At 42.5% G+C, this 288358-nt stretch overlaps 2 protein-coding genes across 8 annotated transcripts; both read right to left on the reverse strand.

The window, feature by feature from the left end:
• Positions 1–40257: 40257 nt before the first annotated feature.
• EIF1B (eukaryotic translation initiation factor 1B) lies at positions 40258–46867 on the reverse strand. Of its 2 annotated transcripts, none has more exons than XM_053409938.1 (4): positions 46569–46867; positions 42472–42635; positions 41482–41583; positions 40258–40676 (listed from the first exon to the last, which is right to left on the reverse strand). In XM_053409938.1, exons 1-4 carry the CDS (start codon positions 46597–46599, stop codon positions 40587–40589), a joined length of 387 nt encoding a protein of 128 aa, XP_053265913.1. In that variant the 5' UTR covers positions 46600–46867; the 3' UTR covers positions 40258–40586. The 2 variants fall into 2 exon arrangements, with proteins under 2 accessions (XP_053265913.1, XP_053265914.1); XM_053409939.1 differs by having other exon boundaries at positions 40258–40631; positions 46569–46856.
• A 21031-nt stretch (positions 46868–67898) lies between these two features.
• Positions 67899–217255, reverse strand: MYRIP (myosin VIIA and Rab interacting protein). Of its 6 annotated transcripts, XM_053409639.1 has the most exons (18): positions 217030–217254; positions 197516–197666; positions 153121–153342; positions 117294–117430; positions 113367–113450; positions 112490–112587; positions 111253–111333; positions 108680–108832; positions 98165–98342; positions 94573–95219; positions 90203–90436; positions 88073–88135; positions 80359–80553; positions 78024–78185; positions 77509–77613; positions 77120–77180; positions 73039–73160; positions 67899–71667 (listed from the first exon to the last, which is right to left on the reverse strand). In XM_053409639.1, the coding sequence occupies exons 2-18, from the start codon at positions 197623–197625 to the stop codon at positions 71635–71637; spliced, it is 2685 nt and encodes an 894-aa protein (XP_053265614.1). In that variant the 5' UTR covers positions 197626–197666; positions 217030–217254; the 3' UTR covers positions 67899–71634. The 6 variants fall into 6 exon arrangements, with proteins under 6 accessions (XP_053265614.1, XP_053265615.1, XP_053265610.1 ...); XM_053409640.1 differs by lacking the exon at positions 88073–88135 and having other exon boundaries at positions 217030–217253; XM_053409635.1 differs by lacking the exon at positions 67899–71667 and having other exon boundaries at positions 72982–73160; positions 217030–217255.
• Between the last annotated feature and the right edge of the window lie 71103 nt (positions 217256–288358).

Here is a 288358-nt window from a genome sequence, read left to right on the forward strand (position 1 = left end):
ACTGGGGCATTTGGATCCCAGATCTCTGTTCCAAATACCTATGGCAAACAACATAAATAACTGACAGTATCACTTAATGAATCATTGATCTCAATATCCTAAAGGCACAGATATATCACTCTGAATGTATCACCCAACCTACATTAGGAAGTTGACTTCAAGAGGCAATTATTTCTGTGCTTGATACTGTAGGAAGATGCTATTCTCAGTTAAGCTGAGCAAAAAAGACAGTTTCAGTTCGTTTTATTTGATACAGGTGCATAAATACTGCAAGCATTATTAAGTCCCTTTTGAATTTTAAATGCATCTGCTTGAAAATGAGTTATAATTGGGGGGAGAAATGAAACAACTCCTTCCCCGAGGAATAGAGGGTATTGAGGGGCAAAGGACACAGGAGAAATTTTCCCACCGTCTACTAATAGCGTTTATATAACACATATTTCAAGACTCTTCACATAAATTATCTTGTCATAACGAATGCACACTGGCAGATTTCGTTTCAGCTGCCATCTCCTTGAGATGCACAGAGAATTACCATTCTGATATATGAAAAAAGGATTTGAACAAACCTATAGCTCTCCGGGGCCCATAGCTGACCTATGACATATGCTGGAGCATTAATGACAAGTTAGATGGTTGCAACACGGTGGCAATATTTTTTAAAAAAAATCATATCTTTATTTACTCCTTTCCAATCCATGCTTCTGTTTAGACCTTTATTTCTATTCCATTGTTAGAGCACTGGCGTTACATGCAGAATGACAATTGCGCAGCCATTCTGACTGCTCTGTTTGTTTCCTCCCTTATTCTGTCTGTGTTCTGATAGGGTTAGTTTAATTTCCAACGCTCTGTTTTGAATGGGACAAGCAGCATGAAATCTGGCTTTTAGAGCAGCCTTGCATTTAGTGGCTCACCAGATTGCCACAGGTGACCAGAAATCCCATGCAGACACATCTCTCCTCCAGCAGCTGTATCCGCTAGCTGTAGAACAAAAAAGAGCCTCTTCCTCCACAACCAGTATGGAAATGTTAGAATTCCTGCTCCGTGACTGCAGTCATGGGATTTTTGTCTACCACATGACAGTGTGTTTTGACTCCACAGAGTGGAAAGTGACGGAGACAGGATGTCTGTGTTACTGTGTTCCGCGAAGTGGGACTATTGTCCTTTGTTCTTTTTCTCTTTGCTGTCTGATGCTAGAGAGAGAGGGAGCCATGTTGCAGTGCTCTCTGTGTGTTTATATGTAAATAAAGTAGATTAGCCAAAATGCTGAGTTGCTGCAGTCTGTCACGCGATTGCTGCGCAAACTCTGCAGATCCCTAAGTGTGCCGGTGTCTGTTGGCATCAGTCACTGTGATGTTTGGGCTGAAGAAAGCTTTTGAAGCTCCCGAAAGAACGACCAGGAGAGAGAGAACATGCCAGTTGGGCATGTGTCTCTGCCAGGGTCCTACTCGAGAGTAGGACGAGCTCCTAACAGGAAATATATCAGGATGGCTTGGTGCAATGAAGTAAATGGGGATGGAGGAAGAATCACTTTATCCCCTAGCCCACTAGGTCAACGAAAGTGAACATGGCATACTCCAGATGTTTTGGACTACCACTCCCATCATCTTTGACCACTGGCCATGCTATTTTGAGCTGATGGGAGTTGTAGTCCCCAGCATCTGGAGGGCATTGTGTCTGCACACACCCTACTGAGAAGCTAGAAACCTGTTTTTTTAATACTAGCTGCAAAGCAGGGTCTTCCCCTCCTCTGTGGCCGGCATGGAAATGCAGGCTATTCTCCTCTAAGCTACTAAGGTAAAAGGCAAAGGACCCCTGGATGGTTATGTCCAGTCAAAGGCGACTATGGGGTTGTGGCGTTCATCTCACTTTGAGGCTGAGGGAGCCAGAGTTTGTCCACAGACAGCTTCCAGGTCATGTGGCCAGCAGGACCAAACTGCTTTTGACACAACGGGACGCTGTGATGGAAACCAGATCATACAAAAATGCTGTTTACCTTCCCGCCAGAGCGGTACCTATTTATCTACTTCACCCTGTCGTGGGGATTCGAATCACCAACCTTCCGATCGGCAAGCCCAAGAGGCTCAGTGGTTTAGACCACAGCGCCACCCGCTAGTGTTCTGTGGGTGGGTCAGGACCCACTAACACTTCACAGCCTGATCCAGTGTGTATCCTGATCCATGTCTGGGTTAAAAGTAGGTCCTGGGTCTGAAAAGGTTGAAGACTATTGCTGTAAGAAGGTAAGAAAAAAGAAAAAAAATGCAAACTAGTAATTTTGTGTGGGCTCATTAAAGGCTGCTTTATTTATTTTTTACCTGCTAGGCTTCTCCTCCTCCTTAACATTTTCAAAATAGTACTTTAAGATGTTCAAATCCTTTGACATAAATCTCTCTCTCTTGTCATTACAACTCAGGAAAGTAGGTCAGTATTCTTTTATGCCCATATTGCAGATGGAAGGCTGACTTAATAATGGCTTTCTTGAGGTCACACAAGAAGCTGATACCTGTTTCACCCATCCATTAGGTTGCAATCTTAGGCATGCTTACCTAGGAGTCAGCCCCATTGAATACAGTGGCACTTACTTCCAGGTAGTATTTGTGGCTGCCTTCCGTTTCCAAATATTTAAAGGCTGAAATTATTCCCAGCTGTCTCATGCAAATGTAAACATGATCTTCCCTCTTTCTTCTCTAGTCCTTCAGATCCTTCCCCCTTCCATGTATATTTTTGATGAGGCCTTTCAACCTGTGACCTCTCCAGAGACTGTCAACACATTTTGGTAGATTTGAACTGCTATGTCAACAGCCATAGCTATCTAAATCCGATAGCGAGGTGGCTGCTTGCGAGATCCGACCACAATGTCTTCTTGTCACGGTGGGATGTTCTATAAATTGGTGAGCAATGGCTTTTGCATTCTGACCCCAAAAACACGGTTTCTGGGGGCAGTTGACTGGAAGGTTTTCTCATATCGCCTTTCAGGGATGTGCAGCAGGTTTTGTATTCCAAATTAGAGCAAGCAAACAGAGCGAAAGGGAGATTCAGATATTAATCCATTCAGTAGACACATGGCATTGCTGCCCCTTGCCTCACAATATGGGACAAAATGTATAATGGATTTGCTTCTCAAAATAGTCAATAAATACCAGAATCGTCAAATTACCTAAAACCACAAATCATTACATAGCAATTTAAACAAAGAAAATACGTTACATCCCACATAGGTCAAGCTTCACAATAGCATTGTAAGGCAAATTGCTACAGCTCCAATTTTATTGAGGGCCAATTCAAATCTAGTCTAGTCAGTTTGTTTCGATGCAAAGAGTGCTCTGTGGTTTGTTAAGGGTAGTCCATTTGTTAAGCGTGCTGAGAATTGATAGTAGACCCCTATTCCTCTCAAATTTCAATAGAATTTTATTTCCTATTTCTTTTTCTTTTTCTTTTTTTGGTTTTGAGAAGTTTTATTGTTTGATTAAAAGAATTTTATTTCCTATTTCAACACTTGGCTTATAGCGTCTTCAGACATAACATTGAAATGAACAGGAAATGAACGTTCCTCACACATCCTGTTTTCCCTTACTGACATTAACTGAAATATCCCCCTCCCCATCCTTTTTCTTCCAAACCATAGTAGTAGGACTGGCCCCACCATTAGGCAGAGTGAGGCAACTGCCTCAAGTGGCAGATGTTGAGGGAGCAGCAGTCCCACCGCCAACCATTATCTCCTTAGCCTCCAGACAATGGTTGGACATCAAAGCTATGTGAACCACAGGACTGTTGTGCATCCGCTAAACTAGCCTGCTGCCCCCAAGTTCCCTGAAGAATGCTTTCCTCTTGCCCTTGTTGAAGGAAAAGACAACAACTAGTTCATTCACGGAATGGGCAGGGCATCATGTTATTTGCTAGGGTTGCCATATTTTGAAGAGCAAAAAAGAGGATGCTATGATGACTCTTATTTTAAATACCCTACTGGATGTAGGCTATAGGAGCTGTGGTATATTTCTGAGTAGGGCAGGAGAAAAGAAGAGGAAAGTATTCAGCCACCAGTTATGTCTATGTCTCATCCAGAAAGCATGTTGTTTAGTCGTTTAGTCGTGTCCGACTCTTCGTGACCCCATGGACCAGAGCAGGCCAGGCACTCCTGTCTTCCACTGCCTCCCGCAGTTTGGTCAAACTCATGCTGGTAGCTTTGAGAACACTATCCAACCATCTCGTCCTCTGTCGTCCCCTTCTCCTTGTGCCCTCCATCTTTCCCAACATCAGGGTCTTTTCCAGGTCTTTTCTCTTCTCATGAGGTGGCCAAAGTATTGGAGCCTCAGCTTCACGATCTGTGCTTCCAGTGAGCACTCAGGGCTGATTTCCTTCAGAATGGACAGGTTTGATCTTCTTGCAGTCCATGGGACTCTCAAGAGTCTCCTCCAGCACCACAATTCAAAAGCATCCATTCTTCGGCGATCAGCCTTCTTTATGGTCCAGCTCTCACTTCCATACATCACTACTGGGAAAACCATAGCTTTTACTATACAGACCTTTGTTGGCAAGGTGTTTGTTGGCAGAAAGCATAGTCAGAGACAGTTTGGCAAATTTTAAAAATCCACCTGGACAGAAATTTTACCCCTGAAAAAGAGGACGTGTCCTGGAAAAAGAGGACACATGGCAACCCTAAAAATTGTCTTGGGCTGGTCCTGTAGGTAGATATGGAAGCTGTCTCTGCATTGATAATTTATCAATTTCTTGGTGATGAGAGGGTGCAAATCGAGGTTGTTGAGGGTGTTGGGAATTGTAGCTCTGTAAGACATAAGCTACAGTTCCTAGGATTCTTCGAAGGGAAGTACTTTCGGTGTGCATTATTATTATTATTATTAATTGAATTTATATACCTGCAGGTTTTTCCTCAACCTACGTCTTAAATGGTTTGTTTAAGGCAGACACATTCAAGGGCTGGGTACCAAAGAGCGTTCTTCAAGTATTAATAAATATCAGTCTTAATATTTCATGACAAAAAGCACCTCTTTAGCTATGATTAAATAAACCCACTCCTTACCTATTAGTTACTGACATAAAGACCGTGAGCTACAGACTATGCTGTTCCAACAGCCAAGAATCTGTCCCAATAGCTGTCATGAGGTCATCAATCCTCAGTAATTGCATTCATCTTTTTCATTGAGATATTTTTCTGTCTGGTTTACAAAATGATGCCCCAGGTGGAGAGTTAAGGACTGATTCCCGCCCCACTCTGGGAATGAGCCCTTCAAAAGTAGTTCTATTAAGGAGACTATGCACAACTTCATAATCCTATGAGTGATCATTGCAGAATGCGTCTTCAAGTTAAATTACCAGCATGGCAAAAATTATTTATGTGAGTTTTAAAAATACATAACAAATGCATTCTTAAAAAAAGAAGAAGTGGAAATATACCAGAAATTTAAACTCAATAACAGGACCTACTGATTGATTTGCATGACCTTTAGCTTTTTTGCTGTTCTCTGACAGGAGAGATGTTAGTTAAATGTCAAATATTAGCAGTTCGAAAGCATGTCAAAGTGCAAGTAGATAAATATGTACCGCTCCGGCGGGAAGGTAAACGGCGTTTCTGTGCACTGCTCTGGTTCGCCAGAAGCGGCTTAGTTATGCTGGCCACATAACCCAGGAAAACTGTCTGCGGACAAACATTGGCTCCCTTGGCCAGTAAAGCGAGATGATCGCCGCAACCCCAAAGTTATTCACAACTGGACTTAACTGTCAGGAGTCCTCTACCTTTTATTATTTCCTTTTAACTTCACTATGGATATGTTTGTTATTGGATCAAGAGGGAACACTGATCATCACATGGATTTAACTGCTAAACTTAAGGAAGATACTAGAAAGTCTCAACCACATTTTACATGCGCACAAAACATATTTGATGGGTTTCCCCACCTGCCTACCTAAATGTAGCATTTTACAAATAAAATGTGAGTTTCATTTATGCTATATAGATATGGGAAGAAGAGAAATATTTAGCCTGGTAAGTCCATGTTTGATGGAGAAGCACATAAACAGCTTTCGGAAAACCAAAGAATTTAAATTTCACCTTCTGAAAATGTCAGGTAATGCTAAACAACAAACAAACAAACAACTGCAAGTACTGGGCAATCATTTTAATTATTTCTCTGCTATTTTACACACATTTTACCTACCAAGCAAAACTAAATGATATTAATTTAACCAAAATATATTTTGAATACCCAAGTCATGTTACAACTTTTTAGCACCCCCTCAGTTCTGGAATTTTGAAAGTTGCCAAATTCAACGTGCCCTAACTTTGGTGCCTAGGAGAATGGTACTGATCACAACTGTGGCATAAAGGGAAAAGATAACCCTCCTTCCTTTATGCCATCATCAAAATCCTGGCCACACACACACCCCCTGCGACTGTTAAGGAAAACCCAATTGTATCAAATGCATTCACATATTTAAAGTCTTGTTTGGCCCTAAATCAAGGAGGACAGAAGAAAGTGTCAGAGATGGTATCAGTCCTTGCTCTGCCTCAGGGAATGACATTAGTCAAGATTGTGGGGTATAGGGTGGTAGAATTAAGGAATTAATTGAGATTCACCATCCCTTTTCCATTTATCAAGCTTAATGGGTATTTTGCTAGTAAAAAAATAACAATGCTTTGCTTGCTTCTGTTCAAATCATTGGGGCATTAATATGTTGGATATGACTGTTTCATACCCTATTTTTCAGTAGGGTCTATTTGTCTGTTTTTCCCATCTGCCCCGTGATGTTTTTGTATCGCAGCTGCTCTTCTTGTCCTTGGTTTGATGCAATGAGAGAATATTTTAAGGCTGCCCACTGTGGAATCTGGAGAAGCGGAGCGATGACACAGCACCAAACAATTTAATTAAAAATCATCCTGAAATAGCCAACCGCCAAATTTAAGAAGAAAGAAGAAATGATGGGTAAGAAGAGCCACGGATCTATTTTTGGATACGCATCATTTCAAAATGTATTGACTCACGATGTTCTGAAGCCTTCTTCTGGCTATATGATATTGTGGTTTTCTGAAGTGAAGCACTGCTTTCATCCTTCATTATAAAATAAGTTGAAACTTAACTTTACAAGGGCAGTCAAATAATACTTTTAGTTATGTCAACCATTGCTGGCAGATTTTCTCCTACGAGGACACTATGGTCTCCCCTCCTCCATATGCTTTAACCCTACTTACATATTGTGCTAAAAAGAGAGGCACCATTATACAGCCTCTCTTTTCATCGCTGTGGTAGAGAGCTGTTTCAATTTAACAGTCCTCCTGATACACAGCAACCTGCCCCCCTCATCGGTTGTGATGATCTCTTCTTACCAGAAGGATCAGTTTGGACCTCCAGCACTAAATGGCTTGGACTGCTACTGCCTCCAGCCTTTGGACGATTAATGATTCCAGTGAGAGAGGAGGAGAGCCATGTTGCCCTGAACTTATCAGAGAGAGGCCAGTGTGGTGTAGTGGTTAAGAGCGGTGGACTCGTAATCTGGTGAACTGGGTTCGATTCCTCACTCCTCCACGTGCAGCTGCTGGGTGACCTTGGGCCAGTCACACTTCTCTGAAGTCTCTCAGCCCCACTCACCTCACGGAGTGTTTGTTGTGGGGGAGGAAGGGAAAGGAGATTGTTAGCCGCTTTGAGACTCCTTGGGGTAGTGATAAAGCGGGATATCAAATCCAAACTCTTTTATCATAAAGTGAAATTCCAGGCCAATTTGGAGAGATCCTCACATCTCTGAGAAGTGGGCTAGAGTGCAAAGAAGGTGGCGGGGGGGGGGGGCGGAATCGTCTTGATTTCTTGACAAAAGGGATAAAAAGTTAACCAAAAGGAAAAGTTGGAGGTTCTGTTTTCCTACCAAACCATGTCATGCATGGAAAGCAAGAGTCATTTGACACTCAAGAATAAGACCCATGCAATGAAGATACATTCTAATTGGGGAAGGCTCTCAATTGTGCACCCCAGCACACAACATCCAAAGTGATGGGTCAGATTGCTCCTGTTCAGAACCTGTTGTCCCGCCGACATCAAGGTCACCTCAGTTTTTCTGCTCCTCCCCTCCCTATGATACACATTGTATGAAAATGCTTAGAGCCATGAAGAAGCCACCGTGGTGGTCCTCTGCCTTGGCCACTTTCCTTACTATAAGGCCTCATCAGTACTATCCATTTAAAGCAGTATCACTCCACTTTAAGCAGGCCTGGCTTCACCCAAGGAATCCTGGTGTGAGGAATGATAACGTTGCTTTTTCACAAAAGCCACAATGCTGCAACTGCTAGATAACCACAGACAGCACAGACTTGCTTATACTTATATTAAGAGCAGCTTGCGGTTAGGATGCTCATAAATAGGGCAGCTTGCAGTTGGAATAGGGTTTATTTGTATCAAACTCGTTTACACCTGTTAGTGGTCAGGGTGTGGCTTTGTTGCTTGAGTCAATGTGTAAAAACATAGGAACATGGACCAAATAAGGAGAAACGTACACAGGGGCAGTGGCCATCAAAATCAGAGTAATGGGAGATGTCAACAAAGGCGGGGATTTTATTTGGGAACTTAGGCAGTCATGATAGGCTGTAAACCTTGCAAGTACCCAGCCAATGGGGAAACTGCGGGAATGTTCAGGGAGACAGGAGAGGATATATTCTTTAATTATATCCTTTCCAACTTGTGTTATGAAGTTCTACAATTTAGCAGAGTAACATTCCCCATTTCAAACTTGTGCAGTGGATAGCATTTGCCAGGCTTGTATAAGCCTCTAAAATAAGTTTCCTGGTAATTCCCCTTTTATTCCCTCATGAAAAGAGAAAGAGTTTACTCACTCACACATTCTGTTCACAAATGGATTCCAGAAGGCAGACTTAAGTTACAAAAGTAATATCGCTGGAAACTATCCCATAAGGAGACAGCTCCTGAGAACATCTCAGATTAAGCAGATGTTGCTTCTTCAAGGAATGGAGTCAAAGAGAGAGAGATGGCTCCCCTGCCCTGTGCTTTTGTCATTACCTGCATAGGGAAGGTCATGCCCACCTCTGGTCACATGTAGAGAAAGCCTGCCCCAGCCCAGAAGGCTGGACAAACATTCCTCCTCATGTGTAAACATGTTCACTCTAGGAATGTTGTACTTGACTGCTCTGAGTTTTACATCCCACAGAAACAAGGGAGGGAACCTGCACTCCGGGTATAGGGAGTATAAGGTTATGCTTTGTCAGTTTTGGGTGTGCCTACTTTGGACACCCGCTCTTGCAGCGAACGTTATTGTATTTAATAAACTCTTTGCTGCTCCACCAGTTTTGTTCAGATTGTATTTTAAAGAGTGGGGTTAAGGGTCTTAGGACCCACCTTTTACCTCAAACACTGGGAACTGCAGTTTTTTTAAGGATCCTGAGAGTTATTAGGAGCAGAGCTGGCCTGCCCACAAGACTGTCAGAGCTTCCGTATGACCGAGCTGAAATTGCTCTCCTCCTCGTCGTACTTCAGAATCCATCAGGCTCTCATCCGACGGTGATTAGCGACCTAAGCCTTTAATGAGGCTTCAGGCACATTCCCCCATTCCGCAGAGTATCCAAACAGCAGCAGAAGAGCGAGAAATATGAGCTACATTGCTACGTTTATTACTAACTACGCAGGACAGAAAAGAATATACACCTGCTCTCTGTGAGAGTCAGTGAACAACTGGAAGAAAGAAACAGGAAACCAGTAACATCAACATCCGTCTGCCATGAGACTTCCAACAGTCTGGAATGTAAACAGAGTTTTGTGACTCCAAAAACTGCACAATGGCATAACAGAAAACTAACAGAGACAGGATTGAGCCGCCACCTTGAGTGGCAGAAGCTGAAAGATTTGTGTCCCTGCAGCTGCCCTGCCTGCCCCACTGCCTCTGCCGCTGGTGGAGAAGATCTTATGGTGGGATGGAATGGTGGCATGTTCTCATTTCCCCCTCAGGCAGTGAAACAGGTTGTGCCACCCCTGATTAGGAGCCCCCCCTATTCCCCTCACAGAGCTATGATTCCCAGAGCGGTTTAACAACCAATCCCTCTTCCTGAGGGATTCTGGGAATTGCAACTCTCTGTGGGGGGAATAAGCATCTCCTAACAATTCTCAGCTGTCTTAATAAAATACAGTTCCCAGCATACCTTGGGGGAAGAAGCCATGACTGTTTAAAGTGGTGTGATGCTGCTTTAAATGAATGACTGGGCCTAAGGGTCTGTGCAATTTTAATATGAGCTTTACAAAAAACCTTTATAATGAGCTGTCATTTAATCACTGTTGGTTAACTGCTGTCAAGACATTATGATCTTTGCATGTTTTTACACCTCTGTTGAAGTTGTACTTTATCGCTGCTTTCTCAGTGCCTTTTATCATTCCTCATTTGTTGCACATTCTTTCTACAGCCAGGTGATGGACAAGTGGACAGATGGACAGGTGGACAGGGAATTTTGCCTGCTTTTAATTTTTTAGTTTAAAGCAATAGTGCTATTGAAAGTGCTACTCTTTGTGCAGAAATGAACCAGACAGAATTCCTCCCCCCTCCTTTTAAAAATCGCCACGTTGCTTCAAGTATTTCATGTCTGAAACTTCAGACTCCGTCGGACTATTCCACATAAACTGTTCTAAAGGACACGACTAAGCAACAAAGGGCAAACCCCTGGCAGCTTCGAAAAAGAACAGCCCTCGCAGGAAAGGATGGATTTCTGTTAATGAGGACCAGAATCCCGCAGAGAGAAAGATATCACAGAAGAATGCTTAAAAGAATGTCCTTCAGTTATAAGCCATTTCCGCTACAGATTGAAAGATCAGTATTCCATCTCAAAACATATCTTAATTCTAGTGCAATGAAATCAGATTTGTGCTCTGAATGAATTTTCATCCACCTGGGACTCAGTTCTTTGGTAGGCAGTCTCAAGAGTTATAATCTTATTTTCTTACATGGCATGGGAGTTATGAAGGCAGCTGAGCCTAAGTTTGATGGCGTGTTCAATGTGGTCCAAAAGTCAGCATGTGCTTTCTCTGTGTTACGGTTCATTCTTGTACGTCTGCATGGGCCTGTTATGAACCGACTTTTATATATTTTGATTTTTTTTAAAAAAAACACCAACAACTTTGGATTTGTTCTTGGTTTGTGCTATTGTGGGGTTTGGAGCCTTAGGGGTCTCCTGTAACTAGGATATATAATCAAGTAGCCTTTGTACATCTGCTCTGTGAATTGTTGTTGAAGCACCACCACCTTCCAGGAGGGGAAATGATCAGTTGCTCCATTGTCACATTTCTGCTTTGCATTTTGCTCAGCATATTTTGAAGTCTCTGGTGCTGCCCTATGAGACGGTAAGCTATTGGGTCTCTCTTTGGGGGCATCCTAAATGAATGAGGCTGTTATGGCCCACTTAACTGGACGCTCTAGGGAGCATTACCACATTTCTGGAAAGACTGTGGTCTCCAGTGCTTGCTTTCTTTTCTTTTTAAAATATTTTTTATTAGGAATTTCAACAAGACATTTTGTCAAAAAGCATATCATCCTTAATTTCACCCCCCATAAAACAACCCCCTCCCCTCCCTCCACTGGACTTCCCTCAGCTCCTCTCTCTGGTTTATCAACAAATGTTATTCTCTGCATGTTACAAAATTATATATAGATCCTTAATTTATCTAACTAGCTGTTATCAATAAAAGTTTGCAAGTGTTTATTCAAAACCTGCCAAGGAGTCCAGTTCATTTTGTTGGTTCTTTAAGTACATTGTAAAGGGTTCCCATTCATCTTTAAAGTCACAGTTATCCTTGTCCCGTAGTTTGTGTGTCAATTTTGCCAATTCTGCATAATCCACCAGTTTTTCTTGCCATAGTTCTTCAGTCGGAATTTCCTCATTCTTCCATCCTTGTGCTATTAAGACTCTTGCCCCGTTGTTGCATACATGAAAATATATTTCAATTTCCTTGGCAGGTCTTTCCCTACAATCCCTAACAAAAATGCTTCAGGTTTTTTAACAAATGTTAGATGGAACATTTTCTTCAATTCATTGCATATCATTTCCCAAAAGGTCTCCAGTGCTTTCTATCATTCTGCGATGTCTGGGAACTTAACCTTATGCCTTTGTCTTTCCACACATTGTGACTTCTTGGCTCCAGTTTCAGGCTGGTTTAATATTATTTGCCTTGAAGTTTTAGTTGCTTATATGTTCCACTCTGTTTCTCTTTTAGCTGTTCCTTGGTTAGTTGACACTAGGTGGGCAAACTTTTTTGATGTCCATGTTAAGTATAATCGTTTAATTGACACTGAAATGAAGAATGATTAAATGTGCATTGCTAACTCTGGTTTTTTTCTATGGCTGCATACTGGATTTTAACTAGCTGATAATGAACTGTGAATGTTCTCTGTTCTAATGCTGAATATTTACCTTTGAACATGGGACAAAGGAATTTGGTTGCAAATCTCCATTTTGAAAGGGAGTAAGTAGCCTCATGAGAAGAGAAGACTCCCTGGAAAAGACCCTGATGTTGGGAAAGATGGAGGGCACAAGGAGAAGGGGACGACAGAGGACAAGATGGTTGGATAGTGTTCTCGAAGCTACCAGCATGAGTTTGACCAAACTGCGAGAGGCAGTGGAAGACAGGAGTGCCTGGCGTGCTCTGGTCCAGGGGGTCACGAAGAGTCAGACACGGCAAAACAACTAAACAACAACAACAACAAGTAGCCTTTGGTTTTTCTTCCCAGGCTCTGTGGAGTGAGGATGTATAAATGACTCTCTTGAAGGGAGAAAAATCACTCTCGGTTTGGCATGGTTCTCTCTCAGCCTTACTAAGAGATGCCGTGAGCTTTGGATGGATGAAACAGTATTTGACCCACGTCTTATGCACATGAGCAGACAAGCAAGTCCATTCTATGTTCATGCAGGTTTTTGAGGGACCCCCCCCCAAAAAAATCCACATGCTTTCAACTGATATGAATACCAGTGGTGGAGCAAGCCGATCGGGCACCTGGGGTGGCGTGCATGCCCTGCGCCCAGGGGTGGGGCCAGCCGCCCGTGGGGGCGAGCGAGGGCAGGACGCTCCATGGGGCCTTTTAGGAGCCTGCCTGCCTCTGTAGGACGACTGAGGGGAGGCGGTGGGCAGACCATTTGGGCACCACGGAGCCTGTATGCACCCAAGCCACAGCATCTCTCCCTGGAGAAACATGTGACTCAGGCACACTGTATTTTTTTTTTAATAGATATTTATTGAAGTTTTCAAAAAATAAAGAAAAAACAAAAAAAAACCAATTAAAAACACATAAAATTTACATTCCTTACTTTCAATAACAAATTTCCTTGACTTCCCCACACCTCCCCTTCTTGTATTCCAGTTCCAATTTTTAGCTCAGCAAGTTCTTGTCCCCAAATTTTACCTTATTATATTTAATTCATTTTAGTTAACCAATTTTAACTTATAAACCTCAGTCTTTATACATCAGTACTTATTCTTAAAAATCTTTTTCTAAGGTCGACCCCAATTCCCTTCCACGAATTCCCCATTTTTATATTAGTAGCAAAACAAAATAAAAGGAAACAGAGTATAATTGTACACCCTTTGGATTCCCAAAGCCCCACCACCCCCTTTCCCGGTTTCGAACCCCAGCAAATGTCCATCAGTCTATCTGCTGTCAGCCTGGCGACCTCACGTCCGAGGCTCTTAATTCTCTCTCAATTCCTCTCTGCCGGTTTTTTGGATAGTCCTTTGTATTGGACACCAAATTTCGAAGAAGCTCTGTCCCAATAAGGTCCATGTTTCTTCCAGCCAGACCTCCATATTTAAAAGTGGAGCCGAAATCTTGTTTCTTGCTTCTCTTGAGTCCAAATGTCCCAAAAGCTCCAGTTTCCACTTTAGCCAGGTTTGTAATCCATAGGTCTTCAGATCTCCACATAAGGAGATCTCTCCATTCTCCATTCTTCAATTCAAACCAAATTTTCATCATCCTGTTCTTATTTTCCTTTGTATCCATCTTAACCGGCCTCTGGCTCTCCTTAATCATCTGTGGCATTATATCTCCTCCTTCCTTTTCCTTCAAATCCTCATATATCTCTTTCCTCACATTCTCAAATTTCTCAGATTTCTTTTCTTGTTCAGCTGCAGAGATTTTTAGTTCAGCTGCAAAAACTTTTTGTTCAGCTGCAGAGACTTGAGTCAAGTCCCTCCCAGGCTCAGTAGTTTTATTTACTGTTAGCCTTTTAGGAGCCTGCCTGCCTCTGTCCCCTCAGCCGTCCTACAGCTGTGGGGAGGCGGTGGGCAGACCATTTGGGCACCACGGAGCCTGTATGCACCCAAGCCACAGCATCTCTCCCAGGAGAAACATGTGACTCAGGCACACTGTAGGCCCTGTGGTGAGTGCCGCCCGGCATTTTGTCACCCCCTCAGTGATGAAACCCAGTGGTTCACCTCAGTGGTGAAAACAAGGGTGGCCCAACCCCACCACACACCCCTTCCTCCGCCCCTGAGAGTGAGAACATGGTGCAATGGAAACACCTGCCTAATATCCTTTTTTAAAAAAATAAACTAAATTTTTATTATTACAATAATTCAACATTAATACATACATGTTACGAACATACAAACATACATTTCATACAATCCTTTAAAAAAAGAAAAAGAAGTAGAAAATTGGTTTAAAAGTGTGTGAAAGAAAGTAATAGAAGTGGAAAGAAATTGCAATTGAGTAGATTGGAAGTCTAACACAAGGGTGGGGTGAGGGGTGAGGGATGGGGGTGGGGAAAGGAAGTATCTGTGGGATTGAGTGTGGGGATGTATGAATATTTTTAACACCTGCCTAATATCCATTGGCAGGGAGTTCCAAAAAATAGGTGGTCACGCTAAAATATTGATTCCTTGCAAGTGTGGAACCAGTATCATATGGCATACAAATACAGCAAAATCTTTGAATAGAATAGCTTCTCTTCCATCCACCAACCTATTTTCTAGATATTAATCCAATTCTTTTGAAATGCTATTTTTACTGATTCAACAATCTGCTCTGTGTCAGCCATGCCATTGTTTCGGCATTCTACCTTTCTCCCCAGCCCAGTTATTCTTAATGTTTTTTCACTGTCATTTGGCCATGATGAAATGAAGACCCCCTTTGCTGAATTCAATTTCAATTAATGGTGACAATGCACAAGCTGTAATAATGTACCTTCTTAACCTAAAGGCAGCCGATTTCCACATTTTGACATTTTCATTATCCAAACTGTCAAGACTAATCTGGAAGGGAATAGAAAGTTATGATTGGGAAGGAACTACTCATCCCTCTTGTAATCTAATAATTCGTGTTTCTTAGAACACACCATGATGACAATATATTTTATAATTATTTCATCTCTTGCTAACAAAGGCTAACGATGCTGAAAAATTAGGGTTAGTGTAAGGAACACTCATTAAATGTCCCCATAGACCTAAAAGAGTTGGCAACCCCCAACTTTTGAATCAGTCTTCTTCACGTGTTTTATTTATGGGCAGTGGAACTGATGTCCAGAACAGACAAAAGAACATAACTCTTCACAGAGCACGTAATTATACTAAAATTTGGTGGATATAGTAAATATGCATATCTCTGATGAGGAGCCGATGGGAGAGTTTGGAGTTTGGCTTATATCTGTGCTCCCCGAGGTTATTTATGTATGCTACTACTGCGGCACGTGTTTTGTTAGTCCAAAAATGGAAAACTTACGTAAGTTGACAGAATGTGCACAACTCACAGACTTAATCTATAGAATAAGAGAACAAGAACATACGTTTAAAGAAGATTGGAAAACATTTATTGAATATATGGGAAACAATTGTGTACAGCTGAAAACGCTGGCAGCGTTAAGATAAATTCAGCCGTGTAAACAAGTTATGATGGATGCAATAATGGAATGCTGAATGTTTTTGTAAAATATGCAGGGATTTATGATATGCAAAATGAACTATGGAAAGAGAAGAAGGGGAGGCATTGATATCTTAAGGATGTAAAATGAGTATTTTAAATTGTAAACAGAAAACTTAATAAAATTATGTACAAAAAGAAAAGAATGTGTAGAGTAATCAGCCTGATATAATCAGCATGCTTTAGTCTAATTAATACATGAAAGGGTTAAATGCCATAAAGTAAGTTGCCCTGCCAAGCTTAGCCTATGTCACTTCCCCTCACCTTGGGGGAAAATGGGCAACCAAGTCTTCTGTTGTACTCAGTCTACATGTGAATTCTGTGTCTGAGAAGCTCTGAGCTGCTCCCTCCAGCTGCATGGCTTTTGTTCCAGATAAGAACAAAGTCTGAAACTAGTGTTTTCCTATGGTTTAGGAACTTTTACCATTTTGTAACCAAGCAACGTTTTACTGCCTGTGCAATTTTTTTGGACTGCCATATGGGAAAAGCACATGAATCTGACCTTTGAAGAGTTTTGTAAGTAAACCATTTTATAACTTACCAGATGTGTGGTCTGCCTTTGTGCTAGGGAAGCTAGCACAACAGCTATTAAAGTAGGATACTTTGGAATTCACATTTTAAAGGTTTCACAGCCTATATTTACATGCCTTTATTTGCTGCATGTTTTGCAGTTTTAAATCTCTGCTCTGGTTTGCCCGCAAAAGTGTCAGTGCCCTAAACCTGGGTTTTGGCTTCTAAGATTGCCAACAGAATGTTTTAAAAAACGGTGGTCTTCAGAATTTCAGGCTGAAGGTCCCCCCAGTAAACTTCATAGCTGGGTGGGGATTTGAACTCAGATCTTCCAGGTAGAACACACTAACCATTTTGTCACACTGGCCCTGGATTTGAAAGTGATGCTGGTGTACCTGAATTGAGCTCAGACTCTCTTTCAGTCCTGATTCTGGGGAAAGCTAGAGGGGAACGCACAGGAGCTGCCAATTTTGAAGCGACTGCCACATATTGATTTCCCAGCTCCCTTTGCGACAATAACGTCCCTGAAACTCCATTGTGTGCTGCTCCCATTTAGCCAAGACCCAAAGAGAGGGGCTGCATTCTCCTGTGGCTTTAGCCAGTCATCACAATGAAACCTTATTGAGCGGTGGAGAAATAGAATTAATGAACAAATTCTTCCTGCAGCACGAAGGGGCTGAAAATAGTATGCCTGCGCTGCAGAAGTTCTTCACGAGAGAACATTTCATTCCTACATTTAAAATCCGAGTTAAAAAAGAAGGGTTTCCACTTGCTTCTGTTCCAAAAATACAGGTTCAAAGCTGCCCGTCCCCCGAAAATCGAAGCATATTGTTGTAAAACTCAGAACCAGCATGACTCATTTCAACAAGCATAGAGCTCTTCTTTAGAGAAACCATGAGATGAGATTAAAAATTATAAACAACATTCCATAACTGTGTGTAACCGATGGCAGTTAATATAACATATCCAATATGATTACGGGCCGCTTTTGAACTGTCACTGAATGAAGGAATCTTTATTTGCGTCAGCCATCGGCCATAACAATAAAACAGCAATATGATATACAAAGAAGTAAAAAGTCAATTATATAAAATAGATTTTAGGGTTTTGAGTCAAATAGTGGATCTTATTCTGATTGCCCCAGCTAAAAACCTTGCAACCTTTCAAACTGTCACTGTTTTGCTGGTGGGATTCAACCCCACCCCTTTCCATAAACTGGAATTTCTTTTTTTTTTAATGGTTTGTTGGTTTTCAAACATTTACAAAGGTGATGAAATAGAAAGGAATCAGAAAGTTGATTCTTGCAACATTGGTGGAATCTACGCGCATGTTAAAAACGTCGTGAAAATGCTTTTTTAAAAAATCGTTTTGGAAAATGTTTTAAATTTGCTGTAGCTCGCTGTGGCCGTTTAGTGTCACAATTTGTTTCATTTGCAGCTGTATAAGTGAGTCCATTGGCACCCTTAAGAAAAACTGGATCTCTGCACTTTCCTAAATAATGCTTGTAATTCAACTATACATTAAAGTGAAATGGTTTTTAAGATTTTCGCATGTCAGTGTTCTACTGTTTTGTTCTGTTATGACAAGATGAGTCATAGGTGGAAACATCCCTAATATTAGAGGGGGAAACTATTATCAGTATCTACCTCATAGTTTGTTTCCAACTGTTTTTTGAAAGTTGCTAACTTATGAGTCTCTAGTTTATTTTTCTTCCAGCTATAAACTTTACCCTCTTAATCAGCTCTAAAATCCCTCTGGATTTTTTTTTAATTGTAGGCCTTTCATTCTGGTTAATTATTATGTGATTCCTTGATGATCTCACATGGTTGATCAGATCTGATGTTATATTATCCATTTTTCTTTTAAGTTCTTTCTTAATCTCTTTAGTCCCCGTTTTATTTTTTTAACTGATTATAGAATTGTAAAGTTGGGGGACCCGGGGGTCATCTAGTCCAACCCCCTGGAATGCAGGAATCTCAACTAAAGCATCCATGACAGATGGCCAATCATTTGCTCAAAATTGCCATCCACTTATTTTTAAATTCCTCATTTAATGGAAACATGGCTTGTTCTTTTAGAAACCTCAAACCTCTTGGGATAAGATTCTTCTTTCAATAATCCCACTGCGCTTCAGATTTCATATATTTCATTTTTAGGAGGTCGTATTTATCTCAAAGAGCTGATGCATTAGGTATGATCATTTGGATTGCTGTAATGTGTTCTGTGTGGGGCTGCCTTTGAAAAGTGCTCAGAAACTTCAACCGGCTCAAAGAGCTGCAGCCAGATTCTTAACTGGGACTGGTTATATGACTCCCTTGTCACAGCAGCCTCTCTGGCTGTCAGTCTGCTTTGGGGCACAATTCAATGTGCTGGTTATGACCTATAAAGGCCAACATGGCTTAGGTCCAAGATACCTGAAAGACCGTATTCCCTCAAACAAACCTGCCCGTGTTTTGAGATCTTTAATAATAATAATAATAATAATAATAATAATAATAATAATAATAATTTTTATTTATACCCTGCCCTCCCCAGCCAAGGCTGGGCTCAGGGCTGCTAACAAGCAATAATAAAAACAAGTTGAATGAATACAACTTAAAAACAAAATTAAAATATAACATTAAAATATTGAAACATTAAAATATTAAAATGTAGCCTCATCGCAGGAGGAGAAGGAAAAGAAAAAAGAAAGAGAGGGAGGGAATCAAATTGTCTCCAAGCCAAAGGCCAGGCAGAACAACTCTGTCTTACAGGCCCTGTGGAAAGAAATCAGATCCTGCAGGGCCCTGGTCTCATGAGGCAGAGCGTTCCACCAGACCGGAGCCAGAGTTGAAAAGGCCCTGGCTCTGGTTGAAGCTAATATAACTTCCTTAGGGCCTGGGACCACAAGGGTGTTGTTATTTATGGACCTTGAGGCTCTCCGTGGGGCATACCAGGAGTTATGAGGAACTCCTTTCTCTCAGTCCCAGCACCTTCGCGGGAACGCTTGGTGGGAATGCAGAACAGGGCCTTCTCGGTGGCTGCTCCCACACTTTCAAACTCCCTTCTTAGAAAGGCTAGGATGGCTCCCTCCTTGCTGTCCTTCTGCCAGCGAAGACAGTCTTCTTCCAGCAGGCTTTGGGGAACTGACTGCTTTTAACGAATGGGCTGATGCCATGCTGTTTTTATTGTAACTCACTGTATGTTTTTGATAGACTCTCTCTCTCTCTCTCTCTCTCTCTCTCTCTCTCTCTCTCTCTCTCTTCAGGTCATGTATCCACAGCAGGAACCAGGCAAGGAATGACTGCTGGGAGGAGTGCAGAAAGAAGAGATGTCATGGTATGCATGCATCAGCATAGCCAGACACCTCCATCTGCCCCAGCTGCAACAAAACATGTCTCTTCTGCATCAGTCTCTACAGCCACAACTCTCCAAAAGTTTGACTTCACCCCATGAATCTGTCTGGGAAAAATCTGAACTTGTACAAAGATAATTATGAGAAATTATGGAATGAAATCAAGAGAAATTTGGAGATATGGTAAAATTTAAAATTGTCATTAATGGGCCGGATTTCAGTGGTTAAGATGAATGTGTTGCCAAAGATGCTTTTTTTGTTTCAAGCCCTCCCAATTATGGACAGTGTGAAATGTTTTAAAGAATGGCAGAAAGCTTTATCTAGATTTATCTGGCAGGGGGAAAACCCCAGAATTAAATATAAATTACTTACGGATTCTAAAGAAAGAGGGGGATTTTCCCTGCCAGATTTGAAAATCTATTTTGAAGCAACAGTGCTTTGCTGGATTAAAGAGTGGATACAACTAGAAGATACTGATGTATTAGATTTGGAGGGATTCAACAATGTGTTTGGATGGCATGCATATTTAAGGTATGATAAGGTAAAGGCCCATAATGCATTTAAAAATCATGTAATTAGGAAATTGTTGTACAATGTTTGGATAAAATTAAAGATCTTTTAGAAAGGAAGACGCCCAGATGGCTTTCACCAATGGAGGCAAAGGCCCAGAAAAAGTTAAATATGGATACCAAATGGTTGAGATATTCAGATTTATTATTGGAGGATAAAGGATACAAGCTAAAACCATTTGATCAAGTTAAAGATAAGTTAAATTGGTTACATTACTACCAGATTAATGAATTGTATAAATTAGATAAGAATAACGGTTTTGCTTCTGAAAAATATAAGTTGGAGACGGAATTGTTGGATACGAAAGTTAAAATTCTGTCTAAAATTTATAAGTTACTGTTGGAGTGGCATACAAAGGATGAACAAGTTAAATCAATGATAATAGATTGGGCAAGAGATGTATGACATAACATAATGTTTGAGGATTGGGAAAGATTGTGGAAGAAAGGGGTCAAGTTCACTGCATGCACAATGTTAAAGGAAAATATAATGAAAATGATGTATAGATGGTATTTGACTCCTGATAAACTAGCAAAGATTTATCATAACTGTGATAATTTATGTTGGAAATGTAAAGAAAAAGAAGGAATTTTTTTATCACATGTGGTGGACCTGCCCCAAGGTGAAAGACTTCTGGGAAAAGATTTATAATGAATTGAAAAAAATGTTGAAATATACATTTATTAAGAAACCAGAGGCCTTTCTTCTTGGAATAACAGGTTTGGAACTGCCCAAAAAAGATGTTAAATTATTTTTGTATGCCACAACTGCTGCTCGAATTTTACTAGCTAAGAAGTGGAAAATGCAAGAAATACCAACTGTGGAAGAATGGCAGGTGAAGATGATGGATTTTTCGGAGCTAGCTGACCTGACCGGAAGAGTCTGCGACCAGAACGAGGAGTAGTACCAGGAAAAATGGATGAAGTTTAATGATTATTTAGTTAAATACATTAATTGGAAAAAGCTTGCAATTACCAGTTAGGCTTAGGATTTAAATAAGTTATGTGATGAATTAACATGTTTAATGATGAGTTGGGAAGATAGAATTATGTCAAGTGAATAAGTTTATAAGAATTTTGATTTGGAAAACTGTTAAAATGATATGCATTGAAATTCAACTAGGGGGATACAAGGAAGTCACTCAACAATGTTAATAAGATTAGTTTAAATAAGGTTATGATTTATGTTTGTTTTTGTTTTTTTGTCAGTGTGTTTATAATTTTGTGAAAATCAATAAAAAAAATTTGGGGGAAAAACAAAAGTTTGACTTCACCCCTGAAGGCACACTCTTCCATTGTCTCCTGAGACAGACAGATACTACACAATTTTACACACACACACACACACACATATACATATACTGTATATTTGTTGTTGTTGTTGTTTAGTCGTTTAGTCGTGTCCGACTCTTCGTGACCCCATGGACCAGAGCATGCCAGGCACTCCTGTCTTCACTGTATATTTACGTAATATTTAATTCTATCAATATTTAATTGTGTTGTTTTTTCTTGTCCCCCCCCCCATGTTTTTAGATGTTCTTTTATTTTTCTGTAAGACACATTGAATCCCTATCAGGGAAAAAGGGAGGGAATGAATAAATGAATGAATGAATGAATGAATGAATGAATAAATAAATAAATAAATAAATATAATAATGCTGTTGAAAAGGAGGAAGTATCTAATAGTTGTGCTATCAGTTCTTCTGTATAACTAAATGTATCTATTTCATTGGCCATTAGGACCTTCCCAGGAAACCCACAATACAGGTTGAACATAAAAGGAAATAGATCACATCAAACTGAAGACATGTGATTGAAAAAAAGAAGAGATTGGGTTATAACTGTGGCTGGGGGCGTCAGAGAGACAGTAAGCGCCACATTTTTGCGCACACAACAGCTAAGGAATTCCAGGATGCCAAGGGAGAAGTGTTAAAAACACAACCTACACGTACGTCAGATTTTTACTGACAGAATAGTTTCCGAATTTCAGAGTACCAATCCTGAAATGCATGTGAATATGTCGGATTTTTACTGGTTGAATACCAAAATGGAGAAGGGGTTTTTTGGGGTGATATTTTAAGGAGCCGATGTTCCATTAGAACACATAACATAATGTGGTCTCACATTTCAAAAAGGGTAGGAATCACCCTGATGGTGTGGAAGAAATACTCAAGGGGGTAATGTGAGTATACTTCTATAAACAATCCATCTGGTTGGACCACAGTCATTGTTTCTGACATGCAATATGACTTTTGCTTTCATGCTCTTTCTATGATTATCCTAAATCTTCTATAGAACCCTATCAATATCAGTACCATGATAGTCCAGGGACGTAATTGGTCTCAGGTCCGCTAGTGAAGTGCCTTTTGTAACTTTTCTATCCTTCCTTAATATGAACATTTCTTTGCAATGGCAGCCTGGTTGAGATTGATTTTCTTTTCCCTCTGTTGCTTATCTCAAGTTCATACGTTTGGCTTCTGTTATTGACTTTCATGTTGGCTCATATATCATCCCATTGAGAGCGCAGGCAAATCAATGTTTCTCACTAAACATATGCTGCTGAATTGCTTTTTACATGGAGAGCGTTTACCTGCATACAGGAACAGAAATCAGTAGGACTCATACTGACATTGTGTATCCAGCAGCTGTATTCTTAACTCCACTGAGGTCTGTGAAACTATTCCAGTGGCTGTAACTTAGCACAGACTTCGCATCCTTTTCTTCTTTCTATTGAAAAAGAGAGCGTACCTTACTTTGATGAGGAAAGGAAGGCTTTTTGAGGCCAAGTGAAAAGCTCTCCTTGAATATTTCATCCCCAGCTGGTGTCAGGGAGCTCATAGCTCATGATATCAATGATTTTGTAGCTTTAGGGAAAACATAGGTTTAGCAAGGTTCAGGGCAGATGATAGCTTCCCCCGCTTTCACCATAAGCTCATTTTGCAGGTTTTTATTGTGTTTAAAGAACCTGCTAGACTTGTTTGCCCAAAAGAAAACAGGGAATGAAAAGAAATGTGCATGCACAGCATGGAAAATGAGGCCTCTCTATAAGCACAACCAACTATTTTGAAAGCTATTATCTCCAGTATAAGAATTGTGATACCTTGCCAAATCATCACACACACACACACGGTTGTCAGTTGAAGTTGGCGTGTTTCTGCTTAGTTTTCTCCTGTTTCCAACAGACTACATGCATCTGAAAAAAGTGTGTGCACGCATACAGACAACACTCATGCGCACATAAGCTGCATTCTCACATAGTGATAAGCCAAACGATGGCTTCGCTCAAACGTGTGAACGTGTTGATTCCTGTGAAGGAGACTGCAGGTGTTTTGTCCATCTCCTCCGCAGGCTGTTTAGGTCAGTGTAGCAGCTAAGCCATGGTTTAGCTTAGCATGTCACCCAAACCTTGGGTTGTGGTTAAGGTATCTGCTCCACGATCTACAGCCAAGGTTTCTCCTATGGTTATAGATTGTGAAGCAAAGACCTTAAATCAAGATCCCATGTTTGGATGACACACTAAGCCAAACTATGGTTTAGCTACCTTTCTGCACTCAGCTAAAAAGACTGGGGAGGAACAAAGCACTTGCAAACCTTTTGCTGAAAGCCAACACTCTCACAGTTGTGGTAAACCATACTGTGACTTATCGTGGCATGCGAACCAGGCCACTATTTTATCTCCCTCCCTGAGCACAACACAGCCAAAGGGAACTGATGAGCTACCTGTGTGGACAAAAAACCCTCAAAAAACCCCAACTTGAATATTTGTGGAACAAAAAAAAAAGTAGCCATTTTTTATTGCAAAGAGGAAGAAGAAACACTTGAGTTTGTTGAAGGCACCCATGCTGGAATCTGCCAGTTGGTTAGCTTGGCTTTAGTTCAGCAGCATCCACAGTGTTCAGCTGCTGCCTCGATTGCCTCTGTTCTTCCACTGAGCGCTTAACCTCTCTGCTTCTGCAGCAGATGGGCTGAAATCTCTGTAGGGAACGTGTGTGATATTTACGGCCAGATTAGCTAGAATATAAGAACAGCCCAATCCATATGAGATAATCGATGGGTACCAGCAGATGTCATAGCACCACAGTAATTAGAAATGGAAAACTACTGACGCAACTTTAGTTATTGTGGGGAGAGGCAAATTAGAAAACCTGAAGCTTAAGGGCATTCTGTTTATTTACCAGAGACTTGACAACTGTATGTCATACAATTGATGGGCCCTCCCTATACAAGAGTTCGCTGGTGACTAATTTTATCTGTGGTTGTAGATCTGTTTGGTTGTCAAGTAAGTACTTCTCTTCATGTCAGATAGTTTTAAGGGGGAGCAGGAAACACTCAGGGCCTGCTGGGGCTCATGTGTCTTTGTGCCTTTGTGCCTTTGACATGGAAACTCTGTCCTTACACACCAGAAGCACAACTGTTCATAAAAAGAACCCTAGAGGAGCAGGTCAGTAGTCCACCCAGACCAACATCCTATTCTCACAGTGACCAGACAGATACCTATGGGAAGCCAGCCACCAGAGAGTCGGAGTGCAACTGGGCAGAGTGCCTCCAGCTGTGGAGGGAGAACAAAGCCATAGCCTTTGTGGAAAATGGAGATGAGAGAGTTCACTGCACATAGTTCGGCGCTCTCTCCCACAACCAGCTTGGAGCTGCAGAGGAAGATACTGTTTTTTCACCAGTGCAGAAGTGATTAAGGGCCTAGGTCCCCATACCATGGAACCTGGGCTTAAAGCAAACTTTGGCGAAGACCTACTTGCAGCGAGCCAGCCAATCTGACAGCCACTCAAAATATGTCATGGAAATACCATCCAGCAACCCATGACATTGGTAGCGCTAGGAAGCGGGTGGCGCTGTGGTCTAAACCACTGAGCCTCTTGGGCTTGCTGATCAGAAGGTTGGTGGTTCGAATCCGCACAACAGAGTGAGCTCCCGTTGCTCTGTCCCAGCTCCTGCCAACCTAGCAGTTCGAAAGCACGCCAGTGCAAGTAGATAAATAGGTACTGCTGCAGCGGGAAGGTAAATGGTGTTTTTGTGCGCTCTGGCTTCCGTCCCATTCCATTGCGCCAGAAGCGGTTTAGTCCTGCTGGCCCCATGACCTGGAAAGCTGTCTGTGGACAAACGCCGGCTCCCTCGGCCTGAAAAGTGAGATGAGCGCCGCAACCCCATAGTCGCCTTTGACTTAACCGTCCAGGGGTCATTTGCCTTTGCCTTTTACCTGTCTGGAAAGGCTAGAGGAACAGCCCAAAGAGTTATCATACAGTAGAGGTCAGAACGAACCAAACTCTGCTGTTACTGAGCTAAATGGCAGCATGACTTCCAGTTAGGCAGTAGCGTTAACAGATCTTTTCTGGCCCAGAACAATCTGATTTTGGGTGCGAGAAATGCTCTGGTTTTTTTCCTTAGTGATTTGGAAATTTCTCTGGATGTTCACCTAGCAGTCAAAAGATCCCTGCCACTTCACTCTGTTTCTCCTGAACCATCTGGTCCTTGTGAATCTCAATTCAATTCTAAAAAGTCTGAGCAACACACTACTTGGGCCCACAGCAGTCAGTACCAGGAGGCACCCCAAAGAAAAAAGGCAATTTTGAATGCCATTTCCTGCCATTTGTAAGCAGACTATTCATATTAACTTGGCATTCCCCAGCAGAATACTTTTTGGATTGCACAGTTCCTTTCAAGGCTGTTTCACTGATTTTCCATCCCCATCTGTTTGAATATAGAACTGCCAAATGGTAATAGGTCAAGAGGCCATTCATTCTTCCCTGCCTCTGCCTGTTTCGCCTTCCACCCACCAGCCCACCACTTAAAAAAAATACAATTAATTCCTCAGTGTTTTCAAACAAGCCCAGCAGAGGTGCATTGTGAACTAGTGCCTGCAAAGTGAATTTATCGTGTGGGTGATTTAAGCAGTGGTGGGCAAGCTGTCACTCTCAGCCTAATTTCATGGGTGGGGTTGTGGACCTTGGGATGAGAAAAGGAAGGGGGAAATGGGAGGGGGGAAGCCAAAATGGATGGAGCAATGGAAGGGAGAAAGTGGGAGCTCTCTCCATGTAGTCAGTTCAGGCCTCTGCAATAGTGACTGGTCCTTCCTCTGGGGAAGAGGGAGGAATGGAAGGAGGGAAGGAGGAAAAGAGAAGACAGTAAGCAGAGATGGATGAATCTGTCCATTTTTGGTTTCTCCCAACCTGTCATGCTTCCAATTTTAAATCTAGTCCTTCACAGTTCTGCAGCAATTTGCCCCATTTTTGTAAAAACAAACGAACAAACCATGCACAAAATCCTTATGGAAATCCATCTGCCTTGTTGTGCCAATTTCTCCCAATAAACACATTTTTATCCAGAAAATATCTAGTATTTAGTGCCTAGTCACAATTAAGCAGGGGTGGGGTGGGGAAATAAGATAAAGGTTTTTTTCAAAGGTATATCAGTTGTTGCTGAAGTAACACAGCACTAGGAAGCATAAACATATGTTAAAGTGGAATGAAGGAAGAGAGACCAGGTGATCTTTCTTGCTTTCTTTTTAATTTGGGAAAGGTTCAACATTTTGAGCGGTGAAAACGTAGAAGGAACGCTGCTTTAAAAATGTCAATACAATTACGCTGGATACCATGGAAGAGTAAAGTGACAAGCTAGACAGGGGGTGTCAAGTGCTGCCCCTATAAGCAAAAGGAAGAAAATAGGAGTTGGGTGGTTGTTGTTTTTTCATTTATGGTTGGAATGCTAGACAGTAAGGAAATATTAGTGAATGGCTATAAAAAGGTAAAGGGGTAAAGGGACCCCTAACCATTAGGTCCAGTCCTGGCCGACCCTGGGGTTGTAGCGCTCATCTTGCTTTATTGGCCTGCGTACCGCTTCCGGGTCATGTGGCCAGCATGACTAAGCCGCTTCTGGCGAACTAGAGCATCGCACGGAAACACTGTTTATCTTCTCGCCGGAGCGGTACCTATTTATCTACTTGCACTTTGACGTGTTTTCAAACTGCCAGGTTGGCAGGAGCAGGGACCGAGCAACGGGAGCACATCCCGTTGTGGGGATTTGAACCGCCGACCTTCTGATCGGCAAGTCCTAGGCTCTGTGGTTTAACCCACAGTGCCACCCGCGTCCCATGTGAATGGCTATAATTATAGTCAATTTTTTTAACTGATAAATTTAGTTGTTAACCTACTATTGTGCCTTTTTAATTCTACTAAAGGTTACTGGATCACTAGGAAAATTCAGGTGCAGACGGTACAATTTGTTTTGAAAGGAATCTTTATGCTAAATATTGGAAGATATTTTAGAATCTAAACCAGGCAACATAAAAGTAGGTGGCAAGTGGTAGGAACAAGCTAAGAAACACTGAGTAGATGTGAAGAAAACACATGGCATATAAAGAAATAGGATAACTTTTAGTTGACTCATATTCAGAGTAAACCAACTGAAATAAATGGACTTAAGGAATTCACATTAATTTAGACGCTCTTCTCTGACTTGATTGGCTATCACCCTTTTTAAGCAAATGGAATCCAGTAGTCCAATTTGCACAGATATTTAAATATTTTAGATGTTTAAGATCTTTAGGGTACTTTAATAATACTTCTTATTCTTATTTTATTTATATGCAACCCATCTGTCTGGGTTGCCCCAGCCACTCTGGGGTGGAATCTACACACATTTTAAAAAACATTCTGAAAAAGCATTTTAAAAAATACATTGAATTTTCCACAAGGCTCACCACCGCCATCTAGTGTCACATTGTATATTGCACTTAAAACACACTTAAACCGTTTTATTTGTAGCTATATAGCTGAGTCCTGGGTAACTCCAAACAAAATATTAAAAACACAAAGAATCATGTACAAAAACTATTGAAGATACTTAGGATGTTTAAACAAGAAGTTTTAATAAGATAGGTTTATATGCAGTTCTTTTTTTCCTAAAAAAATGTTTAGGGGTACTCTCATTTTGACTCAAGAAAAACTTCATTTTATAGTTCAAATTTGGAAAAATAAATACAGTAAATGGACAAAAGTACAAAGATTCACAAAATGTTTAGGGGTATGAGTACCCCTGCGTACCCCAGAAAAAATGTATGTTTATATGTCTATATGTATGGCTATTTTTGTAAATTGATTAGCTCCCTCCTTTTCTGGTTAAAATAATGAACAGCTCCCCGCCCCGCCCCCCACAAAGAGAGAGAAATTACATTGATAGGCTAGAGACTGTCGCCATATACAGCAAAGGACCTTTTCATAAGGATTATTGATCATCATAGACAGCAGAAAGCAGGGGTGGCGCATCCTGAGGCAAAACAGGAAAGTGGTGTCCCACCACCACTGCCCTGCCGCCGAAGACTCCCTTACTTGGGTTGTGCAGCAGCACCCATGAAGCAATGAGGATAGGTTCTGTCAAGATCTCGTGGCACATATGAGCTCTCACGAGATTTTGGGGACAGCTATGCAGAGATGAAATCTGTGGTCTGTAATGATCCAAAATATTTAAACATGCACTGTACACAGTGTCGGATTTACGTATAAGCTAAACAAGTTATAGCTTAGGGCCCCACTCTCTTGGGGACCCCCAAAAAAATTAAAGGGGAAAAAACTGGATGTACATTTCCAAAATATAAGATAAAAAAACTAATAAAATAAAATAAAACCTACATACAGCAACAGTGTTTTGTTTTGTTTTGTTTTGTGTAGGCTCCTATGATGTAAGTAAAATACATATTTTGTTATGTGCAAATGGCTTTAGATACCTATTAGGTCCATAAATTACCACACAGCATATATTCAACACAAAAAACAGCAACAATTTGTTGTTGACAAAGGACAGCTGGACATATATAGGGCCTCATTATCTTCAGTAGCTTTAGGGACTCATCAAACCTAAATCCGGCCCTGACTGTACACCAAAAGCTGTTAAGGGCTAATCACACACACACACACAAACACACACACACAATAATATACAGTGGTACCTCGGGCTACATACGCTTCAGGTTACAGACTCCGCTAACCCAGAAATAGTACCTTGGGTTAAGAACTTTGCTTCAGGATGAGAACAGAAATCGTGCTCCGGCAGCGCGGTGGCAGCGGGAGGCCCCATTAGCTAAAGTGGTGCTTCAGGTTAAGAACAGTTTCAGGTTAAGAACGGACCTCCGGAACGAATTAAGTTTTTAACCTGAGGTATCTGTATATATAAAAAGGTAAAGGACCCCTGGCAGTTAGGTCCAGTCGCGAACAACTCTGGGGTTGCGGCGCTCATCTCACTTTACTGGCCAAGATGAGCATCGCAACCCCAGAGTCGTTCGCGACTGGACTTAACTTTGTCCGCAGACAGTTTTTCTGGGTCATGTGACCAGCATGACTAAGCCGCTTCTGGAGAACCAGAACAGCGCACGGAAACGCCGTTTACCTTCCCACCAGAGCGGTACCCATTTATCTACTTGCACTTTGACGTGCTTTCGAACTGCTAGGTTAGCAGGAGCAGGGACCGAGCAACGGGAGCTCACCCCGTCACGGGGATTCGAACCACCGACCTTCCAATCGGCAAGCCCAAGAGGCTCAGTGGTTTAGACCACAGCGCCAACCGCATCCCTTAATACACACACACACACACACACATCTAGGCTTCAACATACAGAGGTGGAAGCAAGTTATTGAAAGATTAAAAACATCCTGCTCTGAAGTGACTCTTGCAGATGTTGCCGTAAAACAGAGCTGGCCCTGCCTGCCATCTTGTGGCTGAAACAAGCTCTGGCATTCATAAGGCAGTAGGAGCCGACTGTTTCTACTTACTCCCGAGAAACAGGAATGAAAAAAGCAATTTGCTGTTATACATGGCAGAACCTTAAGCCACGATGAATGAAACAAAAGAATTTCTCAGATCACAAATATATGATAAGCTTTGTATTCAAATGCACCAGCTGACGAAACACAAAAGATTGCTTTTTGGAATGTTGTTGCAGTCCGGGAAATGGAATGGAAAGCGTTGCAGTAAAATAGGCAATAGTCCCAAGTTTGTGCTTGGAGAAGCTAAAACAGGAGGAGGAAAGACAGGGGCTGGGGTAAGAATTTACGTAAATGCAGTTACATTTATTGATGTCTTTATTACCCTTACACCCCCAACTTTGCACATGTAGGTCAAAGCAATCAAAATGCCCACCCTCAATTTTATCCTTGCAACAGCCCTGTGAGATAAATCAGGCCAAGAGATAGTGAATTTCATGGTTGCGTGGCAATTTCAGCCTCAGTCTCCTCAATCCTAGCCCAGCACTGTAACCTCTACATGCCTCTGGCTCATGACTCAGTTTTTGGATGAGGGGTGACTTGGGCCAGTTCACATAGAGTGGAAGCCCCCAGGCCCCTGCGATCACCTTAGAAGCCAGCATTAGCACAACCAGATGTCTTCATCTGCCCCAGCTGCAGTAAAACATGTCTCTCCCCTTTCGGTCCCTGCAGCTAAGCAGGCTCTGTGATTCTCTGCAAAGCGCATTCCTCCCATTGTCTTCCAAGACAGAAGGATGCCAACCAAGTCCCAATTGTTCAGTTGGGCTTCTGTTCTGGCAAGGGTTTTTTGTTTGTTTGTTTTGAGCAGGAACTCAAGGGAACTAAGTTCCCTTACCTTTTTAAACTTTATTATTATTATTATTATTATTATTATTTTGTCTGGGGAGAACTGGAATGGTTATATAGTGGTACCTCGGGTTACATACGCTTCAGGTTACATACTCCGCTAACCCAGAAATAGTGCTTCAGGTTAAGAACTTTGCTTCAGGGTGAGAACAGAAATCATGCTCCGGCGGCACGGCGGCAGCAGGAGGCTCCATTAGCTAAAGTGGTGCTTCAGGTTAAGAACAGTTTCAGGTTAAGAACGGACCTCTGGAACGAATTAAGTACTTAACCCGAGGTACCACTGTACACACAATTCCTAAGCTAAAAATTCACCTATATCAGTAATCAATAAAGTTGTGGCCATTTCTAATCCAGATAGTTGTCTGCTTGAGTTTATTAATCACATTTTACATTTAGCCCCTCTCTCTCTCTCTCTCTCTCTCTCTCTCTCTCTCTCTCTGTGTGTGTGTGTGTGTGTGTGTCACTGCAACTGGGCCCACAATACACAAACTAACTAACTTCGTGGTGAGTTTCCCCTTTTTGCAGGAAAAAAAACTGTGTTCTAGTACAGTTTTGGATTAAAGTCAAGGATCTGCCTAACTATCCACTATCAAAGTTCTTGGCTTTTTCTTGGTGGGGTGGAAGAACCCCAGCTTAAGGATCACTTTCAGTGCAGTTAAAAACATATGGATGCTGTTTGGTGAATCTGCTAACCTCTTCAAATAGATAAGGAACGCCCTCTAGTGGCACTTAAGAACCGAGCTGCATGGACAAAATACTTTCTGATAAAGAGGGCTGTTACTCAAAGTAAGTAAAGGTAAAGGGACCCCTGACCATTAGGTCCAGTTGTGGCCGACTCTGGGGTTGCGACGCTCATCTCGCTTTATTGGCCGAGGGAGCCGGCGTACAGCTTCTGGGTCATGTGGCCAGCATGACCAAGCCACTTCTGGCGAACCAGAGCAGTGCACGGAAACGCCGTTTACCTTCCCGCCGGAGCGGTACCTATTTATCTACTTGCACTTTGACGTGCTTTCAAACTGCTAGGTTCGAAACCATTTCCTCAAATATATTCAGCACATGAAGACCAAAAACATAAACACAGTACCATACCCTGAAAGAAAGCGCTACAGATTTTAAATCAGCTTAGGAAACAGTGGCCTCTATTGGAAAAACAATGTAGGTAGCAATAGCCTGGGATCGGCAAAACCTCTGCAAAAGGCATGTCAACATCTCATCCATCAAACATCAGGAGGCAAAGCAGAGAGACACAACTTGTGGAAGTTATTGTTATTATTATTAAATGTATTTAATAAAAGACCTGACGGAGCCCAATTTGAGAAGAGCGTTTACCATGGCCCGTTTCCATTCTATACCCACGGCCTTCTTGCAGGGGATTTACTTTAAGACCCCCATTACTCAGCGTCTATGTCCATGCACAATGAATGAAGTAGAGGACTTCATACACTTCTTTTTCTACTGCCCTATTTATGAGCTAATAAGAACTAAGCTCCTCCTCTTGATCCCGCCCACCATCACATCGAAGGAAGACTGTTTGAAATCGCTTCTTGTGGACGCAAATCCCCAAATTTCACGTGGGGTGGCAATCTTTATAGTGCAGGCTTTGAAACTCAGGGCTACACTGACTGGGTAGTGTGTCCCAGACCTGGACCTGTTTTAATTCTTTGTATTACCTTTTTAACCTAATGTGCCGAGCCTATTTTGGGGCCATTATATGTTTTATATACATCTGCATTTTAGATTCCCGGTGCTGGCAACTAAATTTTTACATTATTGTTTTAGGGTAATTTAAATGTCACAATGCCAGTAATATCGTTTTGAATTTTGTTAGGTTGCTTCTCTCTAGCATTTTTGTCTTATCCTGCTATGGCTGTATGCTAATGCAATAAAGGTTTGATGATGGTATTTAATAAAAGAGGGAGCCCAGATGGAAGGGGTTAGAGACCCCTGAGAAGGAGACAGCTGCCCTTCCCCCAGCTGGTGACCAGATCTTCTTGCCAGGAAGAGGAGGGAAGGGGGTGGGCAGGACACTCCCAGAATGCCTTGAAGCCCTGCCAGACCTCAGAGGCTGAGGCTGACCCCCCCCATCGTGGGAGACACCCCAGGCTGCAGCAACACCAGCAACTCACCAGAAGCCACCGTCCTCCTTCAACTCTTGCTCCTGAGGGTCATCGGAGGGGAGACATCTTGGATCAGTGGCCTACATATGAGGGACAGAGACATCCATCAGTGGGGGAGGGGGACAGACTAACCTTCACCATCCCAAGCCCAGGGGGTCTTCTTATGGTATATGCATGCTTTTAACCACCTTATTTCATTCTATCTTTGTAGATTAAGTTTTAAAAGTTGTTCCTATAAGATAGCTGAAGACTTAAGTTGTAAGCTTTGCCGAATAGAAGGCATCAGCCCTGATGATATGGAAGAGTTCAAGGCTTAATGACAGCGGAGCAACCAGGACAGGACCATGGCATCCGCATGTGTTTGGGTTGTGTGCGCATACACAGTGTAAGGCATAGCTGTCAACTTACAGATTTGAAAATAAGGGACCAGCAGCCTCGAAAATAAGGGATCAGCAGCCAAAATAAGAGCAGCCTCGAAAATAAGGGATCAGCAGCCAAAATAAGGGATTTTAGACAACCAGCTCCTTTCCTTTCCCCCATAGGTATGTTCAACTTCTGAGCCCCTCCGAGCCAAAGGCAGAAAGCCCAGCCAGCAGCCAAACGAAGCCTCAAGCGGTGGTTCCCACAGCGCAGCAACCCGGCAAAGGGGATGCAGCAAGGAAAACCACCGTCACCTCTCCGCTGGGAAGTGCTGAGCAAAGGCGAGTCCCCAGGCAATGTGGCCAATTTGATCGGCACAAGGCATGCAAGCTCCACCCCCCCAGTCATTCTTAGACTCCTTATTGGGTGAGCCACTGGTGGGGCACCAAGGAGCTGCCTTGTCCAGTCAGACCATTGGTCCACCTGGCCCAAAGTGACCTCCACGGCAGGTGGCTCTCCAGTGCCTCAAGCGGGAGTCTCTCCTTCCCAGGCCTTCCTGGAGATGCTATCGCACTTGGGGTTCATGCAGGCAAGGCAAGTGCTCCACTGCTGAGCTATGGCCACTCGCCAGCCTAGACACCAGGAACCACCCAATGGCTCTGCTGGTTTTAGGATGGCATGACTGGTGTGGCCACACTGGGTGCCACACTGCAGTGGGTGCCCAAACAATGCTTTGGAACAGAGCACAAGAGGCGGCAGTGGACCGGGGTGGGGGGTGGGGTTGCACAGGGTGGCCCAAAGTCCACCATTGCCATTCTGGGTCTTGTTTGGAGAAAAATTCTCTCCTGGCCATTTTTGAGAACTCCAAAGTTCCAGGCTACCCTTGGGAGGGAGAAGGAAGGAGATTATGGCTCTTCTGTGGAAGAAGGAAGAAGCAGGGGTCTCAAGTCTGTGCTATAGGTCTCCAGCCCTTGATTTTTTGGCTCTCTTGGGGTTCAGCATTTTAACAGGGGAAGAATGAAGACATGTATTTCCCCCATTACATCACTGATAGCTGAACACTTGCAGTTGGAGTGGGGAGGTTATTTATGTATGCTACTACTGCGGCCTGTGTTTCGTTAGCCCAAAAATGGACAACAAGTGAGGTCCCTACTAGAAGTGATGAAATATGTGCAGCTTGCAGACTTAACATATAGAAAAAGAGAACAAGAACGTATGTTTAAAAAAGATTGGGAAAAGTTTATTGAATATATGGGTGAAAATTGTGTACATTTGAAAACGTTGGCAGCATTAAGATAAATTTGTTGGGATACTGCCAGGGAGATAAAGTCCATCTGAGCCCCCAAGCTCCTTGCCGGACGATCCATCGACCTCCCTTAGTCACGCAGTATCTAGCAATTATAGCGACACGAAGCCTCAAGAAAAGATAGCCACATTCTTGGACTTGTGCACACTCTATCAGCAGAATTCACACAGCAAAAGTTGCACAGCATGAGAGCATATTTACAGTTTGTTTGGCGTTGGTCAGAACAAAGAAAACATGACCGTCTGCTCCGACTGCTCAGGCAAAACAGCAGAAAACGAAAGGAACAGACAACATAAACATCCTGTGAGACAGGAAATGCGCAGGCTGTTATACAAACATCCTGCTCCCTTTTAAGGTGGAACGGAAATATCCTAACAAAATTCAACAGTGTAAATAAGTTTTCATGGATGTAACAATGGAATACTGAATGGTTTAGTTTAAACAAAATATGCAGGGATTTATGGTATGTAAAATGAACTATGGAAAGAGAAGGGAAGTCATTAAGGTTGTTTAAATGAATATTCTAAAATGTAAAACAGAAAAACGTAATAAAAAATTATACCAAAAAAGGGGGTGGGGAGAGAAAGGTCAAATAACCAAGGAGCATCTTTAAAAACTAGGCATGTGGCGGGGGCATGAATCTTCATGACGTCTCCCCCCTTTCCCATGAATTTACCTTCTGCGAAACCAGCAGCACATTACGCAATAGGTCTGAAAATATCCAGAACAGAAGTGATCTGATCTTCAACTGACCCAGGGATCCTTTAAAACAACTCACCTGGCCTCCTAGGAAACAAAACATTCTGCAGGATTCCGCAGCCGGTTGTGAGGTCAGAGCCTGGCCAAGGACTGGAGCCAATGGGCTCTGGGCTCCAGGAACGCTCTCTCTGCCACGCCCATGTCACCTGGGCAGCTGCCAAGCATCTGGCCCAGCCCTGCATTTACCCCCAAAGCAGAAGGCTCAGGCAGCTGAAGCCCCTTAGAGTTCCCCCCAATCTTCCCAACTTTGCACCCCTCTGGAGAATCAAAGGAAATAAGGGAGGCCATGACTGTGATCCAGTTTCTGGCACCTCCTTAAAACTCACCTGTTTGCCCAGGTGTGGCTGGATAGTGGTCCATCATTTGGTCATGGTGTAGTCTAGGTTCCAGGGGGGTGAATGTTCTTTTAAAAAAAATGAGACGGGGGCTTCATTGTATTATGGAACCACCTTCTCTCTCTGGGTGCTCACCCACATTTGCCACCTCTAGGCATCTTTTTAAAAACATGTTTGTGCATCTAGAGGCGTTTCTTGGTGCTTTATTGCATTATTACATGAAAACTCAATTTTTTTATCTAAGGAACTTGGTATATGATGCAATTCCTCTCTCCAAATGATCTTCACAATAACCCTGTGAGGTAGGCTAGGCTAAGAGCCCAAAACCTGGTCCAAGGTCACCCAAGGAGCTTTATAGCCAAGAGATTTGAACCCTGGACACCTGGGTCCTAGTCCGGTCTGGACACTGCAGTACATTAACAACATGGATGGCTTTAAAGGAGGATCAGACTGAAGGAGAAGGCAAATCATGGCTACTAGCCATGGCTGCAATATTTGCCTTCACAACCAGAATTAGCAACGCTTTGGAACAGGGCTGGCCCAAAACATTTTGGCACCTGAGGTGAACCATGAATTGGCACCACTCGCCCACCCCAATTCGAGGAGATGATGGTATGGAAGAAATTTGGCTTCGTTTGAAAAGTGTACAAACCCAGGCTTTTAAACACAACACTGTAGTCTCCACACAATGAAGCAGGCAAAAATAAAGTTGTAGTGTTTTGTGCCCTTTGGAACTTGTGTTTACCTGCTTTTAGCATTCCAGTTCTGGTACCAAGGAAGTCTGTGCAAGCTCAGTGTTGTTCCCACCCCCGACCCCCGCCTGCCCAACCCTCTCAGGTGTCAGGTTCGAATTCCAGCTTCTTTGTAAAGCTCACATGGTCACTTTGAGCCAATTACAACCTCTCAGCCTAACCCACCTCAACAGATTGTTGTGAGGAAAAAATGTGCAAAGGAAGGGATAATGTGCAATACATTTATCTCCCAACAGATAAATGATTTTTTTTTAAATTTCTAGAGTTGTAAAAAATATCCGAGCCTAGCACGCAAAATCCTAGCCCTTGCATTGCATGGTGCCTTGCAGTCTACACACATTCATTAATCCTAAAATTAATTTTATGAAGACCCAGGGAAGGCAGCAAAGTCTGTCATCCTTCGCACACTCACCTGTAAGCCCAACTGAGCATAGTGTGACTGACTTCTGAGTAAGCATGCATAGGTTTCTGCTGCAAATCCTACAGACTGACTGGCATGAAGCAACCAAGCAGAGCAAGCACAGAAAGGAAAAGTTAAAAATCGGCACCAAGCAACCAAAAACAATTTTTAAAAATAAAAATGCCTCTTTAAAGACAAATATTTGTGCCATCCCCAAATCCCCAGTGTGAGGCATGAGTCAGAAAAAATGAAATGCATTCATAGAGGCTCCTCATGAGTCTGGAGGAACATCGCCCGGCTGTGGGGCATGGAGGCCGCTCCCTGCAAGGCCCTTTCCACCTGGCCTAGGGAGCAGGGCCTGGACTCCCCAGCCCCACTGAAGAGGCTCTTCATGAGGCCGGAGGAACATCGCCCGGCTATGGGGTGTGAAGGCCGCTTCCTGCAAGGCCCTTTCCATCTGGCCTAGGGGGTGAGGCCCAGACTCACCAGCCCCACTGAAGAGGCTCCTCATGAAGCCAGAGGAAGACAAGCTTTCCCTTTGCTAGGCTTCTCTCCTGCTATTAAAAGCAAGCAGCATATTATTGTAGGCTTGCAGCAGAATGTGTTAAGAAGCAGGCTGCATTAGAGGCCTCTCTAGAAGTCTAGCTGACTGATTTGGGGCAAGGGTGGTCATCTTGAGGTACTGAAGGCATGTGACAGCTTCCTAGCTCCTCTTCTTTTGACAAAGGAGGGAACAAGACAGTATATGATTTTGGGTGGCAATTGGAAGCCACCTTTTTCTGAAGCCACAGGAACCACCAGTTATGATAGCCGATATTCTGGCTAGCCAGGGAAATGGGGATTGACAGCAGCCCACCCAAAGGAAGCACAGCATCCACAACCAGTTTCTGGGCCAGGGGAAAACAATGGATGTGAATGGTAGCAGACACACATTGCGTCCAGATTGAAGTATTGCTATCTCACCTGGTTGAAATGCTATGCAGCTGTTGGGGCTTAGTTTAAACTGGCAGGCACCCAAGTCCTTCACCAGTTATAGCCCATTGGGGTTTTCCTTCCTCTAGCTAGGAGGATGTACAATCAACACAACATTCAGTGCTAAACCAATCTAATTAACAATTGGCTATTCTATTTGATTGAGTTAATGTGGAGCGGAGAAAGCATGGATCCCTCTTCAAAGCAAGCATGTGCACTATTTGCATGAACCTTACAGAAGGGTGTTTTCCGCTTCCCAGTGTCCAGAAAACACAGCTACTTGTGCTATTGGAAGTGAAGCCAAGGGGCACACCCAGATAGTCATCTAGATTTAACATGTAAATGACAACACATTTTCCCCCACAAGAGCTCAAACCCAATCACATTCATAAAGATGCAACATCAGTGACATTTCCTGAGTTCATTTGCCAGGGGAACCAGAGAAACCAAGCCGAAGTTTTGCAGTGTGCTATCATTTCATCTCACAAGATTGATATGCAGCTTGAATGTCATAAAACTTCAGTGTTTTTTTTAAAAAAATAAAACAATAAATTTACCAGTAGAAAACCATTAAATGCAACTATTTAAAACATTTAAAAATATTAAAATCAATGAAGCTAAAAACCAAATCAAAATATGCTTGTCTAGTATTCTTAGCAAAAACTCAGTGCCAGAGTCACAGGAGTTTTATTTTTTGATAGAAAACCAAAGAATGTTCCCTTGAAGAGACTTACTGATTTGCTGATATTCGTTCACAGAATAGAACTCTCAAAAACCTTCCCAGTCAGAAACAGGTCACTACCCAGCTTTCTCAAAGTATCTGGTTAATATATTATAGCAGTGATCCTCCTCCATTACAAGGTGGAATTTATTCCGACAATTTAAACAAGTCTGTTTCCCTTGCTCTTTCAGAGTACTATCCTATAGCCGTTTTTGTAAAAGGTTGCATAATCAAAGCCCAATACATTATGCACGTCTTCCAAAGTAAGTCACTTTCAAGGTCATGCAGCAATCAGCAGAGCCTAATACCACTTTTTTACATGCAGTAGTTCCTATCAATCTTCTGCTAGTACATTTATTCAAGTAGAACTATGTCATAGGTTTACGAGACACTTCAAGCAATGAATGCTGTTAGGCTCTAAACTGTGCATCCACCTTTAGACCCCATGTGCAATTAGGGACCAGTTTCTTAATGTTTTAGCGTATAATTATATGGTGGTTTTACTGCTAGTCACCCCCCACCCCACTGTAGGTCAGGTTATGATCTGGTAGTGGTCATGGACAACAGCTGAAGCTACAGCAATTAACAGTAGCTAGCTACTAATAAACTCCTAGAATCTACTTCAGCTTGAAGTCAGTTCTTCCAAGACTTCCTCTTCATTTTCATTCCGGCTCACGACAAGTGTGTGAATAACCTGGACTGAAAATAACAAAGGGGCTTCATGCAGCCTGGAGAACAAACTGAGCCATGCTGTGAATTGGCATTGCGAGAGCAGAAATTGACAGTATTCTTGCAGAGGTTGTAATATAAATGCCGGCAGCTGCCTAATAGTTTGCAATGTCAGCTAAACCTAGAATGGTCACATGGACGTCCACATTTTTCTGATCAAGCTGAGAGTGGCACCCACCATAGCTAGTAGCATTTGGGAATAATCTCAAAACCCCTTTGTGCCTTCAGACCTTGAGGAATAGGATTTACTGTGCTGATACTAATTCCAAGCCAATTTCATCGACTTCTCCTGCCAGATTTATAGTTTGCAAAAGTGGGTAGATAGAGCACCAGCACTTACTTCAGCATGAATTCAAGCTTACCAACATATACATTCATGAGAACTTATGTTTTGTGTCTTCCAAGTTCAGGTAAGGCCTATATGACAGGTTTAGAGAGATATCAGCAGTTGATTGAATTCTCCAGAAGCTATCTGAATATGATCTGGAATTCCACAGTATACTGTAGGCTCTCCAAGAATCCTTGTTAATTCTCAGCATTGAAGCACCAAATTCTTCATAACACATATGATTCTCCTAACCTGAAGCTAGGAAGGAGTATCTCCCTGATAAAGCAGCAGCAGTTGACACTACTCCAAAAACATTCAACAGAATTTCCACTGCCAGGGACCAGGATTAAGGATGATAAACTACATTTTTACCCAATACAGTCTGTTATGTAATCTTTGGCAACGCTTACAGTCAAAGTATATTTAAATGTGTTTGTGTTGGCTGTTTTCTTCTCAGATTTTACTTAGTTTACCAGGTAGTCAAGAAGCTACTAACATGCTTGTGATTCACTGAAGGCTCTTGTTTAATGCATCCAAAGCAATCAGGAGTTTTAAGATAAGAGACGTTTTTATTTAAGCTGCAACACACATGGTTTTAATACAACATTTAAATCAGGTGAAAAGTAAAACACTGAACTATCAGCAGTAGAACATTTCCATTGGAAATGTGTTAAAATTCTCAAGGATCTCGTGTTACCATCTTACTGCAGTTTTCTTATGTGTTTCTAGCCTACACTCCATATGTTTTCTGTAGTCATGCAAAAGCAAATAAGGTTTTGAATGGGAAGTCCATCGACTGCAAAGAATCATTTTTCACAGAGTAGCCAGCTTGGGTAAGAACAAAACCTGCAGAAGTTCTTCATGTAAACACACACATTTTAGAAGCCATGAACTTTCAGCTGCTCCTCCTTGACAATGCCAACCTGCAGAAGAGAAGGAGATGGCAGTAAGCCGGCAGCAGTTAGAACCTGAAAGTCCAACACAAAAATGAAGTTACACACTTGTCAATCCCAAGGCAGATGGAGAAAGAGTTAACATACAGATGAAACTGTACCAATGTACAATGGGGGGGGGGGGAGGAGGAGAGACTCTTTTCGGTCTGAGGTGTGCCATCTTCCTGGTGTGCAACTGTCTATGGGTTGCAAGCCAGAAGCAAAACTGAGTGGACCAATGGAGGTGAATCTTACCTCTGTTATAGTTGGCTACATGAGAGCCATGGGTGGGGGGAAATCAGACACACACATTCTATCCAATGAAGAATTATTACAGTTCAAGGACTCGTTTCAGGCAGGCTAAAGCACTCAGGGAGGGAGTGGAGCAACTCCTAGTACGGGGCATGGACCCAGGGAGTGAGTTTGGCCTTGGGAGAGTCCCGAGGGCTGAAGAGAGAAGCCTGGAAGAACACATCTGCCCCCTGGACCAGTGCCCCCTATGGTACAAGAGGATCTACAGCAGCCATTCTTTTAGGTTACATTCAGAGAAGTGCCAAGCAGTGCCTTATGTAATTAATTAAGTTAATTTCTTGTGATAAAATCCAGCTGCTCAAATATACATCTCCGACTGCCGAAGTCAGGCCTGTTGCACTCCTCCCCCCTTACCGCCAGTATGACTCAACTCAACCCTTTTAGTCCAGGCAGCAATATGGCTCACAGCTAGGGGTAGTGACTCACTCAACCCTGCCATGTTATGTTACATTCAGAGTCAAAAGTGTCTCGCTTAAATAGGCTTCTGAGTGCATTTTAACATTTGAGTAAGCAGCCTGAGCTGACTGACCTCTAGGAGGAATTGGCAAATGTTCTTCCTCTGGTCCCCTTGCAACTGGATCACTTCCCCGTATTCAGGATGCTCAATCACAGTACCATTACAGGCAAATTTCTACAAAGAAAGGTTTAATGCTTTTCAAAACCCAGTAGCAAATTATGCTTAGATCACTTTCAGAAGAGAACCAAAATCCATTATTTTGATTATTATTTTTTCCTTCAGAAGACATGCTCCAAAGGCTTTGCTAGCAAATGAGATATATGCTTTTCTAGTGATGGATTTTGGCAGAAGTTCCTAGATGCTTGGAGCTTAGAATTGCAGAGCTCAGCAATGCCTAAATCAACTGCAGGAGTCAAATCAATGTCCTGGCCCAACTTCACATTTTCCCCTACAACCTGACCACCACAAATTAGATGAGTAGATTTTGCTCCATTCCCACCCAACCTCAGATATCTTCCCATATCACCTCCCAGGTTTTTTCCTCTTTGCTCCAGGCTTGTCTCCCCACTTTTTTTTACTACTGTTCTAGAAATAGAGTATTCAAAACAGAACTCGATGTAAAAACATCAATTCCTCCTCCGCAACACAATTGGCATTGTCAAAAACAGGCAACACGGTACTGAGCTATTTGTTCCCGGAACAACTTTCTGGTTACCTTTTGCAGCAATATATCTCCTTATGTGGCTTTTAAGTCATTTAAAAGGGTCTGGATCCATTCCTAGACAGTGACAATTGTAGAAAAGAGCATGAAAGCTGGTTATTGCAACTAAATTGACCAGCACACTGCTCAAACATTAATTTTTTTTTCAGTTAAGACTGGCTGCTCCTGTCAGTGCATTCAACATCTGAAATGGTCTTATACTGGAAAGCTGTCTCAACCAGAACATTTAACACACCTGTCGCAGCATTTGATCTTTCACTTCCCCACTGGAAATTTTTAATTTACATGCATTTCTCTTTCAAGCACAAAAGCTTCAGGACTTAGGAGAAGAACAGCGCTACCTTTTTGAAGGCTTTCACAAGCTTCTTTTTGTCATAGTCATCTGCAATTCCCTGAACAGTAGTTAGTGTCTTTCTGCCGTTTCGTTGCTGGATCCTTATATGAATGTAGTCTTCAGTCCCTGCCGGGAGTAAGTCGTCACCCTTAGTTGCATCAGCAAAGGGGTCTGGAGGGGTGAAAAGTCCACATGAGTTAGTCCGATGCAAACCTTCAAGTTCCTACATATTTTGAATGTCTTTTCCAAATGGTAGATAAAACATACTTCTTAGTATTCTAAACTACCTAATCCAGGCAGCAGCAATTCTTTACCATGTCAATACAAACATGATCGTGATATATTGTCACATATGGTAATTTCTGCATATCTGTGGGTGTTGCCTGCTCTCTAAGGCCCATACCTGGGCTCTGTTTCTCATTCTCTGCTACAGACTAACCCAGTCTTCATCTCACCTTGAGAACTTCCTCAAACACTAACCAGGAATACTCTAACACAAATGTATTCAGGACAGACTACTAACCGTGGGGAGAAAAACATACCAGCAACCATAAGTAGTCTGATATTCCATTAGGCACCCTGGTAGTGACAAGGTTTTTATTTTAGCCTTTGTCCACTAGTGCTCCCAAACCCACCAATTCCTCCATACGACGTTTCACTGCTTGCCTGCTACTAAAATAGAAGCTCTTTTCCACCTATGCCTTGTTTGAGGCTCAATTTGAGGAAGATCAGTTCCCTGCTTTTAGGCCAACCAGCTACCCGGATGAGGAAAAGGTCAATCTACCTTCAAAGAACTCCTTCCACAGCAGTCTGCCATGCAACTCCTGTGCATTGTAGAGGGGAGATTCTGGGGCCACTTCCAAGGTACACTGTCGGTTCACACCAGGCACTGGAGAGGCCTGTTGGGCTTACCCATTGACACATAGGAGCCCCCCTGCAGCTGCACAATGAACCTAGAGGTAATGCTTTGGCAAGTTAACAAGGGGAGGCAAGGGCAAGTCCAATATAAACACTGGGTACAAGCTGTACAATGAGGGAAGGCAGAGAATTCCAAATGGCCCTAGCATTCAAATCGTATTGCATGAATGAGGAAACTGTGGCCCTATGAGCGTCGTTGGCTCCAACTCCCATCAGGCTACTTCTGCGTCACTGCAAAAGTTACAACAACTTGTTCACAGACTCCAATATGTCCAAGTCTAGTTCTGAGAGGCTACAAGCCTGTGCCACACTTCTGGCTGTAGGGAGGGCTGGAGCACCTTATTGTCTTTCGTGTTTTTATTCTGAATGAGGAGCAACGAGTCATATGACCTCCCTCCCTGCAGTCAGAGCTTAGACAAAGGTTCAGTACCTCCGTGAACTCCTTAAAATGGTGCTGTGTTCTGTGAAGCAGAAAGTGGATTATGGGAGAATACGGCACAATTTTAGCTTAAAGAATCTTCCACTGCTCCCTTAGCTGCAGAGACCAAGCCTACAAAATCTGCACTCCTTCATAGCTACTTGTCACTCCCCATCTGAAAGAGCAGAGTCAAAGTGGAGTCACACTGAAAAACCATTATAAATTTTCCACCTTTCCCTCCTTTACCAATTGACAAATTCTAAAGTCCTATCCAATTCAGGCATAAACCTCTACGAATGAAAAAAGTCTTCAAAAAGCTGTTTTCAACAGATCAGGAAGTTTATTCGTGGCAAGGTGGATGTATCTGTGTTCAATACAAATCAAGGAGTGCAATTTTAGAACTGATGGCTACGGCAAAGATGATAAAATGAAGGCTCTTTGCATAGAAAGAGGAATATCACAAAATAAATTCCCTGGATAGAGGAGAAATTCACCTCAAGACTGGTAGGAGAAAATGGAGAGACTGAGGTACAAAAGCTTTGCCTAGGCCAGGGGGTGGGGGGAGATGTTGCTGGACTTGCATCTCTCATTAGCTTGTCCAGCATGACCTGGGATGATGGGCGCTGTAATCCATCAACATCTGGGGGGGGGACAGGTTCCCCACCCCCTAAGCCTAGACTGGAGAGGGGGGGGAATCACTTGACTGAATGCTCCTCAGGAGAATAATCTCAAATAGGCACAGAGTCATTGATCCCCCAAGAAAGAACATGCAACAAGGCAGCTCTCCCCCCACCTGCCCCCCCAAATACAAGTATTAAGTTAGCAAATGAAAGAAGAAGGAAAGTTTCTGAGTTATTATAGCACTGAGAACTGCAGGAATGAACTGCAGGGCTGGTGATCTCAGCTGCCCAGACAGCTTGCAAGATGTCAAATGGGTAGAGCAAGCCAAATTCCTGAACCGCAATGCTGGGGACGGGGGCAGGGGGTTCCTTGAGGCAAAGGGGTCCCTCTGCCCAGTCCTTCTGCTGGCAACGAAACTCTGCTGCAGGTGAGGAAGTCCCAGGAGCAAGGGGCACCCTAATGTGTCACTCAAACAGCAAGTCAAGTCGGTGGAAGCTACCACTGGTGTTACATTCCTGCTGTTGATAGCCAGCAGAGCACACACCTCCCTAAAAGAAAAAGAAACAAGAGAAGAGCTTGCTGGTATAAAATCCACTGGATCCAGAGTTGGCCCTTCTGCCATCACGTGACAGCCAACAGACCCAGTTTGGGCCTCTTCCCATTACCAACGAGGGTTCCCTGCCCCAGCTTCAATCCTGGCAGGGCAAGCAGAAGAGCTGAGGATGCAAGACTTGCTACTACTCCACTAACCCCACCCTTGCTGGCCAGGAGGTTGCATTTTATCCCAATTCTTAAATACGCTGTTAGTACAGCTTTATATCAACAACTGGCAATACTAATGTGGAAGGGTCTACAGTAGGCTACAAACCAAATTTGGTCAATGCAGTAATAACAAATGGAAATAGCTGGATCGGGTGAGTGAGTGGGTAAGGTCTTGTGCACTGGGCTAGCTAGCTATATAGAGGGTGTTGCACTATATGGAGGGTGTAACTGATTTGTTACAAAGATATCAGTTACGGGAGCAGGAGTTTACTGGTGAAGACATCAGCAAACAAAATCTTAACATCGGACTATACAATGTGGACCAAGGTTAATAAAGTGGTTTAACCTAGCCCAGTGTTTCCAAAAGCTGAGTCTCCAGCTGTTTCTGGACTACAACTCCCATCATCCCTAGCTAGTAGGTCCGGTGGTCGGGGATGATGGGAACTGTAGTCCAAAAACAGCTGGCGACCCAAGTTTGGGGAAACCCACAAGCTACACTTAAAGTCCCAGTTTGCAAAACAGCCACCAACTAGCAGAACACAGTAGAAGCCTGTTAAAGAGATACCATAATGAATAACAATAATAATACAAATATTTTATTATTTATACCCAGCCACTCTGGGCAGCTTCCAACAAAATATTAAAATACAAGAGTCCATCAAACATTAAAAGCTTTCCTAAACAGGGCTGCCTTCAGATGTCTTCTAAAAGTCCGTGGTTGTTTTCCTCTTTGACATCTGGTGGGAAGAACTCCGGCCCTCCCATCCACAAAACACACGGCCTCCTGGAAGGCACTTTTAAGCCACTGAACACCCAACATTTTTAGATAGCGGGGGTCAAGCAGACGTGTCCCGGCCCCATAGCAAGGAATCAACTCTGCGTGAAAGGAGAGAGGGTGAAGGGTGTGGGGGCAAGCGCAGAGGGGCAAAGGCTGGCACAGCTCACCTTCCCTTTGTCAGACCAGGGGCAGGAAGATGCCAAGCCCCGTGCCAACAGCAGCAAACCCTTGCAGCTTAACAAAATGGACTGGGCGCAGCGCAGGGAAAGAGGCGTCTCTGCTGGGACCCCCCACCAAAAAATCTTGCGCGCTCCATCCATGCACCCATTTATCTCAACCTCCTGGGTGCTGCGCAAAGGGATGGAAAGGCTTTGCCGGGGGGGAGAGGGTGGCAAGGGGGGGCGGAGGCAAGAGAGGACCCCCCCCCTTATGCGCACCCCGTTTGCTGCCAGGATAACGGACACCTGGGATGGGCATCCCCGAGCCCCATTTCCCTCCACCAAGACCGAGGGAGCCCGGGGCGGAGGTGGGGCGTCTTCGCTGCCGGGCCTTTGCGCCAGTCCCCGTCCGATCCTGCGCTAGCTGCGCGGGGGCCGCCGCTTCTTACCGAAGGATTGGAGGTTCTGGATAGTGGACATGCGATTCTGTGGCTGGGCGCTGCTCGGGGGGAAAAGGCGGCGGCTGCGTTGGCCCGGGGCTCCCTCAGGTTCAGCAGCGAGAGGAAGCGGGGGCCGAGAAAGAGAGAGAGAAGAGAGGGAGGGAGGGAGGCAAGCAGCCGGCGAGGCCCGGGCGGCGAGGAAGGCAGGCAGAGCGGACGCGGCGGGACAGAGGAGAAGCACAGCAGCAGCAGCAGCAGCTGATCTAACGGCGACGTTCGCTCACAAAATGGCCGCCCGCTCGCCCGGAGCCTCTCCTTCGCCCAAGCGCGGGGCACGTGATTGCAGTGGGATTCGGCCCCCCGCCCCGCGCGGAATGCCGGGAAATGGAGTCCTCTCTGCCAAAGGAGAGCGCGAGGGAGCTCTCAGGAAGGACTACAACTCCCGGCGGGCATGGCGGGAAAGGGTTTTGTTTTTGTTCTGGCGCTCTCCGCCTCCTCCCAACCGCCTTTTTTGTGTGTGCTTGCCGTCGAATGTCACGTCAGGACGTGTGCAAACGCGTGTTGCGGATGATGATGATGATGATAAATTGATGTGTTATATATTACATATTATATATAATTTATATTATACATTATATATTATATATTATTTATATTATAAATTATATTATATATAAATTATACATATTATAAATTATATTTTCATTTATGATAAATTATCAATAATAATAATAATAATAATAATAATAATAATAATAATAATAATAATAATAAATTATCATAATCATACTGCCCTCCATCCATACATCTCAGGGGCAGTTCACAAGATGGAAAAATACATATATATAATGAAAACAAAAACAACACAATTTTCCCACCCCCCCCAAACACATTAAAAAGGAGTATAAGATGTTAATCAGCCCAAGGGCTGGTCGAGGAGGAATGTTTTCACCCAGAGCCTAAAAATATATAGTGAGAGCACCAGGGGAGAGCATTCCACACACAGGGGCCACTGCAGAAAAGGCCTTTTCCCGTGTCTCCACCCTCCGGACCTCTCACGGAGGAGGCGCACGAAGAAGGGATCATAGGGTCCAGGTGGGTTCATATAGGAAGAGGCGGTCCTTGAGGTTTTGTGTGGGTTAAGGCTTTATCAGTCAAAACTGGCACTTGCCATGGGGCCTGGAAACTAATGGGCAGAAAGATGCGCACAAGGCAGCCAGCGAATCCTCGTTTTGCAAACATTACAGGCCAGGCACACCCCTCGCAATAGCATCACATTACTTTGTGCTTGCTCCATCCTGATCCCTCAGGACAATGGATTGCATAAGCCTCTCATTACTCCTGACAGAGTCAGGGATACTTCGTAGTGCATGGTATACAGTGTCCTAAAGGTAAAGGTACACCTGACCGTTAGGTCCAGTCGCGGATGACTCTGGGGTTGCAGCGCTCATCTTGCTCTATAGGCCGAGGGAGCCAGCGTTTGTCCACAGACAGCTTCTGGGTCATGTGGCCAGCATGACTAAGCCGCTTCTGGCAAACCAGAGCAGCGCACGGAAACGCCATTTACCTTCCCGCCAAAGCAGTACCTATTTATCTACTTGCACTTTGACAAACAAATAAAAATTGTGGCAATGCTGTATAGTGGTGAGTACCCTCAGGGGGGGGAACCACTGCTTATTACTGTATTTCACACTTTCAGCTAATAAAACAGCTCTATGACTTCCTTCAGATGTCTTCTAAAGGTTTAATGTAGAGTTTACTTATCTCCTTGGCTCGGGGTGGGGGGTGGGGTCACATAACTTCATACCTTCCAACATTTCTCTCATGAAAATTGGGACACCCTACTATACCCAACAACATTTACCTGATGAAAATAGGGATGTCCTAAGGAAAAGCGGGACATTCCAGGATCAAATTGGAAACTGGGACGGCTTCTGTAAATCTGGGACTGTCCCTGGAAAATAGGGATGCTGCAACTGTTGTGTCACTCTGGCTAATGGCTGAGCTGGCCCTATCTGGTCTACTGTTCTGTGTGTCACTTCATTTGGGAAGACAGGCGAACTAATGCCAGGGTACTAGAAGAAGCAAAGATCACCAGTGTCGAAGCAATGATTCTTCAACTTCAACTTTGTTGGACTGGTCATGTTTGGATGCCTCATTATTGTCTTCCAAAGCAACTGTATTCCAAACTTAAAAATGGAAAGCATAATGCTGGCGGTCAACAAAAGAGGTTTAAAGACTCTCTCAAGGCAAATCTTTAAAAATGTAGTATAAACACCGACAACTGGGAAACACTGGCCTGCTCCAGTTGGAGGACAGCCTTTACCAAAGGTGCCATGGGCTTTGAAGACGCTCGAACTCAGGACGCAAGGGAGAAACGTGCTAAGAGGAAGGCATGCTTGGGGGATCAACTCCCACCCGGAAACCAATGTCCCCACTGTGGAAGGACGTGTGGATCCAAAATTGGCCTCCACAGTCACTCACGGACTCACTGTTAAGACCGTGTTCATGGAAGACAATCTTACTCGGCTACGACTGATCGCCAAAGAAAGAAAGAAAGAAGACTGTTCTGCCCATTAGCCTTAACAGCCCACAGCTCAGTGTCTGCTGTTATTCTTATGTGCTCATAGGCACCTTATATCAATGAGAGAGCTACAGGCTGCTATCATTCAGTAAGATGGAGTAGCTCCCCCCAGCCCCAGTCTTAATAACCTTGCAGTCTAAATGAAGCTGTCTTGAGCTACTCCAGAGATGAAAGACCCTTCCCGGGGTCTTCTGGACTGGAAAGATGTTGAGGAAAAATACACTGCAGTTTCACAAATAAGGGGCTGGCAAAAGACGTTAAGACTGCTATTCTGTATGCCTCCTTCCAACGATTAGTCAAGGATCTTTGCTTCCAGCATTTCCTGCTTTGTCCAAGATGGGAAAGGTTATATTGGTCCAGAACAGGCTTGATTTCTTAAAAGAAGTGCTTCATTTCTAAGAAAGTACAGATGATGGAGTTCAAAGCTTCCTGGAAATCATGAGTTTCTTCTTCCCTGAGGCACTCTGCACATGCTCTCTTAATTATTTGCCTTTTCTGAAGATCCAGAACCCTGATTTAATAAGGTACTGGGGCTTCACCGTGGCTTATAAAATTGAAACTAAGTTATGATGCAAATCTCAAAACATATCCTTCTGTTTCTTGTCTTTGGCAGCCCATCTTGGGAAAGCTGAGAAACTGCCCATCTTGAGTGGGGACAGAACAGTTTGTACTTTGAGAATTAACAACTGATCTTTCAGACCCTCCAAGTATCCCTATTTTCCAGGGACAGTCCTGGATTTACAGAAGCCTTCTGGTTTCTGGTTGGATCCTGGAACCTCCTGCTTTTCCTTAGGACGTTCCTATTTTCATTGGAGAAATGTTGGAGTGTATGGAGTTCATCTGAGCCCTGAGCTATCTGGAAGAAGCCCTGTACAGGGAAGTTTTTCAAAGTTTAATAGGCAGAGTATAAATAGTAAAATTGTTGTTGTTGTTGTTACTATTAAACAGAGCACCCCTATTTTCATTGGAGAAATATTGGAGGGTATGAACTTTCCCTATCCTCTATACGTGTTTGACTCCCGGTCCATGATAATGCTCTGAAGGTTATACTGCTGAGTCTGTACACTAGGTGGTGCTCATCTATCAAAAAACATTTTTAAAAATCTTTAAATGTGCTTCCTCTGAACCTGGAGAATTTGTGTTTGTGTGTGTGCCTGAGTCCCCCAATTCACATGCAAAAAACTGTTAATTATGCTCTGCTGCATTTATGTGATGATTTGCCTGTCCCTCATAACTAAACAGTAAACTGGGGGCCAGTTTAATGTAAATAGGAATAATTTACTGCTTCGTTCCCCAAAACTAGTTGACAATCCAAGCAGTTGCTTTCTTTTCTAAACAGCAAATTATGGTAGAATGAGCAAATTTTCAAGCAGAGGCTGGAAGGGACATCACAGTAGTGAATTTTCTGCATCGGCAGGGAATTGGACCAGATGACCTTTGAGATGTTTTCCACCTCTACGATTCTACGGCTCCCAGTGTGAAAATACATTTTGCAAACAATGTTGTAAAAAGTAAGGCAACTGAATATATAAAATGATGAGACAAGCCTCTCTTGGGAAAGGGCACTACAAACCACCCACTGTTAGATTATGAATCTGCTGCAGATCCAGCTGTCCTCCTTTAGCAACACAGTTCCTTTTCCTCCGAGGAAGAGTAGCTTTCCTCTTTGTTCTTCGCATTTGGCAGAAGAATATTTATTTATTGGAGAGTCACAAAATTGTGTCAAACTTTCACGTTCTCCAGAACTCTTCATGGGTCAAGATGATACAAAAAGCAGGCATTGGTGAGGCGAGGAATTTTTAATTTTTTAAAAAAATATAGAATTGGCTGGATGTTGTAACCCTGAGGTCAGCTGGTAGGGTAACTACAGGGGGAAATGGTATTATTTTGTGGTGGAGAAACTATGTAGGTTTTGCTTTATGCACACATAGGACGTTGTTATAAAGACAGCTGACCGTTTCTTTGGGTTGTATTCAAAGTAGTGCTAAGGGGAGCGTTCCATCAGTACGACTGCATAATTCAACTTTTCCGTCTCTCCTCTTCTCCTCCACGCCCCCTAAAACTGTTCTGGGTCCCCCCCTTCTGAAACTAATATGGGGGTGTGGGGAGCGTGATTGGGGGGCAAGTGCCCTTTTGCAATTGGAACTCATTCTGCTTGTGCAATAATTTAGATGACTACCACCCACTGTGTGGTTTATTTTATGGATGATTTTATTTTACTCGTCTTTTGGGGACAACTGAAGACTGTAGTGGAGGCCTGTGTTTGCGTTTTGTTAAGTACTATGATCAGGTCCATAAATGATGAGTTGGTTGGTTGACTGAGTTATTATAAAGAATTTCATATCATGTATGTGCAAAGAAGACACTATCATTTGGCTTTATCAAATGGACCATCCCTGTTTCTTCCAGAGATGCATAACATCCAAATTGGCAAGAACTCAGGAGTTATGGCGGGAAACCTAGGAAAGGCTACAAAGAGTTATCAAGTTTGCTAATTCTGTCTTGAAAGTACTAAACAGGCCTAGGATTACAAGAAGAATGTGGTATAGTAATATGGATTTAAGACAATAAGAAAAGGGTTGAATAGAGTTGAATAGAAAAGAGTTGGCGGTTCCCTCATTGCAAGAAGTGCGGTTACAGGGAACCAGACAAAGGGCCTTCTCGGTAGAGGCGCCTGCCCTGTGGAACGCCCTCCCTTCAGATGTGAAGGAAATAAGCAGCTATCTTCTTTTTAAAAGACATCTGAAGGCAGCCCTGTTTAGGGAAGTGTTATGTACTGAAGTTCTCACCCTGGGCCAGCAGGGGGATACTATAGATAGTTATGCAAATGAAGGATCGAAAGTGACGCTCAGTGATTGGATAGTTTTAGAAAGTTGTTACAGTAACGTGGTACTGGAGCTCTATATAAGCAAGCTGACTGAGCCCTTCAGTTCAGTTCTGTCCTGGCCTGTGAATAAACAAGAGCTGTTTGAAGAATCGCTGTGTTGTCCAATACGTTCACCCACAACTTAACAGGAAGTTTTTAATATTTAATGCTGTATTGTTTTTAACACTTGATTGGGAGCCGCCCAGAGTGGCTGGGGAAACTCAGCCAGGTGGGCAGGATATAAATAATAAATTATTATTATTATTATTATTATTATTATTATTATTATTATTATCATTATTATTAAGTAAATTGAAGGAACTAATTATATAGAAAGATGTTTGGGAGAACTGTTACAAGGTGATATAACAAAATTCAGTTAGGGGGGATTTGAGGAAGTCACTTAACAATGGAATTTAAAATGAATATGAGAAGGAATATATGTTTTCGGTTTTATTTTATTTTTCTTTCTTAGTATTGTAATGTGTTTTGTTTTATGTGTTTTATATGTTATATTTGTTATAAATGTGGAAAATCAATAAAAAAATGGGGGGGGGGGGAGTTTGCTAATTCTGAGAGCTCCGGCAAGGAACAGCAACTTGTTGGTGACCAGTCTGCTTTCTCTCTTTTAGGAAAAAAATAGTAATTGATGGCATCACCCGCTATGCATCAGGCCAGTCATTTTGTCCATTCAGCCTGACAGTGATGAGAACGCAGTGTTAGCATTCCAATCACGAAGAGAAAGCTATAAAAGTCACAGCCTCCAAGCTGAAGTAGTGCTTTAGAAGAAAAAACCCACTTTGTGCGTCTCAGTACAACACAGTACGTCAATGGAGACAAAAAGCCTGCCTATTTTAGCCCTGTGTTTTTTTATGGTACCCATTGAATGAAGTGCAGGCAGCAGGGAAATGTGAACATGAATAAACCAAGGTATCTGTGTCAGCTTTACTTGCTTGGAATAAGCAAAGGGGTGTTTCTGGGGTCTAGTAACTAGAATTTAGTTCCTACTGAGGAATCTTTTCTCTTCTTCCTCCCCTTTGCCACTGCTTCCAACTCTCTCCTATGTTCTCTGCTTTCTCATTTTCTCCTGAAGCTGATTCCTCTGGATTCATTGGGCTGGAGTAAGAATAGGCTACAAATAAGTTGGTAAGGAAAGTTCACATGTACCGTATTTTTCGCTCTATAGGACGCACTTTCCCCCTCCAAAATTAAGGGGAAATGTGTGTGTGCGTCCTATGGAGCGAATGCAGGCTCCTTGGCTTCAGCGATAGCAACGCGAAGCCTCCAAAGCGCCGAGGGAGCGCTCCCAGTCCCACCAGGAGATGCTGGGGACTGAACCTGATGCCTTCTGCATGCTAAGCAGTTGTTCTGCCACTGAGCTATGGCCCTAGCTCACAATATTGCTGTCAGGATAAAATGGAGAAGGTGGAGGCTGAAGTGTGTATGCTCTGTGGAGGAAAGGTGGGATAGAAGTATAAGAAGGAATAAAGTATGTAAACTAGCCTATAAGTGAATAAACTACAGTATATTTTTAACTTACTCTCCTAATAATTTGTATATAAATTATAAAAGTGGTATATAAATTTGGTAATTTTTTTAAAAAAGAGGAAATGTTCAGACTTTCAAACAGTGTGTTATGCCTGAGCCTTCATTGCTGAAACCCCCAACAGCATTTTCATGCTCACAAACACCTGATGAAGGAACCATTGTGACATAACCCATTCAGGCGAGTGAATGGGCAACAGGCTGTCAACAGTGGCAGTAGTTGGGGGCTCCCATCTATTAAAAAGCCACAAAAAGTATTTTCATACTGCTTGAGGAATTAATCCCCTATTTAACGTTCATAATTGCTGGATCGATTTAACAGGACTGGAGCGAACATTTGCTTGGATTTGGCACCATTGATAGGGAACTGCCTGCTGCGTCCTCCGCTTTGAAGTCACCCTGGTCTTTGGGCCTCCAGCACCTTCTTCAGCATGTCCAACCCATCTAAGAGGCGTATGATACTGGTGTTCCACTGGGTTAGGAAGACGCCCCTGGCAGAGAAGCCATGCTCTACCATCTCGGCCAGACCTTCTGCCTCTGCACCGGCTTGCAACACTCCTCACATTTCACTCTACTTCACGAGGAGCAAGACACAACCCGCTCCGCTCAGGAGGTCCAGCAGGCGCAAGGTGCTGCAATTGCCGAATCTCACGGACCCCAAGTTTTTAAGATCCGTCAATGGCAGTGTTGGCCGGAAGAGAGCCCGCAGGCATGGCAAGCAAAAGAAGACTCCAGCGGGAACAGGAAAAGGGGTGAGGGCTATGCTAGAGGCAAGAAGGCTCCAAAGCTATTTGTGGGGTGGGATTGCTTTGGAAGATGCCTTCTCACAATCTCTACCCTTGAACCACGTAAGAAGTGCCTTCTCAGGGATAGCCGCCTGAAGCCTTCGGAGTGCAGTGCGAGTTCCCGCTGCGTTCTGGAGGCTTCAGGTTCCTTTCACTGAAGCAAGGAGAGTCTTGCTCTCCTAGCTTCAGCAAAAGGAAATTGAAGCCTGTGGAGCACAGCGGGAACTCGCGCTGTGCCACCGCCAGCCCCACAAGCTCAGGGGGCAGTGGGAAGGTGGTACACAGCCTTTGCGCTGCTCCCCGACCTGGTCTTTGAGGCTGGCGGGGGGGGGAGCAGCGCTCCTCCCCCCGCCAGCCCCAAAGAGCAGGTCGAAAGGAACCTGAAGCCTCCGGAGCCCAGCAGGAACTCCCGCTGCGCTCCAGAGGCTTCGGGTGAATGCACCTTGAATGCACAGAATGCACCTTGTTTTAGAGGGGCAGAACAAGAAAAAAAAATCTCCCCCTCTCTGCGCAGCGCCCCTTCAGCGAAGCAGCAGGAGAAATGGAAGGGGCTCTGTTTCTCCTGCCGCTTCGCTGAAGGGGCGCTGAGCAGAGAGGGGGAGAACTTTTTTTTTCTTGTTCTCCCCCTCTAAAACAAGGTGCGTCCTATGGTCGGGTGCGTCCTATAGAGCAAAAAATACGGTGATTTTGGAGGGGGTGCAGAATGGGTGCAGGATGAACTGGAGCCAAGGAAGCCTGTTTTAAAAGTATACATGTAACATTTCCAGTAATGTGAAAGACTTTGCTCAGCAGCAAACCACACATTATGCCAACTCAAATATTGAGTTGCCAGTGACCACATTTTGGATTTTGAGAAAGTGCCGTTGGTGCCTGCCACAAAATGGCTCCTGTAGAGTGTATGGAGTAACACAAAATGGCTGTGCCATCAATGGGGGGGAAAGGCTGCTGTATCAGCTACTGCCACACTTGCGCACATAGAAAAGCACTTTGCCCCTCTCCTCTGTTCAGAACAGAAGGGGAGGTGGGTGCCCAATCTGTGGGATAGCCATTCTCATATAACCAACACACTGAAGTCTAATTAATGCATGAAGGGGTTAATACCATGGAGTAAGTTGTCCTGCCAGGCTTAGCTCACCTTGGGAAGAAGGTAACCATGCCTTTGCTCCCTTCAGTCTACCTGATGAACTCAGCATGTGAAGAGGCTAAGCTGGTTGCTCCAGCTCAGCCACATGGCTCTCACAATCCATTCTTGTGTTCCTATACCAATAACTTAGGAACTTTCAGCCTTTGGAACTAAACTAAGTTTTACTGCCTGTGCCACCTTTCTGACTGATGTAAGAAACCTGGTCTTTGGAGAGTTTGTAAGTGAACCTGATTTTAACTTACCAAACATGGGGTCTTTTCCTGTGCTGGGGCAAGAGAGAAGCTTTGGGATGCACAAGGGCACATTTTAAAGGTCTAAGAGTCTATACATTCCCACTTTACTTTGCTGTGGATTTTTGAGGGGATATTTACTGAAACTTTTTTGAGAGTGGTACAGGAGGCACTTTATGTAACAAAGTCTCTTTGGGGGACAGTGCCAGGAAGGGCAGGTTTAAGCAGTTCCTTCTTTGACGCAAACTGTCCTCTTCTGAGAGAGGGGAGCTTTGCAGCTACTTTAGACAGTTGCTGAGCAATACGTGGCTTCGCCCTTCATGTGTGCCTGGGTATGCAATTAACAAGGCTGCTGTGTCTAAATATTGAGTCGCAAATGTTCACCCTTTTGTTCCTGAAGTACAAAAGAAAATGTTCTGAAGGTAAGAAATGGAGAAGACATGGCGGATATGCATTATTGACTCCGTCATCTTCAGAAAGCCGCATTGTGACTCCCAGTCTTTGAAGGGAGATGATGGCTCATCAATTAGGCAAACTCGCCGTCTTGGGTGATGGCTTCCTTAAAGCACACACTCCACAACTGGAGAATGATTCTTTTCTTAAGTTAGGGAAGTGGAACATAGCCAGTTACTGCCCCACTGCTAAGGGTGAGCTGTGAGCGGTTGTCACAGGTGGGTTGAGAAAGAGGGAAGGGGACTACATCAATGGCAGGACATCTGCTTTGTCTGCAGGTTCAGCATTTGGCATCTCTGGGAAGAACTGGGAGTATCTCCTGCCAGGCATCTTGCCTCTCACCCTACCCTACCTTTCAGGGATGTTGTGAGAATGAAATGGGGAAGGGGAGAACCATGTACACCACCTCAAGTTCCTTGGAAGATATAAGTGTAACTCTAAAGAAAATATAAATATTTGTTTTAACAAGCTGCTCTGAACCAAGAGCTTTGGCTGAAAGGTAGCTAATACATTTCTTGAACAAATAAACTATGTAAAAATAAATAAATCCACACTACTGGACAATAGCTGGGAGCGATGGACAGCATTCTTACTCTGAAAAGATCAATGGAGCAGAAGGATAACTCATCCTCTAGAATCTTCCTGCCCCTTTCTGGGCAGCGGTGGCTGAGGACTTTGCCAAAGTTGACTGTTCCTTGCTAATAAAGTGCTCCCAACACGTACATTGTCAACACCACTTCCAGCTAGCCTCTTGATCTGCTTTTAAAACAGCACTACTAGAATGCATGTCCCTGTATTCAAATGTTGCTCATCGATGCAGCTGACGTGTCCTCATCCATTTCCCCTCTTCCCCTCCCCACGACCAGATCTATAAAGAGTCTAGCTATGGTTGGCTTGGAGCATTGGTCACCTGTTGAGCAGCCCCTGAGGAAGCAGGTAAGTGGGACGCTCTCCCTTTGCCCATTCCTCTTCTCTGGGTTCCTGGGAGGGAGAAAAAAAGCAGCAGAAAGGCTTCTGTCCTTTGAGACGGACTGAATAGAAAGAAAGAAGTCTAAACCATGTTATTTGTTGTGGGCAGGTATGAAGGCAGCCAAGTTAGACTGTTTATTCTTATTTTCCTCCTTTCCCCCTTTTTGTGGTGACCTCCCTTTCCTGCAGGTCTACCTGTATAAACAAAGATCTGCTTCCCAGTTATTTGATTTTGTGAGTGTATATTATTTTTTATAGCCCAAGCAGCTCTAAGGTTTATGTGCTGTGCAGTACATGCATCTCACTGCAAGCAGTGAACTTTATTTGCTAATAAGTGTGTTTAGGATAACAGCCTTATTCATAATTTTACCCCACCGGTTCAATCTTAACGAAGCTCTTCAGGCATCTAGTTCAATGGTGTTTACTTTTGAGTAAGTATGTATCCCACCCCTAAAATGTGATCCCTCCTCACTGATTGGCTTATTCCTAAATTCCACTGATAAGGAATAAGCCACAGTGGGTGGCGCTGTGGTCTAAATCACTGAGCCTCTGAGGCTTGCCGATCGGGAGGTCGGTGTTTCAAAGCCCCGCAAAGGGGTGAGCTTCCGTTGCTCTGTCCCAGCTCCTGCGAACCTAGTAGTTCGAAAGCACGCCAGTGCAAGTAGATAAATAGGTACTGCTGCGGCAGGAAGGTAAACAGCGTTTCCATGCGCTCTGGTTTCCGTCACAGTGTCCTGTTGCACCAGAAGCAGTTTAGTCCTGCTGGCCACATGACTCAGAAAGCTGTCTGTGGACAAACATTGTCTCCTTTGACCTGAAAGCAAGATGAGCGCTGCAACCCTATAGTTGCATTTGACTGAACTGTCCAGGGGTCCACATTGGAAATAGAGAGGTGGTTTTTGCACACTTGGTTTTCTGTGGCATTTGCCTGTGCCTCATGGTAATCATGTGTAGCAGTAGATTCCCACCCCCCTTAAAAGTTCAATATTCATAGTTTAGGCCTGATATCCAAAGCAAGTCTTGCTCACTGTTCGCCCAGCAGTCTTAAAAAGTCATCTACTAAAGATCCTCACAGCTGACAGAGTAAAATGCACAGCCCAGTTTGCTGAAAATAATCAGGTGTAGATCTTGTAGCCAGAAAGTCTGATCTTGTGATAGCGCCCTGTTCTCTTGCTGGCAACAGCCCCAGTGAATTCACTGCCTCAAATAAGCGGGAAGCACTTGAGAAGTGGGAACATTTGCATTCCACTGGCTAATCGATGAGTGTGGAGGAGTGTCCTTCTGGTGTCCTTCAGTAACTGGAATCCTGTGCACACTTACTACGGAGTAAACACCACTGGTTGCAGCGAGGAATTACTTCCGAGTAAACATGCATGGGATTGTGGGGTAAGGGACCAAGGGGATGCTTGCATGCACAGTCCTGAAGTTAGTGCATATTGTAGAGGAATGAGATATCAGAATCCCCAAGTGTTCCTATTTTCCAGGGATAGCCCCAGATTTACAGAAGCTGTCCTGGTTTCTGATTTGATCCCGTAATGTCCTGGTTTTCCTTAAAAGGTAAAGGGACCCCTGACCATTAGGTCCAGTCGCAGACGACTCTGGGGGTTGCGGCGCTCATCTCGCTTTACTGGCCGAGGGAGCCGGCATACAGTTTCTGGGTCATGTGGCCAGCATGACTAAGCTGCTTCTGGTGAACCAGAGCAGTGCACGGAAACGCCATTTACCTACCCACCGGAGCAGTACCTATTTATCTACTTGCACTTTGACGTGCTTCCGAACTGCTAAGTTGGCAGGAGCAGGGACCGAGCAACGGGAGCTCACCCCGTCGCGGGGATTCAAACTGCCAACCTTGTGATTGGCAAGTCCTAGTCTCTGTGGTTTAACCCACAGCGCCACCCGCGTCCCATCTGCTTTAATAGGACGTCCCTATTTTCATTAGAGAAATGTTGGCGTGTATGGAACTATGCGACGCCCGAGCCAACCTCTAGAAGACATCTGAAGGCAGCCATAGAGCTGTTTAATAGGAGAAAGTGTGAAATATGGTAATAAGCAATGAGGTTTCCCCTCCCCCAGGGTACTCACCACTATACAGTATTGCCACCATTTTTATTTGTTTATTTATTTGCTGTCCACAGCAGTCATCTTGTGCTGGCACCCACAGCACTTGTACCAAGATACGAATACCTTTTTCTTTCCTTTCCCCTTTATCCCCCAACCAAAAACCCAACTAGAAATGAGGGAAAATAAAGAGAGTGCCTCTGGGCATATGTAGAACAGGTGTTCATCCCCGCAGGCCTGGCGCAGCAATAAAACTGCCAGCACATTTGCAAAGCTAAGCAGGGTCTGTTATGGTTTCAAAATGGATGGGGAACTGTATGTTGAGATTCCTGAATTACAGGGGTTTGACTAGATGACCCCATGGTAACTTCCAACTCTATGATTTTATGAACTGAGATCGGCAGGCACAGGTTATATAGACAGAGCAAGCTTTTTTAATGTTTAATATTTTGTTTTATATGTTGGAAGCCACCCAGAATGGCTGGGGCAACCCAGTCAGATGGATGGGGTGTAAATAATAAAATTATTATTATTATGGAATAGGAAGTTCCTATTTTCATTAGAGAAATATTGGTGGGCATGAGGTGTTCTGACCATGAAAGGAGGGGAGCAAGTTATCGTCTCCTTTGCCTCAGGCAACAGGAATGGTTGCCTTAAATCCACAGCTTGTACACTTTTGAAGGTATCTGACTGTTTGGAAACAGAATTCTTGACATCCTAGATAGTCTTGGTCTGATTCAGCAGCAGTTGAACCCTGAATTGTTTTTCTTTTTTTAAAAAAAGTATCTCTATTTAGCCAGCAGTCAAAGAAATAACACATTCATGATTTAACTTCTTAAAAGTGTACATATTTATTTCTTCATGCCCCGCTTTTCTCAGAGACATAAACAATGCAAATAATGGATTCCACATGGAAACTTTCAAACTTTGTGTGTTTCTTTTTGCTAAGGCTGCTGGGAGTTGTTTGGAGACCCCTCACGGCACCTCAATTCTCAGCACCCTTAACAAACCACAGTTCCTACGGTTCTTTGTGGAATCGTAGCTGCTACAGTGTAAAAGAGGGCTTTCAATGTATGGTGTGACCAGCATAAATAAATCAATCCACATGGCAACACTCCTCTGGGCCCCATTGCACTGACTGGGTACATCTTTTGTTGTCCATAGGGATGCCACCCTACTATGGGCTTCGCCACACCTCCATTTGTTCCACTGCTTTGCTCTGGGAATACCTCCTCTTTAGCGCTGAATCGGAACAAATGGCAATCGGGTTTCTCTCAGGTTGCCGTTGGTTCCAATTTAGCACTAAAGAGTGCATTTCCCTTGGGAAAGTGGTGGGGGATGGCAGAACCACTCAGACCCATGCCTAGAAAGTGCAGAAACCTTGCTTAGACCTGTGCGTGGCCGAACCCAGAGGGTCTAGTAAACCATGATGAGAGTGGGATTAGGGCAATTAAACTGAAGAAGAAGGCATTTATATGCCGAATTCTTCAGCTGGATAGTAGTTCCAGCAACAAAATAAGGAGTAACGCAGGACCATAAGAGTTGGCAATGACTCCGCTGAGAGAGCGGGGCTGGCCCTTAATAATCTTTTTTTTAAAAGATATTTATTAAAATTTCCAATTTTTATACAAACAAAAAGAAAAAAGCAAAAAAGTTTAAAAACACATAAAATTCACAATACTTAGTTTTCAATGACATATTTCCCTGACCTCCTCATACCTCCCCTTCTTGTATTCCAATTCAAATTATTTATTCAGCAAATCCTTATCTCAAAGCATTACAGCTAAAAACCCCTTGATTTCTATCCGACATCATTCAACATTCATTAATTTTACAATATTTCTGTAGATAGTCCTTGAATTTCTTCCAATCTTCTTCCGCCGACTCTTCTCCCTGGTCACGGATTCTGCCAGTCATTTCTGCCAATCCCATGCAGTCAATCATCTTCATCTGCCATTCTTCCAGAGTGGGTAAATCTTGCATCTTCCAGTACTTTGCAATAAGTATTCTTGCTGCTGTTGTAGCATACATAAAGAAAGTTCTATCCTTTTTTGACACCAACTGGCCGACCATGCCCAAGAGAAAGGCCTCTGGTTTCTTCAAGAAGGTATATTTAAATACCTTTTTCAATTCGTTATAGATCATTTCCCAGAAAGCCTTAATCTTAGGGCACGTCCACCAAAGGTGAAAGAATGTACCTTCATTTTCTTTGCATTTCCAACATTTATTGTCGGGCAAATGGTAATTTTTTGCAAGCTTGACTGGGGTCATGTACCACCTGTATATCATTTTCATAATATTTTCTCTTAAGGCATTACATGCCGTAAATTTCATCCCGGTGGTCCACAACTGTTCCCAGTCAGCAAACATAATGTTATGTCCAACATCTGATAATAATGAAGCCAGTCTTGCACTTTGTTTTTTAGTTTCTCAAAACTCTGCAGTTTCTGTCTATCTCCTTCTTGTTCCAAAATTTCCCAATACTTCGGCCATCTGGCCTCCATATTGAGCTTTTTCTGAGCTTTCGCTTCCATTGGTGACAACCACCTTGGGATTTTATTTTCCAATAAATCTTTATATCTAATCCAAACATTAAACAATGCTTTCCTAACAATATGGTTTTTAAATGCTTTATGTGCTTTAACCTTGTCATACCACAAATATGCATGCCACCCAAAAACATTGTTAAAACCTTCTAGATCCAAAATGTCTGTGTTCTCAAGAAGCAGCCAGTCTTTCAACCAGCAGAACGCTGCTGATTCATAGTAAAGTTTAAAGTCTGGCAGGGCAAATCCACCCCTTTCCTTTGCATCAGTTAATATCTTAAATTTTATTCTGGGCTTCTTGCCCTGCCAGACAAATTTAGAAATGTCTTTCTGCCACTTCTTGAAACAGTCCATCTTGTCCACAATTTGCAATGTTTGAAACAAAAACAACATTCTAGGCAATACATTCATCTTTATAGCTGCAATTCGACCCAACAAGGAAAGCTTCAAATTTGACCAAATTTCTAAATCTTTTTTCACTTCCATCCAACATTTTTCATAGTTGTCTTTAAACAAATTCCCATTTTTAGCTGTCATGTTAATCCCCAGGTATTTCACTTTCTTAACCACAGTTAAACCTGTTTCACTCTGAAACTTCTCTCTTTCAGTCAATGTTAAGTTTTTCTCTAAAACCTTAGTTTTTGACTTGTTCAATTTGAATCCTGCCACCTGACCAAATTCTTGAATTAGTTCTAAAACTCTTTTAGCACTAGATTCTGGCTCTTGTAACGTCAAAACTAGGTCATCTGCAAATGCTCTCAGTTTATACTGTTTAGCTCCGACCTGTATACCTTTAACCAACCGGTCCCTTCTAATCATGTTCAGCAGGACCTCCAGGACCGATATAAAAAGCAATGGGGAAATTGGGCACCCTTGTTGTGTCCCTTTTTGTATCTTAAATTGTTCCGTAACCACGTTATTTAGTATTAATTTAGCATTTTGTTCAGAGTATATTGCACCTATACCATTCTCAAAGCCTTGGCCTACCCCCATACCCTGTAGGTTCTTTTTCATAAAACTCCAAGAGATATTGTCAAAAGCTTTCTCCGCATCCACAAATATCAGAACTGCTTTAGTGTTTATATTCACTTCTAGCTTTTCCAAAATGTCAATTATGTTCCTCAAATTATCAGATAGATGTCTTCCCGGTAGAAAGCCCGCTTGGTCCTTATGAATCTCCTCAATCAATACTTTTTTCAGTCTCTTAGCCAAAATATCAGCAAAAGTTTTGTAATCCACATTTAATAAGGATATGGGATGGTAGTTCTTAAGTTGTGTCTTTTCAGTTTCCGTTTTCGGTATAAGTGTAATATACGCCTCTTTCCACGATTCTGGTGCTCTTTTCCCTTCCAAAATTTCATTACAGACTTCCTTCAAAGGTTGTAATAACCACTCTTTCAAAGATCTGTAATATCTGGAAGTCAGCCCATCCGGTCCTGGAGACTTGCCTAATTGCATATTTTGAATGGCACCTTCTATCTCCTGGTCAGATATTTTGCAATTCAACATTAGTTTGCTTTCTTGTGAAATTTTTTGTAATCCATTTGTTTTCAAAAAGCGTTCAATGTCCATTTCATTCTGTGGCCCTTGTGCATATAATTGTTTGAAGTACTTCTGGAAGCAATTTCTAATCTCAGTTGGATTGTGTATATCTTTTCCTTCTACTTCCAAATTTGTGATGGTATTTAGTTTTTGTCTTTTTTTCAATTGCCAAGCCAGTAGTTTCCCACATTTATTCGCTGATTCAAATGTCTTCTGTCTCTTTTGTTTAATTTTCCATTCTATTTCCTGATTCATCAATTCCATATATTGTACTTGATATAATTTTATTTCTCTCAAAATCTCCTGCGACTTTGGCTTTACTCTCAGTTTTTTCTCCCCTTCTTTTATTTTCTCCAAAATTTTATCTTTTTTCTCATTTCGACTTCTCTTTTTTATTGCGTTCTGTTGTATCAAGAACCCTCTCATCACAGCTTTACTTGCATCCCAGATTACTCTTTTTTCGACATTAGTAGTCATATTTATTTCAAAATAGTCTCTCAAAGTTTTTTGGGCCTTTTTGTATATTTCTTCATCTCTAAATAGGGTGTCATTCATCCTCCATCTAAAGGAGCCGGGTGTTGTTTACTTCATCTCCATCTTTACAGCGTTATGGTCTGAGCAAGTTTTAGGGCAGATTTCCACTTTCTTTGCCCTTAATAATCTTGTACCACACTATGTTATGTATTGATGAGTGAATTAGTTCACAAATATGGACTATTTGGTTCTGTTTAAGCCTTTTAAGCCTTGTGTGCAGCTCTCAATTGCCAGTTGGTGACTTTCCTCCTTCTCAGTGATGCATTATAATTTGTTGAAAGCTTGTATATTTCTCCTTATTCTTTCTTTTCCGTGTTTATGCCTCAGGTTTCTAGAGCCGACTCATCATGTGTGGTCTTGCCTTGGGGTTTCCTCCGTATCAGTTTTGTCCTCGGCCCAAATCATCAAAACTGATTACAGTCTACATCTTGGTGCTGATTCTATCAGTCAGTTTCACTTCCGGCCAAAGAAGCTACTTTAAACACCAGATTGACAACCGAAGTGAGTAGCAACTTCTCTGCTTTTCATATTCTTACTCTTTTGCTTTTACTTAAAAAAAAAAAAATCAAGAAAATCAAATTTCAAAGGTCGTGTTAAGGGTAAAGGGACCCCTGACCATTAGGTCCAGTCGTGACCAACTCTGGGGTTGCAGCGCTCATCTCGCTTTATTGGCCGATGGAGCCAGTGTACAGCTTCCGGGTCATGTGGCCAGCATGACTAAGCTGCTTCTGGAGAACCAGAGCAGTGCACAGAAACGCCGCTTACCTTACCGCCAGAGAAGGTACCTATTTATCTACTTGCACTTTGATGTGCTTTTGAACTGCTAAGTTGGCAGGAGCTGGGACCGAGCAACGGGAGCTCACCCATCGTGGGGATTCGAACCGCCAACCTTCTGATCAGCAAGTCCTAGGCTCTGTGGTTTAACCCACAGCGCCACCCGCGTCCTTTTAAAGGTCATGTTAGGTCTGTGTGAAATGTCAGAATGATGCTAGCAGGACTAAATTAGGCGTGTAGGAAGAGGAAGTTTTTAACTTCCTGTCTTGCATTTTGCCCAACTATAATTCCACCTCCAGGGTACTTACCGTAAGCTGTTAAAAGGGTCTGAGCCAGGTCAACAGCTCCTTCTCATTTTTCATCCCATCTTCTCTCAGCCAATGCTCTCAGCAGTGTGTGGTTCAACTGCTCTCAAGATTCCTTATGTTTTGGAAGCTCACAGAGCCATTTTGAGGAGTTTTAAAACAGCCAAACAAATTTACTTTTGGATAGCCCAGTTTTGCTACTAATGAAAAGTTGGTTATTATAGAGGGAAATGATAACAAGGAACTGAATGAGTGAAACATAAACTCAGAAACCATGAAATAAGCCTACCTTAAGAGAGTTTGGGTTGTTGTTATTTTGTTCTCAATGAACAGTCTGTCGGGGAGCAGGGAATATTCTGGCAATTGAGGTGAAGATCATGAGGGACAAAACTAACTTCTGCAGAGCATAAAGACTCATTCCATTAAATGTTATGGAAATTTGCAGTTGAGATGCACAAGAAATTCCATCTTGGTGTCTGTATCAGATGTCCTGAACTGCGTTTTTCAGAATATCTGCATTGGGACTTACGATGTTGCAACTCTCCAAATGTTGTGATATAGTTCTTGGCAGTTTAAATAAGTATTTGAGTAAGGTGTTTTTTTTTGGGGGGGGGGTGTAAACATTGCAAATTAGTGTGGACATGTAATTGACGAATAAAGTCTGTGTGAGAGAGATGGACATAAAATAGATTCACCTGTCCCTAATCCTAGGTATTTTACAGAGAAAGTAATAAGCAAGCTGCTATAGATTCTTCTGTATTGGCCCCCAAAATGCAAAGCCCTTAAATAACAAAACGAACAAGAAAATACAGGAGCCCTAAAATACCCAGACCTATATGTACCGGTATTTCATCTTCAAGCAATGCTGAGTGCTGTGACTTGTAGCCGTGCTGCAAATTGGGCAAATTCCGCTCTCATTTTGTACCATTTTTTCTGTATTTGCTTTGCAATTTGTGCATCGCTTATTCTGGTCTTACAAGTAATAGGGAGGGGCAAAGCCCTATGGAGGACAGTGGGACTCTTCACCTCCTCTGCCCCACCAAATCTCTGTTTTAGCCACTACTACTAATATACACACCTCAAGGGCACTGCAAGTAGGCTAGGCAAGGGAACTGTGTTGAATCAGGTGAGAGAGTGGTCTTGTCCGGGCTGTAAGTTGTTTAGCCTCACCACAATGCATCTATCAGCAACAGGATTGTGGAACTACTCTGGCTGAATTCCAGATCCTGAATCCAATTAGGCCAACGTGGGTTGCTTTAGGATTGGGCTGGAGTGAGCTAAGGCAGCCTCAAGTCACACTGAGTTCACCTGGAGTAATCTGGGGCTGTCAAAGTGGGTGGAGGCTGGGTGGCACAGGGAGGAGACATGGGCAGGGCTTAATTAAATTAATTAATCAATGTGCAACACCTTGATTCAGTTTGGGGCCCAGATCTGGGCTCGGACAGCTGCGGAACATCCCGGGTTGTGTTGGAGCCATTCCAAAGTACCACATGGTGGTGATGCGCAGTCTTGATTTCCATTTCAAGTTGCATAGTGAATATATCACCTGTCCTTTGACTCTTGTTGATACTATCCCTTTTATGATATGCATTATTGGTAAAAAATATTGAAGGTATGTTCTTCCCTTGGGTTTGTTTTATATACCTCCTGTCAACAGTGACAAACCTTTGAGTGTTTTGCAAGAGACCAGGGGATTTACATTGCTAAGCCAAGCATTGCTAACCGATAAATGGGTCGATAGGTCTATGTTCACCAACTGCTTTGAATTCCAGGTCCTGAGATCGATCCATTTTGGTATGTGGGGCGTGGAGTTCGACCCATTGGCCGGTTTGGGAAAAGGCAGCTGAAGTTCGGTCGGAATAATCTGCGGTCTAGAAGCAGAAACTTGGAACTTATCTTGACCGCTTTACAAAAACAAGCAGCACTAGAAGCAGATGATGATGGCTGGTGACTTTCTTTCTGCTCATTATACTTAACAGAAACAAACTTTCTTTTCTTTTTTCCACTTTAAGTGCCATCTCCTTTCTACACACCCATGTTCATTTGCCTGGTCTAGATTTGCTGCCCTGTACTTGTTTCGTGTGCAAATGGCATGTACTTAAGATTCAAAATCTTGAATCCAATTCACTTCCAATTCGTGTAGTGAGCACAAATTCAGTCCCATCTTCCACCCCATTACCTTAGTCAGGAGACCAACAGTCCCAGAGCTGACCATGAGAGCTGTTTATGATGGTCCATACAGCATGTGCCATAATGCGCACATTACCAGAAACTGGATGCAAGGGGACTTTACTCCATGGGGCACCCATTTGTATGCACAGGACGCAGTGGTGACTCTTGCTAAAGTGGGATAACTTTACTATTACACTGGGCAAAAGATGCCTGCATTGCAGAGCACTGGATCCTCGTGGTCCCAACTCTACAATTCTATGATAGTTTGACCAAAAAGATATGCGCTTGAAATAAGCTGTATAAAAAGTTATCGGCTGCGTCCTGTCCTGCAATATTTCACAGTGTGTTATAATGAATGAAAACAACATTGATAAAAGCATTATGTAATGGTCACTATTAAAAAGAAAGAAAGATGTGAAATCTGAACTCTTGTCTGATTTTAGGCTGTTACCAATACAGCAGCCTGGTGGCCTGCAAAGCAAGGCGATACCTCATGCACTGGAGCCGGTCGTTCAACAAGTGTACAAAATGTTAAGAAAACTGGATGACATGAGGTTAAAAAAAAGTTGGGTCACTTGATGGAATGACCCATACAGAGAGCCACTGGAGATTTGGGGTTCTGTCAAACTCAGATCCATAGCCTGAGATTAATGGAGGAGACATAACAAAAACATGCGGATGGGTAGCATGTTGTATAAGTCTCTACTGGTTCTCCGTGTATTGGGCTGTGGCCTAGTTCTCTTTGAGATGAACGTCTCCCTAGGGCATGGCTGGAAGCATTCTCAGGTCAATGCAGTCCTCCAACATATGATAGGAATGTATGAGCAGCAGGTTCATCTACTACTAGAGCGTATACTGTATTGTAATAGCTGGCCTTAAATCCCATACATACATCTGGTCAGCAATATAGATATATATATACAAATCCAAACATACGGAGTACATTACATGTTTTCTGTATCAATCAGGGCCCCTAAAAACCACGTATTTTTCCGTAAATCATTTGTTTTACTCTCATATCATTTCTCTTCACAATAATTCCTGGCAAAAACGCAGATAACAACAACAAGGCAAGCATTAAGTTCCACTCAGACTGAATCATATTATCTTAACCATTAAAATATTCTTCATTTATATATATAAAAAAATCTAAATATAAATATTGACACTAAGGATTGAACTCACTGGATGACAAAATAATTATTTGTGTGCTATAACATATACATTTTATGGTTTTCTTTAAAACGGTAAATTAAATCTTTGCACATTTGGCACAGGTAAACCTTTGTAAAAATTGAAATGCCATACAGCAGGCAGGGTTTTGACTTTTTTTTTTTGCAATGTCTACAAGTACACATTTTTGTCAAAGATGACTGAATAGTTTAACATTTGAACACAGTAGTTGCTTCTCATGCCTCTTATGGAAAACATTCTATTCCAAACTCAGTTTTGTTTTATATCACACCAACAGAACAAAAGTCAAAGAGTTATCTATTAAAATTAGTCATGTTGGATCGAATATTACATACACAATAGTAGCTAATAATATCATTGGACAAATATGTAGACCAGCCATCATTATTGACATTTCGTTAACACACACAGACCTGCAGAAACAAGAATCTAGGAATGTATCTTGGACAAGTACAGAAAGAGTGGTGTGAATGGAAACTGACACAATTGTATTAGACCCCTACTTTAGTTAAGTAGCTTTGTTTATTTGATCATATACTATATGGATGTTTTTTATATACTGCAGAAAAAAACCCTGCCATCTGAATAGTCAAGTTTTAAAAAACTTAGTAAGAATTTCATGCATGTATATAATAGCATCATTTTGTCTGCAGCATTTTAAAAAAGGGAGTGAATGTGGATAGGGATTTTAGATAAGGGCCTAGGAATACACAAACCCAAACGAAAGTAATGAAACTAACATTGTTGCAGGTACGCACTTGTGTAGTGGAATCCTAAGCCTGTTTACTCAGCAGTAAGTGACATTAAGCTCAGTAGGATTTACTCCCTGGGATTGCAGCCAGAATCTGTTTTAACCAATCTTCTATTCTTACAATTAAAGAGTGGTAAAGGCATTAAGTCTAGCCTTTTAATGCATGCTTATGAGTGAAGTGGGGGTTCTAATGTGTTAGCATTTGTCGCATAGAACCTGGGTTGCTAGTTGTACGAAGATTATCAGAAAAAGAGCACGAGGCTGCAATCTTGTACACAGTGTCCTGACCACAGTAGGGCTTGCAGCAACAAACATATTTGCTGTTCAGACGCATTCTAATGTGCCCAGTGTTGCTGCCTGGATTTTAGCTCACATACTCAACCAAATCAACTGCTAAAGCCACTAAATGATTCTGGCCCAGCACCAGTCTTTGCCAGCCAAGTCAGCCATTATGAGCACATAGTAAGCAGTACAGACTGATTGATGGACCTCACTTGTCCAGATTGTGGGGGTTGAGAGCCCTGAAACATAACCATCCATCGAAATTATGACTTTCTGAAAAGGACCAGTGATTTCAAAAGCCCCTTCCGCACACTTTGGTGGGAACAAAGGAATCAATAATAGACTCTCAATCGAGGGACTATCAAAATCTGATCATTAAACTGCAAACACACACTTCTAAAAGTACCTATATATATTGTCCCATATTAGGGTGATCACCTACACTTTATGGCTTTTGTAACTGAAGGTGAAGCGAATGTGCATTAATCTGAATCTTATATTCTAGGAAAGGCTCTGAAGTTACAGACTCGGAGACCAGTTCTAGCAGTGGAAAGACTAGGACTGATTTCAGCTGCACGTGCCTTTTGTTGAGAATGGGAGAGATTTATAATTCATCCAGGGGGGAGTTAATTTAACAAGCAAATATTGGGTGCTTCGAGATAGGAATTTATTGTGGAATCAGGACTGCTCATGAACACAAGGTTTGCCCAGCATCTGCTTGGCACGGTTGTCATCAAAATGCCAATCCATACCCTTTTCTACACACACACCCCAATTTCCTTAACATGGAAGGTAAAATACCTCATTGAACATGCACAGCCATTGCTGGTGTGAAAGTTCTTTAGCCCAGTGGTTTGTTAGGTATGAGTAGGTATATTGGTAAACAGCTTCTACCACCACACTCCTACCTCTGAGTGTGCTCCTCACATGAGCACAACCTAGCCATTTCGTTTCTGGTGGTCATGGCCCAAACAACACGAGTGTGCCTGTTTCTGCAGATTGCCACATGCATGCCCGAATTTCAACAGCCCAGTTTGGAGGAGCTGCTCTCTCAAGATCCTCAAACAGTACATGCAGGGAATTACTGACTCAACACACAATTTTAATACAGAGGTCTTTTGATGAGCATTTCAGTTCTTCGTTGCTGATGTGCTGCTGTTCTTTTGGATGGGGGACTGTTTGTTTATGCCGCTGATGGTTACAGGGGTCTGCAAGGCATTACAGTATTAATTGTTTTGGATACTGCTGCATCCAAATCAAACCGTGGATTGATTTAGCTAAGTATCACTCTTGCAAAAGACCTCAGTATTATTATTATTATTGTCATTACGGAAAAAACAAATGAATGGAAATTGATTCCTGCCCCCCAAGCCCACCCACCCCGAAAAAGAAAGTACAAACCTTTGTTTCCTGTTATGAATTAAGATAAATAAAGGCTGGTAATAGCACTTCTGGTGATTTTTTTTTTAAATGAATGCACAAAAGTACCTGCACATATGCTCAGAATGGAACTGTAGTGGGGGAGGGGGTTTGATGGCAGGGACATAAAAGGCTCAGCACAGATACATTATTTCAAGCTCTGTGCATGGCTAATAATTGAATAGCAACAGATGTCCATAACTGGGGGGAAACGGAAGCTAATTTGACAATAGTGTGCACATAAAAAAACCGAATCTGAGCTACCTTTTAGATTTATAAAGCTCGTATCTGGAAGCACCCATATCTTCCGCTTACAACACTCATGGAAGGCAAGCACAGATCACAAACGGAAAAATGCTTTCCCTCCCATTTAAGTTCCCCAGTGGCCATCCCTTTCCAGCATTTGCTTTATGATTTACCCAGTTACTTTTGGAGTTCCTCTTATTGCTCAACAATACATACATGACTATGACTGTGTGAACAGTAAGGTCCCAGCAAATCTGGATGACGGGGTGGATGGCTTGAGTTTTTCCTTGCTCCACACGTGGGATATTGGCTGACGTTAACGGGTGAATTAGGAATACAAAACATACTATATTTTAAAGACAACGAATTTTAGAACAGTTGACAATGTGGGGAGGGGGGGGAGTGCATCTTAAAACATGGAGCCTTGCTTATATGAAACTCGACGTCCTTTTTGGAGTCTCATGAGAACTTTAAGGCAGAGCTTCCAACAGCAGACCACAATGCTGAAGACTTGAACAGCTTTCTCAGTGAGGTATCCAAGCAAAGCCCTATTACGGAGGCATTGTGGGTTCTTGAGGGTCCATTTTTTTATTGGATGTATACAATGGCTGTTATATAAAGGCACTCGAGTGTGTAGCCTCAGGCAGTGTGTTAATGGCAGTAGAATTATAGAATTCTAGTACATTACAGCAGACCCTATTGTTGGTTCCTAAAAAGGGAAAATACAGAATTAAAGAAACATTAAAGTTGATAACGAAATAATTATAAATATACAGCAAAACTTCTAAAAGGCAATTATTTAACTCATGGGATCAGACTATTTACAGGCTCAATGATCCAAAGTCCACAATGGCGAAAGGGTTATTCCAAAGGTCGCTTGGTCAGTTAGACCTCGCTGTTCTTCCCAAAGCTGAACAAAAATTGTAATTTAGGATTAACATGTTACTCATTTCTAAAACTCAATTTTGGCTTTGAAGTTCGAAAATTTTTAATTTAGAAACTGAGATTTTGAAGTCATTTCATAACCTGGATGACGTATCACAAAAATGATGGCGTTAAAAATACACATGTGTTTTTCTGAGTCGCAGCATGAAGTTCCTGCTTGATTCAATACATTTCACTGGTAAACGAATTTTAGAATTCAAAACTTGCAATGAAGTTTGAACGTTTTGGGGGTTTTTCCTCTTAAGACCTGGGTTTTGGGAGAGAAACAGCAAACCCAGGAACCAATGGGATGAGTGAGTTTGGGAGAGGTGGACCTTGGGCTTTCTCAGGTCTACGCTGGCCACCCTCAAGCAGCTTATGTTGGAAGCTCGGCTCTGCCCTCGCCAGGCCTGGAAGGAGCCTTTAAATAAGTCCCATACGCTCAGAGACTTTGCGCCTGTTCATTTGGGGATATAGGAAGCCCAGAGCACTTATTCTTTAGATGTCCCTTTTATGAAGAGGCATGTAGTAAGGCCTTTGATCCCCTACTGGTGAGGCTCGCTGACCTCCCGGAAAAGCAAAAATTCAACCTTTTCCTGTTAGGCAAAGATCAGAAGACAACCCGAATGGTCGCCAGATTCTGTGTACAGATCTCTAGACGCAGACCATCTCCCAACTCAAACTAGTTCATTAAGAAAATCCCCAAACTTGGTTTTATGGGTGACTCTGGGTCAGCTCCCTGTGGTAATTTATTGTTGTACATTGTTTTAATTGTTTGTTTTCCTTCTGTGACTGTACCCCCAAGTGTGTTTTATAAGCTGGTCTCCAACTGTAATAAATTATCTATCTATCTATCTATGTTGGCATAAGCCCCCAAAGGGGTGTTGTGGAGGGTGAGTAGAGTATTACATCTACTCCAAACTTCTTTTCACTCGGTCACAAGGCCTGGCAACCCAGCAGAAGTTATACTAGCAAATGGGGTGGCGTAAGTCAGACTGTATTTTCAAGGCTTGTTTTCCTCCTGCTAAGCTCGTTCTGGATCAGCTAGCAATAACCTCACAAACAGAGTTTGGAACTGGGGTAACTTAAACCAGCATCAACTTATGCTAGCTTCCTATGCTTGAGGTTGCTCTGTAAGCTTCTGCTTAGTACTTACCTTCTTATCCTTGGCAGTGCTTTTCCTCTCCTTTTTGGTTCTCTGCGTAAGAGATCCTTGGAGTATGAAATTCCTGTTGAATGTTCTAACAGGTGTAACCGGAGATGCGTCCATGTCCTCACCTGAAAAAAGAGTCGTCACCAGCGTTCTGCATAAATTCAAGAGAATGATGGAGGAGGCAACATGTGTAGCTAAGCTCCTACAAAAGAAGGGGGGCAAGATTCAAATCTGGCAGGTACAGTGTGAGCCATTCTCAACCTGGTGGCCTCCAGACTGCAGTGCCTATCAGCTCCATCAAGTGGTAGTCAATGATGATGGATGGTGGGAGTTGTAGTCCATCATATCTGGAACGCACCCATTTGCGAAGGTTGCAGTATGTCTTCCAATCAGGAGACAACACTACCTCTTTCCTGTGGAGTTATCTCTTGCTGAAAGTACACCGCGTAATTTCCCAGGCTTCCCTTTGGCGGTGGTAGAAAGAGACTTTCAACCAAGTATTTCTCAGGCTGTGTACATCTGAAGCACATTCAAAGCAGGTCTTTCCCTTGAAGAATTCTGAGCACTGTAGTTTGTTACAGGTTGCTAGGAACTGTAACTCTGCAAGGGATAATGTACTGTGCCCAGAATTATTAGAGGAGAGGCAGATATGCTTAGAATGTGCTACACAGTTACAATGCATAAGCAAATAATTAATACAAATGACATGCTTGTTATATGACCCTCAAGAAGAAATGGCAAAAGATAGTTAATATCAATTTCATTCAGCTTTAATGACAAAAAAGCCCCCCAAAAAATCCTGTCCCAGCTCCACCCAGATATGGGAAAAAATGGGAAGATTAGGGTGGGGAATGTAGCTGGCAACCCACCCTCTCAAAATTGTTTCTAAAATGCTTTTCTAAAATAAAACTGTTCCTGCCAACTTCCATTCATTTGCAGTGCTGTATATTCTCAGAAATGGGAGTGCCTGATCACCTCATCTGTCTCCTGAGAAATCTCTATGTGGAACAAGAAGCTACAGTTAGAACTGGATATGGAACAACTGATTGGTTCAAAATTGGGAAAAGGAGTACGACAAGGCTGTATATTGTCTCCCTGGTTATTTAACTTATATGCAGAATTCATCATGCGAAAGGCTGGGCTGGATGAATCCCTAGCCGGAATTAAGATTGCTGGAAGAAATATCAACAACCTCAGATATGCAGATGACACAACCTTGATGGCAGAAAGTGAGGAGGAATTAAAGAACCTTTTATTGAGGGTAAAAGAGGACAGCGCAAAATATGGTCTGAAGCTCAACATCAAAAAAACGAAGATCATGGCCACTGGTCCCATCACCTCCTGGCAAATAGAAGGGGAAGAAATGGAGGCAGTTAGAGATTTTACTTTCTTGGGCTCCACGATCACTGCAGATGGTGACAGCAGCCATGAAATTAAGAGACGCCTGCTTCTTGGGAGGAAAGCAATGACCAACCTAGACAGCATCTTAAAAAGTAGAGACATCACCTTGCCAACAAAGGTCCGTATAGTAAAAGCTATGGTTTTCCCAGTAGTGATGTATGGAAGTGAGAGCTGGACCATAAAGAAGGCTGATCGTCGAAGAATTGATGCTTTTGAATTATGGTGCTGGAGGAGACTCTTGAGAGTCCCATGGACTGCCAGAAGATCAAACCTATCCATTCTTAAGGAAATCAGCCCTGAGTGCTCACTGGAAGGACAGATCCTGAAGCTGAGGCTCCAATACTTTGGCCACCTCATGAGAAGAGAAGACTCCCTGGAAAAGACCCTGATGTTGGGAAAGATGGAGGGCACAAGGAGAAGGAGACGACAGAGGACGAGATGGTTGGATAGTGTCTTCGAAGCTACAAACATGAGTCTGACCAAACTGCGGGAGGCAGTGGAAGACAGGAGTGCCTGGCGTGCTCTGGTCCATGGGGTCACGAAGAGTCGGACACGACTAAACGACTAAACAACAACAATATTCTCAGATGGAAGGGTCAGTGAATTCCATGAGACACTCCCAGGTAAGTGTACACAGAAAATATTTTAAGGCAGCAACTTTATGATTGTTTGTTTTAATCAGGCTTTGAAATATCCAAAATTTTAACATGTATAATAAACTCATAGTGATGTGAGGTGAGAATATTCTTGAGAATTCTCCAGAGAATATTCTTCACAAACTGTAAATTCTAATGTAAGAACTAGTTTTACAACCCACATTTTAAAGAAATCTAGTACAGTGGTAGCTCAGGTTACATACGCTTCAGATTACACACTCCGCTAACCCAGAAATAGTGCTTCAGGTTAAGAACTTTGCTCCAGGATGAGAACAGAAATCGTGCTCTGGCGGTGCGGCTGCAGCAGGAGGCCCCATTAGCTAAAGTGGTGCTTCAGGTTAAGAACAGTTTCAGGTTAAGTACGGACCTCCGGAACGAATTAAGTACTTAACCTGAGGTACCACTGTAAATAATAAGTCAAGTTATGATACTGCCAGTGTAAGTGTCATTGTGTCATTCGCCATTGGCAGTTCTGAAATGTGAGCTACAGAAGACATTTTTATTTATTTTTAGTTTTAAAAATGCTATTCATTTAATTTGATGAACATTTGTATCCGTATGTATTTCAACTATACGTAATAGCCTTTTTTTCTATTTTGGTGTGACCTTATGCTTTGCAATTCTATACCCTTGGCCAGTGTGATTTTTTAAATTTTATTTTTACAAAAATCACGTTTAATGCTTTATACACTTAAAGTACCTAGGCCTATACAATTATGTGTAACAGCATGTGAAGTGGCCTTGATTTAAACAGTTGACGTTTCTATATATTTTTTTAGTGCCAGTTGCTGGTTTTTGCAGTGCCATTTACCAGAGATTGACATACTGAAATATATTATCATATAATGATAATATATTTAATGTTAATGGCTTCTTTATTATATGTATGCATATAGCTTTGTTTATCAATCTGTGTTTTAGTCACCAAAACAGTTATTAAGTGTTAGAACGATTAGAAACACAAGCTAGCCTATTACTGAATTTACTTGTATCAAACCTTAACATGCCAATTGTATTTTTTGACTTGTCCTATATGTACATGTTCTAATGGAAGAATAAAATATGATTTAACTACTGAGTTTCCTTATACCAAACCTTAACATGACAATCACTGGTGCCATCACCTTAGAATGGTTTGGTGCAAAAAATCAACAATTGTGAATTCACTGCATTGCCCCATTGCATAAAAGTATCTGTACAGTTTTTGGTTGCCATCTGAACAAGTTTACCCATGAATAAACATGTATATTAATGAATTCTATCATTTTGAATGCATTAAAATTGTATCATTTTCAATGCATTAAAATGAATATTCTCCTATTTCAAATGAAAATTCTCTAATATTCACATGAATCGAGAATATTCTCGAGAATATTCTCCAAAAGATTATTCTCGAGAATTTAACATCACTACTCATAGTATAATTTTCCATCATTCCTAAATTGGTCATATTGGCTGTTGATGTTGGCACCCATCTTTCTTGAGAGACAATGGAGTGCACCCCTGGGGGTGAAGTCAAACCACTGTGTTAGCAGCACTGATGTGATCTCCCTGGGGCACCAGCCTGGGCAGAGTGTCTGGAGGTCCTGGGCTGCCCAGGCAAGACCCCCCTCTCAGCCTCACTGATGTGGTCCAAAGGAAAGCAGAGCAATGTGTTTGGCACCAGCTTGGCTGCAGGAGTTGCTGGAAGGAGACATACAAAGGTGCCATCCAACCGTCTTAGGGACTCCACTCTGGATTTGTGTAGGGTTTCGCCTTTTCTTCTCCTGAGGATACCCCACAAGGCAGCAGAGATTTAGGATCAGAGTATTCCTTCTCTGGATGGGCTACGTTCCCAGGTTGACAGGCCCCATCTGCCCCTCACTTCCCTCTAACAGCATGTGCAGAAACCGCCTTCTTGACCGTTTGGACCCATTCTTGCTCTTATCCGCCCAATCTGCCAAAGCCTGAGTTCGAGTGCAGGGCAAGTCAATATGTACTACAGAATCAAGATAAGCATAATGTTATTTTCCACTGTTTTTCAGTACCTGTCACTGGTGGAGCTGGAAGCTTTCGTCTCTGCTGTCTTGATGTGTCTATCGTGTGCATCTATGGGATGAAAAACGCCCCACAGTTTATTAGTATATAATTAGCACATAACAGGGTACCAATATTGGCTCCAGTCCAACTCTGGCTACATACAGCTGTCAAAGGCAAGGGCGAGTAGTCTGGACCACAGTGGACCAGGGACATCCATCCCCACCTGCCTTACAGACACATGGCCAGCTTAATGAGGACTAGGTGAGCATTATGCTGCAGATGTTGACACACATTTCAGTGGGCATCTATACCAGCTTTGGCCATACAGATGTGTGCCTGCTTCACTACACAGGTCTGGTTGGATCGGTGGGGTGGCTGCTGGTTTAATTTTTCTCACCTGGTTTGTTTGCTGTTGGTCACGTTTCCTTGTCAGATGAACACAAGGAGCTACATTCAAGCCTGCCACTGTTAGCGCTGAAATTCTGCTCTCTATATCTGAAATCTTTAAAAGAAACATTCAAACAATAAATATAATCAGCAATGAAAACAGATGAAAACACATATCCGGGTAGACTTGTTCAAACAGAAATGTTTTTAGTAGGAAGGTGCCTGCCTGGTGTCAAAAAGCAGGGAGTCCCATCCTGCCACACTAAAGGATTGATTTCTTACAAATACGGAATGAGTATTATGTGACATTTGTAGCAGTACCAGTTCCACAGATTGAAATGGTCGAGCGGGAATGTATGGGGAAAGAAGATCTTGCAGGCAAAGTGCTTGCAAGTTGCTAAGGGCTTTATATACAGTATTGTGATGAATGTAGCTGAGTCCATCTTACAGGTTGTTGTTTAACACAATGAAAGAATACGAAAGTATCTGGCAGGTACGAACTGGGGAGCTAGCTGTTCATCTCACCTGAAGTTCTGCATGATGAACCTGTGCTGCTGCTGTTGCCACTTGGTCTTCCAGGTCAGCCAACTCTGATTCTGAACTAATGCTGTTAATTCTGCGTGCTGCATCTTCAAGGTCATTGAGCTGACTCTCCAAGCCATACACACTGCCGGCTGTTAGGTAGACCTAAGCAGTACATGTGCCAGAATCCAGTTAGGTAAGTCTACAGCTTTGGGGCCTCTTTACGTACTAGGGCCTGAGGTTCCTACTGCCACCCCACTGACCAACACAGCATTAATCATTCATTCATTCCACATTTTAATGCATTTCCCCATCACATTTGGAAGTGCAAAAGGCCGTTTCTTTTTTTCTTTTGTTTAAAGTGGATTTGTTGTGCTAGGGCACGCTTTAAGCCACTTTAATTAATCAAACCTAAATTTCCTCCCATCTGCAAAACACTGACAGTCTGGCAGAGGTGCTTTAGAGACAAATGCGTAAGTAGAAACATTGCAATTTGGGGTGCCAGTGTCTGCAAAAAATTGCTTTGGCCAAAGAACATACTGTACAAGCAAGAGGCACTTTTGCTCATGCAGGTGGGAAAAGGGAGAAGTCATTTTCCTCTCCTGCAGCCCCAGGTCCTGCAATACCAAAAGTGGTTCCAGAGCCAGTATTTCAGCGAAATACAAGAGGACTCTTGATGGGGGCGGGTTGTGAGTCCCGTCCCCCCCAAGAAGCAGGTGTGCCCTTCACTCCCACAGCGGGATACTTGGATCCAAGTCAATGACTCCAAATTTGTTTACATTCATGTAACTACAGTGGTGAGCCTGTGTGTGATCATGAGGCTATCTTCAACATGGCAAGTCTCAGCTCAAAGGTAAAGGTAAAGGGACCCCTGACCATTAAGTCCAGTCGTGACCGACTCTGGGGTTACGGCACTCATCTCGCTTTACTGGCCGAGGGAGCCGGCGTACAGCTTCCGGGTCATGTGGCCAGCATGACTAAGCCGCTTCTGGCGAAACCAGAGCAGCACACGGAAATGCTGTTTACCTTCCCGCTGGAGCGGTACCTATTTATCTACTTGCACTTTGACGTGCTTTCGAACTGCTAGGTTGGCAGGAGGTTGGCAAGGATACAGCCCTTTAAAAAATGCTTCCCCCCCCCCCAGTGATTTTACATTCATTTTGTCCCCAGAGGAGCTTAAGACAGAAATGGATGAATAAAAGATGAACAGTCCGATTTAACAAACAATATGCTTGGATTGATTTTGGAATATTAATGAGGACTAGTAAAAATTCACAGACGTGCTCTGTTTGTAAGTTAACCTTAGAGAGCGTACAAGTGTGCTTGATTTTCTTCGCTAATCTACTTGTTCTGTGCTTTGGTTGGAGACCTCATTCATCTCTCAGACTATGGAAAATGCCCCAACAGCTCATCCAAACCTGGCTTCAACTTTACTACTACTACTGCATAAATGTGTTTTCCTGAATCAGAGATAAGTAAACATGAAAGAAGTGATTCACACAGAGGGACAGATATTTATTATTATTATTATTATTATTATTATTATTATTATTATTATTATTATTATTATTCTGCCCTACACCCGCAGCTCCGTCCCTATTGCTCCGTCCCTGTTGCTATCCCATTCTTATATCTCCTTTGCCTTTGTCAGACACATCTGCTGCAAATAGCAACATCCTAGTGGTCCCGGGCCCTAAGGAAGTTAGATCAGCCAGAGCCAGGGCCTTTTCAACACTGGCTCCGGCCTGGTGGAACGCTCTGCCTCATGAGACCAGGGCTCTGTGGGATCTGATTTCTTTCCGCAGGGCCTGTAAGACAAAGAGTTGTTCCGCCTGGCCTTTGGCTTGGAGACAATTTGATTCCCTCCCCCTCTTCCTTTTTTCTTTTTCCTTTCTTCTCCTGTGATGAGGCTGCATTTTAATATTTTAATGTTTTGATATTTTAATTGTTGTATTTTAATATTGTTTTTAAGTTGTATTCATTCAACTTGTTTTTATTATTGCTTGTTAGCCGCCCTGAGCCCAGCCTTGGCTGGGGAGGGCGGGGTATAAATAAAAATTATTATTATTATTATTATTATTATTATTATTATTATTATTATGCTGCCAGGTGCATTTTAGAACCCTGATTCTAAATCTCACAGGGATAACAATAAGAATGGGGGGCTTTGCTCTGATTCAGAATACCTAAACAGGGCTTTTGTCTTTTAGTTTGCTTGGGTTTTTGGTATACACAATTGCCATTCAAAACCAGCGGCTCTCTTTTCCCACAAGAGTAATCTAAGCAGGACTACCCACAGCACACACAGATATAACATGAAGTCTTCTGCCACTCTTACATTTTCTTCCAGTGTGGTGAGCTGCTCATCAAGTCTGATAGGGTCTGCACCCAGGGGGAACTCTCCTTTGCCTTTGTCAGACACATCTGCTGCAAAATCACAAGGACCTGTAGATTCTGCTATGAGCTCCTCTGTTGCATTGATGACTTTTAGGACCTCAGTAGATATGTTGCAGAGAGACACTGCAGAATATTTCTGTTGTAAAACAGGAAAGTTTCTTGTTAGAAGGAAGAGGCAAATGTAGTGAAATTCTTTTCCTTCATGAATACACAAATGCTCCCGCTTTCCTTTTTTTATAAGCTCCCATTTAGCCACATAATCTGCTTACAGCAGGTAAACCTTAATAATAATAATAATAAATAATTTCTCAACCTGCACTTTGCCTAGCTAAACAAAAAACTGTTTGGGTCTCTTGCTCTTTCAAGTCACCCTCTATCTATATAATGAAGCTGAATGTTGCAGAGATTTTTCCAAAAAAGCAGATTACGACTAAAGATAATGGGCTTATGAATCAAAAAGGTAAAGGTAAAAGGACCCATGACCATTAGGTCCAGTCGTGACCGACTCTGGGGTTGCGGCGCTCATCTCGCTTTACTGGCCGAGGGCGCCGGCGTACAGCTTCCGGGTCATATGGCCAGCATGACTAAGACGCTTCTAGCGAACCAGAGCAGCGCACGGAAACGCCGTTTACCTTCCCACCGGAGCGGTACCTATTTATCTACTTGCACTTTGACGTGCTTTTGAACTGCTAAGTTGGCAGGAGCAGGGACCGAGCAACAGGAGCTCACCCCGTCGCGGGGATTCGAACTGCCGACCTTCTGATCGGCAAGTCCTAGGCTCTGTGGTGGTTTAACCCACAGCGCCACCCGCGTCCCACATGTGAAATTGACATGAGTGAAATAGAATAATCTATCTATCCTGAATCATACCCACCATCTCCCTAGTCTTGGAGTTGATTGGGGTTTGAAGAATAGACAGGGAGATTGGCAAAGCCGTGGTGAAATCTACTCTCATCGGTGATCTGTATCTCCCATCAGTCCAGTTGGTATAAAACACCAAATCCAGGCCATGGTCTACAATGCGCTTTTGAACATGTTGCCATTCTCCTTATCCACTCATGCATGAGCTTCATAGTTTATACAGTGGTACCTCGGGTTAAGTACTTAATTCGTTCCGGAGGTCTGTACTTAACCTGAAACTGTTCTTAACCTGAAGCACCACTTTAGCTAATGGGGCCTCCTGCTACCGCTGCGCCGCCAGAGCACGATTTCTGTTCTCATCCTGAAGCAAAGTTCTTAACCTGAAGCACTATTTCTGGGTTAGCGGAGTCTGTAACCTGAAGCATATGTAACCCAAGGCACCACTGTACTGGCAATGTTATTCAGCACTCACAAACAAAAATCTGATGTAAATAATAATAAAAACCAATAGTTTCAAGAATGGTTTATTCTTTTACAACGAATCAGATCCCATTGTATTTTGAGCTGCACAGGGAACGAGTTGGCTCTCCTGCAAGAGAACTGACATGACAGAATGTTTGCTTATTGTTGAGGACAACAATAAGTAAACGTTTTGTCATGTCGCCTGAGACAGTCGGCTTCAAGTTTGGTTATTTGCAGACTATAACAGGGTACAGATAAGAGGAAGCTCTGCTGGCTCCGACCATGCTGTAATTGCTTTCCTAGCAGGTTATGGTTTCCTATGCACAGAACAAGCAGTGTTGTACTTTAGATATTTGGGAAGTAGGCACAATTCGGTGGTACTGCATTTGCTGTGTACACAGAAGGCTTCCGGTTTCATCTCAGAAGATGTGTAGGTAGCAGGTCTAGAAAAGATCTCAGTTCGATATCTTGGACAGCTTCTGCCATTCAGAGTAATTAGCCGTGGCAAGATAGACCAGTGATCGGACTCAGTGCAAGGCAGATTTGTACGTTCACATTCTTCACATGCCAGTTCATCAGTAAGATGTTTACTGAATAAATGCTCTTTCCATGCCTTCATACATTGATCTTCCAACATATGGTTGAAGCCCCATGATTAAAGAGACACTCAGGCAGCAGGTTAGATAGAATCAGGTCTTTGGCCTTTCTGGCAAGAATAACAGTGATAATTAAAGCAGCCAAATGTTTCCTGTCTTCACAGACTGGGAGATACTTGAATCATGAAGAGCTGCTCAACCTCTCATGATGTTTCCAAGTTTCCCATTTACTCTTACAGGTGCCAATTAGTTTGAAGGAAATCAATAATATTTAGGGAGAAATCAATGCTGTAGAGGGGTTATTTTAGGTATTTTGCTTTCACTGGCCTCTTTTCCATGCCCCATTATTCCATTAATTATATTTTTTTATTAAAAAAAAAAGCTGCCAGAGCTATTACATTTTCTTCAAAGTATCTACATATTGACAAATGTTTCAGTCTTCAAAGAAATGTGCCTGGAGTCCTTCCTTCTTCATAATCCAGACAGCACTTGAAAAATATTTATTAAGTCTTAGATCTTTATGTCTTGCTGCAATCCTTTATAAACAGGTCACAAATGATGCGAAACATTCAGAGCTTATGCACACAACCCGAATATCACTAGTTGTTACATGGAGTAGTAGTGATGATGGTTTTATTTTATTGACTGTGTAAACACTTCCAAAAATATGTACAACCGTACCTTGGTTTTCAAACAGAATGCGTTCCAGAAGTCCGTTCGACTTCCGAAACGTTCGGAAACCAAGGCGCGGCTTCCGATTGGCTGCAGGAGCGTCCTACAGCCAATCGGAAACCGTGGAAGCCGTGCTGGACGTTCGGCTTCTGAAGCAAAGTTCGCAAACTGGAACACCTACTTCTGGGTTTGTGATGTTTGAGTTCCGAGTTGTTCATGAACTAAGCAGTTCAAATACCAAAGTACGACTGTACCAGTGCCTGACTCAAGCAAAAAGATGACTATCACGGGCATCCCACAATGGATCATTGGTCAGTGGCAAAACTTCAGTGGCAACTACTGACATGGATGCTCTCATTCCTTAACCAGCAATATTGCATTTGCTTTTCCATGAATTACCACTGCTTCCTAGCATGAGAGCACCAGCTGTGGCAAGTATTAGAACTACTGTAAAAAGAAACCATTGCATTAAAGTGGATTAGAAGAGACGCATTAGTGAGGGTTATCCAGAAGAACAGCTCTATCTGATAGACCTATTTTGGAAGCAGTGACACAAACTCTCTCTCTCTCTCCCCCTCCCCCCCACCCCCTGTGCAGAAAGCAGGGATAAAGGGCATAAGAGAAATAATTGAGCATGTGGCCATGAGAACCAAGAACCACAAACCACAATTTCTCCAAGCTGTAGCGCTTTTACAAACAGATCTCTGTGCTATCATATCTCTGAGTTGCTGTTTTAAATCATGGCCTATATTCAGCCTCTAACTGCCCAGTCTATAATTTCAATCACCTAGATGATTTGACTCACCAGGAGAAAGTGGGTTTTTGAAGGTAATGGAAGAACCCTGAATCAGGAGGCTGGCTCTGATTTTCCTACTATAAATAAAGTAGGTCTAGCCATCAGAATAATGTTGAAATGTTTAGGTGGAATAGGCGTTCCCTTATAGTCATAAGAATGTACAGAGAAAGGTCAAGTAAACAGGTGGACAACTGGTACTGGGGGGAAAGCCCTTTTGACTGGCATTTGCTGTATCTGACTCTTCATATTGCTGAAAACTCATCCTTACCTACAATAGGCGATTCTCAAAGACAGCTGTCACATCTGTTCTGTTTCTTAGCTAAGCAACTATTAGGGAAGTGACAGACATTTAGGCAATCTGTAACTGCAACAGCACAGCTAAAGAGTACCGAAATCCAAAATATTAGCTAAAGCTTCTGCATCAGCTATACCAGCATTAACTGTAAGCAAATGGCAATTGCTAACATTTAACTGCAGCAGCATAGCATAGGTTGCCAGTGTCCGGGGCAAGGCAAGTATTCTTGGCATTGCCCACTGATAGGCTGGAACAAAGAGCCAATAGCTTGGCGACCTATCCAAGTGGCAGCTGTGGCACCCTGTGAGCATCAAACACAGTGGAAAGCAGGATGGGGGATTGGTTGGCAGCAGGTATCTTTCTAAAACCCATGCAGAGGGCGTCCTAGCAACTGGCTGTCATTGCAGAGATAGGAACATGGGAATGTGTCTTTGCATCATTGGTCTATTTAGCTCAGTATTGTCAACATTGACTGGAAGGCTATCCAGGGTTTCAGGCAGGGGATTTTCCAGCCCCTCCTGGAAAAGTTAGGGATTGAACCTGTAACCTTCTCTTTTCCATTGAGCTAGAGCCTTCCCCCCTCTGGAACTAGCTTTGACTCAGAGACCTTCAGCGACTGTTGATGACCTGCCAGTAGGGATGGAGGAGACATTTTGAAGTGAACTAACCTAATTTGCTGATCACAGACAATTTAAATGATGGGTTTTTTAATGCTTAAAAGGGACTGGCCCTATGATTGAGAAACTGACCTGGGGAAGGCAGAAACCGATTCATTTGTTCCTACCTACTGGTAATTCCATTAATGACAAAGAGGCTGCTCATGAATACAGGAATGTAGCAAATAGCATTAGGCTGAGATCTTTCCCATACATCCTTTCCCCCCATCTGTTCTTGTTACTTGCCAGCTGAAAGGTTAATGGTGCCAATTTGAACCCTGAGATCCCTTAAAATTGGTTCCACTGAAACTACGGGGTGATAACATTTGTGAATGGCAACCAGTAAATTCAGGAGGAGATCCAGCAAAGAATGGGACAGCAGTAGAGTATGAGAGGTAGTTTCAGGGAAAACCAGCACTTTTGCTTTCTGTACTACAGAAAGTTCTTGTTAACTTCCTCATTTATATAGTTACCAATATTTAAGTGGTTGTGGTACTGGTATATTGTATTTGCATGCCTGATATTGAAGTTCCATCATACATTATTGCACTGGAACCTGATTTTAAAGGGTATTTGAACTCTATGAATATTTCCATGCTCCACTCCAAATATCCCACTTTTAAGCAGGTTTTTTTGTTTTTGTTTTGTTTTTAGATGAGGCTCAAAAAGGGAACAAGAGGAAGAGGATCTTTGTTGCAGAAGCAGTTGGGCTGCTGTTCTTGAGCTCCAATTAAGATGCAGTTGTATCAGAATGTGGGTAGGGCTGTGCATTTTTATGTGACTCTCATTGAAAACCAATTCAATGTGAGTAAGCAGCATCTGCATTCAGATGTGCACCATTTTGTACTCACATCCAGGATGCCCCCTCTCTAGACACACTGCACTGCTAAGCAACGGTCTCATGGCAATATAGTGGGCACCCCAGTATGGCGGCCTCAACACCCTACCCTCCTGAAAACTGATGGCCTCTCTCCCCTCCTTAAACCAATTTAAACTGAGGACAGACTTTTGGTTTTCTTTGCACCTGTCAGTGATGCTGTCACTTTTACGTCTGATTGATTTCAATGGGAGAAATAAACTTGCACTTAAATTTAACCCATTTAAATAAACTGGACAGAAAAGTGCTTAACTTTGACTGGGCCATTACTCCTAAAGTTTTGGTCATAGCTGAGTGCGATAGTAGGAACCTTGGACTCTGAATTCAACGGTGATTTATGCAGTGACTTACGCTATCTCTGAGGAAACGTCAAATCAACATGAGGCACACAGAATGAGTGCATAAAAATCTTTTCCATCTCTAATGGTTCTTGGCAGTATTGACCACATCCTTAAATCACCATGCACACATTACAAGCTCCATTATTGAGGTGCTTTATCATGCTCACAGCCGTGTGGCTGTTCTTCAGTCAATATCTGTTGTCTTCATCTAAGGGGTGGTAACAGGTTGTACATTGATTCATCATTGTTGGAATTACGCAATTCACTTCAGACTTCACAAAAATATGGGGGGGGGAATTGAAATGTACTTCATACCATGCCTTTGACTCTCTTTCATTCCTTCAATTTGCATTCCTTTTAAGTCTCACAGTAAAAATGGCTGTGCCAACTAGTTTCTTAGAACTAATAGCAAACTTTCTGAGTGCTGAGCCCAATACTCTGGGGCATTTTTTCAGCCGGAACTCACTAGAACCCTGTTCTGGCACCTCTCAGGTGGATGCCATTGCCATTCTAAGAGAACAAAGGTGGTGTTTAAGGAGGTATTTTCTAGAAAAATAGCACTGATTATACTGCCAAAATTGTACCATCTAAACACAACAAGGAGGCATCAACAGGCTTTAGGGAACACCAAATAGTCTGCCGTTGGGTAAAACAACCTCCTACATCTATATTGTTGTGTTTCTAAACAGTTTTCTCTAAATTTCTGACTGCAAGGCACAATTTTTCCAAATTAAAATTGGAGTCACACTTCTCTTCTCCAGCCAGAAATATATATATTATTTTTACTATGTAGGAGCAAGAATAAGTGCCCCCAGAAGAGTCCAGCCTTGTCACTGTCACTGTCTTAGGTCAGAAGTCAGGCTGACCTAAGACATTCAGCTGCAAGCAAAGGACAAGTTGGCATTCCAGTATATTTGGGAAGGGGGAGAATAATAATAATAATAGTAATTCTATTATTTATACCCCACCCACCTGGCTGGGTTTCCCCAGCCACTCTGGGTGGCTTACAGCATATCTAAAAACATAAAACATCAAGCATTAAAAACCTCCCGATACAGGGCTGCCTTCAGATGTCTTCTAAAATTTGTGTAATTCTTTATCTCCTTGACATCTAAAGGGAGGGTGTTCCACAGGGAGGGTGCCACTGCTGAGATGGCTCTCTGCTTGGTTCCCTGTCACTTCTCTTCTCGCAGTGTGGGAACCAGCAGAAGACCCTCAAAGGGAGGACCTCAGTGTCTGGGCTGAGCAATGGGGGTGGAGACGCTCCTTCAGGTGTATTGGGCCGAGGCCATTTAGGGCTTTAAAGGTCAGCACCAACACTTTGAATTGTGCTCAGAAACATACTGGGAGCCAGTGACGATCATTTAGGACTGGTGTTATATGGTCCCAGCAGCCACTCCCAGTCACCAGTCTAGCTGCCAGATTCTGGATTAGTTGTAGTGCCACGTAGAGTGCATTGCAGTAGTCCAAGCAGGAGATAACCAGAGCATGCACCACTCTGGTGAGACAGTCTGTGGGCAGGTAGGGTCACAGCCTGCATACCAGATGGAGCTGGTAGACAGCTGCCCTGGACACATAATTGACCTGCGCCTTCACGGACAGCTGTGAGTCCAAAATGACTCCCAGGTTGCGCACCTGGTCTTTCAGGGGCAAGGTTACCCCATTCAGGACCAGGGAGTCCCCCACACCCACACACACCCTGTCCCTCCCCGCCAAACAGTACTTCTGTTTTGTCAGGATTCAACCTCAATCTGTTAGCCACCATCCATCCGCCAACCGCCCCAAGACACTCACACAGGACCTTGACTGCCCTCAAGCCCAGAAGTCTGGCTCATGTTTTATGATTAGGAAAAATGAACAGGTTGACTATCTGCAGCATACAAAGCAAAAGTTTGACTACTTTGTTATTGTTTTCTTTTGCTACAATAGGTTTTATCTGAATGGTGAGCAGAACAGTTAAGAAGCAACTTAGAAATGCATTATTAGAATTGCTTTTTATCATATCCAAACTCTGCAAACTTCAGAATACGAGTAAATGCATGGAAGAGTGATTATTTCAGATGATGCTCACTAGCACACATAAAATCGTCCAGTCTCACCTGCTGAAGTGCTGAGGTTAAAAACTGGAGTTTAAGATGGAGATCAAAAGCCTTTTGTTTTTCCTAGGTAGTTGGAAAGCAGTTTAGAAAAGAAGAGGAGAGAGGAATTAGATAGTGATAGACACAATTCACTGGGCAAGAGCTATGGAGTGAAGGGAAGACAGAATAAAAAGATTTTAAAAATGTGTACTAGTTTGAACCTACCATTAAAGGTTATTATCCTGCCCTCAGCTGAACATGGTTTGCATACACACAAGGGAAATGGGAGCTGATCCACCATGGAGCTATCCCACACAGTTGCAGGTATATCGTGGGCAGGAAGTAGTTTTGTGGGTCTTCTCCATCTGCTTGTTACCCCCCCCCCATTGTCACTTGCTGCCCCATTACAGTAATAAAAGTAATTAAAATGGAAGATCATTTAAAGGGTTCGCCTGCTGTTGTTTGAAATACTTGTTCACTCATTAGCACAGCAAATCAACTTTTATAGTGGATGAAATGCTCTCAACCAACTGAACAATTTAACACTAGACTCTGTTGGATTAAAAAACCAATATCTATGAAGGCAGTTTTTTGAAGTTTCTACAGCAAAAGAGGACTTTCTCTCTTAAGCGTAAAATGTAATAGGCAAAAGCTCATTCATGGCGAGGATGAAACACCTAACTTGAATACTTTGTAGTTAATCAAATTTTATAAAGTGAAGTACTTTCTATCACAACATCACACCAAAATGGTTTTTCAAATAAACAAGCTCAAGGTTAAGCAGTGTTGCAGCACAACTAGGCCTAAAAGATCACGATTTCAAATGAGCACTGCTTGCTTCAGTTGTCTGATTGTCATTAAGACCCTTTTTGTCACGTGTCAGAATTTCAGTTGCTCGGTGAGGTAACTGGATTTTCCATTGTGGCACCCAGTTTATGAAACAACCTCCTCAGAATGGTTTGGTTGGTGCCTCATTGATCACTTTTAAGCAGGCACTAACAAGCTTATTATTTTCGCAAGCATTTTCAAGGAAAAAAAATAAATCCTTGGTTTTGCTTTTCCGTTTCGCCTCTGTTGATTGCTGCCTTTTTGTTTGATTAGATAGATAGATAGATGATAGATAGATAGATAGATAGATATTTAAAGTCACATTGAGTTGGTATTTAGCCTAGCAAGGTGAGTTACACATTTTAATAATAAAAAAAATTAAATGATTAGCATTAGTATCTTAAAGCCAGAGTCGTTCCAACCTGAAAGGCAAACCATGTGCTAGTTTTGCAAACAAGCCAGGAATAAAAACAGAATTTTCATGTTTCATAAACTCTGGAGCAGGAAAGAGGAAACAGATCCATCTGTGCGGACTGCACGATGACAGGAACTTTATGAGTCATCCGTTCCAGAGTTGTTACTTGTCATCAGTCTTGGTAACTAATTAGTGACTAAACTTTAATAGCCAATTGAATGCTATTTGCTTAATCACACCAAATGATTTATCAAAGCTTGAATTTCTACAGATCATAGAATTTACTCTTGTCATCTAACTGTATGAAGCTGCCACTTCTAAAACCACCACCATTTACCACTTAAAATATCTCTATGTTCTGCAGGAACGGTGATTGGAACAATATACCAATGGGAGTTCTATGTCTTATTTGATTCTTGTGCTTTTGTATATACCTTTGAAGCACTGTACTGCCCAGATTGTTGAAATGAACCAGAAATGTATTTGTTTCTTTCTATCTATCTATCTATCTATCTATCTATCTATCTATTAAAAACAAATCTTTGGGAAAGGCTTCTATCCAAAAGAATGAACAAAGAGCACAAATCTGAACACAAATGTTCCCAATCGCCTTCCTGAGTTCAAGAATAATGTTGCCATCAAATGGGAACGTCACCCAAAACACCGGCAGTCACTCACTCAGTCATAACATGCTACTCATAGTAGCTACAAGGAAATGAGGTGGAGACTTAACAATGTAATGCCGCCAGCCACATGGTGACTGCATATACAGTGGCTAGGATGTGGATGCTGGCAAATCACAACTTGTACTTGTGGCAACTGCTGCTTCTAGGCACACAGCGTGTCTCCTGCCCCAGTAGCATATTCACCTGTGTTTGCAAACCGTTCAACCACCAGGCCCTACCTACCTTCTTTAGCTCCTCCTGAATGCATTTGCCACTGTCTTCTGAAGATAAGCACGATTTCTGGTTCTCAGATTCTGTTCTTGGCTCTGACACCTGTTCCTCTGAAGAGGTTTCCCTATTGTCACTCATTTTTGCAGCCAGTTCATATAACCTTGACTTCAGCTTTTCTTCCATAGGGTCTGCCTTGGTTTGATGGTCTTCACTGCTTATGTCAGTTTCTGATAAATCATCAGATGCCTTAATTTTTTTTAAAATAAAAAAAGAGGGACAAAGCAAATGCATCTTAAAGAGAAGAAAATCAAAGTTATATATATACAAAAGCTGTTCACCAAAGCTGTTTATTCCACAGGAGATCTATAAGCGTATCACTCTGATGACAGCAACGTAAGTACATACAGCAGTACCTTGGTTCTCAAATGCCTTGGTTCCCAGACATTGAAAACCCGTAAGTGTTCCGGTTTTCAAATGTTTTTCGGAAGCTGAATGTCCGATGTGGCTGTCGGCTATTGTTTCCGGGGCACCTGCACCAATCAGAAGCTGCGCCTTGGTTTTCGCTATTTATTTTGCGTTTTTGTTTTTGAGGCTTTTTCAGTTCATTTGTTTTTGTGACTGTGTGGAACCCAGTTCAGCTATTGATTGATTGATTGATTGATTGATTGACTGCAGAAATGGATAAAGGCTGACTATCATCAATGCAGGTAAGGAAAAAAAATAATTGTAATTTTTATCATCTACAATACTGTCTTATTTATTTTATAGTACAGTACATTGATTATTGCTTTCATTTTATGGATCAATGGTCTCATTAGATAGTAAAATTCATGTTAAATGGCTGTTTTAGGGGTTGTTTTAAAAATCCGGAATAGATCAATCCATTTTACATTACTTTCTATGGGAAAGCAAGCCTTGGTTTTGGAACGCTTTGGTTTTGGAAGAGACTTCCGGAATAGATTAAGCTTGAGAACCAAGGTACCACTGTACGGAGAAATAGGTTTTCATTTCTGAACAGCATGTGCTCAGTACAAATCCATTCTCTAGATGAAAACAAGCCCCAGCTTCATGTTTGATCTTGCACCACAGCTTTTAAGCTCGATGTGGTATCTTACATATCAATTTTTTCATGACAGAACAGGAACATTATTGTTTTATTTGTGTATATGTTGTATACTCCTCTAAGATGTGTGTAATGCATTTTGTACAGCAAGTAATCTGTTGTCATCCAGGGCTTAGGATGAGAAACAATTCCTTATTGTGATGTTACACACACACACCAATTTAAAGCAGCTTTCAACAAGTTAACGGCACAGACAGCGGTAAGACATGCTTTGTTCGAACTGCTAGGGAAGTCTGTGCTCAAGCACTAAATCAAATTACTCAGAAAAAGGAAAGTATTGTCCTGTGGACTGTAGCTATGCTAGGGTCAGAAATGCTTTTTATATAGCACCTTTTGACATCAGTGCAAGGAATGTCACCTGTCCGTGTCAGTGCTGTTTTGAATGTTCTGCTCTTTCAGAAAACTCTTTCGCATACACACACACACACACACACACACCCCGAACAATTTTTGTCTTTGTAAAAGTGTGAACTTCTTTCCTCCAGAGATAGAATGGTGCATTTCATAGAATCATAGAATTGTAGAGTTTGAAGGGATATGAACATTAAAAACAATCTATTCTCCTTGACTGCCCAAAACCACTTCTGAACTAGAGAGGAGGTGGAGTTGCAGGCTTCATGCCCTCTCCACATGCACAGGGGCTGGCTTTCAGCCTCTGCGCGATTGAGGGGATCCCCGGCCAGCCAATTGGGGGGGGCGTGGCTTGCACGATATCACACTGGCATGGCCAGGGATCTCCCTCTTTTCCCGCCTCAGCTCATCGGGAATATATCTAATTAATTATTTCTTTAAAATTGCATGCTGCTTAATCACAGCCATCTCTAAGACCCAATATGGGAGACCCAATACAATAAGACTAAAAATGAGTTGAAACTATAAAATCAGAATTAAATTAAAATGCCTGTTGGAATAAAAAAATATTCAGCAAACACTGGAAGGAAGTTCAATAGGGAGAGGGGCTATCTGACCTCAAGTGGAAGGAAATCCCACAAAATTTGGCCCACATGCATGGCTTCAAGTCCTTCTGAGTTGCAGTTTCATAGGAAAAATAACGAGTCAGAGAAATAAAAAGTTGTGATCTGAGTAGTGAAGGGCACAGAGGAAAACCCCAAGACAGAATCAAGTCACCCAATAATGGCATCCGTTCATGGTACCTATGACTATTAATGTGAGGTTTTTATCTACATATAAAACTTTTCAAAAGTACATCATCTAATTTCACTCTCTTTCATTTAACTCTAGTAAGTGAAAAGTTACACCTGTTCCCAGCTGGACCAGCTAAAGTTATCGTCACATGAAAAGTTAATTTTTTTCTTAAAAAACCACCTCTTGAAATGTAATTGAACTTTGACAAAATACACATTTGATTTACTAAATGGCTCTTGCCCGTTAGATGCTACATGAACAACCATCTTGTATGTGATAACAATAGGGCAAGAGATGCCAGCAGCTCTCTTAAAGGTAAAGGTAAAGGTACCCCTGCCCGTACGGGCCAGTCTTGACAGACTCTGGGGTTGTGCGCCCATCTCACTCTATAGGCCGGGGGCCAGCGCTGTCCGCAGACACTTCCGGGTCACGTGGCCAGCGTGACAAAGCTGCATCTGGCGAGCCAGCGCAGCACACGGAACGCCGTTTACCTTCCCGCTGGTAAGCGGTCCCTATTTATCTACTTGCACCCGGAGGTGCTTTTCGAACTGCTAGGTTGGCAGGCGCTGGGACCGAGCAATGGAAGCGCATCCCGCCGCGGGGATTAGAACCGTCGACCTTTCGATCAGCAAGCCCTAGGCACTGAGGCTTTTACCCACAGCGCCACCCGCGTCCCTTAGCTCTCTTAGCCTTGAGCATAACAACATCCTAAACACAAAGTGAAAAAAAGCTCTGAATTGGCTTGCAGTTTAAAATTTGATTTCCCCGCAGTATACTAGCTAAAAGCACCATCTAGTGGAAGCCGGGGAATAAAAAAATTGAGTGTCCTAATTGTAGCAATCTTGCTAATAGTCTAACGTGTAAAATAACTGATGAGGCCATTAGCTCAATATTGTTACTTACTAAGGAAAAGCTTTATTAAAATATGTGTGTCCGCTCCCTCCCCTCTCTCTTTAAACATAACAAGCCTTTTATGAATAATAGTAGAATGGACTGAAATTGTGCTTTGTAGTAAAAAAAAATGCAGAATGGGTGTAATATTGTGAAGTATTAATGACATCCGATTTCCATACTATGCTTGCCTGTGGCTGGGTGGCTCATTGGAATATGTTGGCCCTGCTCCACTGTTAGCAGCAGACTATTTTAAATTAATATACATTTAAATAACTTAAAGCAGCCTTGTTCTTACCCTCAGCCGAACACTCAAGAGCAACGATGGCTCTATGGGTAATGCTCTCCCCTCTGTCTCTTTCAGCCTCAAGGGGCTACAAAGGGCCGAACTAAACATGCCATTGAATTTAATGGGCAGGTTTTTAAATTCCACATTTCATCAGTGGGAGTGGCTGAAAATTATCAGGATAACTGCAGGTAGGCATGCTAATACCAGATTCAGGGATTTTCCCCAGGACCACAGCAGGGGGCAAAAGGGTTGAATCCCCCTCCTATTAGATGCTATTCTGATAAGTGTCACCCACAAACACACACAGTTCATGTTGTCTGAATTAAACAAAACCTGCGTGCTAAGTACAAAGACACTTTGAAAATCATATCAAGATTGGCATATCAGCTTGGCCATTCACCAAACACAAGGCAGTGCCACACCAACCCACTCCCACATTCCCACTCTCCTAGCCATTACATTTTACGATATGCCACATAGTTATATATGACAACATGGGTCACTTCTTTGTGATCATGGTTACCAAAACCAGGGGGTGCCTCCTGTTTTCAGAGTAGTTTCCACAGCCTATGAGTGCCATTTTGGGAATGAGAATGAAGGCCAGAATCACTGTAAGTATGCAAGCCAAAATGGGCATTGTTACACAGCATGGCTGCAAATACGGTATTCATTGTATGTAGCATGGCTACAAATACTGTAGTCATTACTAGGGAGGCAATCCTTGAAGTTTATGTATCATATGGTTCCAAACCCTCCTGTACGGAAAAGTACCAGATTAACTTAGTTTATTTACTGCAATTGTCTTTGGCACAATACTGACCATGACATAAAACGTGAGCAATGAGGATTAATACTGTGTTCTTGTGACTCTGAACAACAGAGATAGATTTGATACCTGCAGGCAATACATTGCACTAATTGAAGCCTAATTACCTGACTTGTGCTCAATTTCTTCATGTGCGATTTTGTGCGGTTTTTGCCTTTGCATAAATCCTCTGATTGAGTCTTGCCTTTTTTCCACCTCCTGGATCTCTTTTCCAAGTCATGATAGGCTTCTTCGCTTTCACTGCTATCTGAATAGTCTAAACTGGTAGCTTGTGGGTTAAAGTTCACATCTAGTTCCTCCTGGAATTGTGCTTTTTCCTCTCTGGGTTTACTGTTACAAGTTCTCCTCTGCATCCAAGGAAGACAGCTAGGCTCCCTAGCCTCCCTTGAAGAACTGACTGAGGATGTTTCAGAATCAGAGTACACTGCCTCCGCGTTGGTAAACAGCCCAGATGATGGGGAGGCCACAGGCTGGTACAGTTCATTGCCACACTCCCATTCAGCATTGCACTGAGAGCCAGCGTAATTTGACAGCTGCTTGGGTCTCTGTCGCAGCTTGTTCAAAGCCACGTTCCAGTCATAGTCGTCTTCGCTATCGGAGCCCATCTCATCATAAGCAGATACAACGCTGGATTCACTCTCCAAGGCTTTGAACACTTGGCTCTTTGGTTTGGCAAGCATTCGTGGGCGAGGCAAGTTGACGTTTTGCAGGGCCACCCAGTTTCCATCTGTGCTTTCCAAGACAGGGGGGAAAGCTAAGGAAACACAAGAGGAAGATACAATTCCACCATTATTGTGTTGCATTACCCTAAAACGTTCTGCCATACCTGGGTCTGCTGTGTCACCACAAGAAAAGATTTGCACAGTATTTCATGTCACAGATCTTGGGTGGGAATAACAGACGCTTGCAAGAGGCTTGCATCCAAGGTCTCATGAAAAGGTAATGAGGAGTGGACCAATCAGGGTTTGACCCAATGCATCTGAATTTATTAAAAATTGTTTAGAGCAGGCACCCCAAAAACATGGCCCTCCAGATGTTTTGGGACTACAACTCCCATCACCCTTAGCTAACAGGACCAGTGGTCAGGGATGATGGGGATTGTAGTCCGAAAACATCTGGAGGGCCGAGTTTGGGGGTGCCTGGTTTAGAGGGCAAGGGACATAAGCAGATCAAATCCCATCTATCAATATAGTTAGTGGCATATTTAAGTTTTAAATTATATTAGTGCTGACAGCAAACATATTTCAGTGCATATAAGCACTGCACATGTGCTGGGATTTGTGATTTAAAAAAGGCTTCCCGGAATGTGTGCGTGAAGTATCACAAATGTGTGTGATTGGCACTCACACTTCTTTTTGCCCAGCTGTTCCTGCTGACAGTGCTGACTCTATGCAAGGTGCCAATTCATAAAAGGATGCACCACTGATTTGCATTATGTGTGCAGAAAATTAATTTCAGGCATGGAGGACCATTGCTAGATCATTGTACAATAAGCAACACGCTGAATATACATAAACTTTCTAGCAAACTGTATGAAAATCTGGACTACTAAAAACGCGTGAGGCAAATGGTGGAAGTCTTTTTTTAATTTTTTTTTTTAATTAAGATAGATAAGGACAAGGTGAAATTACATAATTGAATATAAATAAAGATTGGAAATGGCTATGTATAGTGAATACGTATCTACTTTTAAAATTCTTATTCTTGATTTTTTCCCTTCTATTCCTTTATTTTCTTTTTGTTCTTTTCTCTTATATTTTATCTTTCATTTCTTTTCTTTATTGTGAACATTGTTTTATAGAGGTGTAAATAACTGTAAATATGAGAAGAGGTAAAATGTTTTCTAATTTTCCCTTGGTTACATGCATTTTCTTTCTCTTTTGTATTTTCTTTTTTTTGTATATTTGTATTTTTTCTAATTTGTACTTAATAAAATTAATAAATATATTAAAAAATAAAAAAATATGTTGTATAATGTCACTTTATAAGAACCAACCATCTGGGCTGCAGTTTCACATTGCCATAAATGACTTTCAAAGTGGACAGATTAGATGGCCTTGAAAATACTAATGCTAGAAGCTTTATCTGTCCAAGCCTTAAATAGCCTTATTATGTGCATATTCAGCTAAATGTAGCGATTTTATGTTTTGTTAGGTGAAAGCATGGGTCCCCAGTAGTTTAATGACCATAAATAAGTTCCTGAAACTTGAGATAATTTCACTTGCAGCATTATCTGTTCAGCACAGCATATTAATAGATAAAATCTACAATATTGCGACAAGGATTGTGGGAAGGCTGGAGCAAAACACGGCTAAAATCAGGGAAAGCACAAAATGTGAATAAGCAGAACTGTCAGGTTCTTATTTAAATTACCACAGCCTATTTATGCTTGCAAATTGCTGCTTATGTCAAAGACACCGTGAAATGCCTTGGGAGATAATTCCTTCGTGCTAAAGAGGTCAAGGTCTTTCCCAAGACTGAGTCTTTTGAAGTATTCAGGGCTTGACTAGTGAAGTTCACATAAGCATCATCTGCCAGTGTTTATTCAAGCGACCTCACACAAAATGTGCACAAATTACCTTCTTGGGTTTCTGGAAGAGCTGTCTGGTGGCTTCTGCCACCAGTGCATTAGGTAGCCATTTAAGAAAAACTATCATTAGCTACAGCTGTCCTGATTCAGCCAGGGTCATGCATGCTTGGAAACTGCCTTTCATGGATTTATCTTTAGCTGGATAAGGAGCAAAGTGTGTAAAACATAAGGCAGGTGCCTATAATATTAGCATTTAAAACAGATCTCTTCACTCAGCCTTTTCCTGAGGGTTGATCCATCTATGTTTATGTATAAAGCTGATCCACTGATTTGTGATACATTTTGTACTTAGAAATGTAATTTTACTGTTGATTTTTATTTTTGTTATGCTATTCACCACCATATTTTTTTATTTTTATTTTCTTAATCTTGATGGATTTTAGGGTTTCGTTTTTGTTGCAAATAATAAATAAATAAATAATTGTTGTGATTCCACACCCACACACAATCCAGATGTCAGGGACTAATAATGAGCACTGGTAAGCAGTTCAGCTTTAACCCATGTAAGACATAGCTTTTATAGCAATTTAACGTAATTATATGTTTTGAGGAAGTCTCCTTTCCATTTGACATTAGAATCACATGTTTGCTTCTATGGCAAGAGGTCAGATACCTCTTCTTATATAGGCTACAGGTTCTGATTGTCCAAAATTGGTTCATATAACATGGTAGGCCAAGCTACACCTTGGTAAGGCTTTGTAAATGTGCAGGTTCCCAGAGAAAAGCTCTCGGCCATCTTTTTACTCTTTTACATCTTTTACAGCTCTTTTTACTGTTACACCAAGCTAAGGTTTTGCCTTGGCATGTGGTTGCATATTTGCACAGTCTTTGCTATGCCAAAGTTTGGCTTCCTGTGTCGTGTGAAATAGGCCAGTGAGTCAGAATCTTTAGCCAAATTACTATATTTTTTCTTCCTAAACAAAGATAGGTGGTTATTATGAGCAGAAGTTTCAAGAGCAACAGCCCATTCAGTCAATTTGTGGGTGACTGTTCCTTTATTGTACCCCTTTAAGAAGTTCTTCTTCTTGGTTTCAGCCTAAAACCTTAGGGAGAAGTAGCTACTTTCACACAGAACACAGAAATGTTATGCAGGCATCACAGTTTTTTACTTGGTTCGTTTAGTTGGTCTGCGCTCTTCCAGCTGGGCAATGCAGAAAGCCTGTCCTCTTTCTGCTTTCCGCTCGGGCCTTTGGGTTGTCTCCAGAGAGATTCGGGCACAGAAGATGCACGGTCTCTGTCTCTGCGTGATGCGTCTTCGTTGGTCAGAGAGAACGCAGACTGAGACCGCTGTTAGGGGGAAATACGGAGAACGATATATTTAGCAGAAGCCAGCTATGGAGATGTTAAATGTTAGTTACTTGCAAGAGCAGCACTGAGATAAGTGCAAATCACTGAAGGGAAAGAGAACAGAATTTCGTTACTTCCGTATCAAGAGATAAACTCTTTAATCCTTCCATTGTTAATTCCTTTTCAGAAATGCATGCGAGTTAATTACTAAGGTCATGTCATTATATATGGAATAGTAGTTAACAGAAAACAAACCAACAACATAACTAAACTTATTTCAGGACTGTACTGCTTTATGCTTTCCCAAACAGATAGAAGACATCCCTCCCCTTGACATGGCCTCTGTGTTGCTGCTTTCTATTTCAGTAGTTTCTAATGAAGTAGTTGTTCATTCTGATCATAATCAACATACACAACCTCCTCCTATCTTCCCTTTCATCCCCCTAAGGTGAATAAAATATGGACTTCCTATTCCATAACAACAATAGCTATATAATTATTTACACCCCATCCATCTGACTGGGTTGCCCCAGCCACTCTGGAAATCTTCCAACATACATTCAAACATAATAAAACATTAAGTATTTAAAAAAATTCTGTATATGAGGCTGCCTTCAGATGTCTTTGAAAAGTTGTAGAGTTACTTATCTCCATGGCTTGGGGGGGGTCACATAACTCCATACCCTCCCACATTTCTCTGATGAAAATAGGGGCATCCTACCATACCCTCCAGGGGACGCGGGTGGCGCTGTGGGTTAAAGCCTCAGCGCCTAGGACTTGCTGATCGAAAGGTCGGCGGTTTGAATCCCCGCGGCGGGGTGCGCTCCCGTCGTTCGGTCCCAGCGCCTGCCAACCTAGCAGTTCGAAAGCACCTTCGGGTGCAAGTACATAAATAGGGACCGCTTACTAGCGGGAAGGTAAGCGGCGTTCCGTGTGCTGCGCTGGCTCGCCAGATGCAGCTTGTCACGCTGGCCACGTGACCCGGAAGTGTCTCCGGACAGCGCTGGCTCCCGGCCTATAGAGTGAGATGAGCGCACAACCCTAGAGTCTGTCAAGACTGGCCCGTACGGGCAGGGGTACCTTTACCTTTACCTTTACCATACCCTCCAACATTTTCTTGATGAAAATAGGGACGTCCTAAGGAAAAGTGGGACATTCTGGGATCAAAGCAGAAACTAGGATGGGTTCTGTAAATCTGAAACTGTCCCTAGGGACAATTGGGGGGGTCTGGATTTGAGCACAAGAGCACTCTCCCCTCCTGTGGTAGGTAAAAGTTCTTAAAGAAGGAAGGAAGCTATACAAAACTGAAAGGAAAGCAATTATATTTGCCATGCTCAAAATGATTATGTCAGCATTTGAATGCAAAGAAATTGTCAGAAGCAGCTGAATATTATTTTCCTGCCAAATCAACCCACATCACTGCCCCCCCACCCTGCCACAATCTCTCCACAATTCCATTTACTCCATGTTCCTGGAGAGATTTAGACGAGATGGTGCTGATTGCAGCCTCAAAAAGCCCTTGTAAGGCTATTTCTCACTGCTGATGTCAGTTTTGCTTGGGGGTTTAGGCTAGATAATCAGATTGTGTTTTATTCTGATAACCCACAGGGTAATTGAAATTGTTAAAAGTCAGAATCACTGGTGCAAGCACTAGTAAGTGAGAAAGCAGTAGACATAAAGGAAAGCAATCAATCATGTTCAATATACTGTAGGAAGAAAATAGAAGGAGGGTAAAGGGCTGAATTTGCTAGAGAGGCATTACAGCGTGAGGCATTCAGACCTCTTAAAAGGTAGGCATTTAGCTATAACATTTGACTTCTGAGAGTGCTCTTTTGCTGTCAGCACAGGGGGTTTGGTTATTTCGAAGTCTTATTCAGACAATCATTTAATGTGAGGCAGTTAACTGCTAATTACTTTCATTCTACCCAGAAGACTATCTGAAGCTCTCATTCAATGGGTGGTTTGCTCATTGAGGAACCTACACAAATTTTATCTTGGGGGTGGGGAAATGCTGTTGCCACTCCCACCGGCCACTGAACCAAGTGGGTTTTGACCATACACAATTTTGGCTTTAAGCATGATTCCCTGAAACTTAACCCTTGTGTATGTTGCAGGCTTACTGTATCAGACGACTTGGTGTGTGGGGGAGAGGGGTTTAATGGACTGGAGTGGCTAGAACTCTGAACAGGAGACACCCCTCCACTGCAACATTTTGTGGTAGGTCAAACTTATCCCATAAGTATGCCTGAAATGTTATGTGTGCACAGCTGTAAGTTTCATTGAACTTAGTGACAATTACTTCTGAGTAACCATGCACAGGATCACAGGATAAGTTTGTGAAAAAAGGCGAGGAAAGTGATAAAGCTACATTTTGGTGGTAGTGGCAATGGTGGGCTTTGGTTAAGTCAACAACAACAACAAAACAACAACCAGTAATAAATATAATATCTAAACCCAATAAAGCACTGTAATAAAGTTAAGCAATTTTGGTAGCATAAAGTTACATTTGACATTGAAGCAAGTTAGTTCTTGCTGAGCTACTGAATAACATTTCCCCATAACAATGCCTCTGTAAAAGAACAGAGACACTGTTTAATTAAAATTGAACACTTTGGAAAGAAGCATAGGGTATTATTGGGAGAGACTGATTCTCCAATGACACCACACACACACCTCAGTGGCTATGGGCCCTGCAGAGATACCTGATTGCTTGGGGCAGTTACAAGACATCTGCAGAAATGCAGTTGGTGAATAGTGACAGTAGGTGAACTTGAAAGAAACGGAGGTTAACGATTGTTGGAGGGTAACCGAGATACATTTCTATTAGTTCTGACTAATAGCCAGAGGCCACACAATCATGAGCAAATTGCCTCCAGGTGACCTAATGTAAAGCGCAGGCCAATTGAAGCTGCTCTTGCTCAATTAAATGCTGCATTTGGGAAATGCCAGTTAACATTATCTCCGCCGCACCTCATTCTGCAGCCCTCCAGAGAAGGTTGCAACTTGAGCCAGCTAAACCCGCCAGGGATTTTCAGTGCAAATAGCCTTAAAGGTGCATTTCTCTGTGCCCTCACAGAATACGTAACCCTCAGGCAACTTTTAAGCTTGAAAACGTAAGGTATTAGGATGGCTGGCGCTGAAAAGCTAATGCTAAAATTAGGCCTCCGTCAGCTGGCAGCAGGGGAAAACAATTAAGCATTTATTTTAAGGTTCCAGTGTGCCTGCTTCACTTCAAAAACATTTTTGACCAGTTTTGAGTATATATCATGGATTTTATCCAATGGTGTCCCTCTGCTGGCTGAAGACTCTTTGATCTAGTGGAGACTCCCACAGGTGGAATGGGGAGGGAGGCTATTTTTGCCAATTCAGCCCCTCCCCACAAGCTTCCTGCACGATTTGCCATGTTATTCCTCAACCTTTCGGAACAAACTTTAAGGGGGTAATGAGGGGGCGGCTAGAGGGGAGGGGCACATTCCTTGCCTGTTCTACTTGCCCGTTGTTCGAAAATTGTTTCAAGCAAATAAAAGTCTACATAGTGCAATAAAGATCTAGCAAAAACAGATTATCTGAAGATCAGTCTAAACCACAGCCTCTTTATAGTTTATATAACAAACTAAGATGCAGTTCGTTTGTCTGTTTCAGCCAAACAAAAAGAGCTACTGCTATATCTGCAGTACTGCTATTCTTGGCAGAATTACAATTTAAGATATTTTTCAAAAGTCATGAAGTAGATTACTTATATATCTGCAGGGAATATTTTCTAAATTTGTAAGGAAACTAAAGTATTATCTACCCACCAACTACTCTGCAAACTATTTCCTCTCAATTCATTTATTTCAGTGTTCATTGCAGTGAAAAGCTACCTCAGCAGGTGGCAGCAGAAGCAAATAAATTACTCTCCTCCCCACCCAGCCATGCAAGCTATTTATAATCTATGCCAGCCGTGTCACAGTGGACCTGCCTAAGACAAAAAAGAAAAAGAAAGTAAAAATATTTTGAATATTGCTGGACAGAAATAAGGTGAAACAAGTAGACAAACATTATTAGGCAACCATTTGTGCATTTGACTACTGCTAGGAATGGAATGGGACGCGGGTGGCGCTGTGGTCTAAACCACAGAGCCTAGGGGTTGCCGATCGGAAGGTCGGCGGTTTGAATCCCTGTGACGGAGTGAGCTCCCGTTGCTCAGTCCCTGCTCCTGCCAACCTAGTAGTTTGAAAGCACATCAAACTGCAAGGGGGGAAAAAAGGTACCGTTCTGGCGGGAAGGTAAACGGCGTTTCCGTGTGCTGCTCTGGTTTGCCAGAAGCAGCTTAGTCATGCTGGCCACATGACCCGGAAGCTGTCTGCAAACAAACACCAGCTCCCTCGGCCTGAAAGCGAGATGAGCACCACAACCCTAGAGTCGTGCGCTACTGGAGTTAACGGTCAGGGGTCCTTTACCTTTACCTCTTAGGAATGGAATATCTATTCTGGTTTTACTCTCATTCTCATTTCTCCAATCTTGCATTCAGTCCTCCTGAAAATTAATCAGTACATTAGTACATAGAATCATAGCCTTGGAAGGGAACCTGAGCGTCATTCAGCCCAATCTCCTGCAATGTAGGACTCTTTTGCTCAAACCCACGACCCTGAGACCAAGAGCCTCGTGCTCTAGTGACTGAGAAGAGGCTGGAACTTTGTCCTGGGCCGTGACACAACTCCATTAGAGAATCATCAATAGCACCACTGCCCCCTAAGGAGAACTGCGGGCTTCAGACAGAGAAGGACTACCCTTGGTCCAAGTGACTGCAAAAATTATGGGTACTGAAAATGAAAGTTGAAGGATACTTCCAGGCACTTGTAACATATTTTAATATGAATCTTTGTACCTAAAAGCTGGCAGGGGCTGATGGCAGCTGCAGTCTAACAACATCTTTAATAATAATGATAATAAATATTGAGGATATCACTTTAGCTACCTCTGTAATAAATGTTTCTCATCTCAGTACTTCAATCTGACTTCCAACAAGGCAATCAGGCAATATATTTTTAGCTCATTAAACAGGTACAAGATACTCCAAATGCATATAATTACTGCAAGAAACAAAGTGGCATATGCATAACATGATGCTATTAGAGCGAAATTCGTTATGCACATGTATTATTATCAATACTTTTCTTTTGGTAAAATTTAGCACTATGTTTCCTGTTTTACTGTTAAACATGAGCAATTCCTCTTAAATGCAAGAACGTAGAACCCTCCTAGCCTTGAGTAAACACTTTGGCACAGACTGTTAGTTCACCTTAGCTTCCACTGAAATACATTGGACTTCAAATTTTTGATTGTGATGAGACTTAAACTCAACTTAGTCTAGATCCAGCCCCATGTAAGCATCACTTTTTCTATGAGGAAAGCAGGAGAGACTAGGTAAAAAGGTAAAGGTAAAGCACCCCTGGACGGTTAAGTCCAGTCAAAGGTGACTATGCAGCGCTCATCTCGCTTTTAGGCCGAGGGAGCTGGCATTTGTCCACAGACAGCTTTCCGGGTCATGTGACCAACATGACTAAACTGCTACTGCCACATGGCGGATCGTGACGAGTGCCAGAGCGCACAGAAATACCGGCTACCTTCCCACTGCAGTGGTACCTATTTATCTACTTGCACTGGCGTGCTTTCAAACTGCTAGGTTGGCAGGAGCTGGGACAGAGCAACGGGAGCTCACTCCATTGTGGGGATTCGAACTGCCGACCTTCTGATTGGCAAGCCCAAGAGGCTCAGTGGTTTAGGAGAGACTAGCATGGCCCCCAGAAACATTAATCTCCGTTAATAAAAGCATGAGTTGGGGCAATGATGAAATGCACACTGCATGGATGAGGCTGACAATACATTCCATTTCTTCATTATCTATGTCTTTGCAGCCCAAATGATATTGATTACAAGTATTTCAAAATACATTCTATTCTGACACGGAAAATGTTATAGAAGAAGACTCCACTGAAGAGAAGAGATCTGAAGAACAATTTCGCAGGCAGGAATTTAGCACTCCCTTCTAGAGAATACTCTTTTTTAAAAAAAAAAAATTCTATAACTATAAACTCTGTGGCAGCAATGTTTAGCATTAGTGTAAATAGATCAGTTAAAAAATTAATAGCCTGGAATGCTGTACTAAAATGTTGCATTTATATCACAGGTTTCCTCCAAGGAGCACAAACATTTTATTTTCATACATTTTAATAGCAACATATTTCCGCATTTTATCCACTTTTAATCTCATCGGTTAAAATTCTAATTCCATGGAAACCAAGCAAGGCTGAAACTAATCATGCTTTTAAAATGTGCATATATAACTGAAATATTACTTTCTATTTACAAATATTCACATCTGAATGCACAGCATGCACATTGTGAATTCAGGCTTTGCTGTGAATATTTCTTTCTGTTCCATAGTCAATGGCACTAAAATAGCCATTAATGTAAATGAACCTATTACTCAACAGAATTTTTCATGCTAAGTAAGTGTGCGATGTCAGGGTTAGAAGCACTGGAGCCTATGTGTGAAGTCACAGCTAATGAATATAGCTTGAACATCAAATGCTAATAAAGTTCTGGTAATGAACTCAGCATGTACTTATTTGTAAGCTAAAAATTATTCATGAAAAAAATCTAATGGCATGTTTCCAATTGAAAATAAATGTGTGGAAAAATACATTGTTTATGGACAAGCTTCTGCTTGAGGTCTGGCCTCTGCTTTTAAATGCAGGTGGACAGGTGTTCTTCTGCAGAATATTATCTCATGCATATGGTATTACAACTCAAATCTGAAAATGCTTATTTGCTTAATTTTAAATCCTGCCCCCCAATAAACCCATGTACTATAATGTATCTGAGCACCCTGCAATTAAACTAAGCTGATGTTTAAGCCTACTTCTCTGTTGACATTAATCAGCTTACAACCAAGTAGTTCGGCTGAACTCATTTGTGGATTGTGATGCAAGGGCAGAATTAAACGCAGGCTTATTGGGGAGTTTTCCATTTCTGAACAGCACATTTGACGCTTTAATTGGCAGAGCGTTTTGAAGAGGACCGACTTCTCAGTGCGAATAGTGTGCAACATTTTAGACCTATGTACATAACCTCTCTCAACAGAAGACTGCTAAGTGCTTCTTAATGATGATTAGTTATGCTTTGCAAAACACCGAGGAACTGTGTTATTGAAATTATTTTGCAGTGGTAAATGGGGCAATTAAAATTTGGAATAATGACTGAACTGGTGAATCCAGAAGAATTGGATGCTCCATGGTTGGCAAGACAGATGTTAAGATCACTTGATCTCAGTCATAAAAGTATACCATATTCACAGAAAGAAGTTGTCACCAGGTGTTCACTGGAGTACCACCTTTATAAGCAGGCCAAAACCTGACCTTATGCTCCAGTGAAACTAAATATCACACACCAGCTCGGCACATCCTTCAAATCAGAACTTCCCTTGTTAAAAATACTAGGTTTGCTTTTGTTTCCTCACTTGCTGTCCTCAGCTGTGCTTTTAAAAGTCCTTCACTTTCCAGTCTTGCTCCTTCCTGATGTGTTGCACTAAGAACAGCACCCATCACAGCTAATCAGAGCATATTCCCTGCTTCTTTGACAGAAAAAGCCTATAGGCTTCCTTTTTTAAAAATAAAAAATAAAAAACACTTTTATGTGAACAACCGCACAAATGCACCAAACTAAAAATACCTTGCTAAATACTTCAGTACAGCAGGCTCCAGTTATCACAGATTTTTAATTAAGCCTTAAAAGTTTTAAGATCTCTGACAATGAGTGGAGATAACATGCTGTTTCACGGAAATAAATAAATACACACTGAAGCTTGAGTAGGAGAAACTGACAACATGCCTTGTATCTTCTTTTGGCCTATAAAGATCAAGGCTTTCCCTGCAGATCATTGATTTTTCTCTGCCATGTTCCTGCAATTTCATAACCTTCTGGCTTTCCATTAGCTGTTGCGTCTAAGGCAGTGTTTCTCAAACCTGGGTCTCCAGCTATTTTTTGGACTACAACTCCCATCATCCCTAGCTAACAGGCTAACTGTAGTCTGTAGCTAACTGTAGTCCAAAACTGGAGACCCAAGTTTGGGAAACCCTGGTTTAAGGGCTCATCCAGACTTCCTTTTGTGCCACACTCCTAGACACAGATGCATACTTTCCCCCACCCCACACGACACTTTCCCTGTGAAAACCTGTTCTATACTGCTGAATCGGAGCAAACAGCAATCCACAGGAAATCCAAATTGCCATTTGTTCTGATTCAGAGTTAAAGAGCAAGTTTTCCTGAGGAAAGCAATGAAGCAAAAACAGGAAAGAGGGGGTGGGAGCTCAAGGTGGTGTACATCATTCTCTCACTCTTCATTAATCCCTACAACAGCCCTGTAAGGTAGGTTATGCTGAGAGGCACTGACAAGCCCAAGGTCACCCAGTGAACTTCATGACTGAGTGGGGATTTAAACCCTGATTTCTCAGGTCCTAGTCTGACATTTTACCACTATATTACACTGGCTCTTTTTATTTCTCTCCTTATGGAATTGTACAAGTGGCAGGGACTATGGCAGTCATCTAGTCGAACCCCCTGCAATGCAGGGATCGTTTTGCCCAACGTGGGGCTCAAACCCTCAACCCTGAGATCCAGATGTCCAACCAACTGAGCTATCCCACATAACATTTATACCATGGGCTACTTAACAAGAGGGTTCTAGACAGAAGGAATAAACAGTCTCCATTGAACGTGCAAATTCACGTGCACGGAACAAAGTTCTGTAGAACTATGTGGAAGTAAGTCCCATTTACATGAGAAAAAGCATATGCTTAGGATCTTTTGCTTGAAATCACAAGTGGGGAGACTTTTGTCGTACCCCTATGCTGTTTGTGGGCTTCCCGCGAGCACTTGCTTAGACACTGTGAGAACAAGATACTGGACTAGATGGACTTTGGGCCAGCAGAGCACTTTTCATGTTCCTATGCTAGTTTTATAAAAAGTGAAAAGAAAGAACATCCACACCCCTAACATTTATTCTTAAGATAAGCCTTCAGTGCCCTCTGAGCCGCCCTCTGAACATTTTACCAAAATTCTTCCACGTCTCCCCGTTCTGCGGAAAGATTGCTTTTCACCCCTCCCTACCATGAATGGCTGAAAGAGGCAGAAGTTATCAGAACAGCTGTACTTTGGTCTTGCTATGTTCAAAGGAGTCTATACAATTATAGTGGTACTTTGGGTTACATACGCTTCAGGTTACAGACTCCGCTAACCCAGAAATAGTACCTCGGGTTAAGAACTTTGTTTCAGGATGAGAACAGAAATCCTGCGGCGGCGTGGCAGCAGGTGGAGGCCCCATTAGCTAAAGTGGTGCTTCAGGTTAAGAACAGTTTCAGGTTAAGAACGGACCTCTGGAACAAATTAAGTACGTAACCAGAGGTACCACTGTATCTGCTAGAGATAATAACGTTACTGAAATCACCACATAGCGCACCATGTTCTGTGGCATTGCTGTGGTATAACCAGTTTATAAGACAAACTTGTGCTCTGCTGAAGAAAGGGTCAACTGCAATCTCAGTTTGGAGAAGGAAACATGGGTTATACATTTTGTCATTTATAAATAAACATGAGGAACCGTGAAAGTATTCAGTCATTATTATTATTATTTTTGTCAACGTAAAATACACCACAAAAGACTTCCTTTTATTTTGCTTTTCCCTTGCCAATGCTGCATCACATCACACTTTACTGTTGTCTGTCAGATTTTCTGCAACAGTCTAGCAGGCTATAAAGGCTTTATGCTGAGAAAAGAACCCAGGGGATGTGGGAACAGTCTTAAATATAACATGATATATAAGTGGCTGTTAAATTTACCTGGGGAAAGACAGCAAAGAAGCAATTTTAAAAGCCAGCATTTTAAATTGAATGTTGAACTGACACCTTAAGTTCTGAGAAAAGGGACTGCAACAACACATCAGCTCGCAAAGTGGAAGTGCTTTACACTAAGCCTCACTGTTCTCAAAGCCAAATTGAGGCTTGATGCCAGTAAAAATCTATATCCTCAGCTACGAACACAAAGGCTTCCAATGCTGCCCGACTTTCCTTGCCATTAAGTACTCCTGTCCAATTCTGTTGTTTCCAGTGGTTTGACTCTTGGTTTATGAGCAAAATCAGGACCCAGTTCACTACCCTTTGTACGAAACAGCTCTTAAGTTCGGATGCCAGCTTCCTATTACTTGACATCCCAGCATCCATGTACCTTCCTTGTTCCTATGTATCAGTTTTCAAGCAGCTGAGGAAAGTGTGATGGGTCAGATCTGGTAGCTCACCCATAATGTGTACGATCCCCTGCGACTCCCCGGGAAAGTCAGCATGCTCTGATCTGAGACAGTAGCAGATGTGAGGCCACTGCTGCTCCTGGACTGCGGCCATTCGAAACCAGCTTCCACCTGCTCACGTTTGGTTTTCTGCTTCCTTATGATCTGCAGCACGTCGAAAAGGAAACAAGGAAGGGTTCAGTGCAGAGCATTGCCACGGGAGCCATACCAAACTGACTTGGGACTGAGTCATCAAGATGTGAGACAGAAGCCTTAACATGGCTTCTTCTTTTCCTCTAGCTCCTGAAAGGTTGAGGTTTGGGCAGGTTGTGTGCAGTTCTGTTATCTGAATTCACTGTACTTATAAAAAGCCCAAGAGTGAATTATAACAACAAGGTGTGTGTACACACAGACACACACACACACACACACGAGTACTTCTATTTGCCTTGAAAAATCTTATCCTTCTAGAAATTAACCTCACGGTGCATATAGAGAATTAGCAAAACTTAGGAAGTGGGCTAAGACATTAGGTGCTCATTATGTGCAATGTCTATGCAGTCTTAGGGCTTGTCCCTGCTCTTTACTGCTGAATTGGAGCAAACATCAATCCATGGGAAACCCAGTTGACATTTGCTCCAATTCAGCAGGAAAGAGGGGGTTTTCCCTGGGGGAAAGCAGAGGGACAAGCAGAAGTGTGGACAAGCCCTTAGCCACTAAAGCAGATCTAGTAGAGGCATTTTAAAGAAGTATTAAAGGTACTGAAGTTATGTGAATGATATAAATAAGGGAGGGCTATTAGCACAGCATGTTCAGTGCTTTTCTCTGGCCCTAGCTTAGCAGACCTACAGCACTTCAGTTTAATTGAGATCATGCTGTTCTATGACATATTACATTTTACCTGGAGAACGAAGAAGCAGTTTAAGAAACTGGTATTTCCCCCATGCTTTCTCTTGTTAAGAGAAGACTTGTTTTCACATGCAACAAAGAGGCATATCCCTCTGCTGAGTGATACATTTCTCACTGGGTTTCATTTATACTGCCTTACTAAATCCAAGTGCATGTTGATCTACACAGCTATAAGCCCTTACTGCAATGCAGCACTGATTTCATATATAGAACCAAACAGCCCATGAAGAGGTTAGGGAAACACAGCAAAATACACTCTGAACTAATAATACATTCTAGCAAACAGAGGGATCCTACAGTATGAAATAAACTGGTTGTCCCCAGTGTAAACGACAAGAGAGGGAAATAGTTTTTTTACTATCAGAACACGGGGGTGAAAGTAATCAAAAGGATACACCAACTTGTGCAAAAAAACAACCCACAAGCACCACCACCAAACCATTGGGCAGACTAATGGGGTGAGGTGGGGAAAACCCTTGTTTGCCCAACAAATAACACAACGTACCCCCTCCTTCTGAGTCGTGTAAAGTTCTGAGCAAAAGCTATTCTTTACACTGTAGTTTACTATGTAAAGGGGATTTCCATTAGAGGAGAGACAGCTATGGAGTTGCTACAGAATTCTATTTATTCTGACTACTGCAGTTTTAAGTAGTCAGGCTTAGGACAGGGAAAGCAACCCCTAGAACCACCACATGGCTTGCTGGAACCTTACCTTGCTGTAAGGAGGCATGGACCACCCCTTAACCCACTCAGCCAGTCCCCCACTGGCCTTTTTAATGAGCCAGGAAGGACAAAGATCTAGCATGCCTTTGGTAGCTCTCATATTTCCAGGGATCTGGTCCACACCCTTGGGCTGTGCAAATTGGGGGGGGGGGACCCATCCATTATCACTGGACAAGCAGGGGCCAAAGTTACATCCACTTGACCAGTGTCAAGTATTGCATCCAAGTCAGAACGGATCCGAGTGATTTTGTCAGCAAAGTGCTGAGCAAATTGTTCAAAGAAGGCTGTTGAGTAGTCAAATTTCTCCTCCAGAGTATAAAAGATCCCTGACCACTCAAAACAGCTCTGCTGGATGGCTGCTTGCTGATGCAACCGAGGCAGAGAAAAATGTTGGATTTTTTTTTTAAAAAAATTTTTGCTGCCTGCACTGCCACAGAGTAGGTCTTCAAGCAGGCTCCAGCCTATGTTCAGTCAGACTTGTCCCAAGTATTCTGCCAATGTGGATCAAATTATGAGTTACATTAATTGCATGGCTAGGAGCCACTTTAGGGGTTTTTAGAAATGTAATCCAACCTGTTGGGTGGGGGCAATTTTCACTGGGACACCAGCATGTGGGGAGTGTAGCTTAACCCTTCTTTCTGAAGCTGTGATCCTAATGAAAGTTGCCACGAACCTAGAGTTAGGGCCAATGGGAGCCCCCCTAAGCTAACTTTAGACAGGTGGGGTGATTTTTTTGTTGGGATCATGGCTGGAGAGGCAAGTGTCAAAACTCACTTCGCCCTGCATTGTTGCCCTGATGAAAACTTCCACCTTCCATGCCTAGGATTACATTTAAAAAAATGCTGGCATGACGGCTAGAAAATTCGACAAGCATACCGATAACTTTTCAAAGGTTTCTATACGTTATCATTCCTAGTAGTCAAATCACCTAGTAGCGAAGTCTTGAGTCATACCTTCTGGACAATGGTGGTAGCAAGCTCTTCTATCAGCTCCTCCTTATGGTCCCGTAAGTAACAAGCTTCGTTCTGTTTGTCCTGCACAAAAGGCATGCACGGGTAAGGACTGCATAAAGCAACTCTAAAAATGCACAGAATGCCAATGAAGAAAAAACTGACCGCTGTTGACAAAGCTCAGAAACACCATGGCCCTTCTACTTTGCTCCTTTCATTAATTTCTGCGTGGTTAGAACTTAGGAGAACTAATTTTAATAGCCTCTGGAAAGGTTACAGGGAGTGGACTGACTACTTTCATACTCTGGACTTCCCAAATGTTTCTGGCTAGGTGTCGCAGGAAAGATGACGACAGGCTAGATCAGCCTTTGGTTTGATCGAAGATGATGCTATCACTTGGCAAACCTGTCACAAACCCTCCAAACAAGCAATAGGAAATGTTGCCAGCAGAAAGTCTCCAGCACCTTTACCATCTCCTAAACTCAGGCAAACCTAAGGCTTGGCAAGCCTAGGGCTTGCCAAGCCAAGCTGCCTATGATGGCACTTGAAGAGGTGTGTTGGCTGGGGGAGTAGTCAGTAGATGATAATCTGTTACTTGGGGGGTGGGTTGGGGGGTAGACTTAAAAGTAAGTTATTATCATCATTCTTGGTACAATAAAAGGTAAAAGTAAAGGACCCCTGGACGGATAAATCCAGTCAAAGGTGACTATGGGGTGCGTCACTCATCTCACTTTTCAGGTCGAGGGAGCCAGTGTTTGTCCACAAACAGCTTTCTGGGTTATGTGGCCAGCATGACTAAACTACTTCTGGCACAACGGAACACCATGACCGAAACCAGAGTGCACAGAAACACCGTTTACCTTCCCATCGCAGTGGTACCTATTTATCTACTTGCACTGGTGTGCTTTCAAACTGCTACATTGGCAGAAGCTGGGACAGAGCAACAGGAGCTCACCCCATCATGGGGATTCGAACCACCAACCTTTGAATTGGCAAGTCCCAGAGGCTCAGTGGTTTAGACCACAGCACTACTTGTGTCCCCTTCTTGGTGCAATAATGAGGATATAACTACACTGTAGAGCTTTTAAATAATGCAATAAAATATCCTATGATGGTGAAGATCAGAGTCTTCTCTGACTACACTGCTCCTGCTAATTAAGCAGAAACTATCTTTTTTTTTGGGGGGGGGAGGGTGGAAATATCATTATCAAAATAATGAATATAATTACAATATTCTTACCAAGCTGTCTCCGTACATCTCTGCCTTAGAAATAGCTTCTTCTATTGCTTCTTCTGCAACACGCAAGGCCACAGCAAGGGTGTCCATCATGCTGTGTCCTAAGCAAAGAATGCATTAAAGCATGTTTAGCATTTATGGAACGGAGGAGAGCAGTGAAGTGGGGGGGGGGGCGTGGCAGCGAGAAATGCCTGTTTTCCAGAACCCCTCTCTTTCTAGGAAAAATACATCCATTCACCATTTCCCTTCCAAAAATTATCAGTCTGTGCAGATAAGACTGCACTGTGTTTCAGGTAGGAAGCAGAATTTGCTTGCAGAGCAAATAACTCCAATTGACTACAAAGGAAGGCAAATAAATACTTTACATTTGATATATAACAAGAGCAATCCCATGTCTGGATATGGCAAAACCCCTGTTACAGTCATGACAGACAGATATGAGGATAGAATACCACAAATATCCCAGTAGGAGACTGTTGTTGAGCTATAACTCCCATCATTCCTGGCCATTGGTCATGTTTGCTGGGACTGATGCGAGTTGCAGGTCAGCAACAGCTGGAGGGCCAGAGGTTCCCCACACCTGCCCTAGAGCAACAAGTATACTTAAAGATACATAAAGTTAGGAAAGTGACGGGGAAAGGTGTGGGGTGAAAAGTGGGGGATGAACAAATGATTGGTGTGAAGATGTATAACTATTCTGAAAGCATATCAGGATGAATGCACAACAGACAGGGTGCGTGGAGGAGCCCTAAGTTTTTTCATCTTTAGGCACTATTATCATATGGAGGAGATCCATCTATGGTCCAGGTCATTTCATCCAGTAACTCAATTTGCAACAATTTAGTTATAGTAAAACACATGCACTTTTGAACGTAATTACCTTCTGTCTGTCTGTAGAAAGTAGAGTCACTGCCACAAATGCTTCCTTCATTTTCTATCGTTCCCTCACAGAAGCTTCCTGCTTCTACTCAAAAAGAACATCATTGTCATCGTCACCGTCACTGCCATTCACTAATGCCATATATAACTTAATAAGAAAAGGGTTCCCTCTAGAATGTGGCCGTTATTTCTAAATGCACCACCATTACAAAAACAAGCAAACGGGGGAGGGGGGAAGTGAAATATCCTTAACACAAAAGACATGCGGCTGAAAAATAAATCCTTTTAAAAAAGAAGTTATTGTGCTTCGTTTTTCAAAAATATTTCTTTCCAGAGGAGAAAAATTTATCACACCTGGCTAATCCCTGGATTCAGACAATGGCTGCTGGAGTAAGAGAGAGAACTATGAAGTTAACAATAAGCAGGGATTGCACGCAGAATGCCAGTGCAGAGGACTTGCTTTGAATGTGACATTTTGGGCTTGAAATAGATCACGGATTCCAAAGGGCATCATTTCATATAAGAAAAGGAAAATTAATCCTGCTTCTGTATCAAATGGAACAAGAGGACTTCTCACAGTCACAGTGGAAAGAGACAAACATCAGTTGCCAGTGATGGAAAAAGAGAGGAGTTGTTTCTTTGAAACCGATATAAGCTCTCACAAACCCTGAGGGGTAAAATGATGTTTTATCAGCATGGTTAATAAGCCAGTTTTCTGCCACGGACATTATAATAGAATTAGTAGCAACGTTGCCATCGTGCCTGATGGGAGAGGAGGAGAGTATGCTAAGCAGCTAAGAGGCAGCCTTGCGCAGCTCTTGGCTCATTTGTCATTTCCTTCCTCCTTCTCTCTCAGCATTGGCTTGGTTCCTGGGATGAGAAGGTAGCTCTTCCCCTGCAAGCCCTTCTTCCCAAACTGCAGCTCCCTACCTAAACTGTTGTTGCAGGCAGTGGCTTGAATCAGGAGTGGTTAGGCAGCCAGCAGACTCAAGAGAGAGAAATAACCGTAGTTTATTGATATACAAGTTCCATGGAGGAATACAGCGCAGGTACTGCGGCACAGAGATTGAAATCCACATGGATTTTTCAGAGTGATTTGTGAGCAGGATACTGAAAGGAAGTTTTGGGGAGGTGATGGGGTGGTGGTAGGGGTGGGGGAGACTGGAAGACTGGTACAATTTAGATGTTCCAGAATTACTCTGACCAAAGCGGAATACTCATCCACCCCCTCAAATCATTTCAAACTTTCATGCTTTATTTCTCTTTGAGTCCCCCTTTTCTGTTCATCACTTTCCTGAAAGGGGCTCTATCCAGACACAAAGGATACTTGGCTGTTCAGTGCGGTCAGAGGCCAGAACTTCCTCAGCAATGACAGCTTAGGCTTATTCTGGAATGTGCTTTGGAAGCAGCAAAAGGGGGCTCTAGACATGCTAGCGTTCTCATTTCCAACAGCCAAGGCTTCAGACGTGAATGTTGGCTATTATAAGCTCTGGGACCCTGTAAGATCCCCCTGCAGCCAATTGGGTTACATCAGGGGTAGCCAACATGGTACCCATAAGTTTTGGATCAGGGATCAGAAGATCAAGGGTTATGGGAGTTGTACTGCAACAACCTCTGTAGGGCTCCCTGTTGGTTTCCCCTAGGTTACAGAGGAAGCTCATGTAAAGACAAACAATAGACTGAGGTCCTTGTTTCTGCTGTAATTGTACTAATAAATATGATGGATGGAAGATTGATTTCTATCTGTTCTCTGCTGCTTGGAGTTGCTTGGAAGCAAGGGTACCTCTGGGCTGCATTATGCTGGCAGTCTATAGTATGAAAGCACAGATGATGAGTAGCCTCTTACTGCAAGGTTTCTGCCACCTTCGGCTCAGAGATCTTTCCATGCTTTTTTTTAACCAACATAATGTTTTCCATCTCCATAAAGACATTCCCTGATGGGAATTAATACAAAAGGAGGAAAATGTTCCAGCAGAAGTTCGCTAAGATGACCTAACATATAAAGAATGGTACTTGCAAAAAGCAAAATAATAATAATAATTGCCAGTTAAAAATTAGATGTAAGGATTTTAATTGGATTAGAACAAAGCTAAAATAGGGGCACCCTTAAGAAGTGATAGCAATTTTTCTGTATGTGCCAATTAGGGGCAATGGCACAGCCATGGGTACCACCCGCATGGCTTCACATTATGCACACTTCTTCCTTAACTCTGCTTTCAAATGCCTCTCCCCTTCCTGAAACACACTGATGACATCTTCATCATCAGCACCCATGGGCAGTAAATCCTTGAGGAATTGCAAGGAGGCTTCTATAAGTTTCTACCCCAACTAGTTCATTCTGCACATTCTTCTGGACACTACTGTGCAGCTACACAATGGACATATATAAGCATTGCTTAGACCAGAAACCACTGACACATTTTTGCACAATTCTAGCTTCCACCCAGAACACACCACAAAGCCCATTGTTTATTGCCAAGTCTTATGATACAACTGCATTTCTCCCAGCTTTGTTAGGACACAGATCCATGCCTTGATATACATGAGACATTACAGATCAAGAGCCAGTAATAACTTACTACAAGACAGATCCAGAAGAAAAGATGACAGGATACTATATCATGTCCCATACTGCTCACAGCTAAAATCACTCCAATGCATTTTCAATTTTCCTGGATAATAACACTTTTCTCCCACAGGCCTTGCATAGCAAACCGACCTTTGCCTAGAGATAGCCCACTAATTTAAAACAGCTGATGACCAGCAACAGGACACATAAGAGAGAGATAAACACAGAGGCTAGATCAGAGGTCGGCAACCTAAGGCCCATGGGCCGGATCCAGCCCATGACTTCCTGGAACAGGCCCACAGCCGTTCTGTGAATCGGCGTGGGGATTCTGTGCTTCTTTTCCCCCGCAGCGCCAATTTTTTTCTCACCGCGGGGACCAATTTCTGGCGTATATGCTATTTCCGGCACACTTCCGGTGTGCGCATGTGCACACGCTATTTCTGGTGCTCTTCCGACCCAGAAGAGCGCCGGAAATAGCTTCAGCACACGCAAAGGTGCGCACGCTCCCGTCCACTGAGAGGTCTGCCAGGGAGTGGACCAGCCCAGCCTCAAAAAACGTTGCCAACCCCTGGGCTAGATCCTGCAACAAGCCTAGATGCATCTATCTGTCCCTGTATACACTCAGGCAACACTATTACAGGTTCTAAAGTCAGCTGCAATACCAGGTTTCCACCCATCTTCCAATGTGATACATGCTCTCACCTGCAAGCAAAGCTCTTCTGCATAGACCGAGCAGGCTGGTCTCTACACATATGAGTACAAGCAACACACCCACACCCAATTTATGTGGGGTTTATGTTCCGGGTGATCATGGGCATAAGCCTACTCTGCCTCGTCCCACCCTTTTCCGGTGTCAAACACGACGCGCACAGTTGTGCATGCATCAAACAAGCGCAAATTAAGAGTTGCCTGTAAACGGAAACAAATCTGACATCAGAAACTGCAACAGCGGAAGAACATTTCAGTCTCCCGGAATACCCCAATTGCTGACCTGAAAGTTGTCATTCTCCAGCAGAGGAATTTCAAATGGAAACACCAGTTTGAAATTTATAAATCAGACCTAATCAACAACTTTTATTCTATTCGCTTTAATCTTGAATGCAGACAATAGTTTACAATCTCACTACAGGTAGCAACTAGCATAAGAAAATGAGGATAACGCAACCGGTTATTGCTGTTAAGAAAAGCAAAATAAATATTCATAAGCTTTACACAGAATTCTCACAGATTTATGCTTTGCATTCCTGCCCTCCATACCCATGTATGCACAGATGTGATAAAGTGGACTTGTGCCCATGAACATTTATGCTACAATAAATCTGTTAGCCTTTAAGGTGCCACAAGACATTGCCTCTATACCTAGTATATCAGAACAAGCTCCGGTCTCCAGCCGATGTTTTCTGTATAAATTCTTCAGGACTTTAGCACTTCCAAAACGCTTGAAGCGGCTTTTCACATTATTGTAGTACCATTCCAGCGACTGAGCTCGTAAAAGTCTGGAAGAAAAGAAGAAAGACAGATTTCAGAAAATTTAGAACCAAGCTGGGGTTTCTTTTAAAACAATTTCTCAATAGGTTTAGGAAGGCTGGGCTGGGGTAAAAATAAGTAAAATATATAAATTCTAATCACCACCCCTGGTTTTAGCCTAGCTCTCTATCACGATGTTTGTTGTAATTTGTCTAATCTGCAAACTGAACACATTTTGATGCTCTTACAACAGATAACATTATGGTTTTAGGTTTGCACAAGCAAATAATTATAGTCATTGTTCAGGTGTTTTGAATTCTTCTTTTCTCTCTGTTTCGCAGAGGTTTTGAGAAAACATTCTTTTCATAACAATGGAACCCACCAAACAACTGGATTCATGGTATGTTGATCACATCTTCCTCTGCCCCTCCTCCCTTCCTCTGGTGATCAGAAACTATTTTGAAATTCACTTTGCTATGCTTCTGGTGAGTTTTTAATCTGACATTTGTCCGATATATTAATTTCTACCATGAAGTCTAAATCTGTGTATCTTTTCTGCATGAATTCCCTAACAGATTGTGATGAATCTTCTAAAGCTTTTCAGCCTCTTAGCGTTATGTTAAGTCATAAATGTCCCTCCTGATTCCTACTGTACAGAAAGGATCTGGAAGGGAAGGAGCTATCCCTGTTAGAAGCTATTACAATAAAGGGCCCAATCAAAAGAGAAATAAGGACACAGTCTGCTTGTTTCAGAATCCTTTAATGTTGACCTGCATTTTGGAAACCACAAGTAACCGTGTTCTGCAAATGCAGCCTTTAAATGTATGTAGAAAACTGAATAAACTCTACCTCCAGATCTATATATAGAATTATTTTCTTTCACTTACCTAGATTGCAGTGTATGCCGATTCTCTCCATGAAATACAAACGCTCATTTAAAGAACACTGTTACTCTCATTTTAAAGGGGAAAATGGCTATAGCTATTTTCTTCTAGTTTCCGTGCTACAAGGACAGCCATGTTAATTGTTCGCAGCCTGAAATCCCAAGGCCATAGATTGTGTTATGTAAAGTCAAATCCTATTAACAGGTGGTTTAAAAAAAAATCCACAGAAGCAATATTGTGACTGAGTATCAGGATTATGTGTCATGTGATGATTCAGTCAATATTCAAGTACTGAAAAACTGACTGGTTCAATGAACGAACCCAATGTAAAAGTGTTACTACAAACCATGAACTGATGAATGTAAAAGTGTTACTACAAACCATGAACAAAAGGAGAGTGTAGAGGCAAGAAAAGAAAGGAAAGAAAGAAAGAAAGAAAGAAAGAAAGAAAGAAAGAAAGAAAGAAAGTTGCTTCCACACAAGCTCTTCATTCTGAAATGAGAACAGTAGGTAGCAAGCCAAGCCTTAAATCTTGAGTGGTGCCCAGGACCTGGTGCAAAATTGAAGTGGTGTCAAACTTGGTGCCCATTTCCTTCCAAGGTGAGAGGAAGTGACATAGGTTAAGCCTGGCAGAACAGCTTACTTTATGGCATTAACCCCTTCATGCTTGAATTAGACTCATGCATGCTGGTTATATGAGGCTGGGTCCCTACAGGCTGATGAAGCTACTCGTCAGCCATGCACTTGAAACTGAGCAGTAAAAGAGGCAGAAGCTGCAATGAAGAAACAACTAATTTAAGGTATGAAAACCTTGAAAAGACTTCTTAGCGCTTTGCCAGTACCACAATGGATGCCACAGTTGCATTTTAATAATGGCCCCGAATCTTCTCTAATAAAGGCCATAGGATGGCACAGGCAGACTGGAGTGCAACATGTGTTGGCAATAACATTGTCTGGATTCTCCTTAAAAAGTGAGTGATGGCAATTACAGGCAAGAAGTGTAAAATATGTGTGCGGGACAGGAAAGAATGTGTGGCTTTGAGATTTGCGGTGTGTGTGTGTTTGTTTGTGTGTGATAGTTGCTTGACATTCTCCTTGGAAGCGCTGGGCCCCAACTGCCCTAGTGGACCAGCCTTCACAGACAAAGATATTCATGAGAATCTGAAGATACTGGCAACATTCCTTGCAAGCTTCTAACATTTCACAGATTAAAATAGATGATATGCTTATAGCACCTTTCCCACCCCTCAAAAACCACTGCTCAGGCACCATCGCCTGCATCAGACATTGTTCAGTGCTCTGTTCCATCTGCTATATTCATTTGCCCTTTGCTATCTTCTACTATTTTCCACTCACTGAAAAATCCCAACACAGTAGTGCATTTTTTTAAAAAAAAATCTACCATCACATACTTGTCCTACACCAAGCTTTATCAACAGTCAAAAACAGATCTCAGCATCTGTAGTGTGTGAAATGTCAGACTGTGATTCCTCAGGGTACAAATACGCATGCATGTGTGTTAGAGATTTAATGCACCCATCTACCCGCCCAATCAATAATGTAATATCTAGAGATTCTGAGAAAGGAGTGGAACTCTGAAGAGTGACAATGCTAGCAGCTCATTGTGTGGCAAGGTCCCAAACCCTCCCGTGAAGTGGAATAAAGACACATGAAAGAGTATTTTAGGTTAATGGGCGAAAAAGGCCACAACTTTATTGGTTACAGAATGTGAGTGGTATTGGCTTAGGCATTGGAAACCACACAACTATATCTGACTCCTACCCATCTGCAGGAGTCTTGGAAGGGTTAACCACCAGTAGGGGAGCCCTGCCAATGGACATCAACTAGGAACTCCCCTAGGGTCACCGCTAGGGGTGGTGCCATGGCCCTAGCCCCCCTGTCTGGGGCTTTGGACGGAGACCACGCCCCCGGATTCCTTTAACGGACTACCCTTGAATTAGGAAAGGTAGGTGATGGCCACTATCTCCCCTCACCTTCAACCTAATACTCCAATGCCTAACCACCTAGCCTTACAAAGTTGTGACGATTTGCTATGAGGTAGGAGAAAAAAACCAAATGGCCGGTGCCAATTTGCCAAGTGGAAAAATTCCTACCAGGCCCCTTGGACAACCAAGGTGACCAACCGAGGTCCATAGCAAAGTCAAGAAATAAAAGAGCCTAACCTAAGGGAGGGAGGGTGGGAAAACTGGCCGAGCAGGGAGAAAAGCAGGGGCAAGGATGGCCTAAGGATGACGTGGCCGAGGACCATCCAATGGCACAGGGGCAATCCCACCCTGCGCACGTGAGAAGGACTTGCTCCCAGCCCGCAACATCATCTCTCTGGGAGTGGGAAATGGCTTACTAACACTATTTTAATGAAGCATCCTCAGAAAGCAAAAACAGGGGAGAAAATGAGGGCAGTGATTTATCATAGAACTGAAAACAAGGACTGGACCAGGTAAGCTTGCTAAACACTTGGAATGCATGCAGCAAGCACTCAAGGACTAACCCTTTAGAAACTCTGAAGAATTCCAGGTTTCTTTTTTAAAACCTTTAAGCTCTCGTACCTGCAGAGGAAACCTGGAGAACAGGGGTGAGTGGAATCAACCTTAAATGCTCCTATATCAGAAGCGTATTTGTAAATATAGCGAAATATAAAACAAGTTTAATTCCCCCAGCTCATCATTTTAAAGACAAGTTTATTATTCTGAGAATATTCAGGTTCTAGGACAAAGATACAGCCCTATTCATTTCACTAGCCATGATCCAATAATTCATCTGATTTTGGAAACACTGCAAAAACCTGTCAAGAGAAAGCCAGAAAACCAGTATTGTAGCTGCAGTCTTTCCACTCTGGCTGGTGCAGTACTAGATGCTGATACCAGATGGAAGGAAGATGTCTTGTCCCAGGGGCTAAAAGACCTCAGTTTCATTAGTTTCATAAAATAGACACATCTGCCCATTACGGTTTTCTCACCTGTGAAGGAACAGCTTTCTAGACAAAATGAATAAATGGGTTTCAAATGGAAAATTAAATATATATGGTTTTCAGTCTCCCAAGTTCAGTTTTTCCTCGTCTTGCTTATAAAACCCTGTGAAAACCTCTCTTCACTGATGTTGCCAGCTACTCTTTCAGAATGCTCCTCAATAATCATTCGTATCATGCCATCTTGACTTAATCCATGGTCCCCAATGCTCTTGGGGTACACCCCCAATGACTTTTCTTCCATTCCCATTTCAATGCTTGATGTCACACGGTCAGGAGACATACCCCCCCCCCAAACGAGACACCCCTCTATCATGGTGCTTTAGTGAGCAGACAATATATACCGGCCCTATCTCATATGTTCTGTTTTGCTGCGCAGGGCAGTTGATTAAGGGATCTTTGTAGCACATCTTTGTAGCAAGTATACACCAGAAAAACAGCTATATTTAAAAACTGGAAGTTGACAGATTATTTGGAACATCAAGCTGGCATATGTTCTGCATGCTTGACCCGCCCCCACCAGCCCCAAATTAACTAGACATGAATAAATAAAGGAGAACACTGCTTTCAGGTTACCTGTCCACAATAACTATTAAATATTAGCAGATCTCTGTTTCCACATATTTGTTTAGTTAGTTAGCACAAACACTTTAAACTAAAAATATGCAGCTCCCCCAATTGCTACAATTATATGTATGACTTAAAACCAACTCACCTGAAGAATTTTGACTACTGACTTTTACACAGAGTGTTGTGAAATGTAACTAAAACAGCTCTGGGATTTATTGCAGGGAGGGCTTAGCCACACTTACCTTTCCTCCACACTTTCCAGGCATGGCCAGCTTTTTAAAGCTCTGTGTCTGAGTGCCCCCTTTTCTTTTTGCTGCAGAGCTCCCCCCCAACCCCCCCCCCCCACTCTAAAATGCTGAATTAGAGCTCCACAGAAAACCCAGATAGCAGTTTGCTCCGATTCAACTTTAGAGAGCGGGTTTCTGCAGGGAAAGCTCTGGAGCAAAAAGGAAGGTGGGGGGAGGTCTTTGGACACAGTGTTTTAAAGTGCGGACCTGTGCCTGGAAAGAGTGGGGCAAAAGGTAAGTTGTGGGTAAGCCCTGAGTTTGCTACCACTAGACATCTATGGCTATTCCACTTCCAAAACAGGGATTACACAGAAGAGTAAAAACCTAGGAACAGGTCTATCACACACACACACACACACACACACACACACACACACACACCTTTTTATGAACTGTCTTTTGAATCTCACCTAGGGTCTGTCCTTCTTCTGGCTAGCACTTGAGTTCTAGGCACATGGAATTATTTCTGATCTTGCTCAATAACACTCATTTAGAGCAATTAAACCCAGGGGCGTATTTGTTGGCAATCATACAGTAGTAAAAGGATAAACAAATACAGTCAAGCTCAACGCAGATAAGACTGAGGCACTATTAGTGAGTAGTTCCCTAGACTGGATAAGTGGGGTTTAACCTGTTCTTGATGGGATTGCACACACCCTAAAGGAGCAGATACACATCTGGCTCCACTGCTCTCACTGGAGATATAAGGCAGAGTGCCTTATATCAGCTTCAGCTGGTGGCCCAGCAGTGATACTATCCAGACAGGGATAATCCAGCTTCTGTTGTCTATCCTATGGTAGCCTCTAAGTTAAAGGTAAAGGTAAAGGTACCCCTGCCCGTACGGGCCAGTCTTGACAGACTCTGGGGTTGTGCGCCCATCTCACTTAAGAGGCCAGGGGCCAGCGCTGTCCGGAGACACTTCCGGGTCACGTGGCCAGCGTGACAAAGCTGCATCTGGCAAGCCAGCGCAGCACGCGGAAACGCCGTTTACCTTCCCGCCAGTAAGCAGTCCCTATTTATCTACTTGCACCTGGGGGTGCTTTCGAACTGCTAGGTTGGCAGGCGCTGGGACCAAGCAACGGGAGCGCACCCCGCCGTGGGGATTCGAACCGCCGACCTTTCGTTCGGCAAGCCCTAGGCGCTGAGGCTTTTACCCACAGCGCCACCCGCGTCCCTAAGTTATATGTTATATAAGTTAGATGACTGCAATGCATGATATGTGGGGCTGTCTTTGAAGATGGTTCAGAAATTGCAGCCAGTGCAGAAGTCAGTGGCCAGGCTGCTGACTGGGACCAGAAGGTCTGACCGTGTAACGCCAGTCGCATGCCCAGCCGCAGACCCCCCCGCCCTGGTACGCCTGATCTGGAAGGGGTAAAACAAATGGACACGACAATTGCCTGAGATTTAAATTGACCACGACTTGTGTTGATTTCAGATGTAGGAAGCCAAAGGCATTGAGCATGTATCCCCCTCAGCCCCCTCCTGGGTGTCCGAGGCACGACAGAGTCTATTTGGGAGGTGGGTCCATCGCAAAACACAGGTTTACGTAGGTGGCCCCCCAAATGCTGAGGAAAGCTCTATGGCCCACTAGACCTAAGCAGCTGGTTCTTTGGACAGAGACTTCCCTCCAGACCCCTCTAACGGGGGACCCTGTTATTGCCACCGCAGGAAAAAAGGGGGGGGAGTCTCCACTTCAAACCCCCCCCCACTTGAATGGATGAAAGAATACAGGATTCTGCCCAAGGCCTAAACCGCCAAAGTGACTATGGGGAAGGCGAAACGTGCAACGCAAGGAAAATTCCTTCCCAGCCCTGAATACGACAACCATCAAAAGACCACAGTAAAAGACCTCCGGGATGAAAAAGAAACAGTTAAAGCAATAAGCAACTATTAATGAAGGGAGGCGGCAGCGTAGGTGACACTCAGCAGTGTCGGCTGGGATAAATAGCCGGTGGGCAGACCTGAGTGAAGCGTGCTTCCTTTGGGTCCGTTCCCCAAGCTACACACCCAGGCTGCCGTGGATTGGCTCATTTGAATTGCCGGGTTTGGCAGGAACCTGTGAGCCTCTGCGGTGGCCAAGTGGGGTGCTGGCACTGTCAAAACATGGCGCGGCACAGTGGGGAGGGCCGAGGGAGGCACTGTGTCAGGCCGCCGCCACTCTTTGGGAAAGGCCTGACTGTGTCACACCAGTTCTGGCCTGGCTCCACTGACTACTGATTGGTTTCCAGGCTCAACTCACATTGCTGGTTTGGATCTATAAAGCCTTATGCAGCTCAGGAACCCAGCACCTCAGGGACTGCCTCTCCAGCTTGAGCCTGAGTTTGTTATCAGAGGTTCTTCTCTGTGTGTCTCCTCTGACAGATGTGAACTTTTTCAGTGGTAGCTCCCAGAAGGCTTACCCCAGGCAAACCCCAGTGTCTAAGGATCTACATAATACATTCCTGTTTGCAAAACATTATTATTATTTAGAAAAGAAACCGAAAGATAAATGTTCTAACATCTATTCATGCATATTCTATGCATTATTTGGAAGTTTCATAACTCACTAGCTCTAAAACTTAGTTTAGCAACTATCTAAGATTTAGCATACTCTTATGTTGTCATAAACCATGTTGTTTCCCTAGAATGGGGGATTTATGACACTGACATTCTCTCTCTCTCTCTCTTTTTTAAAGGGAAACTTTTGGAAACAGAGTTTTGCTTTGCAACTGTTGGCCAACCAGGAACGAGAATTGTGATTTGCAAGTTTGGGACCAGCCATGCAGGAAGCTAGTTTTGTTCATGGCCCTTGTAGGTGTTCTGTTAATTACTAAATTGCAAATGAGGCAGGAAAGGAATCTCTATTAGAGTCGGGAAATTTTACAGTTGGCTCAACAGGTAGGCAGGACATGTGTTATGTTCAAAGAGTCAGTGGCTATGTATGAGACCTTGGGGACACATTTAATGTTTCTTGAGATGTGAGTAATGCAGCATGTTCTCATAGCAATCTCAGAACCAGTTATAGACAGTTAAAGTATCAAAACAGTGCATTTCTGGCCATTTGTGTTCATTTACATTCCAAATAAAAATATTGGAATCATAATAGCAAGATAATGTAAAACTTCTGCAGCTGTTCCTTTGATGAGTGTATCAGCATATGAAATCTGCAGCTGAAACACAACAGACTTTCTGTATAATAACTTTTGAATTGATCTGTTTCAGGAGACATTTTAAATGACAACAATTTTCTGTTAAAATGACAGTACAATAGCACATGAATTGTGTTGTATAGTATTAAATATTTCATTAAATAATGGCATGCACTGCTGCATTTCAAAGCAGATTATTGATAAATACCACTTGTCCTAATATAACCTGTACACAAAACCTAATATAAGGTTATGAAATGTGGTTACTGTGTGTTTCTAACCTGCTTTGTCAAACTGGAATGACTTGCATGCCATTCAGAAAATTCCAGTTTAACAGACAATCCTAACATTCTATGATACCTAGCAGATATCAAACAAAGCAATGTATAAATTAGTATAAATTAGCAAATCATAAATTAGTTATTTAAAATTACCTAAGAGGAGGTTTCTGTTTCTGCAAGCTTCACATCTGTCCAAGGATTCTCGAAAAATAGCAGAACAAAAATCTGCAGTTGCTGAAGCATAAAAAATATTTGCAAAAGAGATACAAGGTCATCTCTATTTGAAAAAACAAATAGCACAGGATGAACCATGCAAATTAATTCTGTAATCCTGATTATTAAAAATGTGCACAGCTTTCTATTTACAATACGAACAGCAAAAAGTCAACAACCTGATCCGAGATCTGCTCCTCACTTCAAGAACACGTTGCAAACAAACAGCTGGAAAACCCCAGCTACAGAGAGGAAGAAAGCACTCACCGCTATTAACAAAAAACGCAATCGAAATTCATTTGAAGCTCTTTTAACAAACCACATTATTACCCCTCCCCCCTGAATTTCTTATACTTCATCTGCTCACATTCAACTTTTATCTCTAAATGGTTAATCCTTCACTCTGGAAGTCTAGCCTTTGCAAAAAATAGAGATGTGAAGTCTGCTTATAGAAAGCACGTACGTCATATTTCATCCTCCCACTCGGAGAAGCTGTGGATATTTGGAGATGTGCAAACTGTTCAAGGCAGCATACTGCATACGTGTGGACAGAGGAGGTATCAGATAAACAACTAGCTCTACAAATGCAAGTCTCAGCCCTCAGTTACACTGCAGTTCTTAAGAGAATTTGGGTACCTCTAAGGTGCCTTGTTGGGGCAAGATTCCCAGGATATGGGAAAGTATACTTTATACTATATATGTACTATATAATATACTATAACATAGTATAATATGATAATATACTATCATCTGAGCTGGCCACAGCTGCAGAAATGTGACTTGCTTAACACACCAGAAGCCACTTCTAGCCTTGCTTGACTGGTTAAAGAAGCAACATGGGTCTCCTCATACTTTCTCCAGGGAATGCTAACGGTAGTTTAAATGGAGTGAGGAGAGTTCCTACTGCATGTGGCCTATATATTCTGCTATACTTTTTATGGTATGCATTTTATATGCAAATAAACATCTAAGCATTCTGTGCAGCCAGAGTAATTCTGGTTTTGCTCCCAGGAAACACAGCAAAGTAATGCCTTCAATGTTTTATGCAGTTTGCAAGCGGAATATGATTTGAAACCACCTGGGAACAGTTACTTTTGCTTCTTTATTTATTTTCCCTCCTATGAGCCACTAATTGGAAAAGTGATGCATTTAAATGCACATCTTTTTCCAGCAGTGCTGCTGTGTTCATACAGCATGTTCAGCCAGGAACCAGATGCTAGAAATGTTAATTTTGCCAGCTGTCCAGCAGCCTACCAAAAGGTAGAGGCCAGTTTAGGAGATTAGAAGAAACCACTCCCCGCTCTAAAAACAGAATCTACACATTATACAAATGAGATTTTTAATCCAAGTTTACCTAGCCAAAAGGGGTTAGAAATCTGAGCACAAATGCCAGTGAGTTTTGGATGCCCATAGGCACTTATCTGAAAAACTGGAGAACTTGGAAAAACAAAGCCTATTCCGTTGCCACTTGCAATTCACTCCCTGGCTCTTCTGACCACATTGTAAAGCAAACAAGTGTCCATCAGCTACCCGGCACAGCATTAATTCGGAGTCTTGTTTGTCAGGAGTGCATGCAAGAGCCAAGCCCTGTGACCGGTAGGGCTTCGCAGGACTGGGGCTTTCCTAAGTTTGTTCTGAAGCGGCAAGGCACAGGTGAGGCCGATTGGTAACTCACAGCACCTGGTGGCAAGAGCCGGGAAGGGATATAAGGTCAGCATTTCCCTTTGGCTCTTTGCCACAGCAACACACTTCCTGCCTTGCTGCATTTGGCTTCTTCACTCCTTGCTTCCTGACCCTCAGACCCTTAGCTTCCGGACTCCCGTTCCTGCTCCCACCCCGCCGTCTTGCCCCTGGTCCCGACATCCTCTGCCAGGACTTTGACCGCTTATAAACCGGACCATGACACTATTTTTCCTTGAAAATTTTGGGCAAACTTGACATTCGGCATGTGTCAGAATGCAGGCATTGGGCCCGGGAGGCCATTTTGGCCAAGCCACGCCCATCTTTCCTGCACCTGATGTAATGGAAGGATGCAGCTGCCTGCCGAAAGCAAGGATTGCAGGCCCTGTGTCTTTGCTCATGTGGTTTGATTTCAAACCGCACAGAAAAAGGAAAATAGGTTGCCTGAGTGGACTGTGACATCAAGTGATATGAGTGTTCCCCATCCCTGCTATAAAGGGAGAGCATTTAAAGTGTGGCATGGCTGAGGAGGAGATGGGTACTAGACTGTTCCCCTATTCACACTTCTCCTCTCCCAAAGAAGAAGCAAACCAACCAAGCCAGGTTCTTCCCAGCAGCTGTTTTCAGAGATCACTATAGTGAGAGCAACAGGGGATAAGCAGTACTTAGGGGGGCAATGTGGACAGCACCCTCCCTGGATAATAATTTAATTTGTCCCTCAACACACACTTTTATGGGAAATGGACAATAATTCAGTTTCAATGCATAGGTCTGGCAGTCAAATCTAGCATGTTTCACATAATTTCCAGGCTGGTCACCAAGTAAAACCAACAAAAACTTCCATACGAGTCTTCATGAAACCAAGTATTCCAAAGCCCTGTTTGGCTGAAACCTTTTTTTTGGCTCAGAGAACTAATTCCCCTTGCACCACCTGTTAAATCCCTTTATGTTTTAATTATGGGTGAGGTCCACTGAGACCTCACACGGTCACAGCAAAATGCAGAAGAAGCAACCGGCTTACAAAAAAGTGTGGTGGCATCTTGTCATGCCCTTTACTCTCTTCCTGACTCTCAAATCTTTCCTACTGCCATCAGTTTTTGAGAGGTGCTGACTTTATTTAAGGTACATGTGTGCTGCTGAAGAACAGCGCCAAATGCTGAAGAACAGCGCCAAATACAATATCAACCCATCATCAATCAATAAAACAATAAAGGGCAAAGTTAAAACATCAGAAAGGAAATTTAAACAAATAGTCCACACATAATAAGCTCATCACATTACGAGCTGCTTTGCCTAATGATGGCACTGCATTCTTGCAAAAAAAAGAGAAGTGCCCGCTTCAGATATTTCACACCACAAAGCTCTTACAATTATCATACATATAAACTTGGCCAAATACTCAGTCAAGAACACTCTCCCCTAAATTAAGCAGGTCCTAAAGGTCAGTAGGAAGGACGTGGGTGGCGCTGTGGGTCAAATCAGAGCCTAGGGCTTGCCGATCAGAAGGTCGGCGGTTTGAATCCCCGCGACGGGGTGAGCTCCCGTTGCTCGGTCCCTGCTCCTGCCAACTTAGCAGTTTGGAAGCGCATCAAAGTGCAAGTAGATAAATAGGTACCAATCTGGTGGGAAGGTAAACGGCGTTTCCGTGTGCTGCTCTGGTTCGCCAGAAGCGGCTTAGTCATGCTGGCCACATGACCCGGAAGCTGTATGCCGGCTCCATCGGACAGTAAAGCGAGATGAGCGCCGCAACCCCAGAGTCGTTCGCAACTGGACCTAATGCTCAGGGGTCCCCTAATGCTCAGGGGTCAGTAGAAGAACGGGCAAAATAGATATTTCAGATCAGCCATGATCAAACCTCAGACCGTTGTTGTGCATCTGAACAACTGGGAAGAGAACTGGGTAAGCAAACTGGGCTGGTGGTGGTGGGGAGGTTGAGAGTAGCATGATCATGGGGCGAAGGGGGCATGTTGAGCTTGCACCAGTGAGATAACTTGAGGGAGGGGGAGGGGCAGCAGCACAGGTGAGCTGGGGAGGTGCAAGGGGCTTGTACAAAGAGTAAGGGAAAGGGGGCTTTGAGCAAGGTCGGTGGCGGTAGGGGGGTTGGTGAGCAAAGCAAGCAGGGGTACCAGCCCCATGTATCATATACTTCTGTTATATGCTTGTCATTTCCCTGCTTCATCTGCTACGTTTTGGTGTGTCATGCTGTTGTTAAAGGCCCCAAAGTGGGACCGGGGGCAGGAAACACATCCCTAATGTTCAATTCTGTGAAATTAAGCAACAGAGTAAATTATTATGCCAATATTTAATCTCCACTTAAATCTAACGTAAGAAATTAAAAAACATTAGGAAAAGCCCTCTTGGGTCAGCCCAAAGGGCTATCTAGTCAAGCATCCACAGTGACCAGCATGCATATAAGGGAAGCCTGCAAGCAAGAGTTTGAGTGCTACAGCACTTTCCCCACTTGTGATAATAGTGATGATAATAATAATAATAATTTGTTATTCATCTGACTGGGTTGCCCCAGCAACTGATATATACAGAAGCGTACTGCTCCCAACATTGGTGGTAATACACAGACATCATAGCAAGAAGCCAATGATAGCGTTGTCCTCCGTGAATTGGTCTAAATGCCTTTTGAAGCCTCAGATAAGGAAGCTAATCTTAAGGGAGAGCCACACATTTATGTTAGAAGATCAGCATTTTCACACTGGAGCTCTTGAAGAGGAAGGGTGGGGGTACAGCTTTAATAAATAATAGGTTTCTTGGTTCTCCTTGTTAACCACACTGGAATCCTCTTGGTCTGGGCGATACATCTATTTGAGATGTTATCTGTTTAGGCTTGTAAACAACTCGCATCCAAGGATTTTGTATATTTTGGTTAGCCATGAAGGCAAGCATTCTAAATAGCTGACTATACAAGGAGAGCTGAACTGTTTGATATAATATAGTGATAATCTGCATTAAGTATACTTAGTATTCATTCCGATTAATTCAGCTAAATTGAATTCAGCTGAAACAGTGGTAGGGCAAACAATAAATCCTTACTCTACCACCAGCTGTTCACAAGTACAACATTGTACATTACTCATGCAATCCTTTCCCTTTGTACAAAAGCTAGACTCTTCTAGCCAAAACACTGGGAGCGTGGCTGATTTTTTTTTTTAATGACTGCTGCTTTTATGAAAAGATAAAGAGCTGTTGGGCAACACCTGCTTGTTCCCTAGCTAGGATTTTATCCTTTTTTTATTTTTCAGAAACACACAGATGCTGCACAGATTGTTGTTTGTCCTCTTACTGCTAAGGCTGCATTTTTATTTTTTAAAAATGCTTTTGGCTAATGTGATCAAAAATACCTTCACGTGGCCAATGAAGGCTAGGTTGTGTGACCAGCTTGAAGCTTTTAGCTTAAATCTCAGATTTTATAAACAGAACTGCAATATTCACATCTAAGCCTGGGATAACTTGAAGCTCAAACGCAGTAAAGAATGCAAGCACAGAAAGCAACATTCACAGAGGAAGTCTTGCTTAATGTAAGGTGGGGAGGTTTTATATTAGAGCACCTAAGTGTTCATTTTTATGATGGGATGTGTGGGCTTGCAAAAAGGCCCTCAGAGAGGGTGCAGTGTTTTTCTGTGTGTTCTACAAAGAGACACTTACAGGGGGTGGGGGAAATACTACGGATTGTATTCCAAACTTCTGGCTTTCTTTTGTGACAAGAACACAAACTGCTTTCCTCAGGGCTGGCTCAAGTCATTTGTTGCCTGAGGCAAAGGATGAGGAAGCACAAGCACCCCAATTCCACATACGCAAGTGAACCTGATTAGCTGTTGAAGTCTTGTTTGAAGGCAGGAGGCTAGTTTAATTTCTTTTAGTTCCTCCCCCCTGTCCTAAAATTCAACTTTAAGGCTGCCTAGTATAAAAGCCCCTGATTCTATTTGTGTGCAATTTGGTAGGTTTCTTATTAAGGAGTACTCTCTCATGTCTGAAATTTTCAAACCAATTTTCCATAACCACTGCAACTCTGAAATTGAGCAGGGTCAATGCTCTCAGCAGGGAACACCTTCCCTATGAACTTTATCAAATTCTGCCCCAAAATGAAAGGTTATGAATGTTTCCTTTAAAAAAGAAAAAGAAAATCAAACTTTAAAGGCACCCATCACAAAAACCCCTATACCTATTTGCCTGTAATCTGGCAGGCTGTAGCAACAATTGTGTAGTTATAATGCCTACAAATTTCATCTACAGTGGTACCTCTGGTTGCGCACGGGATCTGTTCTGGAGCTCTGGTCGGATCCCAAGGAATCCACAACCGGAGGCGCCTGTTCTGCACATGCGTGCGGTGCAGTAGAGTGCTTCTGCGCATGCGGCGAAACCCGGAAAAATACTTCCGGGTTTGCCGTGTGTGTGTAACCCGAAGGATACGCAACCAGAGGTGTGCGTATCCAGAGGTACCACTGTATTTTTGTCAAAAGGAAATTAGTTATTGCCTTTTAAAGTTTCTCAATACTGAATTAGCAGGGGTGGGGGGTTAGGAACAAAGCAGGTATGGCCTGAACTGGACCAAATTGGGCAGACTATGAAGTGCCTTGGATCAGGGCCGGCTGCTTTGTGAAGCAACAGATTAGATTTTGATCCCAAACCTGTGATCAATACGCATTCCTAATAAGTAGCAACATTCTCTCTTTTGAAGTGTCCTTGTCTCATGCACAGTACAATAAGCAGAACGACTAGTACCAAAACTAATATACATAGGTTTACTTCAGTACTAGTCTTCCAAAAATCTGTAAATGTGGAGTTTAGAGTTGACAATAAAACAAGAAGACTGTGTTCAATTTACAAACGTATTTAGTGGATTTCGTCACCTCCAAGTTTCCATTTTTCAACATCTGTCCAGCTTAAAGTTTATGTGAAGGGGCTTCTGATATTTGTGATGTGCTCCTGGGCAAATATTTCTGCTCCATGTCAGCTTCTTGCATTTTCCTATACTTTATGGATACTTATATTCTTAAGGAGTTACTTTGCCTTTGCTGAAAGGGGAAACTATTACATATGTGACAGATTACAAAGCAGCATGGAAGGAATATAGAATGTCACTTGCAAATGAAGTCCTACTTCATTCCAGAGGTGAATTTCCCTGACGAAAGAGGCAGTGGGCTTGGCATCTCCCCACACGCCATGGTCTCCAATCTGCAATCTCTTCTCTTTGATGTCTGGTCTGGCTGTGGCTATTTAGTATGGAAGGGGTTGGCAACCTTTTGGGGCCTGCAAGCACATTTGCAAACTCAAGAAACTGTTGTGGGTATTGAACTGCATCCCATTATGTGAGTGCATGCTGTGCACCTGTGAGCACGCCATGTTTTTGTGACTTCTGTGATAGAAGATGAGCTACTCTGCATATTCTGAGAATCTCTTTCAGTCTTTATTATTGCTTTCAATGTTCTAGGGGTAAGTGTTGTGAAAATAGACACCAGGAATTCGATTTACAGGCCCTGGGTAGCTGCTTACCAAACGTGCTATTTTAATCAGCCGCATTGGGTGGGTGGGTGAGAGAGGGACAAAGGCAGGGAGTAAATATCATAAGCCTGGTATAAGGCTGGCAGCTTACTTACTACCTGTGGGGCCTCTTTGCCATGCTGTGACCTAGGCCCCATCTAAGAAACATGCAGCTCTGCTAATGGTTCTTGGAGACAGGGCCTGGGATCAGACTTTCTCCTTATGATCTGCTTCTAGGCCATAGGTAAAGGTAAAGGCAAAGGACCCTGGGATGGTTAAGTCCAGTCAAAGGCAACTGTGGGGTTGTGGTGCTCATCTCACTTTCAGGCTGAGGGAGCCAGCGTTCGTTCACAGACATCTTTCCAGGTCATGTGGCCAGCATGACTAAACCGCTTCTGGCACAACGGAACACCGGGACAGAAGCCAGAGCACACGGAAACGCCATTTACCTTCCCGTCACAGAAGTACCTATATATATACTTGCACTGGCATGCTTCCGAATGGCTAGATTGGCAGGAGCTAGGACAGAGCAACAGGAGCTCACTCCATTGCAGGGATTTGAACCACCAACCTTCTGATCGGCAAGCCCAAGTGGCTCAATGGTTTAGACCACAGCACCACCCGCGTCCCTTTCTAGGCCATAGATAGGAGGCCTGACCCCTCCCAGCTCCCCACTGCAGGGTTCCCTTAAGAGGACTTGGCAGCATTTCCTCAGAGCCTTAGCACCAGCCCATAAGACTAGCACACAGCCACCACACTCCCAGGTTGGAGAGCCAGTGTGGTGTAGTGGTTAAGAGCGATAGATTCGTGATCTGGGGAACTGGGTTCGCGTCTCCGCTCCTCCACAAGCAGCTGCTGGGTGACCTTGGGCCAGTCACAATTCTCTGAAGTCTCTCAGCCCCACTCACCTCACAGAGTGTTTGTTGTGGGGGAGGAAGGGAAAGGAGAATGTTAGCCGCTTTGAGACTCCCTAGGGTAGTGATAAAGCGGGATATCAAATCCAAACTCTTCTTCTTCTTCTTGCACAATAGGCCTGTGGAGTTGACTTGCACTTGGGTGGGCCTGTGATTCATGCAACTTCTGTGCATGGTATCCCAGCATTCAAGACTGGGATGGTGGCATTGACCACTAGGCTGCCTAATGACTGGGTACCTGCCATATGCCATGCCACACTCTGTAAGCTGTAACCAATAAAAGTCGTGACCACTTAACATCATGGCAGCCTTTGTGTGGTCATTTGCTTCCACATCTTAGCCCCCTACTCCATACTTTGGATGCAAGACTGAAGAACAGATCATGTAAGAACAGTGCTTGATTTTTCTTCTTTTGAAGCAGACAACAGGTTTTACAAGCCTTTGGCCCCCCCCCCATAATATAATAATTTAGGTAACACTACATTACATACCATTCTTTTCAAAAAAAATCTCTAACATGGGAGAGGGAATTTCAAAACCTAAACATCCCAAACGCTGTGGTTGGCAATATAATATAACCAAAACTGTATTTGGCAGTTCCATATTTGCCAAAATGGCTTACCATAAACAAATCACAAGACAAGCAGAAAAGAAACTATACAAACTAGAGTATGAGTTCCATGAAAGGGAATGGAAGAAAATCAGAAATAAAGAGGTTCTGTAGCCAAGAAAGTTAAAAGTTGCTATCCTCTGCTTTTACTTCCCTACACTAGGAAAAATGGAAGCATTACATTCAAATCTGATAGCTAATGTTTTGTCAGCACACCATTGATTCTATGCTCCGTTATTATTCATTCAAGCTCTATACATGAGCAGTTGAGAAAACCAGCTGCAAAGTGCTTAACTAGAGCTTATCATTGCAAAAAGCCAGTAGTCAAAAGCAAAAGCTCACTCCCAGCCTTGGGAGAGATCCATAAGATTATCAACATTTCATATAAATTAATCCATCAAGTGGACAGTAATGGATCTTATCCTCCAGCAGAATAAATATTCAGACATTACATAATCCTTAGGTAAGCACTTGTACATATTGTGGAAATAAACATTCCCCCGGCTATAAAACCTTGTCATACTTTGTGCTGGGCGAGGTGGGGGCGGAGGCAAATGCAGCTACACTAAACTTGCCATTTTTTAATTACTCAAAGTAAGAGTTAGTAGGGGGGGGGCGTTGAATAATAAGGACCATGCTTATATTCATTGCGACCAATCTTTTGGAAAGTACACAAAGTATTTGATAGCTCCAGTGTGGAGTAAAAGTACAGTACATGTTCAATCCCCTCTACTTTGTTTCTTGTCTACTGGAGAGAAAAGCACTGGAAAGGGAGGCAAGGGATACAGGATGACTTTATGCTCCTGCTCACAGACCCTACTACCTCTGTGAATTGAGGCATGTATGTGTCTACTCTACGCAGCAGAAGGTACGGTGGAATTCACCCTCATTTACATGTAATTAGGATTGCGGCATTACATACTTGTTATGTTGTCTTCGTTTAATTATACGGTTGTATATAGTTAGTTTTAAACTGTGCGTCTTACAAATTAAATAGAAAAAGCCAACTTTTTGAAAGCAGGCTTCCTCAACCTGGGGCCATCACTAGGTTTTGGACTACAGACCCCATCATTCCAGATCATTGATCATGCTGGCTGGGAGTGATGAGTGTTGGAGTCCAAAACATCTTGCCGGGGAGGGGAGGGGTATGGTTTATTTTAGGTTTATTTATTTAGGCTGGGGAAATCTACTTTAAAGGAACTTGGCTATACGATTTGATGGAAGATCAGCAGCTAGGCTACAGAATCCAAGGTATGGACAATTTTAATTTTTTCCTTCCCCGCCTGCTGTTGATCTCTTGAGGTTTAAATTTTTCAATTCACTAATAGCAAAAGGTGGCTGCCTGGTTAAAAACTAAAAAGAACAAATGAAGAGAAGAAACCAGAAATTCAAGCCCCACATACAGAAACAGAAAATGGCACTGGGGCACTAAGGGATGCTATTCAAAGGCCAATTAAAAGGCAGTCCCCTTCTCATTACTAATTCCCCATCTTATAACTATTGCTCAGGCTCCTAGCCATAATATACACCACACTGTGGAAACATGTCACATTCAAAAATAGGAAGTAATAGGTTTTGCACCATGAGTATAACCAGGATTTATTGGTGGGGCAGGCTTTATGTTGGGGGGGGGGGTCAGAACTGAGTTATCTGCAATGCAATTGGTCTGTTAGTTAAGTATTTTTATTTATTTACTTGATGGGGGGCAGCTGCCCCCTCTGCTATGCCCATGGTTTGCACTATGCTTACAGCAGATGAAGAGAAGACCCTCTGTAGAAACAAACGGATACCATGGAACACTGTAATTGCTGTTGCTAATAATATTTCAGTAAACACAGACCCTAAAGCCAGCAATGCCATTCGTTTATTTGTTCATTTATGCCTGTTTTGGATATTTCATTAGGCAAAATGACATAGCAACTGCAGGCTTTATGTTTTCACATGTTTTCAGGATTGCTCCAGGTACTAAAAGCATAATATGGTACTGTTTGGGAGTTCAATACTGCCCCAAAACGTTTAAGCTTGCTTTTAAAAATTTATCAAATGCAAAAAAACCCAAAACAAAACCAAGAACTTTAAAACCCAATCTAAAGCCTATTATTATTGCCTTGGAAACCTCTCCATTTCATTCACACTCTCTGTTTAAATAAAGCAAATGTTCATTTGGTGCAAAAATGTCCACATGGAAACATCTTCTAAATTGAATATATTTAGCTGTATTAAATTCAATGAATCCTGCAGTTCACTGAAATACATTACATCTGTATTTTGCAGCACTATAGCATTCAGCAAGATGATTTTGGGTGTTCTGCAATTAAAATATTTGAAAGATGTCCACCATACTGTTTCTCAGTGCCTTAAAAGGCTGGCCTATCCTGTACTGTGTCTCAGGAAGCAGATGTTCTGGTGTCGATTAGGTGAACGGGTGCGATGTTGCAGAGTATTTGCAATCTCTTCAAAGGAGTGGTACAACTAAACCAATATGCTTAAGTTTAATTAATGCATGAAGGGGTTAATACCATAGAGTAAGCTGTCCTGCAAGGCTTAGCTATGTAACTTCCCTTACCTTGGGAAGAAATAGGTAATCAAGCCTATTGTTTTCCCTAGGCTGGCCTTGAGACCTTAATGAGGAACATCTGCATTTGAGCTCATCATTCTAGAATCTTTAACAGCCTCCCACACAAACCCACAAGCTAGCCTTAAAGGCAGGCTTCCTCAAAATCGGCCCTCCAGATGTTTTAAGACTACAATTCCCATCATCCCTGACCACTGGTCCTGCTAGCTAGGGATCATGGGAGTTGTAGGCCAAAAACATCTGGAGGGCCGAGTTTGAGGAAGCCTGCTTAAAGGGAACACAGTCACTGAGGTACCGTATTTTTCCGTCTATAAGACGCCCCCATGTATAAGACACCCCCTATTTTGGGGGACTCCAATTTAAGAAAATGGGGGGAGATGGCCCCCATATATAAGATGCCCCTAAATATTGGACATTATTTTTTAGGGGGGAAACCTAGTCTTATACACGGAAAAATATGCTAAGTTTTACTGGCTGTGCAACTTTTCTGAAGCACAAGGATCTGACCATTGAAGAGTTTGTAAGCAACCCATTCTTTTTTTAACTTACCCAACATGTGGTTACTTTTACTACACTGGAGGAAGAGTGAAATTTTAGAACTCAGGGCATATTTTAAAGGGTCTAAAAGCCATGTGTGTGTTGGACTTCCGGGTTAGCGCCATCGGGACTTCCGGGTTAGCGCCATCGGCTAATGGCGGATTCCCTCTGAGCTCCGGAGGGAATCGGCTCCGCAGGATCCGGGTCTTGCCGCTGCGGCGACGCGGGGACCCTCAGAAATCACAGGCGCTGAACCCTGTGAACCTGGTGACTCGGCGGGCACCATTTGCGCCCCCCGACCCGCGAAGGAGCCTTTTTAAAGGCTTCGGAACGGGGGACGGGGTGAGCGGCGCGGTGCTGAGAGTCGACTGCTTCTCCTGCGGAGTGAAGCCGCATTCCATGGTCGGAGAGCGCTGACTTCTTCTTGTGAACAACTGGACTCTAAAAGCAACAACCCGTGAGTAATACGGAAACTGGATTTGTAAAGAAAAAATTTTTTTGAATTAGGCACGATCGGGGAAGGCGCAAACAGGAAGTCCGTCTCCCCGTCTTATAAATAATCTAAAGCAAGGACTAGCTAACTAAGGTTGAGAGAATTTCTTCTTCTTTATTGGGTAAAAGACATTAATTTCACGATTTGGCAGTATAAAGAATTTCACTGGAGGATAAGAGCTAATTTTGAGAGCTGAAGTGCCACCCCCCCGGACCCGGGAGTGATCCGCGAGAGAGCCTGTTGAGGAGATATAGAAGAGTTTGACAGCTGTCAAATTAGCTGTCAAGAAGGAAAAAGAGAACTTTGTTTCTGCTGTCTCTGCTGGATATATTTGCTACAATTTGGTTATATTTTGTTGAAAACAAGGAAGAACTGATACAAACTAACTTGATTTTTGGATTTGAACTGGAAGGAAGATAAAGTAACCAAAATCCTTCTAGAGGGGATTTTGGGACATTACAAGAATGGCTGAAGGAGGAAAAATTCAAGCTAAATTGGACAGAGTGTTTCTTCTCTTGGGAAAGTTACAAGGCCAAATTGATGTTTTGGCTACCAATGTTGCAACTCTGGACTTAACAAGTAAACAAATTCATTGAATTTGATAAGGACTTGACTCATGAAGTCCATGCAGCTGGACAAGAAGAGAAACTTGAAAGATTTGAGAGTGTGGAGAAAGAGATATATGTTGTTTCTGAGGAAAAGGAAGGAGGAGATGTAATGTTGCAGATGACAAAGGAGAGCCAGAGGCCTGACATGATGGCTACAAAGGAAAATAAGTACTGGATGATGAAAATCTGTTTTGAATTGAAGATTGAAGAATGGAGAGATCTCCTTATGTGGAGATCTGAAGACCTATGGATTACAAATTTGATTAAGGTGAAAGTTGGAGCTTTTGGGACATTTGGACTTAAAAGGAGTAAGAAACAAGATTCGGGCTCCACTTTTAAGTATGGAGGTCTGGCTGGAAGAAATATGTACCCTATCGGGACAGAGCTTCTCCGAGATCTGGTGTTTAATATTAAGGACTACCAAAAAAACCGGCAGAGAGGAATTGAGAGAGAATTAAGAGCCTCGGACGTGAGGTCTCCAGGCTGATAGTAGACTAAGACTGATGGACATTTGTTGGGGATTGAAACCGGGAAAGGGGTGGGGTGGGGTTTGGGAATCCAAAGGGTGCATAATTATAATCTGTTTTTTCTATTTTGTTTTGTTATTAGTATGAAAATTGGGGAATTCGTGGAAGGGAATTTGGGTCGACTTTAGAAAAAAAGTTTTAAGAATGAGCACTGATGTTTAAATACTGATGTTTATAAGTTAAAATTGGTTTTTCTAAAATGAATTAAATATAAAAAGGTCAAAAATTGGGGACAAGAAACTTGTTGAATTAACAATTTGAAATGGAATATAAGAAGGGGAGGTGTGGGGAAGTCAGGGAAATATGTTATTGAAAATAAGGATTGTAAACTTTATGTGTTTTTACCTTTTTTGTTTTTTGTTTTTTTGATTTTTTAATGTATAAAGGTGGAAAAACTCAATAAATATCTTTTAAAAAATAAAAATAAAAGCCATGTGTGTGTTTTGTGTGTGTACACACACACCTCAACACTTCTTTGCATGTAAGTAAGCATATATGGGGTGGGAGCATGGAGATGAATGTACAGTTCCATCTGTTGACCTCCACATGTTTGAAGGCTTGTGAAGTAGGGAGTTTCCTATACTTGTGGAAGCTCCCAGTACTGTTTAGTACCCTGCAGTGGTGACAGAGATAGCATGCTCATCTTAACCACTCATATATTTGCTTACATGGAAAGAAAAAGAGCCGGAGAGGGAAATGTGAAATGCAAACAAAAATGCAGATTGTTATGATTATATTAAAGTTTAAATTGAACACTCAGGGATTACTAAATTAATTAACATCTGTAATCAACCTGCCCCTGTATTGGTTTGCTTTCCATTGTCCTACTGATTAAGGCTGCAGTCCTGATTCCTCTTACCTGAGAGGAAGCTTCCTTGAATTCAATAGGACTTATTTCTGAACAGACATGATTAAGATTGCACTGCTACTCACTAAGGCTGAACTGTGCTCCTTCATGACCCCAATCCTGCAAAGTATTGTCACTAGAAGAGGACCACGGCGTGGGTGAGTCTTCACCCCCATGCTCTTTTGTAGAATATCCTGCAGGATTTATGAAGTGCTAATCAGAAAATAGGTGGCAGCATTGAAGAGAGGTAGTAAAGTGACTCTGCTGAAGCCTCTCTCTTTTACATCTGAGGGCTGTTCAATAAACCACCTCAACTGAGTCAATACCAAATTAAAGGGGCAATGCAGTGTTGAAAATGAATAGGCGAAATAAATGAGGTCATGAAACGTAGGTGCAAAGACTGCAAAAGCTACTTCAGCTCAGTCCTTTGAAATGCTTTGAGTAGTTATATTAAAACAGTGCTATTAAGGTAGAAAGAGGGTTTTTAAAAGAGCAACACAGAGAGAGAGAGAGAGAGAGAGAGAGAGAGAGAGAGAGAGAGAGAGAGCGCGCAAGCACCTCTTTGAAATAGTGCATATTTCAACCTAAAATTCCTTTGGGAATTTCAATACACAAGAGGGCACCCATAAAAAAATAGAAGGCTTTTTCCTCCTCAAAAGGGTTTTCTCAATTTTCTTTTCCACTCATTTATATACACACATGCACACTTACATAGCCTAATTCTCCTATTTAGTGTGCGGAAATTGAAACATGAGCAAAATGGCTGCTTACCTGGTCCGAAGGGTGAGTGGCTGTTGTGACCTGGCACAGCTACTCTGGCACCCTCCGAGCCCCGCCATGTTGCTTGAGGCTGTTTGCTGCTCCCCCAGCTGCTGCAGAGCATCACGGGTTACCACCAGACCCGTTTTTGAATTCTAAGCCAATCCGCAGTGGCCTGGGGGTGGGCATCAGGAGCAGACCTGGAGTCTGCAGTCTTCATTCCGGTCCACTCCCTGGCCATAAAAGCCAGCCAACGCTGCATGCTGCAGCTCGGTTGGCCCAGGAGTGCCACCCACCCGTCCCACCCTCTATTATAGGGTTGTGTTTTTTGATGCCATAACCTTTCCCTTTTCAGATTGTGCAGGCTTTGCTATGGTTTATAATGGCTGCCATATTCGGAACCAGGAAGGAAATTCCCCTGCACTGCAGGTTTTGCCTTCCCCATAGGATCAATCACAACTTTAGGCCTTGAACAGAATCCTTTAGTCTAACACCTACCAGGGGGTGAAGTGGTTACTCTCTCACACACCCCTTCTTGCAGTGGTGATAACAGGGTACTCCATTAGAGGGGTCTGGAGGGAAGTTTCTGTCCAAAGAGTCAAAGCATATGGCTAGCAGACTATAGCGCTTCCCTTGGCACCTGGGAGGCAGAGGCGAAGCTAGCTGCTCCGGCACCTGGAGTGGCACACATGCTGTGTGGAGGGGCGAGCGTCCCATGGGGGGCGGGGCAAGCATCCCATGGGGGGCAGGGTGAGCCATCCATGGCAGGCTGCTTCCTAGGTGGTGGGGGAGGGAGCCGCGCCACTTTGCCAGCAGCCTTCCTCCCTTCCCTCTTCCTTCTGACAGCTCGGGGGAGACTCCCCCCCACCAAGAAGCAGCCCTGGAGTGGGGGGGGCAATGGCACACCACCCACCCATGACTCCCAAGCCTCCCCCAAGCTGTCAAAATGAAGGGGGGAGGGGGAAGGCCACTGGCAAGGCGTCACAGCGTTGCCCCTTCCCCCGACGGCTCAGGGTAGGCTTGGGAGTCACGGGTGGGCGGTGGACTGAATATCACCCCCTCAGTGATGACACCTGGGACGCCCACCCCCACTGCACCCCCTTCCTCCGCCCCTGGCCTGGAGGTGGGGGGTCCATCTGCGTAGACCTGCGTCTTGTGATGAACCCAAGATTGACCCTGTCATGCCTCAGACCCCCAGCAGTGGGCTGAGAGAGATACATGCCCAATGCCTATGCCAAGGCTTACCTACATTTGAAACGAATCCCAGATTGTTGTTGTGTCCTTCCCTTCTCTTAGCTGGCTGGGCTCCCAGGGGCAGGGACTCAGCACCTGTGCATGCAACTAATTCTGCTTTCCTCCTTTTCTCACATTGTGCATGCACTTGTTTATCAGACACCAAAATGGAATGGGAATTGCAACAAGACCAGTAATAGTACATATTAAGATAGTGAATATGATAATGTAAAGCAGGGATAAGGAACCTGTGTTGGACCTTAAGTCCCATTAGCCCCAGCTGGCATGACCAGTGTTCAGGCATGAGGGGAGCTGTAAGTCCAGGGCCATGGGTTTCTCCACCCCTAATGCAAAACGTCAGCAGGCATCTCTTGGTTCACAATATAATACACATTAGTTGCAACTGCTTCAGAATGGGTTGGAGGGAACCCTGTTGTACAAAAGCTGTTTGAAAAACAAGAATATTTAGGCTTTTTGTGTAAAAGTGCTGCAGAAATAAAGGAGCAAGTTTGCACATTCCCAACTGCATGTCTTTCTCTGGAGTAAAGGATGGAAAGGACACCAAGGGGAAAGGAAAAAAACACGTTGTTTGAGAGTGCTTACATGTAAGGTACAGAATCAAAGTGTAGGAGATGCTACTAATATGATCCCTGAAAAATATATATTCTTTCAACATGCATGAACCCTGCAGATTTTATAGAAATGTGTTTTCCTCCTTTTGTCTAATCACTGAATGGCAAACTGGGACACTGGGGTGCTTTCACATGCCATGTTTATGCCAAACAGCTGTCCTGTATATCTAGGAAAAACATCTGAAATATTTTATTATTCACTGCCACGAATGCTCTAAAATTACCGCTATGAATGCTCTAAACATTAAACCTGTCAGATCATAGGAAATCTCTTATGAAGAATGCTTAAAATTCAGCCTTCTCTACAGTGCAAGGCTTCTTTGTTCCTACGTTGACACTTTACAACCAAAACGTAGGTGTTAGGAATATCACAACAACTTAACTCCCCATGGCCAAGGTATCTCTATGCTAAATATATTTGAAAGGATATGTCAACTTCTGCGTATGAAACTAGATATAAAGGTAGGTGGGAATTGCACAATATGTTTCTGAAACCACTAAAACATTTTATGTAGCCCATAACACATGTTCACGATGAACTGATCCAAATGTTCAGCAAGCCATGGCATACGATGCCACCTCAGAGGAAGGCTGGTTCCATCATTAGGTAGGGTGGGGCACCAGATTTTAAAATACAATTAAAGAGCATAAAATTGTCAATTATTTAGGTTATACAGTCGTACCTTGGAAGTCGAACAGAATGCGTTCCGGGAGTCCGTTTGACTTCCAAAACGTTCAGAAACCAAAGCGCGGCTTCTGGTTGGCTGCAGGAAGTCAGACGTTCAGGTTCCAAAGAACGTTCGCAAACTGGAACAATCACTTCTGGTTTTGCAGCATTCAGGAGCCAAAATGTTTGACTTGCAAGGCGTTCGGAGTCCAAGGTACGGCTGTACCAGGGGGAGAACATGATTTTGGTTTTGCATCTCAGGCATCAAAATACCTTGAGCCATCTCTGCTCCAGAGGTGCACAGGTGAGATTGCTTGCTTGAAAGCAACCTGACATCAAACTCTTCCTGTGTTTATTGTGTTCATTAGAGCATTAGTTTATAACACTGCACATGCAAAAGATTTTCAATATGTGGAAAGATGTTAAAACATGTGATACCTCAACATGCATTCAAAGGTGTCACTTTTACTTCAGCATTAATGAATTAGGCCTGAATTAATTCATTAATGCTGAAGTATAAATGTATAACTGTTCCTCTTCAGTCAAATCTCTCATAAAAGTGCATATTAGAATGTATATGCAACTGGACATTCTCTATTATAACGCTACCAAATTTTGTGGGGGTGTGAGTGAGTGCATGTGAGTGCATGCATATATCATATTATATATCATATTAGTGCATTAAATGAAATAAATCTCAGTCTACTAGTATCTTTCCTTTAAGTGTGGGCACCTTGCTGAAGAAAAGGAGTAGCAAATAATATGTGTGGTAACAGAATGCATATAAGAATGTAGTAATGTCAGCAGCCTTTCCCCCCATTTATACCTTCTTCTTCTGCATTATGCAGCTTCACTCTTTTGATTTCCTTCCCTCCCCTCCCCCCCATCTTGGAGCTCATGATATTATTTATGTGCTATTAACGCTCATAAATAATTTTGAATTATTTGAAAAATAAACAGAGCTTCATTTATTTATTTTTTACTACTTAAAATTCCATTAAAAAATTCAATCAAACAGGGCCACTGCTATGCATGAGCTGTGGGACTTTGACATTTCTGACAGCAGGGGACTGAAAGCTTTTGCTTCCATTTTCAATTGACCGCAGTTTGGCATTATGTCCAAAGCAGGGGGTGCAGACCCTATAGAACATCACTATGGCATCTGGTGATTGTCAGGCCAACTTTGGCCTGCCCCGGGTGGGAGAAAGATAAAGAGCTGACCCTCCAGATATAAATGTTTCCCAACCCCTGGTCTATTTTTTTTTTTTTATAAAATTTTTATTGGCTTTTCAACATACATTATAAGACAATACAAACAACAAACACAAACAAACATAAAAACATGTATAATTTCATGAATTTTTTCATGTACCCAATTTCAACGACTTCCCCATGCCTCCCTTTTCTGCATCCCTGTTTTAAATTTTTCCAGCAACCCCTGATCTAAATTACTTAAAAATTCCTTTCTTTAACCCTATTCTTTCCTCTTGTCCAATCATTTATCTCTGCAAATCTGCTATGCTTTACCCATGACATTTTAACACTCACTAATTTTACAACAATTTTTAAGATAAAATTTAAATTTCTTCCAATCTTCTTCCACCGTCTCTCTCCCTTGGTCACGGATTCTGCCCGTCATCTCTGCCAGTCCCATATAGTCAATCACCTTCGTCTGCCACTCTTCCAGCGTGGGTAGTTCTTGTGTCTTCCAATACTTTGCTAGCAGAACTCTTGCTGCTGTTGTAGCATACATAAAAAACGTCCTATCTTTCTTTGACACCAATTGGCCTACCATGCCCAGGAGAAAAGCCTCTGGTTTCTTATGAAAGGTACACTTAAGCACCTTCTTAATTTCATTATAAATCATTTCCCAGAAGACCTTAATCCTTGGGCACGTCCACCAAAGGTGGTAGAAAGTACCTTCAGTTTCATTACATTTCCAGCATTTGTTATTGGGCAAATGATAAATTTTTGCAAGCTTGACTGGGGTTATGTACCACCTATAAATCATTTTCATGATATTCTCTCTTAAGGCGTTACATGCCGTGAACTTTATACCGGTGGTCCATAACTGTTCCCAGTCAGCAAACATAATGTCATGACCAATGTCCTGCGCCCATTTAATCATGGCTGATTTAACCGTTTCATCCTGTGTATTCCATTTCAACAGCAAGTTGTACATTCTTGACAAATTCTTAGTATTGGCCAACCCCTGGTCTAAGCTGGAGGAGTTTGGTAAGCTATAAAGGAAATGGGGGTGGAAAGCTGTAAGGGTCAGGGGTGCGCAGAAGTGAAGTCCTTTGGCAAGGAGTGGCGGCTTTGGAAGGGTGGCAAGAGAACCAAGTAGGGGCAGTAGCCCCTAAGTATTAGAATCTTTTCTTAATTTTCTTATTGGAGAATTTGCACCATTGCTCCTGTGTACCCATTTACTCAAGACACATTGTTCTAATAATAGATTTTTTACCAAAAGCTAATCCTGGTTATACACACAATTCATAGATACTGCATGATGCTGTCTCAAGATATGCCCCCTCCGGTTTTTCAAGAAAGTGCATCAATGTTCTGCAATGTTGTTATAAAAGAAAGTACATTGGTGTGAATGTACGAAGTATTCCCTTGCTGACGACTGCAGCGCCTGGAGACAGATTGTGTATCCACAGCAATGGCCAGAGGAATGACCACCGGGAGGACTACAGAGCGATGAAACGCCATGGTGCACCTGTAGCAGCACAACCAGACACCTTAATCTGCTCCACTGGCAACAAAACATGTCTTTCCTATATTGGTTCCTGCAGCCACAGCAGGCTCTGTAATTCTCTGTTTGACTTCACCCCTAAAGGCACGCTCCTCCATTGTCTCCTGAGATAGACGGCTGCCAACAGAAACATATATGCTGATATGCTCCGTTTATTTCATCTGAAATAAAACCAAGCTTGGCAGGAAGGCAAGCTGAGTTGCTTCATAGATCTCGTTTCCTTGACGCTGGAGGAAAAGGGAATGATTTTCTATTTTAGCCAGAGCCTATGCAGAGTTTCATGCCAAGTACCAATCATGGATTCACTGTTTTTCATCCAAGTTACACAATCCATTTGTGCTGCATTATATACTGAAATACAAGGAATGGTTTGGAAGAAAATAGCGAGGTTTGTGGTTAAACTCTCCAAAATTACAATATGAAATGCCCATTTTGCTTCCTGTGGAAAAAAACAGGAGTTTTTAATTGATGTTGCTGCCCCTGATTGCTAAAGCACATTAATAACAAAGGAGGTGTTCGTTTACTGTTGCTATTCACAGCCAGCAATGTCTCCAAGTCTGGAATATTTCCAGTGTTAATTATCTCCATTAATAAGATACCAATGCCAGTCATAACATTTCAGTTTATTTCTAAAGAAGGATAAATATAGTTTTGGATGAAAGACTTGAAAGGAAACGTAAAAGAATAACAAGGGACTGTTGGAGCAGACCAAAAGCCACCCAGTGTAGCATCCAGTTCTCAGTGGCCAACCAGATGTTTATAGGAAGCTTGCAAGCAGAAAATGAGCACAATAGAACATTTCCATTCACCTCCTTAGAAGACACAGATTAAAAGAAACTCCTTTGTGAGAAAGGGCTGGTTAAAAATCTATGATTGGTAAAAGTAGACCTTAGTCTGGATCACAATTCACCAAGCCTTAACTCCAGGATATATTTATAATGCCAATATTCAGCCACAGACAACAAAATATGAAAAAAAAGCACAAACCTTTGAATAGGATCCTCCACATACCTACTGAAATTTACAGTAGGTGCTCATGAGCATGTGCAGGGTGTTTTTTGCAACTAATTGATATAAGTCATCCTTTGTGGTCTGACGGCCGTGTGTTGAGGAACAAGAGGCCATTCCATGTGTCCATAAAGCTGAACTACAAAGTTTGCTCGACAACCAAGGGACAGAATAACATTTCTGGCACATCACTGCGAAGTGCTAACCTATGTTTTCAGTTTTCAGTGGCAAGTTCTCTTTATAGGAGTTCCTGATTAAGCCCAGATCACCATGGGCAGGAAGCCAATTAGTACAGCCATGTGGATTTCTAACTGCCGCAACACACAGAGAAGTTATTTGAATCGGTCATGAGGGATATATCAGAGAGAGCGGTGGGAGGGAAGCGATAAGCCCCCTTACTTTAGAGGTTACTTTAAACTACCTCATTTAAACCTGCATTTTAAAAGCTAAACATCCTTTGCCGTTTTAATTTTGCATTCTACTACTACTGGAGCTTTGTATATTAAAAGGTGTGGGTTTTGACCTGCTCCCTCTGAAATCAGACTGCAATATTCCCTGCCCATGATTTCCATTTTCAGAAGAATATTCTCTGCACAGTATTAGGGCACAAGGATGCGCCAACCCCATTTGAAATTACTCTGCCCATGGCGGCTGTCTGCATGTGACCAGCAACTGCTGTGCATCACATTGAATGGCCTATTTTCTCCACGCTGCTTCAAGGCAGGGCCATGGAGAAAAGCCACTCCATCTACTTAGCGAGCTGTTGCACATAAACAGCTCACCATGTAGACACAGGCCCCATGGGAAGCAATTTAACACAGTCTCAACGTTTCATCCATTCAATGTACACGAGCCCTCAATATTTGGTCTAAAGAAGATACGGAAATATTGCTTCCTGCTACCTAATGGGATACTAATTGTTTTAAGTGTATGGTTTCGCCATATGGAGAATATGCTTATTCAGTTGGGCAGCGAAGTATTGCTAGGAACCTTTAAAAAAAATCCCATATAAGGCATACTCTCATCTACTGCTTTTAGACATACAGTGGAATTGTCTATAAATGCTACGTGTAAGGACATTTCATACATCATTTAAGCATCTGAAGAGAAACTGAAGTACGAGAGGATACAGTGACACATCTTTGTACTGGTGACTTCTGAAACCATTAGTGATAGCCTTGTGTGCTATTTCTGACCTTTTATTTTAACCGGCACACAGAACATTCTCCTACTGTCAGAATACTTATGAAGTGCCAGAATACTTATGTAACAAAAAGGCTACCTTCAAGGGCAGACTTTGGACTCTTCTTGCCCTTTACGAGGCAAAAAATTGGCACCACCACCCCTGCCTCCCGCTTTCTGTTCTGTTCAATTCACTATGTCATAGTTGCAACAACCTGCGGCACCTCCGAGGTTCAGAGTCCAGTGTGGTGGGAACTCGTTGCACTGCCCTAAATACGCCTCTGCTATCTTATATCCCTGCCCTCTCCATATCTAACAACAACCCTCAGTCAGTAGGTAGACTTTCTGCTTTATTCTGTCACCATTTAATTGTGCCTCAATCCCCAGAGACTAATCTTTCACCTTTTCAGGAGTGGAATGCGTGTTTCTCCTAATTTTTTATTCTTTTTAAAGCAGGCAAAGTGAGTTCCCTAGCTAATTTTTGAAGAGCTCCTATTTTCACTTAGGAGCAGGGCTTCAGAACTAATAATACAAATACGTTGATGATTTGAAGTAGACTACATTGCAGACAAGAGGGCACTAAGTCCACTTAGACGGCAATTCCTAAACACAAAAACTTGAGAGTAAGTCTCATTGAACTAAGTAGACATCGGTGGACTTGCATTGCAACATAGGTAACTAATAAAAGTAGCTTTCTTCAGTCCAACTTTTAAATTGGTTTTAAATTGGTTTTAATGTCTCCTTTTTGCTTCTCGCACTTCAATCTTACATGCTGTTTTAGTGTAAATCGGGGTTTCTTTTTTATTGAAGTATGTTAGGGGTGCTCTTGAATAAAAGGTAATTTGCCATGACCCCGAATCATAGAATCATAGAATTTTATAGCTGGAAGGGACCCAACTACAACCCTCTACAATGCAGGAGAAAAGGCCTGAGAGGAAAGCAGAGGAAAGCATTTTAAATTTCCATTATTGAAGCCAAATCTAGATGATTACCTAATGGATTAAGCAATTAAAGTAACATTTGAAAAAGGCAGTCAAGGAAAGGTAACTATTTTACATAGATAAGTCCTTAATCGATACAACTCCAATGCAAAAACAAGCAAACAAAACCACTCTGGATCACAACATACTGAGTGCAGCTAAGGAGAATAACAATTACCGTATTTTTCGCTCTATAACACGCACCCGACCATAACACGCATGTAGTTTTTAGAGGAGGAAAATCCGTAGGTATGCCACCCGTAGGCATTCCCTCCATAACACGCACAGACATTTCCCCTTACTTTCTAGGAGGAAAAAAGTGAGTGTTATGGTGCAAAAAATACGGTATCTTATCTGAAAGAAAACAATCTGCTTATCACAAAACGTCTATGAATGTATCTTCCATTGCAAGACCGTAACAGTGCAACATGCATAATTTAAACACAGATTCTGCATATGTTCAAACATTTTTTTTCCAGAACTTTGCAAGACACAATAAAGGTGGATAATGACTGTGCAGTTTCAGCAGAGAATACTGCAAGCGGTACATTTACAAGGTTTTCTAAAGCACCAAGAGGCCAACTTTTTCCTATTGTTTTTCCCCGCATACGACTTTGTGCTAAGTGCACAACAGTCCCTGGGAGAGCGAAGAGTGAATAACTGAAGACAAAGCTTTCCACAGGCAGCCTGGGAAGAAGAACTGATAGACTTTGTGTTATTGATAAGGCAGGCTGACTGTCTCCAGGTCTCAGTTGTGTTTTATATCAAAATAAACCAGTAGTAAATAGCAGTGCCTCTTCTTACTGGAAGCTTCTGTTACAGCAAACTGTAACTGACTTAATCCCAGTATATATTTTTAAAATGGGAGGGGGGATAACACCCATCCAAATGTCATTTGTCTAGAGATTAATCGCTTCTGCTCAGATTCATCAACTGAACGTGGCTGTCATGTTTCAATTCTAATGCATTCTAAACTTTTGCTCATTTTTGATAGGCCAGTTCACACCATTTAAGTCAATACTGAGAGAAGTGTATAAAAGAAAAAGCAAAACAAATCAAGAAAGACATTAATAAATAACAAAAGAGATGGAGCTAAGAAAGCATCTACCCAAGATTCTGCCCAGTGTCTGAAAAACAGTGTATTTAAAGTACTTGGTTCTTTCTGGTTTGTGTGTAATAAGAAGCAGTTAAAATTTCAAAAGCAATGGAACATTCAGTAAAAGGAACAATTACTTGAATTTATTCATGAAATTTAAATTATCTTGTTCTATTTATGTTGTCTTGAGTAAACAGATAAAAATTAACTGTTTTTAAATCACAAAATAACAAAGAGTTGATCCTTCATGGAAAAATCTTGACTCAACTGTACAAAAACTTATGCCTGCATATGACAACGCACTTGGCGCTGTGAGAAGGTATACTGAATGAAGTGTTTTGCCCGAGGCTGGTAGTTTGTGTTTTAAGACCCATTTTTATGCTGAGTGCCAGCTGTGCAAAGAGACAGTCCTCTGCACCAGTGACAGCATGTCATCTTTTGAGTAGGTGAGGCTGCCTCCCTTTCCAACCACAGAACATTTCAGCCCAGTGCAGCACCCAAATGCAAGGGTCAAGCGCTTTTAAAAGTCTTCCTGTACCACTGAGAGACCATTTCCCCACCAACAGCACCTGAAGTGGTTGCCGTCACGTGCTGCATCCCTGCTTTTAAAGCACTTACGAAAGAAAATGTAACTTTAACCATGCCATGGTTCACCCCACTGTGAAATATCTCTCTACACACCCATGGATAAAAGGAAGGGATCCCGTGCGAGAGAGTAAGTTAAGGTTGACTTCCAGTCAAAGTTCCAGCACCTCCCATAGAATCCATGCATTTTAAGGGAATGGGCATGCATTGTCATGACAAATAAAGCAAGTAATACGTCAAAGTTTTTGAAACATCAGGGAATGTTTGCTTCTAGTTGCATGCAATCTGGTTTAAAAAAAAATTAAATCAACATATAAATCCAAATTACATCTTTCACTAAAACTGAAAAAATATATCTTTCAGCCACACAAATGTAGGAGTTTAATATGGGCCTGAGCTCCTTAGCGCTTTCCACTATTTCCAATGGTGTGGCTCAGTCCTACGTTCCAAAGAGAAACAAGGCATCAGTGACAGTCTCACCTCATCAATGCCTCTGCCGATTTGAGTTAGCACTGAAGATTAGCTTGGATAACCAAAATCAATAAGCACAATGATGCAGTTATATTTAATTGTATTTTTCTCTCTTCCCCCATCTTTAGGGATACCACTACCCTTCAAACCACAATGTTAGGGGTGCTGCAGGGATAATAGACATACAGCGTTCTGTGCATGCCATGGCAGAATGACCCGCTCATGGCTCCCTTCAATCATAGCACATCACAGAAATAATGCTTTAAATGATTGTGAGAATCAGCTCTTAAAAAGGGAAAGGTCAAGTCAGAATGGAATGATGGAAGATGTGACTATTAACAGAGCACAGGTCTCCAAGTATTTGTACGATTGTGGGGATGCTTTAGAATGACACTGGGAAGCTGCTAAAAGATGAAATAGCATTATTGTATTCATTTGAATGTATTTAAAGTATTTCTTAAATGCCCTTCATCAAAATATTTCAGGGTGGTATACGAAAGCACAAGTAAAATTCACACAGAAGTCTAATTTAAAACCAACAAATATACTTAACAAAATACAAGAAGACCAAAAAAAACCCCAACCCCCCCAAAAAACCCAAAGCTAAAAGCAGGAAATAATACCATTTCCCTTTAAAAAATCTAAAATTTAAAATGTCTGGGCAAACAGGAAGGATTTCAATTGGTACTAAAAAACTTGTAATGTTGGTATCAGGCATGATTTCTTAGGGAGATAATTCCAAAATTGCGGCAGCAACAGTGAAAAACTTCTTTCCTTTGTTAAAGTAAAAACCCAGTTCACATGTCACAGCAAGCCAGAAAACCACATTTTACTGTGAACAAGCACTATACTATTACACACTGCTGAACTGCTCCTGTTTCACTTCACCCTGAAGCCAGGAGAAGGGAATCACAATACTTATGGTTTGATTCGCTTAAACCATGATCAGGAAGCCAGTACCGAAGTTTGGCTTCAGACCATGGTTTGCTAGGAGAGAAACAAACTATGAACTTGCTTCACACACCAAACCCTTGTGGTTTGCTGCTTCCAGTTCCCAGAATGGCAGAGTGAAATAGTATTGATTCGGATTGTGGATGCAGTCATATAGTGAACATCTGCTAAAGAGGGTGTTGGAACATGGCCTTTCCCAAAGATCTTATGGCAAAGGCAGGCTAGCATGGGTCAAGGCGGTTCCTTCAGGTATTCAAATTATGCTACCTGTTCGTTATGCACATAGGTCATCACACTTTGTAGAACTTGTATCAAACTTTGCATGAAAGAAGTATCTGAAGAAGTGTGCATGCACATGAAAGCTCATACCAATAACAAACTTAGTTGGTCTCTAAGGTGCTACTGGAAGGATTTATATATATATATATTGTTTTATCACAGTTGCCAATACAGAGGTTTCAGATGTCTCTCTAAAACCCTATTACGCTGATTTGACATTTGGTCAAAGCAACTAGAAAACAAAGCTTGGCAAAAAGAAAAGAAAGGAGATGAGCCATATGTTTCATGAATGAAGCAAGATTAATAGAAGAATGAGTAGGAATCTCCAGAGAAGCAATGGACTAACAAGTCACACAGCAAAATGTCGTTTTAATGGAGTAAAACATGTGTCTCTCTTTGTCAATGGCTTGCAATTTAAAATAAAAAATAAAAAAGGTCAGAAGGAGGCATCAACCCTGTTATTTATTAGTATCACAAAAAGCACTCACCTAGCTTGCTGGCAAACACTGCAGAGCCAACCTTTCTCCTTCCTTTGATAGGAGCTGCAGTTCTTGCAGATGTTGTATTTGCAATCCTGGCACTGCCGCTTGGTATTGATGAGAAACGTAAAAGGGGAGCAGCAACGCATGCAGCAGCGCTCGTTAAACCTCTGCTGCTTGGAGAGAATGCTGCACTTGTTACCCTCTTCATCGAGCTTCTGCTTCATTTCACTGGAACCCCAGAAGAAAGAAACGAAAGAGAGAAAATCAAAGTAATGCCGTTTCCATTCAGCAATCGGACCAGTCTTCAGTAGCACAGGGACAGACCCTCCAAGTGTCCCTATTTCCTAAGATTAACAGAAGCCATCCTGATTTCTGATTTGATCCCGGAAAGTCCCGCTTTTCCTTAGGATGTCCCTATTTTCATCAGAGGGTATGGCATGAGTACTCAGGGCCATCTTAAGCATATGCACTGTCGGGGTGCAAAGATTCACCCGATGCTCCCCCAGGTTGCCCAGAGTCGCCAACCTTTTTTTAGAGATCTGACACCACGCTTATCTCTGCTCAGGAAAAGAAAACAGGAAACATAAGGAGCCCAGCGCAACAAACCAGCCTGAGGCATCAGCGTTGGCAACTGAGCGAAGCCGGGCACCTCGTGGTGTAAGCAGCGTGCACTGGATGGGCCTCTCCATGGCCCTATGCCAATCCCAGGCACGCAGGAGATCGGAGCTAGCTGGCCACCTCAGCACCTTGCTTGCTCACTCACTCATCCCTGAACTCACGGCGCAGAGCCGCCTGTAGCAGAAGAGACTGATGCGGTGCTCTGACCGATGGGCGGGCTCTTCCCCGGACTCCAATTCTCGGGCCCTGGACTCTTGGCCTGGCACCCCTGAGAGCCTGGCACCTGGCACCCCTGGCGCCTATGGTTAAGACAGCCCGGCGAGTACTGCAGGTTTGAGGGACCCCTGAGGCAAGCTCTCATTGAGAGGGCTCTCCAGTTCATACTGCCCTGGTGGCCATTCCCAGGTTCTCTACCCTGCCAATGCCATGCCTGCTCCTTTGCTTGCTTGGCAGCCCCACACTCCTGCGCTACACTGCCATCCACCCAAGGGCAGGATCACCCTTCCTGTCACAGGCTTGTTGTTGTTGTCTCACCTGGTCCAAGTATTCATCAACCCAAGCTTGTTGGCTTACCCATCTAGGCAACAGGCTGTCTGTCTGCTGCCCATCTGAAAATGGCACCCAGAGGATGTGCAAAGAGAACTACTTTATATGATTAGATAACATTGCTGCCTTCCCATTTCCTCTGAGATCCATTTTCAAATTGGCAGCTGGGGTTGATGATCTCTCTCTCTCAAAAAAAACCACACACCCTGTGGCACCCCCCCCACATGCTTTGTGTGTAGGGCTGGGCAATATCAGGTTTTCAACATCATGGTATATCACCAGCTAAACATCATAATATACTGATATATCACAATGTCTGAAATAAGGAGGCATTGCAAGAGGCTGCCTTCATGGTTTTCACTGCATCGTGATTTTTGCCAGCGCCTGCTCTTGTGATTTTCTGCCCCGTGCATGAGGCGGGGGGGGGGGCAGAGCCGACAGAGTTAACAGGGACTGCAGGAGTCAAGGCAAGCATTTGTGGCTTTTCTCGCAACATGATTTTTGCATAGCGCGCGCGCACACACACACACACACACACACACAATGCATCTTGGAATGCTATTTTCACTAACATATGCCTTTCTATGCACACTTTCCCCCAATATACTCATTTTCTACACATTATTTGGTTGGAGTGCTGAATTGCAAAAATTTGGAGAAGTGTGAATTTCGAAGGACAGCTGTGTTTCACTTCGCTTCTTGCTTGGGGAAGTGTGAGCTAGGTTTCTTTGCATTAAAATGTAAACACAACTGAATTGCTCCCTCATTCCTGGATTAGATTTAATGAAAGACTCTTAAAAACTATACTGGAATGTTGTTTTAGGATCACAAATTTGTGAGGTATAGTTATTTTTAGTCAATACTCCCCCACCCCATGCCTTGAGGAGGGATAAATGAGGTCTACTGCAATGTGCTTTGAAGATTCCAGAAGCCTAGGAGCAGTAAGCCATTAAACTTTAAACAGCCTAACTACATTCTCTAAAGAAGTTATAAAGGTTTAATGCCAGTTTATGTAATGTTTATATAATGTCATATATTATTGCTCTTCTGTTTAATGCTCACTCGAACCTGTTGAGTGGTGTCCTTCATTTCCATTTGAGTGGCCCCTGCTTTTATAATTTCCAAAACTTGTATTTTATATTTCCCACAGTACTAGCCTAATAAACCACACTATTAGTCTGTGTTACACATGGCAGTCACTCTCCTCCTTGCTGATTAACAAAGGACTGTCTTCTCTGCCAAAGCAAGCATCCTGAAGCCCTGAGAAAAGTAATGCAGTAAGGGGACAAAGTAGCAACTGGTCTCTCTAATGTAGTAGCCGTAGTAGTAGTAATCATCATCGTAACTTATTATTTATACCCCGCCCATCTGGCTGGGTTTCCTCAGCCACTCTTTTTTAATGACCTTAACGACATTATTGATTTCATCTTCATATCCTCGGAATCTGTTCACACCTCTGCTCTTTCCTTCTCATAACATTTCAACCATTTGCTGCATCAGGTCAACAAACAATGGGAGAGAGCTGGTCTGAGAATGCTACCTGCTATCTTGCCAAATCTTTACCTAAAAATTTCTAGTGTAATGCTATCTGTCTGTCTGTCTACAGTTTGCCAGATTCCAGACCAGGATACAAACACATTTAAATGCATAACAAGACCATAAAGCAGGAGGCGATAACAAATTGATATGAGATAAACCATCCGCATTATAACCAACATGCTAAGTTCTAATTAATGCATGAAGGGGTTAAGACCATAGAGTAAGTTGGTGTGCCCAGCATAGTTATGTCTCTCTCTCCCTCACCTTGGGTGGATGAGTTGTCAAGCCTTTGTTCTACCCATGTTAACCTTACCAGCAAGGAGGTCTAAGATGAATGCTCCGAGCTTAGATTGCATGACTTAAGCAAGCCTCCCCCCCCCCCGCACCAAGGAACCTGTGTCTTTTGCCTAAGGATACAAACCAGCGTAACAGCTGCGGCTGGTATTTCCAGACTCAGCCATTTTTTTGTTTCTTCTTCCCAAGCAGATTTGGTGTAGTCTGGAAGCTGCATAACACCTAAATGGTCTCATTTGAATGTCTGCTAACTCCTTCCACGTTCCTACTTAAGTCTTTTACAAGATGTAGAGTCCAGCCAGCTCCCACCTTACCACCGCTTTGGTTACCATCTAGCCCGATGAAGAGTTCTGAATAACTCAAAAGCTTGCACATTATTTTGTGTCATTTTGGTTGGCTTAATGAAACTATTGCTCCAATATGGATTTTGGAATCGGCTGATTCTGAAAGCACTACACTTAAAAAAAACTAAAAAAAACTTTTAGGATAAATATACTAAGAGAAATACACTTTAATTAAACGTGCCAGAAACGTTTACTGAATAGAACTTATCTGTGAGTAGGCTTTACAGAAATATCGTGGCAACTGGCAAGGGCACTGCTAGTTGTTAATTCAGTGTATTAAATACTCTGAGGAACCCATGTTCTAATTCCGTTGCCAGCTAATTGAGAAAAAAACACAATGCACCCTTTGAGAATATAAAAGCCGGAAGTTATTTGCATCTGTCTCTGGCACTAATTGCACTAAGAAAAACATGGAAGGAAATCTGGCATGGGTAATGCACTGAGTATAGCAGCAATAGAATTCATGGTCCCAGGTAATATAGTCTGAAGGCACCTGAGTGAGAAGCTACCACCTGAACAGAAGTTAAGTAGTTGTGTTCAGTGCTTGGATGACTGCCATGGAATCACATGTATGGTGCTTGGGTCTCCCTACTGAAGAAAGGTGGGAAATAAATGTAAGGAAAGAACAATGCTGTTTTATGGTTACATTATGACACTATTCATAATTTGGATTTATTCTAACAGAAGAACACAACTTGCATTCTAATGAATAATGAACAGTGGAAACTCACTTTCTAGAAAACATCCCTAGACAGTGCAGAGTTGGAATTGTAGGAATAAAACAGAAGATAAGTCTTCAACATTTGAAATGATAAAATATTTATTTCCTCTACTTCTAAAACTCCCCGGATTTATTATTTAATCAGCAGAACAGAGGGGATATTTGTTAAAGTTCAAAGAATAACAGATGCATCAAGGAAAGTGGTAAGTTATGCAAATTGGACAAACATTTCAAATTACGCACTGTGACTGCTGCTACTCAGTTTTAAAAAGACTGCACAAATAAAAATGCCCCCCCCCCAAGAATATTGATTTTATATTTGTCTCATCTGGTTTCATGAACTGAATCAAAGTTTGCTTTTTAATTTCACATTGCTAAATTAAGCTCACCTTTAAAATCAACAGGGGCAAAAATTAATGTAATTTATTGCATGTTGAGATAGCATGTGAGATTAATTCACACTGAAGTCTAGTTCACATAAACAACAGATGAGGTGTTAAAACTGTGCCTGGATGACTCCACTTCAAAGGGAGATGGGAAATTGCATGATTGAATGCTTTCCCAGGAGAAATATTTCCTGCTCTCATAAAGTGGGTAATTCACACATGCAACCCTGACACCCAATTTCAGATCTTTTGACCTTGAACCTCCAGAATGTGGCACCTCAAGGGTGACGACCAAGATAAATCAAAAGTAATTTTATCCTATCAAAAGGGAAATACCATACTTATTAAAAGATGTAACATGCGATCAATAAACACAGACTTCATAAGCTACACAGTAACAATAGGCTAAATTTAAAAGGGTTTGCAACTACTAAGAGTTAAAACTAATCATATAGCCTATGAGGTCTCGGACCACTAGGATCATCTAGTTCAACCCCCTGCAACGCAGGAATTGTTTGCCCAAAGTGGGGCTTGAACCCAGAGTTAGGAATAAGCAAAATACAGGGCGGTTCAATTCACCTTAACACAGAGAACCTAATAGTAGTATTTGCTGGCACTGTATGCATGCACACAGTCTGACAAAATGCATGAGAAAATAAATATATCTAATCTTTGGGCTATTTCTTATATGAGGCAGAAACTGGTTTAAAATGCCCCATTAGATGTACAATTTTAAAAGCAAATAGCTCTTAATGCATTTTCCCTTGAGCCTCAACATTTCGTTATGATTTACTGTCAAAACTGGTGTTTGCTTTCCGTTGCCTTGTGGAACCCTCTGGCAGCGGGGCAGCATACAAAGCTGAAAATGAAATTGCTATCATACAATAAAAAGTTTCAAAAAAGTAATAAAGCCATAGCCACACATCTTCAGCAACTTCATTTGCTAGAAAATGTTGGTATTTATCATGAGCATCTAGTATGGAATCAAGTACAAGTATTTATTTAGATTTATAGTTTTATTTGAATGCCCATGGCTAAAATATCTCATGGTCCAAGTGTGGCTTCCAACAATATGCCTGGGTTACAGACTAGCCTCAAACTCACACAAGACTGCGGCTCTCATTCTGTTGAAAGATTTTTCAGTCATCATGTATGGAGCCAAGTGTGCTGCTCAAACGTTACATGGTTCATGGAAGGAGTGCAGTTCACATGGGAAGTTAATTTGTGCTAAGTGGCCTCCAACATATCATTGGATTAAAGTTATAGAATTTTGATTTCTTCCTCCTCTTTGTCTCCTTTTCCTCTTTCTCCTTCGCTCCCTTTTCTTTGCTCCTTACTTCTATTTTATGGTTTGAAATATTGATTTGAGGGTCTCTTTGTTCAATGATAGATAGGGCTATGAAGAATTCAATATGCAAAAGGTTCCTTTCCCCATCATTTTTTCCTTTTTCCTTTGGCTGGTGCTTTTCCATAGAAGTAGAGGATATTGTTAGGAAATAATGGTGTATGATAGCCCTTAGGCCTCTCCCTTTGTATGCTGAATGCATGATCTACTCTGTTTTGGAAAGGGGTTTGTCTGTTGGTCCAAATTCCCACCCATCTGCCTCCCCATATGTAGATATTCAAATGCCTTTCACAATATTGCCATCCAATCTGTCACAAGAGTTCCAGAAGTGGAGCAGCCATTTTTCATCTACATTTGGAAACGTGGCAATGGTTGGAGACCACTTTGAATCAAGATGACGAACCAAACAGTTCCAAACTCTAATTATTTGGACGTCTCTGAAGATATTGTCACCCAATTTGGCACCAATAAGCCAATTTCCAAAGATGGAGAAGGATTGAGATAGCACTGGATGCCATTTTGAATCAAGATTGTGGGCTGAACCTTTCAAAGCTGTGCTGATTTTAATCAAATTTGACAGTAATCTAATAGGGTTGTGTACCATATTCAGATAAAGCCTTACTTCTGAACCAAATTGGGCAGATTTGGGTAGATCCAGGCTTGGGCTGAAGACTTTCAGCTAATGAGCAGAGGGTACAATATTGGTGGCTGCAGGGGTCTTAGTCACCAACATGCTACCCACAAGGAGCACACTGGGAAGTAGACTACTGTAATAAATTTAACAACAACTATTATTATTATTTCCAAAATAAAAAAATCTGACTATTTGTATTAAGGAAAGTGATTGGGAATGCACTGGGAAGTATGGAATAACAATTGCTTGACATGATGTTGTACAACCTCGCCTCAGAAACAAATCAGAATGAATGCTCAGTAGACAGTGGACATCATATACCGTATTTTTCGCCCTATAGGATGCACTTTTTCCCCTCCAAAAATGAAGGGGAAATGTGTGTGCGTCCTATGGGGCGAATACAGGCTTTCGCTGAATCCTGGAGAGCGAGAGGGGTCGGTGTGCACCGACCCCTCTCGCTCGCCAGGCTTCAGGAAGCTCCGCGCAACCCTCCGGAGCCCGGCGCAAAGCCGTGCCGGCTCCCGAAGGTTGCACAAGCTCCCAGAGCGATGCCAAAGCTGTGCCCATTCTGGGGGCTGGGGGAAAATAATTTTTCCCCTTTATTCCCCCCCCCAAAAAATCTAGGTGCGTCCTATGGGCCGGTGCGTCCTATAGGGCGAAAAATACGGTAATCTCCCAACAAAGCTTCTGCAAACTAATCAGGCTGAATGCTCTGGGCGAATACAGCCAATATTGCAAATGGGGAAGACTGCTTTTCAAAACTTTCCTGGGTTTTCAACTTGTGCAAAATTTGATAAGAACCCACCCTCTGTTGCAGTCAGGTTTTGTTGCTGCCACACTTAGTACCACTAGCAGCATTCATTTCTATAAATATTAATAAGTGAATTTGGTGGGACAATAATTGTTCAGGTTTGTCCAATAATTTGCAATGGTACAATAGTGAGTCACAGTGGATGTGCCACACAAGAATTTTTGTATCCTTTCATAGCATAAAATTGTCCTGCAGCAGTGGTTTAACATTTCAAGTGATGTGGTAGACTAAAAGCATGTATTATGTAATGTACAGACATTATGTGAATCTCATGATTTGAGTAATGATTAAAGCATCCTTTAAAACCAAAAATAAATGAAGGGGAAACATGAGAGCAACCACTGTCAAATATAGCTTTCGGGTTTGGCATGTTTCTTGCAAATAGAAAGGAACAGAGATCTCTAAAGCTACTCTGATAGTCTGAGTGCAATATACCAGCAAATTGGCTGGGCAGGTGCCAAGCCTTACAGATTCCATATGGCTCAGTACCGAGAGAGATAAACTTTAATGCAGCCTCCAGAAAAGAGAATAAAAATATTCAGTTTCTTCTTGATGCACAGAAGTCAAGTAACTTATTTCTAATCAGAGCCTCTGCAAGATTTACAATCCCAAGGTTCATCACAGAACTGATTTCCAAGAAGCCAAGTTATTATTTGTTTGGTGCAACCATTATATACCTTCCTGATAAATGCTTAATCAAATAGTCCAGAAGTAGGTGATCCTATAATGGTCTATATTATGCCCAGTGGCTGGGGCTTCTGCAGTGTTTATCACAGTTCTACTACTGATAAGAACTGTAGAGAAGAAGGGTAGGGTGACTTAAACCTGTCCCCAACTTTTGGGTGGACATCTCTAGGTTTATGGTATTTGATCCAGAAACATTGGTGAGGTATATAGCTAATCCACAAACGGCTCCTTAGAAACCTTTAAACTAGCGTATATGGCATGCAGCACAGATACCTGATATGCTAACACTAATGTTCAAAATGCATTCTGTAGGAGCTTGGATATGCCAAGCTGATATTAATGTTAGTCCAGGCAAAGATACCTGCTAAAACAAGTGTTTTCTTTTTGAAATCAACTCCGCTCTCCAGAATAGAACCATCTACTTCTTCTGAGTGCTACACTCTGGCCTCTAATACTAACCTTATTGGAAAGTTTATATTCTACTTCTAAGACAAAGCTGGTTGTAGAGTAATTAAGGAAAGTAACATCTGTACATTAATCATATGGTTTGAGCAATGCCAAACTAGTTCTCCGGGTGATGTATTTAATGGAATATTCATCTCTGCTGTGAATGATTAGATGTATTTCCTGCGCTGGTGTTTCAAACTGGATTATCTTGTGTTAACTGTTTGAGAAATACAATTTTACGCCTCTCTATTAGCAGCCCCACTGCCATTAGTGCAGAGTGAGAGAAGGGGGGCTAGGTGCAATTTGGGAACCATGGGCAGACACCCTTTTCCTCCTAAGATACATTACCAAGGAATCAAAGTTTGAGATCACTCTCAGATTCCATACTGCTACTCCCATATGAGCAACCCTAATGACTTAATGTTGAGGGGAGGTGGAAATGTTCTATGGGAATTCTCAGCTAAGCTTTTCATCAATTGCCTTGGAGATTTCTTCTACATTCAAATGTAAGAGTGGACATTTCAGTTTACATTCAGCTGCCTTTCAGCTCAGATCTCACCTGGCCTTTGGCAATTTATGGCTGAAGATGTGCCTTGACACAGAAACAAACAAAAATACATTGCAGGATAGGTTTCAGCAGTTTTGGGGGATAAATGATATACATTGTTAGATGCTGAAAATCCAACAGCAGAACCACTAAACATATAGGATAGTTTTCCATTTTGACCCCTTACACAAAACACCACTTGAGCAAGAGAAAGTAACTAGCATATAAAGCCTGGATTAATGACTAATACTTTTCACTGAATTATGACAGTGTATACAATACTATTTTTCCTTTCAAAACTCAATGCTGGGCTTGTTACAAAACAAAACAAAAAAGTGAACTGCAGAAAGGGATTAACAGGCACATGATAAGAACTAAATAAGGTAAAAACCCAGCTTTCCTGCTTGGTCAGCCTCCGAACAAATTAGGTCATCCAAGAAATGCCAAGAAAGTTACATTATACATCATGCAAGCAAGGCTAGAAGACAGGTACCAGTGGTCATCCTCACCAAAGAAATCACCGTACAAAGAATGGGCATTATGCAGAACTTAAAATGAATGAAGGAAAATATCAACATTTAAATGGTCAGTTGTGGTGATAATGACCTCTTTAAAAAAATCACCCCTGCCTTCTCTCCGCATTGAAAGCAGCTCACACATTTAGTAATACTGGAAACGTACTGAATAACAAGAAGGAATAAAATAGATTAAGGCTGCAAGCTTAACAATGTCTGCCCAGTAGTAAGACCCACCGAATACCACGAAACTCACTCCCAAGTAAATGAGAACAGGATTGCAGCAGAATTCCTCCGTAAAACGTTCTGAAGTGGTTGCTCATCTAGAATGCCTTTCCAAATTATTCCAGGAAAGGCAGTCATGTGCTTCATTAGGAAGTACATTTCAGAAGGTCAGAGCCACAACCCAAAAGACCTTGCTCTACCAAATCATTATTCTCGCAGAGGTGATGGTGGAAGACCATATTGCAAAAGATACAGTAACAGCTAAGTATAGTTGGTGCTCAGTGACACAGCAAACCTCTTATCATTGTGCTGCATAGACCTGTCCCACTGTGCTTTGTATAAACTGCAATACTATCGCCACATTTTATTAACAAGTGGAGTTACGTTGATGTAGCTGACTAGGTTTAATCCACAGCATCTCTAGGTAGAGCTGGCGATATTCTCTGCAGAGTCACTGCCAGTCGGTGACTTTTTTAATGTGTAGGATTGTTTTTTAAAAAATAAATAAATAAACAACAACAATACTTCTCTCCCTTCCCCAAACAAAGATTGGCAAACATTTATAAAGAAAACAGTATCTTTAAACATGTCAAGATTGTCATGGTCTCAACACCTTAAAATATTCTCTACAGTTAGTGTAGACAATAATGGGATAGAATGACCTGTAGTCTAACAGGGACAGTTGGAGCATATGTGACCATCACCATATGCAGGCCTTTTTGACTTTATAAATCACACCAGATTATAGAAGTACAAAGTTATATAAATGACATAGTTAAGAAGGCAGGATAATGAGAGTTGCCATCAATACTGCTGTAAATTCTGCTCTGAAGTGCATTAAAAGTCGCTGCGGGAAATGATTTGAAGGGTGAAGAAGTAAATAAATACATAAATAAAAGATGTAGACCAGGATGCAAATAATCACATTGCGCTAGTTTCTTGCCCAAAGGTACTTTACACTTTAATTTCTCAAATCAAAATCTGCATAGCAAATATGTTTTTTTGTTTTGTTTTTTAAGTCTTCCTAAAGTTTCAAAATAAGTTTGCTATGCAGCACAGAGAGGATGGGGCTGATGTTCAATAAAAAAAACCCAATTTAATTGGCATGTGTAAGCCTTTGGTTGAATCTAAAGTGCTTTGGAATGTGACAATAGAAAATGCTCAGGTTGTATATATGTGTAAATAAAACCACATATTCTAAAGACACCACAGTCTCCACTGCCATTCATTCCTAGGAAATTGAACTCTGGGTATGCACTGGAACCTGTGAAATCTCACTATTGAGAATTGGGGTGACTGTGACAATAATATTGCTTCACATAAGTCACCAGTGGCTTTACTGCCAGTTAATATGGAAGCAAACCACTGCTGTTTAAAAAGCTGGGTGCAAGCACAAGTGAGTTCTACCAGCACAGCAACTGATTTGCACACTTCTACCTTTTACTGCCCCAAGCAAGTAACATAAAACAAAACAAACGGTAAAGCTGCTTCTTAATTGCAGTTTATTTTCCAGAAGGCTCTGTGTTTTTTAGGTACCTTCTGTTGTTTCATATTCTGAACATCTGCTTAGAGGAAGGAAACTCAGGAAATGCTAACAGCTTAGTTATGCAGAGGTGCTGGGGGGTGTCAAGAGTTTCTAAACAAGTGAACACCTCCATGGTGATATAGAGACTATTAATAACACATTCCCTTTCATATCAATATAGGGCCAATTCAATTCAGGCACTTAGCCCCACTAACCCCATTGAGGCTTACTTCTGAGAAGGCATGTATAGAATTCCACTGCAAGGTAGTTAGCCAGGAGTTATTTGCCCAAGGAACCTGATTATCCTAGTTCAGTGGTGGCGAACCTTTGGCACATGTGCCAGGGTGGGCACGCAGAGCCCTCTCTGGTGGCACACACACTACTGACACATCTGAGTGGAGGCAGCCACTGCCGAAGAAGAGCCCTGCCCCCTCCGCCACTGTTTCCCACCGGCGCAGCCGCTCCTCCACCAGCCAGGTGCTCCTGGGGCAGCTCCCCAAGCAGGCCGCGCGCAGCTGGCCCCTGGCAGCCCCAGCTGTTGTGCCAACTCGGGAAGCGCCACTGACCTCTGTGCACCATCTTTACTGAGAGGCAGGAAGCCAGAGAGTGGGGCTGCACCATGCCCAGGAACCTGCCTGGAGCACAACCCATTCTTTGGGGTGCTGCAAAGACGTGGCTCCCATCCAGGTTCCGGGGCCCCACCGGAGCACCACCCAGCCCCTTGCCTGAGCCATGTCTTGCCACTGCAGCGAAACAGCGGAGCCTATACAGGGTCCAGGGCCTCCTCCCGGGAAGTGAGATACCTCAAAAGCCCAGCCGGCCCACGTGGCAGAACTTTGGGCAGCATGCTTGGAGTGGGGTCCCTGGCTGGGGCAGGTCTTCAGCTCCGCTGGCGGGGACGCAGCTGGTGGCTGCTCCTACGAGAAGTCTTCCCCAAAACCCCCTCCCCAAAACAACAACTCCCCAAAAAGCTCAGCAAATCCGGGCAATCCAGCCCCCCCCCAAAGCTCAAGAACTCTGGGCATATTGTGTTGGCACTTTGCGATAAATAAAGGGGTTTTGGGCTGAGGTTTGGGCACTTGGTCTCAAAAAGGTTCGCTACCACTGTCCTAGTTCTTAGTTTCTGAGTCCTGAGAAGTTCGGAGTCCTCAGAGCAAGAGAAACTCAAAATACTTATGGTAGGAAGGTGACCTGTTCTACATACTGTAATGGTAATGGTATGATGGTTTGACTATTAATTCTGATGGGCATTTGGTATTGGTTGTCTTTGTATGAGTGATGCTTTAGATAGACTGTGGGCTGTTGTGGTTTTAATAGGCTATGGCTTGATTTCTGTCTTGTCATTGTTCTGTTTTAATCCTTTGTATATTCTATATTGTCTGCAAACTACCCTGGTATTAGTTATGTGGGAGACATCTGCAAATGTAATCAATGATAATAAATGTCTGCAAAATTTAATGGAGAATATATAATAATGTATATCTAGATACAAGTTGTTTTTGCTCTGGAGCAAAAGTAACTTACATCAGGCAGCAGGGAAGTGCTGGGTGGAGTTTTGGAAGGTGGGAAGAGACCTGCCATTCTGCCAAATGCTCTATACCTACATACACACAGAGGGTGCAAAGGAGACAAGTCTTCAGCAACTGTTATGGTAAACAGGGACTGAGTTCTCTCTTCTTGGACTCCACTGGATGCCATGATCAGTACGGAATTGCCAATGACAGGCATTAAGAACCAAAGCAATTTTTTTGCAAGAGTAATACTGAATTGGAAACAATTGACTAAGGCAAGTCAAGGTTTCTCCCTTGAAAACCGTTACCAATTCTATTGGGTCAAGAGATTACAATCCCATGCAGTGGAGCAATTAATCTGTGGTACTATCTCAATTTCTGTAGCACCATTCCCTTATGAGCGATCCCAAATTTTTCTTCTAGAAATACAGGCATCCAAAGTATAAATGCATAAATATCCAAGCACTATTATGAAACTGAATATATATGTGCTAACCTTCCTTCTGTGGAGAACCATTTAAATGAAGCTTTTCGTGGATCTTTCACACATTCTAAGCACAGATGCTACCGTTGCCCGTCCAAGTTACTTTTTAATTTGCTTCCAATTATTAATGCTATTAACTTTTATTAGCTAGAGGTGCAGAGCTTATCCAGTGCCATTATGGAAATGGCTCAGCGGAACCTTCATCCAGATAGCAACAAATATTTGGGATGCCATCTGAAATCCACTTCGCCTTCCCACAGACTGGATTCTGGTAGCTTCCGTCTGGTAGCTGTGGTGCACACATGCAGAGACTTCCTGTGCAGATAAGTTGATCATCACATGCATCAAGAATAGGGAACCTCAGGCTCCTTCCCTCCCTTAACCAGCTTTGGGAAGACACCATGAGGGTTGGGGGGAGTCATGCTCTCACACAGGGTACTATATTACCAAGGTTCACCCCTGCAAGTAGACATGCATAGAACTCAACTGACTCAGTAGCTTCAGCATTTGTCTTCTTTTGTGGAGGGGGGAGGCATTTTGTACTCTAGACCTTTACACAAAAGATTATTGCTATGTTTAAGCATATAGACTTTAGTGTTGTTTTCATATTTTGGCTGAAGATCCAAAGGATCCCGTAGATCTGAAGCTGCTGGAGCCCCAGTGCTACCCTAAAATGCCCATTTTGGGACTATCTGTAGGTTATTCCCCAGTAGAAGAACTGCTGGCAGTGGCTGTCTACCCAGCTGGTAGATGCTGGAAAACTAAATAGATTACCATGGCATTTGCAATCAGTAAGTGCTGCAGATAAGCTAATGGTGTTCAGGAAACACCCACATGGTCTTTTCCCACTGCAAACCATTAAGGTAGCCTTGGAATTTTCATTCCAAGTCATACCTTTCTATAGTTCTTGTTCCACTCCATTTTAATTCTGCGCCTAACTCTGTCCAAGGTTACTTACAGGCCTCTCAGAAATAATGTTGCAAAGGAGTAACCTACAAGAATTACCTATCTTCTACTAATTTAGTAAAGAAACTTCATCAGATTATGCAACTGCTTTTAGAAAATGTTCTGTGCAACCAAAGTAGAATTGAGACCTGTGCTGTGCCAAAGTACTTAGCCTTTTATTATCACACTTTTCCACTGCTCGGCTTTCCAAGGTACATGTACGTTGATAGACGTAAACTGCTATTCAAAGCCCTAGACAGCATATTATGTCTTCACATCATCACACAGTTTATTCACATATTCTTTGAAGCAGCAATTTCTCAGCTCTTCCCGTAATCTCACAACCTGAGTGAGTGTGCAGGACTCTGGCTGCATGGGATTGGAGAAATCTTCCACTGGCTAGGGTTGCACACGCAGAGAGGACACTGATCTGGAAATTGGGAAGTGCCTTACAGGCTGGGTGTTTACGGCTGCATTAATGGGTTCCTTCCATGCTCTGCCCACCCACAATGGAGGGCAAATCAGGTATCCCCTTTCTTCTTTCCTATTATCTGCTGAACAGTGAGAAGAAAGCAATGGAGATGAGGGGAAATTTGAAGTTTGGTGCTCATCAGGACAGCCTCTAGCAGGAGAACAAAAAGTGCCGGCAGTGCATATACTGTACATAATGGTACATGCCTAATTTATGAAGATCAGCATGACTGAGATTCTATGCACAGTTGGCTATGGGTGAGTTCCAGTTGTGCTTACTTAGTGAGGCTTACTTCAGACCACGTAGGTTCAACTTGACATTTAACAAAATATATTCCTTGTAAAGAAGTGTTACCAGTATGAAGCAGGAACCCGGTCAAAGAAAAGAAAAACTCTCTACCCTTTGCCAGACTATTTCCACATTCTCTGGCTTCCTCCTTGCTAATCCGTTACAACCAAACTTGAAAGCCTCAGGATCACCTCACTGAGTTGTCAGAGGCAGGAGGCTCTGCCCATTAACCTGGTGCTAAGGCAAATAGTTTTATTTTATTTATGTAACGCATTTTTATCCTGCTCTTCAGCTTAAAAAAAGACTCCTGGAGAGGTTTATAAAGGTCATGGATAAGACAGCCATCAGGCTTACACTCTGAAAGACGGGACACAAAAAGAAAAGGAAGGGAGGAAGAAAACAGAAAATTCAGGCCCAGTTTCGTGGTTACAGAAGATGGGATCGCTCCTGCTCTGAAAAACGCCCTGGAACTGCACTCCTCTGCATTCCCATTCAGTTGGAAAGAGGGAAGATCTATGAACACAATAGCAATCTGCAAGCATAGCAGCAGGAAGTGTGCTCACTGCTACATTCTTGGAAGTCTCCTTTTGCCTCTGCTTGATACAGTCCAGACATTTCTTCACTCTCCTGTGCTGCTGGTTAGAAGATTTCCAAGCACAATCAAAGGCTATATCCATGCCCCACTGCTATGTTTGTGGAGCTCCGCTTGCTTCTCCCATTTCAAGAGGGAAAACTAATTCATGCTACCAATCATCTGTTTGGTGGGAGAAAGATTTATGAATTAGAGTGGATTAACGTAGCATTAAAATGTAGCTTATTTTTTATTTCATTTTGTAACTGGTGGTGGGTTGAGCTCAAGATGTGCAGTACTCAATCTTCCGATTTTCAACATTTAGAAAGCTAGAGCCCTTTAAACACTGGTTCAAGTGACAAAATTAAAAATATTTGCAATCATAACTACCGGTAAATAGTTGGATCTGATGTAGAAAATTACAAAAACGGGTTGTTGCTTTTTAATCAAACACAGTAAATAAATAGCCATTGCTTCAATATGATCTTCTAGCCTGCACCCAACATTGTCCCCAATAGCTGCTTTAAAAAAACTGTGCTCTAATTTCATAGAATCCAAATTATTAAGCAGACTCTAATTTATGATTCATTAATCCAGTCAGGAAATTGTTCTACAAATGTCAAGTGATATCAATACTACTGAAAATGAACCAGCCACATTATTGATGCACATTATAAATAATCAGCTGCATCTCATACAGACCAAATAGTGAAAATAATGAATGCTTGGGCAGAATTTCCTCTATTTTAATAAAAACTATCATTTCAAAATGACATTATTGATATTAATGATAATAAAACCTTTCTGAATACTCTTCTGGGTCCATCTTCCAAACTTAAAGATACCAGAGTATCTGTACCACAACATATCAGTTGAGAAAAGAGGATATACAAAACTTGTGGTATATTCCTTTACAGCAGGAGTAGGCAACCTGTGGCCCATGGGCCACAAGCAGTCCACGGGGGTCATTTAACTAGCCCACAAGCCACCCCCGTACCAAGCCACCCAATCGGCGAGTCCCTGCACGCTGCACTAAACCGGCACAGCGTGGCGCAAGGACTCGCTTCTGCGGTGCCGGAAATCGTGTCTGTGCATGCTCAGACACCAAAAATCGTGCAGATGCAGGAAATCGTGGCCGCGCGCTCTGGCCCACAAAAGGATCTCCGCTGGAGTGAACCGGCCCAGGTGAGGTAAACCTTGCCAACCCCTGCTTTAAAGTATTTAAGTAGGACGATAATTTATTGACCACTATTCATACATTTCAAAGAGAAAAATAAGTATCTTTATACATATTCACCATTCCCAAATAGCATGCCCTAAGCATATTTGTGATATATATTTATATAGATCCGTGGTTCCCAACGTGGGGCACACACCCCATAGGGGGGCAGCTTGATTTTTAAGGGGGGCAATTCAAGAACGAGTTAGACCAAGTTATTGGCCTTTTAGGCTTCCTCCAAGTGAATAGTTCAAAAAGTGAATACTAAGAATTATATGTCGGGGGGGGCATTAGGATTTTAGAGATGCTTAGGTGGGGCATAGCCAAAAAAAGGTTGGGAAACACTGATATAGATAGAGAGATATAGATATAGATATATAGATAGATAGATACATAGATATACACCCAATACATAGAAGCATGAGAAGCCCCCCAGATAATGGAACATATGCATTATCAACTAAATATCTGTCACATGGCCCCTTTGGGAAAAAGCTATCACCCAGGAGGGCAGCTCCTGGAGAGGTGACTCACAGGGGAGCCCTGGCTGGAGACATTTGTCACTGCTCTCGCAGGCTCCAGAAACAAAGTGTATTAACCATTAAGTCAGCTTGTAGTGAGTTTCTACAAAAACAGTTGACAACTCTGGAAAGGTCAGCACAAGATGTCAGGCATGATTTCCGCAAAACAGACACCTCCAATAGAAAACCACATGAAACCTCTTTTTGTCAATGGGCTCATTACAAGGTTTATAGAATCACAGAGTTGTAGAGCTGGAAGGGACCACAGGGATCATCTAGTCCAACCCCCTGCAATGCAGGAATCTTTTGCCCAATGTGGGGCTTGAACCCACAACCCTTGAGGTGCAACTCAGTCATATTAGGAATAACTGAAAGAGCATTCCTGCTAAGACATGACAGGCACCCATGATCTACATCAGGCATCACCAACCTTCGGCCCTTCAGATGTTTTGGACTACAATTCCCATCATCCCTGACCACTGGTCCTGTTAGCTAGGGATCGTGGGAGTTGTAGGCCAAAACATCTGGCGGGCCGCAGGTTGAGGATGTCTGATCTACATTTTCTGGAAACAACTGAGCATGTTTTTCTTCTGACAAGGTTTTCCAGCTGAATGAATAGATCTCTGCCATGGTATTGCTTTTAAATTTATCTGCTCTTATTTCCTGCAACATTTTTAAACTGTTTTTATTACATCTTGTACGTTGCCTTTAGAAATTCTGTAGAAATGGCTTCGTTTTTAGAACTTTACTGGGTTGTATCCGATTAAGTCTCACTCAGAGAAGCTGCAGATCAGCAGCAACAGTTGCACACAAAGAGAACAGTAGTAAATTAGCCCTCTAATGACATATTTTTGTCTCTGTGCATCCTACCCTCATTCTCTCCCAATGCAGATGGACACAGCAGCAGCGTTTAAAATGGGTCAAAGCTATTACCTCACCAATCCTTATAGCTGCCATTATTCTGCATAAGTGGAATGGAAAAGCTACGGCAGTCTGGATGCTGCTAAACACCTCCATCAGCCTCAGATAGGTGCAGGTTTTTGTTTCTGCCTTCTGGGCCAATAATGATAAGGTGTGTGGCCTTATTGAAAATGAATGTCCACTCTAAGGACACTGTTCAAAAATTACATAGTGGAGAAAATGTTTGTGTCCCCTCCTTAATTCTGAAACTGGCTTGGCTGTGGCATGCATTAAATAGTTTGTGGCTGCACCAGGCAATTTAGTTAGAAAGTTCAATCCAAACAAGGGACCAAGGCTTTCCTATTTACTTCCATTGCAGCTTCACCTCTGCAGAGGGATATATCTAACTGACACTGAAGTGAAGCGGGAAGGAAGTCCTTGCTTGTGAGAAATTTCTTATGCACTTTGCAGCAGCTACAGGATAAGGAAATTGTCTGAGCCACTTTTTTGTCCTAAGGGCCTCATTTGCTGTTGGCCAACTCTCTGGGGGCCACATGTCAGCTAAAGTTTACATGCATAGGTATGCATGCACAGACAGACACAGACACACACACAGGGAAAAAATATTATTCATTTATTTATATACTGCTTAATGTGCAGCTGGCATCTAAGTGGTTTGCACAACATACAAAAACTGCAAAACACCGTGTGTGTTTTTAATACACCATAATTAAAATATGCAATAAAACAATCTCATTTAAATATTAAAATATAAACATCCATGACTGAAATATGTGATAACACTATCTGATTAAAATGGTGACTAAAAAAGGAGACTCAGATCAAGAGATCAGGGGAATGCCTGTGTAAATAGGCTGGCATACACACACACACAGGTAGACAGGGAGGTGTGCATGTGCAAACACCCCAACATAATTTCCACCCACTTATATGAAAATTCGTCTTGAGTCTATCTATATTTCCTCCCTCAACCAAATGATGCAGGAAGACCCTGCAGCTTCATAAAATGCAAGAGTGTGGCTTTCTTTTTCCATGCATGCTTTCCCATGCTACGGGGAAGCTGCAGTACCTGTGCAGAAAAGAGATAAAAGGGACTGATACAGGTAAAGTAGCTACACTGTTCTACTGTCAGCTTTCATTTTTGCGTGAACAAGCCAAAGGAGACTGAGAGGATGAGAAGGACATTTAGGGAGACAATCTCTGCTATGGCATTTCTTTAAAGAAAGGTGAAATAAAAAACTGGCATTGAGCTATTTTCCTATAGTTGGATTAACATTTTACACAGATTTTTCAAATGAGATGACAAATCTAGTATAATAAAGGGCGACAGCTACTTTTTTGTATTATTAGCTAGCTATATTAAGAAAGAGTCATAAAGCAACTCACTCTCCATGCTCTATGGAAGACCATGACACCATGAGATCAGAATTCAGGCTAGCACGAATCATATTTACAGCTGGAAGCTTGATGCTGATATCCAGTACGTAAACAAGACTTGAAAAGGCAATAGCCAGATGTATGGCCATACCACTTGAAAGAAGTGTCCAAAACGACACCCACCAGAGGGCAGCATTGTATGTATACTGAAATTACTAAATGCACCATTCATTATTTATGATATTGCAAGCAATTATAGTTTGAAAACTAAAGGAAGACACATGATCAGAATCAGGTTTAAGAGTCCTCCCCCCCCCCCCACGAATTTTAAACTTACTATGTTTTTTATGTTTTCCCCATCATTATTTATAAAGATGTAAGTGATGGTAAGTGGCTGCCTAGAAAAACCATGTTTAATATAAATTTGTGACTCTTGATTGGGTGGATTCATTTCAAAGTGCAGTACAATATACACAAAAGGCCTGTTTTGGGGGAGGGGGGAATCAATGCAATCTGCAGAGTCAGAATTTTCCTGATTAAGCCAAACTGGATGGATCTCATTATTTGGGATTTGCAAGCCTTTCCCAGTATAACGACTGCAAGGGAATGGCAACTCCCAGGCAAAATGATTTCGGCTGCAGTCCAAATAAAACTTCCTAAGCAGTGAGCTCCATCTGTCACACTAAACCATGGCTTATCATGGTGGGAATAAACTGCAACAAGCCTTTGTGCAGCCTCCCCGCCTTTGCTTCCTCTTCTCCGCAAGGAGATTGTAAGAAGAAGAAAAAGAAGAAGAAGAAGAAGAAGAAGAAGAAGAAGAAGAAGAAGAAGAAGAGGAGGAGGAGGAGGAGGAGGAGGAGGAGTTTGGATTTGATATCCCACTTTATCACTACCCTAAGGAGTAACCAAAAGCTTGAACTGGCTGCCCATACATTGCTGGGTTAGATTCAAGGTTTTTGTATTCATTTACAAAGCCCTTAACAATTTGTGTCTATGATACCCCAAGGACCACCTAATCTCTTGTATCTGTGCCTGAACACTGGACTTTGGAGGAGTCACTGTTAGCGGTCCTCCATGGCTTGGATGCATAGCTCATATCTACCAGGAGTTCTGTATTTAATATTGTGGGCCCAATTTTATGGAACTCCCCTTCCAGTTGAATTCATATAGGTCATCTCCCTATTGAATTTCTGCTGCCTATTGAAAACATTTTTTTATTCCAACAGACATTTAACTGAAGTTTGATTTCATAGGTTTAACTCATTTTTACTTTCGATATTGCATCTTCGAAAACTGCTTTGAGACAATTGTAGTTAAGCAGGAAAAAATTGTTTAAGTAAATAAAATACGTAATAAATAAAATAAAGAGGGCATTTATGTAACCAGAGGACGTGAATTCTTAACGAACAATAAGTATTTCTATAAATGTCTATAAATGCTGTTTCATAAAATACAGGCAACAGCAGCAGCTGATGATCCTTAGTGTTGCTTGTTATGGTGGGGGGGGGGGAGGAGGAAGTAAGTTGTGTGTAAGATCCTTTTAACTCCTGGTTCCAGCAAGGGTTAAAATAGAAGCCATTTTTTTTTCCTGTGTTGAGGTGAAAGCCTGGGCGATGGGCCATTAAGGGAAACCAAAGAAATGGGCTCTGTGTGAGACAGCAAATGGGTGAGGCCCCTCCTCCAGTTCGCAGTTAGTTAGAAGGACAAAGCACCAGAAACTCCTGAAATCTCACACTGCTCAGAGACTGGGGTAGCGTGCAGCAGGCTAGTGAATCTCTTCGTCTACCTAGGATTCTAAATTAGGTTCAATTTAGCATACACTGGTATTTTTAGAATCTACAGTATAATACATAAAAACATTAATATCCATAGGCATACTCAATAGCTGTCAGCGTCTTGTGATCATAAAACAGGAACGCATCGAACTTATAACCACCAGAGCATAATTGATCGCACATCAACTTAATAGCATGTAAATGTTCCCAGCTGTATTTGCTCTCCATTACTTTGCAACTAGGGATAGGCGTAAAGCTGTGCTGGTGCACTGAACACTAAAAATATACTAGAACACTGTTCATAAGCATACAAAAGGCTCAGTGAAGGTTACAGCATTTTAAGAACTAGAGCTGCAAAAATAAATTTGTAACAACTTGACTCTACGAAGTATCAAAATACCACATTAAATACCAACTCAGACCAACTCACCAAGGCCAGCTGAAGTCTATGTAGACTTCCCAGTGATTTTTCTAGTGTTTTGAGGGACAAATAGAATCACAGAATTGCAGAATTGGAAGGGAGCACAAGTGTTATCCAGTCCAACCCCCTGCAATGCAGGAATCTTTTGCCTTCCATTTTTGTGAGTCTACAAGCTCTATAGAGCCAATAAGAACATCTCTTTATATGTTCTTGCCACATGGCTCCAGCAAATTGTATGCACAGGGTATTTTTCTTGGGTGGTCTTAAAGAGTGCCGGGAGAGCGGGAAGGTTTTTATTTCTCTACTTAAATAGTACCACTGATGGAAACGAATATACAAATGAGGTCCTTTGTCTGAGGAGCTGTTCTGGACTGCAATTTCCATCTGCCCAAGTCAGCCAAGCCAAGCTACTCGTGGCTGATGGAACTTGAAGTTCAAAACATCTGAAGGGCAAGTCCATTGGCTAACATTGGTAATAAAATGCATTTTAAATAAAGACTATAAACATGTTATAGAACCCATGGGCAAAAGCACACACTAGACTTTCTCCTTGACCTAGAACAACAGCCCATTTCTCAAAACACACAGTACAAATGGAAAAATCTTTCCAGAAAAAACCACCACAGTGAAAACTTGGGGAGAAAAATGCACAATACCTTGTCAATATGCTAGCCTCCAGTCAAAACATTAAATGTCCCTGAACTCCAGTCAAAACATTTAATGTCCCTGTTTAATCCTTTCTACCCTCATTTAGCATGAACCATTCTCAAACCTTCTACACTACCAAGATTCAAGTCAATTCACTGTGCCATTTTCCAGCTATATAGAATCATAGAATCACAGAATCTTAGAGATGGAAGGCATCTAGTCCAGCCCCCTGCAATATAGGAATCTCAGCTAAAGCATACATGACAGATGACCAACCAAAACCAACCTCTGTTTAAAAACCTCCAAGAAAGGAGACACCTCTCGTGGGAATCTGTTCCACTGCTGAACAGCTCTGACTGTCAGAATCTCCTTTCTTGCAACTTGAAGCCATTGGTTCGAGTACTACCCTCCAGAGCAGGAGAAAACAAGCATGCTCCCCCCCTCCATGTGACTGTCCATAAGATACTTGAAGATGGCTATCATGTCTCCTCTCAGTCTCCTCTTTTCCAAGCTAAACATACCCAGCTCCTTCAAGCATTCCTCATAAGCCTTGCTTTCCAGACCTTTGATCATCTTGGTTGCCCCCCTCTGCACACGTTCCAGCTTGTCAGCATCCTTCTTAAATTGTGGCACCCAGAATTGGACACAGTATTCCAAGTGTGGTCTGTCTAAGGCAGTATAGATTGGTACTATTACTTCCCTTGATCTAGACACTATATTTCTGCCGATAGAGCCTAGAATAGCATTAGCTTTTTTCGCTGCTTTTCTAAAAAATAGGTTTTAACCTATAAAACCTACTACTGCTTTGAAATTTTCATTATTATGGCAGAATTTGATTCAGCCAACTCACCTTATCAATAAGGTTACAAGTGGGGCTGTATAGTATAATATATTTAAACATTCATATATCTCTATTCTCCTCCCCCCACATCCTTTTCTGTTCCTTTCTGCCTGACACTTACTCTCACTCCAGCCAGCATTTCATTCAGACCCCCACCGTAACCTTCTCTCACAACAGGTTCATGCTAAACCTTTTATGATGTCAGGTGTAGGGCAGGTGGGTTTGGTTGCCTCAAAATGGTCTGATGGGCCAAATGAATGGGCCTAGTGTGCCAAGTCTTACCTGTTGACTAGAGGTTCCCAACTCCAAGGTTAACTATCAGGTTGTACAATATTAGATGATAGTGCACTAAATGTTTACAGTGACACATGCTGCCAGATTCACACAACCATTTGACACCACAATCATCAATAGGCTCCAACCACTCTAAATCTCATTCTTGGTATATTCTGCCTAACTGTTGTTATGGCTATCTGCAGGGCCTAAGTTCCCATTTGCAGTTTTCAAAGCAGTATTAGAAATGCAGGAAGGAAGTGCATTGGGGGGGGGGAGAGTAATCACAAGTTGTTTTCAAAAAGAAGTCAGCCAAGAAAACACATTCAAAAGAAGGTCAAAGGGTTCGAAAATGTCAGAAGGTGAAATACAGCCTTGAGACAAAAAGAACAAAATGTAAAAAGAAAAGGCAGGTTAGTAGCATAGAAAACGAAAGCATTCCTAGATATATAAAGCTAAAAGCAGCCCTATTTTTCATGATAACCAGATTTTTAGATACAATTTATCGATTTTATTTTTTGAAAAATTGTTTTTCCCACTTTACATGGCAGCATAAGTACTGTAGTGTCTGAAACATAAAAAGTGTGAAGAAAAGTAGACAAAGTCCCGGGAGCCATTGCCACGTTTACCTTCCCATTGTGTATCTGCTCATGGGGCCACCATGAAAAGTCTGAAGTGGACTTTAGCAATAAGAAAAAATTAAAATATTTGAAACCAGAATTGACTATACAAGGTTTGGCAGATGTCACCATTACAGCATGCATCTTTTAACCATTTAACCATGATGCTTTCCCCCAAATAATTGGATAAACTATAGTTTGGCATTGGTGTCACAAATTCCTTCAACTATTCCTATCTTGCCTTGCAGAATTACAAACCCCTGGGTTCACAGGCAAGATGGAATGGCTACTAAACCAGTTACATTCTTATAGTACAATGGCAGAAGAGAGAGGGGGGAAACCATGTTGGGTTTTTTTTACTGAAAACCAGAAGTTGGGAATTATATGATGATAATGAGAACTCACTATGAAAGAGAATTCAAAATGTATTGAGTTCCTCAGAATTCTCTACTAGCCAGAAGCAATTCAGACTTGCTATATAACACTTTTACTTAATATCATATTTCAGGAAGTAGCAAGAAATTAGCTTGACCGCAGCATAATGTGATCTCTTACATATAAGGGGTTGACATGAAAACTGAATATACAATAAAAGAAAAGCAGGATGTTTATTTGATGTTGTTGTCATTTGTTTACTTACTACATCTATATTTTGCCCTTTTCTTGCAAAGTGCCCAAGGCACAGTTTAAAATTATTAGCTTTTATTTTAAACTGTAATTCTTAAACAATGTAATTCTTACAATGTAAGGCTGAAATCCCAAAAACATTTATCTGGAAGTAAGCACCATTCAATACTGTGGGAGTTAGTACTGTTGAAATGTTTGGGACAAGATACAAAAGGTGGGAAAGAACATCTAGCCTAGGAGCTCTCCAGAGAGATGTACATAACCCTTATAAACAAATTAGTGATATTACTAACACCTGAATTTAATAAAGGAGGTATATCAGCCATTGGCCTGGTGTGCATGTCACACTAAGCCAAACCCTGGCTTTGTGTGAAGACATATGGTATGTAGCTCCCAGAGAGAAGCCTGCAGTTGCTTTGCTTCTTCTTGGTCCTTTCTGCTTCCATGCCATGCTGAGCTAAGTTGTTTGATCCAGAGCTCATTGAATCATGGTTAAGCTATCTCTTCCCTTGGTTTGTTCATGGTGGGCTTAACCATGAGCCCTGATTTGGACATGCTAAGCCAATTATTTCTTCACAGTTTTATTTACACTACTTTGGATACTTTGTAAATTAAGAACAGCACCATAAATTAATAATATTAGCAACATATTCTGTTTATAATTAAGTTAAGAGAAAAGTCAAGTGGGGGGGATCATCACCGGAAACACTGGATTTCTAAGTAATTTTACTTTTTAAATACATTTGGGCTTACAAAATGTGATGGTAAGAAAGCCTGCATCAAACATTCCTTGATGTCCCTTTTAGTAGGGTTTCCCATTACTAATAATGACTGCAATCTCAAATTCAGTTACTGAGAGGTGTGGAAATAGTCATATGTTGCCTTCTTTGTGAGAAGCCAGAAAGCATCTGCTTTGTTTCTGATCAGTTCTGTAAACATATTAAATGCCCAAGAAACGAACTGTGAATGTGCAAGAAATCTCACAGGTTTTGTCATGCCATTTTGTTCCTGTGGGAAATGTGTTCAACTCAGAATTGCCAAGTCTCTTCTCCCACCCCTCACAGATGACCTTTTCTATGGAAATTTCCATTTGGCCTTAGAAATACTTGAACAGAGTCTACTATACCAGATACCGTGTTCATGGAAGACAATCTTAGTTGGCCACAAGTGATTGCCAGAGAAGAAGACCATACCAGATATTTTAAACATCTTCAAAATAATCAGAAAGATTAGGACTTGCTGCATTGCATTTATGTGACTCCATAGAAAGGTTTTTTAAAAAGAAGGCGGCAAGCAAAAGAACTTCAGAAGACAAGTTTTTCACTGGCCAAAGTGCATTTGGTTCCTCTACTGGGTGCACATCTTTCCTAGGCATGCCTACTCAGAAGTAAGTCCTGCTGACTTCAATACTGCTGACTTACTTCCAGGAAAGTGTGTAGAGGATTTCAACCTCATAAGTCTTTTAGATATAATCCCATGTGATGGCTGTAAAATACAGAAAACGTGAATCTCTGCAAAGAAGGAGAAACCCAGAGGTGTGGTGGGGGAGGGGAGAGTTGTAAAGCATAACCTGAGATCTACTAGAGGGCAATACATACATAATATCTTATCATGCTCTCAGCAAACATAAGCATGCTAGGCAGTCCTCTTCTGACAATTCAAAGGATAGGCTCGCCAAAATGAATGCAAGAAAGAAGTAAACGAAGTCAGCCACCTGTTTAAATATTAGACAATCCATTAATTATTGTAACAAGCGCCATTTGAATTAAGCAAATATTTGATTTCTGCCCTTCAGTTCAGGAACTGTATATAATCTTTATAGAAACTATGATTTGTAATCTCCAGAAATTACAAGATACTCCTTTTGCAAGATACATCTGAAAGCAGCCCTGTTTAGGGAAGTTTTTAATGTTTAATGCTGTATTGTGTTTTTAATATTCGGTTGGGAGCTGCCCAGAGTGGCTGGGGAAACACAGCTAGATGGGCGGGGTATAAATAAATAATAATAATAATTATTATTATTATTATTATTATTATTATTATTATTATTATTATTATTTTGCAGTCGGTTAAAACACATTAGATAAAGTTGATGAAATCATTAATAACCGTGAAAAACGATTCACTAGATAGGCAGATCATCACAAGAATTTGAGAATTAACAGCATAGGGATATCATACCTTTTATATCTTCCCAACTCTCCTCATACTTCGCTGGCTTTTCCTGAACTTTCTCTGAGAACACTTGCAAAATATGAAGGTTTTTTTTTTTTACAGAGAGTTTTCAGAGGAAGATTGCAAATTTACCCTTGTGCAGTTATGAAGCATCTATTGGGAGGGGAGGACAGGATGATTATGGTGGTAGATACTGGAAAAACCTTCTTGGTCTTAGCCAATTCAGCTTCTGGTAAGCCATGCACCTTCAGTTATGCACAGGATTCAGCTTTTGATTGTGTGAATATGTCCCAACAGAGCTTTAAATCAAGCTGGCAATGGCTGTACATCTATGATGTGATGAATTGTTAAACTATCAAGCAGCTCTCTTATAAAACTCATTAGAAATGCAGCTCAATGTCATCTAAAGGTTGCAAAGTGCCTTAAAGAATTCAAACAACTAAATCAATACTTTAATTAAAGGAGATTGAATTAAGTGTCAAGGGACCTTACCTATTACTGGCAAAAGAAAAACAACCCTTGCACACATCCCCAATTTTTGATATTAAATAAGACTCATTAATAAGATCTAGCAAGGTTAATTAAGAGATAATGTCAGTGGAATGTGATGGCACATAATTGTGGTACCCAGCTACTTGGTAATGAGAAAAAGAACGTCTATCGGAAAGCAAAAAGAAAAACACCGCCTTCTCCAGATGTCCTGTTTATATTGAGCATTCATCCTGATTTGCTTGCACAAAGCTTACATGAAGGTTAGACTATGTCTTGTCTTTACTGAGCATCTGCTCTGATTTCTTTTGTGGGGTGGTTATACAATAATAAGCATTCATCCTGCCTTACTGGTGGGGTGTTTACAGTATATGTCTTCTCATTAATCATTTGTTCATAGCATGTTTTTAAACGCATTTTCCAAAACACAATAGGTCTGTTTCTTTTTAAAAGCGGATTCATTGTGCTAGGGCAGCTTAGTGCTTTAATCCACTTCAATTCCAGCAAGCCTAAATTTATAGTCTGTGCTTGAATCCCTTCCACAAAATATTTACAGACTGGAGGCACCCACTGTTAACATGAGCAGTTTTAAAGATAGTATGAGGTGGCTAAGAACTGACTCGACACTATGGACCCCTGTACAGAAAATGGCCTCCACAAGAGGACCATTACATATAAAATCTGTATTGTGAACTCTACACGCGGGTCTTAATATATAGCGCCACATACTGCAGAGGCTCCACATCACTTTATGGCGTTCCTGACGACAGCTTATGGACATTACAAGTAATGGCCCCAGAGTGGAGAAATCACTTTGTATCTGACTTTGAGACCTGTTGCCATTGCAAACACACACCACAGTAATTAATCTGCTCATTTTTATCCTGAGTTTGGCTGCTGTCCTTGAACTTTTATGTAGTTATGTCTCTGCAATACAAAATGCATTTTTCGTACGACAGGATACAAGAGTATGATGTGCCACAAAAGAGGGGGAAATATATAACTGAAGCAACTGAGAGGTCATGCCACCAACAGTATTTTATTCATGTCTATAGTAAGAAGGATGCTTCCAAAATCCTTAAAACGCTTCCATGATAAATGGAGGAGTCTTACTTTCCTGTCTAAAGACAATTATCTTTTAAGAAAACCAATATAGTCCTTATGAATAATATATATTAGGATGTCACACATCCAGGAAGCACCACTTTTTCAGTTAAAAAAATTGGCTATCTGTAAGAAGAATCCTATATAGTAGCTTAGCTCCATGTGAACGTGTACTCAGACTCATAGCTACTAACTTAATGACAAATATGATTTTTATTCACTTCTGTCAGTTTGGCAAAAACAGCGCACTCAGACAAATAGACTGTACTTCCTGGCTCACTTTGTCAACGGGGCTGTTGAACCAGTTTCAGCTGCACATCAAGCCATAGGAGAGATGAAATAAAAGTGAGTGTAGCAAGAGACCTGCTTGGGAAGGGGGAAAACGCTACCTTGGGTTCAGATTTCCATTTTCATATAGACAAAAACAATTTCTTCTGTTTCTCCCCACCCCCAATGCTGAAGCTAGCACAACGGAAGTGAGTTTCTGAGGAAAGACCATCCTGCCTGCCTTTTGCCCTTCCCCGGGGGGAAACTGTGGCCTTCTAGATGTTGTTGGACTCCAACTCCCATCACCCCCATACAGGAATGACAGGAGGTGTAGTCCAACATCATCTAGAAGACTGCAGGTTCTGTACTAGTACAATAGCTAAATCAGTTTGATTATTTACTAGAAAATATCTGTTATTACTAATGGAAAAGAATGGCTCACTTGTCATGTATTCTCATAAGTCACTCACCAGGGCCAAAGCTATGTACTTAAAAGACTAGGGCACAGGGCAATGGCATAAATTTGCATGTGCTGCATTGATATATCATGATGCATATTTAGGTCAACTTTCAGAGGAGGAAAAACAAGTGCTGGCTCTTACTGTTAAGACTTATTCTGGGCTATGGTTGCCAAGAGGATGTTTGGGATATGTGGATTGGTCCCTCCACCCCACCCATAATCTTTTGGCAAGAGATGCTGCTTATGTATACTAAAACAAGCCTTGCTCCACCATCTAATGTAACCCCCATCTCTCTCTCCCTCGCCCCATACATCTTCCTCACCTGCATGCATCACTCCTGTCACCAGTCAATGATATCCTCACACAATATCCAGCAACCACAAGTCAGCACTATCTGTGTTGAAACTGGAAAGCAAATTAAGATGTTGGGTGACTGGGGACTCAGATACAAATAAAATGTTTTACATGTATTGTAAAGTGCAATATACAAATGTGACTTTAGAGGGCGAAAGTGAGCTATGCGAAAGTCAATGTATTTTTTCAAAACGTTTTAAAATAAAGCATTTTCACAGCGTTTTTTAATATGTGTGTAGAGTCCACCTGGGATACCAGCACTATGCATTATAGTGTGCCCAGCCATCCTGCAAAAAAAACAATGGGGAAGAGGCAAAAGAACAAGCGCTTGAGCAAAAGACCTTGGTCACTCTGGGACACCCCCTAATAATACCCATGGCACTGATCTCCCAATGACAAAAGTGATACAGGGAGAAGGGGCCAGCGCTAACTCAAATCCCTGAGGCAACTACAAAAAAAAGGATCATGGAAAGCTGCAAGAGGGGAGAAAGGCAGATGAAAGGAGACTTGATCAGGTCCAAAATTTGGACATCCCCACCCCATGCTCCACAGCACACACATGCACACATATTGAATTATATCAGTGTTCTGTATATGTACTCTTGCAAGCTTTTTTGCATGGTTACTATGTTTTAGAACAAACAAATACAAAACAATGGAAGGGCCCTTTTTCTTTTAGAGCTGCAAGTCAGGAAAGAGGAAATCCTTTGGGCACAGACAGAACATGTTGCCAAGTCACAAAAGAATTTATGAACTGAAAACAGGGCAAGAACTTCATTACTTGAAAAAAAATCAGTTTGTGGTCATGTCACTCCGGTGCTTCGTTTTGCTCTGTTTGCATCAGGTTTGTAAGACATGGCTGAAATCTATGTATGTTAAAGATACAAAAACTTTAAAAACAGGTTGTAACAGCTGATTGTGACAGCAGGCTTCTAAGAAATTCAAAGCAAATATTCAATGAGGCAGCTTAAAGCAGTGCCAATCAGGACTTGGCCAAGATCCTACGGAGGTGCTCAGGGAGGTGAGCGAGAGAAGAATTATGGGAGATAAACCAGTATAATTTCTGATAACGTATATTTAACATTTAATATTTTACTGATTTTGTTAAAAAGTGCAAACATGACAAAAAGAAGTAAAATAAAGAATAAAAAAATGTAAAGCATAAACGCACCAGAGCCCGGAAGGACAAAAGTACAAAGAAGCACATGAATAAGGGTCTCAGATTATGATTTCAGGATTCGGGCAGGTTCATATGGAGAGAGGCATTGAGGTCCATTTAAGGCTTCATAGGTCAAAACCAGCACTTTGAATTGGGCCTGGAAACTAATTGTAGCCAGTGAAGTCGGACCTGGATCGATGTAATATGCTTGAACTTTCTTATCCTGATGAACAACCTGGCCACTGATTTCTGCACCAGCAGTCCTGTGTATAATGCAATGCATTGCAGTAATCTAACTTAGAGGTTACCAGAGCACAGACAACAGAAGCTAGAGAAAGGAAGGAAGGAAGGAAGGAAGGAAGGAAGGAAGGAAGGGAGGGAGGGAGGGAGGGAGGGAGGAAGGAAGGAAGGAAGGAAGGAAGGAAGGAAGGAAGGAAGGAAGTTGATGGAAGGCACTCCACACCACTGAGGCCCCTGAGCCCCAAGCGACAGCAAAAGACCCATAAGTACCATCATCAACAGCAGGCAACAATGTTACTGTCCTAAAAGAAAATGAGATTAAAAATTAACAAGACTTTTGAGGTTGTTGAGGTTCAACGAGCATCAGCCAAGTAATTCTCTTTATGTTTGCTTAAATTACAAAATATTTAAACTTCAAGACAGAGAAAAGAACTGGAATTTACAAGATGAGCCTCTGTATATAAAACAGTTTATAACTTCAGTGAATATAGGAATCAGATGCACAGTCTACTCTTTGTTTTCTTTGCAACATGGGACTGATGCCAAAACCATTGGGTTTATTTCTTTATTTTAAAAAATAGGTTCCTAGCTTGCATCAAAGCGGGAGGGGAGCAGATCCTAATCGCAACAGACAGCTTGACACTTGTCAAACTATTTTTAAAATGCCCACTATCTGTATACTGCATACTGAATTTGTCAGAGTACTGTTTTTCACTTGCAGGTAAAAAAAATATGTACATTTGTACTCATTTCCTAATTTACTACTAGAGGATAGAAGTTGTCCATGGGAATGTTAACTTTACCTTGGAATCTTAGAGGTTATCGTCTGGGACAAACAATGCCATACTGTCATATCCCAAGAAATTTAATTTCAGTTCCAGATAAGCTATAAATACCGAGGGGGATTCCAGAGGAAATGCCTCCAAAACTGTAAGATTTAATAGGAGGCACTAAAGAAAGCCAATCTGCCTAGTTAAAGAACACAGGACCTGCAAACAAAGAGCCTTGATGACATCACTTAGTAAAATGCAAATCAATTTCCCACTTCTCACTCCTGCTCACAATATATTGTGCCAGCACAAATGTGAGTGTAGTTTTTCAGTAGATCAATAGCTGCACTGTGGGTATCACCTTGACATGTTCAGCCTGTTTCTTTTTAAAGGGTACATCTGCTCTCCGACTGTGAGGAATGGAGCTATATAACCAGATGCTAACTTTTAAAACAGCAATAAAAAGTATCATTAAAACGGCTAGGCAGTGTTGTAGGGGGGCAGGGGTTGTACCCTGAAAATAAATGGGGGGAGTGCAAATCCCTTTCCAAGGGGTGTTCAAATTGGTTCAACCATGGGGTGAGGAGGAGTGTCTGTCACAGATAATTTATAGTAATTCCATCATTGCTACACATCCATCCATAGGGAAACAATGCTCATTAAATCCAATTAAAAATCCAATTAAAAGCAACATTTTTGATCTGATATAAACTGGTTTGATTAATCTAGAAATTAATCTGATTAATGCTTTCAGCCCTAGAAAAATATAGTTCTAAACAAAGATAAATTGAGAGGGAAACACTGAAAAGGACAACCAAAGGTAATGTAAAGGTACACCTGACCATTAGGTTCAGTTGCAGACGAATCTGGGGTTGCACGCTCATCTCGCTTTATAGGCCGAGGGAGCCGGCGTACAGCTTCCAGGTCATGTGGCCAGCATGACTAAGCCGCTTCTGGCGAACCAGAGGAGCACACGGAAACGCCGTTTACCTTCCCGCTGGAGCGGTACCTTTTTATCTACTTGTACTTTGACGTGCTTTCAAACTGCTAGGTTGGCAGAAGTGGGGACTGAACAACAGGAGCTCATCCCATCGCGGAGATTCGAAACACTGACCTTCCAATTGGCAAGCCCTAGGCTCAGTGGTTTAGACCACAGCACCTCTATTGCATAAAAGTATGGGGGAAAGTGAAATAATGCCAATGATCTGAACAGGGTTTCTTTACACCTAAACTCATATTGTCCACAATTTGAAACACTGAAGACACCATGGAAAAACCACAGGGTACTGGAACCAGCAGACTCATAGAACATTCAAATGTTTTGGGGATACCAGGAATCCCTGAACTTATTTTACAAATAAGATATAGCTTAATGGTGAAGCAGATGTGCTACAGGTAGGAAGGGGTACATGGGTTGCTTCTGGAATTTCAAGCTGAAAGCTTTTCACGTAACACAGACGGAAAGGGGTCTTACCAGATGTCCTTGATACTTGCAGCTATTCAGAAGACATATTACACATTAGGTTAAGTAAGAGACTTTTAAAGCCCCACCTTCAGGCTTTCTACTCGTGCAATATCACACGTGGGGGCAAATGAGTGCAGAAGGCACCTCACTTCAGAGGGCAATAGAAAAGTACATAAGAGCCTGCTGGATCAGGCCAATAGTTGCATTCGTTTATGAACAGAACTAAATAAAACAGAATTGTGCACAGTTGTTTCCTTCTCCTGTCCCCTGGAAGAGCAGCATGTGCATGTTTTGCTGATTGCCATTAAACAATTTTAAACAGCTGATATTAGGAATTGAATGCCGCAGTCTTGCCAAATGACTTGGAATAAACAGATAAAATATTTATGCTAACAGGCCCAGATCTTCCAGGCCAATGAAGCTGTGCTTGGCTCCAATCTGGAGTCAGAGAATGGGAGCCAGGGTGTGATGTGCAGCCGGGAGAAGCAAGTTTCAGAATGCCAGTCCAGGCAAATATAGGCCCAAGGTGGAAATTATATCTGATTGCACTAAGCATTGGCCATAGTGCCCTTCTGGAAGGACTCTGGGGTGGGAGGGAGATAATGCTCTGCTCCTACCTACATGGTCATTGCCAGAAAGCAGCACTAGGGGGCTGTTCCTCAATCCCATGGCTTTTGAACTGTGGGGTCCTATAAAAGTCCATTCTGTTTCCTACAGCTATACGAAACCACTGGGATTTGGAGCATGGTATAATCAGTAAGTTAATGACACACAGCTATATCTGAATCAGGAGGTGCTGTGTAGGGTGTCGTTTCAAGTTATAAGTGCACCTGCTTCTGGCCAGAATTATATCTGTACATCACCAGCATTCCTTACTGCCCTTGGTTTTCACCATCCCTTCTTTCTGTCATAGTCCAGCTGTTCCCTTTTTTTTTCAGGGGCCATCCACAGTTCTTTTATTTCTTCTGCCCTATTTCACATATTAATGCACTACCTTCTCTGCCCTGCACTTGTCCTTGCCACCACTCATCCTGCTTTCATCATTTTCTTTGGCCTCTGAAAACAAAAGGAGATGAAAACATTTGGTTTTGTTTGAAGCAAAGAAAGAACAGGGATTTTAAGACAACCTCAAGCTGCTTCTCAAGATTTCCTCAAGAAACCTCAAGATTTCTTCTTCTTTTGCGATCACTTGTAGCCAAGTAAGATTGTTTTCCATGAACACAGTCTTAACAGTGTGTCTGTAGGTGACTGTGGAGACCAATTCTGGATCCACACATCCTTCTACAGTGGGAACATAGGTTTCCGGGCAGGAGTTGATCGTGGTGTTTGCCAAACATGCCTTCCTCTTAGCAAGTTTCTCCCTTTTGTCCTCAGTTTGAGCATCTTCAAAGCCAATGACACCTTTGGTAAAGCCTGTTCTCCAACTGGAGCAGGCCAGTGTTTCCCAATTGTCAGTGTTTATACTAGATTTTTTTAGATTTGCCTTGAGAGAGTCTTTAAACCTCTTTTGTTGACCACCAGCATTACACTTTCCATTTTTAAGTTTGGAATAGATTACTTGCTTTGGAAGACAATAATCAGGTATCTGAATAACATGAGCAGTCCAACAAAGTTGATGATGAAAAATCATTGCTTCGACACTGGTGATCTATGCTTTTTTCAGTACACCATACACAAAGCGCAACAGGCTGAATGATAATAACTGTGAAAATTTTACTGGTTATTTCCTATCGTAAAGGTCTAGCCCAGTATGTGCAAAATATACAATTCATATATACGGGGTATAACCTATGAGGCTAATTCCAATATTAATGCAATTTTTCTTTTCTTATTTGTTCTTACTGCTTGTTCTTGTAAGTTCCTGTACACAACTGTCCCGGATTTGGAGGTACTGCAAGCTCATTTCTAATTTGTTTTTGCAGAATTTATGAGAGGACTTCAGTAGCTACAGGGGAGTTGTGGTTAAGGAGATGCTGGTAATGTTCTTTCCAGCACAATGCAATAGCTTCTTTATGTTTCATAAGTGTGGTACCATCTGTTTAGGCATAGGGGGCATATGCCATGATTTATTGGCTCACAGATGGTCTTTGTGACTTTAAATAAGTTCTTTGCATCATGAGTGTTGGCTAAGTGCTGGATCTCTTGAGCTTTTTTATCCACCAGGTATTCTTTAGTTCTCTGGTTCTTCTTTGAAGCTCATCCTTAGCGTTGGCATAAATTTTTTTCTTAGTGGTGCAGTTTCTATCTCTTTGCCAGATCTGAAAGGCCTTCCTTTTCTTGTCAATAATGTGTTCAATCTCACTATCATTCTCATCAAACCAGTCCTGGTGTTTCTTGGTTTGGTAACCAATAGTTTGTTCACAGGCTACAATAATGGATGTTTTTAGCTTGGTCCAGTGTTCCTTGATGTTATCAGGGAACTCTGAAAGCAGATTGTCCTTAAGAGTTCTTTGGAAGCAATCCTGCTTAATAGGATCTTGAAGGGCTTGAGTGTTGATTTTGTGGTTTCCTTCCTTGAAGCGTGTGTTTAGGTATAATCTTGACAGCCATCGTGGAACATATTAATCAGTGATCTGTTCAGCAGTCGTTGGCACTCGTCATAGCTCTGGTAAGGGGCACATCATGGCGATCTTCAGCTAGGACAATTACATAGTCTAAGAGGTGCCTAGCAGTTCGAAAGCACATCAAAGTGCAAGTATATAAATAGGTACCACTCCGGCGGGAAGGTAAACGGCGTTTCCATGCGCTGCTCTGGTTCACCATGCTGGCAACATGACCCGGAAGCTGTACGCCGGCTCCCTCAGCCAATAAAGCTAGATGAGCACCACAACCCCAGAGTCGTCCGCAACTGGACCTGATGGTCAGGGGTCCCTTTACCTTTAAGAGGTGCCAGTGGTTCAACTGAGGGTGCCTCCATTATGTTTTTAATTTATTTATTTTGTCGAAAGAGTGTGTTGGTAATAACAAGGTTGTGCACTGCATATATAGTCAAAAGTAAGATTCCGTTCTGGTTGCTGTTGCCAGTTCCTTCTTTCCCTGAGAGCCAGTGTGGTATAGTGTTTAAGAGCGGTAGACTTGTAATCTGGTGAACCGGGTTCACGTCTCTGCTCCTCCACGTGCAGCTGCTGGGTGACCTTGGGCTAGTCACACTTCTTTGAAGTCTCTCAGCCCCACTCACCTCACAAAGTGTTTGTTGTGGGGGAGGAAGGGAAAGGAGAAGGTTAGCCGCTTTGAGACTCCTTCGGGTAGTGATAAAGTGGGATATCAAATCCAAACTCTTCTTCTTTTTCCCAATAGTCATAGGCCACAGATCGAAATCTCGCCAAACTCTTGCATTAAAATTACCCAGGGGGCTTGACAGCATCGTTCTGATGAGTCTGCTGCTGTCTGTGGCAATCACACATTCCCCTTGGGACTCCGCTAACTTAATTCATCACTTGGGAGACATTCTCACAAACAAAAATAAATCTCCCCCATTGCAACTTGCTGTTGTGCAGTGATAATGTTTCTGCTGTACTCTGCTCAGCAATGGGTGAAGGAAATTGGGGTGAGGTGGGGGAAATATTGTCCCATTATGTACTGAAGCAGCTGCTCAAGACTCTTTTGAAAGTTATCCCATTCCTACCCTTCCTCCATGATTTTCAGATTTTGCCTCATAAGAGCCCTGTGAATTAGGATAGGCTGAGAAATACTGATTTGCCCAAGTGAGGTGGATGTAAATATTAAGCTGAGATTCAAACATCCAGACATGGTCAATGAAGAGAGAACTTAATGCTTTATTCTGTTAAGTGTTTTATAACGTTCTGATTAACAGCACTAACTCAAAAATAAATTAATTTCACACATGTAAAATGTGTTGTTCTTCAGCTAATGTCGCTTAATCTAATTTAAAATTACAGAAGAGGAAGGAGCAAAATGGTAGGTTTGTTTATATGAGGGCAATGTAATAATATTTGGCACAAGAGACAGTGACTGAAATAATTTTGTTTTCTTGGAACCAAAAACATGCTGGTTCTAACTGCTGTTTTGTTTTGTTTCATTGCTGTGCAATTAAATAGAATTTACCTCCAGAACCCAGTGCTTCCGAACACCACCATGTTTGGTGCAACATATCAAATAATAGCATTTAGAGATGTGCTATACATACAGATATGCATGAATCCTTATGTTCCTTTTAATAGGTTTGCTGTAAAAGGAACAACTGTGTCAGGGGAGAAAACCCATGAAATATGTGCCATTTCCGTAATGCCCTTTTCAATATGTGAAGTTGATTAAAAAGAAAAGACTACATAGTCATTCAATTTTCTAGAGTTTTGGCGCTAGAAGAACTATTCCAGAGAATTCTATGCAAATGTGATATTGTAAACTGGAAAACTCATTCACTTGGTTTCTTTAGGTCTTATACTAAGTAATATCTCATGCTTTGGGTATTATGATTTAAGAAAGATTTGGGGGGGAAACAACTAATCATAACAGATCAATGCAGACTGAAAACTAGGCATTTAAAACATGGGGACAAAGGTTATTACAGCCAAGCACAACATTCATGAAATTATCAAGCTCACACAGAAGTTGTATACGTTCACCATTGGCAGTTTTCTTAGCTTCTCTTCTCAGAACATGCAGGGTCTATTAGAGATCTTATTTCTCAGTTTCAGACATCTTACATAAAGTACTTTTCACAGGAGATGGGGAACAACCTTATTTGGCAAGATTAGGAATTTCTGACTCATTTCATTTCACCCCAGGATAAACAGCAGTGGTATTATCTACGGTCAGGAAAGAGAAATCATGGAAGCTGAAACACCCTGGAATTCTTTGATCATGGGATCTTAGGAAACAGCAGTACAATAACTTTTTTAGTTTGTATGAAGAAGTCTAGGTGCAGCTATTGTCTCAAACCTATTTCATGTATCTTTCATACTGGAACTTGTTGCAGCAAAGCAGAAATATCAGTTCTACACAACTTAAGCTTTACTGAACTTAACCTCTACGAAAGTAAACAGCCCAAAGAATCTCTACCAGCACAACTGTAGCTGCGAGTACAAGCCGTAAGCAAGGTTTGGTTGGGGGTTTGCAATCCATGGTTTGTCTGGAGTGAGGCAAACCACACGCCACAAACCACAATCTCCTTCCTTGAAATCCTCACACTCATGCATTTCCACTAAGCCATGGTTTGGCATAACATCATGTGTGAACCAGTTTATGCATTTTGAGGATATATGTCCCATTTTAAAACTGGGGGGCGGCACTGTGGCATTGCAATCAGCGGCTAGCCTAAGGTCAATTAGTGCATCTATAGAAAATAATTCTTAATCAGAAATAAATAATAGAATCATTATAAGCATGTGCAGAATGCTCTCCCAATGAAAGTAACTGCATTAAGAAGACCGAGTTCTTCATTTATCAGAAAGGGACACCTGATTGTGATGTCAGACAGAGGGTTACAATTTCTGATAGACTCTGTGGAAGAGAAATGGAAAATATGCTCTGCTTCATTGTGCATACCATTTGTCTCCCTTCATGACCCCACAGCACAATCCTAACCGTGTCGACCCACATGTAAGTCCTATTGAATTCAACCAAATATCCAGCGGTATCCCCTACCATGTTATACATCCCAGGATTCCATCCTGCTTTTGAAAACAGACTCATGGTTTGAACTCTGGTGATCCTTGGCACAAGGATCTAACTAAATTAGAGCGTGGAGGATAAAGGAAGATTACACAGACCCAAAAAACGCGGGGGCGCGAGCCATTTGTGGAAAATTTTCTGGAAGGAAAGAGGATACGAAAATCAGATGTAAACCATTGTAAGAAGCAAAGGATATGTTTTAAAATGTAGCCGTTTTCTGGCAATGGAGATGCAGTCAGTGCTTAACATATTTAACGAGAAAAGGGTGCTGGGACTTTAAGCCATGTGCAAGACAGGATAGATAGATGATAGATAGATAATAGATAGATAGATAGATAGATAGATAGATAGAGATAATACCACCCTATAATCTGTTCTTCCATCTTACACGTAGAACAGAGGAGCAGGTTGCCTCTGAACACTTGCCAGCTCAGTTTATTCAAGGGCCAAGCCTATAGTATCCTCCCTCCTGGTTTTTCCTCCTCTCCACCTTCCTTGTTCCAGCAGCCCAGCTCATGAAATAAAAAATGTATTCTTAAAATAAATATAATGATGATGATGATGATGATGTGCTGTCTTCTACTATGCTGGATTTTTTTTTTCAAATATTCATCCTGTTTTGTGGAACGTCCATTTTTTATTATACAACAATCAATAATGTATAGGAGTGAAAAATGGGCTGAACACATTTTTCTTGCATAAGATCCTCCTTGTCATGCATCCCCAGTAGGAGGGGAGGTTCAGAGAAAATGGGTCAATAATAATGCGTCTAATACTTAACATTTTACACTGAGGATTCTAGGAGGGAAGTTAAAAAGGGAAAACAGCATTTTAAATTTTTGGAGCTTGTCTCACTGAAAAGTGTATGTCATATAGCTGATTGCTGTAGGTCTTCAATAATTCTGCTTCTTCGTAAGATAAAGAATGTAAACAATTCAGAAGTTCGTTTACAGATTTGATGAGTGTTTCTGTTTGGATACCTGGTCCGTGGACCCCAGTTAGCACAGGCATCAATGCATAAGGAAATGTAGCTGCAGCGTGTCAAAGACATAAATTTGGCCTGCTAAGAGCGTTTGCCAGAGTGGAAAAGTAAAGCATCAATGCAGGATATAATGGGATTTGGAGCTCCAAAAATGAGAGCACCATTGCTGGAGCCTTTTTGTTCAGACCTGCTATTGAGCACTATAAACTAGAACAAGCATCCAAACAAAATTAGGCCTAGCTGCAGCTGCCCTATGCAGATCTGCCTAGAGATTGTGATGTTAATAAAAGCTCTGTAAAAGCATTAATGAGAATTTCCATAATTTTTGTTCGTAAAGGTTTTCCTTCCTCTTTGAGATTAGCTCTTTATTGCTATAGAAACTAGGAAGGTGACGGCTCTCATCAGTCACCAGAAACAAATGTAATACAGTGGTACCTCGGGTTACATACGCTTCAGGTTACATACGCTTCAGGTTACAGACTCCGTTAACCCAGAAATAGTGCTTCAGGTTAAGAACTTTGCTTCAGGATGAGAACAGAAATCGTGCTCCGGCGGCGCGGCAGCAGCAGGAGACCCCATTAGCTAAAGTGGTGCTTCAGGTTAAGAACAGTTTCAGGTTAAGTACGGACTTAAGTTTCAGGTTAAGTACGGTTAAGTACAAGGTTGTGTTCCCACGTCTTCCAGGCTCCTTATTTATTAAATTTGTATATTGCCCTTAATCCAAAGATCACAGGGAGGTTCACAACATAAAAATGCTAAATGGGAACACAAAGTGCATCATAAACAGAAACAATCCCTTAATGCAGCCCTACATTTCCTTAAAATATTTAAGTCCTGTGCTAATCTGGTTTGACCCTTCCTAATCTGGAACATCTTGTAGGCAACAAAAAAATTGCAACCCAGTTTATGAGAGGAGGCAGCCTGTGCCTTAAAAGGCAGAAAGCCAAGGGAGAGCTATGGCAGGATGATTAGTTGGGGAAACGCCACCAGAAGGAAGAGGCCTGAGGAGGCAAGAAAAAATGTGATGGTAAAGAAGGCAATGCGAACCTTTGGTTGTAGCCCTCTAATGCATAACATTTATTTTATTTATTTAAAGGATGCATGTGAATACATAATCTTACTTGTATGCTGCCTTTCCACAGTTCAAAGCACACGCAAGGCAGCTTGCAACATGAAAAAATACATCACTACAACGTAACAAAAGTGGTCATAAGCAATAAATTAAACACACACACACACATATACATACATACATATATATATATATATATATATACACATACATACATATATATATATATATATAGACCAAACCGAAAAATTTCCACATAAATCACAACAAAATCTAAAATAAAGATACAAAAGAACAAAGGCAACAACCGCACTCAGCAAACTCCTCCAAACAATACCCCTGACCTTCATAAAACACAGAAATAAATCCATATGTTAGAGAGAGGGGCTACAATCCAAGGCATGATTCTTCCCTTGTTTTTTGGAAACAAGTCCCATTGAAATAAATGGAACATAGGGACTTTAGTGGAACCTGGTCCATCTGGCCCGGAATCCTATTTCCAAAATGTTATATCGAAGGTCTCCAATGCGTAAGTCAAGAAAACTTATCTTACATAATCTCATTTGTGTTACCGGCCTAGGAAAGTGAATAATACTCCTCCTATAAGGCTATCAGGCCCAGCTTCTGAATACACAAGATATCCATAATTAAATATTGATTTTACATTCCAGCTACTCATTATCTCATAGTATGCCACATCCTGTGAGCTAAGCAATAATTATTAATTTGTCTAGCGGATAGGGTGTTGACCTACAAACTTAAACCAGGTTAACTCAAGAGATCTTAGAACAAACTTCAAAATGTTTTGTGCAAACATTGTATTAGTTTACACAACCTGATATTCTGGGCATGTAGAAACATGTGGTTTTGATTCAGCCTTTATGGGATTTTTTGTTGTTTCTTCTGACAGAATACTATAGTGGTACTGAATGCACAATGTTCCAATAAGTGAAATAATAGAATAGTTTCCCGCTACCTACTGCCTGCTTCCAATTCACCCCTTTTCTGTTCTTTACCTTTTTTTCTGTTTTTCAACTATTTTCCCCTGTAGTCAGGAACCCACCTTTCTCAAGAACCAGGAACACAGATATAAGATTATAATGTAGATACTATACAGGAGCAGATGGCACAGCGGGTCAGTGCATCTAGCTGGTAACCAGAAGGTTGCTGGTTTGAGCCCACCCAGAAATGGCAGTGGGTAGGATTCCTGCATGGGAGAGGGTTGGACTAGATGACCCCCAGGGTCTCTTACAACTCTACAATTATCCTTGATTCTATAATCTGAATGATCAATACAAATCAACTTTCCACAGTATACCTGGAATTCTGCTGAGCATAGTGGAAATAAAATCGAAATTCCAGAAATATTTAATGGACATCTGATACAGTATTCAAGATGGAGAACAACAGTATTGCAATATTTATATTTTATATTGCAGTAAACAACAGCAATGAAATAGTCTTGCCATAAACTTCAAAGCGCCAACAGATTCATCTGATAACCTCTAGAGGCCAACCTTGGAAAACCCTATTCAAATTTTTCAACTGTAATCAAAGAATGCTTCTTCCTGGCTTGCCGATTTTCTAGCATACCTTTTTTTTATATAATTCAGTTGTGAGAGCTCCCCCTGCCCAGTCTGAAGTGGGAGAAGCCAGACGCAAGCTCACCATTCAGTGAGAACCAGAACCAAGAACTACCGTTGTGATGAAAAGTGGGGCCAGAACTGCTATGAAATAATGTCAGACTTGTTTCTAGGTGCATCACTTATTCTTTGGCATACGATTAGGCACTGAATTATGATGAAAACTACAATTGCTCTCAACTGTAATCAGCAGCTGCCACATCCTGCCATCCAATGTGAAGTTGTTAAGGTGCCCATCATTCTAACTTGTTGTTTCAGGTTATCATCAAATGGAAGTACAAAACAACAGTTCCAGGTCCATTTTTTCCTAGCCTCTTTAAGCTCACCTCTGTCTATTAAGCGTCTTATGTATGGACACAGAAATGAGTCACTTGGTAAACACAGAGCCATGGGAATATTCCCACACCTTCTCTAGCAGGAGTGCTTAAAGGAAACACTTTCAGCTTCTTACTGTAGGTTGAATATAAACTAGTATTATATAGGAGGCATGTGGGAGTAATTCATGTCATCGGTGACATCTAAAGTTCCAAATTCAAATGTTGCATTAATTAACATAACACATTTTTAATATATTCCAAATCTGTTGACAGCTCATCAAAACACTCCAAAGCTGACCTTACAGCATATTTGAGAAACAAGCTTTAGAAATATTGCCCTACCACAGAGTTCAACCGAGTTATTAGCTACATTTTCATGTGCTACTGGCAGAAAAGAACCAAAGGAATTTCAGTTACGACAACAGTGCGTTTTGCTCTTTCAACATAGCTCTAAACCACCAACCAAATGAAATATATGAAATGTTGCTCATTGCCAATCTCTAACACGGAGATGGATAGTGTTGCAATAGTCTTGCATAAATTGAAAGTATGTAGCAATGGCATGGCAATTAATGAGTTTTAGATTAAGGTGGTATGGTTTTAGTGCTCTCATCTCTCAGGTGGACTTCCACATCTGGACAAAAAAATGATGAATTCTGATTAAGTAACTATAATTTAATTTTAAGTTAACATGAATGGTAGGCTAGGTGGTTGGTAGAAATCTACAGTGAATGAGGAGTATTAACAGCCACTAATAGAGAAGATCGCTTAACTTATGGTTTCCTGCCTTATTTTTCTTCACTTATTACTTTATGCTTAAATAACTATCTGAAGCAAAATAGTTATAACAGGCCAGGGCATTTGTAACCTCGGTTCTCTGGAACTCTTGCCCTTTGTCTCAGCTCTGAGCAATAAGCACTGGCAGAGGAATGGGGGTGCAGGGGGTGCAATCCGCCCTGGGTGTCATCCCTGAGGGGGGGTGACACTGGTGTGCCGTCCCCCTGGGATGCTCCCTGTGGGCGGCTAGCCCCATCCCCACGGGTGGCTAGCCCCGCCCCCAGGTGCACAGCCTGTGCGCCGCTCCGGGTGCCGGAGCAACTAGCTCCGCCTCTGGCAATGAGCACGGTACTATTACAAGGAATCGGAGGAATCCAGAATAGCCCAATCTAAGTATCAGGTGCCTACCAAATATCTTCCACACCTTGACCAGAATGCACAGCCTTGGCCACATCTCAAGCAAGTATATACCTCCATACTCTTAATGAGACATTATGCAAACAAGTTACAGAGGGATTTCTCTAGCAAGTACCTTACCCTCCTCCCTCCCCCAACTAGAGCAAGGTGCCCCAAGTCAGTCTCACTTTCCACTAAAAAACTGCATTGGTGGTTCAGTGGTAGAATTCTCGCCTGCCACTAAAAAATTTGCTTAAATTTTGTAAAACAGAAGTTTTGGATTCTTAATTCAATCACATCAAAATATAATGAATTCAGATTACAGATGGTGCAAAATGTATACCACTCAACAGTTTTCTTATCTAAATGCTTACATGTTCCACTTTCACGGGTCTTACCTCAGTCTATCTTCTTCTTTCTTGCGGAGGGTGAAATCTCGCTGGACCACCTGCAAGACATGCTCCGCTTCATCATCAGTCAAGCCAGACAAGTCTAGCTTCCTCCCCATGGTTAGTTCTATCTTCAGTGCAATCAATTAACGAAAGGAACCTAAACCACAAAAGGAAACAAAATAAAGAATGTAAAAACTAAAAACTCACTGCAGGTCTCCAGTTGAGCTCCTAAAAATTAAAAACGAATACTCATTTAAAAACTGGTATAATTCACAAGAGGGTGAATCTTTTTTATATATGTAGAATCAATGTACATCTCAGGCCTACAGTTCTTACGAGACAAACTGCATGTCAACTTCCAGCTCAAGGAAAATATTCACCAGATTGATCAACAAAACAAAATGTACCCCAAAGCAGTTTCAGGGAGCTACAATTTAGAGAAGTTTGCATGGCAATGGCAGGTAGATGCTCATCTCTTTCTCTGCAGTTTTGTTTTCTTACCCCTTCAAGCTGCTTTTCTCCCCATGGTGTGGTAAAAAGGTACAGATAACTGTCCTTTTTCATACCAAGAGCAAAAAGTAGTTTGAAGTGTGTGCCAGCATGGGGGTGGGGAGCAAAATGTATGGCAAAGACAATATTTTTTAAACCTCTTTTGTTCTCACCAAGGTCCCTTCCATACAACCTGTTTATTGAGCATTCATCTTGTTTTTTTGCAGAGAGCTTAGATGGCATTGCATTGAGTGTTATCCATCACTTTCCAGTGCATTTTCCTGCCATTCTCCTTATCCTAAAAAAGTCCAATCTTTTCGCCTAAAGGGTTTGTTGTGCAAAAGCTCCCAATCCACTTTAACTGTGAAACCGAGTTCTGGCACAGACTAGAACTGCCCTGCTGAATCTGTTTCTGAAATGTTACAGTTCAAAATAGAAACCTTCACATAGAAAACTAGTATGTTAGGATTATGTTCAGGATTATAGGCAACCATTTCCCAAGATATTCCGTTATACTGTACAGTGGTACCTCAGGTTAAGTACTTAATTCGTTCCAGAGGTCCGTTCTTAACCTGAAACTGTTCTTAACCTGAAGCACCACTTTAGCTAATGGGGCCTCCTACTGCCGCTGCGCCACCAGAGCACGATTTCTGTTCTCCTCCTGAAGCCAAGTTCTTAACCTGAGGTACTATTTCTGGGTTAGCAGAGTCTGTAACCTGAAGCGTATGTAACCCGAGGTACCACTGTACTACCACCCAACTCAATCAGCAGTCTGTATTCACTAAGCATGCTCAGTCTTCATTGGGGGGGGGGGTCCTTTAAAAAAAAATCACCCAGCTGCAAACCTTATATATTTTGTTGGAAATTATTATTTAGTTATGGGCATGTGGTTTAAATACTTACGCATGTTGTGTTTTACTGAATATTTGTATACCACCTTGAATCCTTTGAGATGAAGGGCAGTTTTAAAGTGTAACAAATGCACAATCTGGGGGCTCCTCCAAGCCTACTGAGACCTCCGCCTTGCAGGTGGATGGACCTGTTTCAACTATGAAGAGATCCACACTCAAAAGAATGAGTTTGCTGTTAGTAAACAGGAAATGCTACATTTGGAAAGTGGCTTTGAAATTTCCTTACAATCAGATTCTAGATGCCAAATGCAAGTTATTACATGCAAGATTTGGAGGGCAGAAGTAATCAAAGCTACTTAATTCTGAACAAGAAACTGAGACTGCTCAAGCACTTTGAGTAGTGCTGCCTTAGCCTTTGATCCTCAAGGCAATCCAATAATAAGCCTGTCCATAAAGCTAGAACTAATGAACAACACACACAACTCCAGTAAAAATGCACACACACACAAACAGAAATGAACATGAGTTGTTTAATTACTCTGGAAAAAAACCAAACCAAATTCCCAGTTCCCATTTTTATTTTCCCCACAGTACTGGCTATTAATTTATGTACATAGCCAACAGAAGAAGGCACCATGAGTGAAATTAGCAAGGGCGAGGGGGTTTGATTTCAATATTATTGGCAATACAGTGTTCCACTGTTGTGAATCAGATCTACACACAAAAAAGCATGAAAACAAAAGAACAGACACATCAAGCAAACACTAACTTTAGCTGGTGAAAATGGGAGCGACCAGATAATCTGGTCCACCTAGATCAACAGTTCTGCCAGCCATCATCATTTAAGTTCCATGAACATTATTCAGTTTCGGCTCATGTTTGCAGGGCCAGACCAAGACTGATGCAGTTGCTTATGGGTCAGAAGATAATGAGATGCAGAGCTAATCATGTGAGGTAAATGGCTAATAGGCTAAGACAGGGGTTCCCAATTGGGGGGTCTGTGTAACCCACCCAGGGGGTCTGTAGCACCATTCACATAACAAAAACTACCACAGTGGTATCAAAATTTTCAGAAGTTTGGCTTTTGAAAAACAGGGGGTCTGCAGTACTTAACTAATTGGGAACCACTGGGCTAGGATATGGGAGAATAAGTGAGTCATCTTTTTCAAAAGTCTCCTAGCTTACTGGCCATGTACCTGCAATCATACCCTATTTTATAGTAATAATAATAGTAGTAGTAGTACTGTATTTATACCCCACACATCTGACTGAGTTGCCCCAGCCACACTGAGCAGCTTCCAACATATATAAAAATATAATTAAACATTAAAAAACTTCCCTATACAGGAAGTATATAGTTTTCCCAGTAGTGATGTATGGAAGTGAGAGCTGGACCATAAAGAAAGCTGATCACCGAAGAATTGATGCCTTTGAATTATGGTGCTGGAGGAGACTCTTTAAAGTCCCATGGACTGACTGCAAGAAGATCAAACCTCTCCATTCTGAAGGAAATCAGCCCTGAGTGCTCACTGGAAGGACAGATCGTGAAGCTGAGGCTCCAATACTTTGCCCACCTCATGAGAAGAGAAGACTCCCTGGAAAAGACCCTGATGTTGGGAAAGATGGAGGGCACAAGGAGAAGGGGACGGCAGAGGACGAGATGGTTAGACAGTGTTCTCGAAGCTACCAGCATGAGTTTGACCAAAGTGCGGGAGGCAGTGGAAGACAGGAGTGCCTGGCGTGCTCTGGTCCAGGGGGTCACGAAGAGTCGGACATGACTAAACAACAACAACATACAGGGCTGCCTTCAGATGTCTTCTAAAGGTTGTATAGTTACTTATCTCCTTGGCTTGGGGGGGGAGGGTGTCATATTACTCCTCCAATGAAAACAGGGACATCCTAAGAAAAAGGATCAAATCAGAAACTGGGACAGCTTCTGTAAATTCAGGACTGTCCCTGGAAAATAGGGACACTTGGGAGGGTCTGCGTAGCTTCCCTAACGAAATATGTATCTTGGTAACTCTGCCACTGGAAGAGTCAATAATAATTAAGGGCAATTATGGCTTGGGAGGAAAGACTTAAAAGGAAACATAAGAAGAGCGCAGTTGGATCAGAACAAAGGCATGCCTAATTCAGCTTCCTGTTCTCACAGTGACCAACAAAATGCCTATTGGGAGCCCAGAAGCAGGACCTCAGCATTTGGAGGACGTTAAGATTTTAATAGGGAGCTGCCTCTCTCTGGAGATCTGATGTGAGACACTGGATTCAGCTGCCGGCTCTTCCAAGCTGTGCCTCCACCACCTATGCTCTACCTATATATTTGTAAAATAATTGTTTGTTTGCAGATAAACTCAAATATTATAAAACACTGCTAGCTGCCAGTAACTGAAGGAAATGGAATCTGGGTAACTCCTTTGCCCCTTTAATTCTATTGAAATCTTTTAATCTGGCTGCTTTGCTCCTACAACTCCAGTTCCTGAAGTGAACACTCTCCAGAACTTTAATCTAGACATGGCCTTTTCGGCACCTTTTCCAGCTCCACAATATACTCATTGGGATGCAGTAATCAGAACTGTACATGGCATTCCAAGTATGACCGCACCATAAGGCATTATGCTACTAGCAGTTTTACTTCTGAACCCCAAAAGAATCTTTTTCACAGCTACAGCACACTGGGTTAATGTTTTCATTGAGATCCACTATGACTACAAGATCCATTTCCTTGTCAGTCAGCCACTAGTTCAGCCCTCATCATCCTATATGTGATTGTTTGCCCCAATAAGCATCACTTTAACAGTGCTATTTTTCTAGAAAAAGAGGTGCCAGAACTCACCATGAACACCTCCCTTGTTCTCTTATAATGGCAATGGCACCCACCTGAGAGGTGCCAGAACTGAGTCCCAGCGAGTTCCAGCTGGGGGGGGGGTGGAATGCCCTGACTTTACACATACTTACATTGAATCATAGAATCATAGAATCATAGAGTTGGAAGAGACCACAAGGGCCATCAAGTCCAACCCCCTGCCAAGCAGGAAACACCATCAGAGCACTCCTGACATATGGTTGTCAAGCCTCTGCTTAAAGACCTCCAAAGAAGGAGACTCCACCACACTCCTTGGCAGCAAATTCCACTGTCGAACAGCTCTTACTGTCAGGAAGTTCTTCCTAATGTTTAGGTGGAATCTTCTTTCTTGTAGTTTGGAACCATTGCTCCGTGTCCGCTTCTCTGGAGCAGCAGAAAACAACCTTTCTCCCTCCTCTATGTGACATCCTTTTATATATTTGAACATGGCTATCATATCACCCCTCAACCTCCTCTTCTCCAGGCTAAACATGCCCAGCTCCCTTAGCCGTTCCTCATAAGGCATCGTTTCCAGGCCTTTGACCATTTTGGTTGCCCTCCTCTGGACACGTTCCAGTTTGTCAGTGTCCTTCTTGAACTGTGGTGCCCAGAACTGGACACAGTTCTCCAGGTGAGGTCTGACCAGAGCAGAATACAGTGGCACTATTACTTCCCTTGATCTAGATGCTATACTCCTATTGATGCAGCCCAGAATTGCATTGGCTGTTTTAGCTGCCGCGTCACACTGTTGGCTCATGTCAAGTTTGTGGTCAACCAAGACTCCTAGATCCTTTTCACATGTACTGCTCTCAAGCCAGGTGTCACCCATCTTGTATTTGTGCCTCTCATTTTTTTTGCCCAAGTGCAATACTTTACATTTCTCCCTGTTAAAATTCATCTCGTTTGTTTTTGCCCAGTTCTCTAATCTGTCAAGGTCATTTTGAAGTGTGATCATGTCCTCTGGGGTGTTAGCCACCCCTCCCAGTTTGGTGTCATCTGCAAATTTGATCAGGATGCCCTTGAGTCCATCATCCAAGTCATTGATAAAGACTTGAAGTAAATGTTCCAAAAGAATCTCTCTTGCCTGGGTGAATGAGCATTTCTTGAATGATCATACTTGGAATGCCATGTACAGATTGAAGTAAATGTTAATGCTCATTCACCCAGGCAAGAGAGATTCTTTTGGAGCTTTCTGGAATCCCTTTTAGTTTTTACTATCCTGAATGATTTAGTGTCATTTGCAAATCTGACTATCTTCTCTGCTCACCCTTAACTCTGAATCACTTCTGACCAAATTAAAAATCACTTGTCCCAATACGCCCATTATGGCTTCACAGAGAAAACAGGCAGTTCCTACCGTAATACTACCACTTTAGTATTGCTACTGCACTTGAATAACTCACATTGGACTCCACCCACAAGGCAAGACTTACCCTATCTGGTGCCCTCCAGATGTTTCAGACTCAGGCCAAAACATCTGGAGAGCATCAGGTTGGGGAACACTGCAGAAGATCATGGTCTGCCAACATAATAAAATGTAGTGTAGTTTTGCAGAAAACAACAGGTGTATGTACTTTTCTAGCCTTTGATTCCAATATGTCAAAACAGTTTACAGGTATTAATTCTGCTTCAAAACCATTGTGACTTAATTCTGCAGAATGTTTCCCAGGTTTTGCAATGGCAAATTTACTGGAAGAGACACATTAAAAACAGGTAATTGACTCAGGGGTTTCTGAACAGCACGGAACAACTTTGCAACTGCAAATAGTCATTAAGCTTTACCAAAACAACCTGCTGCTGGTGCAGTATTTGGCCAGTAAAGAGTTGATGATCAATACATGGACTTGGGGAAAGTCAGATCATCAGGATTGCCATTAATGGCTATGACACAGAACAGAAGTCTGAGCTACTGGAGCTAAGGCAACACCCCATAAATATGATGAGTACAGTTGCTACTGAATTTCAGTCTAAGCAAATTTATAATTGAAGGAAGTCAACGTATTTTCAATAAGATTAAGACATCTTGTAAAGGAAGTACTGTTATCTGCTCTTGCCAGGTTGACCATGAGGCCACCCCACTTCCTCTCATTCCTGTTCAGCCCTTAAATGAATAAGCCCTTTAAGAAATACCAAGTAATTGTTCCTTACATCTATGAAGGGTTGAATTAGAGCTTCACAGTACAGTGGTACCTCGGGTTAAGAACTTAATTCGTTCCAGAGGTCCGTTCTTAACCTGAAACTGTTCTTAACCTGAGGTACCACTTTAGCTAATGGGGCCTCCCGCTGCCGCCGTGCCGCCAGCGCGCAATTTCTGTTCTCATCCTGAAGCAAAGTTCTTAACCCGAGGTACTATTTCTCAGTTATTGGAGTCTGTAACCTGAAGCGTCTGTAACCCGAGGTACCACTGTACTAGAATTGGAACCCAGAACCTAATGATATAATGTCCACAATGCAAAAACAGTTGACAATCACAGGGGGAGTTGGCAATCCTTGGAGCACCTGCCCAGTGCCCCGAAATATTGATACACATTCATATGTATTTTTTTAAAAAATTGACATTCATTGATTTGGTGTGTACTAAATTGAGTTCAACTGGATGCAGCCAACACCTGCAATTCACATAGGGTGGGAGCTCTGGTGATCTTCATAACGATTTCTGTTCATTCTAAACAATCTAGCAAAGTAACTGCTGGTGATATATGAACTATGCTGCAAAAGCACGGATGGTCCTGAGAAATCCATGCCAGTTGTTGCTTCCCCATCCCCCAAAACGTATGCCACTCTTTGTTTAGATTTACTACCAGTGGATTGGCAGGAACAGTTCTAAGTAATTTTAGCAATTGATCGAATTTCAGGGATTGTTTTAGAGGCTAGACGCAAGCAACATATAGTTTTATTATTACAAAGATTGCATACCTTTATGTGCAGTCTAAGAAAAGTGCTATGAATAAAATTATTGGGTAAATAGCTTCACATTATTTTATCAGCAAAATGTGGCACGCAAAATTCAGGAAAATGTTGTAATTCTTTCCTTAAGACCTGAACTTTCAAAAGAGTATAATTATCCAAGAAAACAAGCTGATAGTGTTAGCAGTCAAGACAGAAAAATGTGCAGTATCTAGCTAAGCAGCCACATGAATGAAACAGTGCCTGTTGAAATGGTCACATGAAATAAACACGAGACAGTGCTTTCACTGAGAACTGCCTGCGAAAGAGAGCAACAAATAGCATATTGTTCCTTATTAACACAACATCATTTTCTTTATTATAGAGATCAGCTAACCATACCATACCACTTTTTTTTTAACAGTTGGACAACGTTATCAAACAACTGTTCTAAAAACCTATTATTTGCACAAAGATATTTTTTTAACTTGCAGAAGCAGTTGCATTTTGAATTCCTCCAAAATTATGCCGACGCTATCAAAAACTATTTGTACCTTCCCTTTAAATCCCTGGTGTAGTTCTGTACAGAAAGATGGACCCAGAGAATTAACCTGGATTGAAACTTCACATTTTTTCCAACTTTGCTGACCTTCTCCAGCAGTGTAGAGACACGGGAGAGGGATGGCTGGGTTCTAGGGTTAAATCATAGCTCAGACAGAGAACTAATAAGACCAGCAGGATCCTACCTGACCTTAACGTGCAGCCCAGGATCTCTTGCAGCACATAAGAGTTCTACAGTAAAGGCTGTTAAGCAAACCAATCAGCATGGAAACGGCATTTCAATATATGCTGGAAAACCACCAGTTTAGAACTGATGTCAATTTCAGACAAGTTCCTTACACTACTCGTGACAACTGTTTTCATAGCATTTGCCTTCTCAAGGGAAACCAGTTATCCAATTCATAAACCACATAAACCTGGAGTTAGCTTGCAAAACTTCACTTTCTGCTTTTGGCAATGATAAATCAGCCATCCCATTCACCACAAGCAAAGAGTGGGCCATGGGCATGAAAGTGGAGTCAACACAAGCAAGTTTATTTGTTGAACCATGACATTCATAGCTTGCCTTTATTTCATTGTGTAACTACAAGGCGACCCAACCAGACTTAGACCTGCTTAGTTTAAGCAATGTTTCTTTGCCCTTTTGAGCATGTCCTCAAACCAGTTTGGAATCTGGATTTATTCTGGCTTATCTGTAGAGCAACTCAGGAGGGTGCATACCTTTGTTCAGGTCTGGGGAATCACAGAAGAGTTAACATTAGCAGAACAAAGAGACTCTCAAAATTGTTTCAGAGCTTCTTTCTAAGGAGAAAACACACTTCAGGTTGTATTTTTATTGGGACTGCTCATGGTTTTGGGGAAATCATCTTTATATTTCTAACACAACCTTTCAGGTGCCATAGGAACAGGCAAAAAATCGTTCTTAAAAGAGACAGTAGATCAAGCCCTGTCAACATTACTTTTTTGATAACTAAAATTGATCCTGATGGCTAATTATAGGGTGTCTTGGTTGATATCCCACCTGTTAAATAATGACATTTACTATTCATTACCCATCTGTATTCTCCGCTTACATTAACAGGACTCACATGATGGCAAATGTGTGCAGAATCGTGACCTGATCTTATGCAGCAAAACCTCACTTGTTTACTGATACTTAGCCCAAGTAAATGTGTACAGGACAGCAGCCTAAGTATAAGCACAGATTTGACCCTTTTAAAATAGGAATTAGAGACAGGTGATGCTATGCAGCAGCTAAGAGCAGCAGCTATGCTCTCAGAAGTCCCTAGTCCGCATACCCTAATAATAAATTATTCTTATAATATTGTTTTTAGCTATAAACCTCTGGGCAGGACAAGTTACTGTCTCTCAGCTTCACCTGCAGCCTGCAGTAAAAAGACTGCTTACCAGCTATTATAAGCTTTGAGCACTTGAGAGAGTGCCAAATGAAGACTAAATATTACTCTTGTTGCTGAAATTTTCAAAGAATAATAAAATCTGAGACATAGGTAGAATCTACACACATATAAAAAACGCTGTGAAAATGCTTTTAAAAAGCGTTTTGAAAAAGACATTGAATTTTGAATAGCTCACTGTCATCATCTAGTGCCACATTTGTATAATGCACTGTACAGAACATTTAAAAGGTTTTATTTGCAGCTGTATAGCTGAGTCCATAATATACTATTTTAGCTCCTTTGGTTCACATCTTTTATTTATTCTTTTTTAAAAGTAGTTATTCTGCTGAAGCAATTTAATACATTTATTGTTGTGTTTGCCTTTGCTCCAGAGGTTCCCCAAATACTAAAGATAGTTCTTTTGCCAACAAATAGAAGGTGGGTCTATGGTTTAGTACTAAGGAATCAGTTCCCAGAGTAGAGAAGTAGTCTGGATTTGAAAGGCCATTTTAAAGTCCCACATGGAAAGAACAAATTCCAAGTAGTAATGAATCCCTCTGCAGATATTCAAAGGTAATATTTCTTCATGATTCGCATATTAAAGCTGGCCCTGAAATTGACTGCAACAATGCCGCTTGGAATGTGGGGTGTACAGTGATGCTCAACATCGCAGTGCCTGCATGTGCAACAAACACCAGGCTGGCAGTAGCACAACATTAGTCTCAGTCCCATCCATTCTCTTGCTTAACTGTCTAAAAGAAAACATGCTTTAATTTAGCAGGGGGTTGAACAAGACAGTGTTCTAGCATGATCTGCTAACTGTTCGGGAGAAGTCGACAGTCAATCAAGAGTTAGATCCAGATGAGGTTTCTGAGAACAGCACAGAGAGAGGCATGGTCAAGAACCAACCAGGCTGGAACAAGATTTTTTATAAGCTGAGATAGCTTTCTGGTGAAAAGGTTACCTTGGGAGGTAGCCAAGGTCTGCAATAGCAAATGAGCAGAATTTATATGTAGGAGTGCTCAGCCAGAAGTAGCTAAGGAAGGTACAGGCTTTTGCAGGCTTCTTTTTCCTCTTTCCTTTCTTTCTCTCGTTTTCTTTTCTTTTCATACAAAAGTGTGAAGGACTAATGGCAAATTAGATTGGCTCCAGTCCCTCACTTCCAGTTCAGGACTGGCACATAAAGATGCATGTCCACTGTTATAAGCAGAGAGAGGGGATGGAGAAAGCAGCAACCAAAATGCAGAAGGAAAAGGGCCAAAAATACAAACACTACCAACACTACCTAATAATCATCCTAGGGCTGAAAGAGTTCCAGAAATCCATCTTAGCTACCTGCAAGTACAGCAAGGCTATCCATTCACTAGACCCATCCAATCTGATCAATTGCGGCAGTCTAGGATACAGAACAGCACAGGGTGAGAAAAGCTACGCTAGGGAAGCTAGCTGCAGGGCAAATGGTCCAGATGACTGAAGAATATAGTCATGGCCTAAGCTATATCACAATTTTTAATGTGCAAAATTATTTCTCACCCCCCCATGTAAATCAGAGTGGCATATAGCAAAACTCTGTAAAATATACACAAACAATAGAACACAGTATAATCTGTTCCCTCCTGACAGCTCTGCTAGCTACAGCCTCGAAACAGCATCCCAAAGCAGCTAAACATGATAGTGCAAGCAAATAAGGCAATAAATTTCAATTGCTAGTGCAACTAAGAAATAAACCAATTTTCCTTACTGTAAAAGGAAGACATTCACAGTTTGGGGTTGCGGGAGAGAGATCTGCCTAATTTTGGAGCCACGATTACTATGGGTTATTACTTCACTACCTGGTCCATAGGCGCCAACTCTTAGGAGCTTGGGGGGCTTCACACAGCCCCCCCCCCTAAATTATAGGAGGGGGCCGGGGCCTCCCCAAAGTTGATGGGCATTGCCATTCAAATGGTGTGTGTGCACTGTGTCATGAGATCAATTATCTGGGGCGGGGCTTACATCCCTCCCTCAATATTCAAGTTGGCATCCCTGACCCAAACCTTACCCAACAGCAGACTAGGGTATTTACCTAATCTTATCTAGAGAAAGAGTGTCTTCCAAAAATAAAATATGGCAACAACTTGAGATCATGCCCAAAGAGCTACCCAGCCACCCTTAAGCAATGCATGCAAGTCCAACCCACTCATCACCTGATCTTTGCTTGTGGTAGGAAAAGGAAGGGGCAGCATCAAAAGGACTACAAGCAAAAATCCAAAAACCTCAAAATGATGCTCAAAAATAAATAAATTTATTAGAAAATATATGCTTGTGTGATTTGGTGTGCCACATTCGTCAGAGGCAAATAAATTGTTATTCATTCAAAGCATGCTGCCTCAGACCTAAAAAAGACAAGATGCCAAAATGACATATACTTCTGCATAAACTTCTCAAGTTCAAGAAGCACTTTGAATCTTTTGCCTTGCGAGGGGGGGCGGGGCTTGCAGGCCCTGGTGTCCCATAAAATGTTTGTTTGTTTGTTTGTGTTTGTTTTTTAAAAGCAAAACTTAACTCATATACCCAGAAAACACTCCCTGCCTGACCTTCTGGCCTACAAGTGAAACATCATCAATAGCCATAATTCTTTGCACTGATTTCTCTAAATCATTTTATTACCAAGAGTTAATTGCAGGAAACAACTACAAGCTTATTTTAATTTAGTGCCAAACTGGCTTCCACTGAATCAGCTGTGCTTCATCACTGGAAAGCTGGCAAACTTATTTGTGTATTTCTTTATGGAAACACATTAAGGTAAAGTTGGCCTCTTGCCTTGGTAATAAGCTATATCCATTTTTAAAAGCTTTCAAGGAACTAACACAGGGCAGTAAAATATATTGAATCACTCGTTTGATCATGAGACACACACCAGTATTGTTTTGCTAGCTCTGACAAATTGCCATACTACTGTAAACCACTTTGGGTTGTTGTTTTTTACAATCAAGAATTGTATATTTCTAAATAAATAAATTAAAAGTTCAGGTGTCATAAAGGAAATATATCGATATGCTCACCCCATTTCTCCAGGTGGAACAATATTAGTGGAATGTGGTTTCTTTCGAAATGAGGCAATTGGAGGCTTATGGCATATTGTAATATTTTAAGATTATTTAAAATAAACAATTTGAGATTGCAAAGCATGCAGTTTAAACGCTCCAACAGCAAACGCCACTGCCCCACAACAGGTATGCAGAGGAAGACAGCAAGCACCCTAAAATGTTTACACAGCCTGAGCTCAGCCCTCTCTTATAGCTCTCCTAGGCTATTACTCCATGTCTCAAACCTGCAGTTTATATATTCTTCTTTTCACACACGGACATAGATTACATCATCCTTAGCTGGGGTGTGGGGGAAGGTAAGCCACATATCCCCTTCTCCATTTTTTTAAAAAAAGTTCAGAACATTGCTTCTTGATGTAGGACTACTTTGCAAACTTCAAACCATTAGCTGCCATTGGAAGACATCACTTAAATGTTCACAGCTGTTGAATGTCAAATCCCAGATCCTGGCCAGGTATGGCCTTAAAGCAAAGCGACCGCTATTGCCCTGCCCAAAAAAATCCAATAACAAGTCCAATAGGTTACATAGGTTTAAAATTATTGAATTGTTGGATTACCAGTATCAATTAATTTAATGCCACCTTGCAGCTGAAGCAGTTGAACCTTTGAGATACTGTTCTGTAGGACTTAACTCCAGCAATATCTTTGAAATAATTCATAGAGTCTGTTTTATTAATAAATCACAGATTTCTATATATAGTGTGTGTGTGTGTGTGTGTGTGTGTGTGTGTGTGTGTGTGTGTAACACATATGCACACTTTAGTACTGTAACTGGATATTCTTCATAATAATATAATGTTTTGGTATCATGAAGTTGTCCACATCAGTTATGATAACTGTAAAAGACCAACTTTTCTATGGCTTTTACCCTTCGTCAAAATCACAAAGCTTTTCCTCTGACTCTTCTAGAATATCTAATTCTCTATCTCCAACTAGAATCTAGGTCCTGGATGCTTGCAGAACAATTGCTTTGTTGCACTAAAACTGTAATTTCTTGGAAATGCATGTGCAGAACTAATTGGGTAAAGAAAATGCTTTTGCTAATCAAGTTTGCAAACATTATTTTTAAAGAATAGCAAGTAAAGAGTTAGGCTTAAAATGTGCTGTCATCAACCCACACTGGAAGAATGGCAGATGAAGGTGATGGACTACATGGGCTTGGCAGAAATGACGAGCAGAATCCGAAACCAGGGAAAAGAAGCGGCGGAAGAAGAATGGAAAAAGTTTAAGGACTATTTAAAGAAATATTACAAAATTAATGACAGTTAGAATGATGTTGGACTAAAGTAAATGGTTACTATTAGTAATGGTTAAGACAAGGAGAATAAGGATGATTAGCTTAAATTTATAGCAAAATAAGGGAAGATTTGCTGAACAATTGATTAGAATTTGGAATACAGAAACGGGAGGCATGAGGAAGTCGAAGAAGAAAGGTTTAAGAAATTAGGACAGGAAATGGTACTTGTTTCTTGTTTTGTTTTTTGTCCTCTGTTTGTTTATGTATGTTTTGTTTGTATGAATATAAAAATTGCTTAATAAAAATATTATAAAAAAAAAAAATTAAAATGTGCTGTCATCAAATATAGATGTGACGCCAAATAGATTACTATTATGTTGCTAACATTAGCAGAATGTCCCAAAATCAAAAGAGCGTGCCATGGCTCTTTAAAGTGTAGGCAAACTTTCTTCATAATGTTGACTTTCATTTCTCACATGCCAACCAAAGACTGTCTGCATCGGTGCTTATGTTTTTGGAATGTGTATGCATAATAAAAATCATATTATCCCAGAACTGCAGTGAAGTTACATCAGAGTCACTTGCAGCTAACCCAGCACAAATGCTTAGGAGCAGGCTCACTTTACAAGGTAAATAAAAAGCAACAATTTCCCATTCCTGAATATAGTAAAGCAAACAGTCAGCCAAAAGACCACTAAATAAATCAGCAAAAAAAAAAAAAAAAACCCCAACAGCAACGCACACATTAAATAGGAAAGTGGTGCTGTCAGAACAATTAACAAGCTTTTGATGAAGTCACCAAGAAAGGAAGACAGGCAAAGAGTGCCTGAAACCAGCATTTAGACTGACAGTTGCTAATATGCTAAGCAGTTCTTGTTTGCAGGTACTCGTAGCATAAGATATACTTCATTAACAGATGACCTTTACACAAACACAAAAACTCAAAACACATTGAAAAGTTTCAATCACTCCTGCTTCTGCTTGTTAAATAGAATTTCCATTGATACAGCTTGAAGGAAAACACCCTTTAAAATTCGGATTAATTTCTTATCTTGTATAATATTCCATTGATTATTTCAGACCATTTTAATGAATGGTGTAATGGGGGGGATGCCAAATTTAACTTGCTGTAACATTAAAGATAAAAGAAATGGACATCTATTATTTATTCATAAATTTTCTGAATGACAATGACAATTGGGTCTGAGAATACCCAAATATAAAAAGAAAATATCCCATATTGGTCAACAGAAGCAGATGACATATTTGATTAAGAAGAGTACATAACAACTATCTTTGATTTCTACTAGCTACCTAATTAAGTGTAATCTGTATACCTTTGATTCTCCAAGTCTGTATTTTGACCCTTAAGGTTCTCTTTCTTCCAGTCATCAGAAAAAAATACACTTGTAGTTTACAAACTTTGAATAACCAGCATACATACTCATGTGACTGTGATTATATTTTACTTATACATCAATTGTGCTTTTTGAAGTCAAGGTTTTCCCTATGATGATTTATTTGAACAAAAATATATTGAGCGCATAACACTTTTCTTCAGCATCAGTAATGAATGCCTGTTCTGTCCTTTTTCATCTACTGCAAATCCCATAGCCTTCTTAAACATCCTTATTTGTTCAGACATTGTTACGGTGTGGAAACTGCTTCCCTAGCTGCGTGTGTACAAAAGCAGGATCTTTCAACATGTTATTGTCAATGCAAGTCAAAGTCAAATCTCATTTGTAAAAATAATAATAATAATAGTTTGCCAATGGGTTACGAGTAAGGGAAAAGTGTTTTGTTTCTTTATCTTCTTTCTGTGGTGTTCTAGTGGATGGCTTTGTCCATATAACTGAGAAACCCAGCAGGAAGCATAAGCCACTGTATCAAGAACTCCAGTCTGTTGCCTTAAAAAGCATTTTAGGTATACTAAGGTGGTCAAGATTTAATGCTGTATTGTGCTAAAGTTGCAATCCTATGCACATTTACCTGGGAGCAAGGCCCACTTTAATGCAATAGAAGTTGCTTTCTAGTAAACATGAAGAGGGCTACAAAACTCCCCAACCGTTTCCTTAATGTTTAGATGTGCTCACCATCAGTTACAATCCTCTATAAATCTAATTATTTCAGGTACTTCTAGACATGCAACCTAGAAGGGGTCAATGACCCTGTTTTGCTAAAGCCCAATACAATAATAGCAAAAACTACTCTTGGACTCTAAACTGTTTTTAATGGATTGTGTGTGTGTGTGTGTGTGTGTGTGTGTGTGTGTGTGTTCCATAATTCTTCTCTGTTATAATTATATGTTCCTATTCAATTATCAATAAATGTTGATACCAAGGTCATAAGCATAACATAGACAACAGCACTTACAGGGCAATCCTAAGCAGCAGTCATTTACAGCTGCAGTGACAGAGCCAGGAACACATTACTGCCAGTCCCCAAACATCTCTCCAGGTAGGGACTCAAATCCCCATATACTGCTCACAACTGCTGTTTTACATCACAATGCACTAGGAGAGCTCACACAACACAGTCCTCCCCCCCCCCCAGCCTTGGAGCAGGATATTTGCAGTGCATACCAAAACCCTGCCTAAGGCAAGGGTTCAAGAAGTGGAAGGGAGGGATCAGGATTCATAAAACAGGATAGTGGCAGAGACCCGAAACTGACAGCAACAACCTCCAGTGACTCTGTATACAGGGGACAAAGTTAGGAAGCAGGAGATGGGAGTTTGGCACCACTCATTTTTAGCAAGCCTGACAATAACAGCAGCAAAAACCATGAGAGGGGCAACTGTCAGGAAACTCCTAATAATAATAATAATAATTTTTACCCCGCCCATTTGGCTGGGTTTCCCCAGCCACTCTGAGCGGCTTACAGCACATAAAAAATTGTAAAACATTAGACATTAAAAATTTCCCAATACAGGGTTGCCTTCAGATGTCTTCTAAAAGTCAGATAGTTGTTTATTTCCTTGCCATCTGATGGGAGGGCATTTCACAGGGTGGGCGCCACTACCGAGAAGGCCCTCTGCCTCAAACTCAGACTCAAACTCACACTGCAAATGGCACAGGGCAGTTCCCTACCACTCAGCCACAGGAAACAGATACATCACAGGGCATTTGCCTCTTCTCTTACACACCAAGTCATCTATACCAGGAGCACCGGACTGCAGAAGCCCTTTCCAGGTGAGCAACTCAGATCTTACATTCAGGAAGTATACAGCCCCCGCACTAGGAAAGGTGGGACTGTACACCTTTCCACTTAAGCCAACCAGGAAGGGTACTACAGGGCCTGTAGGCTACTCCCTATATGAGCCAACCGGTGCTTTATTATGACATCACACCTCACTGTTCTTCCCTCACCACACTATGCCAGATGACTGCCTCATGTACCCTGGCATTAGCTCTCATCCCACTTGTGGATCCTGAAAAGTCAGGCTTATCTCGGGAGTTTCATCCCAGTGGGGTCAGCTGGAGCCAGGTCCCAGAAACAGCAGCAAAACAAAGCATATGGCAGTGTGAAATATTTTATTGAATAGCTTCTGGGATGGAGGAGACCCCGAAAGGAAATGACACACATCTGGGGTTGCCAACCAGTCACTCCAGTAGGTGCTTTGCAGGGTGGGAGGTGTAGCGTCCCGTATGACACCAGCTCCACATCAAAAATGCTTTCATGTGTTGTATAACTACCATGGAGCGTGCCAGGGCACAGTAGCCTGCCTACAGGGAGCAGGAGAAGGAGTAGGAAGTATCCTGGCCACTAGTGCTGGTCAATGGTTGTGCCTCATGATATGCATAGAGTTGGTTGCAAGATGGTTCCCCTACTTGTGGCAAAGGGAGACACTGTGAAAGAATGACATGCGCTACGGCCTAAATCTGTGCCACCCCAACCCTCCCATGACACTGTTCATTTTAGGCATTCTGCCAGCGTATTTGCAGTGTTGTATCAGTGTAGCCACCACAGTGATGGCATCTCCCTCATTCCACCAGTTCCTGACAAACCCTGTAGCCCCTCAACAGGCAGAACTCATGGACAGAACTGTGGCCCTGGTATGGAATAATTAGACAAGTCACTTCCTGGCAGTTAACAGAAGCAGCTATCTTCCTGGGTGCAAAAACCAAAATTTCTTCCCAATATCTGGAGGAGCATTTTCAAAGGAAGAGTAGGGATGGGAAGCCTGGCCAACACAAGACAGGATATGCATCTTTAAGCCTTGCAATGTTAGTTAAATGGCGTTTAACATTAACAAGATTAATGGCGTTAAAGGGGCTCAGCTTTAGCCTTGCACCCCTATTTCTGTAGAAATCAAGAGTTCTTGGCTCCAACAGCCAATTTGGAAAAGGAAAATATGTAAGCTTTTTAAGGCACATGCAGCATTTTCATCAATATAATTCCCTTAGGCATGGTTGTATTCCCTAGGATATACTTAACAGCACAGCCACATTTTAAAGCATTTTGCTTCATTTTTTGTTCCAATTTGGTTACATTAATTTAAAAATACAGCTCAGCACAACAGCACTGATCATTTTAATTAATTTGCTTAAGACAAGTTAACTTTGACCAGATGGCATTTTCTTGGATAATTGCAATGTGCTGTCCTCACGTTAATGTTATAGTAACACATGCTCTTTCCTGTGATTTTGAAAGGTGCTGCTGTATATACTAGCAGAAACAATGCAGTCACAATATTGCATGTATAATATTGTGCACTACGGTTTCCAAAATCTATTGCAAGTTACTGCAGAGCAAAACATTGTGTTGCTTTCTAATAAGAAATAATAGGAGCAATTATTTGTGATCAGATAATGATGTTTTAATAAATCTGCCAAGTTATTTGAGCAGCTGGCCACCAATCCAAACTAAATAAATCTGATTAGTGTTTTAATGTAAATAAATGAAATGAGCAGAAAGGGACAATGACTTCAAGCAGTTGACACTGCTCAGGGCTTTTTTCATAATATTTTTTTTTAAAAAAAATGAATTCAGGTATGATGGAACTGTGATTTCCAGACTGTTACAAATTCACCTTTTTAATGACGTCAAACACAGACATAAAACCAACTTTTACTACGCCCTCAAGAGAAGTTTATCTTTGGCACAGAGCAAGTAACACACACCCATATACACAGACACCTTTGGTTGATTCAGCAGCATAGAAGAAAGGCCATCATAAATTATTTTTCAAACAAACCCAAAACCCGCGTACAATAGCTAGTAACACAATAACTTATTCAAAGCAATGTACCAACATATTGACTTCTAGGCTAGCAGAGAGGGATCAGCTGAAGGGTACAAGCCTAGAGAGCAATCCCTGTTGATCTCTATGGGACTTACTTCCCACTAAACATCCATAGCTTGGGGCTTCACATCATTTAAAGCAATAGCAGCCTTTCCAATTTCATCATTCGTGCTTGCTCCATCTTCCTCTGCCTTCCCCCTTTCCCTTAACACGGTCTCTTCACTCAATGCCAAGCCAGTTGTGTGCCATTCGGCCCCTAGCGTTGGAATTACCTGCAAAGGCAGTTAAGGAGCAGCACAAACGCCACACTGGAGCCCAAACTCAGGGAGCCAAGGAGGAGAGAGAGAGCTGATCTTCAAGAATATATATATCCCAAGGAATCCCAGCCCTGTTTTCCCTCTAAGCCCCCCTGGCGCCGTCCTAACGTCAAAGTCAGCCGGGATCTGCCTTCCCCGCATGACCCAGCTGGGAAATTGTGGGCATATTAGCAGCGCGTGTCCAAGCCAGCAATCGCCTCGAGAGCAGCAGCAGCACCAGACACATTCTCCCTTCCCCTGCAGCAGCAGCAGCAGCAGCAGGCACTGCGATAAAGGAAACCGGCAAAAAAAAAAAAAGAGGTGGACAATTATCAGTCCTCGCAGAACGCCAGAGAGAGAGAGATGCACCAAAATGGAAGCTGGCGGGCAACTTCCCCCATCGATTTTGCCCACCCACCGACCGCCACCCCCATCTCGGGCAGGACTCCCCCCCAAAAAACGACATTCCCCAGAGCCAAAGGCGGGTCCACAAGTCCTTCAAACCGCGTCTGCCCCCCCCACTACACCCCCCCACCCCACCCCGCATGCATAGGTCGTCAGGGTGCGGGACACCTTGAGGCGCCGGTCCTTTTTCGCGCCCAGAAGGAGAAGGAAGGAAGGAAGCCCACCTTCAGGCTGGGCAGCTGCGCGCGCCGAGCGGCTCCCCGATATCCCGGACCCGCAGAGGCGTCGTCGGCGTGTCCAGCTATGAGGCGCGAGTCTCCCGGGCGCGAGGCGGGCGTCCCATGAGGAGACCGGTCCGTCGAGAAAGAGAGCGCCGCCGCCGCTGCTGCTGCTTCCTCGGCGCTACCCGGGCGGCTGTCACGGGAGAGTGACGGCTTTCCACCTTCTCCCGACAGGGGCTCCTCTTTCTCCTCAGAGAGCGCGGACGGGGCGGCCGCGGCGGAGCCAAAGCGTCGGGTCGTAACGGCGGCGGCAACGACCCCGGCCAAGCCGTTCCCGCCCTCGTTGCCTCTCCGGGCGGCTGCGCTGCCTCCCGCCGCCGACACCTGGCCGGGACGCCCGGCGGCCAATCAGAGGGAAGCGGCGGCTCCTGAGGGAGGAGGAGGAGGAGAGGCTGAGGCGGGCGGTTAAGGGAACGCGCGCGCGCGCGCGCTTTCCGGATCTCGCCAACGAGCTGTTCTTGCCTCTCCGTAAAGGGTGGGGTGGGGCGCGCGCACCGCTTCTCCCTTTGCGCGCGCTGCGAATGCCCGGCCGTGGCGCGCGCCCACGTTGCAGCAGTTGGGGGGAGTTTCGTCAAAGGAGCGGCGGGAAGGGAGGCAGCTGCTGCCCCTCGGGAGAAAGCAGCAGCCAGGGAGGGGCTTTTAAGTTAAAAGCACAAGGCGGACACACAACCCCCCCCCAAAAAAAAAGTCTTGGAATGTAGGAATGTTATAACATAGAGGAGAGGGCTCTTGAGCATGGGCAGAGTGCACTGGGGGACCGCAGGGAGCACCCAGCTCCCATGTGGGTTCAGGGGAAAGGTTTCCAATTATATTTTATTAAGTTTCTACCTTTTTAACACACGATCCAAGCACAATTTCGACTTTACTCTTATTTTTGTCGACTTGCCTCCCCGTTTTCCATGGAGTAGTCGTTTCTCCCCTTCTGCCTATTAAATCACAACCCCAGTATTATAATCTAATTACTTCCGTTTCTCGTAGCTCAAATCCTGCGTGTGAGTTCGTCATGCCATAATATTTATTTAAGTAGTCCGAAAAAGGTGTCTCACCCTTAGATTCTCTTGAGTTTGCTGTTAATTTTGCCTGTTCTGTTAGGAAAAGGGGTTTCCTTGGCAAAGGCTCTTGTCTGCATGCAGGCCTCTGCCACTGCATCTTTCCCTTTCTGAGACTATGCATGGGAAGAGGTGGCTTGTCAGTTTATTGCATTGTTTATTATTTTCCCCACAGCTCAAGTGCGTTTTATAGTCCAGCATTAAAAACAGGTATTTTTAAAGACGCCAAAACAAATGCCATATAGTAATAGCATTAGTAAAACTAGTGTGTTCCACGGAGGAAAAGGAGAGAGGCGGGGAGTGGTGGTCGATTTTTGTATTTTAGAACTCAAAGGGCTTATTTTTATCATTCCGGAAGCATCATTTCTGCATCTTCAACCTTCAGTGTTTGCGAAATATACTGCAGACTGTGGGGAAGTTAGTATTCAGCGGAGCTTGCTAGGGGCCGACTCCTAGCACCAGAGTTGGCAAAGGAGACACCTTGCAAAGAAGGGAAAGGTGGCGCCTGCAACATTTATTCTTGAAAGGCTTAGAATCGAATTGTGGATTGCTAAAAAGGTGGTTATGGATCGTGTGCTGTAAAGTTTGTTTTATTCTCAGCTGAAGACAAGCAAGATGAAACTGCAGCGGCCAAAAATAAGAGAGTCTGGCACTATATTTTGCCAGGGGCCAATGGATGGATGGACTGCTTATGATTTGTTTATAAAGCACATCACAGCTTTTGTGTAGCTTTCGTACCAAAATATGGAGGGAAGAGAGAGCGAGGAAGAAAGCAGTTGCCTAAACTGTAAAATGAATCTGTAGAAGCTGGAAAGTGAGCGAGGTCCCAGCTAATGAGAACTGGCAACTTAAGTTGACAGACTATCCACAACTTGCAGATTTAACATACAGAATCAGAGAGCAAGAAGAACATACGTTTAAAGAAGATCGGAAAATGTTTATTGAATATAAGGAAAACGCTGGCAGCATTAAGATAAATTCAACAGAGTAAATAATTTTTGATGGATGTAATAGCGGAAAACTGATTGGAGTGGTTATTGTAAATATGCAGGGATATAAGAATTGCAAAATGAGCCATGGAAAGAGAAGAGGGGAAGTCACTGGATGTTTTAAAGTTTGTAAAATGTTTATTTGAAATTGTGAAATAGAAAATTTAATAGAAATTTAATAGAAATTATTATTTTTAAATGAATCTGTAGAAGTGGGTCTAAAATACTCAGCTCTCACATTAACAATACAACTACAGAATCGTAAGTGTGGGAATCACATGCTATGCTCTCTAGGGTTTCCCCGTTTTTTCCTCTTCCCATTGTATTGTGTTTCCCCCATCTCCTTTTTATTATTATAATAAAACTCATTTTAAAAAATCTTGTAGAATCACTTTTAATAATTGGTTCTTGAGTTTAATTCCCTCCCTCCTCTCTCCCTGTCCCATTTTCCTCGTGTGTTGTGGTTTTTTAGATTGTAAGCCTGCGGGCAGGGACTGTCTTGTTCTAACTGTATGTAGGCCACCACACTTGGAGCATTTTTGGCTGAAGGGTGGGCTACCAAATACTCTAAAGTATTTATTATAATTTAATCCTTTTAGAGTTGAGATGATCCCTGGAGCTAGTCCAGCTCCCTGTTCAGTGCAAGAATCTTGCAACTAAAGCAGGAGGTTTAGCTGAGTGCTTCAGCGTTCCCTGAATTGCTAGAATAACTGTATCCTTGCAGAAAACTAAATCCATCACTATTGTTTCTAAAGGTTTATGGGAAGCCTGTAAAGCAGATCACATTAGGGAAGAGTGGAACGGAGCTAGAATGTACCAATCAACCTTAAAAAATGGGAAGTGGTTGTAGGATCCATATGAAACGTTTTTCTAGATTTAAAATTAGTTGAGCAAAAATTGTTGCTTTGGGTGTGCTGGACTCCACATCTCTTTATGACGGCATTGTTTAATTTAGATAGATTCTGGAGATGTAATGCTGGAAGTGGCTCACTGAGGCACATGATGTGGGTTTTCCAGTGATATCGCCTTTTGTTGTCCATATTAATTTTGTATTAGCAAAAACCTTGATATTTGTGGCTGTCCATGTACTTTTGAATTATATCCCTGTCATATGACGATTAAATACAGGGCAACAAACATGGACTTTATGAGCCTTAATGGTTGCTAAGAGACATATACACTTTGAGCCTGGAAGCATAAATATTCACCCTCTATTGTGCAATGAAGACAATGCCCTTGCTACATTAGAACATACTTTTATAAACATTGATTTTGTTTAGATACCTATTCGGACATTTGAATGGCACATATTCATTTGTATGTGTACGTTAAGATGGATATGGTGATATTTATTGTAGAGTTAATGTGAGCTAAGGGGGAGTTGTTTCCCCTCCTTTTCCTTCTTCTCTTTTCTTTATAAATGTGCAATAAAAAACAATTTTGAAAAATTGAAAAATTCTGGAAAAAACAAAGAACAAGTCTGTTCCATATTCTGCATGACAGCTTTCAAATATTTTTAGAGCATTGTCATGTCTCCCCTTATTCTTTCGTTCTCCAGGCTAAACACATCCAGCTCTTTCGACTGCTCCTCATAGGACATCGTTTCAAATACAGTCCTATACACACTTAGCCTAGAAGTTTGCCCCACTGAGCTCAGCAGGACTTATTCCTAGGGAAGCATATATAGGAATGTAATTCCTAAGTTCCCTTCTGTGTGCATTGGACTCAACGCGGGCTTTCTTGCTATCACTGTAAAGTGGGAGACAACCTTCAACACCCTTCTTCTGCAGGCTAGATTTACCATTATGCTGTGTTGTAGATTCTAGCCAAACTTGAGAGCCTGCTGTGGGGAAAATATTTTGTGGAGATTGCAGTATTCCTGGGGTTGGTTTTTTTTTTATGTAGGTCATCCTTCTGCATTCACATCTGCTCAAGTGGCAAGTCTCGGACATAAAAGTATAATTGCTGGTAGCCGGGTTAGTCTGAAGATGTGTTGTTTGTTTGCTGTTTCAAATTTCAGTTGAGCAGTTGTCAGGAACAGTAGCTCACAGATTGCCTCTAGGCCTCCAAACAGCTTTATCTGGCCCCTTAGTGGACCATATCAAATTTAATCAAGTTATGATACACAAATAGAATGCCAACAGTTACAATTCAATTCCTTCAGGATCCTAAGAAAGGCTCCTTCATGTTGTGTGCGTTCATATGCAGATGTCTTTAAACTTAGAATCATAGAATTGTAGAGTTCAAAGGGACCCTGGGGGTCATCTAGTCCAACCTCCTGCAATGCAGGAATATTTTGCCCAATGTGGGGCTCAAACCCACAACCGAGAGATTAATAAGTCTCATGCTCTACCAACTGAGCTACTCAATAAATTAATGGAAGCAGTTAAAAGCCAAAGTTTCCATTTTCTTTCTTCAACTGGTTGAAAGCTCCATTGTTTCTTTGGATAATGAGTCCTCGCTGGACAGATAGTACCTAATTAGGTAACAAGCAGAAGGCGAAGATCCATATTTTGTGCTGTGGAGCTCTTGCATCTGAATGCTTTGCACAGCAAGCTGGAGTTACGACTGAGGTTTGCACTCCTGCCCTAATATCTCAAAGTTCTCTTCTCCTTTATTATGTTTACCGTACTTTGCATTACGAGCAAGCAGGGAGAACAGAAACAGACAAAGCAACTGGCAGATTTATGAGAAAGTCAAGTGCTTGACAGAAGGAAAAGGACAGAATCAGGAGGAGAACATATCTCCTTAGGACAGGACGTTCTGTAATATTTCGCAGCAGAAGACCTAGAAAAAAAATCTTGATAGGCTTTCTTATTTGTTGCAACCTCTGGCCAGTGGTAAAAATTCTATTCATCATGAAATCAAGAAGATCTGTCCTATTGTTATTAAATTTGTCATGAATTGTCCACTTCATAATCTGACCATTTTTCAGAAAGATCTGATGGGGAAAACATCACTAAGTGTGATGGAGTTACAAAGGTCCCATGGTTTGCAACCATTTTTCTTTAAAGCGAAAGCATACTGTACTGTATTTCAAGATCCACATTTCAAATGTTGAATAATCTACTGGAAAATTGTGCCATGAATACTAGATATAAAAAGAGAAATGAAAGACCAAGGAAAAAATTGATTGCCGTATGTCCAGAATTTCCCGGACATATCTGGAATACTGCAGTCTGCTTCAGTGTCCGGGTGGAAATCGGTCAAATGTCCATGAAAATCCCTCAGACTGGGAGGGGGGAGTTGCATCTGTTGGCCACAACTATTTCTAGAAAGGAAAATCCTAGCCAAGAGGTTAAAGATGTTGAAGGTTCTGTTTTAAAATCTCACAGCTACGTGTTTTCCATGGCACTTGGACCGATCATATGTTATGACCTATACTTATGTTTCATTTGCTGTAACAAACAGTCCGGCCATAACTCTCCCATAGTGATAAAATGAACAGTATTCTCTGGAGCTTCATTGTAGTAATTGCAAAAGAACCCAAGATATTGATTTATGAAGAAAGCATGCTATCTTCAACCTGAAGCATTCTATTTTCATTCCTCAATATTGGCTATATTTCCGAAATAGCAACTGCCATCAGACCGCCTTTATTAAAAACTAGCAAAATGCCCATCAGAATGATATGTGGAGAGGAGAATACTTTGTGCTCTCTCCTTCCTGCCCTCAGTCAGTCATAGAGGTGACTGTTGGAAGAGCAGCAGTAGAATTAGGGAAGTTTTTAATGTTTGATGCTGTGTTGTTTTTAATATTCTGTTGGAAGCCGCCCAGTGTAGCTGGGGAAAGCCAGCCAGATGGGCGGGGTATAAAGAATTATTATTATTATTATTATTATTATTATTATTATTAGGCCTGGTGAGCAATGTATTTTGTTCCATGACAGTAGCAGAGGCCTAGGAGAGCCTAATGGGCCACTCCCTATAAGCTGACAAGGTGGCTGCAAGGATTATGTACCTATTAGCATTTTGCTTTCTGAAACTACAACTTGGAGCCACTAAACCTTACACTATTCCTTAAAGATCCCCAAGGTCATATTATTAATGGCACAGGATGCTTCAGAGCCTGTAAGTATGACGTGGAACGGCAGTGGCGTAGCGTGGGTTGTCAGCACCCGGGGCAAGGCAAGTAATTTGCGCCCCCTAACCCGTGGATTTGCGCACCCTAACCCTAACCCCCAGATGTTGCGCCCGGTGCGGCCGGCCCCCCCTGCACCCCCCACGCTACGCCACTGTGGAACGGTCATGTTCCATGAATACGAATTGCCATTCAGGGAAGGAAAGTTAGGATCCAACTCAAAGCCATTAAAGTTTATCCAAAATTTCAACCTGATTCTAAAATCCGCTGCTTCTTGTTTCATTAGGCAGGAAAGACCATTCTTCTTTTTGACCTCATTTCAAGTATATGATAAATCCCATAACTTTCCTCTCCTTTGGCCTAACTGGACCTATCTTATCAAAATAAATTGCCTCCCAGTGGGCTTAGCATCTTCACAATTCTTCCCCCGTTTGTCCATGTGGTGACCTGCAGATTCATCTTGAAAGGAGAACATTAGCAATATTGTTCGCTCATAATATATGATCAACCATTGGGAGTGGGAGTTCTTCAACCTGATCTTTGATCACCCAAGGAGTGCTATTATGTGTATTTCTAAAGCGGGTTTGTAACAAATGGTAATACCAATCGGCATCACTGTGTTGTAAACAACAAAGGTCAAAACTAATTTGCTGCATCACTAGGCACATAGTAATACAACAGCCGTGCCTATAAATATTTAAAGGGCTTAAAATATTTAATGTGCAGTCCTAAAAATACAGACGCTATTTACAGACTTATTATGCACTTGAGGCCTAGAGTCAAATTTCCACTTAATTCAGTTTTTCTGTAAATAGCTGCTTCTGGTCACTATGTGGACTAGGGTGGTAAATCACATGATGGATAGATGGATGTGATTCTTCAGTAGCATTCATCTTCCTGACACCATGCAGAATCAGGCCAAGGATGAATCCAGCATCCTGCCTACAGTAGGGTGCAGACGATGGAAAGCCCCAAAACTTCTAGGAAGTCTGCAATTTGGGCACAAAAGCCAACACCCTCCCCAGTTGCTTGTCCCCTCCAGGACCTGGTGCCACCATTGTGTGAATTCCAATCCTCACAAGGTGTAAAGCTCCCTAGACAGAGGTGTTGTTCTTGGTAACTCCCTTTGCAGTTAGGCCATTTCTTGACTCTGCAACTTGCTTTGCCTCTTGCATGCTTCTTGGTTCTGCCTTTTCCCTTTGACTACAGTTTCAACCTGAACTTTGGGCTGTGCATCTGCACAAGCCTTCCACAAGCTTCAGAAGGTGGGGACAACAAGCCAGCCAGGCCACCCACCCAGGGATCAAGAAATGAAAAAGGAACTGAAAGAGAGCAAAGAAAAACACTTGCTCTACAAGTAGGTGGTTTTAAACAAGGAAATTGCTCTTGGACTGCAGCCAAGGACCAAGGCTGTCAAGCCTGTTATACAAAAGTGGGGAGGAAGGTGTTCTGGGTTTCCACAAGAGACGTAAGAACAACACCTCTGAAAAGCTGAGGAAGAGAGTGCGTACTCATTTCACCTCTGGGCTTCCCAACCTAGGGAACAGGATTCTTTACATTGGCAATGCTGCTTCTGCTTGGTAACTGTGATCTTCATCTACTTCCTCCAGTTGTGGCCTTTGCTTTTGTCACGAATCTTCCACACCAGTGCCAGGAGCGTATTGTTGCAAAAGTTGGGTGCCACCCCCACTCTCTGCCAAGTGATAGGAAGATCCCAGAGTGTTCCAGGCACTCACCCAGGGTCTGTGTTCCTTTAGAGAACTGAGACACGACAGAGATTGTAATAGCTTTAAGAAATGTGGTTTTTTCACCCATTTACACCTTCAGCCTGCATGGAGGGAGTCCAGATCTTACAGCATGGTCCTTTCAAGAGGGGCTTGTAAGCCACAGCAGTGCAGCCCTAGAGTCCAAGGCATCTCTCCCAGCCAGGCTGCAGCCAACCTGCCCAAGATGGATACTAGTATTTCTTCTCCCCATAACACCTTGCTAAAAGACTCCTTTTTGTGGCACCTCACACCCAGTTACCCTGACACCATCTGTCTCCCCAGGCCAAAGGATCCCTCTCTGATGGCCCACCAACCCCTTTTGTCATATTAACAGATTTACTCTTCGCTCGGCCAGACAGGCTGGTTTGCATAAGTGGCACAGTGGTTTAGATCACAGCGCCACCTGCGTGGTATTGTTACCTTACGGGGGGGTGGGGGTGGCTAGTTCACACTGCTTCTCCAGGCCAAAAGAAGACAGCAGTGCATGGAAATTATTCAGTTTTTATTCAAACCACAGTGAGAATAATGGTCCGGAGAACTCTCCAAATTCTGGTCAGAGAATACAAAATTCAAGACACCTTTCTAACTTCTTAACCTGTGCCCTGATTCTTCCAAACATAGGAACCAACTCCTAGGGGCTTCGACAAAACAGATTATAGAGTTCTCTTGATGGTGGCTGCTGCCTCTGCCTGGTTCTCTTTGTCTCTCGCATTGAGGGAGCATTGCAACCTGACAGACATGCCTCCAGCTCAATCTCCACAGATTAGTTCCTTCTGTGTGTGATAGGTCGGCATCATCATCACCTCTACCACAGTTGGCAATTGTAAGTGTTTTTCTTCCATTTTTGGATTTCCCAAACAACTTGTTTCCTCTCTCCTCCTGGCTGCGTATCGCATATGGCAGCCTTTCCACTCAAGCAGTGGCAGTGCATCTTCAGACCAAACATAACTGGAGTACAAAATTGCTTGGCCCATCATGGTAGTCTTTCCAGCAGCCTTTTCAGCGATGACAGATGCAAGGAATTAATTTAGCTTTTCTGCAGATTCACTATCATTTCCCAGTCATTCTTTCTCAGGTTTGTCATCCAGCACTAGAATTGCCTCTCTGGCCAATTTCTTGATTCGAATGCATTTGAAGAAATGTGCACTGTTTGTTTTAAGCAATATAATCCTCAAATTATTGTGCTTTTTACAGAGTTGTGCTCCTCTTATAGTTTTCTCATTTTGGTAAAGCTTCCACCTTTTACAAGAAGCTTTTTGCCTTTCCTCATTTCCTTGTTTGTTCTTCAGCTTGTTTGTACCTTTTCGCCATGGCTGTGCTCTGAGCTGAAGTCTGGAGCGGGTGAAGACCAAACATAAATCAGAAGAAGAGGGCACACCAGAAGACCAAACCTGGAAGTACCAAACACAGCAGAGCTCAGATAGAACTTGTTTCTCAAGCAAAGCTCCAGTGAGGCAGGAAGTCTTATCCTCCTTCCTGTCTAGGAGGAGCCACACTTATCTGTGCCTAGAAAGCCAGAGGCAGAAGGTCTGTACTTTCAAGTGCCGTGTTGGAGTGTTGTTTTTTTGCCCAGCACTTTCCCCATGAAAACCCATTATTTACTGCTGAATCAGAGCAAACATTAATCTGCTTCTGTCATAGTAGTTTAAGGTAGTTTAAGTAGTTTAAGTAGTTTTAAGTACACACTTAAATTACATGGTGCCCCCTCAAAAAAAATAATGGGAACTGTAGTTTAAGTCGCTGCCATTTATAGCTCTGTGAGGTGTAAACTAAAGTTCCCAGGATTCTTTGGACTAAGCCATGTGCTTTAAAAGTATACTGAGTTTAAAAAAGAGAGGTAAAGGACCCCTGGACAGTTACATCCGGAGAAAGGCGACTATGGGATTGCTGCACTCATCTCTGCTTTCAGGCCAAGTGAGCCGGCGTTTGTCCACAAATAGGCCAGCATGACTAAACCACTCATGGCACAACGGAATTCAGTGACCAAAACCAGAGTGCACAGAAACGCCGTTTACCTTCCTGTTGCAGTGGTACATATTTATCTACTTGCACTGGTGTGCTTTTGAACTGCTAAGTTGGCAGGAGCAGGGACAGAGCAACGGGAGCTCACTCCATCACAGGGATTGAAACCACCGACCTTCCGATTGGCAAGCCCAAGAGGCTCAGTGGTTTAGACCACAGTGCTACCCGTGTCCCTACATACTGTGTACACAGCCTTTGATAACACCCAAGCTTCCTGAAGATATTTGAGACTTCTGACTGTCCCTTCCAATTTCTTCTAACTAATCCCATCATGAGTTTTAAGAGTTTTCTCTTCTGAAAATTAAATATGACTGTGTTAGACTTCCTGGACAAGTTTTCATATTTCTTGAATTTAACAGAACTGTCCCAAGTGATTAAAAAACACACCATGAACCAAATCCTGGGCATCCCTGACTAAATGTACAAAGGGACAACCATTCATCTAAAAGTTTTGTCTTTTTGTCACAAGCTGCTCTCTTAATCTCTTTGTCAGGTCCTGTTCTCTTAAATGACTCCACCTAATCTCCTTGGCTTCCTCCTATGCCTGGCACACTATAGAGCTTTTACACAATGCCAGTTCACTCTCTTCCTCCATATTCCTTGCCAATAATCATTTTTTCCTTGTAGGTTCCCCCCCTTAACTCCTTAATCCTCATCTGCAGGCATTTTGCTTTTAAAGTACTATATTGAGATGTCATCCTCATTTGTTCCAGGACCGAACACAAGCACAATTTCCAATGCCTTAATTTCCCAGCTTCCTTGGCCCAAACAAAAGCTTACTCAGGTTTTTTCCTGGCGATAATATTGGTACGCATGTGGATAAACATCATTCAGTAATTGGAAATTGTGATTAGTCTTTTTGGAAAGATTGCCAAAAGTTCCCGTAATGTGTATGCTGAGAACACCATGCTCTGATAATGAAATTGTGGTGTGGTTAGTAATTTCAGCTATCACCGAGTCATGCAAAATTCGAAGCATGCAACCGTTAGCCAGAATCTGCTGCAAAAGGGTAACTTCCTTTTCAGAAAAGTTTTTGAAAATTTGTCATATTACTTTACATTGTGTTGGCCTGAAAATGTAAGAGCCCTGCTGAATCAGATTCAAGGGTCTATCTGTACACCATCCTGTTTTACACGGTGGCTGGCAAATGGTATTCTGAGATATACTGCCTTTGAATCTGGTGGTTCCATTTAGCTATTTGGGCAATGCTCATCAACAGACCTGTCCACCTAGGTCAAAGAAAGACTTCTGGTGTTCTTTACAGTCTGCTTTGAATATTACCACCCTGAACAAGTTGGTACCATCTGCGGAATTGGCTGTTCCCAATACATATCCTTGGGGACCCACACTGCTTCCTTCTCTCTGCCGTGAAAACTGCAGCAAGATACGTTGCTGATTGATTTTTCGTGTTGGCTTTCCAAGTTAAACCCTAGGTATTTTTGTTTTGGGAAATAGGGATAATGTATTCACAAAGCTATACAGCAAACTTTCCTCTTATAAATTTGAATAATGGAAGTTACATATGCAGGATTGCTAACACCTTACCTACACACACAATTGTTCTTAAATTGTCTCTGTGAAAAATCTCTGGAGGCATTTTTCATGCATTAGTAGCCCTGTTTCAAAAATGTAAAACATCTCGTTTTTCTCATTTTCTTAGGGAAAAGGTTAGTCATACTCAGTTGCAGCATTGTTCACACAAAACATGGCCCGGTAGAAAATGAATCTGGAAAACCTGCAAGGCAGGCAAAGTATAAAAATCAATTATTTGCCTCTATTAGAACAACATTTGTTTTTTTAAAAATCCTCAAATTTGTTTGAAAGCGGTGGGTGGGGTTTCTTTCCCAGAGAGTCATCAAAAGAACTTGTACTTCTAGCTAGTTCTTCTTGCTCAGGAAGAAATAAGTTTTTGAACCTATTAAACATCTCATATGAACTGAACGATATTAGGGATAAAGGGCAGTAGAGCTAACTCTATACAGCCATATTATTATTACAAATCTGAAAGAGCTGCATCACACAAGGGCTTTCTTCTCACACCTGGGGTATAAACATTGTTCTGTTTCACTGCTAAGGTATAAAAGATGCAATATAATAGATCGATCCATACCAATGTTCAAAGAGTTGCTCTGGCTTAGCAAAATCTTAAGTATAGAACAGAGTCTCAAGTGCAAGATGCTCAGTCAAAGATGCTAAGTCAAAGTTCAAAATAAGAGATTGTCCAGGACAACACTGCCTGTGATTAGTAGCCAAGCCTGAAGAATCTTAACACATTTCCATTGAACCTGGCTGACAGATACTATCAAAAAGGATTTTTATGGGAACTATTTGACACTCAAAGAAATCATAAATATAACAAAGTGATATATGCTATTGTGCTACGTATCATTCCTAGTATAATTTTCAGGATTTCAAATGCAGTTGCAGTTACAGGGAACCAGGCAAGAGGGCCTTCTCGGCAGTGGCACTCACCCTGTGGAACGTCCTCCCTTCAGATGTCAAGGAATTAAAGAACTAAACAACCTTTAGAAGACATCTGAAGGCAGCCCTGTATTGGGGAGTTTTTGATGTTTGGCGTGTTATTATGTTTTTATTTGTACTGGAAGCCACCCAGAGTGGCTGGGGAAACTAAATAAAACAATAAAACAAAATAATAAAACAATAACATAATATGTTGTTGTTGTTGTTAAATATGCACTTGCAAAGGTACCAGCTATATTGAATGTTTAGTTGGTGTGATGCATAATTTGGACATACAGTACGTTTCTGAGCACAATTCAAAGTGTTGGTGCTGACCTTTAAAGCCCTAAACAGCCTCGGTCCTGTATACCTGAAGGAGCATCTCCACCCCCATCATCTACCCCAGACACTGAGGTCCAGCGCCGAGGGCCTTCTGGTGGTTCCCTCACTGCGAAAAGTGAGGTTACAGGGAACCAGGCAGAAGGTCTTCTCGGTAGTGGCGCCTGCCCTGTGGAACGCCCTCCCAGCAGATGTCAAGGCAATAAACAACTATTTTACTTTTAGAAGACATCTGAAGGCGGCCCTGTTTAGGGAAGTTTTTTATGTCTGATGCTGTATTGTTTTTAATATTCGGTTGGAAGCCGCCCAGAGTGGCTGGGGAAACCTAGCCAGATGGGCGGGGTATAAATAATAAATTATGATTTTTATTATATACAAGATATACTAAAAGATGTTGATACAAAATCCAATCACTCGTATTCACCATGCAACTACGGTAACTATTTTCAGTCATTCAACACAACACATTCAATACAAGGAGGGGAGGAGCAAATGATGAAAACAAAGCAAAGCAAAATAAAGAAAAGCATTGAAACATCCGTTGGGAGTCTACAGAATCTTTAAATGATGTACTAGGGTGCTGCTGAATGACAAATTGCATCCCACACGTAGATAAGAATTACTCCAGTCTGAGTCCCATTACAGTTTTCTGGCATAAAGTTCCCATTTAAGTGAGTTGTTGCTCGGTCCCAGCTCCTGCCAACCTAGCAGTTCGAAAGCATGTCAAAGTGCAAGTACCGGTAGATAAATAGGTACTGCTCTGGCGGGAAGGTAAACGGCGCTGCTCTGGTTTCGCCAGAAGCGGCTTAGTCATGCTGGCCACATGACCCAGAAAAACTGTTGGCCAGTAAAGTGAGATGAGCACCACAACCCCAGAGTCGCTCGCGATTGGACTTAACTGTCAGAGGTCCTTTACCTTTACCTTTTTAGCCTTATCCTCTGCTAGAACATGTAGACAAAAATGGCATCACAAAATCCAAATTTTGAAACATGCCGCTGCCATTCAGTAATTATTTGAGTCTATGTGAATTCAGTATATACATTGGATCTTATTTGTATAGGTCTATTTCTCAGAGAGGCAGTGAAGATATATCTGGGCAGCATCACTTCACACCTGCAATCAGAAGTGGCCAAGACACAGATCTACCACCTCAAAGAGAAATAGGCCATTCATAGGTTCCATCGTTTGCTAAATAAAGAAGGCGTAGAAATAGCCATTTGTTATGTTTGTTCCTCCCTATGCAGTCCTTGGTGCAACCGGATATCTGCACGCATACCCTCCAATATTTATCTGATGAAAATAGGGACATCCTATTCAATGATGATGATGATGATGATGATGATGGAGATAATTTTATTATTTATATCCCATCCATCTGACTGGGTTGCCTCAACACACTGAAAAACCTAATAAAACGTTAAACATTAAGTAAAACTTCCCTATACAGGGCTGCCTTCAGATGTTTTCTAAAGGTTGCATAGTTACTTATGTCCTTGGGGGTCGCATAACTCCATACCTTTCAACATTTCTCTGATGAAAACGACATCCTAAGGAAAAGCAGGGCATTCTGTGATCAAATCAGAAACTGGACAGCTCCTGTAAGTCTGGGAATGACCCTAGAAAATAGAGACATTTGGAGGGTCTATGCACAGCACCTAAGAGCCTCATTTGAATGTCTGCTGCCACCTTTGCCTTAAGGCTCTTACCAGATGCATACTAGTGGGGCTTATCCACACTTACTTTTCCTCTGCTCTTTCCAAGCATAAACCAATTTAAAGCTCTGTGTCTGAGCACACCCAACTTTATTTATTTATTTTTTGCTCCAGAGCTTTCCCCGCAAAAACCCACGCTTTAAAGCTCAATTGGAGCAAATGTCAATCAACAGAAAACCCAAATAGACGTTAACTCCGATTCTGCTTTAAAGAGCAGATTTTCACGAGGAAAGGTTGGGGGAAAACAACCAACCAAACACACTTGGGACATGGAGCGTTAAAGGACGGGCCTCTGTCTGGAAAGAGGGGGGCAAAATATAAGCGTGGATGAGCTCACGGCCTTGTCACCACAAGCCAAAATTTTATTCCACCTGGGGGAAGAGTTCTGGAGAACATGAAAACATGCACATTATTTTGTGATATTTTGGTTGGCCCTGGTGGGGATTTTGGAATTTTCATTATGGGACAAGATGGCTATCTTTACTTTTTGCACAGAGTGTTTTCAAAAACCGTGTAAAACACCACACATATATCAACTCTATAAAAGCCATTATTGAAATAAATACTTATGTGTGGTGCATTTTAATCTGTAAGAACCAAACAAAATGAGAGTTAAAAAGCCAGATTAGTAAACAAATTATTTGCTTGCAAACGAGGCAGGTCAATTAAAAACAACTTGTTAATTTCATGGTTCAAGCACATGCTCTACAATGATATTTTATTTTCACTGGAGAATGAACATAAGACTTTGCAATTTGGTTGCAATGTTCACATAGCTTCGCTCAGTAATCATGACAAATATCAATTATGTCTTGTGTTGCTTATTAGAAAGCAGACGTCTGTGTTACAAATGGGGTATGTGCACACTCAGCAAATGTTTAAATGAATTGCCAATATTGCGAAAATTATTTCTGTGAACAAATATTAAAATGAACAGAAGACATGTGAAGTAAAGACCTTAACTAAAAGGGAAAGGGGGAGGGGGAGCTAACAGTACAATCCTATCTGTGTCTATTCAGAAGTAATGTCCATTAAGTTCAACTGGGTGTATTCCCAGGTAAGTTTCTGCAGCATTCTAACCTAATGTAGCGAAGATGTTAGGCTGCAATTCTAGCCCCTCTTACCTGGAAGTAAACCGCACTGAATTTAGAGGGATGCATTCCTGCGTAGACAAGAGAGTAGACATACATCATTACCTGGCAGTAAATCCCATTGAATTCTAAGCATTAATCATCTTGCACATGCATAGGGTTGCATTTTTAAGGAAACAAGAAGGTAATGTGCTTCTGACTGCCTCATTATTAACATTCAGACTGAATTTTAAAACATCCCTGTTCACATAGGCCAGTGGTTTTCAAGCAGTGTGCCGTGACACCCTGGGGTGCCTTGAAGGATGGTCAGGGGTGCCGTGGGCAACACTGGCCTCTGTCCCCTTTTCCTCCCCTTGCTCCTCTGATGCCCTCTCGCGTCTCTGCCTCCCAAAGGCTTGCACAGCTGTTCGTTGCAGCAGCCCTGGCTACAAGCTCCCCAGGCGAATGATGCCTCTGGGGCTGGCCAGGGGGTGTTTCCCAGGCCCCTGTGGGGCAGTGTGAGGAGGCACCTCTCTTTGGGGTGGGGGTGGGGCAGCTCAGAGACCAGGGGCAGCAGCTGCGGCAAGGGGTGACCTAACTGGACTCCTGAACCCCACAGGGCTGCCGCAGAAAGCATATACAGTAGTACCTCGGGTTACAGACGCTTCAGGTTACAGGCGCTTCAGGTTACAGACTCCGCTAACCCAGAAATAGTACCTCGGTTTAAGAACTTTGCTTCAGGATGAGAACAGAAATCACGTGGTGGCAGTGGGAGGCCCCATTAGCTAAAGTGGTACCTCAGGTTAAGAACAGTTTCAGGTTGAGAACATATTTGCAAAATCATATTGAAAAATCAGAACTCCTATTCGAATAAATAAGTTCCGTTATAAATACTGAAATACTAAATAAGATGGATAACAATGTATAACAGAAAAAGAAGCAGAAAGTTGGTTTAAAAGTGTGTGAAAGAAAGTAATAGAAGTGGAAAGAAATTGCAATTGAGTAGATTGGAAGTCTAACACAAGGGTGGGGTGAGGGGTGAGGGATGGGGGTGGGGAAAGGAAGTATGTGTGGGATTGAATGTGGGCATGTATGAATATCTTTAAGGATTGTATGAAATGTATGTTTGTCTGTATATTCGTAATATGTGTGTATTAATGTTGAATTATTTTAATAAAATAAAATTCTTATTTTTTTAAAAAAAAACAGTTTCAGGTTAAGAACGGACCTCCAGAACTAATTAAGTTCTTAACTCGAGGTACCACTGTAGTTGGTCAAGGAAGCTATGGACTCAAAAAGGTTGATAACCTCTGACCTAGGCATTTGATGGCTACCTTTAAATTTTTAGCTACAGAAGATATTTTTCAAATGCTTTTTGTTTGGTTTTTCCTTTTCTTTGTTTTTGGCCACCCAGCAGTCCTTGAAGTTAAAGGTGCAATAGAAATTTAATAAAGAACAACAAAACAGGAAATAGACAACCAATCACTTTCCAAGCATTTAGAGGGAAAGGAAGCCATTCTTAGCAGTCAGTGTAGCTTTAAGCGACAGAAAAGTAGAACAGATAAACCAAATGATTCTTCTTCAACTCTGTAAGCTTATGAAAAAGTTATGTTTGCTTGAAGAGCTTACCAATTTAAGTTAATTGTGAAATTGAGAAATAGATTGAGAATTGAGAAATAGATAAGATACAAATATTTAGTTGTTACATTTCTAACTCAGTGGAAATGAAATGTTATTAAATTAAAACCAAAGTTATGTGGGGAAAGCAAAAGCAAACACACACACACACACGCACATATATTCTACCAATTGCAAAGTCACTGCAGTGAGCTTATAAAATGAAAAAAGCAGATATTAATCGTTTTTATTGGGTTTTTAGCCTGATGCAAGCCACTCAAACATAATTCAGACTAAAGAGAGGGGTATGAAAGTGCATGTAACAATTACAACCGATTCACAAATAGGTCATTTTTTCTATTCTCCCCCTTAAAAGGGTTTTTGAAAGCATCTCATGGCTTGTTACCAAAAAGGAAGCAATTGCACAGTGTTTTTTCGGTAGCATTAGATTTCACTAGACAATCACTCAAGTAGTAAATCCTTCATCAAATCTATTTGCTTCTGTGGAGAGAAAAACTTCCAGGTGAAACAGCAGCAGCTGTGACTGTTCCACAGCAAGACTTCTCGCTCTTCCTTATCTTTTAATAGTGCTCAGATAACAGAGCATGGAGAGAGAGAGAGAGAGAGAGAGAGAGAGAGAGAGAGAGAGAGAGAGAGATGCCTTTAGGTTTTCTGGCAATATTGTTGGAAATGTCTACTGGAGCAACTCCCAAAGGCTTTAATTAGAATCAGTCCTCCATTGTACAAGGCACTATGCAAACACTTGCGAATTCATTTTGCCCGTCCCTGCGAGCTTATGCCACAAACCACTCCAATTCCCTTTTCACATTTGTATAATCAGTTCAACCAGCTACGTTGTAATAATAACAATAATAAACCCTCCTACTCAATAATAGCATTATCTTGATGAAGAATTGCATTTGCTGACAAATGCAAAAAATAATCTTGTCATTTTAAGGAACTCGAATTCTCAGAGGATTGCCCTAGTTTTGCAAAACTGTACAGTATATTCTATGTTAATATTTGCATTGAGTTATGTATATACTATGAATATTGTTCCATGCCACGCCAATCTCCCAGCAGTATGAGATTCCCGGGGTTCTGGGTGCTTACCAAAAGTTTGCTTTCCTCAGCATGAGGGACAGCAGAGACTGTGTAAATCTATGGTTTATTTACACATATACCGTGAGGGGGGCAAGTATTGGACCAACCAGCCAGATGTCAGGCTACCTGGTATCTTCACTGTATATAACAAGCTGAGATTAAAAGCACCTGATGTAAGGGAGAGGTCTTACCTGTAATCCCAGCTTGTTACAGTACCTGTACAAAAGGCACCTGTCAACAGAAGCAATCAATCCAGCAGATTCCAAAGTAGCCACCATGACCAAGACCAAAGAGCTGTCCAAGGATGTCAGGGACAAGATTGCACAAGGCTGGACTGGGCTACAAGACGATTGCCAAGCAGCTTGGTGAGACGGTGACAACAGTTGGTGCAATAATTCGCAAATGGAAGAAACACAAAATAACTGTCAAGCTCCCTCAGTCTGGGGCTCCATGCAAGATCTCATCTCGTGGAGTTGCAATGATCATGAGAACGGTGATGAAGCAGCCCAGAATTACACGGGGGGAACTTGTCAATGATCTCAGGGCAGCTGGGACCATAGTCACCATGAAAACAGTTGGTAACACACTACGCCATGAAGGACGGAGATCTTGCAGAGCCTGCAAGGTCCCCTTGCTCAAGACAGCACATGTACAGGCCCGTCTGCAGTTTGCCAATGCACATCTGAATGACCCAGAGGAGAACTGGGTGAAAGTGTTGTGGTCAGATGAGACCAAAATTGAGCTCTTTGGCATCAACTCAACTCGCCGTGTTTAGAGGAGGAGGAATGCTGCCTACAACCCCAAGAGCACCATCCCCACCGTCAAACATGGAGGGTGACATATTATGCTTTGGGGTGTTTTTCTGCTAAGGGGACAGGACACCTTCATCGCATTGAAGGGACGATGGACGGGACCATGTATCGTCAAATTTTGGGTGAGCACCTCTTTCTCTCAGCCAGGGCACTGAAAATGGGTCGAGGATGGGTATTCCAGCATGACAATGACCCAAAACACACGGCCAAGGCAACAAAGGAGTGGCTCAAGAAGAAGCGCATTAAGGTCCTGGAGTGGCTTAGCCAGTCTCCAGACCTTAATCCCATTGAAAATCTGAGGAGGGAGCTGAAGGTTTGAGGAGCTACACATCAGCCTCAAAATCTTACTGACTTGGAGAGGATCTGCAAAGAGGAGTGGGACAAAAAAAAAAACCCCAGAGATGTGTGGAAACCTGGTGGCCACCTACAAGAAACGTCTGACCTCTGTAATTGCCAAGAAGGGTTTTGCCACCAAGTACTAAGTCATCTTTTGCAAAGGGATCAAATACTTATTTCACTGATTATAATCAGTCTCTGACATTTGTCTTCTGGGTGTTTTCCTGTTATTATTCTGTCTCTCACAGCTACAGTAAACCTACCATTAAAATTATGGACTGCTCATTTCTTCTCTTCATCAGAGGGCAAACGGGCAAATTTAGCAGGGAATCAAATACTCCCCCCCCCACTGTATACACAATCTGAGTCTACGATAGAGGGGCTTATAGCATTAATACCCCAAGAAGGTTGTGTTTCTCCCAGAGCCACACCCTTGGATTCCAGCAGAAATCAAGCATGGCTCTGTCTCTCAGCTGCCCAGCCTGCTTCTAGCCTCTGGCTTCTAGCTCACACACCTCAGCTCTGGTTTTTGTCTTTCTACCAGACAGTTGAGGGAGCAGGGCCTTCCCATTTGTTCTCTGCCATACAGCCACTTCGTTACTTTAATGACCTATACTTAGGGGGCCACCACCAATAAACTTGTCTGGCTTTTCCAGCAATTGAATCCTTGTTGGGCCCAGGAAATAGAAGAGATGCAAACATATAGTCTACGCCGCCGCCCCAGAAAAAACATCCTCACAATAACAGTATACATGGACAGAGTTATTAGTACAGTACTTAATATAGGTTGGATGGAATTGAGAGAACCCAGACAAAAACTAGAGGCAGGCAGACTATTTCTAGCAAAATCAGCCATGACACAAAAAAAGCACAGGATTAATGTCAGAGCTGCCCTAGGTCCCCGCTCACAAAGGACCAACGCTGCTTCGTTGTTAAGTATAAAAGTCTTTATTGAAGTTCAGTTTCACTTCCACAGCCGCAGCGCTCAGCCCTACGTCTCAAACTCTAGACCGCCGAAGCTCCATCTGAATCTCCTCCCCCCTGACACCAGTTTAAGACTCTAGCCTTGCTCCACCTCTTCCTCTGTTCCTTCCTTCTCTGGGTCCACCTGTCCGTCGGGGTCTCGCCCTTCCTAGACTCTTCTGACGCTGAGTCCCCTGAATCTTCCCCCTCCCTCCGGTGGGCTTTAGGACCTGGTTCCCAATCCGGGTTTTCTGCTGTCCCGCGCGCCTGTACATTTGAACTTGGCGCGCGCGCCCAGCCTGCCACCTTCCTTCTGACCGTTACACTGCTGCTGTCACTGCTCCCCCCTTCGGGGAGGCTAGCTGGAACTGACCTCCCCTCCGTTTCCCCACTTTCCGATGGAGGCGTGGTCAGCCCTGACTCATCTTCTCTCCCCGCTGGAGGAGACGCTGGTCCTGACACATGGGACTCTTCCCCCCCCCACTACGCTCTGGTGGGGAAGCTGGTCCTGATCCCCCGCTGCTGCTTTGGGAGTCCCCGCTGGCTCCTTGCTTCTGGTGCGTCCCCCCTGGGACCCCCCTTGCCCTGACCATCGGCGCCCCCTTCTGGGAATCTTCTGATTCGCTGGAGAAGCTCATGGAATCTCTCGGGTCACTGTCATACTCCCCTACGCTCCCCTACGCTCCCCTCGGATCCCTCCCCTTCGCTCTCCATTTCCTCTCTCCCCTGTGCTTCTGCTCCTGAGCCCCTGACAATTAAGAAACAAAAAACGCCCAAAGTGATTTTGTTTCTTGTGAATTTTTTCCACATTTGGGAGGTTTCAAAGCAGGGATCTTCTGGCTCATACAACTTCATACTCTTAGCTAGGGAGGAGACTTAGGCATCACCAAAAAGAAAAAGGGAAAAAAATGCATCACCAAGGAAGAGGAGAGACAAGGGTGCAGATTTGCATACAATTTGCATAACTTGGAATTTTGGTAATTTGGAAATTGTAATTTAAATAGAAACGCAATATAAAACGGTCACTGGAATGGCTTTTTGGAAAAGCCAAGGTTAGTACAACACAGAGAAGGAGGCAATAAATGAAGAGGACGAATGTCTTATTAAACAGACTGGGGTGAAGGAGGCAAGATTTGGACCAATCAGTCAAACAGTGTTGTATTTCATAGGCATTGCCAAATAAAGATACTTCAATGGGATAAGTAGCTTCCTTTTTTATTTTTAAATATAAATCTTTATTAGTTTAAAATACAATCATACAGTAAAGGTAAGTATAACATGATGTTGTATAAATATGTGGTTCTTTTAATTGTCTTTTTTTTTCTTTTTTGTCACTTTTAAACCTTTTTTCGACCTTTTTGAGGTGACGAATCCCTTTTCCCCCTCTCTTTTTCTTTTTTGTGCTTAATTTTGTTATACTTTACTGTATGACTGTATTTTAAACTAATAAAGATTTATTTATTTTTTAAAAAAGGGATAAGTAGCTTCCTGTGTTTGTTCACATGCATCACAAAAGCCCTCCAAGTGGCAGCATAGTCCATTGCTTTAGCACAGGGGTAGGCAACCTAAGGCCCAGGGGCCGGATCCAGCCCAATCGCCTTCTCAATCCGGCCCACAGCCGGTCCAGGAATCAGCGTGTTTTTACATGAGTAAAATGTGTCCTTTTATTTAAAATGCATCTCTGGGTTATTTGTGGGGCCTGCTTGGTGTTTTTACATGAGTAGAATGTGTGCTTTTATTATATTTGTGGGGCATAGGAATTCTTTCATTCCCCCCCCATATATAGTCTGGCCCACCACATGGTCTGAGGGGTGGTGGACCGGCCCATGGCTGAAAAAGGTTGCTGACCCCTGGCTTTAGCAGTTCCCTTCGAAATCTGAAAATGATGGGTTAATTTTTCTGAGAAAGGTGGGGGTTTTGGGGGGGAGGAGGGTTACAGTCCACATTAATAACAGAAACGTCACTGTGTTGCAACCAGTCTGGCTGCAACTAAAAGGGAAATCACCAAAGGTTTTAAAGGGCAGTCAGCCTTAACTCCTGGGAAAACAGAAAGAATATACAATTTGCAGTCTAGGAGTGGTGAATGGCCAATAACGATGCCAATTTCCTTGAGAATTTGTGCCGCTTCTTGGCCTTTTGCTAAGATCACGCAAAACCATTATCTAATGACTAGGTGATTTGTGCGACTGCTCAGTCTGGCTGTCTAGGTGCTAACTGGAGTTGGGCACCTTCCAAGGCCCTTGCTATTTTTGTACCAGTCTTGGACAGCACAGCTCTTCAAATAGTAGATGCCTTCAAAATAGAGGACTCTCTTCTGTAAAGCAAGGTGCACGGCCGCCTCGTTTTGAGCCATTCCGCTACACCAAGATTACGACAGCATTTTTCTGTGTAGTGACAGCTATGGCATTTTTATCCTTGAGGGACTTCAAAGTGACAGCCATGTGATATTGAAGAATAATAGGTAGACAGAAAGAGATGATGTTTGTGAAAACTGATGGACCACGCTGAAACAGAGAGAGAGAGAGAGAGAGAGAGAGAGAGAGATCTGAAAGGTGTGGTGGTAGAAGTGGACTTGGACAATGACAAAGACAAGAGGAACTATGATCCATCTGTCTAAGTGTAGCACAGATCAAGATAGGACAATATATTATACAAAGACTGCAAAGTTGTAAGTGGCCTTTACTAAGCCAAATTAAATAAAAATTAACAGAGACCTACCTACCAAAAATGCCACTTTAGAAAAGTGACATAAATCATTCATTTACTACAATTTTGAGGCTGGGGGAATCTGCTTTTAATGACTTATTTGGGGAGGTTTCAGGCTGGAGGGTTATTTGATTTTTAAAGGCCGCACAGGTCCATATATTCATTTAATGATTGCTGAATATTTGATACAGGTTATTGTATTGTACTGTCAGTTTCATGTGTTGGGATTTATACAGACTGCAACTACTCTCTTTATCAACAGCTGTTGATTGAAGTATTTAAAACACTAATTTACAGATGTACAATCAAAATAAGCATTTCATATAGATCTGGGTAATCTAGGGGTAGAGGGATAGAAAAAGGTTTTAAGAAAACAGTTGATAACAGAAATTGAATCCTAACAGTATTCTTACATATAACCTCAACTATAATTAATGCATAGGAACAAAGACGTCAATCTTTTTTTTTTTTTACTGTTAAAGGAAATTAAATGAAATATATTCACATTCTCTTATTCAGAAAATGTTTTCCTTAAGACTGCATTAAATATTATAAAGCATAGGTCTCAGGATCGCTTTCACCCTCTACTAACCTCTTCATGGAATGAGAAATCATCCCCTCTACCCAATACAAAACCTTTTCTGTTAAAAATTGTAATTTATAACTGAAACAAGTTTCACCAAATGCTGCCAAGAACACATTCTTAGCAGGATTTCTAAATCACATGCTACAGTAATTCATTAGAAAATCGCAAAGACGTCTTTGCTACTGTAACCATGTCCACATTATCCCATTTCAATATACTGCCATTGTACAAGGTTTTAACTAAGTTAGCCACGTGGTGTCAAGAAACCTAATCATAAATCCAATTGTAACTGTTTGCACTCTTCTAGTAATAAATGCACTTATTGTATAAAGAGTTGCTGTACTGAGTAATAAAGGTCAAGCACAAACAACAACAACAGTTTATCTCCATTAGAGCTAAGCTCTGCTGTTGTCCTTGCTTACTAATGGAGGTAGTAGTCTTCTTTCAGGAACATCATCTTTTTTCAAGGTTTATTTCTTATCCAGGCCAAAGGTACCAGAGTTACAGGAATTCTCCAGTGGTTTTTCACTGGACTGTCAGGCACAGAATGTCCAGAGTGAGGAATTGATTATTTATTGCCAAAAGTAAACCTAAAAGTTAGGGAAAGGCCTGTCCACCAGACCAAAGTCTCTTAGCTACTCCTAGGTGTGCACCAGATGAGGCGGTTGCTGCAACAAAGCTCTGACCTCAGCTTGTGTAATTTCCCAAGCCAAACTGCGTGCAAACAGTCTAAGACTTTGTCTGTGCGTGACCTGCTCCTGCTCCTTCCACGTCAATCCTTGCCTGGTCCCAGGAGAGGTGAGGGCAGGAGGAGGAGTGGTGGAAGCCCATGACTCTACACCAGCCTGACCTCTCTCTCCTTTCTCCTTCACCTATTATTCACCCTCTGTCAGGGCTGGGGAACGCCCCCTCCCTCTCCTCTGCTTCCCTCAGAGGAGGAGGGGGTGGGGAGAATTGCCCCCCCCTTCCCCAGTAGTTTCAGGAGAAGAGAGAAACAGGACTGAATTACAGCAGAACGCAGAGCTGCCAAGTTATGAGCTGTTAGGAGAAGAAGGGGGAGAACTGCCAGCAGAGACGTCCTTGGAAAGCAAAGAAAGCATAGAAGCACCACCATCCCCTCGTCACTCAACTAGAATTCAAGAGCAAAGGGCTCAATGACAATTGATTCCCGAGGCAAGGACAATTGCTGGGGAAAGGAGGGGAGGAGCTCAGAGTGAGCAACGTCACTATGGAGTTAGGAATGGATTCTTTCTCTTGCAACACAGGAACTGAATAAAACCATAAATACGAACTTTCTTGTTTCTTCCTTGATGCTAAGGGGGAAGGAGAGAACTCCCCAAGCCTGACACCTTCCAATCCTGCAGCTTCTCTAGCCTCTGACTCTCATCTCTTGGCTGTTATAGGTTCCCCTAGTTCACTGATCCCTTCTTCCAAGTCAGTCTCCAACCCCACTTCTCCCCACTCATCAGTGCCCAGCCACCATGCCTCTAGAACCAACCAGTCCCTTATATAGTTTGACAAAGCACAAAATACTGGAGTCCACCAATGCATGGTATCCTCCTGATGTTGTTGGACTCCCAGGTCCCATCAATCCTTGTCAGCCGGGCCAACAGTTGGGGTGATGGGAGTCGTAGTTCAACAACATCCGGAGGGCACCACTTTGGCTTTCCTTGCTTGAGTCCTAGTTCAACAGAACCTCGCCATTTCTGCACCTACATAGCTCATGGATACAAATGGGAGTTAGGAGGCAGGTAAAATAAAGACAAGATTAAACACAGCTAGCTCCAAAAGAAGCCAGAGAGTCCTGTGGCAAATAAACAAATCCAAATTGTAGATAGCTTGGGTCAAGGCTACATGCTGACAACAGCAAGGAAATGAAGGACACGTGAATCTGGCTTCTGTTTTTACCCATTTAATTAAATGGGTTAAAATCCACTTGCGACTGGATGTCCTCTGTTTTTACGCTATGCAGTATAGATTCTGGTGAATAATCATGACTCTTCCTTTTAGTTTCTGGCATCGGTGTACTTTGGTAGTTTGCCGGAATGTGCCTGCTGAGGACACAGAAAATTAAGAATGCATTGGAGTCAGAAATAGGAGTAATCAAGGTGGCCGTGCACAGCTCCCTGCCCCTTCTCATCTATCTTAGGCCTTGTTACCATTGTCACTGGACTGTCACCATTACTCACTTCTGGAATGTTTTCTGGTCGTGATCCTCCATCAGGCTCAAAGGAATCCTCAGAGTTAGAGAAGGCATCACCTGTGGAGTCATCAACCCCCACTCTCCCAAACCATCCAAGCCAAAAAATGTGGTCTAGTCAGACATCTCTGGTTCAGAGGATACCCCTCCAATGCACCCATCATTACCTCCTTGGTTAGGAGCCAGTGACTGCAGAACAGACCTTTTACATGAACAGACAGCTCCTTGCAGGGGGTGGACCCCCAAGTATATGACCAGCCAGCTATAAAAAGGCTCCAGCATGCTGCGGAGGCAACACTAGCCCTAGGGAGCTCTCCAGGGTCCTGATCAAGCTATCTTTTGCCCTGCCCTGCATGGGACAGCAGCTACCTGGAACGAATGAATGGGTTTGATGTTACCACTAGACTCAACTACACTACTGGACATGCCTTGTCCTCTCCCTGCTCTTTGAGATAGTCCAATGAGTATCCTGGCTTCAAGTTGGGCTCTACTGGGACTCCAATCAAGAAGACAGGACAACTTCCTTGCTATGTCTATCATGGCACAGCTGTTCTATTTCAGTGAAAGCCAGGTATTAAAACTAGAAAGGAAAAACCAAACCAAGCAAGCTGCACATATGGGATTGTCAAGGTGGTGCCTGTGGTTGCAGTGGTGTCCTTGAGTACTTCAACTGAGAAGCCTCTGGAGCTTTTCATTTACTACGTTGTCATGAAGTGGTGAGGGTGGTTAACTCTTTTCCTCTTGAAAAGGGGAGCTGAATGAGGAAGTTGGAAAAATTATGCCTTATCCCACTTCTCTGTATGCAGCCCTGTATGCTTTTCAAATCTCTGACAAGCACCTGCATAGCTGAACAGAGCAACTGAGAAGACTGGAAGTTTAAAGGAGTGATCCGGGAGACTGGGGGACGGGGAGAGAGAACAAGACAGTGGACAAAGTGCGGCCGTGGGTGTCGGGGGAGAGGTGGAGAATGAAGCGCCAGAAAGAGAGATAAGTGCATGCACAATTCTCCAGTAAAATGGTACTTCTTGAAATTGTGTGTTTTTTTCACAGCTTGCCCCCTGCCCCCAATCAAAATACACATAACATATGTTTCCCTTGACTGAACTGTAAAAAATCATTGATCTGGCACTTTGCAGTGGTGATGTGATACAAAAACGTAGATCTGAGACACAGGTCCTTATGGATCCTCATAATTTTAACAAGGGATAAGTTCGAAGCATCAGTTCTGTGATTTGCTGGTGGTTTTGTTGTCATTCTCTGTAAAAATCATGAAGTTCCATGATGATCCATGCCTTAGATCAATATTTTTGTGGAGCTGGCAAGCGCCAGATTTACAATTTTAACTGTGTCTTCCAAAGCAAGCATTAATTTCACGGTGTTTGAGGGTGGGGTGGGTGTGGAAGGACCCTGTGTAAAATCATGCAAATTCAGGAGGGCCCAATTTAATTGAAAAACAAAGTGTGCGCACTCATGCACAGGCAAGTGGTCTGGTGATCCCTGAAGTACCATTTCCACAGAATTTAGAGCTCCATGGTGCAGAAATGATAATTCACCATTCAGAGAATATTCAGCACATACCCAGAAGATGGACTTCAAAATGGTTTCAGTGAGATTTTTAAAAAATGTTGACTATAGTATCTCTTGAACTGGTAGTAAAATAAAATAAAATGATACTGTTGAACATCGCCCATTGGTATGATTAAAATGAAATAAAGCCTTTCGACTTTTGTCAGCGTACAGCTCACATCGCAATCCCTGTTGGACACCAGAACTTCAACGAACTGTTTGCTTCCTTTCGCCTTTGCTCTTCAGTAGCTTAGATGGAACCCTGTTTCTCTTCAAGAGACCCCTGTGGGGCAGAGCTGCTGCCTGGCTCACAACATTTTGCTGATGCTGAGTTTTTGTTTCGCGTTTGTCTTGAAGTATAAATCTCCTGGCTCTAACTCCATGCACAGTCGTTTTTGTGAGATAATATGGCGCCCGGCACTCTTCCTCTGTGCCTTTGGACGCTCGTGCCGGTAGAAAAAACTTGGCTCTTTGCAGCTCTCAGCAGAGTCCTTTGCACAGCGGTAGAAAGTGTTGCCGTGTGTGTGGATAATAAATCAGACTGAACGCAGGCTTCTTGCTAATCTCCAACAGTCTTTAATGAGAAGGAAAACATCATAAATCAGCCCGGCGAGAGAGCAGGCATTCTTTCGTCTCTCAGCCAAAAACGAAAGGAAAACTCACACACACAGAAAGTTTCCCGTATGTGAACCAAACCACGCCTCAGAATGTGAGACGTCACACAGAACTGTTTAACCCTGTAAGTTCTGATTCTCCTCAGAGTTTTGGGGAGCTTGGATTCAGAAGCCAAAGTGCAGAAGCATCTTCAGAGCCTGTAGTGTAGCATTGCTTCTGATAGGCTCATCATAACCAGTTCTCTTTTTTTCAGGGGGTACTCAAGGATATGCAGTACAGGCACCTCTTTTGTTGTGGTTGGTGTTGAAAGTGTGACACTTACTGTAACAACTTCATGGTGAGTCCTGGCCATAACCTTCCTCTTCCCAGTGCAGGGCACATTTGTGTAGGGGAAGAAGGGAGAAGAGGCGGCTGTGGGGAGGGAATCAGTCTGTTATTCAGAGTTACTTCACCAGAGCCAATAAATTTAACAATTTAATATGAAGTAGCAGAGGACTGGGGTGAGGGTGGGAGGGGTGGAGGGAAAAAAAACAATAATGAAACATCACCAATCTTGAAAAACCAGATTCTTCCAAATGACATCAATGCGTTCAATGAATAAAGTGAAAGTGGTGCTTCTTCTATTTATCCTTTATAAAATACTTTCGATTTGCAAGTTCATTTACTATCTGTATTGTGATTGCCTGCAACATATGCCTGTGTTGCAGATCAAATACTGCCCACACTGAGCACAAGGTTAATTGAGGGAAATCTGTCTTTCGGTGATCCTTTACAGCTTCACAAATTTTTGCTCATTCTTTCTCCACATTAATAGGTGTATTTTTAAAAAAAACAAAAACACCACACCTCTCAAAATGTATTATATTTCTCTCAAAAGCAATGTTTAAATGCATGCTTTGATATGTTTATACTGCCAAGAACATTGAGAGATGTGCGAAACCAGGGGGATAGCTAAGTTCCAGTATACAGATTGCTCCAGTATAAGGTTGTTTCATCTAGGAATTTGAAAAGATTGAAATCCTCAAATATGAGACAATGTGGCTTGGCCAAGGCTCTTCCACATCTAGAAGCAAACGGTAAGTTATCCAAAGCAGGCTCTACTGAATAATAACATCATGTTCTTACACAACTACCAATCATTTCAATGGGGCTTGTTCGGAAAAACTTTCTGGTGGATTGTGGCACAGGACCTTACAAAGCAAAATAAAAATAAAAAGTTCTCACTTTTTTTTACTGAGAAAGCTTGCTTGTCTCTACATGAAATTATATAGCCCAGCCTGGTACCCTCTGGATATTTTGACTACAATTCCCAGCATCCCTCACCACTGACCATGCTGACTAGACTGATGGGAGTTGTAGTCCAAAATATGGGAGGAGGGGCAGGTTGAGTAAGGCTGACATAACTTTTAAAAAGAAAGGCACACCATAGAAGGAAGCTATGACTGGTTCCAAGGAATGGCTGACAGAGAATATAGAAAGTCGAGAGTAACATAGAAAATCAATAAATTAGGGCCTTGGGGCAGCAGGGAGAAGAAATGACTCCAAAAATGTTTGAGCAGTTAATCAATTGCTCTTTCACAAACCTCTTTCTCCTGTTGATGATTTTGAACGACACTGTTGTACTTGGTGGCTATTTCCACAAGGGCTATGTTACTTTCATATCAGTCTGAAAAGCATCTATCTTTCCTGCTTTGTGTATCTTTGTATATCTCCGAACACTTCCTTACTGTGCAGCTGGATCAAGTGTTATAAGCACTGGTTTACTTCTAGAAGGAGAAGAACACAGTGCTTCTACCTGAACTTTACACACACACAAACACACACCCCTTCTGTCATTGCCCCCTGCTCATAACCTGGGACAGGAGGTCAAATAATTCCCAAAAGTGTAAATATGACTTTGGTGACACTAAGTAACAAGCATTCATAAAAAAAGATTTCTAACAGTGCAAGGCTGTGCATGCCTACTCACAAGTAAATTCAATTGATTTATATGATGTAAGAAGTGCAGCAGGAGTGCAGTCAACATTGCTAACCTGATTTGATTTTTAAAAAAATGAAAGAAAGAGGAAAAGTTGAGACTACATTAATGTTCTAGATGAAATCAGCCAAATTCTGCCACATCCATTTTATTAAGAAGGGCTTCTGTGGGCAGCAATAATTATTCATAGTCTTCAAATTTGAAGATTCCCACCCCCTTCCATTAACTAAGACAAGCATTCAAAGCAATAGCCCTAAGGGCAGAGGGGTAATTGTAGACAATTGTACCGGAACAGGCATTCCTATTTCTCCTTAATATGATACGATATGAAATGAAAACAACCTGAAGCTTTCTGAAGCCGCAGCAAACTGAAGTGGAGCAAGAGCAAAAATCACAAAAAACCCCGAACTGCTGCAAACCAGGATCGTATGGAGATAAACTAAGAGCCCTTCCACACTTCTGTTCATCCCGTGATTTCAAGTTGTGGGTCTGAGAAGGTTTTCTTTGCTCTGCTCTTTTCTCTCCAGTCAACTAAGCTGTGAAAGCTCTCTTAGTGTTTGAGTATGTTGCAATATCTTCACATCTGAGAAAATGAGGCCCTTCTTGCAAATGGTTTGCCTATCTTTGGTCCCCAGGTGCCAAATCTATGCACACATCTATAAGATGAAACAGCCCACCGTCAAGACACAATTTAGGTATGTCAATTCTTCACACTTAATAATCAATAACCCTCCAGGATAACTAGGCTGGGGGCTCTTCAGATCTTGCAACCTAAATGCTTGTTTTCCACACTTTGGCTCATTTCTTGCACCCATCATCACAGTATATCAACTTTAATTTCCTGGGCCAACATTTCTAATGACACTTTGGCAAGGTTCCCAGTAATGAATTTGCACATGCTGTCATTTTGCTGCTAGGGCGCACCGCCTCGTGATCAATGTGCATCGCCCATCAAACAATCTGTCACACTTAAGTTGCCTCGCCTTAAGTGAGCGACAACATGGGACCACGTCACTCTTCTTCCTTCCAAACACGTCCATTAATGATGCAAAAACAAACTTGTTTCATTCAGCTGGAAACTGTTAGAGTGGAGGTGGGGGATACGCAAAATATTCTACCTTCTACCTTTAATAGTTGCAAACTGTGAAGTGGGCAGGTGTCAAAAGCAAGTCTGTCGAGAGTTTTTGCAAGATCATGGCTCAAGTGTAAATACAGGGGGTGGTATTCAACTGAGTTTTACTCAGAGAAGACTCATTGAAATTAATGGCCCTAATGATACCCTCTTTCTTGATTTGCATAGGTCTGTTCGCCAGAAGCGGCTTAGTCATGTTGGCCACATGACCCGGAAGCTGTCTGCGGACAAACACCGGCTCCCTCAGCCAGTAAAGCAAGTTGAGCACCGCAAACCCAGAGTCAGCCACGACTGGACCTAATGGTCAGGGGTCCCTTTACCTTACTCTAAGTAAAACTTTGTTGAATTATTATTTCTATACTTCTCTTCACCTAAGGATCACAGGGTGGTTTACAATATAGAGACACAAAAATAAATGCCATAGTAACAAACAATAACCATCCCTCCTACAGTTTAAAAGACCATAGATTGTTTAATTAGCCAAAGGCCTGGAAGAAGAAGGTTTTTGCTTGGCACCTAAGATAGGTAATGAAGGGGCCAGGTGAGCCTCTCTAGGGAGAGCATTCCACAGGTAGGGAGCCATCACAGAAAAGGCCCATTCTCATGTTGCCACCCTCCAGACCTTTCATGGAAGAGGCACATGATGAAGGGTCTCAGATTATGGTCACAGATGCATACCACCCTTGATCCATAAACTGGTGGTATCTTCCAGTGGCTCAGCCATTGGCAGGAGTCTGATGTGAGCCAGGGGCTGAGAAGCATTCTTGCAGTCAGGATTAAAGACCAAAGCAGGAGGCCTGTTTGAGGAGCTAGCTAGGAGTCCGTGGACCAAAGACAACAAAGAATACAGAACTCAGCAGTAAAAAGGAAGATGTTTTTGCTCAAGCAAGGCTCCATTGGAACATGACGTCCAGCTACACCTCTACCTAACTTGTTGTCGTTGTTTAGTGGTTTAGTCGTGTCCGACTCTTCGTGACCCCATGGACCAGAGCATGCCAGGCACTTCTGTCCTCCAACTAGGAGGAGCCAATGGCTAACCTGGGTGGGCCGAGTCAGTCCAGGGCTGACCAAGAAGACTTCACTGAGAAGGCAGTTCAGTGGCTCAGCAGATGGGGCAACTGTCCACTGATTCCTTCTCCTGACTGCGGAAAAATGAAGACACAAGAGCATTGCCAACAGTGGGCAGTGTCAGACACCCAGAGAAACAGTCCAACTACCGTACCTTAATTGGAAGAAGAAGAAGATTCTCTTTGTTTATCAAATGACTGTCATAGGTATTAAGTATAATAGAAAGGTTGGTAATTCATGTGGAGTCTGTGCCAAACAAAATGCAAGAAGGCAGCCATGCTTACGTATTCACACACCTTCACCATTTAAAAACCATAAAATGTAGGGCAGGGGTCTAGTTTTTACATGTACAGTGGAACCTCGGTTTTCAAACTTAATATGTTCTGGAAGACCATTTGGCTTCTGAAAATTGTTCAAAAACTGGAGCAGTCACTTCCGGGTTTTCGGTGTTCAGGAGCCGAAATTTTCTAAAACAGAGGCATTCAGGAACCAAAGTGTGACTGTAATAGAATGAGCAGGGAAGAGGAGAGACTGCATCCTTTTTCTTTATTCTTTATTGCTTCTAACAAGGTTTACCCAACCCATTTCTAATACCGGGAATGAGGGAGGCCATAGCTTGAAGCACAGCTGGGGAAAGTGGAAGAGACCAGCTAGCTTTACACCCTTTCTCTCAAACCGTTCCTTTTGTGCAAAAACAGAAAGAGGCTCCACCACTCACTTTCTATGTCATCAGGACAGACCCTCCTCCACCACCATCACATCCAGCTTAGTTCTTCTGGACAAGAATAATTATAGACTCTTAAGAGTTGGAAGGGGCCACAAAGGCCATCTAGTCCAACCCCCTGTGATGCAGGAATCTTTTGCCCCAATGGCCCTGAGATTATGTGTCGCATGCTCTACCAAATGAGCTGTCCCGCCATCAGTGTTTGACACCTTCCTAATAAGATTTTCTGAGTGCACCTGCAGACATGGGAGAAAGCTGCAAGAGTCGTTTTATGCTTGCTAAACCGTGGTGTGAGTGAAGGGGCCATTAGAATATTGTTCTCTATATGATCCTAAAGAACAAAAGAAAGAAAACTGTTTAAAGCATTTTCTTCTTTCCCATAGGTTTTTCTAAAGGGGGGAGGTAAGAACAAGGCTTTCTCACCTAAATGTTACAGGGCCCCTTGGAATGTCTAGCTTCAGCAGTAAAGATAAGAGCAAGGTTGAATAGGCTCCAGTCGGGGGGAGACTGAAGACAAGAAGGCGAGGGGGATAATAATGCAGGAAACAAAGCCCCATTTTATTGCCACTAGTATAAATCACATGCTTTACATTTGAGCACGTGTTGAGGTTCATGGCGTGGAGAGGTGGTGCAGGAAGGAGAAGGGGGGCAAGCAAGCCCATATAAGGTCAAGCCCATATAAGGACATAGGAAGTTGGTAAAATTACGATTTCCCAGAAATCAGGTGGCATTATTCTGCAAATGTATAAAAAGGGCTGGCAAGCTCAGAGAGGGCGGGCAGACATTGGGTAACGCGTGTCTGTACCATTACTTTGTCATGACAAAATAAAAAGTAAATATTTTACTGCTGTCTGATTGACTCTTTGAAGCGAATTCTGATACTCCAAAGGAAAGGTCTATCATGAGTAGGACCCCATGGGGAACAACTGAAAAGGAAAAAACAACCTTCCACGAGAGAACATCCCAATGTCAAGGCAGCACCTTGGATTTTAAACCGAGGTGCAGAAGCAGACAATTTGGTAAATATTTAATGAAGTGCTCTGTTCCTAGATGCTACCAGAAGCATAAATCTTCCCCCAGCCTTCCTCTGAACTGTCAAATGGGATAATGTGCCGGCACAGCATTCGTGTAAGAGAACAAGCAAGGGCAAGCTAATCAGCAGAAAGTGCAGTAATGTCTGGAGCGCTCGTGTGCTGCGGAGACTGGCTCCCCAGAGCTCTTCTTCGCAGGCAGCTTGTGGCTTTAGCCACTGCCAGTTCCGAAAATATGCCACGCTTCTTCCCAACCTCCAAACCATATGACAGCTGCCAATGTCAGCCATGCGCCTTTCTCCATTTCCCCAAACACCGAGCTGAATCACAGACTTATCCCTGCCTTTGATTTCAAAAAGGCTCGCAAGCCGCCTTTTGTCTGTTTTCTCTGGAGGGAGGGAAAACGTTGCATTTGGGCAAAGGCAGGTTTCCAAAAACTGCTACCCTTTTCTTCCACTTGCAAGGATGCATCTTCTTATTTGCTTCACTCATGCCCCACTTTTCCCCCAACGAGGAAACATTGTGGCACACATCATGCTCCACCCACCCCACCGCCAAAAAAATCCATCTCCACAACAACCCTGTGGGGTAGGTTAGTCTAAAAAAACAACAACAACTGTCTGGCTCAAATGCACCTGTTAAGTCTCTTGGCTGAGTGGGGTTTTAAAACTAGGCTTCCTCCTCTCTCCTAGCACAGCACTAAAACACACACCTGACCATGTGCACAGCCTGGAGAAAGGTCGATGGAAATAAAGTTATTCCAGTGCCTCTCTTAAACATACTGAACACAGCTTGAGGCAAACAGGGATTTCTGCTTTTCATCTATGAGGCAGAATATTTTTTAAAAACAAACTTTTATTTATTTCCTTTCCGAAGGACATAGTGCAAAGAGCGAATGTGAACACAAAATATACCTTGACAGTAGGGTTACAGTACTTGGTATTGTGTTGTTTAGTTCTCATTCAAATCAGAAGACTTCCTTTGCCTCCACAGCAGAAAAAGGAAGTTCTGTGGAGTTGTGCATGCACAATGGAACTGCTAAATGGCCACAGGTTGCATATAGAAGCAACGGCACACTAGGCTGCGGGCGCCCCATTTGTTAAAAGCTCTGAGCACATAACAGTTAAGTTTTCTGTCAAAGCGAAGCTCAGTTATTTTCTGTCTGCTCCGATGAGGCCCATAAACTCTCACAGACTAGGGGGCAATACTAATTGGGCTTTGCTTAAATGGCAAATCCCTTTTCAACTTGTCTGATTTTATAAATGTCACATTTTTATATGTGTGACCTTTACTGACTTTTCTCTCAGACTTGGAAGGAGAGAGAGAGAGTGGGGGGGGGGAGTTCAAAGATGGGAAGGGGAGATCTCTTTGATAATAACAGGGAGATGCATTTATTTCATCAACAACAACAACAACATTGTTTACTTGACATTCATAGTCCACCCATTAACCATGCCATCTGGGTGATGCACAGCTGTGTGGTTTTATTTTTTAAATCAAGTATAAACAAAGAAATCAAAACAATAAAATCAATGCAACTATGCACACAAAGCCAATGCAAGCATCATAAAATCATGCTAAAATGGCATTAAAAACCCGTAAAGACAATATATTCTGAATATTATTTTATTATTCAGGTGGAGATAGGCTCACAAATAATGTCTGCTCTTTCCATTGTATCTTTTACATGTCAACCCCAAAGAATTAATTGGGGGGGCAGATGAAGAGGAAGACGACTCCCCCTCCCTCCTCAGCTTCCTTTCCACTTCTCCAACAATTTCTCACCTAATCCACTAATTCGGAAGTCAAAGCAGTTTTCTGCCACCTATCACTTGCTAAATGTCCTGTGCTGGCCAAGGGTACAAACCAACATGGAAGGACAAAATTCCCAGGGAACTCCCAGAGAAAGACACACAAGTTGCTAAATGCCCTTTTTATTGCAGTTTACCAAATAGGTATGAAAAATGTGCAGGTACATCAAGGTCTATCAAGCACAGAGAGGGGGCTAGATTTTACAAATATATATAAATTGAGAGCGGGGGAGGAGGGCTTTGGCCTCACCCACTGCCAGCACTACCCGCCCGATGTCATCCTTGAACACTTTCACCCACAGAAACGCAGCCTTTGATATCAAAAATTTTCCCCACTTCTGATTTAAGCAACTGAGTAATCCTGTCAATTTTAAAAAGCATTGAATATTGCAGGCTTGTATATCACTTAATTCCACTTAGCAAAGGAGCTTTTGATCTGCTTAACCAAAGGGAAAATAACAGCTTAAGGACTCATTGACCGAAAGAGATGGCGTGCTGATTGTTCCAGAGAGCTACATTTTATTTTAATTTGGAAATAAAGCAGCTAGATAGCTAAGAACCCAAGTCTATTACAGCCCACTCTTCAGCTATTGCATAGAGGGAGGGCAGGAGGGGGAGAGGTCTGGGGGGGCAAGAGGATGTTCCCTTCTTCCCAGCTATGGAGCAAGGAAGGCCAAATGAAGCAAACCTTGTCACCATTTCCTATCGCGCTGGTCTCTCGCATCCCACTGAATGAGCTTGCCTAGAGCAACTCAGGCAAAGGTTGGTCTTTTTTCCCCAGTTGTGGCTTCCATCTTGTCCAATGCTCTTTCCTGTCAGGATGTTGTCAGTGGCTCCTGGCTGGTTGCCCGGGAAAGTATGAAGGCAAGGAAAAGTTTATTACCATCCTTTTTTATTTCAATTTTTACAGAGAACCCAGCCTCTTGGATAATACTGTTGTCCCGAGTGAATCTCCCACTTCCTCATTCATCATCATCATCATCACCACCTCCTCTACGGGTGCTGCTACATGCCCTCTGTATTTGAGCTCTTTGCTCCCCTTTTTTCTTGCTTTTTTTTATTTGCTCAACACATAACAAAAAGGACAAAATAAACCATAGTGAGAATACCATCAGTTGCGCCTTACACAGAGAATTAATATAAATTTCATAATCCATAAACTGTAATTGTCTCTTCTTTTGAAACCCGACTTCCCATCTACCCCATAAATCACATTACCATTCTTTGCTGCCAATACATGTCATTACTTTCATTTCAAATCACTTCAAAATTTGTTAAATCATATAACTAGGGAACGATATTGCTGGAATTATTCAAATACCGCTATGGATATTAAGTCATTATTATTGATTTTCAAATATATTTTAAATATTTCCCATTTTGAAATGAATTCTTTCCTTGGTTTGTTCTTTAATTTTTCGGATAGGCTATCTAATTCAGCATAATCAATCATTTTTTGGGACCCGCTCTTGTCTTGAGGGAACTTTTCACTTTTTCACATTGTAGCTCATCCGTCACGTCTACGGGTGCTGCTACGTGCCCTCTGTCTTTGAGCAATTTACTCTCCTACTTTCAAGGCCCACCAGGTTCTGGGAGATGGAGGGTCTGGAATGCTTTCGAATGCAACTGTCCCCTACATAGCATAGCCAGGACTAAATTCCTGGGTCCTGCTTTACTGCACTTGGTTGGCAGGCCTGTTGAGTTACACGCCGCACTGCTTTTGCAGGATACAGATCCTTCTGTAACTCTGCAGGTGGCGAGATTCCTGAATGCGGTTATCTCACACAAAAAAACCACCAAAAAACAACAAAAACATCAAAACTAATCGGACTGTTATGATGAGAGTGCAGGTCGGATCTCGTCTTCAGTTTTTCTTTTCCTGTGAACCGTCCCTTGGAGCTCTCCTGGCCCCAAGCTGTCATTTGGCTCTGCTCAAGGACCCACCCTTGCATCGTGGTGTTCACCTTCTGTTGTCGGATATATCGGTCTTTATGTCTCTGTGTTTTTATGTTTGTATATATTTTATGGGCTAATAGCCGTAAATAAATATTCATTCATTCATGCTTTCGAATGACAACGTGTCAGCCGGGTGTTGCTCTGGCTCTCCCATGATTTATTCCCAACTTTTCCCCTCATCTGCCTCTGAGCTGCCAACTCCCTTAAACCCCTGTTGTAAATCTATACTGTCTTCCTCTTCCTCCTCCCTGGAAGGGTCAGTTTGGGGAGGTGGTCTCTATCATTCCTCCTTTGCCCAGTCCCTGACATTTCCGGCAAGACTCAAGGCTGTCTAGAATCCTGAGCATGAAATTTTCACACTAAACTGTCCTGTTATGAGTTCCACTTGTCCATTATTCATTAAACTGCTTCACCCAGAAGGTTCTCAACAGTTTGTCCAAGTATATTGCAAGTTAAAATACATGAAATGTTGGAGAAGGTTGAGTATTTATCCTGGAACAAGAGTCCATTTTAGGCATTTGTAGAAGAGCATCCTCCATGCACTGAGACCCAACAATCCTGGACCCCTGTTCCACGACAGTGGTAAGCTGAATGCAAAAAATGGACCACAATGGACTGTCAACTGTGAAAGGTAAATCCAAATTAACCACATTTTTGTTTTAGCTATAAGATCAAGTCTAAACATGCTGCTTCTGGTTAGCAGAGCCATTGTGGCAGCTGCTCAGTTCTGAATGCTAATTCTGGAATCCAGGAGCTTATAAGAAAAGGTTAAATGTATTTAAGAGCTCAGGAACAGAAATCGGATCAGTACAGAAGAACGGCTTGCCATCCATCCACTGGGATAAATGGAATATATGATTCCCCCTCTAGATTGTCTTTGTTATGTTGGATTTTATTTAATTATTTGAACCAGTGGTTTCAGAGCCTGTGGTTAGTTAAATAATAAACGTTTCAAAATAGCGCCATCCAGTTAAATCAATCTACATGGGGCGAATCATTCTCATCTGCCATCAGCAATCAATATGAAGGTCTTTGGCTTAATTAGAGCATTACAAAGAGAGGTTAATAGATATTCTTTTATATCAAAATGAGACTTCAGTGAACAGACTAAGCAGTACAGACATCTTGTTAAACAAAAAATAAAAGACAGACTTGCATTTTTGCCTACATAGTTTGTAAATGGAATTTGTGTGGGCCAAACACCTTGTGAAAAAAATTCTTCATCACCGAGTGCATAGTTAAACTATGGAATCCATTCCCACAAAAGGCAATGATGACCAGCAACTTGAAGTGATGGCTTTATAAGAATATAACACATATTTATGGAAGTTAAGGCTCGCAGGGGCTACTAGCTACAATGGCTAGACTCTGCTCTATGGTGGGATACAGTATGCTTCTGAATACAGTGGTACCTCTGGTTACGAACTTAATTCATTCCGGAGGTCCATTCTTAACCAACAACTGTACGCACATAGGGTCCAACCAGAAAAATCCAAAGGTCCTCAATTTTGCAGTCTTCAGATTGTCAGACAGCACCTATGAACATTAGACCAAAGGCCAGCTTTCCCCAGGTGTGGTCTCTGTGTTTTTATCTGTGAGACAGGTTTTGTATGAAAAGAGACTGCTAAAGTGGTCAACACAGTCTCTTTACTAAGTTAATAGCTCAAGGCAAGTCTGTTAACTGTCTCTTTGCAGGTCTAAAGAGTTCTAGTGACTAGTTGACACAGAAGGTACTAGCTGGAGATGCTTCCATTGTCGTGTACATATAAAAAAATAAATTTTGATGATATACAGTGTCCAGACTCTATATTCAAAACAACTTTACTTTCATAAACACATAACTGAGAAGAGCATATCTACAATCTCATGCTTATTCACTTTGTTCCTTATAGAGAGCACAGGTTTCTCCCTATTAACATTTAGGGAACTTCCTCCCTCTTCTTCACCCCAGACTGACCACACCAACACACACTGCCTCAGCGGCATCCAGAGAAACCTCTCTCAGTAGCCATTGTCTCACTCTCTCTCTCTCGCTCACACACACACACACACATGAGCAGAAAGCAGTTAAAAACGACAGTTGCTTGAATAACAATCACAACAGAATGGAATGTCTTTCTCATGTGACTCACAGTCAGCCAATCACATGAGAGAGCTACTACCAAAGGAAAACCCCATGCAAAAAAATGCACAGCAATTCAGCATAAGCACACTTTCCCATTTCAGGAAATTAAACCATTATCCTTAACATCTAGAAGGTGGTCTAAAGGGACCAGGCCTCTCCTGGCTGGTGGTGATATCATTGGTGAGGGTAAAAGAGCTATTATAGGTTTGGGGAGAGAACAAGGAGAGATCCATCTTGGGCAGGCTGGCTGAAGACTGGCTTGGAGAGATGCCTTGGGCTCCAGGGCTGCACTGCTGTGAATGTAGCAAAGCAACATCTGCCAACTGCAAAAATCCAGTCCTAGGTGCCAGAAGCACATGAACTGCACACAAGGAGCACTTGCCTGGAGGGGCAGCTTATGTATTACAGTGGTACCTTGGGTTACAGATGCTTCAGGTTACAGACTCCACTAATCCAGAAATAGTACCTCAGGTTAAGAACTTTGCTTCAGGATGAGAACAGAAATTGCGCGGCTGCAGCGGGAGGCCCCATTAGCTAAAGTGGTACCTCAGGTTAAGAACAGTTTCAGGTTAAGAATGGACCTTCAGAACGAATTAAGTTCTTAACCCGAGGTACCACTGTACATGCTAGACTGAAAGTCCCTGATTTGAATCCCAGGGTATATCCTACACTAGGAAAGTTTTTGAAAGCACGTCAAAGTGCAAGTAGATAAATAGGTACCACTCTGGTGGGAAGGTAAACGGCATTTCCATGCGCTGCTCTGGTTCGCCAGAAGTGGCTTAGTCATGCTGGCCACATGACCCGGAAGCTGTACGCCGGCTCCCTCGGCCAATAAAGCGAGATGAGCACCGCAACCCCAGAGTCGGTCACGACTGGACCTAATGGTCAGGGGTCCCTTTACCTTTTAAGGCAAGCAGGAGGAAGGACAGACACACACTGAAGTCAAGAGGAGGGAAATACTTTGACTAAAGTTTGAATGAAGTTGAAGGTTGAATGAATCTCAGGTCTGAAGCTTGAATGAAATTGCTCCACTGACTAGGAAATTGCTCCACTGACTGATTAGGTATGGCCATTGTTTGAAGGAGTTACAGCGTAAGTGTTTTCCTTCCTTGTGTGGCCCAAGCCCCAGACATAAGTCCACCCCTTTCAGCCATTTTGATAGTGTGTATCATGCCACTACTATCCTGACAGTGACAGGGATGTTGCTGTCAGAGAGGAGCTCTCTGCCACAATGGCCACCGCTTAGTTCCACCTGTGTACATGTTATGGTGGCAGTGTATCTGGTGTTCTTCTGGCACTGAGAGAGGGATTCTGTCCTTCAGCTGGGGGTGATGAGTGCAGGATTACGCCCTGAGGCATTTGTGATTCCTTGATCACTGTGTTCCTTTTGAGTTCACTCCGTCACGGGGATTCGAACCACCAACCTTCTGATCAGCAAGCCCAAGAGGCTTGGTGGTTTAGACCACAGCGCCACCCGCATCCCGTTGCTCTGTCCCAGCTCCTGCCAACCTAGCAGTTCGAAAGCACACCAGTGCAAGTAGATAAATAGGTACCACTGCGGCGGGAAGGTAAACAGCGTTTCCGTGTGCTCTGTTTTCCATCACGGTGTCCCATTGCGCCGCAAGCGGTTTAGTCATGCTGGCCACATGACCCAGAAAGTCGTCTGTGGACAAACGCCGGCTCCCTTAGCCTGAAAGTGAGATGAGCACCACAACCCCAAAGTCGCCTTTGACTGGACTTAACTGTCCAGGGGTCCTTTACTTTTACCTTTACTTGCTCCTTTTGAATGGGAGGGAAAACCTCCAGCCCATTAGCTCCCCAGATGTCCATCATTCAGGCAGACTGCAAAGCAGCAATACTTTTATATCATTCCTACCTAAAGTCATGCAAACTTTGTCAAATCCCAATACCATATGATTACTTCAGATAATGGGTCTTTCTCCAGTTACACAATTATTTCCCCTGTCTATCTGGCTGTCTTTTTTTTTTTTTTTTGAGGTTTTAACACTGATTAAAGACAAAGGTGTGTGTCAGTGCTAATTTTAACTTTAAATTACTTCAAAAGAAGAGCTTTTACATTAGGGCATATTTGAAGGAAACAGAGTGTCTCTGCTCAAATAAATTATCTTTTCTTTTTATATTTTTTTCCCTTCTCAATATGATTTAATATCTTTTGAGTTTGAAATTGAGCTCTCATTTCTCTCTGTATACCCAGAGATATAACTTATTTGATCCTCAGCGATAAAACTAAAGATACTTGTAATTCTCTGAACTTTATCGCAGTTCCACTGGGTTACCATTCAAAGGAGATTCTTCCCCCAACACCCCAATGGCTTTTATTTGAAAAAGAGATTGAAAACAATATTGAGTGAGAAGCAGGGCCAGCCCATGACACGTTGATGCCCAAGGTGGAACAAGAAATGGTACCCCATCCAGATCCTGACTACCCAAGGCAGCTGTGCAGGGCTGTCTTTGGCAGATGTGGTGCCAGGGTGCAAATATCTGCCCAGCACCCCCAAATAACCATGGATGGGGGGGCGAAGCTGTCAGGAGCTCAGCCTACACTTGAGTAGGACCCTGGCAGAGACACATGCCCAACTGGCGTGTTCTCTCCCTCCTGGTCAATTGTTCGGGAGCTTCAAAAGCTTTCTTCAGCCCGAATATCACAGCAACCAATGCCAACAGACACCGGCACACTTAGGGATCTGTGGAGTCTGCGCAGTTCGCGTGACAGAACTCAGCATTTTGTCTAATCTACTTTATTTACATATAAACACACACGGAGCACTGCAACATGGCTCCCTCTCTCTCTCTAGCATCAGACAGCAAAGAGAAAAAGAACAAAGGATAACAGTCCCACTTCACGGAACACAGTAACACAAACATCCTGTCTCTGTCACTTCCCGCTCTGTGGAGTCAAAACATATACCGTCATGTCAAAGACAACAATCCCATGACTGCAATCACAAAGCAGGAATTCTAACAGAAGCTGCACACTGCCAACCATGGGGGGGCACAACTCTCCCCCATGCCGCTGTGGGAGAGCAATCCCCGCAGAGGCTTGGGAGGGAGGCCACGTGCCTGCCAGCCATATAGTTGGCAGGGCGCAGCTTCCATCCTAAGCCTCTGCAGGGATCACTCTCCTCCTGCGGAGGTTTGGAAGGCAAGCTGCACACCCACCAGCCATATGGTTGGCGGGGCGCAGCTGGCGGGCGTGCATGGAAAGGGGAGGCCGCTGGCAAAGCCAAGCAGCTCCCCCACTTGCTGGGGCGCCCCTGAGAGGCCGGCACCCTGGTGCAACGAACCACTAAGCCTGATGGGAAAGACGGGTGTGCAGCTGTGTCCAGGGCAGCTGTCTGCCATCTCCATCTAGTACTCTGGCTGAGACCCTACTTGTCTGCAGACTGTCTCGCCTGAGTAGTACATACTCTGGCCTGAGGAGATTTCACCCCTCCCATATCCAAGAATCTCCTGATGAGTCTGGTGATTTTCAAGAGAGGAGGGGCGGTGTTCTGCTCTCTACTTATTCCGCTCCAGCCTAACATCAGTCAGTCAGTCAGTGTGTCGGAGAGAGAGAGAGACTGAGTGTTAAAGATTGTGTATATAGATAAGGTTGCTGCTAAGAGCAGCTGCAGACACTCAGTGCAGTTCAGCATTCATTTATGCTTAGACCTCATTTAGCTCTGTATATCGTTGTATTATAGTTGTAGACAGAATAAAGAAGATATTCTACAGAGCTGCTCTCCAAGTCGTTTATGCTCTGCTGTACTCTGCTATACTCTGCTGTGCAACGACTGTCTTCTTGTTGGAGTGAATCCGGTGCTCATAACTCTAAGCTGTGAGTCCACAGCACTTTGACCTGTTCCTGTGCAGAAGGTGGTCTCTGGAAGTGCTACCCAGCTCGCCTAGCCCAGTCGGGGCTGAAGTGTGTGAGTCCAGTTGGTGGCACTGGCTCAAGGGCGATGCTGACAGACAGCTGTCTGCCATCTCCATCTAGTACTCTGGCTGAAACCCTACTTGTCTGCAGACTGTCTCGCCTGAGTAGTACATACTCTGGCCTGAGTGGTACATGCTCTGGTTATCTCCTGCTTGGACTACTGCAATGCACTCTGGGTGGGGCTACCTTTGAAGGTGACTCGGAAACTACATCTAATCCAGAATGCAGCAGCTAGACTCGTGATTGGGAGCGGCCACCGAGACCATATAACACTGGTGCTAAAGGAGCACAATTCAAAGTGCTGGTGCTGACCTTTAAAGCCCTAAACGGCGTTGGCCCTGTACACCTAAAGGAGCATCTCAACCCCCATTGTTCAGCCTGGACATTGAGGTCAGACCCTCCAAGTGTCCCTATTTTCCAGGGACATCCTTGATTCAGAGAAACCATCTCAGTTTCTTATTTGATCCCAGAATGTCCCACTTTTCCTTAGGATGTCCCTATTTTCATTGGAGAAATGTTGGAGGGTATGAAGCTATCTGACACCCCAGCTGTCTGAATGCAATCCTGTAAGGAGAAGTGTTTTTTTTAATGCTTAATTTTTAGTGTGTGTGTGTGTGTGTGTGTGTGTGTGTGTGTGTGTGTGTATGTGTGTATGAAGCTGCCCAGAGTGGCTGGGGCAACCCAGTAAGATGTGTGGGGTATAAAGAGTAAAATTATCATTATGGAATAGGGTGTCCCTATTTTCATCGGAGAAATGTTGGAGGGTATGGGAGGTCCAGCTCTGAGGGCCTTCTGGTGGTTCCCTCACTGAGAGAACTGAAGTTACAGGGAACCAGGCAGAGGGTCTTCTTGGTAGTGGCGCCTGCCCTGTGGAACACCCTCCCATCAGATGCCAAGGTGGTAAAGGCAGCTGAAGGCAGCCCTGAATTGGGAAGTTTTTAATGCTTGATGTTTTATTATGTTTTATATATATATATATATATATATATATATAGGAAGCTGCCCAGAGTGGCTGGGGCAACCCAGCCAAATGGGCGGGGTATAAATAATTAAATTCTGGCAGTTCCCTCATTGAGAGAAGTGAGGTTACAGGGAACCAAGCAGAGGGCCTTCTCGGTAATTGTGTCATCCCTGTGGAACATCCTCTCCGCAGATGTCAAACAGATAAATAACTATATGACTTTTAGAAGTCATCTGAAGGGAAGTTTTCTAACATTTGATGTTTTCCCGTGTGTCAGGGACTGGCCAGAGGAGGAATGGTGGAGACCACCTCCCCATCCTGACCCTTTCAGGAAGGAGGAGAAGGAAGATAATATAGATTTACAACAGGGGTTTGAGGGATGTTGCCGCTCAGAGGCAGATGAGGGGGAAAGTTGGGAAATCGTGGGAGAGCCAGAGCAACTCCCGGCTGACACGTTGTCATAGAATCATAGAATCATAGAGTTGGAATAGACCACAAGGGCCATCGAGTCCAACCCCCTGCCAAGTAGGAAACATTCATTGTCATTAGAAAGCATTCCAGAGCCGGCAAGCCTTGAAAGTAGGAGAGCAAAGAGCTCAAAGACAAAGGGCACATAGCAGCACCCGTAGAAGGGACGGATGAGGAAGTGGGAGGGGGGTGGAGATTCACTCAGGACAATGCCATTATCCAAGAGGCTGAGTTCTATAGCCTCTCTCTGTAAAGACTGAAATAAAAAAGGACGGTAAGAAACTTTCCCTTTTTTGTACTTTCCTGGGCAACCAGCTGGGAGCCCTGGCAGCATCCTGACCCCGTGTTTGATGTTCTAATTTGTTAGAAGCAGAGTGGCTGGGGCAACCCAGTCATATTGGTGGCATATAAATAATACGCTGTTGTTGTCGTCGTCACCATCCTCTCTCCATTTCAACAGTGGGAGGAGTGCTGAAGAAGTACAATAGAATGGTTGGCAGTGATGCTGGATTCTTAAGCCAATGAGCCTAGAGATGCCCTGGCCAAGGAGATCAGAACTGGTGTCTTGTTTCTGAGCATCGTGGCCAAGGATAATCCGGTTCTGCAGACTTGAAAAGTTGGCCTCCTGCAATTTAAGCTATACATGAGTTATAGCTGTAAGGTGGCCTTCCCCTCCAGATTCTTTGGACTTTAATGCCCACCCCTACCTCCAATATGGTCAATATCCAGGATGCTGAAGCACTCTCAGCCACTTCTTAAGACTGTTGAGGGGACGGGATTTATTCAGTCCATCAGCTGTTACTGTTAGGATATTTCCGTTCCACCTTAAAAGGGAGCAGGATGTTTGTATAACAGCCTGCGCGTTTCCTGTCTCACAGGATGTTTATGTTGTCTGTTCCTTTCGTTTTCTGCTGTTTGCCTGAGCAGTCGGAGCAGACGGTCATGTCTCCTTTTGTTCTGACCTACGCAAAATAAACTGTAAATATGCTGTCCTGCTGTGCAACTTTTGCTGTGTGAATTCTGCTGATAGAGTGTGCACAAGCCTGAGGCTTCGTGCCGCTAAATTGCTGATATTGCCTGACTACGGGAGGTCGATGGATCGTCCGGCAAGGAGCTTGGGGGCTCAGATGGACTTTATCTCCCTGGCAGTATCCCAACAGTTACATCCCCCATGCATGACCTGAAAAATACATAGGGCATCATGCACATCAGTATGCAGTGAATACTACTACTACTACTACTACTACTACTACTACTAATTTATTATTTATACCCCACCCATCTGGCTGGGTTTCCCCAGCCACTCTGGGCAGCTTCCAACAGAATATTAAAATACAGTAGTCTATTAAACATTAAAAGCTTCCCTAAACAGGGCTGCCTTCAGATGTCTTCTAAAAGTCTGGTAGTTGTTTTTCCCTTTGACATCTGGTGGGAGGGCGTTCCACAGGGCCGGTGCCACTACCGAGAAGGCCCTCTGCCTGGTTCCCTGTAACTTGGCTTCTCGCAGCGAGGGAACTGCCAGAAGGCCCTCAGCACTGGAACTCAGTGTCTGGGCAGAACAATGGGGGTTGAGACACTCCTTCAGGTATACTGGACCGATATAAATAGCTAGCATGCCCACAATCTCCATGAGAAAATCCCTAATACTCATCACAGAAATACTGGCACTTTCAGATTGTGACAGGTCAATGCTCAGAACCAGTTTGCTGCATGCGCACATTCTGTTTTGTACAGCAAATTGAAAAATACCCCCCTGCACACACACAATGGCCACATGTCTTATCATCTTTTGCTGCCATCTGCATAAGAAATCTAGAAGAACGGTTGTTCAGGGAGATTTGGTGGGGAGGTGGAGTTGATGAACATATTACTTTAAACAGTATAATAAAACCATCATCCTCCACCCGCCTAGAAGCATCAAACTGCCGTTTAAACCCAGGCTTGTTTGTGAAGGAGGTTTCTGGCAGAAGTGAGCATGGGATGCTAATGCTCTGATTTGTATTCCAGTCACAAACAGCGCTAAAATTGCCACCTACCATGAATATTCCATCAATAAAAGTTCAGCCAGCATTTCTCACTCGCAAGTCAATAATCACAATAATTTATTTACTAAGGAGACCCATTGACAATAGTTCCCAGGCGCTACATGCATATATAAAAGAAATGGGAAAACTTCAATAACCAGTAGAATAATAAAGCCTCAGAACATCTTCTTAGTGACTGAGCTTCTGTGAACTTTTACAAAGATCATTTGGTTGGTGATTAAATAAAAGCAGGGGAAATCTGCAAATGGTAGTGGTGAACAGAGGTACATTCTACAAGGTTTAATCTTGCATGGGGGGGAAGCTGATCCAGAAGTAAACAGTGAGGAGGGAATAGCTCCAGTGTATAGCTACATGAGAGAGTGTAGGATAATCTCAAGTTTGTTTCCACCTGTAGCTAATGGGTGCAACAACTGTCCACAATGAAAACAGAATGAGAAACAGTCTAGGAACTCAGTTACATAAGTAAAAACAAACAAACAGTGTTTTGAATGAGTTATAAACATGCAACACCAGATGGTGCTGTAGAGCAGAAAACTTTTCTACACAGTTTTACACAGGGTTTTTTTTCTCTTTTGTTATAACGATCTAATTTCTGATTTATTTAAAGCGTTCCCCCCCCCATGTGTAGATCCACCCCAGGCTACCTACACCATACCATCCAATCTTGCAAAATCTACACCAAGCTCTAGTTTCAGATCTGGTTCATAGTAAAGTTGGAAGAGTCCCCACCACTGCTGCCGCTCTGCCCTCAGACCCAGACCCACAGTTCATCTCAGCCCTGAGAGAAATGCCATATCTCACTTCAAATCCTTGTGGGGGGAAAGACACATGCAACTATTTTGTTACATACCCACCAACATTTCTCTGATGAAAATAGGGACGTCCTATTCCATCATCATCATCATCATCACCACCATATCCTGCTTGTCGGATGAGGTAGCTTCCAACATTTATAAAAACATAATAAAACATTAAACATTTAAAAACTTCCCTATGCAAGGCTGCCTTCAGATGTCTTCTAAAGGTTGTATAGTTACTTATCTCCTTGGCTCAGGGATCGCAAATTTAATTTTAAAAAAATTATACATTATAGCATATTTTTAGTTACAACAATCCTACAAATTACTTCATCAGTTTGATCATTCCTTTACCCCTCAAGTGAGGTTGAGAAATAGTGGCTTATCTTAAGGCCACCAGTGCATGTTTACTTGGGGACATGAGAGGTGTTCCCGCCGCCCCCAAAACGTATCCCCACCCGTTCAGAAAGTTGTCTGCCACCACTGGAAGCCCAAATGGGAGCAGAAGACACTGAGCATTTCCCCCAGAAGCAGCTTCTAGCTGACTTGCTTGGGATTTGTCTTTCTCTCAGCTTGCATGAATGACCCAGCTGGCAGAAAGCCCCAGGTGCACAACTTTATCTCTTCTGCACTGACATCATCTCTGGTTAACAGTTAAAGGTTTGAAGGTAACCCTATGTGAACTATGGACATCAATGGAGTCTACATCTTGTCAAACCTCTATAGAGGCCAATTCAGTTACAGACTCCCTATGCCAGGGGTTGTCAACCTGGTCCTTGCTGCCCGCTTGTGGGCATTTCAGGGTTCTAGGTGGGCGGTAGGGGGTTCTACATCAAAAACTGAATCCTCCTTCCATTGAGCACTGGTGGGTGGTAAGGTAATTTTACCATCAAGGAAGATGCATTAGTGGGAGGTAGGTATAAAAAGGTTGACTTTGTTGTTGTTGTTGTTTAGTTGTTTAGTCATGTCCGACTCTTCGTGACCCCATGGACCAGAGCACGCCAGGCACTCCTGTCTTCCACTGCCTCCTGCAGTTTGGTCAAACTCATGTTCGTAGCTTCGAGAACACTGTCTAACCATCTCATCCTCTGTCGTCCCCTTCTTCTTGTGCCCTCAATCTTGACTACCCCTGCCCTATGCAAACTTTGCCAATGAAATGAGGGGTGATGATGGTGAACTGGTGGGTGCATGGCCTTGAACCTTTTCCAAACTGGAGATTATGTTTCCTGCTTTCCGGCTGCAACCCTTGCTTATCCTTTCAGTTTTCTCTAAGCATTTTGCTGCACTGTACTGAAGCTGCTGTTATTTATAGTAAAATAAGCAGACACTTCAGGCAAGTGTTTCACATTCCATTCTGTATGGTTATCAAAACCTTTGCACTGCGCTCTCCCTCTCTGTCTCTCTCTCTCTCCCCTTCTCATCTAATATAATCCTTTCAGCATTGCTTTGGAGCACTTGATCATGCAAGTCTGCAATCAATGTAATTTTGGTGTGTAACACTTTGGATATCATATGGATTTTGATACTTGTTCAAACAGGTTGCCATTATCTTTCAAGCACATGCTTCTAAGGAAGATTACTGATTTCCGATTCACGCCATCATATCTGCTGTTCTCAGAAAACGAAACGACAGTGGAACGGACTCCCTCAGAAAGTGATGGACTCCCCTTCCTTGGAGGTTTGTAATAATAATAATAATAATAATAATAATAATAATAATAATAATAAATTTTATTTATACCCCGCCCTCCCCGGCCAGAGCTGGGCTCAGGGTGGCTAACACCAGTAAAATTAGAGTAAAAACATAACAGGGGGGAAAAAACCAATTTAAAATACAGGTTAAAATGCAAATTAAAATGCAGCCTCATTTTAAAACCATAAAACCATAAAACCATAAGGGGAGGGAAACATAAGGGTCAGACTGAGTCCAAACCAAAGGCCAGGCAGAACAGCTCTGTCTTGCAGGCCCTGCAGAAAGATGTCAAGTCCTGCAGGGCCCTAGTCTCTTGTGACAGAGCGTTCCACCAAGTCGAGGCCAGTACTGAAAAGGCCCTGGCCCTAGTTGAGACCAATCTAACCACCTTGTGACTTGGGACCTCCAAAATGTTGTCATTTGTGGACCTTAAGGTCCTCTGCAGGGCATACCAGGAGAGGCAGTCCCGTAGGTATGTGGGGTCCTAGACCGCTGAAACAAGCACTGTTTGTGTATACAAGTCATTATATGGGGGAGGGGTCTGTCTCTAATTACATAATCATGCTTATGAACAAAACCAAAAATGCTCTGAAGGATGCGGAATTAAATCATGTTGCCAAAGAAATTTAATTCAAAGCCTCCTGTTCATTTCCATGTTTGTCTCCCATTAACATGGGTGCTGCCTACTAGGTGCTGAACACTTGGCAGGACCTGTGACAGAGTCTTCTCAGTAGCATCTCCATGGTTGCAGAACGCCCTCACTGGTGAGGTGGGTTCATTATTAACATTTAGGAGGATTTTCAAAACCTTCCTGTTCACCAAGGTTGTTCCTGGCAACCTTGACATTCTTAGTTGTGAATGTATGTCCTTGTTTTTAAATGTTTTTAGACATTTTTAAATGTTCTTAATATGTTTTAGGGTCTTTTGCTGTATTATTTTTACTGCTTTGTTTTTCGCTGCCCTGGGTGCCTTTATGAGGCAGTATGGGCTAGATATTTAATAAAGAATATTGGTTATTGGTTTGTTTTTGTTTTCGTTGTTTTGTTATGTAACCCGAAAGGCCTATTACTGGTAGAAATCAATCTTCTCTCTCTGCTTCTCATCAAGAGGTTTATGGGTTCATAAATCCTCTCACTTCAGTGGAAACAGAGTGTTTGTATTTGAAAAGAATAATGAAACAGTGCAGAGTGAGGTTGAGGTCTTTTATCATAGCAACGGGGTACAGGTTCATTTCTACATCTTTCCTTATAAGGACCCCAAGCCTAGATTCAGGCTTCAAGGTACAATTGTCACCAGGAGCTCAGTCCATTCATAAAAATTGCACTTTGATGTATCAGCTATCGTTACGTTCCTTTACTCCATAGCAATTGACTTGTCTTCTTCTGTTTACTTTATTTTGCAATAACAAGGACAGCTTTTCTCCAGCTATTTCTCAGCAAGTCTGATGTTGGAACCTCAAGCAGATAAGGCATGTTCTTATAGTTTTGCGGTGTTAACTTCTGAGCTGTGTAACAGCACTGTTTCAGAGAAGACCTGAGGTTCTGGTTCATCATAAGCACAGCCACAAATTAGTACTAACTCTGAAAATCAGCGCTGATAAATTGGAGGCCAAGAAGAAAGTGCTGAATGAATCAAATGTCTATGGTGTAATAGAAGCAATTAAGCAAGTTAATTGGCATTTTCCCTGAGCATGTTGGAAATTAGCCATGGATCAAAACTGCACTACAAAATCAAATGCTGGTGTATAGGCAGGATCACAAAACCCAACCCATTCATTGGTTTCAAAGCCTTTGTTGAAATCTCAGTTCAATTTAATAGAATGTCAAATTTTTAAAAATAGACAAACCCGTTTTCAAAATATTTGTTGGCTAAGTTTTGGAATGGTAAAGCATTCAACATTTATGTGCTGAGCATTTCCTAACAGAAATATAACTGAGTAAGCCAAGACTTATGTATCTGGGGAGAGATATCTGTTTTCACATTCAGGAAAAAAAAGAGGTTACATCTAAGGAAGTGTGGTTTTTATCGAAACATGAGTAAAAATTGCTTTTCTCAAAACAAAGCATAATAACATGATTTATCGCTATGGTCTAAACCACTGAGCCTAGGGCTTGCCAATCAGAAGGTCAGTGGTTTGAATCCCTGTTACAGGGTGAGCTCCCATTGCTTGGTCCAGCTCCTGCCCACCTAGCAGTTTGAAAGCACGTCAAAGTGCAAGTAGACAAATAGGCACCGCTCCAGCAGGAAAGTAAACAGGGTTTCCATGCGCTGCTCTGGTTTGTCCAGAAGCGGCTTAGTCATGCTGGCCACATGACCTGGAAAAACTGTCTGCGGACAAACGTTGGCTCCCTCGGCCAGTAAAGCGAGATGAGTTCCGCAACCCCTGAGTCATCCACGATTGGACCGAACGGTCAGGGGTACCTTTGTTGTTGTTTAGTCATTTAGTCGTGTCCGACTCTTCGTGACTCCATGGACCAGAGCACGCCAGGCACTCCTGTCTTCCACTGCCTCCCGCAGTTTGGTCAAACTCATGTTCGTAGCTTCGAGAACACTATCCAACCATCTCGTCCTCTGTCGTCCCCTTCTCCTTGTGCCCTCCATCTTTCCCAACATCAGGGTCTTTTCCAGGGACGCTTCTCTTCTCACGAGGTGGCCAAAGTCTTGGAGCCTCAGCTTCACGATCTGTCCTTCCAGTGAGCACTCAGGGCTGATTTCCTTCAGAATGGAGAGGTTGGATCTTCTTGCACTCCATGGGACTCTCAAGAGTCTCCTCCAGCACCATAATTCAAAAGCATCAATTCTTCGGCGATCAGCCTTCTTTATGGTCCAGCTCTCACTTCCATACATCACTACTGGGAAAACCATAGCTTTAACTATACGGACCTTTGTTGGTAAGGTGATGTCTCTGCTTTTTAAGATGCTGTCTATGTTTGTCATTGCTTTATGGGTACCTTTACCTTTATTGGGAAACACTGCTATAAAGGTAAAGGTAAAGGGGTACCTTTACCTTTACCTTTACCTTTATAGCAGCGTTTCCCAATCAGGGGGGCCTAGGATATTCCAAAGGGGCAACAGGTGAAAAATGCATAAATGGGGGGGTCATAGCACAAGGCTTCCCTGGAAAAGACCCTGATGTTGGGAAAGATTGAGGGCACAAGGAGAAGGGGATGACAGAGGACGAGATGGTTGGACAGTGTTCTCGAAGCTATAAACATGAGTTTGACCAAGCTGCGGGAGGCAGTGGAAGACAGGAGTGCCTGGGGTGCTCTGGTCCATGGGGTCACGAAGAGTCGGACACGACTAAATGACTAAACAACAACAACACAAGGCTAGGGGCCACAGAGGGATGTGACAAGTGAAGAAGAAAATCATTTTAAAACTAAATAAATAAATAAAATAAAGCATGTGGGCAGCTATAGTATTTTATCTAGGCAGCCAGGGCTCCTCTGGATGACAAGATCTTTTTGCACCAGGTCAGTGAAGATCACTTGCTTTTTAGAATTCTCTCATATATACAGAACTCCCTGTGCACCTTTTGGACTGTATCTGCAGATTTCCCCCTCTGTGTCAAATAACTGGGGTCAAATAAGTGTTTACTTTTTATAATACAGTGGTACCTTGTCGAGCATCCGGGATCTGTTCCGGAGCCCCGGACGCTCGACAGAGCATCACTCTACGCATGCATGTGGAGTGGTTTTTGCGCTTTTGCGCATGCGTGAAGCGGCAAACCCTGAAGTAACCTGTTCCGGTACCTTCTGGGTTTGCCGCGGATGTCCACCGAAATGGACGATCAAGGGGGTGGACATTCGCGGAGGTATGACTGTACAGTGGTACCTCGGGTTAAGAACTTAATTCATTCTGGAGGTCCGTTCTTAACCTGAAACTGTTCTTAACATGAGGTACCACTTTAACTAATGGGGCCTCCCGCCTCCGGGTTAGCGGAGTCTGTAACCCGAAGCATCTGTAACCTGAAGAGTCTGTAACCCGAGGTACCACTGTACATGGAAGATGGATCTCCCTCAGAAGGCTCCTGACTCTCCTTCCTTGGAGATTTCTAAGCAGAGGTTGGACGGCCATCTCTCATGGATGCTTTAGCTGAGTTTCCTACATTGCACAATTTACAAGGTGATGTTAGACCACATAGTGTGCCTGGGTAAGAGTTTAGGACTTCCCTTTGTTTATTTTTATTGCCTGAAACTAGATTTGTTTTCATTTGTCCCTGGAGAACACCCTTCTTGATTTTCACTCAAGGTGCATTGCAGCTATCACAGCACCTCTATTTTAAGGAGGAATTTAATTTATTCTCCATCATTCACTTGCTCTGTACAGGGAGCCGCCCTCCCCTCCTCATTGTTGATTTTTAAATAAATCTTGGAAGCATTTTGGAAATACACAACAACGGAAGTATAAACCTTACACAGTGAACCTTAGCTCAAGGTCTATTTTAATTCTCTGCAGATCTAAAGACAAAGGTAGGTCGTGTCAACTGAAAGTCACATGCGGATTTTCCCCACTGCTCTGTCCTTGCAGCTCTTCAAAGTGACCAGAAAGCTTAGAAATGGATAAAATCACGTCACCAGCTGCAATGAAAGATGTTAGTGCTAGTATTAATATTGTTATTACTTGTGGGGCTCTGCCCCCCTGTTCAGTCAGCCACCAACTTGCCAACTGCACCAGACATTCTATTTCAAGAAATCACCCCAGCTTCCCTGGTTCTGTTCTGCAGAACCATTTTGCACCCATTTTCCCCTTCACCCCCATGCTGATGCCCTCTTCTCTCGCCTCCTATAATGCAGCACCCCTTGCATACAGACAACCATCATGGTAACCCCCTGAATATTTTCCTCCCCCCTTCCCCACAGCAACTACTAGGTACCCTTTTTCACATTCTGTCCAGTTATGAAGCCACCATCCTCTTCTCTTCTGAAGCCCACTTTCTCCTTCACCTCTTTTCATGACTTCTACTCGTTCCTTCTCCTGTGCTATTTTTTTTTTCTAGAAAAAAAAGGTGCCATAACTCCCCATGAATGCCTCCCTTGTTCTCTTATAATGGTAATGGCACCCATTGGAGAGGTGCTGGAATAGTGTTCTAGCGAGTTCTGGCTGAAAAAAGGCCCTGCTTCTTGCAACCCTCTTTGCACTTCTTTCTTTCTTTCTTTCTTTCTTTCTTTCTTTCTTTCTTTCTTTCTTTCTCTCTCTCTCTCTCTCTCTCTCTCTCTTTCTCCTTCTCTCTCTTTCTTTTCTTTTTAGGACTAAAAGGTTTGTTGTTTCTGCTGCTGCTGCTGTTAATGATTTTCAGTTTTATACATTTCAGTAATTTTACAATCATTTGAACATTTCAAAACTCGACTTCCTTTCCCCTCATTCTGCGGTTCCTTAATTTTTTTATCCCCACCCCCACCCCGCATATTCCAAATTAACTTAATTTACTCATTTATCCATCTGCTTTAAATATATACTCTTTTAAAACTGCAGTTCTCCATTTTCACCTTCACACCCTTTCCCTTCCAATGGGGCCGGAACTCTGACTTTATGCAAACCCGGAATTGCGACGTGGTGCTACAAATCCTCCAAAAGGAGCTATGCAATGATGGACTAGCATAGATATATTAAAGGGAGATTATCATTAGGAATTTATACCTTGCTGGCTGCCGGGCATGTGAGGAGCCAATGCCCTTTCAGCTGGTGAGGCACACCTCCTGGAAGAGGCCACTCACTGGCCAATTTGTAATCCAACAGCTGGCAGGGGAACTTGGGCCAGCTACCCAGGCGGCCTGGGGGAATTCCCCCAGTGGCCAGCTGGCCCTGTGCATTCCGTTCCACCTGCCTGGGGATGGCAAGCGAGCGCCAGGATCTGCAACAGCCACCCACTCGGAGGAAGGCTGAAGCATCCATTATAGGGAGATTAGTATTCGGAATTTATACCCACACTTCCAATAAATTCCCAGGGTGACTATGAAGGACCTAAACCACTAGAAACCATATTGCCACTAACACCTGAGGTTCCTTTTGAGGAAATCTTCAGAGCTACATAGAAGCATGCTTTAGAGAGAGAGAGAGAGAGAGAGAGAGAGAGAGAGAGCACCGAGATAATCTGGAGGCTGAATTCTGCATTCTTGCCACATCCTACACTGATTTTACACTCCTGTGTACATCAACCTGCCTATAAGTCCACATGGGGTCACTCAACAGATAATTTCCATATTTTAAGCAGTGCCCAGTTGGGCAGTGAGAGGACATGCACACAAACACCTCTGCCGCCACCTTTGCTGTTTCTGCTACTGCCAGAGCTCCTCTCAGATTTTCAAGCAAGAGCACCGCATTTTGCGACCTCTTGCTACTCTGTCTGAATAACAATTTGTTTGGCTTGTTCATTAGAAAAATACCCTCCGGCGAAATCACACTGTCTGAAAGCCGAGCTAAAATTTTTGTTCAGCCATTTAAAGCCGTAGTCTTTTGCTGTAGGTCATTAGTGTGCACATTATCGTACCCAAGAAACTATTAGCATTAAGCATGGGCTCTGGGGGGAGGGGGCGGGTTGAACCTCAAGCATTTCTGCATGGGAAGCAGCTTCTTATCTGAAGCATCAGGACAAGACCTCAGACAAGCCATCTGCACTGCTGCAACTGGAACTTGAATACAGCAGCCTTTATAAAATGTTCATTATGGCGAGCACTAGCAGTAACTGAGTAACGCACCAGAAACTTCAACAACACATGTTATATTAATTTTCAAAGTCAAGCAAGGTTTAAACAATCAACAAATATCACCAGTGGAAAGGATAGGCATCAAGGTTCACAGCAATGTTTATGTCAAGATACTCCACATACTTCCCTGCAAAAATCAACTGCAGACTACATTTCTTCCTGTGATATGCTTGAACGTAGCATAGCTCTGTCACTCAGACCTTAAAACCATGCATCGTTTATCACCTTTCCTTTCTTCGCGGCTGGGTCTACATGCCTCCTGCTGCCATCTTCTCCGGCCCTGTTCTTTCCCTTCCTCTTCTGATCTCTTTGTATTCCGCAAGGGTGTCACTATCCATAATTCATTCTCTTTATGAGTTTCTGTACACAGAGAGCTCTAAGGAAGCTGCCAGCTTCCCCGACTTTCAATAAGGCACTGCTAAACACAGAAGCTGATGTTCGAGAGAAAATGGGCAGTGAGGCTCATGGAAGCGAAAAGCATTTACGCAGATGGTAACAAGCAACAAGTTGTGCATTAAATGATTACGGTTTGGACAACTCCTAGGATCGCATTACAGCTATTCTGTAAAAATCAAGCCTTATTATTATGTACAATGAAGGACCATTTCAAGGGTCACTTGCCACAGATCTAGTACATGGGGTGAGGCAGTGGACTGGCACACACAGCAATCCTCCAAGTGCCCCTATTTTCCAAGGACAGTCCTGGATTTATAGAAGCTGTCCCAGTTTCTGATTTGATCCCAGAATGTCCCGTTTTTCCTTAGGATGTCCCTAGTTTGAGCAGAGAAATGTTGGAAGGTATGGAGTTATGCGACTCCCGAGCCAAGGAGAGAAGTAACTATACAACCTGCAGCCTTATATAGGAAAGTTATTTAATGTTTAATGTTTTGTTATGTTTTTATATATGTCTGAAGCTGCCCAGAGTGGCTGGGGCAGCCCAGTCAGATGGGTGGGGTATAAATAATAAAATTGTTGTTATTATTATGGAATGTTGTTGTTTAGTCATTTAGTCGTGTCCAACTATTCGTGACCCCATGGACCAGAGCACGCCAGGCACTCCTGTCTTCCACTGCCTCCCGCAGTTTGGTCAAACTCATGTTAGTAGCTTCGAGAACACTGTCCAACCATCTCATCCTCTGTCATCTCCTTCTCCTTGTGCCATCAATCTTTCCCAACATCAGTGTCTTTTCCAGGGACGCTTCTCTTCTCATGAGGTGGCCAAAGTCTTGGAGCCTCAGCTTCACGATCTGTCCTTCCAGTGAGCACTCAGGGCTGATTTCCTTAAGAATGGATGCGTTTGATCTTCTTGCAGTCCATGGGACTCTCAAGTCTCTCCTCCAGCACCATAATTCAAAAGCATCAATTCTTTGGCGATCAGCCTTCTTTACGGTCCAGCTCTCACTTCCATACATCGCTACTGGGAAAACCATAGCTTTAACTATACGGACCTTTGTTGGCAAGGTGATGTCTCTGCTTTTTAAGATGCTGTCTAGGTTTGTCATCGCCTTTCTCCCAAGAAGCAGGCGTCTTTTTATTTCGTGACTGCTGTCACCATCTGCAGTGATCATGGAAGCCAATAAAATAAAATCTCTCACTGCCTCTATTCCTTCCCCTTCTATTTGCCAGGAGATTGATGGGACCAGTTGCCATGATCTTAGTTTTTTTGATGTTGAGCTTCTGACCATATTTTGTGCTCTCCTCTTTCACCCTCTTTAAAGCTTCTTTAATTCCTCCTCACTTTCTGCTGTTAAGGTTGTGTCAGCTGCATAACTGAGGTTGTTGATATTTCTTCTGGCAATCTTAATACCAGCTTGGGATTCATCCAGTCCAGCCTTTCACATGATGAATTCTGCATATAAGTTAAATAAGCACGGAGACAATATACAGCCTTGTCGTACTCCTTTCCCAATTTTGAACCAATCAGTTGTTCCATATCCAGTTCTAACTGTAGCTTCTTGTCCCATATAGAGATTTCTCAGGAGACAGATGAGGTGATCAGGCACTCCCATTTCTTTAAGAACTTGCCATAGTTTGCTGTGGTCGACACAGTCAAATGCTTTTGCATAGTCAATGAAGCAGAATAGGACATCCCTATTTTCATCGGAGAAATGTTGGGTATGGTGGTGTATAAGAGAAAGAGCGAGAGAGAGAGGAAGAGAGAGAAAAACTGATTATAAACCTAGAGTCTCACTACATAAACAGGATCTTTAAAAGACAGAAACAACAGAATGTTTAACCAATAACTGTTTGAACTGGACTAATATCTGGACCCATTCATGAGTAGGTGTCTATATAAAAATGGATGATTCTCAAGAGCCTGCATGCTTCACTTGGTCATTAACAGCATTTATTAAATCAATAAATCCAACAAATGCCTTTGGCAGAAGTAAATACCCAATGAATATTGATGAATCCAACAGAATTTCATTCCAGATTAGCCTTTCCCCAGAAAAGTGCAGGTGCCAGAAGTAATATATTTTTTCCTCATCTCTTATTCAAAACAACATTTGAGAAAAGATGGCTCCTAGATCTCAGAAATTTCTTAGGAGGAATCTGCCCCCAATTCACCTACCAAAAAAATGTCAAGGAAAGGTTGTTAAGGGAGCAAAGCTGGCAGACATTTATGAAATTGAAATCTGAAAGTGGAACAGAGCACAACCCTTCCTATCATTCTTTTCATGCACAGATCTAAGGAGAAATGAAAAGGACTACAATTCACAGTTTACTGCTGAGGTTACTCAAGGACACAGTCAAGTAAAGTGACTTGGCTAAGTTTAGCAAATGATTTAGTTAATAATAGTGACTAGAACAAAGGTACCTAGAATTAAGGAAAGGAGCAGATACTTGCTGTTTCATAAATCGACACTGCAATTTGTCACATAGCAGTAATGGTGACAATCATATTCCTGAAGGGAAAACAAAGTCAGGGTGAGTCTCCAGAGGCAACCACTTTTGTTTTAATCAGATCTGTCATGTTGGGGGTTGGGGTTTTTATATTTTATTTTTGTTAAAATAAACATGCAGCCTTATCTATGGAGCCGCTTGTCTTTCATATGATCACACAGTGTCAGGGAACTGCCATCAGTGCCGGAGGGAGAGAGCAAGCTCCAGAGGGATCCCAGAGAGCGTCCCGGGATTGGGAGAGGCAGCCCATCTTCTGGGGAAGGGAATCAGCTTAGCTCCAGTGGAGAAGGGGGGCAGATGGGGGAATCAGAGAGGCGGTCACATGACTCCTTGCTGGGGACCAGCGGGGGGAGGAAGGGTCCTCCGCTGCCTACGCCCTCCTTGCGCAGAAGGCTTCCGCGCAGGGAGAGTAGGAGGAGACTAGGCGTCAAAGAACTGTGCTGAAAGAAGTTTAAGAAATGCCCACTGACGGATTCTGCCAGCGACTGAGACAGCCACGGGAGAGTGGCTGTCCGGACAGAAAAGGTTCCCTCAGGCAACCCAGCCAGGTGTTGGCACAGGCTTACGCACGAGCAACCCCTAGAACCATTACACACAGTCACTGTGATCATCTCTGGCAGAATGTAGCGTCGTTGCTACTACCAGACTCTGTATGAAATAGCTAAATAACTGCTTTATATTTTTCAAAAAGCACATTTTGACAGAAAGCATGAAAACAACCCAGTGTAACTCCATGGGAGCTGCTATCCTAGGCTGAATGTTTTGAATATCTGAAAGAAATCCCTTTAGGGATGTTTAATTATGGCTCTCCACCAGGAGCATCACTGATAAGCTGAAGGCTTCACAAAGCAGCAGCAAGAAGTTGCATAATTGCCTGAAAGAACGGTAGAATATGGGGGGGGGGGAGCCAGCTGGAATCACCATACTAAGGCCAGGAAAGATATTTCCATTGCACCTATTATTTGGTTTATTTGGTGTGTGTGTGTGTGTGTGTGTGTGTGTGTGTGTGTATACACCCACCCACACACCCCAAATGCTATAGCAGAGACGGAAAAGGATAATATACATGCACGACGAATGGATGAATTGTATACAGTTTGAAGACACACATGCCAATCAAGACCAGCAATCTTTAAAGAAGAAAAGTATTTGGAAAACAGCAGCAATATTCAGGGATGAGAAAGGCACCTCTCCAAATGTCAGTTTTCTTTTCAAAACTCACCAAATGGTATTCTTCATTGTGTATTAGTTTTAGGCCTGAAAATGGCACAATGTCCCATTCTCATAAATTGTTAGGTAGTTTTGCTGCATGGAAGAACAGGCTTACTGTGAGTAGACACTAGTTTTTCCACTTGTTTTCCCACCTGAGGTCAGTCATCAGAATTGTGGCAGGGGTGGAGGGGGAGAGAGAGATTTAACCAGCCAAGAAAGTTTAGCTCTGCCTACTACAAAGTTCAGTTACTATATGCACATTTCTAGGGTTGCCATATTCCCAAATGTTGTTGCTGTTGTTTGAGCTTTTTTTTTGGGGGGGGGGACATCTCCGCTTCCTGGATACACATTTCCCCAAGGCCTGCTGGAGATTCTGCATATTGACTAAGCGTGGTCAATGTGCATACTGTCCAGTTGTTATGCACACTAACCATTAAATTTACATTCCTCTTAAGTAGTTCATTTATGCCACCGCAATTCAAACATCACAAACCATCACAGCAGGACCGCTGCATTTTACATGAATCAGTTCTGCCACATTTCCAGTATAACATCTTTGCAATACAACTGCTTCCTTGAGGGAAGACACCTGAATTTCCTGTAATAGCTAAGTATTTATAATGCAAGTCATCTGGAAAGGTCAGAATGATAAAGTATTGGAAGACCTGAAGCAAGTAGCTGGCCTGTCAGTAAAAATGAATAGCTGATAGAACACAGGCAATACTTGCCAAATTGGTCCAAATAACTTAGATAACTTAAAAATAAATTAAGCAGCTAGACTCAATACATACACACATACAACCTTTCCACAGTTCAAAGTATGCCCGAGGCAGCTTACAATATGAAAAAATACATGACTACAACAGTGCTTTTTTTTCTAAAAAAAATGTTTAGGGGTACTCTCATTTTCCTACTCATATTGAAATACTGCCCCTCAATGAGGCCAAAATTAGATTCATAAAATGTTTAGGGGTATGCATACCCTTGCGTCCCTCCAGAAAAAAAGCACTGACTACAACATAGTAGTAATAAACAATAAATACAACATCGAAAAATACGCAACCAACCTGAACAATTTCCACATATATCACAGTATCTAAAATAAAGATACAAAAAACCATCTGCAACAACAGCAACAACGCCCCCCAACAAATATAAACAAACAACACCCCAGCCTTAATTATCCTAAATAAATTGGTACAAGTTGTTCCAATGTAGGGAAATGCTTTACCACTTAAGCCATACCGTCATCTAAACAGGAAGTTTAACCAGTACAGATCAGACTCAACTATAAAAGATAAATAAAGGGACTCAATGAGTTTCTGTTCAGGTCCAGTAGAGATTGATCAGTGGTTCAATAACCCAACTTCCTACAAATGAAAAGTGAAATGAAATATGTTATCCTTTAAATAATCAATAATCAAACAAAGAGCTCAGATTTCAGAAAATCAAGTTTGCAAGTCCACCATCACATCCAAATGGTGCACATATAAAATTCATGGTTTTCCCACAAAGAATTCTGGGAACTGTAGTTTGTTCCTCGCTGAGCTACAATTCCCACACCCTTCACAAACTACAGTTCCCAAGAGTCTTTGTGGGAAGCTATGTGCTTTACATGCATGGTGTGACTCTGATGCAAGAGTGTCTAATTTAGAATCAAAAGGCAGCTGTGGATTCAAACCGACAAGTATTTATGCATCTCCAGGTGTCTTTGTACATTGAAAAGACAACAGCAGAATCACTGGTAAGACAATTATGCCTTCGGGTAGTGCTTCTGAGTGTCACATTAAAGGATAATTTCCCTACTTATTTCCATATAGTCTTCAGGGTGTTGAGCAGGAGTCCAGACACTAGAACAGAATTCTTCCACATTAATTATCTGTTTGTTTAACTAATGAACTCTAGCCTGCAGGATTCAGAAGAGCTATTTATCTGCTGTTGAATGGTAAACTGCTGCAGGGGTAATTGGTAAAGAGCAGAATATTTTTTTTTAATCTCCCCTTCTAGCTTTTCACCACTATAGAAGCATTTTTGACTAAGCCAAAATACATAGCATCCTATTCAATCCATTTCTGAACTACATCTCAGGTCATTTCAGATAATCTGGAACAGCAGGAATTTAGTTTAAACGCATATCTTCTTGCTCCCCCCCCCCTCACCTCCCTCTCCAAAATTATGACTTTGATATGATAGATATAACATTACATACATATACACTTTATCTCTGGTGGATGTTTTCAAAGGGTATATTTCTAATTTGATCTTAAATAATCTCCCCATGAGTCACTTAAGAGAGAATAGGTAATGCTACACATTTTGAAGGAAACAATCCCAATGGACTGGAGAAGATATTATGTACAGTGGTACCTCGGGTTACAGACGCTTCAGGTTACAGACACCACAGGTTACCGACTCCGCTAACCCAGAAATAGTACCTTGGGTTAAGAACTTTGCTTCAGGACGAGAACAGAAATCGCGCTGCGGCAGCGGGAGGCCCCATTAGCTAAAGTGGTGCTTCAGGTTAAGAACAGTTTCAGGTTAAGAACGGACCTCCGGAACGAATTAAGTAGTTAACCCGAGGTACCACTGTACATTTGGTGTTTAACACATGGCATTACTGTCACATACACTAATCCTGGCATGCTTCCAGGGGGAGGGTGAATATGGTGCCTCTCAAAATGTTTGGACTACAACTTCCACCATCCCTGGCCATTGGCTGTTTTGGCTGGGAGTGTTGGGGATTGTGGTCTAAAACATCTAGAGGCCGCAAGGTTGGAGAAGGGCGACATAGAGATATAATTAGATTCACCCAATATAATGCATGTAATAATTGTGGAAAAGTTAGTGCCTTGTGTGACCCTTCATATCACTGAAGCTCTACTCTGGCTAAGCTGAAGTTGCTCTGTGATGGATGAAATTAACCAGTCAGGCATCAGGACCCGAAAAGCTAACTGTAGAGTGCTTGGGTATGTCAAGTGAATTTCTTGATTTGTCTGTTTTAGCTGAACAGCATTTCTTCTCATGCACCACTAGGGCTGGGCGATATACAGTGGTACTTTGGTTCTCAAACTTAATCCATTCCGGGTGTCTGACTTCCAAAACCGTTCAAAAACCAAGGCATGGCTTCCGATTGGCTGCAGGAGATTCCTGCACTCAAGCGGAAGCTGTGTCAGACGTTCGGCTTCCGAAAAAAGGTTTGCAAACCGGAACACTTAATTCTGGGTTTGCAGCATTTGGGAGCCGATTCATTCGGCAACTAAGCCGGTCAGGAACCAAGGTTTGACTGTATCAATATATCGTCCAGAACCGGTTTGAAGTCCGTATTACGATATCAATTTCATAATTTTTGACCTGGCAATATATCGCAAGTCATGATGTGTGTGTGCTATGCAAAAATCACAATGTGGGGAGAACCGTGAAGCCGGCCAATGCTTCTCTCAATTCCTGCAGCCCTTGTTAACTCTGCCAGCTCAGCTCTCCCCTGCCTCATGCAGGAGCAAATCACAGGAGCAGCCAGCAGCAAAAATCATGATGTGGGAAAAGCAGTGAGCTTGTCAATGTCTCTGCATAGCTCCATCCTTATTTCAGACATTGCGATATATCACAATGTTGAAAACCAGGGATCGCCCAACCCTACCCCATGCTATACTGTGAACTGCTTTTGAAAATTTTCGCACTTCCAAAGATGGTTGTCTGATAAAGAACTGCTGTTTGAGCAGGAGAGCCCCAAATTCCTGGACACTAAGGTCCAGCTCCGAGGGCCTTCTGGCGGTTCCCTCACTGCGAGTTTACAAGGAACCAGGCAGAGGGCCTTATTGGTAGTGGGGACCGCCCTGTGGAACACTCTGTTACGAAAAAGGAGCAATGCAGAAGCAAGCACCAGGTGGCTGGAATGGTAAACAGGATGTGGGTGTTATTGGATTATACCGTGGGAACCAGGGACAGTTTGTAAAGTGCTCTGAGAGCCGGATGTTACCTCAGAGCAGCACATGACCCTGTACTGGAAGTACATGGGTGGAGTTTATTCTCTCTCTGCAAGTTGGGAAGCAGAGTGTGCAGACATGTTTTCTCTGTACTGCTGAAAGACAGGAATAAAGACATGTAAATATATTTCTGTCTGTCTCATTCCCCCCCCTGGAGATGGGAGGGGGAGGAGTGGTGTGTTCTTTTCACGTTTGAAAAGGATCGCCGAAGAGACCTCCTTTGATCTTGCCGGCAGACGCTGGCAGGGGAGGTCACAAGGATTCAAGCCGGGCACCTGGAGGGTGGCCAAATTCCTAAGAGCTGGAGGCTCTGCTCGCTTGAATTCCGACATCTGGTAGCATAACGATGGTTATCTGATCTATGAGAATCTGCATGAGAGGTGAGAGGTCGATGAATCGTTGCCATCCTCTGCACCTAAGGAGATAAAGAAAAGCGTCTGCCTGCAGCCAGAAGCTGAACAGACAAGCTGGACACCGAGAGGAGTGTGTTTCAAGGCAACGGAGCCAGAAAAGGTATGCTGCATTTCGGGCTAGAAAGAATGAATGCAGAAAGGCTTAATTTCTGGTTCACAATAGCTGCGTTTGAAAAACAGCTCTGAAAGGGCAAGCTGGCATACCAGGAATTCCTGTGGTTAGATAAGGAATCCCGTCTTGAGCAGGTTGCTAGGCAACGTCTGCCAGCACTTGTAAGGTTACTGAGTGGCCTAAAAAGAGCCTGGGAAATCGAAAGTGTATCTGCGCAGCTGTGCAAGGGTTTTGAAAAAACAGCCCAAAGGTTTGCCTGCCAGTGAAGCAGTAAACATAGACTTTTGGAGTATACTGGCGTGAAAGTGAAAGCTGGCTTGAGAAAACTGACCCTTGGATTCAGCATGGATTCCAAGAAGGCGGGAGGTTTGCCCTATCCCCCTCCCCTCACTAATGACAATTATTCATCTTGGTCTATAAAGATGAAGGCCCTGCTGCAGAATCAGAGGGTCTTTGACGTGATTGAGAACCCCATCCCAGCAGCTCCAACCCGAGGTTGGGAGTCACAGAATCTGAAAGCCAGAACGGCTATAATTCTGTGTGTGTCAGATGACCAATTGGTGCATATTCAGGGTTTGGAATATGCACGGGAAATTTGGGAAATGCTGCGAAGAACACATCAGAGGGATGCTGGTTCTTCAGCGTTGCTGTATTTTGAGAAGCTGACCAATCTGAGGCTTGCGCCTGATGGAGATGTTCAAGCGCACCTGACGGAGATGAAATATCTGCGCCAGCAGATGGTGGAACGCAATTTCCGTCTGCAGGAGGAAGTGTTTTGCTTCATGATGATCAACAGCCTAAATCGGACTTACAAAACCGTTGCCAGTCAGCTTGGTTCCCTCCCCGCTCACGATTTGACCGCGGAAAGGGTGTCTGCCGTCGTTCTGAATGAACAGGACAGACTTGCTGCACTGGAAGAAAAGGACAGGGGGAGGGAGGAACGGAGTTCTAATTCCCCCGCAGATGAAGCTACTGGAGAGAAAGCTCTAGCTTTGAACGCTGTCCGATGTTATAATTGTGGACAGGCTGGGCATCTTCAGCGGAACTGCAAGAAGCCACGTCAGCCTAAAGGAGCGAAGGGCCGCTCAGCAAAGCCTGAGGCGTCAGGCAAAGGTCACACCAAGACTTCGGTGAAACCTGGAAAAGCTTTGATGGCGACAGGAACCACGCCAGACGTTGGGAACTCGTTTGTTATTGACACGGGAGCTACAGTTCATATGTCCCCACACAGAGGGCTCTTTTCATCGTTTAAGAAGCAAAGCTTCGCTGTGAAACAGGCCAACGGTCAGGAGCTGGAAGCGGCCGGCGTGGGGACTGTCTATCTTAAGAGTCTGGACTTGACAATAAACAATGTTTACTTGGTTCCTGAATTGAAGTTCAATCTGCTGAGTGTTTCGCAGATTGCAAAGAAAGGACTGAAACTGTCCTACGATGCTGAGAGCTGCGAGATCTACAAAGATGGAGAGTTATATCTTTCTGCCAAACAGAAGGATGGACTATATTTGTTGACTTTTGCACAAAGTGATTACATGGAATGTAATTCATCTGTGTCTAACCTAGTTTCTCTTGCAGGCGTGAGCAAGAAGAAGACCGGAGTCAACAGGGCATTTCAGCGGGTGTATGCTGATGTGATTGGTCCTCTAGAACCATCTAGAGGCAATGCAAGATATTATCTTGTGTGTGTGGATCATTTCTCTAACTATGTCTGGGTTTATATGTTGAGAAAGCCACAGGAAGCCTTGGAGAGGTTTCAGGAGTTTTGTGACAAAGTTAAGAGTATGCATGATGCTAACATTGATTGTCTATTCACAGATGAGAAGCAGATTTTTCTTTTACAGGATTTCCAAAGGTTCCTGCAGAAGAAGGGGATCAGACACAAGATTGCTGTTTCAGCGGAAGCGTGGAACAGGGGTGTCTGTGTACGGGTGAACAGAGAATTGCAAAAGGGGATGGAAGCGCAATTGCTTAGTTCACATCTGCCACATGAGTACTGGGCCGAGTCTCTAATGTCGTTCTGTTATACGAAAATGAGAAAGGTTTCAAAAGAGTTGGGAAGTTCTCCTTTTGAGAAACTGTTCCACAGAAAACCTTCTGTTGCCCATTTCAAGGTTTTCGGTTCTCATGTGAGAACAGAAGCTCCAGGTGGAGTAAAGAATGCCAGAGGCATTTTTGTGGGGTATGAAAAGGGTCTCTACAGAGTAATTTTGTCTGAATCTGGTCAGGTGATTCTCACAAAATTTCTAGAGAGTGCTCCTGAACAGGAGAGAGTGATAGTACACACATTTCCCACTGAGGACGATTCAGCTGATGATGATTTCACTGATTTCAGCTGTACAGAAAGTGATGACACTGATAGCTCGGAGAGCTCAGTTGTCACAGTCATTGAGAGGAAGTCTCACACAATGGATAGGCCTTCACAACTGAAGGATGAACCACTGTTTACCATTGGAACTAGTTCTCCAAAGAGTCCTGAGACTGGACCAGTAAGCAGAGAGGATCAGCACCTCATACGTAGGTCTGAGAGAGTTACAAAGGGTCAACCACCCAAGAGGTACTCAAAAGAGTTTGCTAACTTAGCTGTTGCATGTGTTGCTGTTGTAAACAACCGAGGACAGGTTGGAGCTGTGTCTAAGTCAGAGACAAAGACACAACAGAGAGTTGCTAGCCAAGGTAATGCAGATGCACTCATTCCTTGGAAACCAGACAACCAGAGAGGTACACTGGGGAAACCAGTGGCGGGGAGTTCCAAGGGTGGAACTGAAACAACAGGGGAGTGTTATGTGTATAACAACTGTTTGTTTTCTTCTCTGGATCATGCTTTGCTTGCTGCAACACGCATTGATTCTTTTGGGGGAGGATGTTACGAAAAAGGAGCAATGCAGAAGCAAGCACCAGGTGGCTGGAATGGTAAACAGGATGTGGGTGTTATTGGATTATACCGTGGGAACCAGGGACAGTTTGTAAAGTGCTCTGAGAGCCGGATGTTACCTCAGAGCAGCACATGACCCTGTACTGGAAGTACATGGGTGGAGTTTATTCTCTCTCTGCAAGTTGGGAAGCAGAGTGTGCAGACATGTTTTCTCTGTACTGCTGAAAGACAGGAATAAAGACATGTAAATATATTTCTGTCTGTCTCATTCCCCCCCCTGGAGATGGGAGGGGGAGGAGTGGTGTGTTCTTTTCACGTTTGAAAAGGATCGCCGAAGAGACCTCCTTTGATCTTGCCGGCAGACGCTGGCAGGGGAGGTCACAAGGATTCAAGCCGGGCACCTGGAGGGTGGCCAAATTCCTAAGAGCTGGAGGCTCTGCTCGCTTGAATTCCGACACGCTCTCCCATCAGATGTCAAGGAAATAAACAACTATCTGACTTTTAGAAGACATCTGAAGGCAGCCCTGTTTAGGGGAGTTTTTAATGTTTGATGTTTTATTGTGTTTTTAATATTCTGTTGGGAGCCGCCCAGAGTGGCTGGGGAAAACCAGTCAGGTGGGTGGGGTATAATTAAATTATTATTTCCTAGCCAATATCCTCTGTTCTGCACACCTATTAAGAGCACGGGAAATTCCTCCCTTACAGAATCTGTGCCAGTCATGACCAAGCTATTTCCATAATGCCATTTTTTACTAGGGGCAGATGAATCAACAATGCTGGATGCAGAGGAAAATTTATAACATCCTTACTTATAATTCAAAGCAGGCTCCACATATGCCCCTGAAATAAAGCATGTCATGCTACGTTGTCATCTAGTATAGGGTGAATGCTTCTGAACACCATTTTAATGAGATGCAAATAAAAATACACACTCATCACTATAATGGTTAACAGTAATAGCTGCTGACCTTTGTCTGCAACCACAAGGTTTTACAAAATGGTTGGGGAATGATAGGCTGAATCTGCCAGATGTATCAACTGAGCAAACAAGGAAGTATCTTCTACCCCTTTCTCATCCCCCCCACTGAACTGTTACCAATAGCAAAACCTTTCTGAATGGGAAAGGTCATTACAAATTTTGTGAATGAGTTACAATATTTAAATTAGTGCCAGGAAGGGTGCATCATTCACATGTGAGTTTTTTAACATAATAGAAACCAAGGCAAAACACAAGCACGATTAGATGATCTATCAGAAAAAATAAAGAATAAAACAAAACAGTAATTTATTTCAAAAAGGGAGGTTTTCAAAGAATATTTGAAATATATTTACAGTAGTTTAAACTCTGTTGCAGCATTCGAGGAACTTCAGTAATAATTGCAAGTTAGACATAAGAGTTAAGATATATTAAGAAAAAGTTAAATTATGATAAAAGTGTGTACAGTGGTACCTCGGGTTACATACGCTTCAGGTTACAGACTCCGCTAACCCAAAAATAGTACCTTGGGTTAAGAACTTTGCTTCAGGATGAGAACAGAAATTGTGCTCCGGCGGCGCGGCGGCAGCGGGAGACCCCATTAGCTAAAGTGGTGCTTCAGGTTAAGAACAGTTTCAGGTTAAGAACAGACCTCCGGAACAAATTAAGTACTTAACCCAAGGTACCACTGTATTGGCAATAAGTAATATGAAATTGAAGTAAGGAATAGACAAGAGGTGGGGTCTATAGTGTTAAGACCAACTTATGTTAAGACCAATTTTGTGTTCATTGTTATTCTTGTGTGTAATTCTGTATCTGTGTTTTCCTTTTGTTGTTGTTGTTGTATCAATAAAAGAAAAGAAAAAAGAAAAACACAGTGAGCCCATAAATTAATCTGCAGACGTTGTCTCTAAAGTCCATGTCAAAACCTAAGGAGCAGACTCGAGTCCAAGTGTAGGAAAGATGTGGCCCTCCAGATGTTATTGTTCTACAACTCCCATCATCCTTGTCCATTGGCTATACTGGTTGGAGCTGATGGGAATGAGAGTCTAAGGACATCTGAAAGGCTGCAGGTTCCCCCTGATGTAGACCTTCAATAAGTACAGTTCTCACAAGTTCAGTTCTCTCAATGCAGCCCTGTTTTCCTCCTCTCGGTCTATGCAGATAGACAGTGTGCCAGACCATTATACTAGAAAGGTAGAATCGTAGAACCAGGTCCTAGCCTCCAGAACAGGCGAAAACAACCTGGGGCAGGAGATGGTTGGAGAATGGGCTGCTTTGGTTGCAATCCCCGTCTTTAGAATGCACTCCTGTTTCCTACTCTGATATCATGTGTGGAGGCATGTAAAGAACACAACAGGCTGTGTATCATAACTAGTCTGAGGTTGGATTTGGGTCGGTGGGGGGCAGCAGGACAAATTGCTCAATACTTGAAGAAACAGCATGCTATTATTGCCATTACTCTTCTTCCCACTCTGGTCTCATTTTTTATTCTCCTTCATTTTTTGGATGTGATATTGGAATACTAATGAGCCAACGCTGGATCTCAGCCCAGACACTCGCGTTCACCTTAACTCATATCCCAAGATGCCCAACACAGTTGCTTTCAAATTATTTGCACAGTGGCTCGGTTGCCAGATTCGTACCTCAGAGTGCCAATGTTTTGTTTTGCTTTCCCCCACTTGTTGCTTTACTGTGTTTGCTCCAACAGGTTTATCGGGCTTATTCACATAAAGTTTGGGTTGGATCTTAGCATCTATAAGCCCAGGATTGTGTTTGAAATACCTCTCCTGGTATGTCCCACAGAGGAACTTACGGTCTTCAAATAAAAACATCCTGAAGGTCCCAGGCCACAGAGAGGTTAGGCTGGCCTCAACTAGAGCCAGGGCTTTTTCGGCTGTGGCTCCAATCTGGTGGAATGCTCTGTCAGAAGAGACTAGGGCCCTGTGGGACTTGACATCTTTCCGCAGGGCCTGCAAGACGGAGCTGTTCTGCCAGGCCTTTGGTCGGGGTTCAGTCTGACTCCCTCTCCCCTTTCATAAGAACGTGCCTGAAAGTGGCCTCCCAATTTTTCTCACAGACCCATATAAGTTCAGCACAAACAGTTGGGCCTGGTGAGCATTTAAGGTCCCCAACCCTAATCTGCGGGTTGCCATCTGATTGGATTTTATTCTGATCCTGATCTGATTTGAGGATGTATTTTAATTGTCTGATTTTATGTTAATGTGTTATACATTTGATGTTAGCTGCTCTGAGCCCGGCTTCGGCTAGGGCAGGCGGGATATAAATAAAAATTATTATTATTATTATTGAAATCTGGTTAAAAATTAAAATTAAAAATGCATTTAGGTGTCATGCATAGTTGCTAAATAACTAG

Source organism: Podarcis raffonei, chromosome 12 (genome assembly GCF_027172205.1).
Source record: "Podarcis raffonei isolate rPodRaf1 chromosome 12, rPodRaf1.pri, whole genome shotgun sequence".
Lineage (NCBI taxonomy): Eukaryota > Metazoa > Chordata > Lepidosauria > Squamata > Lacertidae > Podarcis > Podarcis raffonei.

What these genes read in the sequence shown, in the direction of transcription:
- EIF1B (XM_053409938.1), bottom strand. Translation starts at nt 46,599, where the DNA reads ATGTCCACTATCCAGAACCTCCAATCCTTCG. An exon ending in CCAGAACCTCCAATCCTTCG is followed by an intron (nt 42,636 to 46,568) that starts GTAAGAAGCGGC and finishes TCACCCCTCCAG; the next exon opens with ACCCCTTTGCTGATGCAACT. An exon ending in TTTGCCAATTCCTCCTAGAG is followed by an intron (nt 40,677 to 41,481) that starts GTCAGTCAGCTC and finishes TTGGACTTTCAG; the next exon opens with GTTCTAACTGCTGCCGGCTT.
- MYRIP (XM_053409635.1), bottom strand. Translation starts at nt 197,625, where the DNA reads ATGGGGAGGAAGCTAGACTTGTCTGGCTTGACTGATGATGAAGCGGAG. An exon ending in AGTGTTTGCCAGCAAGCTAG is followed by an intron (nt 117,431 to 153,120) that starts GTGAGTGCTTTT and finishes CTTTTCTTCCAG; the next exon opens with ACTTTTACGAGCTCAGTCGC. An exon ending in CTACCACCATTGTCCAGAAG is followed by an intron (nt 108,833 to 111,252) that starts GTATGACTCAAG and finishes GACGTGCTGCAG; the next exon opens with ATCATAAGGAAGCAGAAAAC.